Genomic DNA, 285,376 nt, shown 5'->3' with positions numbered 1-285,376 from the left:
TCGTCAAGGCTGCGTTCAGCTGCATTAGCTGAACGTGCCACAATGGTTGATGTAGCTGGGTGGAGGAGCTCATCACCCTGGATGCATTTTTGCTTTGCTGATGGGGTCAGTGTGCTACTGGTAGAAGCAACTTGGACAGCAGCTTGTTTTTGTATTGGATGTTCTAGGAAGTGAACAGGGAGAAGGGCGCATCTACATGAGACACTAACTGTCCAGTAGCCTAATTCTACCGTGCAGTAGACTGCAGGGCAAAAGCCATGCTAATATGCTACTGCACAGTAATATTAGGCTACTGTACAGTTCGTGTCATAAAAAGCCATGTGTCGACGCTACTGCATAGTAGTGCCAGTTACTGCACATTAATTTAATACTTGCTTATATAAGTACTAAACTTAAAGCACAGGAACTATGGCACATTAATGAATGTGCTCCTGCACCCACTATCTCCTTTGCACTTGGAAGTGGGAGAAGCTCATGGTTGCTGCTCGGGGTGGTTTGACCAGTGACTTCTTGTGGGGCAGATGGACAGACAGGCTGGAGGATGTGTGACTGTGACCACACCTCTGCTGCCCTGACATGAGGTGGCATTAGAACGGCTGGGAGAGGTAGGAGCACCACCCCCTGCAGAGAATGTACATAAGAACATAAGAACTGCCATTTATTGGGTCGGACCTTGGTCCATCAGGCCCAAAACCTGGTCTCATTCAGTAGCAGAGTGTGGGTGCCGAGGGACAGGGTGAACAGGGAAGGTCTAGAGTTTCTATTCCCTGTTCCTCTCCTGCTGTAACTTCCAGCATTCAAAGGTTTAGGAACTTCATTTCAGAGGCTACACCTCTGTCTGTCTATATTGTCTTGTCTAGGATCTGACATAAATTCCAGAAAGATGCACAAGCCTGTGGCACAACAGTTTAGCCTCCCTGGACATACCATTGCTGACCTCAGGGTAGCTGTTCTTAGACAATAAAACTTTAAAAACACTCTCAGATGGGAAATTGCCTAACAAGATATCATCCACAGGCTGGATTGCATTAAATATGGTTTAAACCAAAACAACAGGTTCTTATTGCATGACCTGGGTTAACTTTTATAACCCCTATGTCCCTCAGTGGGTTAACTGCTTTGCTTTTCTTTCTTCTGCTCACCTTACCTCCCCCAGCAGTGCCCCCTCCTTTTTCCTTTCCCTTCCCTACCCTTTGTATCCTAATCACTGCTTTCTGTTTAGAAGCTCTGCTTCCTCCAGTCCCTTCATAGCATCTGATGATGAAGGTAGAAGCTGCTAAATGAAAGCTTATGCATCTATTATTTAGTTAGTCTATAAGGTATAAATCTGTCCTACTGTAGCCCAGGTAACTTGGGTATATACTCCTGTTCTCCAGTTGAAGGGGATTGTTAGCTGGCAGGTGTGCTGTGGGGTGGGAACTGCAGACCACTCGGTTTCCCTCTGTCCCTATAGAACCAGGCCAGGACAGTCAGGGGACTTAACTATATACAAATTTATTTACATTAATTTATCACAAGGGAAAGGAACACGGATATAAACAGTTGTACAATATATATACATATTTATAAGATATCTAAACCAGTAACATAGAAGTAGGGTCGGAAGGGACCTTGTAGATCTTCGACATAAACAATACCCTCTGGGTAAATGACATAAAACCTTATACCAGTGCTCCAGATACAGGTAACCTACAGGTAAGTATCTGATCTGAAACAGATAAACCCCAAAGATAAACTCAGTCTTGAGGAGAAACCCCAATGCCCTTGGGCTTTTCCCAAGCCCTACAAAGAAGCTGGTAACTTTAGGGGGCCCTCTCAGTGGGACCTGTCCTTTCAGGAGCCCTTAACTAACTAGGGGGGGACTCCCCTCCCCTGTGGGAATCCTTTTTTCCCTGCAACTCACGGCTCGCAGGCCTGGAGGTTGGCCCTTGTTCTCTGCGCCAAGCTGCTCTCTCACCTGCAGTGGGGGGTCACTGTCCCCTGGAACAGGGCTCTGCTATGCAGGGCTTCTGGGGCCTCTGGCTTGGCTCTGTCAGCTGGCTCGGTAGCCCGATCACCATCTGGCTGTCTGGACTTAAACTTTTGCTGTAGGTTGAAGTCCTGGGCTGCCTCGAGCAGCACCAGGCTTGGTCCGCTCCTGGGCCCTTCATGCAGCACCTCCTGCACCAAGCTCTCAGCCTCGTTTCGGGGGTTAAGGACCTGAGTCGCTCAAGCGTTCCAAAGGTCCTGCTCCGTGCACTGTCCTGTGCACCGTGTCTCTGGCTGCATCCCAGAGGTTGCACACCTGAGCTACCTCATGCAGCTCCCAGGCTCTGGACCCCGTGTGCCGTGCTGCACATGGAGAGCCTAGCTGCTGGAGCTGTTCACCGTTCCCCGCTGATGGAAGTCTTCAGGGGCGCTTCTGCGCTACAGTTTCACCCTGCTGAGCAGCTCTGCTTAGCTCTTCCAAGCTCTGTTCTTCTCTCTTTGTCCCGGATATGTCCCCTCATGCTGGGCATGCAGCTCGATTTATATGCTCCAGGGCTCCGCCCCTGAAGTCTTCCAAACCTGAGTGTTGCAGTCTTCAATCAGGTCCAGAAAAGTATGTGTGTGTGTGTGTGTGGGGGGGGGGGGGGGGGGGACGACTCCTCTCCCCCTCCCCTCAGGAACAGGGCGACTGAACTCCTCTTCCTGCCTCCTGATCGGGGGATGAGCTCCACCAATCAAAACAGCAAGATTTGAATCCTGGGACTCAACCTGAGCTCCAAAAGGCAAGCTTGCTACACTACCTTCTGCCTAACTTCCTCTTAACAAAGATTCACTACTTCTCTCTGCATCTCCATCTTCCATATTCACTACCTACTGATGGACCTTTCCTTCAGAATAGGATCATGGTCCAGTCCCCTTCTGAACTGGATTAAGCTACCAACCTCTGCAACTTCTTGTGGCAGTGAGTTCCACAAGATAAATACTTGCTGGGTGGGCAAGAGCTTCCTCTTGCTAGTTTAAAACTCTTGGCTATCTAATAGTCTCATTTGATGTCCCCTAGTTCTTTCTAGTATTGTAAGAGACAGTAAATAATAAATCCCTATATACTTTCTTTCTCTGCACCGTTTAATATTCTATAACCTCTGTCATGTCTCATGTCCCCCCTCAAGTGCTGAGCTGGACCACTCCACTGGGGCCCTGAACTGGATTTCTCCAGTTAGCTGCTGAAGAGCCAGCCCCAGTAAAACTTCCTCTGCCTCCAAGTCAACAGGGCTTCTAAGGAGTGGCTGATGCTTCAAGGTCTCTGAGCCTAAATGCCATGACAGGGAAAGATCAGGCATGCCTTAGCCACTGCCCAGCCTCCTGCTCTGCCCTTATTGAGCTTTTTAGCTGGAAGTGCTGAGCCAGCAAAAGGTCCTGGCTGACTGCCCTGCCAGAGCCTGAAGCCATGACACCTCTCCTACTTCCTCTTCACACTGTGCTGCTATCAGTACTTAACCTTCTTCCTTTTTTCTTCTGCTTTAATGTTTGGTTTGATGCAGAATGTCTGTCTAGGCCTTTCCCTTTTCCAGGGCATGAATGAGTTCTTCTGAGGCATGGATGTGCACGTGTGCATGTGCACTGGCAAGCACAAGCATGTGAGAGAATCTGCATGCCTGGACTTAAAGGCTTGAAGCAGTAAGTTTCCCAGGTTCCAGCAGGGCTGGGGGCTTTAGGAAAAGCCATGACAGTCAAGGTGTGTTCCTGGTTAGATGCTGTGGGTTCATCTTCCTAAAAAAGGTCCATTTTGCCTTTGAGCTGCCTAGGAGTAATCTGTTTTTGATGTAAAATCTTGCTGGAAAAAAAAGATCAAACCCTGTATGTTGCAAGGTAAGTTGGATGTATGGGGTCAGCTGCTGGGCACCAACCAAGCCTGATAAAGACCCTTTTCTTCACCTTGACAATATGGTTGGAATTTAGGATTAAATCTGTACGATCTAGCTTGTACAGATTTCATTGGCATAAGTGACCCTGGAGTGAATGACCCCATAGATGCCCACCTCCCTGACATGATCTCGTAGGTACAGAAGGGTCAAGCCTCTGTAAGCTATTTACCAATGATTTCAGTCCAAACCCCATGTGGAGATGAGTGCCTTTGTTTAGATGTGTCACTTGACTTTTCTGGGATTGACTTAACTAGCTGGTTTCTGTGAGGAGAGGAGACTGTTCTGGTTCCACTGAGATAGGAAAGTGCATCTCCCTGCAGGGCAGCTTTGACAAGATGCTTTCACTGAAGGAGTTATTCTGAGGAGTGCACCTGAGGAGTCACTCCAATTGTATAGTGATGCCGAAGTTGGAAACTGGTCATGAGACCATAACATAGGATGGCTTCCAAGCCCCCTGAATAGCTTCCTCATCTTCTAACAATTAACTGATATCCCAGGCAGGCTCCCTGCTTTTCTTGGGCTAATAACACAAACCGGCTCTAAAAAGATTTCACCGTCAGCAGGGGAGTCTGAATATTGCAACTGACAGGGCTGAATTATTGACTCTCTAATGAAGGAGCAATGTGGGGATTCTGGTTGCTGGGATGGAGGGAGCTGGGAACATCCCTCAGGAAATGTTGCCCAACTGAGGGAAGAGATGGCTCCTGCCCCCGCAGCCACAGGCCTCCTTGCTGGGGATAGCGGCCTCTCCAAGTCTGGTCCCTCATCTGCGAGATGGAGGCCTGACCATCTGCAAGCTCTGAACAGGAAGGATTGTGCTCTCGGAGTCACTCTAGCAGGGGTGAGCAAGAGCTCTCCACCCTCCTCTCTCCAGAGCACTTGGCTTGGAGCTGGTGTGACTTTCCAACCTGATTTGCTGCCTGCTGTCTCAAGCATTAAAAAAAAAATAACACTGAGAAAACATAAATTTCGTTCCATGAAACTTCCCAAAATGAAGTCCAATCTGAGGTAGACACTTTGCTTAGATAATCTTGGTCTAAATGGTTAAAGTTACCAGCAACTGAAAGCAGAGTTGTATAATAAGCTGTTGTGGGCAGCCTGCCGGCTCTGATTAGAAACCAATAGAAACACAGTGCCGAGTGACAGGAGAGCAGAACAAAGACTGAAGGTGACAGCGAACAATGTGAGATCTATTGCAAGGCTTTACTTTGCATTTTGTCATCACTAGGGGGCAACCTGCTGCTATGGTTCCAGGCATAAGCACAGGGCTAATGACTAATGCATTCTAATGAGTCTTGGGTATTAATAATAATTAATAGCCCTAATCTACTCTGACATGAAGACTCAGAGCCCGCTGGCCAGGCTCTGTCTGACAGCACTGTCCCAAGATGCTTCTGTTCAATAAAACTGCTCTTAAATCTCGCGGAGAGCAAAAAGTTGCACACAAAGACGCCTGGCTGCAGGGATTACCTCTAGTGCAGTGATTTTCAACCTTTTTTTAATTTGTAGGCCTGTAAAACATTTTGAATGGAGGTGTGAGTCCCTTTGACTTGTAAGTGTGGGTATTCACATATTTTTGATTGATCATAGTCATCTTTCATGGACCCCTTAGACATAGTTTGCAGACTCCCAGAGGCCCACAGACCACAAGTTGAAAGTCACTGCTTTAGTGAGTCCCTCTTCACAGCTTGCTGTTCAGGAGGATGCACTGGGCAGTCTCCCCTCCCTCCCAATTCTGATCAGGGACCAGAGCTGCAGGGCTATTGAGAGCCCAGCCTAGAGTGCAAGGATGCCAGGCTGCCTGTGGGCCATAGCCTACCAGCCTGTACCAACCAGATGCTTTCTCTGGCTTGCCACTCTGCTGAGCAGGACAATGATCCTCTTGTCACTCACCTCAGCTCTTAAACTCTGCCTCACACAATGGTCCCCTAGTACTGCCTCTACCCCTGGCAGAGCTCTTTTCTGCTGCCTGGGAAAGGTCAAATCACAGCCCTCCTGCCTTTGGAAATCACCCATTATTCCTGGGGTTAAGGGAGGTGGGGGACTCCCTCTCCATTAGTTTACATTGCTGATGTATCACAGTTGATGCTGCCCTCTGGGATGCGGGGCCCAGCATTGGCTTAAATTTGGGCTTACACCTACCACCCTTATTGCTGCCTCCCCACACATGCACACATCCTTCCCTGAGTAGCTGGGGACTGGAATAGTCTGTCTCTCTGGTATATGCAGAACAGCCATGACTTGTTGGGAAGACTGTGAATTGCATTAGTAGATAACCTAATGTGTCCTCCACTGGTACCTGGGGCTGCGGCCTGGACTGTGGGTGAGCTGTGTTGCTGTGGTAGCTACTGGCCTTCGGGCAACAGGATTATCTCAGACCAGTGGTGCGCACCGCTGCTCCCACCCACCCACATGAATGGCTGTGAGCACTCTGCCAGCCTGAGGCTGTGGCCCTGCATCCTGCATGTTAGATCCCCCTCCAACTCCCTCCCTACAGAGCAGAAACTTGAGTCCTCTTTCCCAGCTTTAGGGCACTGAAATGGCAACAGGGATGCTTCTTCCCATTTACACACTTCCCCTGGCACTTGTGGAGACAGACAATGAGGACAGTGTGAGGGAGCAAGGTTTATGGGTTAATTGTGAGGCTTCCCTGTCTCCTGGCTGTTGGCCCACACCTTCTGTCTGCTCCCTGGATGATCTGGCAGGCTCAGCATTGCCTCCTCTCTCCTGCCTCTGGACCAGACCTCTCCCTGCTGGAAGATCTCTTGCTGGCCACCACAACAGCCTGTCCCCACTGCCTCCTCTGTTACCCAGGGCAAGTCCAAGAAGATGCCTGAGGTTAACACTAGAAGGTGCCAAATGGTAAAGAGCACAAGCCCCAGGTGCTAGTTTCAAGGGGGCACATGACTGGAGCCACTGCTGGCCTGGCCATCGTCACTGCCTTTGCCTTCTCAAAATGCCTTTGTTGTTAGCTGGGTGCAGGTTATTTCCCCAGGGCACCCAGTAGGGACATTTCCCAGATCAGGCAGGAAAACTCAGCCCTACCAGGAGATGCTGTAATCCTGACCCATGTGGTGAGGGCCCTGGGCAGCGTGCCTGATCTGATGTGCTCTGCGCTGAGGCTGGCTACTGCTTGTGGCACTGCAGAGCTTGGGGGCACCACTGTATGCAGGGTGGTGCCTGGGGACCCGTGCAAGCCCAGAGCCAGCCTGGCTTTCCTCTGCCCTAGGGTGCATTATGGGCCTCACCATCTGCGATGTGTTATTGCCAGGGGTCCTTAGGCTTGGCAGGAGGAAGGAGGGCAGACACAGGGACTGGAGGAGGCTGCTCCCCTGCCATGGGCATTCCCAGGATCCTCTGACTACACTTGTTAACCTAGATGTGCCCCATGGCCAGAGATCCGGTGCCTCACCAAGGCTCTGTGCCTCTCTCCTTCCTTCGTCACCCACATCACACCTCTTGTTATGTTCTCCCACCCCTGCATGGGTGGCCACACCAGCCATACCCTAGTGACCCCCCTCAAGTCCTGGCTCCAGGGGCAGGGGGCATGACCCCAGCCATGCAACCTGTAGCCTGTGTCCCCTTCTAAGTTACCACTTTCTGGAAGACTGATCTGTTCACTGTCATCCTCCAGCCCCAGCCATGTCCTCAGAGTGGATGCCCTGAGCAGAGACCCAGAGCTTGGCGGTGAGGCAGCATGGTGGGAGCCAGGGGGAAACAGCATCCACTAAAGCCTCCCTGACACCTCACAGCCAGCCAAGGCCACACGCTAGGAGGTCACAGGCTCAGTGCAGTGGAGCTGGCTGTCGGAGCTGAGCAGAGACTCAAGCAGGTCCTGGCAGAACCCAAGAACCACACTTGTCCCAGCAGAGGGTGTGGGTTCGAGTGTGAGGAGGAGTAACTCTGGGGGTGTCAAGATGAACAGCACCACCTCACTGAGAGGCTTTGTTGGGTGCTGAGGTACCGCTGAGATGGCAGGACTTGCTCTCTGCCAAGGACTCGCTGCACTCTGGGCATGGACCCTTTGGAGAACAGGGGAGCAGCCCCCAGGGGTACTAAAGGGCACTTGTCTTTTTAACAGCACCCAAATCTGGCCTATGAGCGGCTCCAAGACAGTGCTGAATGGGCCATTCTGGTGACTATTTGATTTTAGCACCAAGAGTTCCTTGATGCTGCATGGTTACAAGCACCGCTGAGGAGTGTGTCGTGTCCTGGCCTGTGCTCCCATGAACATGGGCAATGGTAGTACTGCTCCTACGTAATTTTAGGGGAGAGGTATAGAAACAGCCACCAATCTGATAATCCCCTAACATGAATGGCCATGTTTCTCCTAGTGGGCCCAGATCAGTACTCCAGAAACACCTCCCCAGACCCATCCCCCTGACACCTGCCCCCTCACTGTATCAGTAAAATAAATATAAGGGGATGCTGATTGAGAACTGAGGTCTGTTGCCTAGTATTTTTTGATCCTGCCTGGCCTTGCTTGCTGTGGTAAAGCTTATGTGGTAGCTGGTGGCTATGACAGACTCCCCATCTGCCAGCCACATTTTCCTTTAGCCATAGTGATTTTGGATGTAGAAGGAGCTGCATGCTCAGACATGCAGGCAGGGTTTAGGGGTGGAGCTGGATATAGTATATGCCAGGCTGAGGATATAATGAAGGCAGGGGCTGTTTCTGCTGGGTGGTGAGAGCAGGAGGATCTGCTGAGCCTGATCTTTTTCTCATGTCTCTACACCAGATGTGACCATTTTGCTACACATGCTTGAACTCATTTATTGTAGTTTGCAAGATCTTTCATTGTACATGTGCCGTCAAGAAGTGGGCATTGCAGCAGGTGTTGCATAGTCCTAGGTTTTGTGCTGCAGTCACAGGTAGCTGAATCAATGGTATCACCCCATGTCTTCATTAGTTCCTTGGAGCATCCGATTTCAATATGTAGGTGGTTGACACATTGCCAATTTTGGCATGGTTCATCAGCTCCTCGTGGTAAGGCCTTGCTGGAATTTCCATTTTTTGCTGTCAGATATTTTCTTCAGCCTCTTGTTCCACATCTGTAGTCGACGTGTCTCCTTAGGTGTGGCATCAAGTTTGGGTGATGATTAGAAAGCTCCTGCATGACTTCAGATGTTAGTGTGCTGCAGGATGGTCACACAGCGGGTGTCTCACGTCTTCAGTTTGTCTCAATCATTCTATCCTGCTCTTCCGATGTCAGGCAAAGTGATGCCACCCAGCAGGTACGTGCTGCTTAGTCTGATGAGTGCTTCTCAGCACAAGCTGTATTGATGTCTTATCTTTCATTAGATCTCCACCCCAGCATGTACCAGCTGGCAGCTCCAGCACCCCCATCTATGCTAAAGTGATTAATGCCAAAGTGTACAGAACATGGGAACTTCCTGTAAGAGTTGTACAACCACAGAGTGTGCCTCACTTTCCTCTGCATGGTTATGCACTGGGGTTAAATGGTTTAACTTTAGCCCTAAGCTGGGCAAGGTGTGGGTATTGTCTGACTTGGTGTGAAATGGGGTATGGGGAACTCAAGAGGAGGAACACCTTGTCAAAGACAATGGGCATCTCCTGGAACTGGATGTAGATGCTTAACAGCTGGGGGCAAACCATTAATCCCTTTGGCAGGGGCAAACACGTCATTTGGAATGGGGGAGAAGGGCAGGAAGAGAATAGGTCTAGTCAATGCAGCAAAGAGTTGCTAGCAGGACTCCCATTCATATCTGGTGGGTTGCTTAAAGGGGTGAAGTCTCTTTGGGAGATAAGCCAGCTAAAGCTCACTAGTGGGGCTGCAGAAATGACAAACCTCATGTCTTTGCGCTGAGGCTGGGATCCCCTTTGCTCTTGTGCCAGGCCTGTGTGCCTTTAGAGCCACCTCCTTCGGGGTGCTGCCTGGCACAATGGGTCAGTGCCAGCAGCATTTGCAGCAGACCCACGTGAGCAGTGCTGCATCATGCCTGCTCCTGCTAGGGACTGGCTCAGCCACTGAATATCACTGAGCAATGGTCTGAGATGTCACTCAGCAGCAGTAACGCATAGCACCCCCAGGGCAGGGGGTAACATCCGTTTAACACATGGCATCAGCATGGCCCTTGGGCGACATGGAATGAGCCAAGCAAATGGGCCTCTTGGACAGCTGCTGTAAATCGATAATATACACTTGAATGTGTAGGAATTCACTTCAGCCCCAGCCTGCAGCTCCCAGCTATCCCAGCTTTGACATTGCCACTTAGCCAACTCTCCCCCTACCCCCACCCCTCACAGCTGTGCTGGGGCCTGACTCCTGACTTGCAGCCCCTGCTTCATCAGTCCTGGGCCACACATAGCTCGACTGGTGCCCCTCAATCACTGCAGCCATCAGCCCCCTGAAACCTCAGCCCTGCTCCCATCCCCCAACTCTGCCAGTGCCCCTCCATCCTGGCCTGAATGCTCCAACACTGGGCACCAGAACAGAAATTGTGAGCAAGGTGGTAATTATGTGGTGCAAACATTGAAAGAAATAGGGCTAACACCATGGGCGGCACATGTGGGTTTGTTACAATTGGGTCAGCGGGCACTGGGTGCACCCACAAGTTTGTGGCTGTAGGGTCACTGCTGTGACTGACATGCCTGAGATCGACTGGCCCAGCTGTGCTGTGGGGGATCTGGGACTGACGGACATAGGTGTCCTGTGGCAGCGGGGTTGGTAACTGATGGGCCAGATGAACTGAGGGCTCTGCAGCTGGCTGGCCCAGATGTAACAGGGGAGGGGGCTCTGTGCTGGAAGAGACTTCTGTGACTGAAGCAGCGGGATTGTATGAGTGGCTCCATGACCAACAGGCCCGAGCGTGCTGGGGTGGGGGGGGCCTTTGCAGTGGTCTGTCCAATTGTGTCATGGGGGTTTGGGTCACCTCTTAACCTTCTCTTGGCCAAGCTGAAGAGCCAGAGCCCTGGTAGCCTCTTGCTGACAGCTGTTTTCCCAGTCTGGAGGCACCCCCATGGCACCCTCTTGAGTTTGGCAGTGAGCTCTTGGACACCACAGCCGGGCAAAGGGAGGCAGGAAACCTTTGACAGAATATTTGTGTGAACTGTGAGTTCCTCAGCACCCAAGCTCCTGAGCTGGCAAAACTTCCCCAGGTTCTGGGCGAAATTTCTGGTCAGACAGCTGCTAGTCCAAGGCACTCGCCTGGGGTGTGTGTTATGGAGGAACTTAGGTGAGTGCCCCAGCCCCCCCCGTGACTGGGCGTTCTGGGGGCTGGTGCCCCTAGTGCAAATAATTCAATATTCATGGCAGCAGGATATTGAATTGGGTCTTCCGCAGCCCCTCTGAGGGCTCCAGCCACAGCCATGCAGTCATTCCTATTCTCCCTATTTCTGTTCCCATTCTGTTGAATGAGTTCTGCAAGGCAGAGCCAACCCAAGAGGAGAGACCCACCCCACGGTCCCTCGAGTGAGGGGGTCAGGACCCGCGCAGGAACCCCCAAATTCAAGTCCCAGGTCAGGACGGGCAGAGCAAGGCTTTGAAGCGGAGGTCGTCCACATGCCAGGCTGCTGCCCCAAGCGCTGCACTACATCACCCTTGCTGGGCAGTGCTGTGGAAAGTCTTAGTTTTGAGGCAGGATGAAAAGCCTTGTCACTTCTGAGGGCCAGCCCTCCTCTCCCCATCCTGCATGCAGAACGAACATCCCCTCCTCTGACCAATTCCCTTGTCAGGGCAGCCAACAGCTGCCTGCACATGCCTTGGGCACTGCCATGCGCTGGGACCTCACACCCCCCTCTTCACCTTCAGCGATTTCCCAAATCCTCTTCAGAAGTGCTGCTTTTCCTGTCTCCTGTGGGTTTGGCCTGCTCTCAGGGGCTTGGCCTTATGTTTGGCTGTGTCAACACTTCTGACTGGACTTGGCTCTGTTACTGCCCCCCGCCTCCGGGTGTCCACACAAGACTGGCAGATTTAACCAGCAATGGCTTTCACGTTTCATTGCTCACAGGTATTGACTAGCATTGGGTTGAGACCAGATTCCCCCGGGGGGACTACCCAAAACACCCATTCATTGGTGGGTCTCTACAGACAACTGCACTTTGAGATGTACTTGGCCATACTGTAATTGTGCTACTGCAAGAGGCATTAGTTGAGGAGAGTACTTGGGCTTTAACCCGAGAATTACATGGCGCTGAGTCAAACACTTGGTTCCTCCTGGCAGAAATCACAGGCATGGAGGGGTGCGTGAGGCAAGGTGCAGGCCTTGCTAGGCCCAGGTGAGGAGGCGAGGCCCAGTCCCTGTGTGGAGACTCACAGGGAGGTGGTGGAAGCACCTTGCGACGACTGCACTCTCACTCGGACCCTGCCTCTGCCCCGCAGCTGGATGGATGCATGTGTTCACAAGCAATCATCTGCTTTGCCGCCTGGGCTCACGATGAGCGAGGAGCACGTCTTGCTGCTTTGACAGCAGACCTGTCAGACTGCGGCCCATCAGCCTGACAGCTTTATCACTGCAATTCAGCCTTCCTGCATGGGCGACTCCAGCTTGTGGGACTGGGAGAGTGTGTGGGAGAGGAGAGAGCATCCGGGGAGCAGCGTGGGGTGAGTGCTTTCCAAGGTGACCAGCCCAAGCAGGCTTGTTGAAGCAGTGCTCCAGTGGGGCGGGCAGCGTGCATGCTGGGGAGCGCTGGGATGCACCAGCCAGGAGCTGCCCTGTGCACGGACACGGGCCCCTGGCAGAAGCCACAGCCTCCCTCCTTTCCCTAGGTGGCAGGGCCATGGGGCAGGTCTAGGCACAGCTCTGGGGTAGCAAGGCTCCTGGGACAGCAGCGATACTGCAGGAGTGGTGGGGCAGATCAGACACCCACAGCCACAAGTTGACCCCATAGCACAAGCCCCATCCCAGCACCTTTACCCCAGGGCTGGAGACTGCAGGGACTGAGTGAGGCTGTGAGAGGGGTGGCAGGCAGTGCAGGGAGGGGGCCACAGGCTCATGCTATTACAGGATGTGCAGCCACCACAGAGCAACCAGCTTGTGGAGGCAGCACACGGGACTTTGGGGGGAGAGGGATGTGCCTTCCCCTTGCTGAGGGGGCTCCTTGTTAGTAGCAGCTGGGGGCTGGGAAGTAGCCCCTGGCCAAGCCAAGCCCAGCTTGCACCTCAGGACCCTTCCTGTGAAGCCCCATGAGCAAAGGCCTGGTGGGAAGGCAGAGGGTGTGTGGCAGGGCTGGGCCCAGTGCCAGCTGCGTGTCACATTGGGTGGGCAGCGTAGAGGCTTTGCACTGTTTTATTGGGTGCTGGCACATCGCACACAGCACAGACATTCAGTATGTACATTTGGCAATGGAGGACAGCGAGTGACCAGTGCACACGAGGACACGACGCTGTAGCGCCCCCTCCCCCTTCCCCTCCCAGCCATCGTCCCTTGGTGAGAGACCCATGGCCAGGCCCTGCTCTGCTCCCAGTGTCCATCCTAGTGCTGGGGGCTGCTGGCAAGCGAGAGCCCTCTTCCCTGGCCCCCTGCCACCCCAGTAGGGCTCTCTCACTCCTCCTGTGAAGAAAACTGTCAGGAGTTCATGGGGCATTGGGGGCAGTGAGGGGCAGGGGGTGTCAGTGGGGGTCCGGGTACACATGACGGCTACATACACAACAGCTCCTTCACACTGTGGGTGGGCAGGGCTAGCACTGCCAGCGGCATCAGCACCTCACAAACGTCTCTGACCTGCCTTACCAATAAATTATCGCCCTATTCTCCTCCTGGCCCTGGATGTCCCTGGGACTCCTCCAAACTCCTACTGTAGGCAGCCCTCCCAGCAGCCCAACCAGCTTCACAGCAAGGCAGGCAGCAAGTGCAGAGGCTCGCAGGCCAGGCTCTTCGCATCCTCCTGGGTACATCTAGGAGATGAGATGTGCCCCTCAGGCACCCTGCTAATGCATGTGGAGTCCAGCAATGGGACAGAGCCCACTCACATGCTCAGAGAGAGGAGTCCAGTCATGCCAGTGCCTGGCCCAGCTAGTCAACGAGCCTGTTTTTGCGCCTGTGGTCCGAAGCCCTTCCCCAGCCAGGATATCAGCTCTCCTGGGTGCGCTGGGAAGAGCTGCTGGCAGGCCAGGCTGCCTGGGTGTCTCCCTGCAGTTGAAGAACTATAGGGTGCGGATGGCCACTGGGTAGAGCAGTGACATGTGCTCAGCGCCCTTGATGGGCAGCTTGCGGCTGGCGTAGTGGTGGATGATCTCAGGGACACTGTCGAATGGGGGGCTGTGCTGGCCCAGGATGTACTTGTTCTCCTGGGTTCTGGACAGTTTCATGTGCATGAAACCCTGGCTGCTCCTGTTGGGAGAGACAAAGCCAGGGTTAGTGTGCCAATACTACCCTGTGCCCTCCCCCCATAACTGCAGTCAGCATCTCCCCTGCCTTGCAGCCAAAGCAGCGCATCTTCCTTGAACATGCTATGAGGAGTATGTGTGTGCAGGGCAGGCCATGCCAGGCTACTTTGCTCCTTGGCTCAATGCCCAGATGTGCCATTTGTGCAAACCCTGGCACATCAGGGCACTGAATATCCTGAGGTCTCACACCTAACATGGATGAACAGCAGGAGGCCAGAACCATGGTTGAGCTGAACCCCCAGAAGAGCCATGCTCCCTGCAACAAGCAACCCCAGAGGGCTGCAGGACTAGAGGAAGGAATGGGCCAAGGAGTTCCCCACCATGGGCTATGAGGCACTCCCACAGGGCTCTACCCCAAGTGCACCAAGAGATGGCTGTATCCAAGCGAGGGATGGGGCCCACCTCAGCCTCTGCCTCAATACCACCTGCTGTGAGGAGGGCAGGGCCTACCCTATGGGCAGGAGGGAGATGCCTCCATCTGTCCGAAAGAAAGTGCCTCCTGGACCTGACCGTTCTTGTGCTACCAAGTCTCAGGGCAGTTGCCATCTGCATCCATGGGCTGGGCTGTTTGCATGTGGCAGCTGTAAAGTACCATCCAGATCTGGGCAGGGGGTCACCCAGACCACAGCCAGCACCCCATGCATAGAGGACTCACCACCCACGCACCTGATCATACTCCATGCAAATTGCATACATGCACGCATATGACACCTGAATGCCACACATGCTGTCTTGCCCACTGAGAATAAATGGGCAGGGTTGTACAGGCACAGCCCCAAGCCTGGTGTTCTCCATACCACAAGGTACAGAGCCCCCTTCGCCTTCCTTCCTCTAGTCCTGCAGCCCTCTGGGGTTGCTTGAATCTGGCCACCCCAGAACTCAGCCTAGTTTCCACTCCAGGAGCAGCGCTCTGGCTCTGCTGACTCCAGCAGGTGCTCAAGGACAGGCAGGGTCTGAGACCTGGGGCTGGCAGTAACAACAGCTTACCCTATTCCTGGATCCCTTTCCTGGGATCCCCTTGCAAGTCCCAGGAAGGGGACAGGGACTGTAGGCCTTGCCTGAGCACTGCTGAGAGACCAGAAAGGAGTGGGCAAGGGGAGCGCCCACCCTCAAGCACCTTTCAGGGGCTCTTGGCCCGCTGGAAAGGCCAGAGCTGGCATAGGCAGGGATGCCTAGGAAGGATGGGGCTGTAGCTATACAGGCATACTGCATTAGGAATGAGCAATTAAACTGGTCCTCTCATCTAGCACCTTCAAAGAATTGCATCATTCAATGAGAGCCTGGGCAGCTGCAGGGGAAGAGGCCTCAGAGGTCACTTAACACTGTGAGGCGAAGGAAGGGCTGGCACTGTTCCTCAGGCACCTCAGAGCTCTGCTGTGACAGGACCTCACGTGCACAGGAGACCCCAGGATATGAACCCAGATCCCCCCAGAAACTGAAGACCAAGCCATGCCTCCCAGACTCTGCGTGCACAGCTCCAGCTGCTCTTTGCCATAGTTTCATAGTTTCTAGGGTCGGAAGGGACCTGAGTAGATCATCTAGTCCGACCCCCTGCCATGGCAGGAAATAATACTGGGGTCAAATGACCCTAGCAAGGTGTTCATCCAACCTCCTCTTAAACACCCCCAGGGTAGGGGCCTGTGAAGTAGTGCCTCCTGATATCTAGCCTGATACCTGCCCTCTGCCAGCTTGTGACCGTTATTCCGGGTCACTCCTGGCGGTGCTCGGGGGAACAGTGACTCCCCCAATGCCTGCTGATCCCCCCTAATTTATAACAGGCCACTAGATCCCCCCTCATCCTTCTCTTTTGGTGGCTGAACAGGTTCAGGTCCCGTAGCCTCTCCTCGTAGGGCCTGCCCTGCTGTCCCCTGATCATACGAGTGGCCTCCTCTAGACTGTCTCCATGTTGTCCACATCCCTCCTGAAGCGTGGCGCCCAGAACTGGACACAGTACTCCAGCTGCGGCCTGACCAGTGCCGCATAGAGGGGGAGGATCACCTCCTTGGACCTGCTTGAGATGCATCTGTGGATGCATGACAAGGTGCAGTTGGCCTTCCTGACTGCCTCCCCACACTGCCGGCCCATGTTCATCTTGGAGTCAGTGATGACTCCAAGATCCTTTTCCGCCTCTGTGCTGACAAGAGGGGAGTTTCCCAACCTGTAGGTATGTTCCTCCCTAGGTGCGTCACCTTGCACTTGTCTGTGTTGAATCCCATCCTATTCATATCCGCCCACCCTTGTAGCCTAAGTCTGATTGAACCCTGATGCTTCCTTCTAGTGTGCCCACGTCCCCCCACATCTTAGTGTCATCAGCAAATTTGAACAGGGTGCTTTTTACCCCTTCATCCAAATCACTGACTGTGTGGGTGTCGACACCACAGCCCCCCAGTTTCTTAATGAGAACAGGGTGAGAGACAGTGTCAAAAGCCTTCCGGAAGTCCAGGAGGACGATGTCCACTGCTACCCCTGCATCTAATGATCTGGTGATCTGATCATAGAAGGCCACCAGGTTGGTCTGACAGGATCTGCCACTGATGAACCCGTGTTGGTTGCCCCTAAGCATACAGTCCCCCACTGGCCCCTCATGGATGTGTGCCAGCATAATTTTCTCAAACAGCTTGCCTAGGATCGAGGTAAGCCTAACTGGCCTATAGCTTCCTGGGTCCTCCTTCCTCCCCTTTTTGAAGATGGGAACCACGTTGGCCCTCTTCCAGTCCTCCGGCACCACACCAGAACACCACGAGTGCTCATAAAGCCGTGCCAGGGGTCCTGCAATGACCTCGGCCAATTCCTTTAGGACTCTAGGATGGAGGTCGTCCCGGCCGGCTGACTTGAACACGTCCAGCCCCTCCAGAAGCTCCCTAACTAGTTCCACGCTAACCTGTGGCCCAGGTGTGCCTCCCCCGGGGCCCGAGGGGGGCCCAGCAGGGAGGTGACTGTTCCGGTCCCTGCTCAGGAAAATGGAGGCAAAGAAATCGTTAAACATGTTAGCTTTGTCGTCTGGTGTGACAACCAAATTTCCCAACGCGTCCTGCAAGGGCCCCACGTTACCCGGGAACTTCTTTTTGCCCCCTATGTATTTAAAAAAGGACTTCTTATTGTCCTTAATCTGAGAAGCTAGTCCTAATTCCATCTTTGCCTTGGCCTTCCTAACTGCCCCCCTACAACCCCAAGCAACTGCAGAATAGTCCTCCCTGGTGATGACCCCTTCTTTCCATTGAGTATACATGGCCAACATGGGGTAGCATGACCACTTGAACCTAGCCTCTGCCCAGGCAGTCAACCAGGGCACAACCAGAGACAGGGAACCAGCTGTATGGGACAGGTACCAGTGACCTGGGACAGTGCTCTGTACAGTGCCTGTACCCCGCCAGGATGGCATGGGGCATGGGTTTGAGAAGTAAGCATGCTAGGACCTGATGTTTCACTGCACTGTACTCCCTGATCGAGCTTAGGACAGCTACAGCTGTTCTAGCAAAGCAACTTCATCCCTCGAGTTTCTGGCATGTTACAAAGCAACACTCAGCAAGAAAAGTGCGAGAATTACACGCAAAGCTCTCAAGTTCAGGGCCTAGAGTGAAGACAGTGGTAAATAAGATGTCTTCCCACTACTGTTGCCCATTCCCATGTAGTCAGTATGTCAATGATGTGGTGCCAGGCAGCCTACAGGCCACACGCCATATTGCAACTGAAACCAAAGCCTTGGTAACTCTTCCCAGTGACACACCCACTGCTTTCAGGACAGACCACACAATCTTAAAACCCAGCTATCGGTGAACTGTGCAACACCAGGCAGCATGGGGCTACAGGTGCTGGAGGAGAGGCGCAGGAGCTGAGGCTACAGCAGAGGGAAATAACACAAGCATCCCTGAGGTACATGGCTGGACAGTATGGCATCAGTGCCATGTGGCCACTGCACGCTACAGGCAAAGGTGCTGAGGCGTGCATCACACAAGCTTGTCAGGGGTTGCATATGCCCTACTGCACCAGCCCTGGACACCTGTTCACATGCTTCCTTCCTAGAGAACAGCCACTCCAAAGCCCTCAGGCAGATGCTGCTCTGACTCAGCCCTACTGTACTCTGAAAGGGAAGGGACAGACACAGCAGGTTCAAAAGGGCTGGTTAACCCATGACTGCCTGGTCAGTTGCCTGGCAGCTGTCTGGAGGGCAGGGGAGGGGACTCCTACCACTCCTGCCCACAGCCTAAGTGACAGACCTTGCAGGGCACCTGTCAGTGGAAGGCAGGGTATCTATCAGAGCAGTGGAGGTGCCAGGGGAGGATGTCCATCACAGGGGTGGTGCGAGGCATTGGGTAATCCTGGAGCAGTGTGAAGGCATGCATTTAGGGATGACTTGAGAGGTAGGCGGTCCTCTCTCTCTCTGGGCTTTCCAGGGAGCTCTTATAATCTCTGTGGCTCATTTCCGGACTGCCAGAGCAAGGGGCTATGCACCTCGTGACTCACTCGGCCAGACTTGCAGGCAGGCCAAGGAGGTCTCTCTCTCTCTCTCTCTCCCTCTGTGGGCCTCAATGTGACCCAAAAAGCAGCTCCCCCCACCACCACCCTGCTCCTTCTATGAACTCTGTGAAAATCCCATTAGCCGCACTAAGGCCCATTTCCTCAAGCCACAAGGGCTCAGCGCCATCCGAGGCTGCGCAGGAAGATAATGCCACAGGCACTGATTCCAAGTGACGGGCTAATGGCCCTGTTGCTATTAATTTGTGTCTCCAAGGAGAGCCACAGCCTGTCTGTAGCGTCTGGAATGTACATTACTGCAAAATATTGATGTCTTAAAAGCAGACGAGGCCTCATCAGCTATGCTGAGCCACTTCCAGAGCTGCGTAGACTCCAGGCTCATCCCCCTTTCCCCCTCCCAACCTCCCCCCAATGCCCCCCCACCAACCCTGAAAGCAGCAGCTGGAACTCAGGCAGAGGCTATGCCCATAATGGATTGATCGCCTGCATTAGCAGAATGGCTTGCCATCCAGCATAGAGCCGGCTGTCCGCCGACTGGGGGAGGTAGCTGCAACAGTGGTAGCAACTCAGCTCATGCAAGCAGCTCCCCACAGAGCTCCCAGGGTGCCACTGGGGGGGCTGCAGATAGGCATGGGGTGTGATCCAGTCCACTCCACCCACCTGCTAGGATCACAGGTGCTGCAGGGAGCGCCAATGCCCAGCCTCTAATCTGTCCCTTATGCACAGAACCCCACAGGCAGCTGGTTTGCAATCCGTGAGAAAGTAAGAACAGCCATTTACTGGGTCAGCCCATAGGTCCATCTTGCCGTCTCCTGTGTCACACAGGGGCAGAGAGCGGATGCTGAAAGGGAGAGTGAAAAGGATATGACCAGTGTTTTTTCCACCGTTCCTCTCTCACTTGCCACCTCCAGCATTTAAGAGCTTGGAAGGTCTGATTCAGAGGTTGTGCCCGTAACTCCTGTGGCTCAACAGCTACTGATGCACCTTTCCTCCAAGAATATGTCCAATCCCTTTTCTGAATCTGGCTAAGCTGTCTGCTTCCACAGCGCCTGGTGGCAAGGAGCTCCACACTTTAATTGCACACTGTGTGAAAAAGAAATTCCTTTTGTTAGTTTTAAACTTACTGCCTACTAGATTAATTTTGTGACCGCTAGTTCTTGTCTTGTGAGACAGTAAATAATACATCCCTAGTTACTTTCTCTTTGCCATTTAGTATTTTGTAAACTCTTATGTTTCCCCTCAAGTGACTTTTCTAAACTGAATAGGCCTAGCCTCTTTAGTTTCTCCTCATATGGAAGCTCCTCCATGCCACTAATCGTCCTTGTTGCCCTTCTCTGTACCTTCTCTATGCTTTGTGAGGTTTGGGAACCAGAACTGGGCACAGCATTCAAGGTATGGATGCGCCAGGGACTTATAAAGGGGCATAAAGCCCATGGTCTCCATGTCACAGCAGCTGCCAGAGGCAGGTTCCCTACCCAGTCTGGGGGCTGTCCTAACTTCTGCCAGCTCTGGCCATCACAGAACCCAAGCCTTGGAGGCAGGAGCCCCTGTGGGACTAAGCTGCCTTGCTCCATGTGCTCTGTTCCCATGCACTCCAGCCCACGCTCCATGGCAGAGTGGTGCTGACCCCCTGATCCCAAGGCAATTCCTGCTTCAGGCCTCCAATATCACAGAGGCCCAGCTAGCCCTGCTGGTGCCAGGCACCACTTGAAGCCTGTTGCTTGTGTTGGGCGATGCTTGATGACAGCTGCCTGCATTCTCGTAATATCCAGCCTCAGCAGCCTCTGCGGCCCTGCCCCTGCATTACAGGGTCAGTACAGAGTGGTGAGCCTGTGCCTCTTGGTGTCCACTTGTCCCAAGAAGGGCTGTTCCTGGGCGGGCTCAAGCAGCCAGCTGCTCTCACTTCCCTCATGCCCTTCCCTTTAGGCTGGCATTGCTCCTTGGTGGCTATGCCATGCTTTTACGGTGCTGACTCCTGCTAGCCTGGGCTCCATTTTCCAACCTCAGCATGCTCAGAGACCGCTGCATTTACAACTCAATAGCAGCACATAGAGGAACCCTGGCTCCAGGACCAGCCACTCTCCCTGTCCCCTGTGGCAGGGGGAACAGTTGGGGGATTTAGCCCCTGCAGACTGGTGATGGAAACGTGGGTAGTAGAGTACAAAGCACATCCCCTGTGAAACACCATGAACATCACAGCAGCATTGCCTACCAGGTCTGACCCCACTCGCTAAGACCAGGACTGGGGCTGCTCCCTGTGGTCCAAGGGTGGGCAAACCTCCACCTCCTGCAACTGGCTAGGTGGAGGAAATAGAGCAGGGTGTTAAAATTTAACTGCTGGGTGGGGGAACTTCGTAGATGGTTCACAGTGGAATGGCTTGTGAAAACATGTGTGTATAGGGGCTTACTCATGTGAACTCCTGTCTCCATGTGTGAGTACCTATCTGTACATACATGCACACATGCCCATTTGTCCATCTCTGGTGCATGATCCTGTACATGCAGGCACATATGGATGTCCCTAAGTGTTGCATGTCAGTGTCAACACCCTGTTGCTTTTGCACCCCCAGCTACCTGCTTTCTCTCTGGTTGACAGGAAAAAGCTGCTGAAGCCACGGCCAGTACTTTGAACCCTGCATAAATCTCCCAACCTGCAGGACGAATCAGCAGGAAGGGGCTGACCATGACACATTGCGATACAGGATACGAAGAAGGTCTTTCAGGGTGGGAGCTGGGAGCAGCAGGGTGATGGGACCAGTTCATTAGTGGAGCCTCCCTAGGTGGGTGGTGTTAGCACCAGGACAGCAGACAGCAAGCACAGCCAGTAAATGCAGCCCTCTGCATTTCTGCTGTCTTAGTTGACAGAGCTGGGGGCTGCTGGGCCTTGCCAAGCCTCAGTCCACTAGGGAGCTCTACCCTGAGGCAGATGACCATCACAGCCCAGTGAATCCAACCACAAGCCAGGGGCAAACCATGGAATGACAGCTGGCACTAGCCCTGGCTGCAAGCCTTAGCCCTCAGAGCAGACTAGCCTGTGGCAGAGCAAGAACCTGGGCTGTCCAGCAAATCACAGGCACAAGTGTGCATGCATGTCTCCTCCATGCAGCAGCACCATGCACAGGCTCCATGCTCTATGAGACAAGGTCCCTGTAAGGCACTATGACCTTCACATCAGCAGTGACTCCCAGAACCCAACTCGCTTGGCAAACCATATGTATACTGCCATCCTAATCTCTGCCTGCTCTGGCCATCATGGAGCCCAAGCCTTGGATGCTGCAGTTCCTGCAGGGCTAGGCTGCCCTGCCTATATGCCCCATTCCTATGCGCTCCAGCCCACGCTCCATAACTGTATGCCAGCCCCATGAGCAGGCTCCATACCCCAAGGCAGGTGGGTGCAGCAAGAACCCAGAGCACCCAGCAAACTCCATGTATGCCACACCTGCTCACCCAGCAAACTCCATGCATGCCATGATGGGTAAACTTTGTGCTGTGTACCAGCCCCAGCATAAAGGGCACAGGGGGACCCCAGGCTACGTGCATGATCACGGAGGGTGAATATAAAGGGAAATCGTTCACAGCAAATAGGGACAGGAAATGGCCTTGTTTTGGCCTGCAACACCTGATAAAGGCCCAGAGGGCTTGAGACACATGGCCCTTGCATTGGGAGGACTGGGACAAAGAACTTGCCTGTTGCTCTGGTTGCTGCAAAGGTATGAACCAGCCTTAGTCAAGCCCCTGGCAGTAAACCTGGCTAAGAAGCTAGGGACACTGATGTGCCAGTGTTATGAAAGACACTGGCACAGGGGCTTGTCAGGAGAGACACTGATGCTACCACCCTGGCCCAGGCCCCAGGAATGCATGGGCTGGGACTGCCAGAGAGAGAGACGAGCAGAGGGAGGGTATGTGTGGGAGGGAGGGAGGTCCAGGCTGGGCAGGAACAGCCCTGGATCCAGCTATATGTGCAGGTATATGTTAAGTAGAGGCCTGTACACTGTGCCCAAGGTAACAGCTGTCCTGCTCTGCCTTCAACTAGTAGCATTCAACTACTTATACAATCCAGCAAGGATAAAAGACAGAAAGACCACACTAGGCCAAACAGAAAGGTCAACTGATAGCCCCCAAGGACTTTGTTACAATCACATGTGGTAAACAAAAGTGTGGGAATCAATGGGCTAAACCTGGTGTGCTGGAAATTAGGTCTAATTGGTGAACTGAATAATGAGTGTGTGGAACAGCTCGTCCATCACCCCTTTCCAGGGACAATATGATTCTCATGCTAGCAGGACTGGACAACACAAACCTTCCCCCCCCTCCTGGCTGCCACCCCCACACACCTCACTCCTAGACCCCTAGGAACCGCGGTGCCACCTACTCCTCCTGAGAGAGGATCAGATTAGTGCCAACCAACCAGCCAGGGACCCAGAGGGCACTGCCACACTTTGGTAAAATCCTGAACAACTGCCAGGATTCAAGACACAGGCTTCTGCTGCCACCCCTTCCTCAAGGGTCCCTTTTCTTCCTTCACCTCTTTTCTCTCTCTTTTTTCCCCTTCCATTAAAAAAAAAGACCCAGGAGTAGCGGCCGATACCATTTTCTCCCCCATATTGCTGAGTACCTATGACTGAAAAGGAAGCTAAAAGCAGAGCTATGAGAAGCCTGAAGTGGACACATGTTTTCCAGGTCTCAGAGAGGCTGACAAGATCATGGGCACAGCCTGTGTTTCTCCAGCAATGACACTGCAAGGAAGTGTCACCACAGGACAGAAACAGCCCTTCCTCTCCCTGCCATTCTCCTCCCCACTTTTGCATGCATGTGTCAGGCTTTGCCTTCAAGGAAGCAGACTCAGGCTCCAACAACAACCACAACAACAGCCCTAGCCCATTCCCATCTGAATACTTCTCTTCCAAAAAAGGACTGTTATTACCAGTTTTAAAATACCATGGAAAGGCTGTTAGACAGGGTTTCCCTTATAAAGACACTGCACAGCTGAAGGGCATGGGCATGAGGGATACTGTTAAAACAAAAACATTACATAATAATCTATATTTTCCATCATTTAACTGGTTTCAGGGAAAAAGGACTGGAAGGGGTTTCCTGGGTCAAGCCCAGCCCAGCCCAACCCACTCTGCAACTACGCTGTAACCCCTATCACAAACCTATCACACTCCATCGACAGGTGGCAAAGAAAGAGGCTAAAGGATTGTTAATAGCAAGTTGCTGCCTTGGGACTGAGCTAGCCCAGGTTTCTGTACCCCACACCCTGAGCCTGCTGTCCAGTAACAGGGTCACGTAAATGTCATTCATTCTCCAGGCTCAAATGTTACATCAAAATTAATGCAAGGGACATACATCTCCTTCAGCCTCCTCATCTGGGTCTGGGTCCTGCCAACACCTGATGCACAGCTCCATCTCAGACAACAGAAACACCATCAACTTACTGCCAGTCTATCTGGCCAACCATCACCCTTCTATCAACAACAGCATGCTCTGGGCCTATCCCACTGTATGCTAGTGCTCTACTGCCACTGACCTTTGCCCCACTGGACCTACCTACACTGTAGCAATAGCAGGATCTTGGTAGGAGAACAGAGCTGAGTATGGTCTGCCCACCTGCACCCACTGATGAACTCCAAACTTGTATTTTCATGCAAGTCTACTGCCTTATTCCTGGTAGTCACTCCGAGGCTGGCTGAAGACTGAGAGATGAGAGCAGGTGCAGAGAGACAAAGCCCAGAGTGGCCTCGCTGACATTTCCTGTTTTGGAATGTGCCAGTGGACAAAGATGGACAGGGCCATGGGGTGTGCTTGGCCTCCTCACCAATAGTCACCATGGCAGTGGTGCCGATAAGGCCCGTATTAGTTGCTTAGGCCACGGAGAGAGTGCAATGAAATCCACTGAGATGGCAATTTGTGGAGAGCCATACCAACCCTGAGTGAAATATAGCTTGGGGAAAGTCTTTAGCAAGCAGATGAAGCTCAATAGTAAGACTTTGCTGCCAGGCAAAATCTAAGTGGGTAAACTGGAGCAGCAAACAAAGGCAATTTGGACAGAGACTGGAGGCTGCTGCAGAGGGTAGGACACAAATCAATGGCTTGAAGTTGCAAAGTAGGTTTAGATGGGATATCAGGAGAAATTTCTTCATTGTTAGAACAGTGATGCATTGCAATAGACTTGCCTTGGGAAGTTGTGGACTCTCCATCACTGGAGGTGTTCAAGAAGAGGTTGGACAGCCACTGGTCGGGGATGATGTAGGCATATGCCTATAGCTATGCCTATGTTCTACTGTGGACATTTCCCATGCTTCTGGGCTTTGCTGATTCCCCCTTTCCCACTATACGTGTCAGGGTGTTTTTAAACCTTCCTCAGAGGCACTGGCTGTTGGCTGCAGCCAAGGCTGGGGATTGTGACTGGGGTGTACCAATGCCCCTTCTAGGACTTCAACCCAGAGGTTCCTGGCTAGAGGGTCTTGCCTCTCCATTCAGGGTCAGACTGGTTGTCATATTGGAATTTTATCCCATGATCAGACTGGCACATACTGTGGGGGGTTTTTTGCCTTTCACAGCAACAGGGGGTGTGGCCCTTTGCCAGGGATCTCTTGAGTGTATGTTAACAACCTTTTATAGAAGCAGGACATTGGCTGCTGTAGTTCCCTGGCTTTACTTGCGGCAGTTTAGGGTGTTATGTCTTGTGCTGTGTTAGGGTTGACAGTAGTCTTATCAGGAGTTTACATTAGGGTTTGTATGGGATGGTTTGGATAGGGATGATCCCGCTTCAGGCAGGGGGCTGGACTTGATGACCTTTGGAGGTTCCCTCCAGCCCTATTTCTCTATGAGTTCTATGATTCTATAAGGAAATATCATGTTTCTTTCCACTTGGGTCTGGTTCTAAACCAGATGCTGGATACAGAACACAAGAGAATGACTGCTGAGACCTGTCTGGGATTTGCTAAGCTTTCCCTTCCGCTGAAGGACAGAAGAGATTTCTGGTGCTTGAAGGGCAGGCCACCAGCCTGGTGGCTCTTCTGGGTGTGAATGCACGGCCCAGAAGTACCATTTTAACGCAGCTCAGGATCTGAGAACACAAAGACTTCTTGAAGAACCAGATTCAGAGACCATTTCCATAGATGCCGTAAGAGGAACAGTCAGCAGTATGGAAGCTGGAAGTAGAAAATGAAGTGGACTAGTGATCTGAGAAAATGTGCTAGGGTGATGTTCGAGCCAGCTAGGTGTACTGAGTGGCCGTCAGACACTCAGCAAGCCAACTATGGAGGAACATGCCTTTGGAGGAAGAGGTAAGAGAGCTCCAGCAGACATACCTGATGGGGGTCCTTGAAGTATGAAGGATGCAGTTATCAAGGGAGGGTTCTTCAGCCGTCCTAAGAATGAAACATTCGTCTATGATGACTCCATGTTAAGATGGGCAGAGAATTCAGCAAGGGACACAACAGGATGACGTGCTGTCTCCCTGGAGCAAAAATACAAGATGTTACTGCAAGACTGGGTGGGATTATGGCGTTGTCCAGGGCATCTCCCCTGGAGAGGATGCAGCATGGAACCAACCATACAGCACCACATGGAGCCATGGCAGCTCACAGAAGCCTTCAGAAATCTCATCAGGGAGGTGAAGAAGAAAAACACCAGTGATCTTTTCAGTCCCATGAGTGAGAGAGGGCAGCAGACACCAGAGATGAGCCACTGGCTGTGTCACTTGAGGGTTGGGGTCACATTCCAGCAGAAAGTGAGTCGTCCAAACAGGATGGTCTGCACTGCACAGGGAGGCAGAGAGGGGTGTAATTTTCTTGGAGGGAAAATGGCAGAAGCAGGCAGGCCAATGCGATACACACAAACTTGGTGTGTCAGGAACAAATCAGACTGTGAAGAGAAGAGATGATTCAGTTGCTTCTATACCCACGCCAGGAGTCTAGGTAATAAGCAAAAGGAACTGGAAACTCTTACTGAAGAGAAGGAATTTGGTGCAACTAGCATTACTAGATCTGGCAGGAAAGGATGTTAACTGCACTGTTGTCAAGGGCTGAGGGCTGCCCGCTGTTAAGAAGGACAGAGTGGGTGGAAGAGACCAGAAATGGCACTATATTAAAGGCACCACTCCCTGTGACAGTGTTATCACTAAGTCAGGACACCAGGGTCATGAATGCAGATGTACTAATGTGAAAACTAGCAACATCCAGGCTACACCCAAAGAACAGAATGAGATACCCCCTCCAACACGGTGTTACTGGATGCATTTTTCAACCTGGGAGCCAATACTAAAGGGGACATGCTGGCAGTAAATTTCATTTGAATTTCTAAAAATCAGAGGTGAATATTTCCTTACATAAGAAAGTCCATATGCCAGCCAAAAGCAAACTGATGGCATGAGCAGAAGCTAGTGGTTGTCTAGGAACCATGGCCTGGTTACACACATTTTGGGCCAAGAGAGAAGGGTCCTAGCCGGGACTCCAGAAGTGCTAATTTCCCAAAGCCAAGGAAAATTACAATCAGACTTGACTGTGAGGAAAAACTTAGATGAAAAATGTTAAGGAAAAAGGCATGTTCTTTAGAAGAGCTTGTTAGCTGGCCAAAAAGCCACAATTCACAATCAAAAAAAAGAGGGGGGGACAGCATTGGCTAGAAACCCATTCTACTAGTTCAAATGCAAAGTAAAGGCAGCAATTAGAAAGAAAAAAGGAACATACAGCTAATGGGAAAAGGTGGAAATACAGAACTATTAATATAAATTAGACCTCACAAAACTAAAAAGAAATTGTTAGGGAAATAAAGACATCAGGTGATATCCCTGATGATAGGGCTAAAGACAATACCATGGTGTTTTTAAGGAATGCTATAAACAGAAGAAATGCTAGTGATGGTAGAGCCCTATTATAAGATGGAGAGGACAACATGGTTACTAACAGTGAAAGAACAGCAAAAAAGTTGAATAAACATTTCTGGTCTGGGCTTAGAAAAGCAGCAGGATGATGTGCTCATACCACAAAGTACTACTCAGGCTGTTACTAACCAAGAAGACTGTTAAACATTAGCTACTAGGATAAATATTTTTAAAATCTACAGGCCTGAATAATTTGCTTTACTAAAAGAGCTGGCTTAAAAGATAGCTTTTAACAATTTCCATTTCTAATACACCTCCAAATGTTGTGGCAATTCTAGGGGACTGGAAAAGTACTGATGTTGTCCCGTATTCAGAAAGGGTAAGAGGAAGGGCCCAGGCAACTATAGACCCTACTTAGCCTGGCATCAGGCCTGGTAAAATAATGGAAAAGTTGATATGGGTTCCAGTGGTTAGAGACTGAAAGGGGGAGAATGTAATTTGAGCCAGTTAACCTGGTTCTGGCAAAAAGAGGTCTTCTCATGCTAACCCTGGCTGGGGAGAAGGGGTCTTGTCATGCTAAACCTAGTTCTGGTATCTGAATGGATGACAAGTTTGGTTGATAAAAGGTAACAGCATAACATGTGGGCCTGAATCCAGCCCCGCCCTCCCCCTTTTGGTAGCCAAGTGTTTTACAAAGGGATTGTTACTCCCACCTACACCTCTTGACTTGACTCCTGAGCATGCACAGAATGGATCTTCTAGGCCAGTTATGCCACTGTATGCACTGGGGGCAGAAACAGAGGCCAAAACCCTGGGCACTTTCTTTCCAGGGCATTGCCCATTTCGCTGAGCTGCAATGCCTTCTCCAGCTTGCTCTCCTTCTGACCCTATGTATCATCCTCTCTTGGCTATCCAGGGTACCACATTCAACAAGAGGGGTGAAGGGCACTCTTGATCCTGCCCAGCCCCCATGGCCTGGTGGTTAAGGCACTTTACTGGGCAGTGGGTCCAAGCACCCTCAGAGTAATGTAGGGCCTAGACAGAAGCTCTCCCAACTCCTTGGGCAAGTGCCATAACAACTGAGTTACTGAGATAAATGGTGGGCAGGAGGCACTGCTTCCCCATCCTGGGACTTACAGAGAATTATGGGCTCTCCCAGGCCAGACAGGAGTCACAGACCATATGTGGCTGTAGACCAGGGGGGCTAACTCACAACACACATGCCACAAGTAACACAGCAGCTGTGTAGCATGCAAACCCCTGATGCTCTGTAAAGGGAGGTGCCAGAAAGGAGACAGTGCTAGGTGGAGCAGAGTGGACAGGACACTGCAAGAGGTGCAAGGCATCACTGCCAAGAGCCAGGTGAACTCTACCCTGGCCCTGAATTCTGAGTTTTGGACCCTCACTTGCCAGCCATATAGGACTGCAGCAGCTGTGGGGCCAAGGAAAGGTTAACCTAGCTCTTCTCCATGACACCTTCTTTCACAGCAGTCTCTTGCCACTGCTCAACTCTGTGCTGCTTTGGCCAAAGGCTTGAACCCCCACCTCCATTCTGGAGCCCCACGGCACACACTACTGAGTACCCCACCAGGAGGAGGGGATCAGAGCAGCACTCCAGGGTGCGAGTGGGCCTTAACTTGTGGCATGTCTGCCAAAAAGGTTGGCTACTATTGCCACAGAAGATCCCGTTCTGAACATGGTCAGAAGGATAAGCTGAGTTGCAAGAAGACATGGCACATAAGTCTCCTCACAGATTAATTCACCACCTGTGGGGGAAGCTGGACTTGGCCTCTAGACTTCTGCCAGGCATTGGACTAAGCATTGTAAGGCAATCCAATTACAGAATGAACCCTGCATAGCCACAACAACAGAGGTCTCATTCAACTGGCTGACAGACCTCAAAAAGTAGCCAAAGAGCAATCAAACAGGGGTATTTGTAATGAGGTTCTACAAAAATCAATGCTCTTTTTAGTATTTCCATCAACTATCTGGAAACAAATGTAAAATCAGTAGGTAACACATGGCTCTGGAGAGTCATAAATACCCAGCAGGACAGGACAGTTCTACATGGCAATCAGGAGCACAGTGACTGGGGCCTGCTCTCACCCAATGCTTTTTAATACCACCCAAATTCTGCACCTTGAAACAACTACCACAGGCCACACCTGTTCAGTGGGATTACTTCCTGGGACACAGAAACAGTTGAGAAGGAGTTAGGGTCTTAGAGGACAGCCAGAGCATCCTGCCCACACGATAATGTGCTGTGGCCTTAAGGGCAAACACCACCCGTAGAGGTATTCACGTGGCAGTGATGAACGGCGGCAGGGAGTAATTTTACCTCCAGATACAGCGCTGGGGAGCCTGATGCAGGGCCTCTGAGTCCAGTCCTGTGGTCTGCATTTTAGAAGAGGATGTGGAAAAATTGGAGGAGGTACAGAGAACAGCCACAGAAATGATTCAAGGGCTGAGGAGACTCCTGACAGCAAGACACTGATGGAGCCCAACCTGCCCAGCTCATCACTAAGGGCAGGAAGAAGACTCGACTGTCGGGTATGAAGGCCTCCCTGGGGAGGAAATGGCAGGTTCCAGAGGGCTCTTTAGCCTGGTTGAGAAGGGAAGATAGAAACCAACAGCCAAGAGCTGAAGCCACACAGACTAAGAAGTTAGGCATACAGTGAGAATGAGAGACTCCATCTCTCTGTGTCTTCAAATCCTGACTAGAAGCCTCTACAAGCTGCTGTTGCCAAACATAATCCCAAGGTATTGGGTTCAGGCAGGGTCAACGCAGTGAAAAAAGAACAACCTAAGACAAGAGAGGAGGTCAGACAGGACAGTGTGATGATCCCTGCTGGCTTTAAAGTTCGTGCTTCTCTCTGCTTCTTGCCATCGCCTAAAGCATTCAACTTCCCTCCTCCTCCTCCTGGCCAGGCCAGGGGCCTCTCCCCCTTCAGGGGGCCCAGAGGCAGATGCCTGTGCTGCCACACTCCCTTTGAACCACATCTCGTCCACTCAACTTCACCACTACATGGCTGGGAAGGATGGCAGGTGCTACAATGCCCAGGTACATGCAGCATGCGCACATGTACATATCAGCCCCTAGGAGCACAGCTTTCAATCATGCGAGTGTGTGTATGTGCCAGACCTTGTCCCCACACTTAGGCACATCACTGGGTGCATGGGCTGAATGTACAAATATCCAGTGTCACCATGCGTACAGGCAGGCTTGACTGTGGTGCTGTTTGTGTCATGGTATTTCTCTGAAGGTTAGATTGCTGGGTTGTTATTGCATCACTGTGTGTGTGTGTGTGCATGCACATGCACATTTGTCAATGAGTGTCTGACTGGGTGTCCATGGTGTTGCTCTGCGCGTGCACGTGTGTGTGTGTTCCTGGGCATCTGACTGTGCTGCATCAAATCATGCCAGGATATGTCCAAGGTGTAAGCTGTGCAACTGTGGGCAGTGCTAGGGGCTGGCTGACCCTGAGGTGCTGCCAGCAGTATCTGCAGGAGGCACAGCCACTTGCTGACATGATTGCTCAAGCTCAGTTCCAGGTATCAGCTAGAACTGCCCTAGAACTGGGCTGGGGCAGGGCTAGGGGATGGTGGCCAGCACAAGCAGGGCAGCACAGCCTCCCTCCCCACCCTGTTTGGAGCCTTGGGTCCCAAGCCTACTGCCAGCCAGCACAGGAGTCTGGGAAACAGCAAGCAGGCTCACTGTCACCCAAGTCCAGCTGGGCAAAAGGCAGTCAGACCTCTCACTGACCCCCAGCCTCTGTGCCCGGCACTGTCAATGGGTCGAAAGTCAGGGGAAGGCTGAACTGGGTTTCCTCTCTGCATGGCTGCCCAGTTCAGCTGACACTACCCTGTTCAGTGCCTGGCAGGCACACTCACTTCAGGGAGAGGGAGAAGTCATCTTTGCTGGTCTCACTGTTGCGCACCAGGTAGCTGGCCTCCTTGCACAACCTCAGCAGGGTCTCGGCGTCCGTCCGGCTGATCGCCCCATGGTACCAGCTGTGGTGCGAGAGAGTCACCAGCTCAGGGGCACAGCAAGGACACACAGCACTGTCTTGTGAATGCTGCTTAAAGAAGAAGCTGGGGAGGATGAGGAGGGGGCTGCCCCATACCAGTGGACCAAAGGGAGACAGCTACAGGCAATGGGGGCAATTTGCTGCAGGCTACCATGGTTTGCTGCCTGGACCTTGTGGTAGCAAGGTCAGTGAGGCAACTCCTGGTGGTCCCTCAAGTATACCAGCACCTGGCCCTATCTGCGCCAGGTGCCAGATCTTCTAACAGCTCACAGGTTAGGACATCTGGTGGGGCAGGGCTCTGGGAAAGGCTGTGGAGGGCTGTGGGGAGGAAGCCAAGGCTCCAGAAAAGGTGGCACAAAGCAGGAGAGGGAAGAACAGCTGGGAGCCCTGCTTTCTGGTCTCAGGGGGGAACAAGTGAAGGACATGTCAGGGGCTGGGGCACTAGTGGGGAAGGGAGGAACAATGGGAGTCCTGGGGAACATGAAGCAGAAAGGGCTAGGATGGGGACAAAGGATGAACAGGGCAACATGGGGGAGCAGCACAGACAGGCAGCAGCACATGGGGCAGGAACAAGCCCTATTAAGTGTTTCCTATACTTGCTCCTGGTCCATCAGGTGGCAGAGCACAGGGAACAGTGCGAGTGATACCTGGGCTGCTTCAGACAGCGCTGTGTGGGACCTTGTGTGCCTAGGGAGCTGAGGGCTGCCAGGGCAGGGTGGGATACTCACCACTGGCTCTCAAGCGGCAGGGCTGGGTCAATTCTCTCCCCAATGACCAGGCCAGGTTCAGCATTTGGCACCTTGGCAGCCTTGAGGTGGCTGCTCCCATGCCGGTGGGAGGCCCTGGCCTTCTCCTCCCTGCAGGGTGATGTGCGGCTGCGGCCTGGCCCTTCACACTGTCCTGAAAGACAGACACAGTGTCAGAAGGTGGCAGAGTGCCCGATGCCCCAATGGTGGATGGTGCCCAATATCCCAATGGTGCACCACTGCCTGCATCCCTGCAAGGGGGCAGGGAGGACCAGTGAGCTGAGCCTGCCACCTCGTGAGACCCTGAGCCACACTCACTGTCTACTGAATGAATGAATGAGCCTCCCAGTGCCTGCAAGCCCAGGCATCTGTGGGGAAGGAGTGAGGCGACTGCCTTGGGGTATCTGGGTACTCTCCTCCAGGATTTTGCCCTGGGGTCCCCCCAACTAGCTACCACAGGCTAAGTTACCATGGTTTCATCTATGAACACATAGGAGCCACACACCTTTGGTCCAGGTGGCTTCAGCTCCCAGAAACAGCTGCTGATGCCCTACAGGCAGATGCCCTGTGCCAGGCTTGTAAAGGCTCAGGGTGCCACACAGCAGCTGGTGCTGGCTCCTGAGGACCATATGGAGGTCATAATCCTAGAGCCACTCCAACCAAGAGACCAGAGAGCCATTTTCTCCAGCAGAGGCAGAGATCAAAGGTGATCTGGCCTGGCAGGGGAGAGGGTCCATGAGCCTGAAACTCACTTTGTCCCCAACCCTGGCCAACCAGCCCCTTCTCCTCAGATGTGAGAGGAGGGACAAAGGTGGTCACATGAAGACAAAAAGCTTCAGGGGGCGGGATGGGGGTGCACTGCAGGAGAAAGGAATCTTTGGGATGGTGCATAGCTGCCTGTTTTGGACCAGGCCTATTCCCTGCATGGCAGTCACATGCAGCAGGGTATCACCAACATGCAACATCTTCCTGGCAGGGAAGGGGTCACTCAGTCCCACAGCATACAGGGTCACAGGCAGTCCCTGGGGAAATCCACCCTCTGAACCCAGCCCTCAGTGCCCACTGGTGAGGCCCACACAGCATCAGGCTTTCTACAAAACCAGCCTCCTGGAGCGTTCAGGACAATTTTCTCCTGCAGAAAGCACCGTCAGGGCCCTGGATACCAGCCAGGCTGGGCTCTGACACTCTAGCCCAGGTGCCCAAGAGAAAGGCATGTGGCTGTCCCTGTAGATCTGGGGTTATGCTCATCTTACCCTAGGACCAGTGGTGATCTTTCAACCCAGCTGGTTCATCCCAGATCCTCTACCCCTTCCCCAGCCTTGGCATGAGCCACCTGTATAGGGCTGTGCTTACAGCTGAGGAGCTGGGAAACAGCCATATCCTCATACGAAGGCAACTGGAGCCTCTGGGTGGGACTGGCAGTGAGGCAGCTCCTACTTGGCCCCAGGGCAAGGGCTCATCCTAACCAGAGGCCACAAGAGGCAACCAAGTGCAGGGTACTGGGCTCAAGCCTCACAGCCTCAGCTGGTTTGGCTTGCAGTCCATGAGCATCCCCATGCAGACAAGCCTTTGCTGAGCTCTATGCAGCCAAGCCAGAGTGCAGGAGGACCCAGCGCTGACTGTGGGCTGGCGCTGCTCCACACCACAAACCAGGCATGGCGTCTGCACGGCACCGCAGGGATCAGCAGCCGCCACAGTGCTGGGAGAGTGGCTGCCACAGGCACTGTATCTCTGCCCCATCCTGGAACGGGCACTGGCTTTCTGCTTGGGACACACTCTCCCGAGAGCTCCCCCCACCCCCAGATCTCGCCACCCCCACACTCAGCCCCAGCACATACCCCACTGTTCCCTCCATCCCACCACATGCAGCCCTCAGTAGAGCTCCTTTGAGGTTTCACTCATTCCCACAGCTCATTCCCCAATGAACAGCTCCCTCCTGCCAGTACTCACCTATCAGCTCCCCCATGGATACTCTCCCCTTTCACAGTCCCTTGTTGCTGCAGCCCCTCATGTCACCCCCCACCCCCCATATCACACCTCCACTGCCTCATCCACATTTCACACCCTTCGCATCATGTTCCTAGTCACTTCCAGGCTGAAACTCTACTTCACATCCCCCACAGGTCCTTCTGGGCTGTAGAGTAGAGGTTCCCAACCAACAGGCTGTGGCCCAGTACCGAGCCATGAAGGGTTGGCTACTGGGTCGTGGAAACTCGGACTCCTGTCTGTCTGCCTGCGCGAGTGGCTTCTGCTGCCAGCAGTCACGTGTGGGGTTAAAGCTGGGTGGCGGGGCAGCCCTGGGAGGGAGACAGCTGGCTACTTGTGCCCTGTTCCACTCCCACCAATCCACAGTATAGAAAAGGTTGGGAACCAATGCTGTAGAGTAAATGTCGCAGCACCCTCCCTTCTACCTGCACATACCTCCACCTCTCCCTCTGGTCATTGTCCCACTCCTGCCTGCTGTACCCAAGTCCACATGATGCCAACTGGTTATTAACCTGTGATGAGAAAGTGATATGCCCCCAGCTCCATCTTTGTGTTTCCCTTGGCCATGACATCCATGCCTTGATGTGGCTGGCTGCCATCCACGGTCCCTCCAGGAGTCAGAAAAAGTCACAGGCCCAGCCACAAAGGCCGAACTAGGAATTTTGGTGCTCTGGGCAGACAGCTTGGAGAGTGAGATGGGGGAAGAGGGTAGGGAGTGCTGACCTTTGGAGCGTCTAACCCTCCCCACACACAGGCAGCTGCTGCCTTGGCATGTGCTCCCTGGGGGCTGCTCTTCTGGTACTCAATGCCCCACTCACCCACCCTTAGTTGTGCTACTGCTCAGCCAAGTGTGACATCTCCTCAAGCTATCATAGCTCAAGTTTTCAGTCAGTGGCACAGAAGGCAGCAACATGCTTGGCATTACATCTGGTTGCCTTTAATTCCCCAGATGCTCATGTGCAGCTGAGTTAGCTGAGGGCAGCCTTTAACATAAGCCTGGAGCAGGGCTTGAACTCACAACTCTGGAACTCTAAGTGAAAGGTCTTTACTGCCCTCTCTCTCCATCTCCATCTCCACCTCCATCTCCATTCTCCTGCCTGCAACTGGATCATGCTTTTCTCTGGCATTGACAAATGCCTTCTATTCATCTGCCCACTGCACTGCCCTGGGCCTCTTCTCTGCTACAACACAGTCAAGCTCATCTTCTCTCTCTAGGTCCTCCACAGCCTTATCCTCTCCCCTGCACTTCCAAGACACTGGCTCCCCCTTTGATTGGCCCCTATTGCCCATGCTTTTCTTTATGGCGCTCCTGTGCTGCTGCTCACTCTCAAGGGAAGCACCCCCAAAACACTTGCAAAGCCACTTCCTTGCTGTCCTTTGATTTCCTCCTTAAAACTCTCCCTTACTGTGAGGTTTATAAATAGCCTGACAGCTGGTGCACTGAGACCACTGCCTTTCGCACCAGCAATACCTTCTCATCCCTTCCTACAGCTCCCTCATCTACCTGTCTGCACCCAAAGCAATACATCACGGATGAGAGAGGGGGAAATCAATAGAAATTAGAAGTTATGAAGTGCAATAATTGGTCAGGAGAGCTGAAGACATGAGGGAGGGAGAAAAAAAATCCATGTTTGCCAGGGCTAAGGACAATACCAAAGAGTCTTTAGGGTATCTTAAATTCTAACAATGGCAAATGTCCAATGCTACATGGAGGTAATGAAGTTGGCAATAAAGACACAGAAAAAATGGCAGTAAACGTTCTTGGGTTGTAATAGGAAAGAAGCAGGACAATGTGCTCATACCACATAAGGATGGCAAACTACTTTCCAGTCTGATAGTATCCAAGGAGGATGTTAAAAAATTCTACAGGGATAAACATTTTTTTGAAATCCCCAAGGCTGGTAACTTGCCACCCAAGATTTCATAGACATTTGGGCTGGAAGGGACCCCGGAGGATCGAGTCCAGCCCCCTGCCTCAGGGGCAGGAAGTCAGCAGGAATCATAGGATCCCAGCAAGATAAGCATCCAAATGCATCTTGAAGTCATTCAAAGTGGGTGCTTGAATCACTTCTGGTGACAGTTTGTTCCAGACCTCGGGGGCTCGGACAGTGAAGAAGTTCTTCCTTATGTCCAACCTGAAATGGCTGCGGTGGAGTCTGTGACTGTTCAATCTTGGCATTCCTTGGGGCACTCTGGTGAGTCCTAAAAGAGCTGGCAAAGGAGAACTTTCATTTGTCAATACTAACTTTTAATAAGTCTTGAATACTGTTGACCAATAAAATCTAAGGGTGACAGACTGCTCAGCAGAGCAGTAAATAACAAGGACAGACAGTTTGGTGCACTGACTGGGAGGGTATAGTGACCGGGGCCCAATCTAACTCAATACTTTTTAATACTACCAAAACTCTACACCTTGGAATGAGCACCACAGGCCACACCAGCTAAATGGGGCTGCTTCCTGGGACACAGTACACTGAGGATTTAGGGTCACAAAGGTCAGCAGTGCATCCTGCTCTACTGGCAGGAAAGATGAACACTACCTATGGAAGTATTCACAGAGCAGTGATGAACAGGGGCAGGGAAGTAATTTTAACTCCAGATACAGTGCTAGGGAGCCCAATGCAGTGCCTCTAAGTCCAGCCCTGGGCTCTGCATTTTAGAGGAGGATTTGGAAAAATTGGAGGAGGTACAGAGAAGAGCCACAGAAATGATTCAAGGGCTGAGGAGATGGCTCACAGCAAGAGACCAACAAAGGCCAGCCTGTCAAGTTTGTCACTAAGAAAGTAGGGAGGTGACTTGATTGCAGGGTATGAAAATTTCTCAGGGGAGGAAATGGCAGGTGCCAAAGGGCTCTTTAACTTGGCCAGGAAAGGGGAGCCAGGAATCAATGGCTGGGAGCTGAAGCTTGACAGATCCAAAAGAGAAGAGCCTCAGTTGTTATCAAGAGGGTGATTAACCGTTGAAACAAGTTCCCAAGGGCTGGGCTGAATGCTCATCTCCTGAAGCCTGCACACGCAGACTGATGCATTCCTGGAAGACACCTTAGCCAAACCCAGCACTACTTCGTGGGCTCAACCCCAGGTAAGTGGGTGGAATATAATGGCCCGTGTTATGCTATGATTGGACTCGATGCTCTAATGCGCTCTGCTGGTCTTGTACTCTGTGAGCTGGAGAAGATGCCGACACCTGCTGTACACTCAAGACTGCAAGTCTTTGGGGCAGGAAGCCCCTCCCCTCTTCTATCTATACAGCACCAAGCACGACCAGGTCCTAGGTACTGTGGCAATGCAGACAGACAAGTAATTCTGGCATCCAGTTCTGGGCTCCACAATTTAGGAAGGATGTGGAGAAGCTTGAAAGAGTCAGAGGAGAGCCATGCACATGATCAGAGGGCAAGAGAACAGGCCTTATGAGGAGAGGCTGTGAGCTATGAGATTCTTCAGCCTGCAGAAGTGCAGGCTCAGGGGTGACTTGGTGGCAGCCTCTAAGTACATAAGGGGTGTGCATCAGGATCTAGGGGAACACCTGTTTGCCAGGGCACCCCAGAGGATGACAAGGTCCGACAGTCACAAACTCCTGCAAGACCATTTTAGGCTGGACACAAGGAAAAACTTCTTTACTGTCCGAACACCCAAGGCCTGGAACAGACTACCCCCCAGAGGTGGTGCAAGCACCTGCTCTGGGCACTATCAAGAAAATCTGGATGTTTATCTTGCTGGGATCCTTTGACCTTAGGTTGGGCAGGGGGCTGGACCCAATGATCTTATGAGGACCCTTTCAGCCCTAATGTCTATGAAATCCATGCTGTCAACCCCAGGCTGGTACATTTCAAGAGGTCGGTGGGGCCAAGAGCCAATTTGTACCAGAACAGGGCACCCCTGCTAGAAGACATGGCTTATCAGGCTTCATGTAATGTCCTGGAGAACACAGCGCCTCCTGCCCCACAGCCAAGGCACCATGCACATGGGACCTCTGTGATCAAGGCCCACACATCCCAGCCTTGCCTTTCAAGCCTAACCTTAGCCATGATTACAGACTGGGACCCTTGTTCCCACTACCCATCAGCTTCCCCTCTGCCTCCTCTACCCCCGAGTGCTTGGAGAGGCTCGCAGAGTCTGGCCGGCCCCGGGGACAGCTTCCTGCCTGTGCTGCGAACAACCCTGCAGGCGTGTGAGAGAGGCAGGGAGCGAGCAGAGAGGTGCCCCAGGGACCTGGCTCCTATTCACTGTTATTTCCTCTCAGGATGATTTCAGCATTAATAATATTGTTTTGCGCTCCTCTGGAGAGTTCATTATCGTTTCCCTGCAGCACGGGCCCCTGCACAAATTACTTATCGATCACAACAGCCCTGATGAGACTCTCCTTTGTGCTGCCCTGACATGCCAGTCTTCACAGTCCTTCACAGCACTGGGGAGCACAGCAGTGCCCAGGCCAATGAAGCCCATCCCCTCCACAGCCCCCTTGCCCAACACAGCTTAGATGGCAGTATCAGAAGACCCCCAACCCTTCCCCTACTGCTGGCCCCAGAAGTTCACCCACAGGAATTATTCTCTCAGGGGGTACTGGAGATGTGCTGCCTATCCGCACTGCCCAGCCAGACAGGGCCGAGCGAGGATAACTTGGCACCAGCACAGCCCCATGGTCACATTTGTGCTGCCCTAACCCACATCTCCTGCAAAGTTCTTTGGGGACCTCCCACGCAGCGCCCAGCAAAGCTCCCAGAGCAGAGGATTCTGGGAGATGATGACAGGCCAACAGAGCCGGCTGAGTTTGAGTGGTATGAGGGTCATCCTGCTGGACTCTTGGGCATTGCCAGCCCACCAGCTCATGATACAGCATGGACTGGTGCTGCTGAGAATAGGCCTGGGCTGGGCACTCAGCACAAATGGGGGCACTGGGGTGCACCAGATGTCAGAGCAGTGTAGCAGTGGTCGTCTGAACAATGGCAAAGCTATTTCTGGGTCCTAGAGTCCTAGAGCCTCTGGCCCTTTCCTGTCTTAACAGGTGTGCCTGGCACAGCAGTAGGCACTCAAGCTGGGAACTGCTCAGATTCCCATGTGTACCAGGCTGCCACTTCTCAGGCATGTCCAGCCTCTCCTGGCAAGCCCCTGCAGAGCATATGTGCACACCACCCACCCACTGGGGCTGCCTCTCCCCAGGCCACCAGTGCCTCAGCCAGCGTCACCTCCCCATGCCCAGGCCAAAGATCATGTCCCCTGGCACTCCTTGCCCTGCTGTCAAAGTTGGGGAGCCAGGCAGGGGCATGCATAACCCAGCTGAGAAGGTAGTGTCCTCACTTGTGCTGGCACCTGAGTGAGTGACCCTCCAGTGCCAGGTACTGAGCCTTCTGCACACCAAGTCTTTTCCTGCACCCTACCCAATACTGCATCCTCCCCTTCTATTGTCTCTTGCCACCTGTGCCCAGGAGCTGGTAGGCATTACCACCCCACCTCACCATGCATTAAGACCATGTCCCAGTTCCATGCTGGGAAATGGAAAAGCAGCTGCTAAGACCCATTTGTGGGCCTGTCACTGCAGCCCTAAAAGCTCCTATGGTGAAGCAGGGCCTCTGCCCAGTAGCATAACACTCACCGTTGGTGTCCTCATGGCTCTGCTGGGATGGGCCATGCTGTGCAGGAGTTAGGGGGCCGGCCTCACCTTCAGGGGGACTGGCACCGCCATCCAGCTGTCCCACAGGGGGTGGCCATGGCAGGTCTTTGATCACTTTGATCTCAACTGGATGGAGGCAGCAGAGAGAGAGAGATGGATGGGTTCAGAGAGGCCACAGCACTGCTGGTCCTGCAGAGATGGGCAGCAAAGCCACGTAGGAAGAGAGAGGGCTGAGCCCCCAAGTGCCCAGCTACACACAGTATGGTGACCCGGGCATGCACATGTTGCCTCCACCTCCCCACATGCAGGCTAGCAGTCCTAGGGCTGAGCTGGGCAGGGTTGCACACCCATGCACATGCTGGAACCCACTAGCTGAGCAGTCCTGGACCTAATGCCAGGCACAATGGGATCCTGTGGGGAGTAAGAGGGACCAGGCCGGGCTGGTCCCTCATGGTATGTTCCTGGCTCACCTGGCTCTCGCCTCTGGCTACCCCACCCAAGAGCCAGCTCAGCTGTAAGCACCAGTTGTGAGAGGGTGGTCTGTGCCTTGCTATTTCCCAGTCGAGGACCAAGGTATCCTGTCCCCTGCCTGTCCGGGGCTCTCCAGTCAAACCCCTTGGCCCTTCCCAGGGCTCTAATGAGCCTCAACAACCCTGCTCCCAGTTGGCTGGTGTTTGTTTATGCTGCTTTCAGGCTCCTCTGCCTGGGGCCCTGGCCTCTGTCCAGCTCAGTGCTACCTTCCCACTGGGACACTGCCCCACTCATCCCAGGGCACAGCTCTCCACTCTCACTCTGCTGGGGCTCAGCACACACATCACACACACAGCCCAGCACGGCCAAGCATCTGAACCCTACAATACTGTTGGGAGGGTGGGATGGGGACCGGAGTCCTGAGGCCATCCCCCTCCTCCCCCCTGGCTTGGCCAAGTTCCAGCCATTAAGCTGCACTGCAGATAAGTGTGTGGCAATTAGCAAACTCTGCAGGGGGAATGGGCGCTAATGTATGACATGGATTTCCCCATTAATGTACGCCAGAGCCATCGATCCCACTGCAAGGAGATAAATGGGTTGGGGGCTCCCACCACCCAGCTGAGGGCAGCAGCGTCCTCCCCACAGGCCCCACTGGGCTGGGGGTTCCCACAGGGGAACTGCAGGGCTTTTGTCCCGGTGCTGTAACCCAGTGCAGCGAAGCAGAAAACACACCAACCAGAGCAGGCCCAGGGGCCCTTTGTCGCCTGCTTAGTTCAGGGCTTGCAGCTCGCTCCCAGGGTCTTTGGTCAGAGCAGGTAGGAGTCTGTCGCCTCACCACCCCAACCACAGATCTAAGGGCTGAAGGCCAACTTCTATAGCAGCTGGCAGGTTTCCTTGCTAGGACTGGAGTCCTAAGTTGCCGTACAAGTGCCACAAACAGCCGATGTCCTAGCATCACTCCTGTTACACACCACCTCGCCTGTTCTAGCACTCCCCTGTACCCTCAGGGTACCCGCACTGCCCCCATAACATAGCCATTGTAGTACCCCTAACCCAAGCCAGCCAAAGTGCTGTGTGCCACCGGCACCAGCCGGGCCCCCATGGTGCCAAGGAATGTGTCTAGGCAGCCAATAGTGATGTGTGCCTGGGTGCCTACGAGGAGCAGCTCCAAGGTTGGTGCGCGGGAGGCTGGCCGTCCCCACTCACAGCAGTCCTGCACAGGAGGGATTACTGGAGAAGCCCAGGGGAGAGCATTTTAGGAGCACAAAACATTGCAGGCTGATGCCATCTGAGGCTGTTGGGCCTCACCCAGCCAAGGCAGTTGTGCCCTCCCTGCATCAGGGACCTGCCCCAACATGCTCACCTGCAAAGGCCTTGGAGATGCGCTCCTTCTTCCACTCCCAGGGCTGGTCATACTCTTCGGGTGGGCGCTCGTCGTCCTGGGGCAGACGGGACTCCCTGGGCCGTGGGCAGGCTGAACGCTCACTGTCCACCTCTGGCCCATTGAGCACTGGCTCGTAGGGTGTGTCATACAAATGCAGCGGCCGGGCGGGGGCCTCCTTGGAGCCCTTCTGGCGGATCTCTGCCAAAGAGGGGGGAAAGAATAATGCCATGAGCCTCTTCCTGAGCCCCTCTCCCCAAAATAGTGGGCCCAGGACCCTGCTGCAGCAGGGTAGGAAGCCCAGGCAGCGTCCGGGATGGCCCTTGCTCAGGGGGATCAGAGACATTTCCTAAACAAGATGGAGCCCTGGAGCCTTCTACCACAACAGCACATTATCAGCTCTGGACTTGGGGGTAGGCCCAAACTTGCTAGGACTCACCAAGGTCTCCCAGCCGTTGTCCCTCCTGATTCCAGGGGCTGGGGATCCCCACATCTGGCCCCCAACAGGTCATGGCATCCTCACACCCAGCATCGCTGGAGGCTTCTCTGTTTCAGATCGGGAGGAACCATGGCTTCCCTCAGACCCTGCCACAGATGACAAGGCTCTCAGGGCATGTCCCAGAGAAGCCCCAGAGTCTTAGGAATGAGTTGCCTGTCCTCACAGGAGCGCCCAGCCCTGCTAGCAAGTGCCAGTGAGTCACGGCCAGGCCCAGCTGGGCGCTCAGCCAGACTGAAGCACAGCACAAGCGCGGCTTTGTTCTCAGCACTGCTCCCGGCTGCCAGCCCTTCCTGATCACCAGCTTGCTGCTGGCAGGGAGTAGTGGCTGCCCCCCTGCACACGCCTCATGATAGCAGCGTTAGTGAGCCAGCACCAATTGGTGACATGGGCCTCTGAGGCTGTGGGAGCTATAAATCCTGCCCAGCCTGCCCCCCAGCCTCCCTGACCACAGAGAGCAGAGCTGGCTGGGCCTGGCCAGAGGAAGCACTAGAATGGGCAGGAGGCTTCCAGACCCCAGGAGCCATCCCGCCCCTCCAACATGCCCACAGAGCAGCAGGGGTGACTGGGATGCCATGCACGTGGGGAACAGAGCTGCTGGGGGCTGGCTAGAGGGCCAGACAGCACTCAGCTGCACAGCAGAAGCCGGCGAGGGCAAGCGTGGTACGTAGGCATGGGCAGGGAGTGACCTGGCTGAACCGTGTCAGCTAGAGCACTCCCCAGTGGCTGCTCCTGATCACTGCTGCTGCCGTGGTCGGTAGGGTGGCACCCTCTGCTGAGCATTTCCCCAAGAGAAGAGCCTAGACACATTGTAGGCACATCTGACTTAGTGCCAGGCTGAGCCCTCTAAGTGACCACCCAAAGGCACAGCCAGGTGCTCCAGTACCAAACTGGCTACCTGGCTCAACTCCTCTGCCCAGCCCCCACACCTCCACCGAGGCGGGCTGAATGGCCCTGCAGGAATTCAACACCACCATTCAACATGAATGCCAGGATCCCCAGAGGAGTGGTAGGCAGGTAAGGGAGCAGTGTGGCTGTGATGGGAATGCAGGCGCCACTGGGGCAGGGCACAGCTGTGAATAGTAACAGCATCTCCCCCTGGAAGTACAGGTAGCATTCAGCAGGTGCACCCCCACATGCATCAATGACACAGCTGCATGCGCACACACACACCCTGCACATCTGTAATGACTTGTCTATATAGACAACCACATACTCCACTCCTCCGAGGCCCCATGTGACAGCAGATTCCACAGGGGCCACCTGGTTCATCCTCTCAGACATGGCATAAGGCTGAGTTGCATCCAGCCAGTCTTATGGGTGACTGTGGGGCCTGAGACCTGGGCAGTGGTGCTGCCAGAGGAGAACAGATGCCAGAAAGTATTCCCCACACTGCCCTGAGGGGAAAACTCCTCCAGGGAGCTCAAAGAGGGCACAAGACAAAGTTGGAGGCAAGCAAAGCCCAGCTTCTGCACCATACTGGGAGCTGCACATCCAAACAGTGGTGCTGACTCCTGTCCGTGCTGCACGAGACAGAGAGCCTCCTGCTTCCCCATCCCATGCTCTCTGGGGCCCGCAGCTCTGTCAGGGCCTAGCCAGCTCACTGCTCATGGAGACAGCTGATGTCCTTTGGCCTTGCCTCTAAGGTCCCCAGGAAAAAGCTTGAGCCTAGAGCTTAGGTAGGCTGGACCCACTGGTTGTGCCTGTCAGGGCTCCTGCACCTGGTTTGGTTCTGGGTATGCAGCCGCAGAAGAGATATGAAACACAGGGGATGGCAACAGGGTCTTGTGCTGCACGTGTGTCTTGTGAGGAGCCGGGCAAGGTGACTGCTTGAGGGGCCACAGCTGAGCCGGGGTTATACTGGGTTGCCTGGCTCCAGGCTGGGCGGAGGTGGGGACGTGAACAGCCCTGCTCAGCACCCAGCTGCAGACCTGCTTAGAGTCCCTGACCACCCTTGCTCCCGAGGGGTCCTCAACTGGCAGGTTCCACTGCCAGGCTGCAGCTCCCTGTCCCCTCAGCACCAAGCCTACAGGTTGGAGGCCACTGCTTCAGTCACCACCTCCTCCCTCCTCAAGCTTCCCCCACCCTCTGTAGCAGGCTGACTCCAAAGCCCCCTACACCAAAGCATGTCATCTGATTGCCAGGGGCAGCCCCATGCTCCCTCTCTACTCGGGAGCCCCCCAATATATGGCTCCGTCCCTTTCAGTCAGCAGTGTAGCAGATATGCCCACTGGGCCCCCGTCACCCCCAGAGCAGGATCATCTCCTCAGCTCTTAGGGACATGCTTCAGAGGACACCTCCACAGCTAGGGAGACTGCTAAGTGGGATTGACCTATGGACCTTGCCCTTGCCCTGTCTGGTTTTAGCTTCTACCACACGACACCCTCCCCGAACACAAAAACCCAAAGGGTGCTTGCATTGGAAACACAATATCTATTCCAAAATGGCATGCTCCTTCTGTGCTACCCCTCTTCTTGCTGGACTCCCTGTACCGCACACCCTGCACCATCACCTCCCCTCCTCGCAATGGCCCACCCTGCCAGTCTGGGAGCAGGGGGAATGGCAGAAATTGGTGCTGTTTGTCAAGTGTGACTGGAGCAAAAGTTAAAGGAAATAAATCTCCAAACAGAAAAAAGAGGCTGAATGGAGACATTTCAGCTGCATTACCACAGCAGCCACCTCTGAAATGCTTGTCATGGTGGTGGGGCACCTGCACCCTGCAGGGAGGGCAGTACCCACACCGCATACCTCAGAGGAGCAAAAACAACCTCCAACAAGGTAAGGGGGTGAGCAGAGACAAGGGACTGGCCTGAGAAGCTGCAGGCAGAGGATGAGGCAGAGAACAGGGCAAACACCTCAGCGCACACCATACAGCATGGTCCCTGCCAGGCTACACTTGGGCAGCTGGTCTGGCACTGAACCCCACTGCCCCTCTCTTTGCAGCACTTAGCTCCCAAGCTAGCTGGAATAAGGCTGGTACATGTTTGCCTACAAACTCCTCCTTCAGCCACAGCTGCAGCCCAGAAGGCTAGGACCTGCAGCAAACAGGTCTATGGTGGGAGTCCATGCTGCTCTGAGCAGAGCAAGGCCTGCTTGGCATCAGCTGGCTGGGAAGGCAGGACAGCACTATTCCCACTTCATTTTTCTGCAGCATCCTCATAAGACCCACCATACAAACCAGAAGGGAAGCAACACAGGAGCTGAGCTTTCTGTGTGACCCTCAGCCTTGGGTGGATGCCACACAGCTCAACAGCTGAATGTGCTGGCCTTTCTCGCATCCTGACCTGTGTGGCTCCCACTCAGGAGGTGAACTGGGTCCCAACACATTTCTGGGCCCCTCTTGGGGTGGGGACAAAACGCCTTGAAGAACCACAGTCCCTGCGGTGTGACGAGCCAGCTGCTGTGGCTGAAAAGTCTTCTTACTCACTGAAAACCCAGCCCTGGTGGTTTTGGAAACAGGAAAGCTTGACTCAAAAACTTCTCTGGAGTCAAATAGATGCCAGAGACCTTGCCAAGCACAGACTCCCGCCTCCAGATTCAGTACCGACAAACTCTCTGAAGCTCCCCAGCCTCAGCAAGGAAACAGCTGTCCTCCCGCAAAAGCTGCTCAAACCTTCCCAAGCCATTTGCTTCCAGGAAAACCACATGGCTGCAGAGTAGAAACGAGGACCCTGGCTGACCCAAAGTCATGTGCGTGCAGCACGCCACTAAAAGCGCAGCCTGTTTGGAGACATGTTCATGTTAGCCTCCCCTCTGTGCCCTGCTTGTGAAATACAAACAGCAAGGCAGCCTCTCAGACCGTCATGTTCCCAGCGGCTTGAGGCTCATCTACTGGCTGTTCATAACAGGCTGGAAGGCCCTCCATCTTCCCCTCCCTTCAAACCAGCTGGGCCCCTACCTTTGTTCTCACAGACACTGGGCAAGATGCAATAAGCTCCAGTAACTAAAAGGCCGATCTCTTACAACCCACAAGCCCCGTAGGTTCCCCTGCCATCCCCTGGCTACTCTGGGCGAATTGAAATGTTCCTTTCTCCTTTCTCCAGGCAGAGGAGCAAAGAGACAGATTGTACACAGTGACCCTGGAACCCCAACACTGCTCACAGCTCTGGTTATGGTTCAAATGCCGGTACCAACAGTACATGGGGCAAGTTCTGAAAGACCCGGCTTACCTGAGACCAGTACACGGGAGTGCCAGTGACCCTGCCATGGCAGACACCCTGGCCTGGCATGACCAGAGAGCCACAGCCCTTTCTATGGAAGAGTGCCAAGACCTGGGGGACTGTAATGAGCAGAAACATGGCATGTGGGTCCCTTCAGGGGCCTCTCACACACTTTGGGGAGACCAAATACATAAAGCTACATGGTACTTCCTGTGCACTGTCACCCAAAGCAGCAGCACACACTACAGAGCAGCGCACCACTCTGCTGACAGGCCTGAGAGCACCAAATCCAATAGCTACTGACCGGGAGCAAGCGGGGTTGGGGCCAGCTTCCAGATAGCAATGGTTGTGCTCTTCTCCATGCTATTGGAGAAGCTATTGGCAGACCCTGCTATTCATCCCCTGGGTACCACCCAAGAGACTGCATGTTCCTATTAAATTAATGCTGCATTGTGTGGACCCAGTGGTCCAAAAATGATGTCATTTGACCCAGTTTGACAAGCAACACAAGCCTGCAAGTCACACTTATGGTTGCCAAGTGGTGACCTAGAGCCTGGCAGCTCCCCCACACTAGCCTACCATGTGCCACTGAAGGGAATGCCAAGTTCTGGCAAAATCCCAGCAGCTCTGCAGCCAGAAGCCCTCCTTCCCCCTGCCACCTATCCCTGGCCTTTGTGAGAAGCCTATGTGAAACAGGGTGGGCTAGATTCTCCACCCACAGGGAAGCTGGGAGCCGGAAGAGCCAAGCAACACAGTGACCTCAGCTCAAGACTCTGCCCTTACCAGCCATCATCTTCTGGGCCTCATAGGGCTCCATGTAGCCATCATTCTCTGCCACCTTCTCCTGTGCTGCCTGGCCACCAGCCACTTGTGTAGCATCAAAGGGGTCTGCATAGTCTTCTAGCACAATCACCTGCAAAGAGGGAGAAGCCAGGAATGGTTAGAGCACCCCAGAGTCCCCCTGGTCTGCATAGGACAAGGCTCTGTGAAGGGAGGCTTCAGTGAGCTGCCTATGGATGGGGCTGAGCCAACTCCAAGTACTTGACATCGACAAACACCATCATGGGCTTAGCTGAGGAGGCTACTAAAATGCCTGAGAGCTACTTCCTGGCAGCAAGGCAGCCCCATGAGTCACCACACTGTAGGAAAACATGAAGCCCTGGCAGAGGGGGCTGCAGCACACATCTGGGGGTGAAATATACCCCCAGTGAAGCCAAGGGCAAAGGCCCAAGCAGATTTAATCAGTGTGGAGGTATCCCCCAAAGCCCTGTCGCACCAGGACCCAGTCCTGTCATGGCTGTAGAGCTGGGTGGGCACAAGCAATAAGAGGACAGCTCTGAAAGCTGCCTTAGGGGCAAAGCAGGGACAGCCCCAAGGGAGCTGATGGACTGTTTTGTTTCCCCTGCCAGTGAAGTTTGGGGAACACCTGGCATGGCTGCCAGGGAGTGAGGACCCACAGATAGGGAATGCCCCCAGAACACCAGTTCATTTGTGGGCACAAGCCTGTTACCATGGAAATGGGCAAAACAGCCACCAGGGGCTGGTGTGAGTGATGCTAGACCAGGAAGGAGGCAGGCTGGCTTCATAGCCCCTGCGCCAGGGTCACCTTGCAGCCTGGGCTGCATTCCCAGGCACCCAGCAAGGGGCCGGTGTTAGTAGGAAGGGTCCAGTCACCATGCCTAGAAATTGGGCTATGGGCCAAGTGGATGGAGCAGCAGAAGGCGCTGCAGACTCTCATTAGTTTCAGCTCGTTGCTGACAGAAGTGTCAGCCCCCAGCAGCTGCACACCAGGCACAGAGTGAAACACCCTCAGCCCTGCACGATGCTGGCACCCTCACCCACTTGTGAAGGGCTGGCTGTATCCATACAGGTGCCATCCCCTACCATGCCAGGGCTGGGGCTCCCAGGGGCTGGCATGGCAGGCTCCCACGGATTAGCTAGATTGCTCAGGCTGCATCTTCCTGCCCCACTCTATATTTTGCCAACTATCTGCAGAGAATGAACTCTCTTCCCAGGAATTAAATAGTATCATCAGCTGTCTCCCTGCTCCCTAGGCTGTGCAAGGGGCCTGGGAGGAGGAGCAAAGGGCTCCCACTGACACCTCCCCACCCAGCAACTGCTTTGCTGGAAGGCTCTGCTGGCCACCCAGAAATCTCATCCGCCCACACAAACATAAGCACCATCTGTGCATGGGCACCTCCCAGCCCTACCCCCTGCTCCAGGCTTGCCTCCTGTGCAAAACGAACTGCTGGCCTGCCTCCCTGCCTGGTCCTTATGGGTGTCTAGCTGTCAGCAAGACTCCTCCTACCCAGACTCCTCCTGCTACTTCCCTTTTCCCTCAGCATGGCCAGCAATGCCCCCCTGCCCAGATACAGGGTGCCCCCCTTTTACAGCCCTCTTCCTCAGGCCTCACAGGCAGGCTGTGCCTAAGCCTCACCAACGATTGCTGCATCACAGCTTGAAGACCCACTGCTCCTGTCCCTCTGCACGGCTGGGCTCTGGCCAGGCTCCCATCCTTGCAGACAACTCCTGCAACATCCTTCTCTCTGGCACCTTACCCTGCTCACCTCCCACCAAGGCGCAGGGGCTGTGGAGCCAGCCTGCCTCCCGTGGATATTCTTTCTTTAGCCTGTTGCTTTGCTCCCCCTCTTCCTTTGGCATCACATCCAAGCTGCATGTCTTTGTTCTGAGGGTCTCTCATGGTCTGGTCCTGCCCTGTGCTCCCAAGACAGTCTCCTGCCTCCAGTTGGTACCTGTGCCAGCCTCTGCTACCCCTCAGTGTGGTTTCAAACAAGCCCCCCTGCTTTCTCATGTGCTTTTACAAGGGGGAGCTCCCCCCTCAGACTCCCACAATGCTGCTTTAGTAGGATCCCCCCAAAACGCCTTACTTGGCAAAACAATAGTTTGATGCTGGGGGCAGCGAGCCTATTTACTGTCCATTCTGCTGACTGATACTGTTTCATGGTTTCCTTCCACATAGCCGTCCTTACCTCCAGTTTTATACCTAGGTCGTAAGCTCTCTGGGGCAGGGGTGGTCTGTCTTGGGTTTTTACAGCATGCAGCCGGGGTCAAGCTGGGCTGCCTCATGACTGCAAGCTGCCACTGAGGACAGCAGCGCCAGCCACTTGGAGCACACAGGCCCTTTGTGACAGGCCCAGGGGTCCATGGCTCTGGGGGGGCTACAAGCAAGACAGCTCCCCTTTCCAGCCAGCTCAGGCACTGAACACAGACACTGAGGTAGCCAAGCATTTTTGGGGTGAAGCTTGTTGCAGCTCTTTTCAAAAACTGCCATGCTCCTGAACAGACAGCACAGGCATGGCCCTGCTTGGATGTATAGCCCAGCCAGGGTCTGGGGTATCTCCTGCCTGAACAAGGGTTGGAGATGGGCAGCTAAGTCCATGGCACAAACCCCTGTCTCCCTCCAGGCCTTGCTGGGGTCACAGCTCCCCCTGAGCAGAGACCTGGCTGCCAAGCCCTGCACAGGAAGATATGGGTGCCTGAGTTCAATGAGGTCACAGCGCCTCCCCCCTGCCCCCAACGAATCTCCCAGCAAAGAGGCTTCTCTTGGGACACACAGACCCCACTCTGCAGCCCACCATGCTAGGCTGTTTCGTGGCTAAAGGGCACAGCTAGTGAGGGGCAAGGAGCTAAGCCGGGAGCCCTGAGCAGGCCAGGCTCATTGCTTCTCTCTTCCAGAGGCCCCTTGGCAGCTGCCAGGGGCCTTAGGCAGCAGCCAGGGCCCTTTTAGCCGTCAACACCAGAGGGATGGCATAGCCCAAGGCTGACCCACAATCAGGAGGAGCAGAGTTGGCATCAGATGGCCCCAAGTCTAGTCCAGATAGACTGAGCAGAGACCAAGACAGGGTGCTGCACCTGCCTAAAGGTTTACCTGCATAGGACCAGGCAGAACAACTCCACACACACCACGTCTGTCCTGGCTGCAGCAAGGTCACAGCCGATGGGTCTGGGCCAACTCCAGCTTCTCGACAAATGTCTGCCCTGGGACCCAGGGCTGCCATCTGGATAGACTGTGCTGGGCAATCCAGCCAGCAGAGACTTGCAGAGCCGTCTCCCCCTAGTCAAAGGCTTTGCTGGCCCAACGTTACGGTATCTGCCTCACATGGCTGGGTGTGCTGAGAACCAGACATGGTCCTGTCCTCCATGGGGCCTGGCTTCTCACATAGGCCTGGTGCCTTGCACAGATCTTGACTTCAACCAGAAAGCTGTGTTCTATGCAACAAGGGTCAGAGCCATTTGCCTCATGGCTAGGGACCTCTGAGGATCCTAAGAAAAAACCTAGTAACAGATGGACATCAAAGACATCAGCTGCAGCTAAACAAAACTGGAAAAGGAAACTACTGGTAAAGGCACCACAGGTGCCACAGGATGGTGTGGAGAGGCCTTTCCTTGTTTAGCCATTCTTCTCCTCCTGAGCAGGCCTGGTCCAAGCCTGCCCTTTCTTCTTTACACCCTCATGTCACTCCGCTTCCCTCTCTCTCCAGCTGCCCCAGCCCTCTACTTCCTGCTTTTCCAGCTGTCCCCATCCACACATCAGGGCATCCAGAGCCTCCATCCACCAGCCTCTGTTGTCTTCCAGAGCATTCAGCATCATGTCAGCACCTCTGAGGTGCCACCTGGCCTGGCAGTGCCCAGGTGCAGCAAGCCATGCTCGTTTATAAACACCCCCCATTTGCTCCCCGCGCGTACCATCCTCCCCACACCAGTCCCCAGCTACTTCCACTGCAGGGCCTACCTCTTTCCCACGCTGTTATGAACATCAGGGAAAAAGGATCCCACCACAACCCCTTCTACCTCCTGTACAGCTTTCCCCAGTATGTCCTTCTCACTGACTACATCCCTCCTCTTAGAAAGATCCCAGGACAGCAACTCCCTTCAATGCACAGATGTTTGCCAGACCTAACAGTCACTGGTAACATCCTCCCTTTCACCACAGTGTTACCATTGTGTTGCCCCATGCAACCACTCCACACCTGCAGTGTGCAAGATACCTCCTACTGTATACTGCAACCGGCCTAGTCTTGCAGTATGTGCTACATATCAGGCTGTAGGCTCCCTGCCCAGCACTCCAGTGCTCGCTGCATCTCCAGCTGTGCACACACAGTACAGCTTGGCCTTGCAGTCCACACTGTACCTCCAGCTGCGCCTGCCCTGCACAGCCACCCCAGTGCACACTGCACATCATTTTTGTTCCTGCGTTTTTGTTCCTTCCTCTCTCTCTCCCCTAGGGCACTGGGTGCATTTAGGCTATGTCTGCCAGAACCCCCGGAATGCAGCAGGCCTGGGCCATTCACAAACAAATCCGCGTGCTTGGTGTCAGCCACTTAAACCCAACCCTTTTCTTCCTTCCTGTGTTACGAGTGGCATGACAATAGCCCCAGAGCCTCGAAACAGTAGGAAAGTGAACAGGAACTGGAAGCCATAAACACCTCCCACGCTGGCTTTCCTGAGCACAAGCCTTGCTTACGGGCTCACAAAGGAGCCGGTTCCTCAGGCCCCTGCTCCCTCAGGGCCTGGACAGCCCCTGAAAGCTTAGGCAGCTTGAAAGCGTCTAACCTGAACGCAGGAGGCATGATGCCAGCAAAACCACCCACTCCAAGGGCGAGATGGGAACGTGTTGCCTCTCAGGGATGGGTATGTGCATCAATCTACACCCATGTGTACACACATGCCTGTGCAACGTGTGCCTAAGGATGCCCGTGTGTGCCAGCTACTTGTACCAGTGCATGCCCATATGCATATTTCTGGGTGCCTGTTTAATGTCAGCAACATGAGAGAACATAACAAAGAGGCAACCAGCAATTCACTACAACATTGTTAGAAAACTGAAATTTTTCCAAGGTTTTCCCTGTAAAATGGTTCTGAAGCACTGTACAGAAGGCACTCGCAGCTAGCCCCCCTCCCTGTACGTATACACACGCGTGCGCGTGCGCGCGCGCCAATACAGAAGGGACCCTGTCTGAGGAAAGGATCTCATCTACTTGCTGCAGTGCCCCAAACCCTGAGGGGAAGGCAAGGCAGAGGACTCTCAGGTACAGGGCAGCCCAAGACAGAACTGTAAAGCGACTTCCTACACCTCCACTGCATCTCCCCAGGAACAGGCAGCCTCTGGCTTGCATCAGGAGACAGGAAATCTGCTGGGATTGTTCTCTGGCTGCTCAGAAACATCCTAGAAAGAGGCACTTGCCCTCCAGTGCCTTCTCAGACACCTTCTTGCTTTTGTTTACAGACCCTTCCTAAGCACTGGACTCCTAGCAAGGAATCCAACCCCAAAAGCAATGCAAAGCAGAGCCCAGAGTGCTGCAACGTGCAGCTCAAAGCAATGGGGAGGAAGCCTGCTGGCCAGTGGGCCCCTAAGAAAACTGGGAGAAGCCCTTTAAGCTAGAAGCAATGCCTGCCCTCTGCAAGTCCCATCTCCAGCCCTTCCCTCTATAAGGGCTTGAGGCACAGAGAGGGGAAGCCAGAGATGGAGCCCGTTTCTTTACACACACCTCAGAAAGTGCAGTGCTCAGCTGCAAATTACCCAGACAGAAGACAGAATGAGTCGTTGGTGACCTCAGCTGGACAGCCTGAGGAAGGATGCAACACCCAAGGCAGGGTGGTGCCAACCTCCCTCAAGGACACCTGATCTCTTGCCTTGGAGATTAGCTGAACCAATCTGTCCCTGGAGGAGAAGACATGGGGCTAGTGTCCCATGCCTGCTCCCTGTGGCACCATTCTGCCTCTGCCCTGGTGCCTGACCAGCCCCTGGGCCGGAGCCTGCCTGGCAGCCTCTATGTTCCTAGGAACTGGCAATGGCAAGGGATCTGTTTGCTGTGTAAACACACAATCCTGTTCACGTATGCCCCCCCAGTTCAGTCAGGCCCAGGCCCTGACATGCTAACAGGCAGGCCTGTGTATGGATGTACACACCTGTCTGGGCTCAGCCCCACATGCAGTGCAGTCAGCCATAAAGCAAGCCAGAGAAATGCTCCAGTTGTTACCATGCAGCCCTCATCCTGCACGGGCTCAGTACAGGGAGGCAAAGCAGAGAACCACACACTTCCCAAGGCAGCCCCTACAATCGGTCCACAGGGTCTTTGGGTGTTGGAGGGGCAGAGGTGGGGTCCCAGGGCCTGGTAGCTGTGAAAGGACCTGGGCTGCTTTGCCTTTCTCTGGGGAGGGGGGAAGCCTTGATGGCAGCAATGAAGTCATGGCCCCACAAGACAGCTTCCTCTCAGGAAGAAGTGCTCTCCCTCCTCCCTCCTGGAAGTTCAAAGCCTTCCCTTTCTCATGCTAGCAATAAATCACCGGTAGGCCCCCGGCTGGGATAAGTGGAGAAGGTTGGTGTGGGGCTTCTGTGGGAATGGGGAAGGCTGTAACATCTGTTTGGGCAGAGCCCAGACCCAGGCCCACCCCTGCCTGCCCTGCCCTGCCCTCTTTTCCCTTAGGGTAATGCTAGGCAGTTACTATTTCCAGGCCAGGCAGGCATCCCACTGATCCCAGACAGCCAGGGTCAGGGTCTCCCCCCAACCCCTCGCACACACAACTGGTAAGGTGGTGGCAGGACACAGCCTAGCCCCTCCGAGCCTTAGCAGCAGCGCCAGCCAGGCTGAAAGTGCAAGGCATTGGCACCCCCTTACCACCCTCACAGTGTCACACACCCAATGGTGAAACAGCCCCCTGACTGCAAGGCCTGCCAGGTGGGCTGATAGTCATGGGGAGGTGCTGTGCTCCAAGGCAGGTGGGGCCCATGGTGGAAACTCTTCCAATGCTATTTCTGAAGAGCCACAATGCCTCTATAGCTTGGTCTTAGGCTTTCAAACTTAGCAGCAGAGGCTCCCAACACCAGGGAGTTGCCTGCTGCTGGTCCTGTGCAAATGGAGCCAAATGTGCTTGGCTTAGGGAACTGGTTATGAACTTTCACCATGTCCCATTGAAGGCTCACTTGCAAACTGCCTGTTCAGGGCTTGCTGCCACAGGCCCTGCCTGTTCTCTGAGCCCAGAGCATACACAGTGCCCCCCTGGCCCTGTCAGCGAGCACCCACCCCCCCTCTCCCCATCTAAGTGAAGATGCCTCCTCATGACCAGGAGACATGGAGTTCATGCCTCAATGCTTCTACTGAGCCCTGAGCCTCCAAGTCCTGCACACCCCTTTCCCTTGCTCAACAATTATACCAGGCAGGAAGATCTGGTCTGTACAGGACAAGCCCAGCTCTAGGCTCACTGCTTCTCAGCAAGCATCGGTCAGCACAAAACAGCCGCCTCTCCACAAAAGCCAGATCCTCCCCACAGCTCCAAAACCATGTTCTGAAGTGCTGCTAGGCAAGTCCCTGAAAACAGACTTCCCTAATGGGTCAGTGCATAGGCACACCTCATCCCCAGGGTGTCCAGGCCTGACTTTGATTTCCTGAAGTGCCAAGAGTGCCCAACCACTCATGAACTTGCTAGGAAGGGAGAGGTGCCCAGTGCCATGGGTGGCAGGATCTGGATGGCCAAGCAGAGAGCCTGTGGTCTGGACCCGACTCAGCCACTGGCTTGTGACAGGACCTCAGACAAGGGACTCTGCCTTGCCATCTCCATTCCTTCATCTGTAACACAGACAAGCTCCTTTCCCTCTCCACCCTCTGTACCATGCCATCACTCAGGGGCTGCCAGGCCCTGGCCAAACAAGCCGCTAAGAGCTCTGGGGAATTGGGCCCCAAATGGCCCGTGCTGGACACCTGATCACAGAGGCCTTGACTTAAAATACTAACTTTAGCAAGCGTCAACTTTCTTCCCTTCCCCCCATACCTTAGCTGCCTATCTTAGTTGCCATCCCTTCCAGCAAGGCTGAAAAGATAAACCTGTTACTACCAGAGGAGATCACACAGTGCCAAGACCATAAGCGTCATGAAAAAGGCTGGGAGGTAGTTAACAATGCTACATTCAGTGCCAGGTTTGCAGTTAGATACAGAGGAGGCCACGCGTGACACGCTGAAGCTACAAAAGAAATCTGGAGCAGCTGCCTGCTTCCCTGGGCATGGAGCGAGCCCAGCTCCTGCAGGACATATCGCCAGGAACCGGCAATTACAGATTGTATCCTAATGGAGAGGCATGCAGGGCCAAATTAAGGTTGCCCTGGCAACTGTAGATCTCGTGTTCCCTAATTTGAAGGCTGGACTTTGAGAGATGTGTGGCGTCCTTTCTTCCAGCATTGTTTGCATGGAGCTGTTGGCCCAGACAAAGAGTAGGAGCAGGGCTATGGAGCATGGCTGTCACGGCAGCGACCTCCAGCGCGTGGGCTGCGCCCCAGACAGGGCAGCTCCTCAGAGGCCTCCTGTGTGAGGAGCAGCAAGGCAGGCTGCTGCAAGCAAACAGGCACTGGCATGGCACTGGCAGTGCCCCCAACTAGTAGTGAGGCATAACACCTGGGTGGCCAACAGTTGGGCAAGCCACAGGTGTGGGGAGTCATCGTATCAGCATGCCCTAGATACCCAGGCAACACCTGACTGCTCCAGCTGTCAGGGACAGGATCCCCATCCCGCCCTTGCCTGCCCACCCTGCAGCAGAGATAGAGTATATGTCTGTGTGTGTTCCCCCAATCCCTTCAAATTTCCCCACTCCTCCCCTAAAAACCCTACCCCCTCTCCCCAACCTCTTCGCACTCACCCCTAATCCCTCCTCCCCCTCCCCACACGCACACACTCTAGCCCCAGCAAATGCACCTCCAGTTTAGGGCTTGTCTATCCTTGAAAGGTAATTCGGATTAAATGCCTATTCCGCAACAGCTCCGTGTGCCCTTGGGCTGCTCCTTTCAATAGTGCCCACGTGACTGGGCCCCTGCATCACTCCGGCTTTCAGAAATGTCACCTTTTGTCTGCATCGTGGTATGTCAGCATGTGGGGAGAAAAGGGGGAGAACATACACTTGGGCCTTCAACACAGCAGTTAGGCTTGTCCTGCTATATTATTTATGTTCACTTTGTGCAAGAACAAAATGAAACAGAAGTCAGGGGAGGGAGTGAGAAAGACATGGCTGAAAATCAAATACATATCACCTAGAATCACGTGTGCCTTGACACAAGCGTACATGCTCCTACTCCCATGCAGGCCCTGACCCCCTACTACTCACAGCCAGTGCCTGCATCATAGGCAAATGTAACAATGCACACACACACCACCCCTCCAGGCTAGTACACATGTGATGATAACTATTTTAATTTCTCCCCTGGGCACTGAACCAGGGCCCTTTAGAGCTAACAGCAGCAGCTGCTGCTGTGCTGTAACAGCACCCCTCCTCTGGGGCTTGGCACACAGGTGAGCTGTGCCACCCACTGACCAGGAAGCTACACACTCACACCCAATGCAACACCCACGTGCCCTTCAACAGAAAGAACCTTGTTAGTGCACTGAAAAGCCGATGCCTGTGTGAGTCTGGGGCCCAGACAGACAGGTGAGAAGAGTGCAGGGGTCTCCGAGATCAGAGTTAAGACCATCTATGGGACCCTCACCGCAGGCTCCCTTTCTGCCACCAAGCTTTTGTTCGAATGAGCTGCTGTTTGTTTAAGCTGCATGCTCAGTCCTACCTCATGCTGCCTGACGGACATTTGGGGAGATTCTTTCATTTAAAAATGTACTAAATGCCTCATCCTGCATGTGAACCATCCTCCATGTTTCGCTGGTAGATGGCAAGAGCGTGCTTCTGTTTCATATTCTAATCACTCCGGAGAGCTCCAAGTTCAAACTCTCCTCTCCGGGCTCCCCAGTGCAAAAAAACCCTTTCTCCACAGGCCCTCTGATTTACATGCAGCTCTTTGCAGAATTACCGCTGCCTAAAATGCGAGGCTAATGTGTGTAATCAGATGCTTCACAATGGGTCTGGGAAGCACCTGGAACACCCAGCCTGGAGTGCAACGTAGTATTTCTTTCCTTTTTTTTTTTTTTTCTAATGAAAGCTTGGTAGGAACAAGATCAGACTTATGTTTGTAATGCAAGGTACAGCGTACTCCCTTTGCATGAATGCAAGATAAGGGCATAATTCTCTTAACCATATAACGTGGTGCCAGTCCCAATTTTTATGCCCACTGCTTACATTATAACAAACAAAAGCTCTCTGCACACTGGTTAAGTGTGTCAAGTGCTTAGTACCTTTCAGCCCCACTGTCTATTTGTAACATAATTTTACTCTGGTGAGCTGCATAGATGAAGTGAGCTACAGCTCATGAAAGCCTGTGCTATACATCTACTTTGGTTGGTCCCTAAGGTGCAAACCTACCCTGCCTTCTACTTGACTTCAAACTAACATGGCTAACTATGTCTAACTACATAGAGACAGTGACAGAAGCATCTGTCAGAAGCCTTCATATTGATGGGAGCAAGTGAGTCTGAGGGATGGCCATCTCCCCTGTTTTCAAGGCTTGTAATAGCAGCCCCAAAACTATGTATTAAAAGCCTTGAAAATGAGAGATGCTAGTTACTAGACACCCTGGGAGCAGGACAGACTCCATACGTGTGTCATCACCAGAGAGTTTGTGCCATTGCACATGAAGTGTGTGACCACACAGTGCAAGAGTGATACACTCAGGGGCAGAATTAACTGGGACCACATCTCTGCACCTGTTGGTTGCTAGGGCACAGCACAGCTCAGCTCTGAAGAACAATGGATGCCAAGTGCTGTATACAGACCAGAGGCAGCATGCCAGGGTGGCACTGTTGAACGGGCGCAGGAGTCCATGGTCAGCCAAGAATGCCGTTCTGTATCATAAGCCCAGCAGCTGCACATATGGGGCTGGGATTTTGATACTGGCTAGATGAGCTGCATGACCCTGCTGGCTCAAATGAAGCTCCCCACAACAGGTGATTCATGGTGGTTCCCTGAAGCGGGGGGCAGGTGGAACAGGAGCTCTTGCCAGCATGTCTACATGGCTGGGCCTGGGCAGGCTGTAAGGCTTAGACAGGATGAGTCACTAGGGGAAGCTCAGGGCAGGAAAGGCCCACACCCAAGAGCTTCCTGGCTAGCTGATTTCCACACAGCACAGCTCTGACTCTAGGCACCCTCAGCCAAGTCCCTTGTCCTGTGGGATCCCGGGCAGCCTTGCCCCTCTCCCCAACCACGTGGCTGTTCACTGGTGGCCAGCACGGCCTATATGTGCAAGGAGCCTGGGAAGTACCAAGGAGACAGGCTGAGCATCCAGGCTGCCACAGGTGTCTGTGTGCCCTCCTAACAGCTCCAAAAGAGGTCCCAGGCCCTGTGCTAGAGCTGCTGCTTGGAGGCACAATGGGAGCAGGACTGTGCCTAGGCCTAGGTCTTGGGGCTGTCACCCCTTCACATGGTGGCAGCAGGAGCAGGGCCCTAGGTCACATGGGACTCCAGCACCTGGTAGGCCATTATCCAACCCCACTCCATATGAGCACATACATACGCAAGATATGTCAACCCATGCCTACATGAGGGGTGCCTGTCCTGCCCACTCGGTGACCCAGGGCAGCCAGACTGCACTGTGCTTTCTGGGTTATACACAGCTGCCAGGCAGTTTGCCCCACGACAGGAAGCTGTGCCTTGCCCTGTGCACCTAGCTATACAGGGGGAGTGTCTCCCCTCCCCAGTGAGTCTGCTTAGCTCAGGAACTGTGCAAGGGACGGACCCAATATCTCAAGTAGGTGTCCATGGCTTCTGATGGGGACCAGGGCGATGCACTGCCCAATCACTGCTTCCCAGCCTAGGGAAATTGGGAAGAGACCCGCAGTCCCAAGCATCTTCCTCCCTGCAACATTCACCAGCTTCCTTTCATCTCACTGTTCTTCAGGAGCCTCCAGATCCCCACAGACCTCTCCTATCACCATGTGTGAAGGGCACAGTTGTCCATTACCCCCTCAGCCTCCCCCTCAATGCTACTCTGTTGAGCTCAGCCAGGGATACATGCACTGTTAGGAAATCCCTCATGCCCCAGGCATACCTGCTCCTGCCTGGCACTGGGGAGGTGGCCAATGGCATTACACAGGGTGTCCCATGCTCTCATAGCACAGCTGGGGTACGTAGAGAGCTCTCAGCACACGTTCAGCACCTACATGCACACCAAGACAAAGACACTGAGCAAGCCCCACAGCCCCTCACCAACCGAGTGCCACATGCTGCCTCTGGTACTGCTCTGACTTCACAGAGGCCTGGGCACTCAAGAGGCTTGGGCTTGATTTCCTGCTCTGCCACAACTCCTGGGATGACTTGGGGCAAGTCATTTAGTGCCTCTGAGCCTTCTGAAAGCAGAAAGCCCCATGTCTGCTCTGACACAGCTCCCCTACCTGATCCCACTGAAACCCTCTCTGTTCATATAGAGTATGAGGCGCAAACACTATGGAAACACAAGGTCCATGTGCTTGCAGCATCTTCCCTCAGCAAGGAACATAGAGGAGCAGTGAAAAAAGCCCAGCAACATCAGCCTTATGATGCAGCTCTCCTCAACTCCCAGTCCCTGCCATGTTTTGTGGGGTTTGGCAAAGACCTGACTAGGCCTGAGCCAGAGTAGGCCAAGGTCAGAGGAGCAGACCTTGGCATTAGAGGCACAAGCAGCTGCAAGCCGGAAACCTCCAACTCCCCCTCAGCTAAAGGGCTGTGCTCAGTGCCTCCGGCACCACAGAAGAGTTCAGTGGGGCAAGCAGCTCCCTTGCCTCAGCACAGAGCAGGCAGGGCAGGAGAGACCTGTAACCCACACAGGCCATGCTACACAAAGCCAGGAGCAGCTTGAGGCCTGCATCCCACACAAGCTGTGCCCCTGTATGGTCCAGCAAAGCCAGGTCACAGGACTGGCTAGGCAGCCTAGACAGGCCCACACCAAACACTCAGGTGCAAATCGTGGCCTGGGGTACCCCAGAAAGGCCCCAAAGCCAAGTCAGACAGCACCCTGGACAAGATAGGGGGGAGGGGGAGGCTAGCATTCAGGGCCCAGACTCAACTGAGCACAGCTGCCTCTTCTGAAGGGCAGAGGTTGAGGGATTGAGGAAGCAAACTGCCAAGGCAGGGAGACTCTAGGAGTGTCACCCTGATGCCCTAAATATAAACCCTAGCCAGTGTCTGATCAGGGCAGGCTTGAAGCTGGTCACACAGCCAGGACTATGTTCAGATACCACATCCCAGGCTGGAAAAGCTGCCCATACCATCGAGCAACGGACGGGAGTGCCCGGCCCTCTGCCTGCCCTCTACTTAGCAATTCTTCTCTGGCTGGGCTGAGACCTGTTCCCCTCACTGTCTCAGCACAGACCTGCACAAGGCCACCACTCCCTGATTCAGCTGGGGTGAACTACCAGAGGCAGGGGGAACAGGCTGGGCCAGCTTGCCAGCAGGACCCACACAAGAGGACAACCCAGAGACAAGGCAGGCAGGCCCCACTGCCAAGCTAAAGCCCTTTCTCCTTCCAGCTGCCTGGTTTCCAATCTGACTTGGTAAACATGCCTGGACTCCAGAGAGCCCTAAGCTGGAGAGCTGTGACCTCGGGCTCAAACTGCCCTTGCAAGGGGCTACGCAATAGACCTGTGCTGTCCAGTCAAGGTTCTGGTGCCCCTGGGAAGCTGAACTGGTGCACAGGGGGCACCTCATACAACACTCAGCACAGGGGTCCTCAAAGGGCCATCAAGAGGGAGCTGTCACAGCTGGTAATGCCAAGCTCCAGAGAGTGGGGATTGGGTAGGTCCTTGTGCTGGTCCTTGCACTGGCACTGAGGCAGCTCCCACTTCTCCTTGGCTCTGGGTAAGGGAACTAATAGACAGGGCACTGCTGTGAGGAGCACGATGGCTGATGGGAGGAGCTGGGCTCTCTGACCGCCCTGCCAAACCCCCCTCCCGCCCATGGGGCAGTATTAAGGCTGGCTGAGATGCATCAGCTGAACAGCACAACTTCTGGACATCATACTGCCAACAGGCTGCCCTCACTGTGACCCTGGAACTTGGCACAGAGCTGGCCAGTGAGTCATGGACAGGCACAAAAAATCAGGCCTTGCTCAGAAGACCACACCCAGCCGATCGCAGCTGCTCTGCCCTCCAGGCCTTCTGACTCCCAGTGTCCTGCACCGGCAGGGACCCAAATCTGTGACTCTGCAGTTGTATTAGCAGCAAGTGGGGTGGTGGATGGGAAGGGAGTGACTTGACTTCCTGTCACATGTGGGACAAAAGCTGTGCTTGCTCTTTCACACACGGCTGTGACAGCTCCCAGCTGGACACCAAACTGCCAGGCATATGGCTCATTTACCTTTTTACCAGGTATGTCTTGGAGCTGGTGCCTGTAGTCAGTCACTAGATCTCACTGGTGACAGCCCAGGCTCTGGCTTTCCCAAAGAACTGCCTTCCTCTGCCCCAACCTAGTTGCTGTCCATGCACAAGGAAGCACTGCAAGGCAGATGCAACTCTGAAACCAGATCTTTCAGGATGCCTTAACCCAATGACCCCAGTGTACACCCCACACTGCCCCAGGCCTGAAGCTGACATGCATGTTTGTCCAGACAATCTGACTCTGCATGTCCCCTTTAAAGACACTTTATTGCCTGCCACTTTACCTGTGCTTGGCTACCGCTCCTGTGAATGAACCTTGTAGGTAAAGACAGATTGTTTCTACTCCTTTACTTAAGGTTTCATAGTTTCATGGTCGGTAGGGTCAGAAGGGACCTGAGCAGATCATCGAGTCTGACCCCCTGCCCTGGCAGGAAAGAGTACTGGGGTCAAACAACCCGAGCAAGGTGTTCATCTAGCCTCCTCTTAAAGACCCCCAGGGTAGGAGCCAGCACCACTTCTCCTGGAAGTTCGTTCCAGATCCTAGCCGCCCTGACCGTGAAGTAGCACCTCCTGATATCTAGTCTAAATCTACCCTCTGCCAGCTTGTGACCGTTATTCCTGGTCACTCCTGGCGGTGCACGGGGGAACAGGGACTCTCCCAATGTCTGCTGATCCCCCCGACTAGTTTGTAAATGGCCTCTAGATCCCCCCTCAGCCTTCTCTTGTGGAGGCTGAACAGGTTCAGGTCCCGTAGCCTCTCCTCGTAGGGCCTGCCCTGCTGCCCCTGATCATGCAAGTGGCCTCCTCTGGACCCTCTCCGTGCTGTCCACATCCCTCCTGAAGCGCGGTGCCCAGAACTGGACGCAGTACTCCAGCTGCGGCCTGACCAGTGTGCACAGAGGGCGAGGATCACCTCCTTGGCGCTTCTTGAGATGCATCTGTGGATGCATGACAAGGTACAGTTGGCCTTCCTGCGTCCCCGTACTGCCGGCCCATGTTCAGTTTGGCATCAACAGTGATGCAAGATCCTTGTCTGCCTCTGCACTGACGAGAAGGGAGTTCCCCAGCCTGTAGGTATGGTGCTGGTTCTTCCTCCCCAGGTGTATCACCTTGCACTTATCAGTGTTGAAACCCATCCTGTTTGCATCCGCCCAGCCCTGTAACCTGTCTAGGTCCAATTGCAGCCTATTCCTCCCTTCTAGCGTGCCCACATCCCCCCACATCTTAGTGTCATCAGCAAATTTGAACAGGGTGCTTTTTACCCCCTCGTCCAAGTCACTGATGAAGATGTTGAACAGTGCGGGCCCAAGGACCGAGCCCTGGGGGACCCCTCTGCCCACATCCCTGCAGGTCGAAAATGCCCCATCCACCACCACGCTCTGAGTGCGGCCCTCCAGCCAGTTAGTGACCCATTTGATTGTGTAGGTGTCGACACCACAGTCCCCCAGCTTTTTAATGAGAACAGGGTGAGAGACAGTGACTGCAGAAAAGGTGACTGCAGACAAACAGCTCACCCCACAGTAGTGCCAGGGACTCCCATGTCTCCTTAGCTCCATGCCCAGGAGCAGGAGGGCACTATGTTTTGCAGCAAAAGTAGACTCTCACATGCAAGGCTGACAGTCTAGAACAGGTCCAAAGTGTCAGGGCTTAATTTAAACACAAAACTGAACAATACCATAAGTGCAGCACAGCTGGGGATATGACAACCAGGGAAGCAGCTGGACTGAACATTTCTGTTAAAATGGGCAGCAGTGAAACAACTAACACTAGGAATAGCCTGTCCCCTTCAGAATACAAGCTTAATCTGTCAATACATGGGGTAGCTACTTCCTCACATTGGTGTGTCAAGCTCTCTGCAGACTCAGGCAGCTGTGGCAGAATCTACATCACCCAGGCCATGCTAGCAAGATGATCTGCACAACCAGCTGGCTAAAAGCATCATACTAATGGAAAAGAAAGCTCACATTCTGGAGCAGCAACTCTGCAGCCACGCAAGTAGGAGGTATTATATTGCCCTACAGGATTGGGAGGTTTTTCAGCCCATCTTGACCCTTCAGTCACACACACACACATACACATTACCACCCTTATTGGAGCACCCTCATTGGAGAGTCCCAAAAGCTCAGGAGATTCTATGTTATGAAAGAACAGCCTTTAGACAAGACATGCAAACTCATAGGAAAGGCTCCATGAGCAGAGCCCCCCCCCCCAGCCGCGATTCTGATGGATAATTGGACTCTGTTGTTAAGCACTTGCACCTTATTCTCAGCTCACGATTGTTTTCCTTCACCTTCCAGTGGCTGGATCTCATTCTGCCTTTGTCTGCCACATAGGAGAGCCCTTTGCTATCAGGAATCTCCTCCCCATGTAGGTACTTAGAGGCTGTGATTAAATCATCTCTTAACCTTCCCTTTGATAAGATAAATGCACCTCCTCCTCTCTCCTGCTCTCTCCTGCTTGTGGTTTCCCAGGCTGCCAGCCCATCAGCTCAGCAGCTCTTTGCTGAACCTGTCCTGACTTTTTACCATCCCTTTTTGAAGTCTTGAACTGGGCACTGGACCATTCATGCTTCCACTCCTCTCACCCCACACTTATCTGCTCAGTGAGCTGCTAATCTCCTGTGACCCCTGGGCCCTTTTCAGTCACTGCTTTCAAGGGTGCAGCCCTCCCCACCGCCACCAGTCCTGCTTGATGGTCTTTGTTCCTAGGAACATGACCTGGTATTAGGCTGCATGCTATAATGCCTGTGATTAAACCGCACACAGCTTCCCACGGTGCTCCACACCACTGACAGTGAACATCCTCTTTGGGACTGCCACCCCCCCAGTCTGTTCTGCTGTCACTTTAGCAGCAACAATGTTATATTTCATTTCTTTCCAGACCTTTCACAAAGATAGAGTAGCACTGGACAAGAAACAGATCCCTGCAGGGCCCCCAAAACTCCCCCCAGCCAAATGATGTTCCTTCACTAGCAAGCAACAGCAGAGATCTAACAGCCAGCCAGTTTTCAACCCATTTAAAACTCTCCCTATTGCGTCTGCAGATAGATTGTTTATCCAGATGTCAAGCAACGCGAAATCCAAGTACATTATTGTACCAACAATTCCCTCCATCAACCAGACCTGCAAGGAAGGGGGATATCAGGTTCATCTGCCTTGGACTAAACCTGTTGATTAGATTGGCACTAATTGTATATACAGCCTTTATTCCCGGAGTCCTGTATCAGCAGCTCCAGACTGGGCTTGAGATTGACAGGAGGCTGGCTTAGCTCTGGGTGCCCTTCAGCTCTGGTAGATGCAGCAGGGCTCTGGCTTCTCCACGCTGAAAATGGGAGTCCCCCAGCTGCCCTCCAGGAACCTTGCTCCTCACAGGGATGCACTGGTTTCCTATTCCCAGCCCAGCTCTGCTCCCCTACTGGGATCTCAGCCTTAAGCAGGGGGTCAGCACTGCCCATGCCATCGTCCTGCAGGAGGAGTGTGCAGGTGGGGGCAGAACGAAGATCCTGGTAGCGTCATGCCTCCCTTCAAGCCCTGAGGAGCCAGCTCCAGTGCAGGAAAGACGAGCACACTGCGAACGAGGTTTCAGGGCTCCTGCAGCCCACCAGCCCTGGCACTAACATGACGCTGCCCAGCTTCCCTGGTAGGGCTCACAGGGGCAACACCACAGAGGATGGCTCATATGTTTATTTCACACGGATTGGAAGGAAACCTTCTGCTCTATGCATTCAGGCCCTAGCTGTGCTCAAGTCAGAGGGGACTCTGGGCCGTATTGAGTCTACCAGAGCTGTAAACAAGCAGCTGAGGCCGGCTGCCTCCAATCCCGCACTGCACTGAGCACACAGCTGGAAATAAATTACAACCCAAGCAGGGAGAAAGAAAGGGGGAGCAGGCGATGCGAGCTCTGGGCTCTGCCTGCCGGCGCCAGAGAGAGAGAGAGGGGGCCGGCGGGGCCCCCAGCACTCACGATCCAGCGAGCACAGCGCCCTTCTGGGGAATATACCTGTCTGCTGCCAGGAGGCGGAGGAGACAGCCCGAGCTGCCTCTGCATCATCCACCGAGCGGCTGCTGACACTTGACTGGCATGTTATTGCTGTCAGGACAATGGATGGGAAGCGTGACACGTCGGAGAGCCCGGGCAGGCGGCGAGCTAGCTCGGCTCCCGCGGAACAATGGGAAGCGGGTCCCGCGGAAGCGGCCGCCCGGGCACGAGCCGCGCGCGGGGTCGCCGCCACCCCGGCCAGGGCGCGGGGCCGCGGGCTCCGGGCTGCAGCTCCGGGCGCGAGCGGAGGCAGGGTCCCATCGGGCCACGCGGGGCTGAGCACAGCAGCATGCCGGTGCCACCAGCCCGCGGGCCCGCCTCTCCCCCGCGGCCGCTGCCCCTCACCTCTCCCGCCCTCCCAGCACAGGGCGGCGAGGGCGGAGGGCCGGGGCGGCAGCAACACGTGCCCGCGCCGGCGGTGCTCGGCGCTGCAGCTCTCACCTTGTCGGGGTGGTCGGGCGGCGGGGGGGAGGCGGGCGGCGAGGCGGGGCCGGCGGGCGCCTTCTCGGCCGCCTCCACCTTGATGAGCCGGTGCTTGGGCGAGCCGTAGCGCGCGTCCGGGCCGGCGGCGGGGGCGGCGGGGCCGCTGTAGGGGTCCTCGAAGTCGCGCTCCTTCTGCAGCTTGTAGGCGGCCAGGATGTCGGGGGGCGCGGCGGCGGCGGCGGGCGGGGCGGGGGGCGCGGCGCCGCCCGGCGGCGGGGGCAGGGGCTGCGGCGGCCCCGCGCGGTAGTCGGGCGCGGGCGGCGCGGGCGGCGCGGGCTTGGCGCTGCGGAAGCCCAGGTGCTCGCGGAGCCAGCGGGCCATGCTGCCCACGCACTGCGGCGCGCCCCCGGCCCCGGCCCCGGCCGGGCCCCGCTCCGAGCACCCCCCGCCCTCCGCCGCCGCCGCCGCCGCCGCCGCTCCGCTCAGCAGCATCGGGACGGGCGGACTGAGCCGCGGCGGCGGCGGAGCCCGCAGCCCGGCGCCGGCCGGGGGGCGGGAGGCAGAGGGGGAGGCGGCCAAGGGGAGGCGGCCAGTGCCACCTGCCGGAGCCGGAGCCGCGGCGCCTGCTGCACCCGCGCCCGAGCCCTGCCCGGGCCGATCCCGCCCGGCCCGGCGCGGGGCCGCCCCGAGCCGGCACCCGGGGCCTCGCGACGGCCCATCGCGCAGCGCGGCCGGGAGCGCCCGAGCCCGGCTGCCCCGGCGCTGGAAATGTCCCGTGCCCCCCGGCCTGGGCACCCGGGGCCCGAGGGCACGCGGTCTGGCCTGGCCTTTTCCCCACAGGGGTCACTTCACCCCCAAGCCCAGGGGTGTTTGGCAGCGGCCTGGGCAGGAGCTGCTGGGCTGGTGACTCAGAGAGACAGGACAGAAGAAGACCCTCCTGCTCTTTCGCACAAAGCCCAGCTCGCCAAGCCCACGGGTACGTGCGCCAGACAAGACAGAGACTTCTTGAATCACACGGGAATCTTTCTGGGTGAAAATGGAGCCTGAGCGCTGCGGCGGTGCCCGCCGGAGTCTGCCCAGAGCCCAGGACAGGTTCTCGGAGGGGAGCAGCTGCCTCCTTGCCAGGCTGGGTGTTGGCCCTGAAACCTAACGATGGCAACAGCACCGCATCAGCCCGACCGAGCTGGGCACTGGCTGCTGGTGCAGGCTGTGTTGTTCTCAACTGCTCTCCTCGGCTCAAATATCCACAGCTCATTCAGAAGATAGATGCAGCATCAAAACGAATGACCCGAATATCAGGAGAGAGCAGGGCGGCTGCACTAGTGCTGCCAGGCACCTGCAGATGGAAGTCCACAGCTATTTGTAGTTGTGGGTTTGCCGGGACCTATAGAAGGTCCCATCTGCTGCATCTGAGACCACAGCAACCCCGGGGGGCTCAGCTGCAGAAACCTCTCACTCCCAGCATCGTGGAGCCATGGAGCATTTACGCTGTGCACTCGCACAATGGATAACTGCTTGGAAATGGGTTCTGTGGCTGTGTGCCAAGGCACACCGCCTTGCAGTGGGGCTCTGCAGAGGCAACCATCTGAAGGAAAATCCCCCTGGGCATGCATCTCTGGAGAGCTGCCTTCAACTGCTTCTCAGCTGACAGCTAAAAATCTGTGTGATGGCATCATCCCGCTGTGCACAGGACAAGAATACCATCAGCCTCTGCCTGGCATGTGGTGCCCTCCCAACAGAGACCCAGAGAGAGGGGCATCAGCAGAAGCAGGCGCCGCGGAGGGGCTGAGCGAGGGGCACTGGCAGAGCAGAAGCCCGCGGGGAGCAGGGAGCCGTGGGTTGGGAGGGAGGAGACAGCAGCACAGGACTGGTCAGAGTGGGGGAAGGAACTTTTTAAAGTCTGGTCTAGGACTGAGGAGCACTGGCAGAGGAGCAGGAGGCTGCAGGGCAGCATAGAGGGGCATTGGCAGAGCTGGGTGAGGGGATCCCAGGGCAGGGGGTGACAAGTACAGTCCCCAGTCTGGGTGCATACGGCAGCTGTTACAGACCCTCAGTGTGACGTCTGTGAGGGGGGATCAGAAGCCAGCCTGCCTTTGGGTTGTCCTCCCCAGAAACCCCAGCAAAGGGCAAGGCTGAAGGGGGCTGTTCGTGGGTCACTTGCACGGGTCCAGGAGGACGCTCAGCCCTGCTCCCCGCGCTGCCAGGAGGAGCCCCGCCGGCCTGGCGCTGTCACACTGCCACCTGGTGGCCAGCTCCCTTCAGCTGGATGAGACTGGTGGGAGCTAGGCCAGCGTGGCTGGGGGCGACGGCCTCTCACAGAGTCCTTGACACAACAAGCCACTTGCCCAGGGCTGGCCCCCGGTCCATGTGTCCCTCCAACCCCACAGGCCTTAGCCCAGGCAGTGGCCAACAGGGTGACACCACATTCCTCTTTGCGGACATGTTAGCTCTGGGGCCCGGCGGTGGGTGGGATCTCATCCTTCAGAGCTTTGCCTGGAAAAGCATCTCTTTCTAGTGTGCCCCAGCTGCCCCATGGCACTGCTCTGGGCTCCCCCCGGGCTCTCTGCGTTTCTTGATTTCCCCAGTCTTCAGATGAGACATGGGGGTCTCGGTTCTGCCTGTCTCCGAGGGCAGGCCTGGGGAGGGCAAGCCCTGATTGCCGCTGGTTTGGGTTTGTCCTTCTCAGGGGCTGGCCTGGCAGTGAGCACTGTCCAGTGCTGCTCGCTTCACTGCTGGTTGAAGGGGAGGGCGCATGCAGGTGGGGTGCAGGCCTGAGGTGTGTTTCTCACTGGGTTCAGCCTCTCGATGCCCTGTGTTTGGGCACGTGGCTAAGGCAACCTCATGAAAACAAGGAGTTGTCATTACCTTGGCCCTGCCCTGCCCGCCCCCCATTTCTTCTCCACTCCCCTTTCCTTACCTCTGTCTGTGCCCCCCTCCATCTCCCTCATTCCCTATGCCTTGCCCTCTGTGCCCATCTGGCTGTGAGCAGATAGAGGTGTGGGGATGTGTGGGCACAGGATCCTACAGGATTATCCCTCCCCCCCGCTCCCCTTTGCTGGGCAGTGCCTCCAGCAGGTGGGTGAAGTGGGGGACCAGGCAGAGGTGGGTGGGCCCAGCATGTCCGTCGTGGCACAGGGCAGTGCAGTGGAATCTCTAGCCCCCATGGGTGGGCAGGTCCCAGGAGGAAGGCCCCAGTGGACAGTAGGCCAGTGAGTGCTGGGACCCAGGGGAGGCTCTGTGCATGGACCAGCCCTCTGCCTGGAAATGAGACTGCCTTTTGCTGTCAGGACAGCCCAGACTCTCCCTGGAGACTGAGCCATTAGTGTCCCCTGCTGTAGACCAGGCCACATGCAAGCAACCTCTCCCCAGTACCCCCTTGGGTATGTCTGTACTTACAGCTGTACCCTAACCAGCATTGCCTCCAAACTGCATGCCGCACAGCTTAGAGGGAACGCTAACCCTAATCCTGTCCTAGAGACAGAAGCAGAGCTGGACAGGCATGTTAATAAGGTGCTGCATCAGCAGGGCTTATTCACTTATTAGCCCACAGCTAACTTGGCTGTCTTGCTCCTGGTCTCAGACTTCACGTCCCAGGCCCTGGCTTACACTGCTGGTGCCCAAGGTGAGGAACACGTGTTCCCAGTGCCACCTGGATTGTACTGGGCTGTGCTGCTGCCTCCTCCCCCAGTCAGCACTCTTGGTCCTTCCTTGTCCATCACTAGCACAGTGCCTCAGCCTCTCACATGAGATGTAAGGGGAGAGGGGATTATCCTTATGCTCCTGCTGCCAACAGATCAAAGCTGATGGCAGCAAAGGGCTCATTTTTCATGCCAATCATGCAGTTCCTGAAGCTTTGGGCAAACTGGCCCTGCAAGAGCAGTGCTCGCTGCTGCAACATCTCAGTCACCAACACTCACTGGAACACCCTGTGTCTCTGCAGGGCTGTGGCGGTGAGAGGTATACGCAGGGATGGAGCAGGCCTGGAGATCCAATCTCCCATGGGGATGGGGAAAACTAATCTGCAGCTCAGGACCTGCACCAACAGGAGAAGGGAGATTCCCCACTGCTGGGGGAGGCAGAGCCTGGGCTGAGGTGTGTGTATTGATTCCTACAGTGACGCTTATTGCCAGACCCTCAACCTCTTCTTGACCTGGGTACTCCAAGCTGTGGAGATCTCATAAATCATCCAGCTACCCACTGCCTCATCACCCAGCCCATACACAGCCACACAAACCACCCAGCACCCATACACCCTCTGCCCTCCCCCCGCTCCCCACCACCACACAAGCTATTTGGCCACAAATGGCCCACCATCCACCCATGCAGACACATGCACATCTAGCTTCACAAATCATCCAGCCACCAACCGCCTCATCAACCATGCTTTCCTTCCCTCCCTCCCTCGCTCTCCTCTCTCACACACCCCCTCTCACACAAACCAACCAATACTTACTTTGCCACCCACCCCTACTCACACATGCGATCAGACCTACACATACCATCCAGCTTAAGTGTCTCACCACCCACTCTCCCACAAACCCACCCCCTGCCTGCCCACGGAGTCACACACAGCCTCTTTCACAAGCTGCATCCTTCAGAGGGCAGCAAGCTGGGTTTTATAGTTCTTGCTGGTCACACACATGCTTACCAGCATCTTAGCTAGGAATACGTGGCATGGGCCACTCTGGATCACCAGGCAGTAGTGGTGGGCATAGCTGGCATTCATAGAGGCATAGTCACCCAGGCTGTATAGCACCTTGCACAGGGCTGAGAAGCAGGGGTGAAACTAGAGCTGGCAGCTGGAGGCAGGGTGGATTGATTTAAATCAGCAAGCCAAAAGCCCAATTTAAATAACTGTTTGGTTTTTTAATCAACTTTCCCATTGTGTGTGTGTATATATATATTTGTTTTTTTTAAGAAAGATGGATTTTCACTGGTTGACATAATTAAAATGTTGATTTACAACTAAATATAGTTTTTACAGTAGATTTGGTATATAAGTCGCCTAGATACACACTCTCTCTCTCTTTCTCTCTCTCTCTCTCTTCCACTCTCTGTCTCTCTGTCTCTCTCTCCAGATATAAAATATATATAGCTTACTAAAATGTAGGATTTCTAACAATCCAAATCTGTTGAGCCTTAACATATTTGGATTGTTAGAAATCCTACATTTTAGTATGCTATAAAATGGTGAAATATATATTTCTTATTCACTAGATGATTAACTTTTTGCTCATATTTTATGAAGCTGCCTTAAGATGACAATTTAAATTTAATTAAACACACAAAACCAGCATTTCACTTTGGATACAGAAACTTTTTTTTCAAAACATTATGCACCTTTACAACTAACTAATTTATTAAGCACTCAGTAGTGTTAGAAGTATGAACTATGGTTAGTAAATTAAAGCAATTATTTCAGGTCACCCTGGAGAAAATTTTCTAAAATGCCTATGTGAAAGTCATATGAGCTCAAGTTCCTACTTGCCTTATTCTCTTTAAAATGAGACAGACTTTTTTTTACAAAGGCTGTTTTGAAAATTTTTATCCCCACTTTCAAATTTTTAGAACTCATAAATCTCATCCTCCTCCCCCTTTTTATTCATAGAGTGGAAGAGAAAAACAAACTTTCCATCTTTTTCAACTCAAATTAACACTTTTTCCTTCAATGTGTTTTGCACACTGTTCAATTTCCTTCTTATACACTGTATTCAGAAATCTTTCAGCAATATCTGCTGGGTTAAGTGTAACCTGGTCTTAATGACTGACCCACGTCAATTAACTGTTTGTTCTGAACAAGATGAAAGGGAGAATTTGCTTTATATATGAATCAAGCAATCTTCTCATCTACCTGGTCTTGCTGGACTTTATTATGAACTCATCCATAGTTCTACCTCAGTAATGAAGAAAGTCTCTCTTTGGTTATAGCTAATTCACTGTCTGAGATATTTTTGGTTACAGAACTGCTGGTGGTACCAGTAGATGATTCTGCAGTTGCAGACATTGCAGATGATGGACATTAATTATTTCTTTTGTTTAAGCTGGACCCTCAAACAAAATAGTTAAAGTGTGTATTAGTGCATTACATTAAAAAATAAGATTGCAAATTAAAGATCATCCTTGCAGCAGATGTTTTTAACCAGTGTTTAAGTGATATAATTTTTCCAAACCCAGTTCTGTAGGGAAAATATTCAATAATTCATGGAGGTTATCTTCTATTTAAACCCTTTTCTTTATCAATATATAACAACTTAAAATTTAAATCCTTATTTTAAAATTCATAAATTTCTATTAAAACTTTACTCTGCACAGGATATTTTTACCTAAGGCTTGTATATTTGCTTATACTGAGCAATAATACATTTCAGAAATGCTGGGGTAATATTAAAAATGTATAATTGGCAAGTTCTCCCACAAACTGGTACATTCATTAGATTTGGACCACAAATATTTTGAAATACATAAGTAACCCTCCCAAAATAGCTAACATTATTGTTATACATTTATTATTTACTAGCACTGCAATATATGATAAGCAATCCATAAAAACAAATAGTAAGTTTACTAATTGATCCCCATGGCTCAAACACACCCACATGGCCATCTGCAAGTTTACTGCCTTCTGAGAACCATTTTTCTTAATGCTGATTCATTTGTGTTAATGACATGCTGAGGCCTTTCATCTTTGTTGCACCGTTTACATTTGGGGCATGGTCCTCTTTCCCAGTAACACAGTGACCCCAAACCAAGCCTTTATTTGCAACCTGCAGATTATTTTTTATCTACCCTGTCTGGAGACCACACCCTGAGCTGGGAAGGTGTGGAAGAGATGGAGCTCTATCTGCTATCTGGCTCCTCTCTCCTTGTTCCCATGAGAGTTTCCTTCTAGCTGCGGACATGGGGGAGTGACATAGGACCAGTAGAATCAAACCACTTGTGTGCCAGGGCCCATCACCAAGGAGCCCCTTCCCACACTACAGGCTGGGGCTGTCCTGTCCAGGGAAAGGAAGATTCAAACCACTAGCTTAGGCTCAGCCTGAAACATCCCAAGGGTGACGTGGGGACCTGCCACCACATATGTCTCAGAACACAGACCTGGTATTTTGTCCCTGCCCAGATAAGTCCAGGCTTATCTATTCTGGGTCACGGCTCAGGGGTCACAGAGCTGAGCACACCCCACCCATCCAAGACTGCTGATGTGCTCCAGAACTGGAAGTCCTCCAGTGAAACTATTCCAGACTCATTCCCACCATCTGCCTTAGGACCATGAAGGCATCAATAGTGGGTGTCACCAAACTTAGGACTCCGGAGCGTTTCAGCAGAATTGTGAATGAGACATGTTCAGACCTGTGCTCCCCAGGCCAGGACTTGCCACTGGCACAGTATACGCACCCCCTGAAAGTCCTGGGTATATTTCAATTTGCTTTTGCCTGTATACTAGGTCAGGACAAGCCTGTTTTGGTTCTGGAGACTTATTATGTCAGATACCTGCTTCCAGAATAGAGATTAATGACTTTTTCTATCTCTTTGCATGAAGGCAGTAGCTACAACCACCATTTTCAGTAAGATTCAACTTATCCATGAAATGGCTGCCGACCAAATGTGCCAATGACACGAAGATTGGCAGAACAGTAGAGAAATAAGCAGAATGGCCACTCAGAGCAAGTGGAAGTACTTGCTAAACTGCATCTATGCATTTGAATACAACCAGTATAAAGTGATATATTTAGAAAGAAAGAATATAGGGCACAGCTGCAGAATAGAACACGTGTATCCTGGAAAGCAGCATCTCTGAAAAGGGTTTTGGGGTCAAAATAGACAAGAAGCTAAGTTGTACTCCAAGTGAGGGGTTGTGGTGATTTTACTTCTGCACACAGCATTGCTGAGACTGATACCGGAACACTGTGTACGGTTCCAGCAACTGCATTTTAAAAAGGCTGCTGAAAAATTGTAGATGCAGAAGAGCCACAAAAAATTACCCAGAGGCTGGAGAAAATTCCTTTGAGTGAGGAACTGAAAGAGCTCAATCTATTTAGTTTATCTAAAAGATGATTGAGAGGTGACTTCATTTCAGTGTAATATGATCTTCACAGGCAGAACATACCGGGATTGTTCAGTCTAGCAGAGAAAGATGTAACCAGAACCAATGGCTGGAAGCTGAAGCCAGATTTCAGCTGGAAAAGAGGAATATATTTTAACAGTGGGAGAGGTTAACTATTAGAAGAGGCTCCTGAGGAAAGGGAGATTCTCTGTTTCCTGATGTCTTCAGATCCAGACCAGATGTGGTTCTTGGAAGATGCTTTAATCTAACAGCTGAGCTCAGTGCAGGGTGAAAACAAATGGTCTGTGTGGGTAGAAGGCAGATGTAAGGAGCTAAATGTCCCTTCGGTCTTGGACATTACAGGAGGTTGAATGACAGAGCCTTGCACTGTTCTGTGGCTTATGCCTCTCAGCCTTGCCCTGTCTCAGCTGACATCACTGAATAATTTCTGTAGATGCCACTGAATCATTCACATTGTCCTGCCCTCCTCCTCTGCCAGTGATAGGGGTAGTACATGTGGTGGAGGGGGCAGCTCATCCCTTCTGTATAGGCCATGAGCAAATAATCAGTCTCAGGTCCTGATCCCAGCTGTCTGGTGGACATGGAGCAGGAGCCCATGACAGTCTGCTGGAGGCTCCAGGAGCTCTCTCCCTCTGAGAGGGTCTTGTTTCCAAGGAGGTAGGATCTCAAGACCCATGTTGTCCCTGGCTGGGAAGCTCAGAGCTCTAGAGTAACATCCCAGCCTGCTGGAAGGGGGTGACCTCTGAGGAAAAGGGACAGTGGCATGAGAGTAAGGAGGCCTGCAATCTGAGCATGACACCCCCAGCTGCTCTCACAGTGCATCTGCCGGACAGAGTACCCAGCCTGCCGAGCAAGCCAAGGCCAGTGTTCCCTGTGCCTTTGCCTGGGGCTGGCAGACCTGCCTTGCTCCTATAGGCACTCACTCTTGGTTGACCAGCCTTAGCATGGCCATGCCAGCTCTTGTGCCTGGTACTTACTGCTGCTGTGCACCCACCAACTGGGCTGGGCCAAGACATGCACTGCTTCCTGCAATGTACGGGCCACAGTCAGGGCCTCGGGGTTGTCTTGTGATGGGGCAGAGACCGCATGGCTCTTCCTGCCCCAACCCCCTATGGCCAGGACTGCAGCAAAGCAGCTCATCAACTTCACAGCCGCTGTTCAAAGGTTGCGAGTTGGACCAGGAGCCCCAGAGTGAGACTATTAAGGGCGTGCTTACCTGTGGTGGGTGGGAAGCTAGGGCTCCCTCAGCTATGACAGGTAGGACATTAGGGCATTTGTCCTTAAAACTAAAACACAAGCATTTCATCAGAATCTTTACACCTGGGCTAGCAATGGAGGTGTTCCAGCTGTCCCATGCAGGTTGGCCCCAGCAGATCTAGTGTGAGTTGTGAGTACTCATGCTAGCAAAGATCTCCTTTATTCTGTTTTTTGCCCCTAGATTTTTCATAACATCATCTTCTGAGGGGTGTGGGTTACAGAAACCAATCAGGTCTGCCCCAGACTCCCACAGGGGGCTGGTTTATTAACACAAACCATTCTTGGGTTTTCCCTGTTTACATGTTGTCCATTCTTGACCTGTTTTCCTAGACATGCTGGAGCCAAGGCATTGCCATACTGATCTTCTTGCTATTGTCTACTGCCTTCTGTTCCACATTAACATATGTATAGTGGCTCTCTTCCTTTGTCTAATCCTTAGCACCTTCCATCTTCACATTAGCACTTTAATTGTCTCTCTCTCTCTGTCTTTTTTTCTCTAAGCTTAAACCATGGACTCCTGGAGATTGGTTCTATGCTTGTGCCAAAGAATATAATCAAACATACCACCACCTATTATATGTTAAATTTAATAGATCTGGGGACGAGAGGGCACGGGCCAGGTATGGGGAAGTGGGGACACCAGATGAGCTTGTGTCAGGACACTGACTAGGTGTGGGGAGGAGAAGGTGCTGACTTAGCCTGGGAGCTCTTTGTTTCATAGTTTCACAGTTGGTAGGGTCGGGAAGGGACCTGAGTAGATCATCAAGTCTGACCCCCTGCCCTGGGCAGGAAAGAGTACTGGGGTCAAATGACCCTGGCAAGGTGTTCATCCAGCCTCCTCTTAAATACCCCCAGGGCAGGGATGAGCACCACTTCCCTTGGAAGTTGGTTCCAGATCCTAGCCACCCTGACAGTGAAGTAGCACTTCCTGATATCTAGCCTGAATCTACTCTCCGTCAACTTATGGCCGTTATTCCTTGCTACACCCAATAGTGCTCAGGGGAACAGGGACTCTCCCATTGCCTGCTGGTCTCTCTTGGCCAGTTTATAGGTGGCCACTAGATCTCCCCTCAGCTTTCTCTTGTGGAGGCTGAACAGGTCCAGGTCCCGTAGCCTCTCCTCCTAGGGCCTGCCCTGCTGTCCCCTGATCATGCGAGTGGCCTCCTCTGGACCCTCTCGATGCTGGCCACATCCCTCCTGAAGTGCGGCACCCAGAACTGGATGCAGTACTCCAGCTGTGGCCTGATCAGTGCCGCATACAAGGGGAGGATCACCTCCTTGGCCCTGCTTGAGATGCGTCTGTGGATGCATGGCAAGGTGCGTTTGGCCTTCCTGACCACATCCTCACATTGGCGGCTCATGTTCATCTTGGAGTCTACAATGACTCCAAGATCCTTTCCTGCCTCTGTGCTGACGAGACGGGAGCTCCCCAGCCTGTAGGCATGTTGCTGGTTCTTCCTCCTCAGGTGCACTTGTCAGTGTTGAATCCCATCCTGTTCTCATCCGCCCAGCCCTGTAACCTGTCCAGATCCAATTCCAGCCTGTCCCTCCCTTCTAGTGTGCCCACTTCTCCCCACATCTTAGTGTTGTCTGTGAATTTGATCAAGGTGCTTTTCACCCCCTCGTCCAAGTCGCTGATGAAGATGTTGAACAGTGCGGGCCTGAGGACCAAGCCCTGGGGGACCTTTGTGGCAGGGACTGTCTTACTCTTTCTTTAGAAAGCACCTGGCTCAAAAGAAGCCTCCACCTCTGTAAGGGTTTGTGCTGAACTTGATAGTAGTGGTGCCCAGTGTCTGGCCAGCGATGATCGTGCGGGACATGAACTGCATCCTTGAGGTGGATGATAGAATAAGCAGAGGCCAAATAAAAGGACTGAACAGATCCTCCGGGCTGCTGCAGCATGTCATTTGCAAACACAGCCTGGTGGACTCAGGCAAAGAGACCACAGTCCCAAGGGAAAGCTCACCCATGTAGACCCCCTGGGGCAATCCAAACCATGCATAGATTTCACGCTCCTCCCAAAAGGGTGGAAGGTAGCAAAGGCCTAATCCATGCTGGTCTGCTTCTTGGGTCGCTGCCTCCTAACAGTAAAAGCAGAAATGAGAGAGCAGTCCAAGAGAGGCAAGGGCGTGTAGAAACTGAATGTGACCCTTCTGGAAGACGAGAAGATTCAGCGGGAGTTCAAGCAGTGCTACACAAAATGGAAAACCCTCCAACCCATACTGGAACCACACAGAGTGGTGGGACAGCGTGAAGAGAAAACGAGGGATTTCTTCCAGAAGGCTGGAAGGAGGCAAGCCTGGTTCCACGGAAAGCAACAGGAATGCCTAAACTGCAAATTACAGAGTCTGCACAAGGCTTGGGGTTGGGATGTGAGGGAGGCTATGAGACAGGTGAAGAACCAGATGGGGGCCTGGTACAGGGATCAGGCCAGGAAGATCTTCTTAGCTTGGGCCCACTTGGTATAAGGGAGGGAAGGGTGGTCTGCTTATTTTAGCAAGATAAAGGAAACCAAGAAAGAAGGAAGAAAGAAGTGATGACCAGACTAGTAGATGGAGACGAGGTGGAGCACCAGTCAAATGAGACAGCAGCAGCGTTGGATCGGGAGCTGTACACAGCATGACCGAAGGACCCCGGGGCAATGCAGGACTGCCTGCAGAGGCTCACGCAGGTCGTCAGGGAGGATGAGGGACAGAGGCTGGTGGAAGAGTGGATGCTGGAGGAGATCAACATGATGCTCCGCAGCTTCCAGAACAATATGACTCCTGGGGCAGACGGCTTGCCCAAGGAGTTCTGTGTTGCTTTGAGGGGCCAAGTGGGCCTGGACCTGCTGGAGGTCTGTAGGGAGCACCTGCACGAGGACCACCGGGGAAGGGGATGGAACATGAACGACACAGGCCCCCGGCAGCTGGGGGGGCATGGTGGCAGTGGGAATGTGCCGGCAGGAGTGCGGCAGCGGTAAGCGGTGATTCTATCTAGATAACTGAGCCTCCAATACCCCGCCAAGTGTATTGGATAGATTGATAGATAGATATTTTTGGAGGGTGAAACAAAAAGGTCTGTGCAGTGCCTGGCTGGATAAGCCCTGATTTCAGTTAGGGTCTGTACAGTGCCTGACAGGACAGGCCCTGATCTCAGTCTGGGCCTTGTGGTTCTGCTGTAATACATTTAATTTCAGTAACATGGTAAGAAGCCTGGGTTATCCAACAGGTTGGCAATGGTGTCCCGGAGGGCTCCTGGTACTGGCAGTAGGTCCCAATGGAGCACTGTGCTGTCAAACGGAAGAATGGCTCCATTTACTACGCACCTGTTGCATATTCATAAGGACGCACTAATGAAATTCCTCTGTTCACAGGAGTTCATTTTGCTTTTGATGCTTTGGATGTACAAAGTGACAGGTTTCTGTAATCACACTGTCAAAGCCAGGATCCATCTGCATCTCTTGCTGCAGCTGTTGTTGTTCTAATGACTGAACTGTTTAAAATCCTTTGTAATTCTTCTACAACAGAGACCAGGCCCGTTCCTCACTGGAGATGCTGGAGATCTGTGGCTGTGTCACCTTCTTGTGTTGCCCTGCAGCCATGCCTGGTGCATGCCCAGCGTGGATTGAGTGGTGGGGCAGCCTGGGTACAAGGCTGGGTACAGCATTCCTAACAGCGGTATTGGCAAGGGCTATGGGAGCCTGGCAGATGGGTTACGGGGAGGGGGACCTGGAAACCTGGTTGATGCTGGTTTAGTGAGAGACTGGATGTTGAATCTGTTTCCTCACACAGTCATGGGGAAGGACATGGGAGGGGGTCCAGAGGGACTGGCAGGTCCAGCCTTGCCCTTAATGAATCTGTGAGGTGTCTGTTTTCCCTGCAACCTAGTGCATAACTGGCTGCAGCCCCTGCCCCACTGCAAGGAGTGAACCTCACTCAGCACCCCCACCCTTCTGCCACTACTGGAGCCCACAGCTTGGTATTAGGAACAACAGATCCTTGTCCATGGGGGAATAGCGCTGGGGCTGGGCAACAGCATCCTTACAACAGAGTGCCCTGCCCAACGAAGGGCCAGCCAGAGCTATTCCACTCTGTGACTCAGCTGAGGAGTCAGGTGACTCCTCTGAAGGGCTGATAGAGTTTGTCTGTGTTCACTCAGAGGCCCAAGGGTGACACTTCAGATATCATCAGCAATTTTTACTGCTTAGGTAAGCATGTGGGGAAAGAGAGTAGGGTTAGTGGCAAGTCTGCCGAATTGACATGAAGGGTGGCTGGTCTTGGCATGACAATGAGACAAGAAATAACTATCCATTAGTTATTTGTCCCACCATCAAGAAGCAGCCAAGCCTGCACAGCCTACAGCATAAATGAGTGTACGTGTTGCCAATGAATCCCGGGAGCAGGAGCCTGCCCTGCTGTGAGTCTGCAGGTGCTAGTCAGTCCAAGGTCCCTCCAAGCTGGCTTCCCACTGGAGGAGGAATCAGTGAAGGAGTGTAACTCATTTGTTTGCACTAGATGCACCAGTTCTGGAACAGAGATGGTGACAACCCATCCAAGAGAAACCCCCTCCAAGAGAAACCTTAACTGGTCTGTAAGAAAAAAACACTGACCCTTGGCTTCAGGAATGTGAACCAGGGCTCCCAAGCACATGGTCATTAGGCTGAGTAGAGTAGCTTTGGAAACCAGGTCCCAGAAACCCCACCAACTCAAGGCTGGCAAACTACTGCACATCAGACACATAAAAAGCTCTGTCTGTCTAACTTACCTGAGTAGAGGTTAAGACGTATCTCAAACATAGTCCATGGTCAGCTACGCAGGGGTAGAAATCCTGCAAGCAGAGAACTCTGTTAACCTAGCACACTAAGTTACAGTTACATCTGGAAGCTGGACGTAGACAAATTTGGCTGGGAAATTAGATGCACCTCATCAACTGAGCATCGGTCCACAGTGGTAACATCACCTCTGTCAATCTGTCTTTCCATTAGGCTTGGGTATCTCTTTCTAAACAACCTTCCATCAGGCAGAAGTTCTGGGCTTGATCCTGTACTCATGGGAGGGAGGATGGGGATCAAATTCATTGGCTGATGGGACACAGGGGAGTGGATCACATTGGATGGTCACATTGGGCCTGAAAATCTACAAGCATCTGAGAAAAAGGTCTTGATCCTGCGTGTGAAGGGTGCTATATAAAAAATAAAGTGTCGCTTCACAACCCATAGATGTTTAGTTGTCAGACTAACAAATCAGCAGATTCTAGATGCCCCTATCCCTACTATAAAAACACAAGCACAGCAATCCCTTAAAACTGGCAGCGGAGAGAGCTAGGCAGATAAAAAGGAGGCAATAATTTATCGTTGGTTGGAATTAGCCCATTTCTCTGCACATGCAGTGGCCACAAGCTGATCAGAGCACCCTTAAGGTGATTTATGCATTTGCTGATTCTTTTAACAGTGGGTTGATTGCAGTGAGTTCTCAGAGTATTGGAAATTCCTCTGCTGAGCTGTATCGATTACCTGCGGTTGGTCAGGTAAGTCAGGCGATAGGTTCCCTATTCACTGACTGGGTGAGCAAGCTAATTTCAAATTCCATTTCAAAGGGTACCTGCACCCAAAGCTTGGAAATGTGCTTTCTTACACAACACAAATACGAAGCCACCATGCATGTAAAAAAGTCTGAGCAAATTGCATGGATTCTTTTTGCAGCTCTATTCTTCCCTGTCAACAGAGATCATCTCTCATTTGAGAAAATCATTGAAACTGTGCTAATTGGCCAAACGCTGACCTGAGAACTTGCTGTGAGTTACTGTATCTACCTACCTTAAGCTGGCTACATGTCTCCTCATCCTAGCCCCACCAAACAATCTTTCTCATCCTCTTTGATTCTCAGCACTGCCATTTCAGTCAGCGCGTTCATGACCCTGAGCTTCAAAACTGCTCTCAAGTCTGATCCATCATCTCATTAGCACCTGATGAGGTGTGCGGAGTGGTGGAGAACTTCATTTCCACAAGCTTCCCGGTGCAGTGCTGGAAATGAGCCAGCCTGCGCCTCCATAAAGCAAGGGTGATAGATATGACCGGCAATCTGAGCAGGGCTGACACAAACAGAAAAGGAAAGGCCTGTTTCACCCTCACTCCAAGGACATCCAGAAAGACATTTTGCTAATTAGTTTTAGAAAAATTTCCAAAACGTGCCAAGCAATAGGGTCTGCCTACTTCTATGAAGCATCTGCTTGTATGAATCAGGGTCCAAAAGAGTTTCCACCAGTGTTCAAATGGTGTATGAGACTGAGACAACAGGCCCCAAGATGTATAATATTTCTATGGTTGGTTTCCTGGTGTTTTCTCGGAAAAACTGGACCCTGATATAAACGATGCCAATGGATGGATGTCACTACATCTTGCAGCCTGATTGGGTTTCATGCTTTATAACCTGGTCCCCAAGCTGAGGGCCACTCTGATCAGGTTTGGGATCAGTCTCCTCTTCTGTCATTTTATTGTAACTGCAGCCTTAGCATATTGCCACCAAGTTGCCAAGATATCTTAGTGCTGGGCTACTCTTGCCCTGTGGGCCATGGTGGGTTCCTGCTGGGCATGTCCTTGAAGGAGGCACACAACAGGTGGCAGGCCACATGCCAGCACACGTTTTGGAGGGCAGCTCAGCCCCCCAGAACCCAATGGGTCAGTTCAGCATCACACACACCACCACAAGCAACACGCACAGTTCTGGCCCTGATGGGACCAGAAGCCGGAGTTCCTTCTCCAAATGAACAGAGGAAGCCGGGATGAATAGAGAAGAACTCATCTAAACTCAATATAGTGCAGTAAAGTGGAATTGATTTGCGGGGCCTGGGCTTATTGATCCCAGCCCAGTGACTAATGAGCTGGGAGTGCTTGCAGCTCAATCAGTTAGATATGCTGAGGAAGGGCCTGCCGCTGGATCCCTGTGCAAGTGAGCTCTCTAGTGGGGCCATAGAGTCTGCTCTGGTGTATACTCTGCAGGGCAGATGGGCTGGCATACCAGGTGCTTATAAACCCTGACCCCTAGCATCAGTCAGTGAGTGGGGCTGAAATGCCAACATTTGGATGTCCACGTGTTTGGCTGAGCCTGGCCCAGCCTGGTCCCAGTGCAGCTGTGTTCAAGGCATCTAGATTCTGCTCCCCAGGCTACGCTGGTGTTTGAGGGGCAGTAACCACCCCCAGCCCCCACTCCTTGTGCTGTGCTAACCAGGAGCACATGTGGCTTCAGTGGGCTCCTAGATAGACAAGCGGAGTGAGCATGGCTGGACTACAGGGTTACCAAAGGGGGGTCACCCCAAAGAGAGCAGCCCTGCCCATGAACCCTTGCCATAATCCCCTGCATCAGCCAGCCACGCCACCTCCGTGAACAGAATCCCTGTGGGGTCGAAGCTCCACGGCTGGAGTGTGAATCAGCATCTCCTTGCCCAAGTAATAGATTTGGGGCTCCTGAGGCAACTCTCGGAGACCATAAGAGCTAAAGAGGCGGTGGTCATGGGGGACCTAAACTACCCGGACATCTGCTGGGAGACACAGACAGCAAAGTCCCACCGCTCACGCAGGTTTCTAACCTGTGTACAGGACCTCCACCTGACACAGGAGGTACATGGTCCCACTAGGGGGAATGCCTTACTGGATCTGGTATTGGCAACGGGGGATGACATAGTAGGGGACCTACAGATCGGTAGCCATCTGGGGGACAGTGATCACCTAAAAGTACAATTCAACATAAGGCGTCGAGTGGGTAAGGTAACCAGTAGGGTGAACGTGCTGGACTTTAGGAAAGCTGATTTCAGCGAACTCAGGCGATTAGTGAAGGATGCACTGCAGAGTAGTAGTTTTGAAATGATGGGAGCCCAAGAAGGGTGGCTGTGCCTTAAGGAAGCTATCCTTCGAGCACAAAGCGAGACGATCCCCGTGCGAGGTAAAAGAGGGAAAGGGGCCAGGAGGCTTCCCTGGCTGACCAGAGAAATCCAGGGCAGACTAAGGGCCAAAAGGGGAGCACATAAAAAGTGGAAACAGGGAGAGATCACCAAAGAGGAATATACCTCTTCTGCTCGTGCTTGTAGGGAGGCAGTTAGACAGGCCAAAGCTACCATGGAGCTGAGGATGGCAACCCAAGTAAAAGACAATAAGAAATTGTTTTTTAGATATATAGGGAGTAAAAGGAAGGCCCAGGGAGGAATAGGACTCCTGCTAAATGGGCAGAAACAATTGGTGACGGACAGAGGGGACAAGGCTGAACTCCTCAACGAGTTCTTCGCCTCAGTGTTCCTAAGTGAGAGGCATGACAAGTCTCTCACTGGGAGTGTAGGGAGGCAGCAGCAAGGCACCAGACTTCCATGCGTGGACCCTGAGGTGGTGCAGGGTCACTTGGAGGAACTGGATGCCTTTAAGTCGGCAGGCCCGGATGAGCTCCATCCGAGGGTACTGAAGGCACTGGCCGACATCATTGCAGAGCCACTGGCGGGAATATTTGAATGCTCGTGGCGCACGGGTCAAGTCCCGGAGGACTGGAAAAGGGCCAATGTGGTTCCCATTTTCAAGAAGGGGAGGAAGGAGGACCCGGGTAACTATAGGCCAGTCAGTCTCACCTCCATCCTTGGCAAAATCTTTGAGAAAATCATCAAGGCTCACATTTGTGAGAGCCCGGCAGGACAAATTATGCTGAGGGGAAACCAGCACGGGTTCGTGGCAGGTAGATCGTGCCTGACCAATCTAGTCTCTTTTTATGACCAGGTCACAAAACGCCTCGACGCAGGAGGAGGGGTGGATGTCGTATACTTGGACTTCAGGAAGGCCTTTGATACGGTATCCCACCCCATACTGGTGAACAAGTTAAGGGGCTGTGACTTGGATGACTGCACAGTCCGGTGGGTGGAGAATTGGCTGGAGGGTCGCACCCAGAGAGTTGTGGTGGATGGGTCGGTTTCGACCTGGAAGAGTGTGGGCAGTGGGGTCCCGCAGGGCTCGGTGCTTGGACCGATACTCTTTAATGTCTTCATCAGCGACTTGAACGAGGGGGTGAAATGTACTCTGTCCAAGTTTGCAGATGACACTAAGCTATGGGGCGAAGTGGACACGCCGGAGGGCAGGGAACAGCTGCAAGCAGACCTGGACAGGTTAGACAAGTGGGCAGAAAACAACAGAATGCAGTTCAACAAGGAGAAATGCAAAGTGCTGCATCTAGGGAGGAAAAATGTCCAGCACACCTACAGCCTAGGAAATGACCTGCTGGGTGGCACGGAAGTGGAAAGGGATCTTGGAGTCCTAGTGGACTCCAAGATGAACATGAGTCGGCAGTGTGACGAAACCATCAGAAAAGCCAATGGCACTTTATCGTGCATCAGCAGATGCATGACAAATAGGTCCAAGGAGGTGATACTTCCCCTCTATCGGGCGCTGGTCAGACCGCAGCTGGAGTACTGCGTGCAATTCTGGGCGCCGCACTTCAAGAAGGATGCGGATAACCTGGAGAGGGTCCAGAGAAGGGCCACTCGTATGGTTAAGGGCCTGCAGGCCAGGCCCTACGAGGAGAGATTAGAGAAACTGGACCTTTTCAGCCTCCGCAAGAGAAGGTTGAGAGGCGACCTGGTGGCTGCCTATAAGTTCGTCAGGGGGGCACAGAAGGGAATTGGTGAGTATTTATTCACCAAGGCGCCCCCGGGGGTTACAAGAAATAATGGCCACAAGCTGGAGGAGAGCAGATTTAGATTGGATATTAGGAGGAACTTCTTCACAGTTCGAGTGGCCAGGGTCTGGAACGGGCTCCCAAGGGAGGTGGTGCTCTCCCCTACCCTGGGGGTATTCAAGAGAAAGTTGGATGTGTATCTAGCTGGGGTAATGTAGGCCCAGCACTCTTTCCTGCTTATGCAGGGGGTCGGACTCGATGATCTATTGAGGTCCCTTCCAACCCTAGCATCTATGAATCTATGAACCCGGCCCATTTTCTGTGTGTCAGGGAGGACTTCCCATAAAACCTGATGCCAAAGAAGCCCACAACCTTTTTACTGTTCCCATCCAGCTCCCCAAGACAGGGGTTCTCAAACGTTGTGGTACCGCGACCCTGAGTGCTGGATGGCGGCGGCCGGGGATGGGGAGCTCACATGTTGCAGCTGCTGCCGCCATCCATCACTTTGTGCTGCTGCACACCGCTTCCCCGCACCACCGTGCGTACCCCCCCGGGAAGTTTGCAGCTCCCTTTTAAGTTGCTCAGGGGGTTGCGACCCACAGTTTGAGAACCCCTGCCCTAAGGACCCTCCCATGGCCCCTGCACCATGGGCTCTATAGCATGTACCCACAGTGACCTTATTTTTTTCCCTCCCCAGGGACTCCCCACAGACTCTGGCTGGCATTTGAGGGGGTATCCTAGCTGCTCACTGGCCTGACCCTTTCTTTGAGACTCTAGTGCTGGGGAAGCATTGTCATTGCCAAAGCATATGGGACAGTCTTCCCCTTGCCAGGCCCAATACATCAGTATATAGTCACCCTGGTAGTCTGCAAAAACCTGGGAACACTCCCCCAGGGCAGACACTGGGCCCTGTAAGCCCTGGCACAGGGGCAGGTGGGAAGTGTGAGGGGGGTATTCTCTCAGAGTACCAACCCCCCGGGGCACTGGCAAAGGGACAGGCTGCGAATGGGGCTGCCCCAGCTTGGTCCAAGAAGACATAGTAGCAGCAGGGCTCTGAGATCTGGCATGGAGGGCCTATGGCCCTACCGCCTCCTCAAGTCTGGTTGTGAGCAATCAGGTCTCTGCCCTCTTGCTCTCAGGGCTTTTGCTGCCCTGTACTCCTGGCCCCAGCTTCTCTCCTGAGCCCAGCAGAAAGCCCCAGCAGACACACCTGAGAAGGGCTGCCTCTCAGGGCAAGCTGGTAGGGATGGATCTAAACCCAGCCGGCATGCGAGGAGCCTGGCAAGAGAAGTGCCAGTGGGCTGGCTGCTTTCTGGGGGCAGGGCCTGTGCTGGGGCACACAGACAACCCTGCCACTGAGCAATGGCACAGTGCTTCAGGGACTAGCCCTTGGAGGTGGTGGCTGCATCCTAAAGCCCCTCCTGCAGAGCATCGGCTGCCTTCCAGGATCCTGCCTGGTACCCTGGAAGCAGAGCTCCGATCTCGGCCCAGCAGCGCCCCCGGCTGCCTCACGGGTTCCTCTAGTCGCTCTTTCCTCAGAAAACCTGCCAGCGGGCAGAGGCTGAGAACAGGCCAGCTCCTCTGCAGCCAGAACCAGGACTCCTGAAGGTCCCACACGCCCTCGAGTTCCCAGAACCGGACTGGTTTCCCACCCCCCCAGCCAGGAAATCACCCCTCCCAACACGCTGGTGCTATTTCTGTGGATCACACTATAACTCTGTCCCATTGCCATCTCTGTAGCTGCTGTTAGCGAGAGCCCTGTGCCGCCAGGGCTGTACTGAGATGCAGTGCCGCCAGCATGCAGGCGGCTTCTGAAGGCTGACAGCCGCTGTTATTTCAGCTCCAAATGAACTGTACGTCCCTGGAGAAGGCTGAGCCCCAGACTGATGGAAGATGCGGGGGGAGAGAAAAAGGATTTTCAGGCTTCAGAGAGAGAGCGAGAGCAGAAGGCACGGAGGCTGCATTGGTGTAGTCAGCTGCATGCCGCCACAAAAGCACATGGGGCACAAGACATGGGGATGGGTCCTTGCCCTCCATGAAGGTGGCATTTCCTTGGGGCCTGGTGTTAGCCACGCAAAGGGAGGCTGTGAAACTGGAGCAGAATCAGAATGGAGTCTTTGACGGCCTAGCAAAGCACAGTCTGCTCCACTTCACAAAGAGAAGGTGAAGAGGTGAGTTGATTGAGGTCTATAAATACCCATACAGGGAGGAGGCATCTGGCAGCAGGGGACTCTGTAATCTAGCAGACAAAGGCCGAACAAGATCTGACGGCTGGGAGCTGAAATGAGACCAGTTCAGATGGAAACCAGGCGCACAATTTTATCAGGGAGAGAGATTAACTACTTGGGCATGGACAGGGGGCAAGGGCTGGAGAGGGGTTCTCTGTTACATGGAGCCTTGGCATCACAGCTGTATAATCTCTGTCCAGAGGCTGCTGACCTGTTTGTGAGTTGGGGCGTCTCTGGTCTGTCCAGACTAGAGGATTACAGGGGCCTTTCTGACCCTGTTAATATTTAGAATTTCTCTGTCTTCAGTTTCTTGAGCTTGGAGCCAGGCAGGGAGATCTTGAGATGCATGAGAAAGCAGAAGCCCAGCTTATTCCAACCCACTGGTGTGTAACATCTAGGACCAGCAGGCCGGAAAATGTCGGTTTAAAAACTGCATGGTAGAAGCAGAGAGAAATACCTGAGGCTTCCCCAGCTTACAGATACAAACCTACATGAAACACCAGGACTGCAGACTCAAGTACTGAAGTGCAGGGGAATGCCCCTTCAGCCTTAATTCAGCCATTTGAGTGTGTGCATTGTGATGCAGTCTCTAATTACATGGTTGCATACTGCTTTTCCCAAGGGACCCTGCCTCATTCACTGCAGGATGCCTGCTGAATGAACAGCTGTTCAATACTCTGCCTTCTCCGGGTGGTTCAATGTGTGGCACCCCCCCACCCCTTATTTCCTGCATGCCATGAGAACAGACTTATTAATTTTCCTCATGGGTTATTTTCCTATGGCACAGCTCACTGTACTATCTGAGCACTTCACAGACAGTAATTAATCTTCACAGCACCCCGGGGAGGTGAGGAGATGTTGTTATTCCCATTTTACAGAGGGGGAAACATAAAGTCAAAAGGACATGCTAATTCTGGGGGCCCCATTTGAGATGCTTGGGAGATGATTTTTCAGGCTGCTTAGCATCACAAAGCATACCCTACAAGCCCAGCTTCCATTGACTCCTATTGCAGGTTACAGTGCTCATATCAGGACCCCAGAATTAAGCAGCACACAGGAACTCTGGGCCAGGTCATGTCTCCAGGTCATACATGAACTGCCTTTACCATGAGACCGTCATTTCTTTTCCTACCACACCATGTCCAGCAAACGAGGCAGGGAACTCCCAGGCCAGGTGTGTTAAGTACTTGGCCCATGGAGCTACATCATCCAGTGTGTGGAGCTCCTGGAGGGTCTGGTAATTCAGGGGTAGGGTGAACAGGGACAGGGCCTGTCACCAAATCCCAGTAAAAGAGTCCCACTGCAGATGCATGTTGGTAGCAAGGGGGAAAGTGACAACTGTGTTAACTTCCATGGCTATTTGAGACAACTCACCCCACTACTGCTCACCCCACTGCTAGAGGTAGGTCCAGATCCAGTCTATGAGAAACCCCCATGTTCAAGACCCAGCCTGGGTTGGCAAAGAGGTGACACTGGGTGAGTTTGACACCCCTGCCATAGATGATAGTCTTTCTCACAGTCCAGTGTGAGCCTTGATGAGGCAAGGGTTCTGCGGGAAAAATTGTATGTGCCCATGTAATTAACACCTGCATCAAATGCACTTCCACAAGAGAGCTAAATGTCATCTCCTGACTTTTGGGCAATCTACTTTATAGCTTTAATAAAGTTATTTTAGACAGAGAAAGAGAGAGAGAGAGAGTGTATGATGCTGACACCCAAACGGGTCTTTCAGCAGGACTGGAAACTAGTTTAGATCCATTGTGCAGACTTCTGCCACTTGAGCTCATGCAGTAACTGATAGCAGGAGCAAGTTGTCATCCTCCGTGTGGATCAACACTCTCCTGACACATTGCCAGTGGGTGACAGGGCTCCTTGCTGACAATGGACGAATGGTGGGAGTCAGCAGTCTTTGAATCAATGCCAGGCTCTGGAGAGAAGCATGCTCTGGAGGGCACAGACTTCCACCATATCTTCTCCATCCTGTCCCTTCCCACCTCTGCCTCCATGTCCTAATCCAGTCTTCATTGCCTATCCAGTCCCAGTGTCTGATCTTTGGGCTTCTCATCCCAGTCTCATCACCTGCCTCCCTAGGCTCTTTCTCAGGGATGCCATCTGAATCTCTCCCCCCTGACACCTGGTCCCAGTGTCCTTGCCTAGATAGGACCAGTCTTTCCCTCACATCTGATTTACCTCTTCCCTTGCCCTGGTCTCCAGTGGGTTCATCCCCAACCTCTTCCTCCCACTGACTCCTAGTCCTAATCTCTCCCTGGATTTATCCTGTACCAGTCCTCTTCCCTGCATCCTTGTCTAAGGCTCTTTGTCCATCTTTGTCCAATTGTTCCCCTGCACCCTGAGTCCCCTTCCCTCTTACCATCCTCTGTTCCCTATCCTACCTCTTCCCTTTCTCCAACTTCTTAGCCAGCCAATCTCAATCTTTTGTCCTCCCTTCTAAATCTATGTCTGATATGGATAGCAGGGTTAGAATGATGTTGTATCCATGATGGTCCAGGAATTATGTGAGGCAAAAAAAGAGATAAAACTAAGAGCTGGCATTTTCCAAGGAGTGTCTGAAGTCTAACCAGGGCTGCCTTGAGTCTGAAAAGGATGTGAACAACTGGTTTATACATGAACGACGCGTGCTCCTGGCAGCTGGGGGGGCATGGAGGTGGGAGCACAGCAGTGGTGAGCAGGGAGCTCCCGCAAACACCACTGGCGCTACCATTAATAAGATCATCAACATCTTTTTAACATTGCAAAGCAACATATTTTCCCCTACCCTCATTCTCCAAAAAGGTTGAACTGTTTTGGCTGAAATTTTCACCAAAAAATAAAAAAATCAACCTGGGACAGACACCTGGCATTAACCCCAAAGGTTAATTCACATGTTGAGAAATGCTATAAGACAGGGCTTACAGTTCAATATGGTTGTGCTCTGTCAATCCCAGTGCTCATATGGGTCCCCACATCACAAAGGCACACCCATACACATGTGCGCACACATGTACATAAAATTATACTGTCATATGCTCATATACCCATATATGCATGCATATATGCATGTCTACACTCACACTCCCTGCAGGGCCAGGTGGCTTGCATGCTTTGAGGAAGGGACAGTGCATCTTGGTTGGAGGCTGAGAGAGGCATATGGATGGGGCAAGGGTCTGGATGAGTCTGGTTGGCAGCTGGAAATGAAGTCACAGGAGGAAGTATTATGTAAAGGAGATCTCATAACTTGTGGGGGGCAGCGTTTTTGGCAGGGGTACCACAGATTAGCATCCCCCCCAGTACCACTTTGATCCTTTTTCTTTGCCCAGTCTGCTGCTCTGCTTTCTGTTCCCTTCCCTGTGCTCTCTGCCTGGTTCAATGCTTTGCTTTGTGCTCCTTTCTCCCCACCCTACCTGCTACTGTGCTGCCCTGTCTCATCTCCAATCTGCCACATGCTGAAGCTGCCCTTGACACTCTTGACACTTGTGGCACCTGACTGGGGCAGGCTCCCTCTGTGATCAGTGGATGCAGTACCCAGCCCAGCAGCACCCCCAGCTGGCCTCAGGGCACTACTGACACACAAAAAATGAATGGTCATAGCAGCAGAGCAGGCTTCAGGCCCATCTTATACAGGGGTGGGGCCCTGGGACCCACGTGATGGCAGCAGTGCTGGTCTGTGTCATTGCAGCATTTTTCATTGCCAGTAAATTATGAACACAAAGGGAGCAGGGAAAACACGGCCCTGCCAGCCTCCATTCAAGGGACATGGGGAGTGTGCGACCCCACAACTCCCCGTGTACAGGAAACAGGGAGAGTGCAGCCCCATGGCCCCTGTGCAAAGGGAGAGTGGGATCCACAGGCTCCTTGGATCCTATGCTTATCTGACAGCATCTGCCGCTGGATTGCAGTCAGACGGAGCTCTGTGCACTGATGGATATTTGCCACCGCTGTTGTGAGCCCTGGGGACTGTCAGTGAACGAACATGGCTCAGCACTTCTAAGTGAATAAGCACAAGAATTAACATCTAAGACCCACTCCAGGCACCCAGAGGTATTAGTGCTGCCACATTTAAACAAGCTGTACTCCTACTTGCTCAGAGATGAGCCATGACAGTGCAGCCTGGCACAGGGAGGCAGAGCCTGTTTTTGACACACCTGGCATGGTGTGTCCTGGCCCAGAGATCACTTTTGATGATGTGGATGCTTCAAGGATCTGATACCAAGGCTCTGGAAGGCCTGCAGCGTGGCTATCACCCTGTGGTTCGAGAGAAGACAGTGTCTGGACTGTGGAAGCAGGACACTGATTGAAGTCCAGTTAATTGTCAAATGTAGCATCAACTCTGAGGCTGCAGTCGTGTGTGGAACATGCTAGATTAGCTACACAGATCACAAAGCAGCGGTGTCCACACATGCTAACACTGGATCAGCCAGCTGGGTACCAGAACTGCCCCAGCCAGCAATGTGTTGAGCCTTAACTCAGGGCCCTGGATGGATCTGAGATGCCAGCACAGGGATGGCAGCTGGGGGACATGATGTGCTACCATGCAAGGGTGATGCTCATCAGCATGATCCTGACCAAAGAGGAGCAAAATGGTGCTCAGAAAACCCCACCTAGAGAATGCAGCCTGGGTGACTTACCAGCTCTTGTCCCGTGAAGTCACCTTCATGCACAACAAAAAGCAAGGCTGGTGATAAATGTCTGCTCACAAATTCATTTGAGATGGCAGGACAAAAGCATTTGACAGGGCCAGTCAAAGCTTTCAAAGGAAGCCTGTGTGGTCTCTTGCCTGGAACTGAGCTTTTTCTTCAACAGCAGGATGGCAATCCTATTTTCTAGCTGTCTTTCTCTAGGAGTTGTTCTTTGAGGCAGGTCATTCCTGCAGCCTCATCCCTCCCTCTCTGCAGCTTGGTACACCAGCTTTAGCACCAGCTTGGAGGGGGCAGTATGGGGAGGAAGGTGCTAGTCACTGCTTCTGACAACAACTAGGTATAAACATGAGCAAGCTGCTCAATTCCTGTGACCCTCTGCTTGCTACTCTGTATGGTGGGGAGGTGTTTTCATGAGCTGTCATGATAACAGGCCAGTTAATCCTGCCCCAGCCCTTTGAACCAGCAATGAGGGCAATGAGACATGCAGAGGCTGTACATCCTAATGTGTGTGTAACTCCTGGAACACACTCCCAAGAGAGATGGTGGAGTCTCCAATCCAGCTTGGATGCCTCTCTGGATGATGCTTTGGCAGACACAAAGCCAAGTTCTTGAGCTCAGTATGGGGTTCTGGAGGGGGGGGGGGAGTTTTATGACTTGTGCTTTGCAGGAGTTGGATGACCTCATGCTCCCTTCTAGGCTTAAATTTAGGATTTTAGCCTGGGGTGAGCTGCAAGCATTTACTTACACAGTTTACTCTGCAGAGCCAACTGGCATCTCCTCTGCTGTACACTCTCTCACAAATGCCACAAGAGATTGGCTACCCCCAACACAAATGGGAAAGGATAATCAGCAGTATGTCAGGCCCTCAGGCCTACAGCCTGCCCCCTGCAAAACTGCAGAAGCATGCCAGCCTCCACAAACCTTGATGCTTTTGCTTCTAGCTCCTTGGCCAAAGTCAGCTTGGGTTCAGGTTGCCATTAGCCCTGAGATACTTCTCAGGCCTGAGGCAGCAAAGGGATGTGAGGCAGAAGCAGCTCACCCACCCAGTCACCAGGAAGGGCATTACAGAAGTGGAGGGGCACTATGGAGAGATGGAAATCCCTCTCACCCTGGGCTGGGGAGCCATGTTTGGATCTGGACAGTCCTGAGCTCCAACCCACTCCTGCTTTTTGCTAGGCTGCCATAGGCCAACCCATTTGTTTTTGCTCAGCCTTACAGGATATCGGTCATGCCTGTCTCTCTAATAGAGACCTCTGGGGTCTGTCGGCTCCCCCCTGGGGACAGAGATCGATGGCTGCCCAAGCAAGGGAGCATGCCGCTGGGAGGCTGGGAGTGGGGCCAGAGCAGCAAGGGAGCCACAGGGTGATTAATTGAGCTTGTCTTCAAGCCAGCCCGAAGATTTATGGTGCTGCCGCAGCGTGGCAGTGTTTTGGGGCCTCTGCATTCCCTCTACTTGGCCAGCATCTTACTCCCCTGCTGAGGGCACTTTTAAAAACCACGTCAAATGCAAACTACAGTGCTTAAAAGTCTCAGGGAGAAACAGGCAAGTGATGAAGCCAAGGGAGAGGGAACACAGGGGCCTGCGCAGTGGCTCTGTGGTAGAGGCAATGGGACAAGGTCAAGCTGGGAATGCTCATTTCCTGGATCCTAGCAGAGCCCCTGGGACAGAACACATCACTTTCTGGGCTGATGACCGAACAAGGAACAATGGTCTCAAGTTGCAGCAAGGGAAGTTGAGGTCGGGTATTAGGAAAAACTTTCTCAGTAGGAGGGCGGTGAAGCACTGGAACAGCTTAGGTTGGTGGAATCTCCATCTCTGGAGGTTTTTAAGGCCCAGCTTGTCAAATCCCTGGCTGGGATGGTCTAGTTAGAGATGGTCCTGCCTTGAGTTGGGGGTTGGACAAGACCTCCTGAAGTCCCTTCCAACCCTAACTTTCTTTGCTTCTATGACTCCCCTTTGGAAATCTGTTTTAGCACTTGGGCTACCAGCCCTCCTGGCCTGAGATGAAGTGAGGCAGTGTGCAACCCAAGACAGCCACCAAGCACGGGGCCTCCCCCCAGCCATACTCATGTGGAACCCAGACACTGGCTGCTCTGGGCAATTACAGGTAATGCCCATGTCAGCCAGGCCCAGATGCCATGAAGACAGGCCCAGCTGGATTGATGGGAGTGCTGGCATTGTGTCATGTGCCTGCAGCATGGTAACCCTGGGTTACTAAGGGCTTGGGATTTCTCTAGGGTGGGAGAGGGTACTAATTTCCTCTGTCAGTGCGTGGTTGTCTTCAAATAGCCTAGGCTTTTGACCTCCAAAATACCTTCATTGCAAGGCACCTCAGCACCTCACATGCATGGTAGAAGTGCCACTTCCAGGGTCCTCCCACTTGTGCAGTTTGGACAGGGATGGGAGCACAGCCCAGTGGCAGACCCAGGTCCTGGCTGACGTGAGCAACTCAGCATGGCAGTGAGATGGGAGAGCAAGAGCTAGATCTAGATGGGGGGAGGAGGTACCAGAGACCTCAGTGGGGAGGGGGGCACGGCGACTCCTTGCTGTTTGTGTGTATAAAAGCCCTTGGACAAATGTGTCCTGCCCCTCTCTGGTTCCTTACTACAAAATGTCAATAGGAACTACTTTCCCCGCCGGGTGCTTGCTCCATCTGACTGGAGAGCTGCAGCCCATCTGATATTGAGCTGTGCTGTGGCCTCATCCCTGGGCTCTGTTAATGCTGCGGCTCCAGCCAGGTGTGTCAGGTCCCCTGGCTTCCCCTACCTCATCTGCAAGCCGCAGCACATCCCACCAGCCGGGTGGCAGGCGCTTATCTCCATGTCTGCCTTTCTCCTGTTCTTTCATTTCCACTGTTTGCCTATTTTCCCCTTATCACCACAATGTTTATCTCGTCTGCCCGTTCCAATAACAGAAATTGTTGTTATGCTGCCAGCTTCCCGTTCCAGAGACACCTTTGGAGCAGCTCACGTGCTTGCACCGCTGCCCTGGGTGCCTGCTGGGCCATTGTGGGGCTGGCGCAAAGCCCATGGCTGCTCAGGACTGTGTAAGGCCTGAGTAACTAAAGGAGCTGAGACCCCTTCTCTCTGGCTACGTGGCAGAGCTGCTCCGGGGCGGGCAGGACACCTCCTCTCGGGCTGCCCCAGTCCTTTGTGCTGTCGGCTGGGTGCTGTGTCACAGGTGGCAGATTACTGCCGTGGGATGGCAGCGCGTAGGACTCCACAACAGAGCTGTTCCTGGGATTACAGTGGGAATGAGGTCTCACACATTAACCCTTTCCTGGGACGTCCCAGCTAGTAAGGAACCCCAGGAACAGCAGGAAGGTGGAGGGATCTTCCCTGTGCCTTCCCGAGAGGCACAGCCTGCTATTGCTGGCCCCCTGCATAGCAGCGTGGGAGAAAAAAAGGGGGAGGGGGTTGCCACAGGGTGACATGCCAGCTAACAGCATGTTTTCCTATGGGGTCATCGGCCCACTCCCCCATAGAGTCCCCAGGTAACAGTGGGCAAGGTCTTTCCTCACTGCACTGGGAACAGGAAACAGGTCCCAGGCCTCAGCAGCCTGGCCTGGCAGGCAGGTACTGTTTCAAGGCCCCAGCTGCAGCCCCAGTCTCCTCAGGTGTCCTGCTCAGGTGCTGGCCAGGGTCTCGCTGAGATCTCACTCCCAGATGTGGCCTCGAGTAGGCAGCAGGGGGTCCCCCAGCACAGCCAGGGAAATAAATGCCCTCAGAGCACCTGCTCATTGCAGAGCCCCGAGAAAGGAGGGGAAGGGAGTTCTGGTGTCACGGGGCTGATGCTCAGGGAAGTGGAGATGCCTGAGGGCAGGAAAGAAAGATATGGGGGTGCCAAGGCCTAGAGTACCAGGACCTGTAAGGGGACAAGGGAAAGGCTGAGGGGTTTGATAACTAGGGGATGGGGGGAGCTGGGACGGCCTTACTTGGTCCCTACTGTGTGGCACAGTGAAAAAGCCCAGCCCAGAACCTGGCAACTGAGGGAGGTGGGGTGAGGGAAGCTGGAGTCAAGCTCAAGGCAGGCCAGCCAGCATCTCCCAGCTGCACGTGCTACCTACTACTACAGTGACACTGGTGGTGGCCCAAGTCCCTTGTGTGCAGCAGTAGTGGGCAGACCCCCTATCCTGCAGGCCCAGTGCTCGGGCCTTTCACCATCAGCTGAGCAGCTGCAAGTATCCAGCACTGTGCGATAGCACTTCCACTCGCTAAGCAGAAGACAGCCGTAGGTCCTAAGGGGATGCAGCCACAGGGGAGCAGTGCTTGGCCTGGTTGCTATGAAATCACAGTTAATTAACGACTGCCAGCGGCAGCTATGAAACCAAGGCTTGTGTTTCCTCCCTAAGGAACAGCTAAGAAGGCAGCTGAGGGGTTACTGGTGTCACAAAATAGATAGTCTTGCTCTGATCTACCCTGGGTCCCAGCTCTGCCTGGGCTACCACCCTTAGCTGCACTGGCACGGGGAGGAACGCAGAAAGGAGGGATGGGGAAGTTCTTGTTCCTGCCCTGTGGATGTGCTTTGGCCCTGACAGCGTCACCAAGCATTGTTTGGTCCAGACAAGAGTGGTTTTCTTCAGGTCTCATGCCTTTACAGAACAGTACTGCCACGCTCAGTGTCCAGGGCATTAGCACCTTGTATTACACATCAGATGGCATGCAGGGAACAGGAAGCTTCAGGCTTCCTCCACATGCCTGGCCAGCATGTTTCTTGTGCTGATGTCACTAGCTGGATGCAGCCAGCCTCCCAAGGCAGTAGGCCTCATGGCTCAGATCAGCACAGACAGCAATGCTTGTGTAAATAGGGAGCTTAATGGGTTTTAATTAAGATAATTTACCCATCAGCAACTGAACTCAGACCAAGGCTTCTACATCCCCTTGATCAGGCACCAGAAGTGACCTCATGCCTCAGGCCAGATCCCAGTCAGAGCCCTCTCAGCGAAAGGCTCCAGATCCTGTCCCCTCCACAGTAACATCCTCCTACCTCGATGGGATACCTATGTAACCTGACAGCGCCACTGAGGTAGCTGAAGTAATCAACAGGTTGCTCCTTTTGTCAGGCCTGGTAATCCTAGAAATGATTCCTCTATAAGTCCCCACTCCTCAAGGACATCACAAAACTCTCCAGTCTGGTTTGGTGCCTATATTTCCAGTGATTCAAAGGGTGGGGGGGATAGGCCAATTAGCCTGCCCCTAAAGTCCAAGCTAATTATCCCACCCATAGCATTGCCTGGACATTGCTACACTGCTTCTGGTATGAGAAGCAGCCTGCACAAAACTGTGCAGCATACTTGAGGGCATCACCACCTGGCTCAGGAAGTTTACCAGGGATTTAGTCACCTCTGTCAGCAGATAATCCCTCAAATTAAATAGGCCCTAACTAGGAACACAGAGCATTGGCTTGCTCCACTCTATCTTCATTGCTGTCCATATGAGCTGAGTCAGGCCAGCACTGAGTACCTGTTAAAAGTCCTGCCTTAATTAAATGAATCTGCTGATTGGATGTTTATTTGGTTGCATTGCTCACATAGGAAGCTAGTTACCAGCTGCCTCCTGGTAATGAAGGAGCCTCCCCTTTCCTCCCCAATAAGCCATCTTGCTGATCCTCGAAGGATGGGAGGAGGGAGAGAAGATGATGGGTTCCTGGCTGGATGATTTCCAGTAACAGTGAAATCAGCAGCAAGATGAGAAGTAATAAGGTAATCAGTCAAAGTGATGGGCCCATCTCCGAAGCCGAGAGCCACATGACGCTGGATGCATTAGCTTGATGACACCCACTAGTGATGTGCGGCTGAAACATCAAACCAGCCAAGGAGCTACATGTCTTCACTGCGTGGGTTTAGTGGCTGAACATAACAAGGTTAAATGTTCTGCTTGATAGCATTCCTCTGTCTGCCTGGTGCAGAGATGGCAGGATCTGCAAAGGAACAAAGGCAGCAGAGGGGCAGTGGGGGTGAAAACCAGGTCCTGGGTGACATCTGGTGGGAAGACTCCTGTGGCTGGACAGCTGGGGATGATAGAGCGTGCAAGAATGGGGAGGGAATGTCTCTGTCTTTCTTGGGGTTGTTCCATGCCCGGTGCTGAAGCTCTGACCCTCCCTGGACCCTTTGGGGACAGAAGTGTGTAAGGATTCACCACAATAACCAGAGGGGAAGAGAAAGTGGTAAGAAACACACTGACTTCACTTTCAGAGAGGTTAGAAGCCAAAGAATGCATCCAAATTGTGTGTGCATCTGCCCCACTAGGGCAAGCATGGCCATAACCTGGCCCCCACCCCCTCCTGCCTCTGCTCATGACTGAATGGAAAACACGAGGGAGAGGAATCTAAAAAATACCGTTTTCATCCACATTTCCTCCAGATTTAATTTTTCTTTTTTTAGATCTTCCACAAAAAGCTCATCCTGGAAATGTTTTGATTTTCAAAAATGAAAGTCAGTTAAAATGCTGGGTATCTGTTTTGGGGGGTTGAGGAGGGGTTTAAAAAAAAGCAAACCCGGGGATTCTCAAAAATGACAGGTTTCAGCAAAAACATTCATGGTCTACCCTCTTCTCCCCGCAAAAGAGACTCTCTAAATGACTTTATATCATCTGCATCAATTTTCTTCCATGCAGCTCGCCTTCCTTTCCAGATCACTAAGAACTATATTCAACCTCACGTGGCCCAGCCTGGAGCCTTCTGTTTCCCCTGCAGATCTACACTACCATGTCATGTTAACCATTACAGTACACTCTTTGTTTTGCTGCTTAGGTAAGTTGGATCCAAGGCAAAATCTGCCCTATGACCTCTGAGGATCCCTGACAGAGATGTTTCCCAGGCTCTATGAATGTAATACAAGCAAATGCTGTCACGTAGGTCTCTGTCATATTGAATGTAATAGTTTGAATGCTTGTAATAAATACCCATTAGCCAGTTTAGAAAAAAAGGCAAGGTTTATCTTCTTATATAGGCCATTGCTTGTTTCAGCGAACGTGCTGAATGTCTTGGGTTTTGAATTTTATCTCTAGAGGCCTTTAAAACAAAGTTAACCTAAAAGCGACCCTTGGGCAAACTTTCTGAGAGATCAAAAGCCCCTAGGTTTTGGAAAGGGGTTGGCAGGAAGTCACAGCAGTGATGTGGAAAATTTCCCAAAGACGACCCAGGAAAGGAATCTGTTGGGTAAAAGATCCGAGCCCAAATTTGGGAGTAGTGACAGGTTTGGGTAGGAGGGGCCCAAGATGGCAGCTCACCCAATAAAAACTGTAACCTACAGTCCCAATTTGGAGGTAATCTCACTTGCAGAGCACTGAAGGAAGAATCGCAAGTCTAGGCCAGATCAGACTGATCACCTGAACCATCCTCTCCGTGAACAAGAGCTCCTGTTCACACTGAAGCCGCGGAGCGCCCGACTGGGACCAAAGGAAGGGGACTTGTTCCTATCACAGCTGAGACCAACCCTAAAACCATAACTAGAGATTGAAAGTATATCTGGGGATTTGGTTTCTCAGAATTCTAGGATTGTAAGTATACCGTGAGAAATAATAGTATTAATTCCAATTTAACTTTTACTTGTCATTGTAGTTGTTTTTGTAATACTAATTCTTATAGCACTGTTTGGGAAGGATTTCTTAAAGCTAAGCAGTGTTATATGCGTAGCAAGGAATTTTAAAATAAAATTGTGTCGTATATGAATTAAGTGTGCATTCATTGTGAAATCATGCAATCAACCAAATACTCCCCCAGCTGGGCGCATCAAATGAATCAGTAAATTGTGTGGGATCTTTCTGTATTCCATAACCCACTGGAGACGGTCTTTTTCATCCACTGTCATAAGGTGTATCAGGACGCTTTAAGAGGGAACAGGAAGCCCTACTGAAGAAGCCCAGCTTTAGGTAATGAGGGAATATTCCACTAGGAGCTTGAAACCCCAAAAGAGAGAGCAAAGGGAAGTAAACTGGGTGAAGGAGCAATTTGCAGGAAGGAGGCAAATGGGAACCCAAATAAGTTTGCTATCGCTGATCAGGAAGGGGCCATGCTACTGTACTAAGCCAAAGCAAAAGGGGCCCCTTGTACTGCCAAGAGAAGGCCTAAAGGCTTCTGTTTGCTGGCTTATTTGGCTGGTACAATGGGCTGTTTTCTGTATTTAAAGGAGTGGCTGAGGGAGCAAAGGCAGTGCGTAAGGTGGCAGGCTCACTACTCGCTTTCATGGTGATGTGCTTGGAGATTAAGTGAAGTGTACTGATGGGCACTATTCTGCCAGCCAAAAGCAGTCTGTATAATGAAATGTTTTCTTTCCCCATCCCCCCCACTACAAAAAAATGCCAACCTCATTTACACTTGTCATGATGCTTTCTTAATGCTTGAATCAATTTATATTCAGAACAGTTATTGGAGCAGTCACTGAACGATGTATATATGGTTTTTTCATAACTGTGATTTTAAAAAATACCCTCATGAATAGTTTAAAAATAAACACTGGGCTCACATTAAATTCTGCAAAAGGAAACAGCTTTGCAATGCTCAGCTGGTGCTCATTTTTTTTTTTTCTCGCTTCCTTCAGCTGGTCAAGGTACATCAGGGTATGGTCAGTGAGGGCATCTGTTATAGTTGTCCAAAGTCTTCCAGTGTAGGAGTGGACTTCAGGGGGAATCTCTCATTTTACCAGCAGCTCATCACTTTGTTTGAGCCTGAGACTGGTGTCTTTTTTTTCTAGTTCCTTGTCTCTGCCAAAGCCTGTTTTTATTTCATAGATTTCATAGACATAAGGGCTGGAAGGGACCTCGGGAGATCATCGAGTCCAGCCCCCTGCCCAAAGGGCAGGAAGTCAGCTGGGGTCATAGGATCCCAGCAAGATAAGCATCCAATTGACTCCTGAAGGTGTTCAATGTAGATCCAGGTTACATATCTTCCACAGCACCCAAACCAGCTAGAGTCCCCATAGTGGGGATCACAGAAACGTGGTGGGACTCATCGCATGACTGGGCGGTGAGTGTCAAGGGCTATAGGCTATACAGGAGGGACAGGATAGGAAGGAAAGGTGGAGGAGTAGCACTCTACATCAAGGAGGAATATACTTCCTCGTCAATTAGCAAGGGGGTAGAGGGGGGGCACTCTGAGGTGCTCTGGGTTAGAGTAAAAGGCAGTCCAGGGGATAGAGACTTAACGGTGGGAGTCTACTATAGACCTCCCAACCAGGGAGAAGAGCTCGACCAGGAATTCTTAGGTCAGCTCACAGAGGCAGTGAGGGCTAAGGATGTGGTCATAATGGGGGACCTGAACTTCCCAGACATCTGCTGGGAAGAGCAGTCAGCCAAGTCTGACCGCTCACGTCGGTTCTTAGCCAGAGTGCAGGACCTCCATCTAACCCAGGAGGTGCACAGCCCCACCAGGGGAGACGCCTTGTTGGACCTGGTGCTGGCCACGGGTGACGACCTGGTGAGGGGGCTGCGGGTGATGGGCCACCTGGGAGACAGTGATCATCGCTTGCTGGAATTCACCATCCAGCGTAAGGTGGCAAAGGGCTGCAGCAAGGCAACAGCCCTAGACTTTAGGAGGGCTGACTTCAACAAGCTAAGGAGGATCGTTGGGGAAGCGCTGAGGACCCAGAGGGGAAGGGAGCCAGATGTCTAAGGTGAGTGGTTGCTCCTTAAGGAGACGATCCTCCATGCCCAAAGGGAGGTAATCCCAACAAGGGTCAAAGGGAGCAGGAGGGCACATAAACCCCCATGGCTCACTAGGAGCATCCGGGAATGTCTCCTTGCTAAAAGGGAGGCATACACCCAATGGAGGGATGGGGTCATCACCAAGAAGGACTATGTTACAGTCACCCGAGGATGTAGGGGGGCAGTCAGGAAGGCCAAGGCAGAGATGGAGATAGGACTAGCTTCCCGGATTAAGGACAATAAGAAGTCCTTCTTCAAATACATAGGGGGTAAAAAGAGGGTCCCGGGTAATGTGGGGCCCCTGCAGGACACGATGGGCAACTTAGTCGTCATGCCAGATGACAAAGCTAACATATTTAACGATTTCTTTGCCTCTGTCTTCCTAAGTAGGGACCAGTTCAGCCACCTCCCTGCTGGGCCCCCCTCGGGTCCCGGGAGAGACACGCCTGGGCCAGGGGTTAGCGAGGAGTTAGTTAGGGTACTTCTGGAGAGGCTGGACGTGTTCAAGTCCGCTGGTCCGGACGATCTTCACCCTAGGGCTCTACAGGAACTGGCCGAGGTCATTGCGGGACCCCTGGCGCGGCTCTATGAGCACTCGTGGTGCTCTGGTGAGGTGCCGGAGGACTGGAAGAGGGCCAATGTGGTCCCTATCTTCAAAAAGGGAAAAAAAGAGGACCCGGGAAATTACAGGCCAGTTAGTCTTACCTCAATCCCGGGTAAGCTCTTTGAAAAAATTATCCTGGCACACATCCAGGAGGGCCTTGCAGGGGAATGCATGCTCAGGGGCAACCAACATGGGTTCATCAGTGGCAGGTCTTGTCAGACCAACCTGGTGGCCTTTTACGATCAGGTCACCAAATCATTAGACGCAGGGGTTGCTGTGGATGTAGTCTTTCTGGACTTCCGGAAGGCTTTCGACACTGTCTCTCACCCTGTCCTCATCAAAAAGCTGGGAGACTGTGGTGTCGATGCCCACACAGTCAAATGGGTTGCTAACTGGTTGGAGGGCCGCACCCAGAGGGTGGTAGTGGATGGGTTCTTCTCGACCTGGAAGGACGTGGGCAGTGGGGTTCCGCAGGGCTCGGTCCTCGGCCCCGCACTGTTCAACATCTTCATCAGTGACTTGGATGAGGGGGTAGAAAGCACCCTGTTCAAGTTTGCTGATGACACTAAGATGTGGGGGGATGTGGGTGCACTAGAAGGGTGCAATAGGCTGCAAGCTGACCTTGACAGGTTGCAATGGTGGGCGGATGAGAATAGGATGGGGTTTAACACTGATAAGTGCAAGGTGTTGCACATGGGGAGGAAGAACCGGCACCACACTTACAGGTTGGGGAACTCCCCTCTTGCCAGCACGGAGACGGAAAAGGATCTTGGAGTCGTCATTGACTCCACGATGAACATGGGCCGGCAGTGTGGGGAGGCAGTCAAGAAGGCCAACCGTACCCTGTCATATGCATCCACAGATGCATCTCGAGCAGGTCCAGGGAGGTGATCCTCCCCGTCTATGCGGCACTGGTCAGGCCGCAGCTGGAGTACTGCGTCCAGTTCTGGGCGCCACACTTCAAGAGGGACGTGGACGATATGGAAAGAGTCCAGAGGAGGGCCACTCATATGATCAGGGGTCAGCAGGGCAGGCCTTATGAGGAGAGGCTACGGGACCTGAACCTGTTTAGCCTCCACAAGAGAAGGTTAAGGGGGGACCTTGTGGCCTGCTACAAACTGGTCAGGGGGGATCAGCAGGTATTGGGGGAGTCCCTGTTCCCCCGTGTGCTGCCAGGAGTGACCAGGAATAACGGTCACAAGCTGGCGGAGGGTAGGTTTAGATTAGATATTAGGAGGCGCTACTTCACAGTCAGGGTGGCTAGGGCCTGGAACCAGCTTCCAGGGGAAGTGGTGCAGGCTCCTAGCCCGGGGATTTTTAAAAGGAAGTTAGATGAGCACCTTGCCGGGGTCATCTGACCCCGGTGCTCTTTCCTGCCAAGGCAGGGGGTCGGACTAGATGATCTACCTAGGTCCCTTCCGACTCTAGCTACTATGAAACTATGAAACTACCATCCATATCCTGCTCACTTGCCCCTAAAAATCCAAGGGGACCTCAGATTCTCTTGTAGGTTCCCTGATGTGCAGGACAGTCTGCATGGCTTCAGCTCTGTACTGCTCCTGATTTCCTTGCCTTAGCTGGTGCTACTGTGTCTAGCACTTCCATTTTCCTCATGCATCTTTGGCCAAGGAGCCCTTTGCCCTTTCTCCTTCTGCTCCCTGGCTTATTCAGGCATTTGTGCAGGGATGGGGCAAGGTGCACCTCTCCTGGATTCATGCCATTGCCTGTGCCAACAATGTACTTGAACCTAGAGAATCACAACCAGGGGATCAGGAACAGACAAGGTCAGAAAACAAGTGTCCCAACCAGGTCAGATCAGCAGCAGGCGGGTCAGGAGTTCATGGTCTATGGGGGACCACGATGTAGGCAGAAACTAGGACCAGGGAACAGAACACTAGGATCTAACAAACAGGACCTAGGGCACTAAACAGGCAAATACCAGGAACAAGACACTACAAGCCCAAGGCTAGACAAAGTCACAGCTCTCTGTTAGGCAGCCTGGTGGGTCCTGATAGGGCTGGTCCTGGTAAGCAGGCAGCTGCACCCCTGCAGGCTACTAGGGCCAGCTGTAGGCAGTTAGACCACTGGCAGCCCTGCCCCTTTGGGAAGCAGGGACAGCTGGGGGCATTTAGCCTGCCCGTTTCTCTGGCTCCTGATGCCAGCATTGAGTTGTGCAGACTTACCCACCCTGCAGAAGGACAAGTATTTTAATGCCTTTGTTTTTTACCTTAGCCCTTTCATCAGAGCTCCTGGAATATTTTCACTCTCTTCCTCCACAGTCACTAGTGCCGAGTTGTCCAACTTCTTGTGCCACTTCCTGTGTGTCCCTTGGATCTCAAATAAGGAGTCCCTTTCTTGTGATGAGTACTAGGGCAATCTGTTGGAAATAACAATCACTCAAGGAGCTTAATGTCCTGGGCTGCTCTGTTTCCTTAGTCCTCAGATTTAGATTAGGGGAGGGGTGAGGTTAGGATTAGTTTAGAGCCTACTTTTAGAGTTCAGTTGTGAATGGTGTGTTTCAACCTAATGAAGATTAAACTATGATGAAAAAAATGGGCCAGTGTTCCCAGTTTGATTACGTCAGCCTTACAGATTTAATCCAAACTGTTTTGTCTTTAATTTCTGCAAATTAACCTTTAGTTCAAACCATTTCACCTGCCCTTGGAGCTGTTGGCTTCACTATGCAAATGAGCTGTTCCCATATAAGTACTGGGAAGGAAGAAAGGAAGGAAACCCCTCAGAGACCTTGGAGTTTGTACACTGAGTCCTTTTCTATGGAAATGCCAACATTTGAGAATGTATTAGCATTGTAAAAAAAGCCATGCTTGTAATGGCCTAACTTAGTCACTAGAGGGATGTCCTAAAATGAGTAATAAACATAACACCAGACGGGGGTGGGATGGTGGGGCATTGTGATATCCTTTATTGGACCAAGGGGATAGTTGGGAGAGATGTTGGAGAAGCTTTTGAGAAAAAAGTTCCTTTCTTCAGATCTTTGTACCTGAAAGCTTGTCCATCATCTTTCCCAAGTATCCTGTTGATCTAATAAAAAATATCACAAGAAAATCCTTGTCCCATACATTGCCTGGACCATCATGACTACAATAATAGTCCAACCATGCTCATAAAAAATAACAAATTTCTGTCCACCCCAAAAGGTTCACCTTGGCCCCCAGAGGCTGCCTCCTACCTATACATTTATATGGAGTAGTGAATAGGGTGAGCTAAAGGGAAGGTTAAACCAGAGCTGGCAGTCCTATAGGATATGGCAGCAATTCTCAAGCAGGGTGCTGCAGCTCCCTAGGGTGCCTTGAAATCCATTCAAAGGCACTGTGGGGTGCATGCAATGTTTGCACTGTAAGGTGTGCAAACATGATTCACAAGATAAATCCAGAGATAGGTCCCCGTAGGTGCATGGGACCTCATAGCCACAGGGTGAAGCTTGTGGCTCTGTCACAGTTGATATGCCAGGGAGACACTTGCAGGTTACCTGGATGTCCAGCTGTGCCTGACTCTGCATGTGACAAGCCCCTGGCATTCCTTGCTGCCTGGGGACCTGCACTGGACCCCTCACCCCTGCCTGCTGGTTGGGCTGCCATACATGGTATGCCCTCACTGTGGATGCTGTGGGGTCCCAGATCCCAGGATTCACTGGCCCCGAGATAGCTAAAACATCAGAGGCACACAAGTGACATGAGGGGCACCCATTTGTCAGGCCACAGTCCAAGGGCAGGGGACCTAAAGAGAGGCAGGCAGGGATGTTGGGGACTGGCTGAGGCCTGTTGGTTGCTTGGTATACAGGCCACCTGTTCAATGGGCAACTGGCTCTGAGTCCAGAGGCTAGGAAGGAGTCTGGCAGGGCATGGGGCTGGGACCTGTTGTAGGGTCAATGGGAAGGGGCTTGTACTGTCTGCAGGGCCATGACACAGAAGGTGCTGTGCTTTCCTTGTGGGGTTGGGCCAAGTCAGAGGAGAAAGCCATGGGAGTTGGGTGGCTCCTGGTACCTGGCTTGCCAGTCATCGTGACAGAAGGGAGCCTGCAGGACTGCACTTCATGGAGCTGAATGCTGCAGCAGTAAGTCATGGCCAAGTGCTCAGATGGCCAGGCCGTACCAGCCAGGGGCTACCAGATACCCCAGCGTGGGATGATCTCCTGCCATGTCTGTCTTCAGCTCCTCAGGAGCTTCCCAGCTGCACAGTGCCACTGATGCACCAGGGCCAAGGTCTCTGTCCAGATCTGTGTGGCCCTCCTGTACCACACAGCTATGTGCTTTCCTCTGAGAGGGAGCATTTCCATTGGCATCCACGGAACAACCCAGGACCTGCTGTCTCAGCATGTGCCCAGCACTTGCAGGGCATGGCCTGGGATCCAGACTGTTTTAGTTGATGTCACTGTGGTGCTGGTCGCCAACGCTGGATGCCGTCGTGCGATGATGAGGACGACCAGCCGGGACCTGCCCAGTTGGGGTGCAACATTGGACCGTTTCTGGGCCCCCACGTGGGACCCGGAGGACACTGACAACACGGCCGCTGACTGCGGGCGACTCACAGATCCCAGCGGCTTCAGCGGGCATCAAATAGTCCCCAGCTCCCTGCCATTTGTTGCAGGAGCTTCATTGTGCAGTAATTGCTTCTTTCTGGACCTGGTCCCAAAGGGAGCCTTGTCCTGAGGGAGGGATGAAAACCAGGCAGTGGAGGTAGTTGGCACTACTAGGCACTGCTAGAGCCATGTGAAAAATGGACGTCCCATTTGGACACGTGGACAAAACCCTTCCACATTTCCCCTGAAAAAGAAGTGCGAGAGAAAAGTGAGCAAGGGCTTCTGGGAGGCTTGTACAAATTGAAGGGTCATGTATTGGGGAAGAATGGGGTATGAGGCAGCAATGGGCTGAGGTTGGGGTACAGGGGAGCTGGGACATGAGGCAGGGAGGAGTGGGGGGCTCAGGGATTTACAGCCCTTGTTTCTTTCCCAGCGGTGCCTGCCACCCCATCTCCCCAGATGCTGTGTGTGATGCAGCAGTGCCGTGTGCTGTCGGGATCCTGGCTGATTGCCCTCTGGCAGGCCTGGGTCACAGGGCTCAAGTGGAGGCAGGTGCTCATCCAGATGGCAACCCAGGACCCCACAGTACTGCTGCCCAACCCGGGGGGCACCCAGCCCCCTGGCATCCTCATGTTGGAAAGTAGGACCTTGCAGGTCTGCCTCTGGATGCACCCAGATGGGCCTGCCCCTGGGCAGGGTGACAGCTCATGTCCCTCCTGGTAGGATCCTTAACTTCAGTGCCCCCCTTCCCTGCTCCCAGCAGGGGTTGGAATTAGTCTGTTTAAATCAGCAGACAAGGTTCTTTGTGATATCTTTTATTAGACCAACCGAGGGCTGGATCTGGGAGGCTGGTGGAAAACAGTTGTCCCCCCCGAAGGCTGGAGGGATTCACATGGGTCCCTTCCTCAAGACTGAAATGCCAGTGCCCGGTGCCCGCGGCGAGGAGCTGTGCACCATGTGCCTTCTAAAGGGACAAAAAGGCCTGCAGCGAACTAAAAAGCTCAGCTCCCTGCCGTGCCACCGCTTGCAAGGCGATGCCGTGACTCGGATTCGAACCGAGGTTGCTGCGGCCACAACGCAGAGTACTAACCACTATACGATCACGGCGAGCTACTGGAGCCACACGTCTCCAGCCTGCCGCCCGCCCTCTTCACTGCGGCAGTGTTGACATCACTAAGAAGGACAACCCGGAGTGCTGGCTCCGCCCCTCCCTGGTCGGTTCGTCTCTTGCGCATGCGCCCCAAATAAAATGCTGGTCTCGGGTGCGCGCGATGTTAGGGGCTCAGAGCTGTGTGAGTTCCACGCATGCGCCCTTGCTGGACTGCGGGGGTGTTTTCCCGGCGCGCGGGGCGTGGAGCCGGCGCGCCTGTAAGGCAGCCCCCGAGCCCGCGAGCGGCGTAATGAGGGGGCGTCTGGTGAAAGGCTGGGTTAGGTGATTTGCTTACTACCGCGGACGAGCTCTGACGTGGAGCCAGGCCAGACCCCATATCTGGACCCCAGCCCCGAGACACCGCTTGCCTGGCAGCCCTTTGTCTCCTGCCATAACAGGCCATCACGGGACTGCCAAAAAGGGCACGCTCCCTCGGGGTGCCGCCCTCTCACGGACTCTGCAGCCCTAATCGTGTCTGCTGAGGCCCTCCCAGTACAGGAGGGGGATGGTCTCCTTGTGTGGGGCTGCATCCGCCTGGGCAGTGGGTGTCGTTGCCAGGCCAAGGGGCGATCTGTTCCCTCACCATTTCTGGGTGTCAGGAGACACCTGCCAGCCCCAAACCTCGTGAGGGCCTGCGAGTGCTACCGTTGCTGGAGAACGTTTAATTCCTTTGTCCGATGTCTGCGGTCCAGATTAGGCTTTTGAAAACCGAACCTTGTGAGAGACCCAGCTGTGAAAACTCATGCAAAAGACTGTGGAGTTTCCATATGAATCGGCCCCTGCCCTGATTTTCAGGCTGATTTTCAGGCTTCGCGTGGAACTTTGGACGCGTGAAATTCAATTTTAGAACAGACATTTAGCCAGATCTCTGGTCTGAAGAGGCCACGTCCTCTCTCATTCACGTACTGCAGGTAGTGCGCGTGGCTGTATCTACACCAAGGCCACGTAGAAAGTTTCACTGCCAGCACTTCTGCTGTCCTGAAGACGCTGACATGGCTAAGGCACACGCACATCTGGCCGTTTTTGCCAGTGCTACACACTTGCTGTGTGAAGTTGTGTCAGCAGAAGCCATGATGCAACATAGGTAGGTGCCCAGGTCTTATACCTGTGGGTACTGCTGTGGAGCTGGACAGTGCCTGCCCTGGCCTGGTGCCAGCTGCTGTGTGTCAGCTGAGGTCATGTGTCAATTGGGGGGTAACTTTAGGGGATGGAAAGGCTGGGTTTTCTCAGCTGGCAACAAAAGACAAACTTTGTAGTGTGCATCAGGCCTTGGTCACAGTTTTCAAGGGAGGGCTGGTACCTTAGGCTTCATTGTTGGAGATTTTGGAGACTGTGAAGACTGAGGGAAAATATGGTGTGATACTTCATTGGAGCTGCAAAGCAGTGAGAGAACATGCTACTAGTTTATGCTTCTACACATGGAATGGGAAGAGGACACCAAGGTGATACAGGAAAACCCTAACATTAGCATTTCACATTTCTTTTCAGTATAGATGTCCCTCGCTCTCTGTCATGGGGCTGCCTCTCCTGTAGTGGCCTCCCCAGCGTATGAGCTCTCTCCCAGATTCAGTGTTTTGCAGCCCTCTTGTAGGGTGCCATGTCTTCCCTGCTTCATCTCCCCAGGAAACTACTCTCTTCACCAGGCCTCTTCTCCCTGGATCTGCCACTACAGGCAGTCCTTAGACTTGCGACACAATTGGTTCCTGAAAACTGCATCTTAAGTCGAAACGTTATAACCCGGAACCAATTTTCTCATAAGAAACAATGTTATAAATGGGGTATTGGTTCCTGAACCAAGGCCTGATACCCTATTTTCACTAAAAATACCCCAGAATTTTGAACTCGACCAATTATAGATGAGTAATATAGCTACATTAATGGATTTATATTGTAAATAGCAATCATATTGATTTGGAAGGACTTCTCTGAGCTGACTTTGCTGGACTTTTTGAAAGGCTCCTAGCTGGACTTTTTGAAGGCTTCTTGGCTGGAGTCTTCTCAGGAGTCTTGGCTGTAGGTTTTTCTGGAGTCTTTTCTGCTTTCTTGAAGAAAGTGTCCAAGGAAGTTTGGACAGATGTTCTCCAGGGAGATGAGCAACACAGCGAACTTGGCGTGGCGTGGCATGGCTTTGCATCAGATCAAGCATTGTAAAGTTGAAACTGATGTCATAAAGTTGGAACAGGGTGTCAATTTATAAACGTTGTAAGTGCGAAACCTCGTAACTCAAAACGTTGTAAGTCGAGGACTGCCTGTACCTCCTTTCCTGTGCTTTCCCCTCACTATGATGACAGAGGCAACCTACAGCCCTGTTCCACCACATATCCTGGGTGACGAGAGAGGGGACATCTCTGCCAGCCATTCTAAAAGGCACCTGATCCCAGGTCCTTAAAGAAGCAGTAGTCTGAGTTTCCTCCTCAACCCCTCCCTCAAGTACTGCTCTTTTCCAGAACCACTTCTTCTTCCCCAGCGTTTACCACTGCTCTCCCCTTGAAGTGTATCTGGTCCCAGAGCAGCCAGAACCTAAAAGGACCACAGCATGGGGCAGAATCTGTCTGGCCCCATGGTCTGCGATGAGGCACTCATTATAGGGCAGCCTCTTTTCTGCTAAACAAAGAAGCTGAAAGTCTCACAACTGATCTTAACTTTGAATTTGTTTTCAATTTTGGAGTGAATAAATGTGGGAAGACTGGTTTTGCTGGTAGGGGGTTCTTCTAGGTAGCTGTTTTTATAGGATTATTATGTAGAAATTTGCATCAATTGGTGAAGACCTTTCACCCAGATTAAGGTCATGCCAGCTCCTCAAAAGTAGTATTATAGATTTTGAATACAGGGGAGAAGTTGTAATGTCTCTGTGGCACGCAGGCCATCAAATCACTTTTAAAAATAGCTGATTTTCCAACTACTCAGTTGGTCTAATAAAAGATATCACAAAGAACCTTGTCTGCTGATTTAAACAGACTTATTTCAACCTGCTGCTTGCTAAGGGTGTCTTAGCACCCTTAGCACACTGGAAAACCCTAGCATCTATTTCTCCAAAAATCTTGGAGAGAGGTGCTCCAAGGCGAAGCAGCTGAAATCCATAGACCAAAAGACTCAAAGGCAATACAGGGAAGTCTTGCCTTCAGGGTCAATGAGGGGTCCAGGGCTCCTCAGTCTCCAAGATTCACCACTTTGGGTAAAGGGAGCCACTACAACAGCCAACAAACCGAGCAGAAGTCCTGTGATCACAGGTTGGCTCCTTGACTGCGGTCCTACCTTCTGCTTAATGATAGTCCAAAAGGCTGAAGCAGCTGAAACATTTACAGCCCCTGCCACCTTTCTCCTTTTTCTGTGTTATCAGTTTGGAGAGATTTCAGCCTTGTTAGATGCTAGGAAACAACATTTCCTCATAAATGATTAGGGTGTGTTCTGTGTCAATGGATGAAAAGTCCTGAAAGCTTTAAGATTCTCATATGTAACTCTCACGAATTAAAGAAAAAGGTGTCTGCTTATCCCATTATTGTGTTAAACTCAGCACTGTAAGATGGGGAGGGGAAGGAAAGGTTTAGGTACTACATAAAAAGAAAGTCTGAAGTAGAAGTCTTTTTAACTGGCCCAGTGGTCAAGATTTAGACATTTGATCATTTGGATTCGATGTGAAGCAGTTTTTAAGCTCTCAGCTGTAGTTCTGGTTGACTTTTGCAAAAATCTTTAATTGATATTTATAATGGAGCAGACATCCCTTTTTTTATGACTTTTCCTTAGACTGTGTGTGGATGGGTTATTGTTATATTGTTATTGTTAATTCACTGATTTAAACAATATGATGATTTAATTTCAACCCAGCTTGGAGACTAACATATCGATCCAACTTTGAATGGCTGTTGATCTGAGTGTTGTTCTTGGTTTGGCTCACTATTATTAATATTATGTCATTAATTAAGAGTTTTGCTTATTGGTGTATTACATTCAGCAAACCATACTTGTCTTGAATTTGTTTGACAGTTATAATAAAGAGTTACAGAAGATACTAGTCTCATTTCTGTCAGTAAAGCCTGGGTCCAGAAGCTTTGAGGGGTGGGTGACCAACAGGCAGTTAACCCAAAAGGCAGCATCACCCTAACTAGGCTTTGGCTGTCTGAAAACTCATCAGGTCCTTCAGAGCCAGGCCACTGCCGGTGGGGGAGGAAGCTTAAAATATTTCAGGGACTGTTGACAAGGCTGTCCTGCCCCCTCCTAGTACATCCAGGGCTCAGGGTGGGGGGGTCCAGACAAAACAGCAGTCATTTGGCCTCAACTTTCCAAGGGAATCACCTGAGGTCTGGACTAGGTCTGTAAAATGTGAATGGGAAACAATTCACAGTGTTAGGGGTGCTTGGGGGTGGCATCAGGTGGCATCTTTGAGGCAGTAAGTCAATAAAGGACCAAAGTGCCTAGGGCAGCCTTGCAGAGTGGCCCAAGCCCATATCACCCATTAGCTGAGGGCACCTTGGCTCAGATGGCACCCACCCGTCCCACTTGCAAGGTTTCCATGTACCCAGCTCAGTGGGCAGTGCCCCCCTCAGCCCCACAGGGCCAGGCCAGCGTGGGCGCTCAGCACCAGATGGCCCCTGTGCCCAGCACCAGTCCCATGCCCCCTGCCAGAGAGCTCCCGGGCCCCAGGCCAGGGCAGCACGTGCAAGGAGCAGTTGCCAGGACAGGCAAGGGAGGCCGTACCCCCTTCCCTGGGGCAGAAGCTGGCTGTGCCCAGTGCCCCACGTGCATCCGGCCAGTAAAAAGCAGGTCAGGTTGCGCCGCGCCTCTACTCGCATTAAAAGGCGAAACCCCGTGCCGTGCCACCGCTTGCAAGGCGATGCCGTGACTCGGATTCGAACCGAGGTTGCTGCGGCCACAACGCAGAGTACTAACCACTATACGATCACGGCGAGCTACTGGGGTTACGTGCAGACGTTGCGCCACCCACCCCTTTCACTGCACCACCGATGACGTCATCGAGCCGTACCAATCCCTCCGCTTTTCTGTATTACCTAGGGGCAGCTTGCTGCGCACGCGCTGTTGTGGCGCTCTGTATCTTGACTGCGCATGTACCAGGGTTGGGTAAGCCCCTGCCTGCTACCTCAACTCCAGGGAGCGGCGCTTGAACATGCGCAGGCTGCTCCGTGGCTTTGATGGTGTGTGATGCGCGTGCCGTGTCAATCAGCTGCAAATCCCGCCCCCTGCCGAAAAGAGAGGGCAGGAGCCAGGGGAGGGCGCCCCCTGCTGGGAGCCTGCGGGCAGCGCCCAGGGCAGGTGCCTTGCAGACTCCTGCTCGCAGCCCTGTGCCGGGGGCGGGCAGCCTCCCTGCCTGGGATGAGCTGGGTGCAGGTCCCCCCACGGGCAGCCCTTGCACCCAGCTGGGGAGGCCTGTCTGGGGCAGGTGAAGTAGGCAGTCTCAGGATAGGGCATGGCCTTGCAGGTAGTGCTGCATCCCCCAGGAGTGCCCAGCTGGGACTGCCTGCTCCCTTGCAGATGGGGCTCAGCCTCCCCAGACTGGCCCCACCCCAGACACCACATATCCCCGAATGGCAGTAGTCGACCATCTACCCAGCAGAATGGCCCTTTGCGCGGAGGCTTGCCCACCCCTCCATTTCCGGGATTGCTGCCTTCAGTCTGTTTTCCCCACCAGTGGTTTAGGCTGCACTGCCCTCAGCCTGCGTGTCTGCTGTGGAGAAGGTGCCCTGCTGCCCCATATAACAAGCGGCATACCCAGGTGGTACAAGCATTGTGACCCTGTGCTGGACTGCTGGGCTCTGGGTTATAGCACCAAGTGGGGACTAATGGGTAAAGACAGCAGTAAATAAATTATGGCGTGCCTGGGGCATCCACGTGGCCTGGGCTTGCTGGGCACAATCAGCTGAGCAAAAGGCCCATTCCCATGAGTGCTAAGGCAATGTCAGACACAAATAGCCATCTCACCCATACGGTAAGAGATGAAGTTTTGGTTGGGTCAGAACAGCATATGTGTGTGGAGACTAAAGAATTTATTTTGTGACAGCATTGAAGCACAGAGACCTGTCTACATGCATTGTCTCAATCTTGGGTAAACAGATTGAACCCTTTTTTCTGCCTGCAAGCTTTCCACCCCAGGGCTCAGGTTTCCATAAGGACTTTGGGTGCAAAATGTCTTTTCAGAAGCACAAAGGTAAGAAATGTAAATGTCACCAAAATGTTCCAGTTCCCTACACAGAGGTCACCTACTGCATTTTGACTCCAGGGCTTTCATTTTGGTGCAGCATGAATGGTTGGTGAGCAACTACAGAAAGTTTGGTCATTTATGTTCTTTTCAGATGAAGTTCCAGGTTTTTCATCAGTCTAGTGGGCCATTGGGCAACTGTAGTTAACATACTCCATTGTCGGTAAAAAAGACTTTCTACCAAACTCAAAATCTCCAAAATAGCTCCTTTCCCCAGAGTTTTTTCCTTACCAGGCTCTTGCAGAGTTCAGGCTGTTTTCTTCAGAGATAGTGGTTAATGATCAAACCAGCAAATTTAATTTCCTTGTTTGAGAAACTTTCCGTAATTGCCCTTCCTCCCTAGTCTGTTTAAAAAAGGCAGAAATTCATCCCCTGCTCCTTTCTCTTGCTCTAGAATTCTCAGCCTGAATGACCAGTCCAGTTGGATTGACTGGGAACGGCCCCCACCGCCAATACAGGGCTCTTGGCTATGCAGCTATAGCAAGACACCTTGACTGCTTTGCCGCTGTGGCCAGCTTTCCTTTAAAATCACCATTAGGAAGAGATAATCTCTAAAAATCTGATCCACTGCCCCCAAGTGCTCTGAGTTAATCAATATCCTGCTGGGCTTTTGGTTGTAGCTGTGTTGGTCCAAGGACACAGGCAGGCAAAGTTCTTTGGGTAGATGTGATATCCTTTATTAGACCAACTAAACAGTTGGAATAAAAGTTCTTAGTAAGCTTTCAGGTGCAGTCACCCTTCGTCAGGCATAGGAAGTCTTGGACCAGTAGGCTGCCTATGCCTGACAAAGGGTGACTGCACCCGGAAGCTTGAAAAGAACTTTTTTCCTTCTGCTCAGTTGGTCTAATAAAAGATATTACATCTACCTGAAGAACCTTGCCTGTCAATACCCTGTTAACATTTTCAAACAATTGAAACAAAAAAAGGATCATTAAACAAGCTGTATGCTTTCAAAGGCAGGAGGCAGGCCATCTGCCTTCAAGTGATATTCAGTTGAAATGTGTACCCAAAAAAGGGGTGTAGGCTTCACCTGAACTTGAGGACAGCCACAGACTTGTGAGAGTAAACTATAACCCTCCCCCACTTGAGAAGTGTTTAGGCACTAAATCAGGACAGTGTACCAAATGGATTGTGGCCTACACCAGATTGGTAATTCAGTGCATTTCCCCTCCACAGGCTGACTGGAGGAGTGGATGAGTACTGGTTTCAAGAAGGGAAGTTTATTCCCGTTGGAACACCTGCGCAGAAGTTATTTCCCCAGACTTCTGGGTCTGGGCTCAGGCCAACATTAACCCATTTGTGTAAAACCCCTAAAGTAAACTCAGCCCTTGTTATTGCTGTCCAGTGTCTGGCAGAAGGGTTACTGTTTTTAAGGTCCTCCACGTGGTCTGACAGCTGCTTGTCAAGCTTCTCCAGTATCTTTGCTGATCATTGTACCACGGCCTTGGTCAGGTGAAGCAAAGTTTGTTGGGCTGCTGGTCCAGAGACAAGGAGGCTTCAGTATATGAGAGAGCCCAGCATGGAAACAGGCAGGGCTCCATGATTAGCCCATGTTGAGCTCCCTGGCCACGCTTCCGGACAGAATGTGAACTGCACTGCCTCCTTCCTTCCTTTGGCTAGAGTCTGGGGCTGCCATCCAGGGCACATGCTGCTGGTTAAACCTGTCTGTGTTCCCATGTGCATGTGTCTGTCTCTGCATGGCTTACTGTCATAAGGCCCTGCAGCAACTGAGCCAAGTGCCCAACATCAGTCTAGCCACCAGCACCAGAGATACCCCCTGAAGGAATCAGAACTGCTTTTGTGAAGCAAACCTAGCACCCAAGTGCTGCTGGCCCCATGGGGAGGATAGGTTTGCAGGATTACACCCCGCCCCAAGGAAGAGTCAGGAGCACAGAGGTCTTCAGGGAAGTGCATGGGGGCTGGTGGGTAGTTTGTCACTGCAGTGTTTTCTGGAGGGAATGTTCCCGACAGCTGGAGATGGGGCTCCCACAACTGCAGACTTTTTCAGCCCAGTGGACCTTTTTATGAGAGATGTCCAGTTTTGCTGGGAACGTTGAGGGGAGTGTTTGAAGAAAAAAACCTTAAAGCCTCCAGTTGTCTACATTTGTGGGTTTGGGGTTTGATTTTGTTTTCAAGAGAAACACAAAAATATCTCAAAGAAAAGTATTGAGGCCAATGAAAAGATAAATATAGTTTCATCAACATCTTTTATGGGGAAAGAATGCATGTTCCCAACCCACTCTCATCCTCTCACCCTCCGCTTCTCTGTGTGGGGATAGGGCTATTGGACTAGTTCACCACTCCCCTGTGTACTTGACCTGCCTGTCTCCCCCACCCCAGCTTCCTGGCCAATGGTAGAAGATAAGTGAATAGGCCTCCTTCTGCTCTCTGGCTGGAGGCAGGCTGAAAAGTAAGGGCCTTACAACCTTATGCTGCCAACTTGGCTTCAGAAATATATGGGCATGAGAGCCAGCAGGTCTATCTGCAGTGACCCTGGCTGTCCCTGGCATAGCTGCTCCCTGGCACACCCTGCCTGCCTGCTTTTTGTGTTTATCATGCTCAGATATCTTTCTGCACTTTCCTCTGCACCCACAAGGATGAGACCCTCAGGGGGGTTGTTGGGTTTTTTTTAGTGCAAGCTGAGATTCTCACTTAATCATGTTACTCTGGGCCCTGAGCGCTTAAGAAAATTAATATATTGAGACTTACCATAAAAATGCAGGATTTGGCAACCCTGAGTGGAATGAATCTTCAATCCTGCCCACAGAAGTGTAGCAGGGCAGGTCCAGGGCAGCACCAGGTCCTGCCACACTGATTGCAGTGGTGTGGCCAGTGACCATTGTGGTGGCAACTGTTTCTCTGCCCTGCATAAAGGCAGTGCCTGGGGCTGCAGCCCTGGTCTTCCCCTCTCAGTTATGCTACTGAGGATGGACTTCACCGCAGGTCAGAGAGGCAGCCCCAGGACAGCACTGCTTACATGCCACCACCAAAGATCTCAGACTTGGGCTTGAGGGGGACTTATGGGGTCATGGCCTCGGGCTGTTCCACTGCCCCAAAATCAGCATCATATACCCTGGCTGAGGTCGTCTAAACTAGTGAAGCTGTTCCCAAAAGGGAAGGAGAATCACATCTTAGTGATTCTTGACTGTTAAGCTGTGTGCCACCAGTGAGGGTGAGAGGTGCCACAACCATTGGTGGCTGCACCAGGCAGCGCCATGCTGGGAGATTACTTTCTGAATGGGAAAGAACAAGGCTGCTTTCCTGCCCCATTTCAAGTAGGCCGTTTAGCTGCAGTGAGAAGCAGAGCTTGTGAGCCTAGGCCCAGCATCACATAGACAGTAGTGCCAACCCCACCACGTCAAAAATCACAAGACAAACTTAAAAATCAAGAGATTTGAAATATAAATGAGATGCTATTTTTGAAGTGTGTGTGTCGGGCAAGGGGGTGTTATTTGTGAAGGTGTGGGAGATGTGGGTCAGGAGTGAAGGGCAGCAGCAGGGCTGGGAGGGCTGTGGCTTGGGAGTGAGGGGTAGACACACACATACACACACATCCGCCCAGGGTGCATGACTTGCCCCAGCCCTGGGGCCCCATTCACCCCAGCCACAGCCCCACTCCCTCCCTTGTTATGGGGGTCTTGATCTGCCCCATCTACCCCTTCCCTCTTTCCCTGCCCCTTCTCCTCTATATACTTACCAGTTTGGCGCTCTCTACAAAAAAAATCCCAAGATTTTCTCTGTCTATCAGGAGATTGTAAGTCAGTTAATTTGACTTGGAAATCAGGAGTATCCTGAATTTTTCATGAGAGTTGGCATTACTGTATGGAGGTGGCCATGCTTGCTTCCATCCTGAGCTGATGTAGCTCAGGGATTTCTGCAGCCTGCCTGGTGAGAGAACCACAAAGGAGACCAGCTGTGAGGTAGTGTGAGAGACTGGAACAAGATGAGTTTGATACTAATGGAGAGAGGTAGGGGTGGGTGGGGTGGGGCTCTACAGGGGGTACAGGAAGGTAGGCTAGGGGGCTTGGTAGAGGCTGGGAGGGCTGAAGGAGGTGGGGGATGTGGGTTGGGGGCTGTACAGGAGGGTAAGAAGGAGATGTGCTGTACAGCTCTGAGGGGAAACTGCTGGGGGCTGTGCAGGGTGTCAGGATAAGATGGGATCTGGCAGAGGACTCAGTAGAAGATGCCTGGGCCTAGCATTTGGTGGAACTGGGATCAGGCCCCAGCCTGTTATTGACCTGTGGGGTGATACCATCCCAGCCTGTGCCTCAGTTTCCCACGCTGCAAAATGGGGGGAAATAATACTGCCCTCCAGTGGCAACGTGTAGGGGGTGCACCCCTTGATGGCCGTACACCTCCAGTTGGTGGGACTGGTAGCAGGGGGGGCATGTGCCCCCCTACTAAGGCGGCACCAGTCACCCATGTGCCCTCTTTGATCAAGTGCTTTAATAGTAAGAATGAAAGCACTGTGCAGGAGCTGGGTAATGTACTCGGCATCACAACACCTAACTTTTAGGGCCCAGCAGTAGAATTCAGACCCCCTGAGTCACCTGGGCTCTCTCTTCTGTGCACGAGGACATCTAAGTGCCTAAGCATGGTGGTAGCCATGCTCAGCATGCAGCTGTGCAGAATTAGTCCTTAGAGAATGCGGAGGACAGGGGCCAGGCTACAATCCCACTCCTCTCCTGGGCTTAGATACCAGTGTCAGGGCTGCAGGGATGTGACTGAACAGGATTCACAGCCCAGAGCCTTAGGGACATTGTCCCTTTGAAAAGCAGAGCAGGCCTCAATCCTTCAGTTTACATTAAGCAACCATTGGTATACAGAGCAAAACCCACCTCTCCCTTCTTGCTGAGCTACATCTCTCTCTCTCTTCCCACTCCACATCTTTTTTGTTTCTTCCAGACTAGAATATCTTCTTCCAGAGAGACTATGCCACCTCCACTCTATACATGCATACAAGGCAGAATAGCCTGCACGTGGAGGTTTGGGGCCTCTCCTGGGCAGTGGAGGCAGGTTTGAAACCCCTCAAGATAAGGAGGAAATTGAACCTTGGTTTCTCATTCCCTGAGAGTGTTCTAACCACCAAATTAAAAATAGGGCACTGCCTCCTCCCCTGGCCACTTTTGGGATGAAGTGGCCATGGCCACTGAGATTTGTGAAGCTGGTTCTCTGGACAGGTGTTAGGACTGCTCATGACACACCCCAGAGGATCAAGCTGCAGAACGGACAGAGCTGAAGGATATGTGCCCATGATCCCAATTGACCTTAGGCCAAGTTTTTCAACCCGGTGAAAACAGGCAGATCTGAACGTGTCCATAAGCAGACCTCTAGGCTCCTGAGGATCTTTACAAGCAAAACTGAGGCACGTGTGGACTGTAGTTGAAGATCTGGAAGAATGCACTCTTGGACTGAGGGGCCTATATTCTGTCCAAATTTAGTGTTAGGCTCTTTGATTCCAAAAATAACCTTTGAAAGGAAGGAGAGAAGGTTTGTGCATATTTTTTATCCTTTTTATTTTATCCTTTTTCCATCCTTGGGATTGGAAATGTTTCCCTTTAATTTAAAAATATCATGCTGGGGAGTGATATCTTTATGAGTCAGAGATGTGAGTGGGAAGCTTTCATAGCACTTAAGTAAAAGTGACAGAGGTATGACACACTAACAGTGAGCACTTTTCTTCACATTGTTGAGCAGGTATTTTAGTTAAACACCTGTGACAATATGATTGAGCAAGCTAAAACATCCAGACATTCATATTAAGATACCTTCCTCCATCAATCCAGTGTTACTTGCACGGAGCTTTTGGTGCCATGACCCTGACACTTCCCCAGACAATCCAGAGAATCCTTCTCTCCACACATCACAGCCTTAAAACTTTGCTAACGCAGAGTTAACATTGACCGGCTGTGACTTGTGCTCTGGATACAAAATGCTCCTAGAATTAAACCTCTCCAAACTGGGATATAATGAATTAAAGTAAAACTAATTTAACGCTTGGAGAACAGAAAATGCAAAGATAATATAAGTTAACTGAAGTATACATTAGTTTCAGTAAAACCCGTAATGTGGTAGGCACAGTTTATTGATGTGAGCACACATGAATTTATAAATGCACAAAAAGAACATGCATACGTACACAAAAGCACCAGGAGAACCAAGACAGCCAGAACACGACCATACACGCATGGATGAGGGCGTGTGGAAAGCACTTCTGCCCATTTTGAAGATAGTCATTGACACTGACGCCCACTGGACTTGCTGGGTAATTTGGTCATTCTAATTAGCCACAGCTGCTAGTTTCCATTTGGATCTGGATTCAAGCATCTCTCCGGCCTGTTCTTTCCCTGCATGAGAAATGTTAAATTTATTGCATTAGAAATGTTAGCTTATTGCTCTTGGTGACTGCAAGGTTAATAGCCAAGCTGGGAAAACAAAGTGCACTGAGAAAACAGCTTTCAGGCTTCATTTTTTCATCACAGAGAAGGAAAACCACAGCACATCCCTCTATATCCCATTCCCCCTCCCTCTCCATTGCTGACTGGTCTTGGCCTCCATCTTTTCCCATTCCCTCTGCCCTGTCAGCTCTGGGTCAAACCCCACCCCAAGGATCTTTACTCCCTTGTGGGAGATGGAGACCACCATGGGCAACAGGTCCCTGAGCTTACCCAGGACTAGGCATGTGCTTTTGCTCATGCTAAGCTTGGCCCCTGCTGCTGCTCCGTATACCAGGGTGTGTTGTGCTCTTTCCACTGACACTTTGACCCTGCATATGATGTTCAGGTCATCCATGTATGCAAGGACTTTCATCTCTTCCCTATTCCTCATGGGGATTTTCACTCCACTGATCCGGGGGTCCCGTCTGAGTCATTGTGCTAGTGGTTACACTACACAAATAAACAGGACTGGGGAGAGCAGGCAGCTCTGCCTGACACCCGATTCTACTGCAGTCGGGACTCTCAGAGACCCGTTCCCCAAGACCCCACTGCTCATGTTGGTGCACAGTGCTGCCTTTAGTCAGGTGACAAAGGCTGCGGAGACTCCCTTGTTTTTCAGTGTCTCCGGTAGGAAGTGATGAGACACCTGGTCGTAGGCCTTCTCCAAGTCAAATTTCAGCATGGCGACGTTCTGTCCTCTCTCCTGCTGATACTGTAGGGCATCGTGCAGCTGCATCAGGGCATCGTGGATCTGTCGCATGCCTGGTCTTCGTGGACCACTGCACCTATAACAGACTTAAAACACTCACCCAAGCCTTTAGCTATTACATTGTAATCAAAGTTCAGGAGTGTAATCGGGAACCAGTTGCTCAAGTCCCGCCTCTCCCCCTTCTTGTACAGAAGGGTTATGAGGCCTTCCTCCATCCCCGCTCCGAGGTGGCCCTCCTGCAAGCACTCCCTATAGACCTCTGGCAGGTCCAGGCCCACCTGGTCCCAGAAAGCAACATGAACTCTTTGGGCAAGGCATCCGCCCCAGGAGTCTTATTGTTCTGGAAGCTGTGGAGCATCATGTTGATCTCCAGCACCCTCTCCATGAGCAAGAGATGCACATAACTACTTAGGTTCTCATACCCACCGCTTCCCTTCAGAGGCTGGTGAACTGCACTGCAGCCAAGGTGTGACGAGCCAGTGACTGCCTCAAGCCTCCACTGTTAACTCCAAAAGCGTGGTGACAAGGTAAAGCAGTAATTCCAGGAACCAGCAGCAGTTGTAGGCTGTTGTCCCCCACAGACCACTAGTGCGAATGCATGACACAGACACCAGGGGAGTTCTGGATGACATAGAAACATCAGTGTTTTTATAATCTCATGGTGGCTTCTTCACAGTGATGTCAGGACCAGAAATATGCATCGTATCGCTAGGCTAAGTTACACTGTCGCGCTTTGGGTGCAGCTACTTCCAGTTCTGAGCGCTGCCCCCTACTGCCTTCCCTTCCTCCCCACAGTACCTCCCAGCGTGACCCTTGTGGCAAAGTTGGCCCCACTCCCTGTCACCCTCGCCAGGACTTCTCTCTCCTCTCACCAACGTGCCAAGCAGGGGTTCCCTTCCCTTCCCAGAGCACCTCAGTGTGACTCTCCTCCTTCCCCCTTCCCAGTCCTGAAGGAACGTGGGAAAGTCTCCATAGAGCAGGACACCTCACACTGCATAGACAGCTGCGGACTGGGGTTAATCCCAGGGGCTGAGTTTCTAAGCGGTGGCTCTGACTCCACGTAAGGAGAGATCTTCCTGCCCCTCAAGGCTGTAGAAATGCCAGCAGGACAAAATGCCTCTGTGGATCTGGCAGGGAAGGTGGTTTTTGTTCCCCAGGCTCTCCAGATCCCTCCTCCAACGCTTGGGCCTGCTTCATGCAGCCTGTTAGATAAAGCTCAGAGGGTCCAAAAGAACCTGCGTGCGAGGTCTCCTTAGCCGCCACTTCAGCTGGGACCACTCTCAGCAGAGCCAACCCCTCCACCCCCTTGGTCTGTGCTAGTCCACAATTTTTTTTCTGGTGGACTCACACGTGTGGCATGTTTGATTATTCCCTCCCCAACAATAACCCCCTGGTTCAGTTCTTAGCTGGTATAAATCGCTGCAACTGCAGAAGCATGAATTGGTAATGAGTTATTAATGGCAGGGATGATTAACCACTAAAACCAACTCCCAGGGGAAGTGATAGGGTCTCCATTTTATGAGGTCTTCACATTCAGATGAATGTCCTATTTCAAGGTCTTTCTGGCTAAGCACCAGTTATTTGGGCTCAATCTGGGAATTATTTAGTGGCCTGAGTCTTACCGGAGATGTCACTAGATGATCTAAGGGTCTCTTCTGGCCTCATAAGCACTCTACCCTGGAATAAGCTCCTGTCAGAAGTAACCTCGGAGTCCTGAACAATCTCTAATAAATACTGAACTGATTCGCAGGAAATGGGGGTAGTGATGAGTCAATAGCATGGATTATTTTACACAAGTCCTTCTGTAGTTAATGTGATGAAGTCATTTCTCCAGGGGATCGCAGGTTTCCTTTATCTACTCTCTTTTCTAAAAAAACATGCAATCATTTCAAATAACAGTTATAAAAAAATAGTTCTGCAGTACGGACATTTGATGCCTGGGTTACGAATTGCCAAGGAAATAAATACCAGCCTAATCAATACCATATCTCTGCACTCCAAGGTCTCACGTCTCCTGAATCTCTTTATGGGCACCCTGGAGCTGCAGGGTGGAACATGTGTTGGAGCGGCACTTGGAGGCTGATGTTCCCCTGACAAAAGTCTCCAGGATTAAAGGTCAGATTTATTGCTTCTGATAGCTGGGTAATGCTGAAGTGGCTGCACACACATATATCCTGGTTGGGCCCATGTTCAAAATCAATGCTGTGAATCTTTGATTTAGTTTAGTGCACACTAGGAACTGGCTAGAATATCCCTTCATCTGCCATTACAAAGGCTTCATTACAGCAATGGCCGGACTCACCCAAAGCACAACAGGCTTTTATGACAGCAGTGCTGTCCAACATGGAGAGGATGCTTTATCAGTGAAGTACCTTAAATCAGGGCATGTACATCAGTGCAGACTCTTCTGATATACTTATCTCTGGGATGATTATCAATGCTGAAGGGAAACTTTGATCAATGGGCCTGCCTGTGGCTGTTAGCTCTCATGTCCCTCCATATGCCTGGCTTCACCTTTTTGTGTGCACTTCCCCAGTTCTGTCATATCCATGCTCTTGTACTATACTCATCACCTTGGCACCAGAGTGCCCCAGACCAGGACAGCAATTCCAACACGAAACTCCCTGCTTATGGCCTATCCACCCTAGTAGCTTTGGTGCCCCCACTCTGTGCTGATCATCCTGGAGGGTGTGGCCCCACCCTGACTTCTGCTCTCTGTTCAGTCTTGTACCTGCTCCTGTGCCTCTCAGCTCTCCCTGGAAGCCCTGCCACCACCCTAAAATAAAATCTCAGGAGCCTCCTCTTCCACTGCCCACCCTTCTCTCCTTTCCATCATGACAGGTACCTTCCCATTCTCCAAGCTGCTGGCCCTAGTGACATGCCTGGCTCCTGGACCCTTGCCATTCAGTAAGGTGCTAAATCCTGCTGTGTCTTCTTTCACAAACATCTCTGAGCAATGTTGGACATCCTTCTGTTCCCATAGCTCTCACCCCAACCCTTATCCCGGTCTGGAACCTCTTGCATTTGGACTGCTATAAATTCCTACTCTCTGGTTTCATCAGCAACCCCTTTGGTCCCTCCAGTCTCTCTGAAATGCCCCTGCTAAACTCATTCTCCATCCCATACTCTTCCCTCTCCTTTAGTGATTCCCCCCAGCACCCTGTTAGTATCAGGCTTCCTAGCCTCAATTTCCCAGCCTGTACAGCTTTGTCTGAGCCTGCATTTCATCTGTGCTGTCCTGTTGCCCTTCTGTGCTAGCTTTTTTCCCCTTCCCCCTCTATTCACCATACCCAAGATGCCTCCCAGATTCCTTTAACTTATAAACACCTCATGACTGCTCCACCCAAGCACTGGCACACTACACTGGTGAATCCATGAGGCAGGGCAACTTTACATAGTGTGGCAGCACTGCCTGGCCTGGGCTGAGCTGGCCTTGGTTACAGGGGCAGGGCTATGAGCTTTACCTCTGTGATTACTGTTAAGTGGAGAAATTAGGACATGATCCTGATTGTCAGGATCAGGAGCACACGGGTGTCTGGGTAGGCTACAAAGTGCCTAGTTCAGTTCTTTGGACTGTGCTGTTAATTGATAACCTGTTCCTTTCCCAGCCTCTGGCAGAAGGAAATGGGAAGGCAACAGCTGTGACTCTGACCCTCTGTGGGCACAAGGGAGCTGAGGGTCTGGTCTTCAGCCCTGGAGCAGAAGCCTGCTGTGAGTAAAGCACCAAAGGGGTTGATGGGAGCTGAAACAGTGACTGCCAATGTGAGATCAGGCCTACCAATGTGATTGCTCAGGGCAGGGTTTGTAATGAGCTCAAGATCTGCTCACTGGAGGAAAGAGGAGGAAAATGGGAGACAAAGGGAAAGAAACAGTCTCCCCTAAAGGCAGTGGGGGAGACTGAGGCCTTGCTGGAGTGTCAGTAGGGAAGATCAGTGCCAGGGGGTGTGCAGAAGAGCATGTGTAGGCTGCACTGCATTGTGTTCAAATGTTGGGGGACTCTTGTGGGTTTGGCTGGCACCATCCTTTAAGCTTGGACGTCATTGTAGATTCATTTGGGATTTGAGGGGTGATAAGTGGCCTTGCAAGCCACACATGCAGAATTAGTTTTGAGGTCTCCCTCTGCATGAATTATTCTGCTTGGGAGGCTGTTAGCTCAGATTTAGCAGTTCTTCCACAGCACGGTCAGTGGCAGGGATTGCCTGGGTATCCTGGGGAGGTCTGGGGGTGAATGTGACAGGCTGCACTCAGGAGTGCGGGCGCCATCCCTGGCTCTGCTCCTGACCAGCTGCATGCCCTGGCCAAGTTCAGTAGGGTGAATGGTTCAGCTCTAATGGGGTGGTAGGGGAGCACTGCAAAGGGCTGAGACCTGAGCACCAGTGCATGGGGCTGCCCCCTGCCCTGCCCACCTGTCAGTCATATCAGCTGGGTCTCCATAAAAAGAGACAGTTTCTGCCCTGGGTTAAGGGAACTGGAGCTTTGGCTGCCTGCCTCACTGCCTGGCTCCTGTCAGGGAAGAGAAGCCAATCACGGCCTCCTCCATACCCTTACAAAAGGAGCTTTGAGGGGTCAAGGAAGGAGAAGTAGCAGCTGACTATAAATGGGAATGCCTTGGGTGTTCCTCTGCCTCCACCTCTGTTGTGAGCAGCTGGTCTGCCCAGCCTCTGGCCCTTTCCCTCCTTGCAACACCAGCCCAGGGAAGAAGGGAGTCAGCCAGCATCCTTGGGGCTGGGGCTGGATCCCATCCTGAGCCCAGGATGGGAGAAAAAAAGACCCTGCTGCAGCTGCCCCCTCCCTGAGCACAGGAGAGGGGAAAAGAGCTCTGGGAGCTGCAGGAGGGGCACAGAGGAGAGGGACCTGGGGGCAGGGCAGGGGTTGCAGGGCACGGGCAGAAGTGGGGCTGGGGGACAGAGGAGTGATGAGCTGGACCAGTTGATTCTCAGCTAGGTTGCGGCAGTGCTTGGGGTGTTGTGAGGTCCTTTTAAGGGTGCCATGCAGTCTTAGCACTGTGAGATGAGCATCTGCATATATTTTACAAGATAAACCCTGAGATTTCAAACAGGAAGTAATGGTGTTAACAGTTAAAATCATTCTGCCCTGCTGTGACCTTTCTGGGTCCTTTACAACAGAAGAATCTGCTGTTATTTTTTTGTAGTCAAACAAAGAGTGAAATCCAAGTGCTGGCATTTTCCAGGGGAGGCCTCAAGTCCAACAAGGGGGACCTACAGTTTAACAGGGTTGAGAGCTACTGAGCTGGACTCATGAGGTGTAGGGAATGAGGAGGGGGAAGCTGGGGGCTGCTCAGCAGAGGCAGCTCCTAGTGCAGGTTTCATTGTGTGATTGGTTGCAGGAGTGAGGAGCCCCCAGGTGTCAGAAACCTCCTCCTCATGCAAGACCATGGGCCCACATCTTGATGGACGTTTATTGCCATTGAAATAAATGAAATCAATGGGACTGAAACCCCTGAATACCTCTGATGAGAACCCTATGGGCTCTGATCAAGTCACCCCTTGACTGTTTCAATTTCAGTTTCTTAAGTCACCTGCTGACCAGTGCAGTTCCCAGACTATGCATCATGTAGTCTTTTCTGAACCCTTACCAGTCTCTATTTTGAAGGGCACGTGCTGCCACTGCTCACGCTATTCCAACAGCGACCCCCCAAGTCAGAGGCAGTAATGCCTCCCTTGATATTCCCATGCTTATATCATCACAGGCTACATTCATCACTTTAGCTACAGACAGCACCGTGGGAATGGAAGCATTACTGTGTAGGAAACTTTTTTCATGTCCTGCAAAAAATTTTGAGATCACAGTGTTTTCCCATCCTGAATCAAGAGAGAAGTAGTGCCTTTCAAGGCTTACTATGAAAAAAGCAGAGCACATAGCTCCAGAGAGCTGATAGCTCAGTGATGATCAGGATGTGGTACTGTTTTCTCAGAGGTGGAATTTGCTGCCTCTTCTTTACCTGACCCAGGCTCAGAAGTGGAACCCCAGCCCTGGTAAGTGCCTTAGGCACCAGGCTCTTCTGGGGTAAGTCTTTCCTGCTAGAACCGCTTTGCTTTATGCTGATTAGAGCGGGGACTTGAACATTTGCCTCTCATGGTCAACCCAGTGCCTTAAATATTGAGTTGTATAAAGACAGACAGAGAGAGGTAGTTAGCCAGGTCTTCAGCCTGTATAAAAACAGCCACTCTCACACTCTGCAATGCCATGAACGTTCATTGATTAATGCAAAGAGGAACTGCTCCAACACAAGACACTGAAAGGAGCACAGAGCTTGTCTGCAGCCCCATCAGTTACCTTTCTCACTGGGTGTGGGGGAGATCACAATTTTCTCTCTGGTTTTCACCAGAAATTCTGTCCTGGACCCAGGAAGTGTTTCCCACTAACACTTGCACACAGGTGCCCATACAAACTTGTTTCATAGGCATTTTCTAGCAGAAAAACTGGATTTCTGAAAATCCCTGACCTGCTTGGAAGGGGAACTCATGTCCAGCTGGTCGCTGGCCCTGGCCCATTCCTGAAACAGTTACCAGTCTGAGTAGACCTAGTCATAAGGTTTCATGTGCTTCTAAGCTGGGGTCTGGGTAGGCTGCTGTCATTGGCTATGTGGCACAGTCTGGGCCTCAGACCTGAGATGCTAGGCCTGTGTGGGCTAAACAGCTGTCTCAGACCCTGACCCTGGTGTCTCCACTGATGAACCTTCCCATTCACTTACACGACATGCTCCTTTCCATTCCTCCTCTACTCTTGCCATCCCAGGAAGCTGAGGGCCTGACCCTGCCAGAGTTGAGTTGCCAGGCTCCTTATCCTGAGTAGGCAGGCAGCTAGTAGTGCCTGCCACACCCTGGCAGCCCTGGAGGCCAAGGACCAAATCCTGACTGTGTATACCTTTTCAAGTTCCTAGATCCACCATTATTTATACATGCTCCTTCCCCTGCCTGTTAGTGCTTCTCGTCTTAACCAGATTCATGCCTACTTATCCTCTTTCTAGACATTGGGCTAGCCACTGGGACAACAGTCTGTCCCCTGATCCTTAGAGCCAACACTTCTTTTAACTCAGTCTCTCTCCTTTTGCCATGTGCCCAGGCTGAGAAGCTGCAGACCCACCAGCCATGCAATGTAGAAAACCTGTTGGGCCACAGAGTAGAATCAGCAATTGAAGTTGTCACCTCCAGAATGCTCTGTGATGGCTTGTAGGTGCCAAAGGGGTCACACATACTCTTCTGGTTTTGGGCAGGGCAGTGGTCTGCCTCTGGTGAGTAGCCCTGTGCTCAGCTCAAGATTAAAAATGGAAGCTACTCAATGAAGTGACATTCATGCATTGATGTGGACCCATGCCTTCTTGTTACATCCTTACTTCTTTCTCACTATTGTAGCATTTCTCATCCAACCAATGTGATCTACCTGCTATGCTCCTAGCTCTCTGACGTGGTATTTATCCGTATTAAAATGAATGTTGTTCAAAGAGGCCCACCTTCCTGAGAAATCCAGACTGCTACACTTTATCCATAATGTGTCCTGATCAATATTTTTCACTCTACCAATTTTTCTGTTATCTGCCATTTTTATCATCAGTAACTTTATATTTCCTTCTAGATTCTTGATAAAAGGCAAATTAAGGCTCCCAGCCCACCTTTTGTAGTAACACCATGAAGGACATAAAATACACACTCTAATGTGCTTTTAAGACATTGGTTTAATCCAATTTGGGGCCCTAAACACCATTCTGTATTAATCCTAATGGCATTGTTATGGTATGGCTTGACTGTAGCTCAGTGATAAGGTTGTTCAGGAGCCTTAACTGGGTTTTCCCACATTCTAGCATGCTTGGATTTCTTTCACATTTAAGCTTAGCTTTGAACTTTTTGGCTTTAAAGCACTTATTTGGGGATAAACCCTGTACTACTTTGTGCTCTTAACTCTATCTCCAGCTGAATGCTATTTTCATCAGGGGATACAGCTTAGGAAATGAGGGTCAGGGCATTTCATCTCATAGAGAAGGGCTCACTGTGCCTAAAAATTACTGTAAGGCTGTTTGTCTCTCAGTGGTCTGTAAGGAAAATCAGGGACAGGTAGAAATACAGGGTTTTAGAAATACAGGGTTTAGTTGGAAACAAGGAGGTAATTCAAGACTCTTTCACTTGTTGGGGTTAGAAGTAAGCAAAGGCTCCTTTTCTGTAAGTGGGGAAGAACAAGGGAGATAATGAGCCCTGTGCCTCTGAGGCACTGTCATGGCATGGGGCCTAGGAGCGGCCGTGATCTCACAAGCGCCCCCTACCGTGTCAATTAGGCAATCCAGCACGCTCTATCCTCGCCCGCCATGTCTTTGCTGTTCTATGGTTCAATTAGGGAGGCTGCCTTTTATCTCCTAATACACGGTATATGCTGAACTATCCCCTGTTCCGTATGGGGTGACTCGGTACACCCCAGCCTTAAGGGCTATGTGTGCCTCCTACCTCCCCTTTAGCATGCCCCAAGCCTCACTGCTCTTCCGGATGTTGTCAGGTCCTTCTCTTCTCTGCGCCCCGCCCAGCGCCCTCGGGCTTGCCACGCAACCAGCACCCCTCTCCGGCACCCTCGGGCTTGCCACGCAACCAGCGCCCCTTACTACTAGTTAGCCCCAATCGGGCTCATGAATGGTATTCTTCCCCACTGGGCAAGTGGCCTAAACCTCACCTAGCCCCTCTGGGTTCTTGTCAATAACAATTATCCAATTAGGCTCAGGCAACCTAAGCCTCACCTGGCCCCTCTGGTCCTTCGGGGTCCTGTCAATAATAATTGTCCAGTTAGGCTCAGGCGGCCAGAGCCTTACCTGGCCCCTTTGGTTCCTCGGAGTTCCTATTACTGTGGAAACCCTCCGGAATGCTTTCTAGGTCGCACCCCTCTTGGGGTGACTGTCAATCATACACACCCCTCTTGGGGTTGTTTCTTACTACACATGTCCCACCTGGGGCCTCTCTTCAACACACGCCTGCTCCCACAGCTTCTCGGCACTTTCTCCGGGCTCTAAATAGCCACTGGCTCACCCTCGCCGGGCTAGTGGCCTTTACAGCACCCACCCTAGGCTTTCACTTGTGTGGCTCCCACACCTGGAGCCCAACACGAGTCCCTACAGGCTTCACTCTGGTGCTAAGACCCTTGGGCAGGGTCCTCTGCCCTACTAGGGCCTCTCACTATCGCCCATACAGGGCTACCCGCTGTGCCGCCTCAGCACTGAACAGCTGTGCTGTCCCAGGCACCACTCGTTTGCCCGCACAGGGCACCAAGAACCCCCACGCAACTGGGGAGTTCCCGTGAGGCCTCCTCACACCCCTACAGCCTCACCCAGTCCTCCGGTATTAAACTCAAAGCAATAACATAAGCCAATCGGCTACAACTCAACAACAAGAAGCCTCCTGGCTTATAACATACAGTCCACACTCCCTTGGCTCTCTAGCCCTGACCTCCCAGCCTGGGTTCTCTCTACCCTTACCACGCCGTAGCTGCTTGGGTGGTCAGGCTGCAACCATCAGCTCTGCTTTGCTCAACTCTCCCACAAAGCGCCTACTCCTGCAGCTGCCAGAAGGGAACTGCTCTCTAGGTTCCGGCCTGGGCTGTTTATAAAGGCCCGGCCCTGCCCCCCCACCCCCTTCTGGTCACATGACCAGCTTGGTTGTCCCGGCAACCATTGCCTAGGTTCCCCTGGTGATGGGCAACTACCCTTCTTCCTATCTAGGAACAGGACACCTAAGTGCTCCTGTGACAGGCACATTCATTAATTTTAATGGCATAAGAACACATTTGGAGCGCTTCTCTTAGGCCTTGAAGAGTAAAGGGATTCGTTGCTCCTCTTCCCTCAGGTGGGGCACATCTGGAGATGGAAGATGGCAGAATATCACTGGGCAAACTCAAGGAGGGCTCGGAGAACCTAGCTTTTGACTTGATGGTAAATCCCCACCTCCCTTTCTCTCCTGTGCTGACACCATAGAGCGGTGCGGGAGCGTTGACTAACCAGGTGTTTTGCAGGAAGAGGGGGAACTCCCTGAGGGAAACGATGGTCCACCTGAAGAGAGTGAGAAAGAAGAGAAAGCCCAATGCCCCTCCTGTTGGAGGTAGAGTTACATTGTTGGGGGGAGCATCACTTTCCTTCCTGGACAGCTCTCCCTGATGAAACTATTGGCCTTCCTGTAAGACTACCTGAGATTAATGTGTGGGCACTGTTGGCCCAGCTGGATCCTGTCAGCCCCACCAGCCAGAAGTGTCTATGTCCCCCCTGCCCCACCATGGCAAGGCTAAGCTAATGATCAAGGATACCAATAGCTGTATTAACAGCAGTCTGTGCAACAGATATACTGAGATCTCTTGGTCACAGCAAAACAACTCTTAGCAGCCCGACTACCCCAGGCCCTTTTTGGACACCCAACAGTAATGCCAGGCTCTGCCATCCATTTTTCCCCCCAGAATGTGACCCACAGCCCTCAGATCCCTTTGACACTGAATAACAGGGAGGATATGGGAGGCATGCTGTGGTACCCAAGGAGGACCAACCTCCCCTCTGCTCCATGGAGAGGCAGACACTTGGGGCACCTTCACTGACTGGCTGTTTCTGACAGCCTGAGAGGCAAAGCTGCTGAGAGTCATTTCTGCTATAGCAGAGCCTTAAGTCCCAATGCCTGCTCAGCCTGCAGCAGCCTCCTACACATTCTCTGCTATCTAATCTCCAGATAATAGTCCTGCCCCCCATAGCAAGGCTCAGTTCATAAGGGATGCCAAGGGCTGCATTAACAGAGGTATGGGGAACAGATGTGCTAAGATCTTTTGAGCTTGCAGTGTATGAACCTGCATTTGGACTACATGGCAGGTTTGCATGGGGCAGGAAGTGTCTCTCTGTGATTGGATTGTTTCTCCAAAGCCTCAGGAGAGCTGAAGCTTCTTGTGAGACTGCCCAGGCTTAGTGTGTGGGAGCTGCTGGCTGCTGGATCCCATCAACCCTACCAGGCAAAAGTGTCCCACAGTGAGGGGGGAGACAGGCTTAGCTGTGCCTTTGACATGCACTGGTGTCTCTGTCTAACTCTCCCCAGGAAGGTGACACAGCCCATGGGGAAGGCAAGGTACTTTTGCAAGACTCATTCCAGCTTGCTCCAGAAGATCTTCCTGGGTCTCCTGTGTACAGGTGAAACATCCTGGGAACCAGGGACATCAGGGTGGAGAGTGCCCATGGCCCAAGGGGACTTCTCTATCAGGCCTTTGGCTACTCTTGATTCCAGTGTGCCAAGCAGGTGGGACACCAACCTTTCTTCTGGAGACCATGTTTTAGCATAGCCTTGCCCAGCTGCAGTTGGCCTAACTTATTCTCATCCCACTGCTCTCTTCACCAGGGGGTCACATGTCACCAGGACCAGGACAGCATTAGCCTGTGCCTGTCTCCCTGCCTAGTGAACACACAGTCCTCCTCATCTTTACTCCTTTCAGCCCATAACGGGCAATGTGCTGGTGGCTGCACAAGCCCACAGATCTGCCCATCATGCGGGTGTGGTGTTGTTCCTCCATGCAGTCACTGTGTGCGGTGGGGCTCAGTGAGGGGGGTCCAGGGAAGGTGGAGGGGAGGGCTTGTGTGAGCTGAGTCTGTCTGCTGGCTTCCAACACTGCTTATTGTCCCTGCCTCTCCTTTCCAGCTTACCTGTGCTACTTCATTGCGGCCTGTTACCTGAACTTCCAGCGTGCCCTTGCCTTGGTGGTCATCACCTGCATTGTTGTCTTCTTTGTGGGCTATGACTTCATTCAGAAGCACTATGGGGCAAAGCTGGTGAGGCTCTTCAGCCCTTGTCAACGGTGCTTCCGGAAGTCCTGGCCATGGCTGAAATGGTGAGCTGGAGAACAGATTGCACTGCATGCCCCATGACGTGAGCAGATGCCTGTTTTCCTTGGCCACTTGAAAAGTTCTGTCTTGGTCTGATCACCCCCCTGATGAGCATATGGAAGCTGGGTGGGTGCCCACGAGGAGGTACTGCTTGCATGCACAGACTGGGCTTGCTTGCCCTGCTCATCAAGGTATAGGGGGAAGGAGTCTGTTCCTCACTCACCCCATTCATGCCCTGGGCAAAGCTAGCCTCAAGGATTTTCAGGAGACTGCTGCAGCTGCCTGCAAAAGGATGGTGATAGCATAAGGTGGTCGTTAAGGCGCTGGCACTGTCAGTGCTGACCAGAAAAGGCTGCTCAGCTTGGTTGCCTTTTGGAGTGATCCCCACCTCTTGAGTAGCTTGGGTTTGGGTTTGGGTTTGCCATGGCCAGGTCACACCAGATAACCTAGTGGCTTTCCTTGATGAGCTAACTGATATTTTAGACACTGTGGCAGCTGTTCCAGCAGTGATGTCGCCTCACCAACATGTCATCGCGTATTTCTGCAGTGACATCTCCTGTGTGACAGGCCGTCTGGTGCTTCTTTTTCAGGGTGTTCTGCTTGGCTGTTCTGGGTGGGCTGGTCGCATGGTTGGCTCTGGATACTGCCAAAAATCCGGAGCAGCTGATCTCATTTGCTGGCATCTGTGTCTTTGTGCTGGTCCTTTTTGCCTGCTCCAAGCACCATGGCGCAGTAAGTTAAGGTGTTTCCCTGGGCCCAGTGCTGAAGACACTGTGCTCCACTGGGAGAGAGCTGGTTCTGAAACACCCTCCCAGGGTGGGAAGCAGCAGGGCTTGTGGACAGAGGTGACCTGTGGAAGCAAGACTGCTGTTAATACAGTCCTGTGGAAGCAACCGCCCACCCAATGTGCTTGCATTTGTCCCCTGACATTCACAGCAGAAAGAAAATAGAATCCCTTGGGCCTCAGACACAATGGGGGAGGCCGTGCCACCTGCAGCCTCATGGGCAGAGAAATGGCAAGGTCCAGGGCTGCAGAGCCAGCCTGGGACTCCTGACTCTCATAACACACCTCTGTTACCTTGACCTGAGGGCAGTCAATGCCACAAATGCCTTCTTTTGTCACAGGGACTGAAATGCTCCCCAGGGCCCTGTCCATTCAGATAGGTGCAGAGGGAGTTTTACAAAAGAACCTAGTGATTTAGACAAGGAGTTTTGTGAGGCATATCTTTTATTGGATGAGCTGTATAGTTGGGAAGGTGTCTGAGTAATTTAGACACCCGCCTCCATTAACTTTCAGCCTCACCTGCTTAATCACTTTTGTACAACCCCTGTGGTCCCTGCCCTCCTGATGGGCCATGAAGGGTCACCCACATAAGCTTCTGCTTTGGATGACTGTGATGCAACACCCCTAAGTCCCTGGTTGGACACTGCCTGGCTGAGGCTGGTGCTGCTAAAAGCAGAGTGTGGCCTGCCCAGATATGAAGGCCCATGTGCTCTTCTCTCTGGGGGAGCTGTTCCCTGACATGAGGACACCCCAGCACCCATTCCCTGGTTCCTGCCACCTCCCTCTCTGCCCCATCCTCTGCTCTGTGATTCTCCCCCTTGCTTTCCACACCCTCTGCCTGCTTTTCCAGAGCTACACTGAGCCCTTTGGTCAGTCAGAAGCCTGTTGACAGTCCCATGCAGAGAAGTGATCTAGATGTTGCAAGATGTTCCCTCAGCCAAGAGCCTTCCCCAGGCACTGAGCTGTTTGTCTCAGCGTTATTAAAGCACCACCATGGCAGCCACATGTCTGCCAGTTTGGCCCATGCTGTGATATCTAGGCTCATGGGCAAGGCTGAGTACTGGTGTGGGAAGGCTGCAGAACTCATTAATTCACAGGGCCCCATATTGTCCTTGGTCCAGGTGTCCTGGAGAGCCGTCTTCTGGGGTCTTGGGATGGAGTTTGTTCTGGGAATCTTCATCATCAGGACAGACCCTGGATTTGAGGCCTTCCAGTGGCTGGGCAGTCAGATTCAGGTAACAGCAAGCATCACAGGGCACAGCCAGTGCCCAGGAGGTGGGATAGTCATCATCAGGCTAGCTCCCTTGTGGGTCTCTGAGGCCAAAGCTGAGAGACACAACAGAGAGACACAGATGGGACCCAGGAGGCTCTGGTGCCAGGGTTGGAGCCTCTTGCGACAAGTCTGGGCCTTGGCTTCCCAGGTCACATGTCTTGGGCAGCAGTGGGGCATGGAAATGGTACATGGAGTTGGGGGTAGAGAAAGGAATGGGCTGTGGAAATCGGATTTGGAAATTGGGGGACAGAGGAGCTGGTGTGTGGGATGGTGGGGAGCTGAGGGAGAGGGAGGGTGCGGGGTCTGGGAGAGGCGTGGGGCGGGGGTAGGTTCTAACTCTCCCTGATTTCTCAAATTAGGAGGGAAGTGGTACGAGGCAGGTGAAAGGAAGGCCCAGGGGCAGGAGCTACCCTGCTGTCACTGGGTCCCTGATGAGGGGATATGGGCCCTGGTCCTTTACATCCATAGCAAGAAGCCAGGCAGGAGGAGGGATGGGCTGGAGTGGGGGGACACTGAGCAGCCCTAGGGATCAGACTAGAGGAGCTCTTTGTTTGGTGTCAGAACGATGTGGCACCTACTTTGATTCACTGCCCGTGCCCGAGGCCCTGCAGGTTCTGGCCCCTTCCTCTGTGTCACTGGTTCCCAGGAACTCTTTAGCAAATGGGAGGCTACCTGCCTTTCCTGTCACCTCTCTGCCAGGACGCAGCATCCCTGAGCCAGTACTTTGCCATGGACCCGCTACCCCACTATCAGGGTGCATTGCCTGAATAGAGATCCTGGGTGGTTCCCTATCTTGGTCACCATTCAGGCCAAAGACACCGTACCCCCCACCCAGCCCTTCTCAGTTTCTCCTCTTCCTCCTCCTCAGTTCCCCCTCTGGAGGCATTTTGGGTAGGGCTGTCTCTGGAGTAGGTCCCTGGGCTGTGGCTTCCCTGCGTTGTACAGTCCCAGCTTATAATAGCCAGGTGGATTTGGAGGTTTCCACATGGTGTGGTCCCTTGGTAGGACTGGAGCACAGTGCAGAGGAGGTGTCTGCAGGGATCCTCCATCACAGTGCAGGTTGGAACAGGCCTGAGGAAAGCTCTCTGGGGTCCTGCTCTCTCTGATCTCTGACCTCTTCCCTTGCAGTATTTCCTGAGTTACACCACAGCTGGCTCTGGCTTTGTCTTTGGGAACAAGCTGATCCAAGAGGCGTTTGCCTTTCAGGTGAGTCTTAGGCCAGGGGGACCAACCCTGAGGCAAGGACAGGGGGACTGTGGGGCTTTGAGCAGCCCAGACACTTGCTCATTAACCTGGTGTTCTGCCACTCCAGGCTGGCTGTAAGGGCTGGCACCCTGACCCCCTGGCACTGCAGAGCTCATGGGCCAGGCTAGAAGCCATTGTGGGCACTGATGCCCTGCCCTTATGCTCAGCTGCAGGGGCTGGGGTGAGCTCTAACACCTCAGACTGACCTGAGGCCTGCCAAGCATCCCACCAGCAGGCACTGCTGGGCTCTTACACTCAGCCTGTGGCTTGCCGTTCTGCCTACAGGCTTTACCTATCATCGTCTTCTTCAGCTGCGTGATGTCCATTCTCTACTACCTTGGCCTCATGCAGTGGATCATCCTGAAGGTAACACCCAGCTTTTCTGGATCCTCCCAAGTGGGGCTGGGGGCTGGCAGTGTGATCTACTCGTCCCATGTAGTACCTTGGCTTGGCAGGGGTAAGCACGGCCCCAATGGAATGGGGAACCTGGTACTAACTGGGGCAGTACAGATCTCTACAGCCACACCTCTGCCCCCCAGCACTCCTGGATCTCAGCCACAGGCCTTGAGCTGGACCCTGGAGCAAGGCAGGAGTCCAGGTGCATTGGGAGGCCAAGCTGTTTGAAATGCTGTGGTTTGGCACTGAGACACAGGCTTCTCCTACTTCTCTCCAGATCTCCTGGCTGCTGCAGGTCACCATGGGCACCACAGCCACGGAGACCTTGAGTGTCGCAGGGAACATCTTTGTGGGACAGGTAAGTGAGGCAAGGCCTGCACAGCTGTCCGCAGGGAGGAACATGCTTTGGTCTTGTCCAAAGAGCTGTGCCCTGGGGCAGGAGGCTGCTGCTGCTCTGGGTGTCTCCCAAGCCTTTTCACAGCCATTGTCTGTGGACAGTGTGCAGACAGAGGTCTATGAGAGCTTGTTCACAACCCTTTGTGGAGGCATGGCCCTCAGGGAGGCATAGCCCCAGGCCTCTGCCCCAGTGGGCAGGCCTCAGAGAACCTGGTCCTTGATATATACCCATCAAAGGGCTCCCAAGGCTCCACTCAGCCCTCCTCCTCCCCCATCCCCCAGTTCCCTTGAGCCTGGGAAGCAGTGGGGTGATGTGAGGCCCCAGAGCACCACTGTGGGATGACCCCCAACCAAGGACGGGCCTCTGGCAGCGTGCACAGCCCTCACTGCCTTCTCCTGTCATGCAGACAGAAGCTCCCCTGCTGATCCGTCCCTACCTAGAGGACATGACGCACTCAGAAATCCATGCTGTGATGACTGGGGGCTTCTCCACTATTGCCGGCAGTGTGATGGGAGCCTACATGTCCTTCGGGGTAAGTGCAGCAGGCCCCATTATGGGGCCACCCCTGGGTGGGTGCTCCCTGCTGCATGTGCTAATGATCCCCTCATCTAGAGCCTTAGCATACTGGGCACAGGTTTGGGGATTGTCCCTGCAAGACCACAGAGGCCCAGGGGAGAGAAAACAGCTCTGCCCAAAGACAGACAGAGCCCCCCTGGACTGATTAGACCTGAGGCACAGAATGCACCAGGGCAGCTCCTGTGCAGACTGGCAGGCCATGCCTGTGAGCCCTCCCACTGCTAGAGATGCAGAGTATAAATGTGACCCTGCCACTGTTTACTCTTCAGTAGTTAAAAGAGCACATGAGATCCTGAGCTGAAACCTCAGTGGGCTCTTAGTCCAATGACAAGAAGAAGGAAAGTCCCTCTAAGTCTAAAAGTCAACTGGGCTCCTGTGGTTAAAGCACAACAGTTTCTCTGCCAAAGGCATGCGAAGGAATGATGTAACCAGCACCACATCCAGCTGCCTTTGACTCCCCAAGGGGCCACTCACAGCTCTGGGCAGCCTTTAGCTCCAACAGATCATAAACTCACAGCTCCAGAGCCATACAGAGGCACCCTCACCACTCAGCCACCATGAGCCCAGGAGCAACCAGCCCCACTAAACATCTTCAGCACCTTGCTTTCAAACATATTCATATCTGATATGAAGTGAAGCCTTCATCTGAACAATGCTCCTCAGCCCCTTTCCTCTAAGCTGAGGAGAGCTTTTGTAAGGACTGGCTTTTCCGTGGTGTTAAATCTGATATTTACTGACTTTTGTGGGGGGGAAAAACCCATCAGCTGAGATGGACTGGAGCTGCGGTTATCACTATCATCATTAAAGATGGATCCTGCTTCCCTGAATAAGGCAGATGCACACATGACAGGAGACAGAGGAACAGCAAAGGGTGGGCTTTGTCTGTTCCTGACTTCTTTGCAGCCTCACTGCTAAGTGCAGGCAGACCCCTAGTTCTTGCCAGCAGCCACTCTGAGATTTGGGAAGCGTGCCAGCAATGAGCTGTGTGAGATGTTGTTTTCAGGAAGCTTTGGGAAAGTGTTGAGAAAACTTTACAGCAGCCCTTGACATTGGACACTCATGGAAGGGTTCAAGAGGGAAACAGAAACATAGGATCAGCCCACATAAGAGTTGCTAGTGCAGCCCAAGGGCCGTGTCAGGGTCAGGAATAAAGGAAGGAGAGAACCTGAGCTCAGTGCACCATGACTGTCTGGCTGGGAGGCATAATGATGAGGGGATGAAGTGTTGCACCATCACTGCCTCTTCTAGGTCCTTCTAAAGAGATTCGAGGGAATCAGGTCTCCTGTACCTCAGACCAGAGGCCTGGAAGCAGTGGCTGCTGATGTTCGTGGCCTGAGTGCAGCTGTGTGCAGCCTGGGGGCGGGAGATACCCATCAGGGTCACACATTGCAGCTTCTAGGAACAGGCTCAGAGCTGTGAGAGGCATTCACCCCATGGATACGTCCTCTCCTAGACACCCTAGGCACTACACATGCCTATTAATGTGCAGAAATCAGCTCTGGAGCTAACTGCTGCTGGGTGCATGTTTGCATGTGTGCCCAGACCACAGTACATTGAACCAGGTTGGAACAGGCCTGACGCAGCTGAATATGTTGTGGAGGGGCTGGCTGGGGTATGAGGATGCTTCAGTGCAGGGCTAGTTGGCAGGCAGCCCCTGCACTGAAGCACTTCTGTGTCCCAACCAGCCAGCTCAGCCTCTACATGTGTACTGCTGTGCATAAAAATCTCCATAGCAGGGCCGGGCTTGTATTTATAAGCCCTACCCTACTGCACAGTTTATGAGTTTCCTGCACCCTAATAGGGGCCCCTGTAGAGATGCTGAGATGTTTTTTGAGGACCAGACTTGCCCTTCACTCACTGCTTCCCCACTGCCAGCCCCAGGTCAGCCCCTCTGCTATTGGCTCCGTGGGGAGACACCAGGCCCCTGCCACATGATTGCCCCTGTGCTGCTGTGTTGTAGATAGATGCATCATCACTGATCGCAGCCTCTGTCATGGCTGCACCCTGTGCTCTCGCCATGTCCAAGCTGGTTTATCCTGAGGTGGAGAAGTCTAAATTCAAGAGCAAAGACGGCGTGATAATTAGCAACGGGTGAGCAGCAGGCAGGGCTGGGCTCTATCAGCCCAGGGTGGGATGTCCAGGGGCTGCCAAGCACGGGGACAAGGGGATGGAGACAGGGCAGGGATATCCCACCGAGCTGGGAAGGGCAGCAGGGGCCCCCAAGCAAGATCTGAGAAGGCTGGGGCAAGGAACTGATGTGATGGGGTAGCATGCTGTGTCCGGGGCCATGAACAAAGGATGGGAAGGCCACTATATTGGCAGGCCAGGCCAGGCCAGGCCCAGGGAACTGTGCCTAGGGACTGGCCAAACAGGGAGCATTGAGCCCATGTGGGACCTCTTTCAGTGGCTGACTCTTTTTGTCTCTCCAGGGGAGAGCAGAATATCCTGGAAGCTGCCAGCAATGGTGCTTCCACTTCCGTGGGGCTGGTGGCCAACATTGCGGCCAACCTGATCGCCTTCCTGGCCGTGCTGGAGTTTGTCAATGCTGCGCTTTCCTGGCTTGGGGAGATGGTAGACATCAAGGGGCTCTCCTTCCAGGTAGAGCACTACCAGCCCCTCACAAAATACCTTCTCCTTCCCTGCCTCCCTCCCTCCAGCCTTTCTCCTCCCCTCCCACCTTAAGTCCTCCATAGGCTCCCTCTTGCTGTTGGGATGCCTGCCCACAAGCTGCCCACTGTTTCTGCCTACTCACCTTGCACAGGACTGGAGGAGGTGGCTGCCTGGGGCTGTGTGGGAAGGTGTGCATGTGAGCACACTCCCACAGTGATGCTGATATGTGTGGGCGGTCTCTGCTCTCAGCTGATCTGCTCCTATGTCCTCATGCCTGTGGCCTTTCTGATGGGGGCCGACTGGGCAGACTCACCGGTGGTGGCTGAGCTCCTGGGGATCAAAATCTTCCTGAATGAGTTTGTGGCCTATGAGCGGCTGTCCATGTACAAGAAGAATCGCTTGGCGGGGCTGGAGGAGTGGAAGGGCGGCCAGAAGCAGTGGATTTCGGTGAGAGGCTGGTGTCAGCACACAGGGCTGGTAAAGGGGCTAGCTGGCAGCAGCAGGCACGGGGCAGGGAGCTGGGAGGGGTGAGCGGAGCTGGGGCTCTGTCTGGGCAGAGGAAAGGAACTGGCTGGGAGCAGCAGGGCTGGGGACTCGCAGTACTGCTCAGGCCTCCAGGCATTGCAGACCTCCCTGCCTGAGACCCTGCTGCAGTCAGGGATTGGGGGAGGGGAGTGGCTGTGGAGCAGGGAGGAGGGGAGCACCTTACCACAGTCCATGTACTGTCTGCTCAGCTTCTCTTGCCAGGAGCATCTGTCACAGATATCTCCAGGCTCTCAGGGGTGGGGCTGCAGGAAGGGGCCATCTCAGGGCTGGGTCTGGCCTCTCTGCTGCTGCTCAGCGCCCTACCTCCATAGCCTGGGCTCTTGGCTCACAAGAGGCCAAAGGGTCAGCATGGGGGTGAGGGTGTCACCATGACTGGGGTGGCTGTCTCCGGGACTGGTCCTCATTGCACCCTTCACTTGCTCTCGTGTCCGTTAGGTGCGAGCTGAGATCATTACGACCTTTGCCCTCTGTGGATTTGCCAACCTCAGCTCCATTGGGATCATGCTGGGAGGCCTGAGTGAGTAAGGGGCTGCAGCAGGTGCTGGGGCAGGGCAGTGGAGGAGCCCGGGTATCACAAACACCCCACCCTCCAAGGGGCTATACTGGGGGCAATGTGAGAGAAGGCATCATGCTGGATCTGGCTGAGACAGGGCCAGGTGCTGCTACTAGAGCCCCAGCAGCGCTGTCCAGCTGACTTTTGCAGGTTTTTCCTGCACTGGAACAGTGTCCCCTGGTGTGAGATACTGCTCTGCAGTGATGGGCGACAGTACTTCCCTGTCAGCTGGCTGAAGGGACACTGCAGTGCTGGGCAGAGGTGGGAAGCTGTAGGCAGCTCCCCCTTGGCCAGACAGCAGGAGCCAGGGCTCTGGTCTTTCCCTCGGTGGGTGGCTTCTCCAGGCCTCACCACTGCGGGCTCTTGCCATGCTCTGTTCCGTGCAGCATCCATGGTTCCTCAGAGGAAGAGTGACTTCGCCAGCATCGTGCTGCGAGCTCTGTTCACCGGGGCCTGCGTCTCCATGCTTAATGCCTGTGTGGCAGGTATGGTCCCAACCTCACGCTCGCTGGCCCTGGGGCCTGCTGGGGAGGGCCTTGCCAGAGATGGGTGTGGGAAGGTAAAGGGAAAGACCTGGGGCAGATGGAAACTCCACTGGGAATGAAAATGGGAAGGAGGCAGGGAGGAGAGGAGAGAAGCTGTCCTGCCCCTCTCCCCAACCCCTCTGTGGGGCTGTGCTCCCTGACTACCCACTGGCCAAGCAGAGCTGGGCATGCCCTGCCCACCCACAGGCAGGTTTGTGCTCCCATGGGTCCCCTGCCTCACCAGCAGCAGGGAGTGACCAGGGCCAAACAGAGGGGCTTTGCTGGCAGGGACAGGGGCAGGGGTGTGTGCCAGGGCTAGTGTCAAAGAATCTCCATGGCTGTGTTTCATTTCCCCCCAGGCATCCTGTACGTGCCCAGAGGGGAAGTGGAGAACTGTGTCACCTTCCTGAGCACCGTGGGCTTCAATAGCACCAGCTACAACATCTACATGTGCTGCCGGCAGCTCTTCGCAAAGTGAGTTTGTGCCTGGTCCTCAACTATGTCCATAGGGCTGGATGGGCCCTGCTGAGCTGGGGAGGCTGCACGTTAGCTTCAGAGAGCGGCTGTGCTGGCCGCAGCCGTCACCTCAGAATGAACAGGGTGGAGCCATGGCCCAGCCTGGGCAGCAGGGTAGCTGATGGCTGGCTGTAGTCCTGCCTGCTGCTGCTGGGGGCATGGCCTCATGCATGCCCGCGGGAAAAGCATCACCTTCCCAGACCATCTCCTCCACATAGTTTCTGCTTTGCCTGTTTCAAACTGGACCCCCTGTTGTGGGGGGTGTGGGGGTGGGGTGCGTCTCACTGCAGTCTCCACAGTGGTTCCTACCAACATTTTTAATGAGATTGCTTTGAAATTTACTTTTAACCTGCTTCCTGCACGGATGACTCTTAACTATCTTTGCAACAGCAGGGCACTGACTTCTGTTATCCCCCTGCTTTTCCTGTGGCACCACAGGATGCTATGCCTTGTAGCCGGGCAACAGGATTGACTGAGTAGCTTAAGTAATAGGTTATTTGAGTAGCTTAAGTAATAGATTTGTAGGGAATGGCTTGGAGAGCGAAAGGTGCATCAGTAGCTATTGAGCACGGGAGTGAGGGGCACAGCCTCTGAATCAGACCTTCCTAGGCCTTAATTTAAAAAAAAAAAAAATATATATATATATATATATCTCGTTATATATACAGTTATATATATATATACATTATCTAGCATAAACTTTCCATCACACACCTTAAACCACATTAAGAAACCATGCACCCGTTACAATAAATGCACCCGCTCCCTTGCGCCCCTGTGTACCCACCCACTGCCCTTCCCTAACTCAATTGCAAATGCTAAAGGCTGCAAGTAAGAGAGGAACACTGGAAAAACCCCTGGTCACACCCTGATCACTCTCCCTTTCAGCATCCGCTCTCTGCCCCATGGCACAGGAGAGTGGAAAGATGGACCTACAGTCCTCAAGGGACCATAGTCCTGTATGCAGCAGCAGCTGATACCCTTTCAGGGCTCCCTGGCTCTTGAGGACCTCCTCCCAGTAAACGTCTCTTATGAGTCTCACCCTGCTGGTAGGAGGGAGGATTGAGCCTCAAGGAATTGTGGGAGGGGAGACAACAGTGCTGGGCTGTGGAGAGGGCAGGAAGGGGTATTTTTGGCAGGTTGGGGTGGGGAAAGGAGGCTTCAGGCAGGGGGGTGAACATAAGCACCAACTTTTTTTTTTGCTGCTGGTTGCTTGCAGGTGTAAAAAAAAAAACCCAAAACAAAACCATCACTTTACTTTTAACTTGGCATATTCCTGTGCTCAGCCCCACTCATGCACAGAAGAGGCAGCACGTTACTTCTACCTGGCTCTGGAACTTCTGTAAAGATTCGGCACTTAATGGGGATTTTTTAACACTTTTATCCAGTAGTGGATTAAATCAGCCTTAGCTAAAAGCACCAAAAAGCCCTGCTGATGCACCTGATCTTTACAGATGCTGCAGAGCTGGGTTGAAGTAACATCCTGCTTCTTTCAGTAGAGCATTTTTTTTAACATCTGCAAGCAGCTCTGTGGGTACTGAGCACCTGCTAATTTTTTTTGGTGGGTGCTTGAGCCCTGGAGCACTCATGGAGTCAGCACCTATGGGTGTGAGGCAAAACTGTGGTTGTCGATCTAGATGGGAGGGCAGAGATTGGACTAGGAGGCAGGGTTGCACCTTCCAACATACAGGGCCCCATGAGTTTGCCTAAAATCATGACTATATAAAAAGAAGACATGTGGGTGCTTTTTATTTGCCTCCTTAGTTTGGAGCTCAGGGAACTGCCTCCTTCAGGTTTTTTTCCCCTCACAATCCAAAGGCCTGAACACTGGTATGTCAACACTGCCCGTCCCAGCCAGAACGTGCCCGCCCCCAGCACACTCCAGTCACCTGCTCCCACCAATGTGCTGGTGAAGCTGTTCTTAGGTTGTCCTTGGTGACTTCTCTTGTTCTGCTAGAGTTTGAAGGCTTAAGAGCAGGGGCTGAAGGATATACCAGGGAGTAGCTTCATGGCCACGTTTCCAGGTTGGGAGAGGCTGTGCTAACCATGACAGGAGGCTGCCAGGGGTAGGAGGGAGAGGTTGCCACATCCATTATTTTCTCTGCCAGCAACAGCTGAGAGTCTCTGATAGTCACAGGACTCCAGGCACCATTTATAAGGAAAACACCTGATGTCAGGAGATCCATGAAGAACTCACCTGTGTGGGCAGTCCTGGGTGAGAGGAGGGTGGCAGTAATGTCCCTGGGTTGGTGCAGTGTTAAATAGAGTGAAACTGTCTTAGCGGGACCAGGAGGGGATTTCAGCCTTGGGTTGTGGGGAGCTGGGGACTAGGCAGAAGAGAGGAGGCCAGTGAAGAGAGGGATGACATCTTGAGAGAGGAAGGAGGGGAGGGGGCAGTCTCAGGCCCGCATTGTCCCAGGGATATATGCAGCCAACAAGTGTCTGCTGACATGTGGCTCACCCCAACCATGGTCCTCTCTTCCAGCTCCATGCTCAGCAACAACGGGACCCTCTCCTTCACTGGTGCCTGGGCAGGACTCGAGGCCAGCATGGCATCGGTGACACAGTGCTGTGGGCACTACAACCACACGACCTGTCTGGGGCAACCCTAGGTCAGCCGTTGTGAAGTGGTGACAGGACTGGATAACTACATGGGCACATGCCCAAACTGTAAAGGCAAGGGCTTGTGCAAGAATCAATCAGGACCTGACACTCAGGGCCCGACACCTTCCCAGTCCATTCTGCCAGGCACAAAAGAGTGGTGCAGGGGCAGGGCCGTGGGCTTCTCCTCCTCAGCTCCCATTAGCTGCACTGCACTTCCCCTCGCAGCCCCCCAGAGACTGTACACAACCAGCCTGGATTGTGGAAACTGCCCCTGGGCTGGCTCCAGGATCAGTGAGCCACAGGGGGTTCTTGAGCACTCCCCCTACTTTGTGATGGGCCCAGCCCACAGCCCAGGCCTTTCCTGACTGCTCCTTCTGACATTTGCTATCCCATACACGGCAGCAGCTGATGTCCTGCCCTTGAGGACTGGCTCCCATGCCCTTGAGAACTGGCTTCTCTTCCACCCTGATTCATGCACGTGGCCTTGACTTAGGCATATGAGGGGCCCTCCTTTATAATGTCAAGTCAATAACAGCTCCTGATCAAACCACGGAAACTGCAGTGTCCCTGCCTCTGGCCATCCTCTCTAGGCTGGACAGTGCTGGTGGATATGGAGTCCCCCCTGTACCGGACCCCTGCCCTAGGCCTAAAGGCTGAAATTTTTGGAGCTCAGCACCCTCAGTAGGAACCTGGGTGTCAAAGGTGCTCGATGGCCAGCAGCTCCTGTTGCATCAGGGGTCAGGGCCCTGTTTGGCAGCCAAAAGAGGCTGCAGGTTCTGCACCCTTATCTCTTCCCTTTCATAAGTCCCCTTTGCCTTCCTCATCCCCTTCACTGACACCCCAGCCCTTATGTAGCAGCTTTGTACCAGGACAGAGCTCCGCAGCTTGGCTAGTCTATGGCTGTGATCCCTATGGCTGTAACCAGGGCATCTGAGGCCCGCAGCACCCTAGGTGAATACAGTCACAGGTCAGGAGTTGGCCAAAGCCCAAAGAGTGGATTTAAATGGTCACTTTCATCATGGTCAAAGTTGATGGGAGCATCAAGTGTGTGTGCTAGGTCCCATGTTGTTTTATTACCAATTGGGGAAGGGTGAGGGAGCTGGGAGTCAGCAAAATTAGCAAATGGCATTGTTATGGTGAGAATTCCCAACCTGCCAGCCGCACCGACATAATGGAGAGCAGACCAGTCCTTCTCACTTTATTGCACACGAGCACACCCATTTGCCAATACACAGATGAGTATGTACAGGGGTATTTTACAACTATCTGAACAAGAGCAGGAAATGTACACTCCTGAGCAGACAAGCGCAGCCACAGCCACGGAATGCAAAGCGCCGCAGTAAGAAACTGCCCCACCTGGTCTCTGCTGGACCTCGCCACGTGGCAGCTGGGGCACATGGATCATGCTTCCTCGCCATCGGAAAGAGACACCTCCGCTGCGGACACAGTGATCCCTGTCCCTGCCTCAGCCCTCTCCACAAGCTGAAGGAACATCCCCACCACTCCTGTGACAACAGTGACTCCCTGCCATAGTTCTTCCCACAGCTGCCAGCTCTTCTCTGCTGTAACTGGGCAGCTCTGAGAGAGAAAGGTGTGTTTTCGACACAGTGGCCATTAGGCAGATGCCTCATGAAAGCCAGCAGCCTGCAGCGCCCCTAGCCACCAGTCAGCAGGTGTAAGGCACGGTTGGGGGGAGGCCCTGACATGCTACAACTGCAGACCTGAGGCAAAAGCACATGCCTTCTTACCCAGCAAAGCTGGAGCCTATAAGTGCTCCCTGCCATGGGGTTTGCTTTCTTTTGGGGCAGGGAAAGGGGGTGGGAGAGCTTGCTTACTTTTTCAGGTTCTGGCCAGCTCTGCTCCAATCCTGAAGGCAAATTGGCTCAGTTGAGATTTGCTACAGGGCTCCAAGCACATTTGTGGTGGCAGCTCACAGCATCCCCACAACAGAGGTGGGGCCCTGAGTCTGTAGCTGCCTTCTTCTTCATTACCAGCCAGTTAATGAAAGGAAATGATAAACAGAAACCAGAGGGTGTAACTAAGCTCCAGCAGGGAGGGTGCATCTGCATTACCATTTCACCATCAGCCACCTGCCTCTGATCCCTCCAGAGGGGCAGCAGCCGCACCACACCTGGTGACCACCCCACACTAGCAAGCAAATGGCCTCGTGCAGACGAGCCCTGGCGGGTTTCTTTATTTTTAAGGGCAATTTTCTGTGTCCCAGGTCAAATTAGCCAAATCTGGTCCAAATCTTGTTGAAACATCCAGGAACCATATGTGGCCCTACTACCAGCAAGGGGCTTCAGATGCTCCAGCCTGGGCTTCAGATGCTTCCAAGTCCTTTGGCAGGCATCCTATGTGCAGGTCCACGCCCAGAGGCTTGGGGTTCAGAAGCCCTCGAGTTTTGCTTGCCCTCAGCCATATGGCCTCAGGAGCAAGCTAGGGAGATGTCTCCCATTTCCACAAAGTCAGCATGTAGCTATGATCCTCCCACTGGAAGCTGGCTAGTGGGAAGCTAACTATGAGGCTCTAGTAGGGGGTCTTGTTCACAAGCAGACAAGAGTGCAACCCTCCACTACATAGTGCCATTTTAATTGTATTACATAGGTCAGGGGATTTCCCCTGCTACCATCATGGTCATGGTATTTCCCCTGCCAGGGTGCTTAGCTTTTGCAGGTCCTCTTTTCACTGGTTCCCTGCATCAGGGAGATGCCCTCAACCCAGTCAGGGCCTGCACAATTGATGGTGCAAGCAAGCAAAGCAGATCACCTGCCCCAGTGTCTGTCACAAAGACCCAAAGAAGAAGCCCATGGTTCATATTTTCATGTTGTTTCCCCCCAGGGCAGAGGGTGGGAGGTAGGCAAGGCAGGGCCAGCCTGTGTGTCTCAGGGCAAGGGTGCAGGAAAAAGGACTCATGCCCTCCCTGGCTCCTAGTGAGGTAAGCAGTGAAGCTGCTGCCTTCTCAGATAGCTAACTGATGAGGCACGATGCCTGGCTCTTCACAGCAGCCCTGGCACACAAGGCAGTGACTTTCTCCCCCTTCCTCCTGAGCCTGGCTACTGACCTGGCCTCTGCATGAGGTAGAGCAGCCCTGAGGCCTCACTAGTTTCCACCAACAGGTAACAGCTCCCAGTTGCCTCTCTGCTGCCCTAAAATACCCCTGGGGGGCTGGCTCTGGAGGGGGCAAGTACAACCTGGGGCTTGCCAGCAGCAGGGCACTTTGTCACAAGGGGAAGTTGCAGCTGGCAAGCACTGATCCTAGCAAGCAGGGTCTGGGCTGCTCATCCCCTTTGCTGGCAGCATTCAGAGTGAGTGGCCCTGTGGGGGACCGGGCAGCCTGGGGTCACTGTGTTCAGGAGGGGACCTCGGTTTGACAGCAAGGGGAAGCTGAGGATTTCAGCAGGAAGGCCATCTCTACTTGGAGGAGGAAGAGACTTGACACTTTTTTCCTGGGAGGCTTGAACTCCCTGTTGCCTGCTGCGGCAAGCAGCTGCCTCTCTGTCTTGGTACGGCTGGTACCTAGTTACCATGGTGACAGGCGCATGAGCTGACGCACACAAACTCCCTAGGCACCAGCACCAGCACCAGCAAAGCACGTTGGTGGACTGGGAGCTTTCCACAGCTGCATTTCGTGGGGCACCACGACGGCTGCCACTCCAAATGCTCTTGTTTGGCTCCATGTGAGTATTCAGGGCTTCCCTGCAGGGCACAGGGGGTTAGACATGCAGGGGTGGTGCAACCTGTCTGTGCTGGCATGGGTCACAATGTAGTAGGGGCTTGTACACAGGGCAGGAACCATCCAAGCTGGGGTGCGAGGCTACCATGAACCCAAGTAGAGAAAAGCTGGAGCCAAGGGAAACAACCTGAGATACCACTGACTAGGAGCCCACGTCTGTGCTGGGTCACTGCTCAGGAGGGAGGGATGCAGGCAGGGAGAGGCCGCACCCATTGCCAGTCTGTCTGCCTGCCCTCCTGGGCAGCTGGATCCACCCAGCACCAAACAGCCCTGACGGGAGGGGAAGGGGGAGCAGCAGGGGCATTTGCAGCAGTCCGGAGAGCACCAGATTCAGTGTCGGAGCCGAGGCAGGGAATGCAAAGCCGGCACGGCCCAGACAGGGGCTTTGGAAGATGAACCCGCGGGGTCAGTAGCAGGCAGTGGGCTGTCCCCACACCCCTGCCTCGCAGGCTCGGCTGCCCCAGCTTGGCTTTCCCTTTACAGAGGTATAAATCAGCAGCGTGTGAGATAACAAGACCCCTCCCCCTGCCCCCTCCGCAGGCCCAGTCATGCAGCAAGCCAGCTCTGGCCCACAAGGCTACTTCCCAGGTTGCTCTAGAGTGTCCTTGGCCCGGTTGCTGCTTCATTAGCACACCACACACAGGATGCAAACGGCGGGGGGCTGGTGGGAGGAGATGCGCTGGCCGCTGCTGTAGGGGTCCCTTTTCCCAAGTGTGCGCAGCAGCAGGCTGCCTCCCCTGGCCCGTGGGCTCTGCGATCCCGCCGGGCAGGCTCTGCCTACTGCAGCCGGCTGGACCTGCTGCTCTCCCCAGTTCTGGACTTCACGGGTAGCTGGGCCTCCCCTGACTCAGTGGATTTCCGGGAGCTTTTAGGGCTGACTGTACCCTTGCGGGTGCCCTGGGGGCTCGCCAGGCCCTTCTTCTGCAGCTGGGGGCTGGACTGGGTTGAGGAAGCCTTCCTGCCCATCGATGGGCTCTTGGAGCCCTTGGATTTTACTGGCTGCTGCACAGTCTCCAGGGTCTTCAGGCCCAGGATCTCACAGTAGTGGTTACACTGGTGGGTAGCAGCAAACTGCTCCAGCAGGGTGGGGAAGCAGCTCTCTTTCAGCCCCTGGTACCTGCCAGCAAACAGCAATGCTCAGTACCCAGGCATGTGCAAAAGGGCTCCCAGGCTCTGAAGGCAGCTGCCCAGGGCTCCTTCTCCCTTGATTGGGATGCTTGGGGTCTCTGTGATCCCCTCTGCTTACGAGGGCTCCCATTTCCTAGGGAACCGCTGCACTCTCATTAGCATGGGCCATGGCGTTTCATCATGGGCCATGGTGCTCTGCCATCAGCTGCCTCATGCATGCCCCACTTCTCATTGCATCCCTTCACTTCCCCTCCCACCCACCACCATACACAGAGATGCTGGACTGACTCCCAACGGCAGCGACAGGATGCAGAGTTCTGCTGGAGACTGAATAGAGCGAGTGGTGCCCAGCTGGCTGAGGGGCAAGGACAGGGGGCCCATGCTCATGCCTACTGGGGTGGTTACACCCCTGACTGCACTATCATTTCTCCCTCAACCAAGTATAGAGGCTGTCAGGCAGTCCTGTTGCCTGGGGCAGGCAGCCAGGACCTGGCTGAGGCTGCTCAGTCCCTGTGAGGAGGCAGGAGTTCGGCTCAGCTCCCTGGAGTCACTCACCCTTTCAGCTTTGTGGCTATCCTCACGTTGGTGATCTTCCACCCTACACCTGCAATGAAAGGGAACACCAGTCTGCCTTAGAGCAAGCCACTTCAGGGAGCCTACGTCCAGGGGTGAGTCTCCCAGGAGGTGGCAGAGGCCTCCTCCCCCCGGGGCGGATACCATGCTGGGCCCTGGGGCATGACACAGAGAAGCAAGAACCTCCTCTCTGCTTGGGGGGCAGCCCCTGCCATTACCTTCCATGTCTGTCACCAGGATGTTGCCATTCGTCCATTGGTAGAGCCAGTGCTGGAAGGAGCAGCATTTCTGTGCAATCTCTGATGTGCTCCTCACGGCCAGGCTGCCGTCCCGCTCCCTGACACAGTACCGCTCAAAAGACCCCTCCAGGTCCTCCTCCATGGTGGCATAGGGAATATTGTTGGCAGGTCGATAAATCAGGTACAGCGGGATTATCCTGGGCAGGGGGTAGTGGCCAGGGTCAGCATGGGATGGTGAGGCAGGGCTCACCCAAGGGTCCTCCAGCCCAGTAGCCTCCCTGAGCTCCACAGCACTTGGACATGCTAGCAGTAAGCAGGTATCCCATCCCCTGGGGTGGAGGACTTTTCTCCCAGCCTGGCTAGACCATGGTGCTCATTTAGCCTCATAGTGACACTTGGGGTAGGAGGGGGCTAGGCCACCTATGGCTGATGTCCCTCAATCTTCCTACAGAGATGCCCATGACAGAAAGGGGCCCTGCCTCCCTGGCCTGCAGTAGGGGTCCATGGAGGAAAGGCAGAGTCCTGACTTACTCAGGCACTGCCCCAAAGTCCAAGATGGCCCGTGCCTCAGCAGCGAAGATCTTGCAGTATTCCCGGCTGGAGTTCTGGATTTTGCATTCCTGGGATTGAAGCACAGAAGTTACTGCCCCTGCCCTTCCCCTTCCCTGAGGCCTGCCAGCCCCGTGGGGCACTGCTCAGATAGCCTCTCCTACCTACCGGAGACTGGCATGGGAAGTGACCTGGCAGCTGCTGTGTCCTGTTCACTGCTCTCCTCCCAGAGGACACGGGGCAGCATAGAACACCCCAACCTGCAGGGCTGAACCCAGACCCACCAGAGGTCCAGCCACCCAGCCTGCCCAGGGTAAGTGTGAGCACTGGACAAGTGGGGAGCTGGGAAGAGCAAGGGTAGGCCTTGCAGTAGTACCCAGTCAGTGAGCAAACAGACAGGGCACGCATAAAAATATGTTGTGGCAGCTAAGTAGGTGCTGTCAGTGAACAGGTGAGCAGAGGCCAGGGGAACTGATCAGGCTTGATGGGCAAGAGCTAGGAGCAGGGAGGAGCTGAGGAAAGGGCAGCCTGCTGGACTGAGGCCAGGTGGGAGAAGCCTGTTGAGCTGGAGCTGGAACGGGGCAGGTGCAGCGTCAGGAGTGGGGAAATACCAGGTCAGGCAGAGAAGATGAAACTATCCCACATATCCCCTAGCTCCCACCAAGCAAGGGGTTTCAGGCCATCACCAGGTTGCAGGCAGAGGGGCCAGGGCACGGCAGGGTGAGGTGAAGCACCCACCTGAATGGTGATGTCATAGTTCTTCTCAACGAGCGTATTCTCATTCTTGGTCCCGAAGATGATGAGGTTGTGCACTTTGATGAGGCAGGTCCTGCCGGACTCGAAGATGGGCTCCAGGCCATAGATGGCCCGGACGCGGCACGCCTTGCGCTGGAAGCCGTCACCCACCTCCATGTCCTCACACATGATGCGCCCAAAGAACTTGTCCCCCCAGTAGCCTGATTCGGCCAGGCCCTTGGCGAACACCATGGGGGTCATTTCGATCTCTTCACCAACTGGTAGAGGGAAGAGAATGTGAGCCGGCACCGCCAGGCTGGGCAGGGAAAGGCCAGGAGCTGGGCAGTAGGGCTGTGTGGGGCTTTGGACAGCGCTTCGGATCCAGAGAAGCTTTGGACACTTTGGGGTGCGAACCAGCACATCCGGGTCAAATCGCTGCCTCGTTCGGCATCCCAAAGCGCTTCAGAGCCGGCTCGGAGATCCAGCCATAGGGTATAATGGGGAAACAATAAAATATCTATAACTTGTTGTTTTTTGTCTGATTTGGATGAAGTTTACAGGAGTGGTAGACTCTGCAGAGCAGATGAAACCTGCCAGGTTTCAAGAAGATCGGTACAGGGGTTTGGGGGAACAGCACCCCAAATTCTTGAAAGCAAAACTTCTGTCACATCTGTGTTACACCACGGGGGTGAAAACTGCAAAGGCCTTGCTGAGGCCACAAAGCCTGCCGAGTTTCAAGAAGATCGGTGCAGGGGTTTGGGAGGAACTGCACCTCAAGTGGTGGACAAGCAAAACTGGTGCCCTGGGTGCCTGTGGGACCGACGGTGTTTGTCTTGGGGCGGGGAGGGGGGCACTGCTGCAGGCCTGGCTGCTGAGCTGCTGTGTTCCCAGTTACCAACAATCAGTCGTGATTAACTCAGGGACCAGGGACTCAGGGACCAGCTCAATACACAGGACCTAGCTAATGTAGCCACTTAATTGCCATCAATTAACACCTACAAAACCAGGCTAAGGAGAGGAAAGCATCAATGCTGACAATCAACTGCCCCAAGACAGTCGGTCTTGGCACCAGTTTTGCTTGTCAGCAGCTCGGGGAGCAGGGCTCCGGGACCCCACTGCACCGATCTCCTCCACAATTGGCAGGTGTTGTGGCCACCATCCCTGCAGCTGTCACCCCGCTGTGCCTTAGCACACGCAGTGTCACCCATGGCATGAGTTTTGCTTGTCCACAGCTTGAGGGGCAGTTCCCCACAAACCCCTGCACCGATCTCCTTGAAACTTGGCAGACTTTGTGGCTTCAGTAAGAGCTACCACCCCTGAAGTTTTCACCCCTCTGTGGTGTAACCGTGACAGGAGTTTGGCTTTCAAGAATTTGGGGTCCAGTTACCCCCAACCCCCTGCACCAATCTTCTTGAGACTTGGCAAGTTTCATGCTCTCAGCAGAGGCTACCGTCTCTGCATGTTTCATTGAAAATGGACAAGAAACAACAACATTATAGTTATTTCATTGATTCCCCATTCTACCCCATGGCCAGATCTCCGAGGCGGCTCCGAAGCTTCGGCCAGATCGAGGCAGAAACCCGGTCCCGAGCTCGGATCGGATTGTAGCCATCCGAAGTGGCTGGATCCAAAGCCGGATCGAATCACTGCCGACTTGCACAGGCCTACTAGGCAGGGCTGGGTGTCTCCTCCCCTGGTGTCCCAAGTTAAGAGGGAAGGCAGAGCTAGTTTGACCCCAAAGGAGTGGGGGCAGCAGGTGGGCAGCAGGCTCAGCTTCCAGGTGGCAGGGGAGATGGGCTCTACCTTGGAGCAGAGCCAGCTCTGGGGGTGCTGCAGCCCTCCCACCTGCTTCCACACTGCAGGGCCTCAGAAGGCAGCAGGGTCTGGGCCTGTGATCAGCCAGTTCCTGTCCTGCCAGTGTTAACCAGCATTGCTTTCACATGGGGTGGTGGCTTGCTAGGGAGGAGCAACTGAGTCCTACCCTGCCTAGCTGCCCAGTACTCCTTCCCCATCCCCAGGGTGCCCTCCCTATGTTCAGTGCGGTGCCACCCCTCATAGCAAGGGAGTGCTGGCTTTTGGCAGGGCCTTGGCCATGCGGCCGGGGCAGCACTCACGGCTCCTGAAGCAGCTCACGTTACCTTCAATTTCTTCTCTTGAGATAAGTCCCGACAGCACTGAGAGGGATACAAAGCCCAGGGGTGAGTGAGAATGAAGGTATTGGGGGTGGGGACCACTACCCAGTGCTCAACCTGAGACCACTACGCACAGGGCTCTGTGCGCTTCCCTTTGCTTGCCTGGGGATGCACCCAGAGGCCCACTGGTGACAGGTACGCCCCAGAGCTGCCTGACATGCCTGAGCCAGCCCCAACACAGAAATTTTGAGCTCTAATAAGCTGCTGGAGCTCCATCACGACCTGGCTCTTTGGGCTGCAGCACCGGGCCCTCTGTGTGAGGGTTTTATGGGGCTGTCTGAACCCAACCAGTGCCCTTTGGCCTACAGTCCCCAAGCCAGGGTGAGCAGTGGAGGGGCCAGCCTGCCCCTCCCACAGAACAGGACAAAGAACAGGCCTTGGGGGTAAGGCCGGCCTGAGACAGACTCGTGGCCCCGGTGCCAGAGCCCAGGCCTTGGCTCAGGTCTGGGAGCATGCAGGTCTCAGGGCACAGAGAGCGGATCAACTCCTCTCGACCCATCCCTTCTTGTACAGTGCTGTGGAGCAAGGCCTTGCCCAGACTGTCCAAGTATCACAGCAATGGGGTCCCAGGCCACCTCCAGGATCAGGGGTGCCCTTCACTGGCCACCCCAGGAGGTAGCTGCCCGCAGCCAGCTCCTGACGACGTTACTCCGCGCTCTAGCATCTTTTCTGTACATGACCGTTTACTCTTCTCCCTCCAGCTCCCTGCACCCAGCACTAACCCCACTCCCTAAATGCCCAACCTGGTCCTGGGACCTAACACTTGCCCGCCCAGTCCAGCTCTCCTGCCCCCAGTGCCTCACCTGCCCCCCTCTCAGCTCTCCTGCCTCCCAGTCACCACCTGGTAAACCTGCCCCCCTCACACTTGCTCAGGCTTTCTGGGGTAGGGGATCATTCTGTTTATTGCAGGGGGTGCTGGTGCCACAACCCTCCCACACAACTACCTGCCCTCTGCCCACACAACACGCCCTGGCAAGCACCATGCCCACCTCACATGGTGCCCTCTTGTGACCCTGAGTGTCTGTGTGTACAGGAGGGGGCTTGCAGGCAAGGAGGGCCCATGCAGCTGGGATCACTCGGTCCAGAGAGGGGCTTGCACTGGACACAGGCCAGGCAGGCAGCTCACCTTCTGCACTGAGCAGGAAGTCAGTGGAGTCAGTGCCATACTCGTTCTGGATGACGCACTGGTAGACACCACAGTCCTTTCGGGACGCCTGCACAATGGCTAAGGCTACTTGCCCCTCATCGCCAGCGCTGCAAGAGAGCAGAGCTACCTTGTATCAAGCAGCCCTGCCATGATGAGTACCACAATACCAGTCAGGGACACAGCCCCCAGTAGACCAAGGCTGCACACACCCGCCCCTGCCTCAAAGAGCTTGCAATGGAGTCATGAGCGGTGGCATCTCTGGAATATATTGGGTCCTCCAGAACTTTCTTCCTCCCCAGCTCTTCCCAGCCCAGAGGGCTGAGTTTCCTAACATCTGACTGGGCACTGGGGGATTTTGCCTTCCTCCAAAGTGCAGGGTGTGATCCTCTTCTGTGGATCTCCTGAGCGTATTTTAATGAACTATTACTTGTCCTTGCAGTGGCAGGACATTCATCCCCCTGCTTTAGTGGTGGCAAGTACAGATGGTTTTGAGGCACTGTGCCTGGTAGTTATGCGGGAGGATTGCTCATGCAGTTTTACAGATAAGATAGACATAAACTTATCTAGGCTGGTTTAGCAGGGGGCTAGACTAGAGGACTTTCTGGGAGCCCCTTAAGCCTGACTTTTCTGTGATGTTGTGACTTTGTTAACAGGAGGCACCATCACCCTCTAAACCTTGAGGAAGGCTGTTATGTTATCAGAGCCTGATAAATGCTGAGTGCTGGGCTGGACTGAATCCATCAGCCAAGGGCTCCATACAATGAGTGAAACACAGAGACGGTGGCAGGTTACCTCCTCCTGGCTTCAGCGATAGGCACCTCATCCTTGTACCAAATCAGCTTGGATTCACTCAAAATATTGAAGAACTGACACCACAGCTTCAGGTTTCCTGATGCATCAGAGAATTGCTCTGGCCTGATCTTCCGTATCACCTGGGGGGCTATGGAGAAGGGCAAAAAGAAAAGACTGGTGGTAAGACAAGCTTTGCATGCTGTAGCTCCACTTCACGTGCTCCTTGCAGGTGGTGTTTGGGCCCTTGCTACTGGATGGTTCTCAATTGATGCCTGGGAAAGGTGGGCACCTGCTGTCCAAGGGCTGGACCAATTCCTACACATGTGACAGGAAAGGAGAATCCCCCTCTGGGATATGCAGAGCATTTGGTTTAATGCTGCACAGCAATGAAAGGAATGGACAGATGCACCATGTCCACCTGATGGGTCACTCATAACACAGAGGAGCAGCATGGAAGTTTGCTCGGGAGATCCTATTTTCTGTGAAAGATGCCACAGAAAGTTGCCAGGTGTTGAAACCCCTGCTCGCTGCTCCTGACATGACGACTGGTACTGGCAGTGGCACACTGTTTCCCATGGCTCACATTGGCACTGCCCTCACAGAAGAGGGATTAGACAGTGACACCCACATTTCCTCCCCATGGCAGATTTTATCATTAGGTTCTTCCCAGACATTTTGTGAGACAAGGTGGGGGTGCCAATTCAAGCATCAAATTTAATTCACCAGGGACTGAGGGGCATACATCCTCTCTGATCCAGTCTCCCTTAGCTGACATAAGCAAAAAGGCAAAGTGAAGATGCACCACAGTTTTCCACAATATCAGAGAATCAGGTATTTCTCATTCTGTACTGCACCTTGTGTCAGTGTGCAGCACAGCAAATACCAGGACAAGCATCCTAGAAGCCTGGGTTTCACTGAGGCACCCAGGAGGAGGGGATGTGCCACTTCTGGTAACAGCAAACACAGTCACTATGCCTCTAGCTCCATGAGCTCTCAGTGAGCTGCAGTGTGGCCAATGGCAGTTTCTCAAAGGGTTTCCTTCTCTGCTGGACACTTGGTCTCAACCCCTACTTAGATCCTGGTCACACTTCTTCCCTGAAGTAGCACTAGACAGCCTAAGTAAAGGTGCTGGTGCCTCTAGCATTGTCTCCTGCTCTCTCTGGTCAAGGTACAGGACATGAATGGCTAGACCCCAGGTCCCCTCCCTTCCAGAGCAGCATCCATCTTACTGAGTGGCACACGCACCCTCTACTTGCTCTTCTTTGGGCCCCACATACCTTTCTCTGTTGGCTGCCCAGTGGGCTAGCTTCAGTAGAAGGGCTAGAAACAGAGGACACAGGTTCAGACCCACTGTGGGAGAAAGGGGACCTAGAATCGAGGTTGCTTCCTGGCCAAGTGCCCTCAGCACTAGACTAAAAGATGGGTGGGATCTGTTTGTACAGGTTTGATGAATGGAGAGGAGCTCATAGTCCCTACTTCGCATGTGGCAACTTGTAACTTCCTGCCCCATGTGTGCCTGCAGAACTCATCACTGCTGTGTGCTCGTGGTCCCAGCAGCTGCATACTGCTGTCCTTTATGCTCACACAGAAGAAACTGCTGCAGATTCCTCAAACACTAAGGCTTAGCTCATATGCGGGTATCCACAGTCATTTCACAGCCACATAATGAGAAGTACTTGAAAGGAGGTGCCTACCCATGCTGCCGTCACCTCTTGTGCACAGAGGCAAGAGGTGAGGGAGCTTTTCTTCTTACCTTTAAAGGGATCATTTGTTTTCCTAGTCTCCTCTGCCTGTACTTCTGGCTTACTGTCAGCAGGGGGTTCATGGTTATCATTTCTCTCCTCCACATGCTCCTCATACAGCTTGGGAACCTCCAATGTGGCCATCTTTCTGGTGAGGGTTGGGGAGCGCCGTTCGACAGGAGGAGACGGGGTTGGAACAGGGGCTTGCAGCAGGGCCGTGTTCTTTCTGGATTGCCGTGGGGACACAGTGGGGCTCTCTCTCTTCAGGTACACTGGGCCCTCGGGGGCTGCCCCCTCTGCTTCCTCTGCCTGTTTGGCTTTGGATAGGTATATTTTGCGCCGTGCCCCAGATGCAAGCTCCTCTGGCGTGGCACATGGCAGCACTGCCACAGAGTCAGCAGGGTTCTCCCTCCCACTGCTCTCCAGATTCAGGGTGGGAGACTCATTCTCTGCCTGACCAGCACTCTCTGCGGGCACGCTACCCACCACAATGGAGGGCACTGTCAACAGGCTCAGCCCTTCAGTCTCAGAAGCCACCCGGCCACGCCGTCTCAGTGGTGCAACAGGCTTGACTACCAGAGTCTCCTGGCTAGTGATTAACTCCTGGTTAATCATCCCTGTGATCTTTCGGGAGGTCCTGGGGGTGAGAGGCAAGCTTTCTGCTGTCTGGAACAGTTGGTTGGTTTGTACCTTTTCAAAGATCTTCCTGGATGTTCTGGGGCTGAGCCCTGCAATGCCCACCTCTGGCAGGGCCTCCTCCTCAGTGGCAGGCGGGACCTCCCCTGCCTCACTCTCCTCTGGCTCAGCTCCAGCCTTTGCACTGTCCTTGCCTTTATCTGACATCTTCAAAAGCAGAAGGAGATAATTCTTTAAGGAGGACACCAGATTCTTGTGCTGTACTTTCTGCTCCATAGATATTTCCTCCTGGTGCCCCTGAAAGCCAGGTACAGCCTGAGGAGCCAGTGGCTTTCTTAATACTGGATGGACCTCAACTCCTATACCTGAAGAGGACATCTCACCTCTCACAGCTACAACAGCCTGCTTCTTGCTTGGTGTCACAGCTCTCTGCTCGCCTGCCTCGTGTTGTCGGGGTGCTACTAATACAGACACTGGTTTGTCTTTGCCCTCCTCAGCAGCACTGATGGGAAAGTTATCTTGCTGAGGAATGGTTGCCAAGTGCAGTGCAGATTCATCTGTTTTCTTATTCTCCATCTCTTTCTTCATATCCCGCAGCAGGTGGACCACAGACGGGGTCCCATTGCTTGGGGGCTCTTTGACTGGAGAAGGGAAAGCTAAGCCAGGTGCTTCCTCAGGCACAGATATTTCTGCTGGGGAAGCAGGTGGCTGCTCTTCCTCACAGACCTGGGGGGAAACAGAAGCTGCCACTTCAGTCTCCAAGGATGTCTCTTCTGCCACTGTTGGTGCTTTCTGGTCAGTCTCATGGGAGCTGGGCTCCTCCTGTCTGCCCTCAGTCTCTGCACGGAGAATGCTGTCCCCTAACCACTCTCCAGGTGTCTCTGCTTCTGCAGGTAATGGCTGGTCTATCCTCCCACCTTCCACTTCAGTCTCATGGACACCTTGCTCAAGGATGATTTTGTCTTCAGGAGGCCTTGCTTCCTTTAACAGTGGCTCGACTGAACCCATGTCCTTAGAATCACAACTTGGAAAAGGTCTCTGTTGGGTCTCTTTGCCTGTGAAAGTCAGGGGAGGTCCCGTCTCCTCCTCTTTCCAAGGTAGATGTTCTTCCCAGACAGGCTGTGGGAGGCCTGGAGAGCCAGCTGGAGCCTTCTGGGAATCCTCAGGTGCTTGCTGAATGCCTTCCTGGCTCAGTGTCAGCATCCCTGGTTCTTGCAGGTCTGGCCTGGGGCCTTCCTGCTCTTCAGGTTGCTCTGTGTCCATGCTAGTGACCTCTTTTAAGCAGCTCTCTTGCTGATTAGTATCTTCTGCTGGTTCTGATGATGGATGCTTCAGGTAGTTGCTGGCAGGTGATAACACTGGCTCTGCCATCTCTGGGGCCTAGAAGCAAAAGGGAAATGAGGATTATTTTACTACCTGGATCCCCCTGGTATTTCAGGTTAACACTTAGGGCCCATCTGCCCTTCATTTACCCTGAAGTGTCTGGGGAATCAGACTGAATCATAGTCTGATCCTGCCTCTGTGGACAAAACCTAACTATCAAGGACTAATTTTGATCAGTGTTGAGCTCTGTGGGCTTGCTTTGGCTGCCACTAGATTTGTGAAGGCTTGGCACCTGTCAAAATCAGGCTCCTCCTCTCTGGCTGTGCTCCTGCCATGTGAAGTCTACAACACCACTCCATAACATGCACATAACTTGTCCAGAAAAAACACACACTGAGCCCAAATGGCTGAGGAAGTCTATTGCCAAGGCAGAATGATATTTCACTGTTGACTGTCAATATTGAGACCATGATAAAAGAGGTGCCCGCTCTGACCTCCCTTCGAACACTGAATAACAGTTCAAGTGAGAAAAGACCTGGGACGGCCGGTATGGATCCAACCCGAGGCCCTGCTTCCATAGCAGCCAACACCAGATGGCTCCGCAGAATGTCTCGGCTGCCGGCTCTCTGCTGCCCTAGCGAGGGACTCCTTCTAGCCCCGAGTCGGAGGGGACTGACTTAAACTCTTTCAGCCAGGAGGTTTATCCCCACTTCTAAAATGTTTTTAAACATTAACTATTCTATATTCTAGTGAGATATTCCAGATACTGCTACAAGCATCTGGTGCCTCTGAAAACCTCGCGGAGCTCTTGGCCTGGCTGGCAGTGGATTCCACAGTCCAAGATTATGGTGCAGGGAAAAGGAGTTTATTTTATCAGTTGCAAACTGTACACTCTACAAGGACCTGTGCTTGGTTTGGGAGTCAGGGGGAAGTGATTCCCCCCATGTCCCTTCTCTAGACCACTCTTTGTTCTATTAGACCAGTGATTCTCAGCTGTTATAGATGCAGGGCACCCCTTGGAAAATGCCAGTTCTTTGCTTTCACTCATTTTTGAATATGGAGAAATACTAGGAGCAATTCTTTGATTGCAAAGAACTCAGAAACACCCGCCATGGGTCAGGATGCTTTTGACACTATGGATTCCTTTTGAAAATCTTTGGGTTTATCTTGTGAATCGTGCAGATGTTTGTACATATAACAATGCTAATACTGAATGGCACCCTGCAGCACCTTTAAAAGGATCTCATAGCACCCTAGTTTAGAATTACTTTCCTTTTCTGTGTCCTTGTGACAAGGTATTTACTACTTAGCAGAATTTTGCAGATTCATTTAAATCTGACAGGGTTGCACCATGAGTGCTTCTGCTATGGTGTCAGATTTACAACCTCTGAGCTGTCAACCACGTGCCTCGGTGCCTGCATCATCTGAATTATATCTTTATCATGCCCCGCTCTTTTTATCTCATTTTCCTGATGACCACTGAATCTCTTCCCTGTCTTCTGAAGCATTTTCCAGGCCCCTAACCATTTCTGTCTCTTGTCTCTAACTCCCTCCACCTCCGCAATCTCCCACGGGAGATGGGTACCACAAAACTGCATGCAGGAGCCACACTAACGTGCCCACTGATTCATGTATGGGCACTGCACTATGCTCTGGGTTATCCACCACGTCATTTATTATGCAGCTTGAAACTTTGGCTGTTCCCTGGGTGGTGACTGCACACTGAGTAGCATTGTTGCAGCTGTCTACAGGGATGCCCCCATCCCTCTCCTGAGTTGAGTCACCTGGCTCAGAGCCCTGGAAGATATATAAGCCCTTCTGATTATTCTGTCCCTACACACCCTGGCATGTTCCCCTCCTCCCTACAGGGCCATTGCCCTCCTCAGCCCTTCCAGTGATATGGGAAGAAGGTCTGGGTTGCAGCTGTCCTGATGCTGATATGCCACCTGCCCATGTGACCATTAGCTATTGCCTTCCTCCTGCAGTGAGGTCTGCATGGAGTCAGCAGCCATTGGTCTTGACTGCAAACAGGTTGCTGGTTGGGACTCCAGCTCCCTCTGACCTGGGGACAGAGACCCTCCTCTCTCTGGGCTAAGCCTGCTCACAGCTCCACATCTCCTTATATAGGCAAGTTACAGGCGCAGTCCATTCAAGGCACTGTAGGGTTGGTACCATGCACCCTGGAGTGGTGAAAACCTCTTAAAAGAGCCTGATAAGCTGCTTATGTGACCTCTGATTGCAGGAAGTGAAGGGGGACCAACACTGCTGAGTGGCTGAAAAGCAAAGGGAAGAGAGATTTGCTGGCAGCACATCTTTGCCATGCAGCACCCAGGAACATGCAACATACAGACCCTTGAGCTTCCTTCAAGATAGCAACCACTGGAAGCAGAGACTCCTCAAGAAGCTGGGACTAATGTTCCACTCCAGTCTTAATGTTAACACCTACACACTGTGTCAATGTGGAGAAAACACCACAGCCCACAGCTTGCTCTGTGTTTCCTCCTTTTCTAGTATGTGAGAAGTTAATTTCAGGTGCTAGAAAACCAGAACAGGCTGAGCTGGGGTCCTCCATCCACCAAACGTTACAAAAGTGTGTACCAAATATCACAAAACAAAACACCAGCATTACAGAACCAGGACAGCAGGGTGAAGATCATACTTTCTACATCACTTTAACTCTGCCCCAGTGGGAGTGGCACAAGATGCTTAGCATGGCAGAGGACCTTACCTTTCTCTGCAGCACCTGGCCCCTGTGTACCTTTGTGCAAAAGAGCTGCACACTAGGAATCTGATTCACACCATTAAATGGGTAGTCAGTGTAGCTAGTTCATCTTCATTAGCCTTGGAATATATGCTAATATTTCCCTTGGATCACAATGGACAGCCTGACCCATTTGTAAGAGGTGAATGGTAAAGGACAGGCCCTCCCAATATTGCCTTCTCTGAAGCTGGCACAGGAATATTACTGAATAAATAGGGAGGGCAGGGGGAAGGCAGCAAGAAAGGCCACAGCACATGGCAGGGAACTTTGGAAGAGCTCAGCTTCTTGTACAGGAGAGAATGAGGGATGGGAAAAGTGTGATTAACCCTTTGACTTTGCACCCTGTCCCCAGTCACCTCCTGTCTGGTGAAGAGCAGGACTCAGTGCCAGAGGTACATAGGCAACCAAAGGTAGAGTGCAGGCTGGGTGGCTGAAATGAATGACCCAATGTCACAGTTTCCTCTGCTCTGAAAGCAGGATCAGCTGAACCAGCTTGAAAGCTGGTTAGACTCTCCTCAGTGGAGGTGCTAACAATAAAACCTGGTGCAAAAAACCTTCTTCAGCCAGAGGCTGTTAGCCCTACAGCACTCACACATGGGGCAATTCTCTAGGAGACTGGAAGAGAAGAAATGTTATGTCAAGAATGGTGATTTATGTAACAGGGAAACTATTGGCAGAGTGAAGAATTAGTTAGATCAAGGCCAACTTTTCCTCCTACTCTTGGATCAGAAAGGATTATGTCTTGGCTACTGCAGGGAATTTCTACAAACACTTCTCACAAAAGCTAAATCCCACTTGAGAGCATCCCTCAGACTTCGTGATGAAGCCAGAATTGGAACCAAGGAAACATTGACCTCAGTCGTTCCCAGGTTCTTTGGACCAATCACCACCATCAACTCTCAATAGTGCTTGCAGATCCATATGCACGCTTCTCATTAAACTTAAATGGAAGCACCATAAAGGCAGTGGTGGGGGGTGCCACCTGACAGGGCTTCTTTGAGTGCAGGACTCAATGAACTTCATGAATGAGATATAGGGAAATTCTTACAGATGACAGCACAAGAGTGGAGGCTGGAAACCACTGTACTCTACCTATTTGGGAGCAAGGAGCATGGAGAAGGAGATGGAGATGCTCAAGAGTATTGTTGTGGGTTTCTGTGGCACAGCAAGGGTTTGTGCAGTTGTTCGATGATAAGGTAGATGTTATGGCCATTAGGTGAGGCTGAACTGTCACACTACAGAAGGGACCCTGAGTACTGTGCTGTGCTGTGCTGATGAGTCAAGGAACCAGGTGCCCAGTTCTTTGTGCAGGTTTTGTCCAAATAATTTGACTGACTCCTTAGCAAGACACAGGCATTTTCCAGCCTGCGTCCTGGCCCTAGCTGTGGCTGCGTGTCTGTACTGAAGCCTAGAAGAGGAAAGCAGATGCCAGGCTCAGGAAATGCCTGCACCTGTTCCATGGGAACACCTGACAGCTCCAACACCAGTGTCTTGCATGTGTAGAGGTGCTACATTTCCTGCCAAGCATGTGACTAGAGTCAGGGCTGTGCCACAGAGGGAACTTAATGGGGTTTGTGCAAGGGTAGTCTCAGGGCTGGGGTGCTTATCTTTGCTGAGGTAGTAACAGCATCACACAAAGATTATGTATCACTTGGCAGAACCAGCCCCTTGCAACACTGTCCAGTGAAGAAGCTGGAACCCCAGGTTAGGTTTTTTTTCCAAATTTTCTGGAACAGGAGACTGAGGTCACACGCATAGAGGCACCTGGCTACTCTCTTTGCCCTAGAGCCTCAAATTTATTTCTCTACAGACCTACTTTTTCACTGAAAAAAAGAAATCCCTGAATGTCAGTCCTGTAATTCAGATTCTCAATCCCACCAGAACCCTGAAATCTGTCTTAGAAGACCCCAGGCCAGAACTTGAGTGAACAGGCAAACATGCAACCTCTGGCCTAACACTACACTTCATGGAAAAGGCTCCAGATAAAATGACAAAAATAGACACAGGCTGAAGGGAAATGGTGACAGTCAGGAGCAGATGCAATTGCTCTGACCCAGCAGCCAGCAGGAAGATTTCTGTGTCCACCCTGTTCCAGCAGGGTAGACGGAGCCAAAAACCAACCCAGTCTACTGTATACATGTTTCACTGTAAACAAAATTCCCAGTGATGTCTAATGAAGTTCACACAGTGTACCTGCCAGGTCCACTTTTCATTTACATAAAGGCTCATTAAATAGACCACCTAGGGGCTTGGGCTCATCGCTAAACTAAACAGATGGCATCATCGTCCTTGCTTGTCATACGCATACAACACTCATTCCCAACTATAAATAGGTGCTCAGGCCTTCAGTGCTTGCTGCTTGTCTGATTTGGAAACATTTTGCATGAGGTCAGACTACCACAAAAAAAAATAGACCTTACAGTACCTCAGCAGGCACTCCAGGGACCAGCTGTTCCTCCAAGGAGATCTGATGCAAGCTACCCCTGGTCTCCTGGTCACACAGGGGCAAATCTCGACCTGGAGCCATCTGATTCACAGGTAGGGTAATTGGCTGTAGGGGTTGCTCTGTGGAAGGTTGAACAGAGTCCAGAGGGTCTGTCGCTCGGATGTTTTCACCAGCTGGCTCCATGGTCCAGCTAGGGGGCTCAGATATTTTCCCAGTGGAATACCTGGATGGTTTACTATGTATTGTAACTACCTCTGTATCCATGGCTTCCTTCCCCTCTGGTTTCTGCTCTGCAGGGTGGCTGTTTTGCTCCTTAGTTGGCACAGGCCTTGCCGATAACTCCTTGGTTGCAGGTGATGAAGTCTTCCTTTGACTGTCAACGTCCATGGCTGGAGGCTGCAGATCAGCCTCATTCTCAACTTCCGGGGATCCTGGCTCCCTCTCTTCCATTATGGGTTTCACTCTGCTCTCAAGAAACATCTCTTTCAAAGAAAAATATACATCACCTTGGGGAGGTGGGGGGCAAGGCTGATGCTTGCCAGGTTTGGCCTCCTGGCTCACAGGCTTCCCTGGTTCCTTGGCTTTCGGCACATCTTCAACCCTGAGATCACTTGCTGTGACTGCCTGAGGTCTCCTGGGCAAGGTGGTGAAAGGGGCAAATCTTGGGTTCTGGGATGGTTTTCCCTTGCCTCTCACACTCTCTTCTCGCCTTGAAGCTTCCTGTTTAGATGGCAGCAGATTGGGAGGCTCATTGTCTTTCTTTTTCTTTTTTGCAGAGGACTCTTTAGCGATGGGCTTGGTAGTCATTTCCTCCACTGTTTCATAGATGTATGTGAGAAAGCCATTCCCATTCTCTTCTGCACTTTCCAGAGAGGAGTCCCCATTGGTGGTCACCTCTGCTTTCAGAGGCTTTGTGATCAGGTTGTTTGAAAACCCAGCCACTGCCTTTAGAGATGGTTCCTTCAACTCAGTAGCTTCTTCATGTAATCTTGATTTAGGATCCACAACGTGCACCTTTGCCATGTCGTCCTTCTCCCAGAGCGAGGCACCTGACCTGGGGTTCATATCCCCTGTCAGCCGCCGCTTTCGGGGGAATCTTTCTGGGCTGACTCTACTTAACCTCTCTACTTCCATATTCTCTTTCCCTCGTTTTTTCCCTTGCTCAATCTCACGCAGTTTTGCTTCTGCTTTTCTCTTGAGCTTAGCAAACCACTTCTGATGGATTTTAAACTCTGTCATGGTTCCCACTTCCAGAACACCAGAACAGGACACGATGCCTTTGTTATTCCTAGCTGAGGCCTGATAAATGGCCGCATCTTCCTCTCTGCACCTGAGGACCAAACACAACATGATGAGTCTCATCTGTCTGCCTCAAGGCACTGTCTGAACACACAACTGTGCCCACCTGTACATGCACACACACATGCCAATGAAATTCTTTGGAAAAGAGTCCTTTCTGTAGTTGTTGACAAGCATCCACTGAGGCATAAAGGATGCTAGGAATTAGGAAGAAAGGGATGAAAAGAAATCAGGAAATGCTATTTTGCCACTGTATAACTCCATGGTACACCCACACTTTGAATACTGCATGCAGTTTTGGTCTTCCCAACCTGAAAGAGAATACAGTAAAACTAGAAAAGGGACAGTGAAAGGGCAGCAAAGGTAATCTGGGGCATGAAGAGGTTTCCATCCGAGAAGAAACTAAATAGATTGGGACTTTTCAGCTTAGAGAAAAAAAATGGCTGGCGGGGGGGTTACAATAAAGCTTTATAAAATACTGGATAGGGTGGAAAAAATAAATAGGAATAACTATGTACAATCTCTCACAATACTAGAACTAGGGAATACAGAAGGAAATTATTAGGAAACAGGTTTCATACAAACAAAAGGAAGCTTTTCCATGTAGTGTGTAATTAACTTGTGGAACTCATTTCCACAAGTTGCTGTAGAGGCTGGCAATGTAACCAGGTTCGAAAGAAGACTGGATAAATTCAAGCAGGTTAGATGTATCAGTGGGTATTAAAAATGATGGTTATGGGTACAAGCTCTGAATTAGGACTTCCTAGGTTCTGAATGCTGGAAGCTGTAAAGGAAGAAGGGTAGGGGCTTATATTTATGTAGGGCTTATCAGTCTGGATAAGCCCGTATGTACTCTCCCCATTAGCACCCACTCTGCACCACTGTAAGACATGGACTGCTGGGCTAGATGAAGCTGCGGTCTGACCCAGTGTGCAGCTCATAGGGTCTTGTGTTATGTTCTATACACAACCTATAAAGAAACAGAAAGGTTTCTTTTCTCTTTCCCCCCCAGCATCCCTACTCCTATTATTTGCAAGTCTATCCCCTATCCTATGGAAAAATACTAATCAGACTACTGGCTTCCTACAGAGAATTCTTCAAGTATCCAAGACTAGCTAGCAGCTTGCCACCAACTATAAAACAGATGCATGTATTTGAAGCTGAACAGAGAGATTCAGTTGAATCTTTCACAGCAGCAGTCTTGGAGCTTGGATCTTGCAAGTACTAAAGGGCTCAAATGAGGCAGAGTCAAACTGAAGCCCAAGTCTTTGTGAAATGCCAGGAATTTACTAACCCAGTTCTGGTCTCTCCTAACATTGATTAAAAGAACGAAGCCTTTTCCATTGAAATCCATGTCTAGAAAAGGGAAGTGTCTGGGTGAAGTGAGAACTATGCAGGAACTTCGCATATCCCATGGCTCTACATTTTGTGGAGGGTGCTGCCTCAGAGGAGTCTCTGGGCAGTCTGTATGGCTGCCTAATGTCACTGCTTCATCAGCTGTAGGGATGCGGCCTTGCACTCCCCCTTCTTGCCCTACAGACAAAGACAGAGCACCCAGCAAGTTAGACCAAAGGCACTCAGATGCCTATAGGCATCTTTTCCCCACACTTCACAGCAGTGGCAACAAAAGTATGGCTGATCCTGAACAGGCAGCCAGATAAGAGCTTCCTTAACACAGCCATTCAAGGCAGCCACAATTTCCACATGCAGGAGGCCTGAGCTGTAATACTGGCACTGGAAGAACTGCTAGCACCCAAGAATTCATAATCAGACCAAGTGAATCCCCACACTGGCTCCTTGTCTCAGGCTCTACAAAGCTCCATCAACCTGTATTTCTTTCAATTAGGCTTCTGCCCTAACAGATCCAGTCTGATAAGATCACATGAACCCCTCTGCAGCCCACTTCACATGGGGCTGGAGGCACATCTTGACCCTAGCAGCACTTCTCTCTGCCCCCCGAGCTCCAAGGTGCCTCTCAGACAGTGATCCACAAGGCCTCCTGCTTCTGCAATAATCCAGAGCATCTGAAAGCGTACCAAATCTCTACCTGCAAGCTTGATGTGAGCTAGGAGATTTAGGAAGGTTGCAGGCTGCCACTCAGACTGCCAAGTTTTGTCTGTCAGCAGCTTGAGGGGCAGTTCTCCCCAAAGCCCTGCACTGACCTTCTTGAAACGTGGCAGGCTTTGTGGCCTCAGCAAGAGCTACCAGTCCTGCAGTTTTCACCCCCCTGTGGTGTAACACACAGACGTGACAGGACTTTGCTTTCAACAGTTTGCGGTGCTGTTTCCCCCAGACTCCTGCACCAAACTTCTTGAAACTTGGCAGGCTTCATACTATCTGCAGAGTCTACCACGTGGAAAATTTCATCCAAATCGGACAAAAAACAACAAAGTTATAGATATTTTATTGTTTCCCCATTATACCCTATGGCCAGATTTCCGAGGCGGCTCTGAAGCGCTTTGGGAAGCCGAACGAGGCAGCGCTTCAATCCGGACGTGGTGCTTTGGACCTTGAAGCGTCCGAAGCTTCTCAGGATCCAGAGCTCTGTCTGAAGCCTCGCACAGCCCTAGTGACTGGGAGCTGGGGGCCCAAGCACTTATCCTGACATAACCCTGCCCACAAGCCCAGCAGAGTCCATGTGATGATATTTTGACCATTTGCTCAAGTTGCTGTGACAACTGTCTTCACCTGGGGTCAGATAATCAGAGTCCAGTTTGTGGGATGCATTATGAGCAGTACTCTGGCTCATGGGAAAGCGCCCTGCTGTGTGTCCTAGCTGCCTCTACCTCCCTTCCTCCAGCCTTCTTGTGGCTCCCCTGTGATCTTTATCTCTCTACCAGCAAAGCCCATTAAAAGCCACAATAGGACATTTCTACCCTTCTCATTTGGTCTCATCCAAATGTTGTCTTCATTGCTATTTGTGCCCAGAGGCAGATCTAAGGGGGTGCGGTGCCAGTTGCACCCTACTGCTGAATTCAGTGCACCAGGGGAGAAAGGGAGAGTAAACAGTGGCAGCGCTTACTCCAAGCTCTGGAGCCATGCTCAGAGCCACATTCCTCTTGCCACAATCCTGGATCCGCTGCCCATGTTGGTACTAGTCACTTCTCCTGCCTTTTCTTCTCACAGCTTCCATCACTCTCTAAGTTCTCCTCTTTACATGCTGACCAGAGCTATTCTGCATAGAAAACATGAGCCCCTCTGAGCCTTCTCATGCCTTCTGCTTCCTGTGTGGCACCAGAGAATGGTTAGTGTAGTGGGGGCCCCTGATCATGCCCTTCAGCAGGGAGGATGGGAGTCATATGAACAGATGACACTGATGTGATCCACAGTGGGGAGGGATTAGGGACAAGGTGATGGAAAATTAGCAGAGGCTGCTAATGGCTGATAGCAGCCAACATCGCATGGCAATGACCATTTTAGGTATTCAAAGCTCATGACTGCACAAGGGAGGAGGGGGAGAAGGAAGGCAGGATTGAGACATGTGTGCCTTAAAGCTGGCACTCATACAGATGGTCGCAGATAGATTGGACCATGCTAAATAGTGAGTATTCTCCCTCCATTTGGACAAGGAGTCTGGATGTGATTAAACTGTCATGATCATGGGCACTCTGGATTTCTTACTTGTATAACTGCAGAGTATGGCGGTTTCCATGACGGAGAATCTCATATTTTGGTAAACCACAGTACCGGTCCATCTCCTCCTCATCCTTATACCAAGTCACTTCTGGTTGTGGGAAACCTGGATAGAAAATGACATGTCAGCACAGGGAGCATAACACAAACAGGAAAGGAAGTTTGTGTCTAGAAGCCAAAAGAATCAATAGTACAATTAAATCTCAGGGAACACTGTTTGTTAATCTCCTCAAGTTTATCCTTGTCTGTAAATAAGGGGCATATGCTTTCATCTTTTATTACTACCAGGTATACAGCTATTTGTGAGCAAAAATCTGAGCCCTTCAATCCTCACGCGAGGGGAATGGATCATCCTCTGTCACACTGGACGCAAACAGGAGGTGAGAACATTGGCACTTTTATATGAAGCAGGCGGATTTGATGGGCTTAGACCTAAGGTTAAAAAACAGACGCTCAATTCTCCATGGAGCTACCAGATCTTCACTAAGTGTCACATTCTGTAAGCTGAACCCAAAGTTTCCACTAAGCAGAAACAACCTGGATTGCATCACCACCGGCTCATGTCCTACAAATGCCTTTTGACAACAGATGTTGCCTGCCGTTTGAGGATAATGACATCATGACATGTATGACTGCTTGGTTTCAGAGCCAAGCAAAGAGATAAATTCTGACTGTGGTCAGCTGCAGCAGAGAGATCACTGGTCACCCAGGCAGGCCCAGCAGAACTGCCTTAATGCGCAGTTCTCTCTACCAACCGGAACGACTTGGTGGATGCTCTGGGAGTTCCTGCGCTTAGGGAAGGTGATTTGGGGTTCTCTGTCTGCTGGAGAAACATGACTTGTTGGCTTCTATTAGGGAGACATGGGACAAGCAAAGTTCACGGAGGGTGCCCTGTGCTCAGCGCATACTCTTTTGCATTCTCCCCTTCTCTTTCTGAATGCCATGTACACCCCACCCCCCTCATAAACATGCAAGGCTTCCTTGAACAGCTCCTCAAACTGCAGCATTTAGATCTAAGGGACATGTTCCCTTCTCTCATAAAATCAGATCTAGCTCTAGTTGCAATTATCCTCCTGCTCAAGGGAAAATCACTTGAGCCAGTGGCTCCTTGATTAACTCTGTTACAGTGATTATTACAGATTCCAGGGAGGACCCCCCAGGACCTTCCTGTCTGAACTCTGGCATTGCACCAGGCAGCAGACCTCACCTAAGGAGACCTCCATGCACCCCAGCAGCTCATGGCTGAACAAGTACATGGATTACAGACTCATTCTGTGGCAAGGGGCTGCATACCCCTTTTGGCTAGTGCCTGGGGGATGGAAACAAAGATTTATCAGCAAAAGGCTCATTCTGTGGTCTTTTCCGTCTCTAATTGTTGTTCTGCAGGAATGTCCGACCCTGACTGGAACAGCAATCGAAAACTAAAAAAAATAATTCATTTGAGGGAGCTTTCCCAATTTAATTGAGCTTTCCCAGCTCTTTCCGCCCCCACAAGTTATATTTTGGGCCCCATCCATCTCTGTATTGCAAGGTGTTCTCTTCCTCCACCTTTTGGGGGGCTCTCCAACTCCACTCTGCCACTCCATCCTACTTTCCTGGTGGAGGACTCTTCTCTGGTCTCAAGTCTCTGGGCACATAAAAAACCAGAAAGGGGTTTGGTGTGGGGAAGGAGTCATTTCCCAGAACCTGGGTCTGAGGGGCTGGTTGTAGAGTGAGGGAGATGGACTAATGCCTTTGGTCATCTGCCCTCAAACTATGCTAGGCCTTGGAAAGGGGCGGTGAATTCCTGCTCAGTCTAGTGGGAGTGTGACTGAAAGCACAAGTCCTACAGGCACAACTGAGGAGTGTAGAGTGACACCAAAAACAAGGAGAAGTCCTACTCCTCCCCAGCCACTGGGGACCGACAAGGGCAAGGCCAATGTGAGCTTCACCTACTAAAGGAGGCCCATTTCCCTTATGATCCTGTGGGCTTGTCTATCCACTCCCACTGATACACCCCAAACTGGAAAGCATGCTTGAGAGGCTGCTCAGAAGTGTCCCTTTGCTCTCCATACCCTGTATCTATGAATTCAAGAGCAGCTGACCCTTGGGAGTTGCCCCACCAGCATATTTTGGAGTGTGGAGTACGCCCATGAGAGCAGATGAGTGCGATGTGCTCAGAGCTACCCTGGGCGCAGCTGGCACCATGGTGCAGATGTTCCCTGTTTGTTCCCAGGTTGGGGTGGGGAGGTGGAAGGCACACAGAACAAGCATTTTTGAAGCTCTTTGCTTCTCCTGAACTTGAAGTCCTGAACAAGCAGGGATGAAGAATTTTCTTCTGCCAACAGTGACACTTTTCCCTGTGGCTGAGACAGCCTGTTTTGCCAGTGTCACAGTGCCGCAGGGTGGAAATCATGGTCAGGATTACTTGTTGTGGATGGGCTGAAGCACAGAGCAGTCCAGTGGGGGCTCTTCAGAGCTCTGCATTCAAGAACTGCAAACACACAGACTACAGACATTTGCCTTTAATATTAACAACACACAGGACTTATACAGTCCTCTCCCGTTGCAGGTTCCAAAATTTTTCAGCAAGAGGCATGTCATTAGGTTTGCTCTAAAGAGGCTGACTGAAGCCCAGCGTTATGTTAGCCAGGTGTGAAAGCCAGCTTCTCCCAATGCCAAATCTTGTGCTGCAGCCACTGCGTGACCTGCCTCTTACCTATACCAATGTCCATTATTTTACAAGTGCAGTGTTTACTGAAGCAACCATATCAGACTGAAAGAGCCTCATCTCAGAAGCAAGTTTGGTCTCGCTCACATACACGGATGGAAGCTATGCAGGGACCCAGCACACAGTAGACTCAAGCTAAGGAGTTGTGACCAAATGCTTAGCACATACTAGAGCAGAGACCAAAGACAGGACTTAATTCAGCTCTGGCATTGCCACTGAGCTGATGGATAGGACAAGAAGGAAGGGCACTATTGTTACTTTGGTTTCCACAGTGCTTTGCAAACACAGATCAGACTTGTTCCCTGCTCTAGAGTTCAGTCTGATCAAAACAGCAGAGAGAAAGATAGTGGGAGGGCTGAAATAAGTGAGGAAGAGAAAGGAGAAGGGATTATTTGGAAGGGGAAGAGAGGGTTGCCTGATGGGAGAAGATGGAGAAACTGTTATGGGGCTAGGAGGCAGGGCGGAGGGAGGCACGAGTGCAAGAAGTGAGGCCATAGACAAGGGCACTGAGGGAGAGCTGAAGTAGAAGAGTGAGGCGAATGGACAGAACAGCTGTTCAAGGAGACATGACCAAGACAGGCCTGAGGGACCCTAGGGAGAGCAGCCAGATACTGCAGACTGAGGAGAGAAGAGTCAAAATGCTCAGCAGCCTGATGGGATAGGGGAGGTGACAGCAGCCTGACAGGATAGGGGAGGTGACAGCAGCAGTGGACAGGGAAGAGGGGCCAGGCCATTCTGTTCCCTTGCTGCATCTCAGCTGGCTCCACAGGAGTTGCTGGTCTCCGCCTGTCTCCAGGGGGCTGTAAGAGTCCCAAGTGGTTCAGGTCAGGGAGACTACTCCCACTGTTCCTCAGAGGCACTTTTCTGTCCCAACAGACTGTGAGATAACCCACCCTGATACTTCCCGGGCCTTTGCAGTGACACCACACAGAAACCTGACACAGTACACCTCTAGTGAGCATCCCTCCCCTCCCGCCATCCCTGCCCTGCTCACTCACTGACAACAACACCTCCTGCAACAATCTCTGCCCCCTCCTGTCTCCCCCTTCTCTCCTCCTTCCCCAGCTCCCATTAAATCCAGGCCCTTATTTCTCTGCATCACATCCAGAACCTGTCCTTCTGATTCTGCCCTGGACCAGCATTTCTTCCTCATCCCAGCCACCACAACACCCCTTGCCCTTCCAATGCACCTACACACTGCCGGCCAGCCCCATCCCCTGTCCTTCTGGATAGGGTTCCCCCTGCTCAGGTCTATGACATGGCTCCTCCTTTCCTTCTGGGAAAAGTTTAGTGGTGACCCTACCCAACAGCTAACACCAGGCCTCTTCTGCTCCCTGCTCTGCTCCCCTCCACTTGGCCCTTGCTTCTCTCCTGACCTCTCATTTCATGCCTCTCAACCTGTCTCAAAGCCACCAGACACTGCACTGCTGACAGCTTCCTGGCCAGCCTTTGCTAAGTGCCCTGCCTTTCTGCATGCAATTTATGATTGCTCTGTGAAGCCCAACCAGGAGGTCAAGCTATCTGGAAGCCTGGTATCTCAGCTTCACACCCCCGTGTTCAGAATCTTCTCCCCCTACACTTCTGCTATGAAGGAGCCATCTCTTCCCAGCCAGTGCACAATCAGCCTCCCACCCTCTGCCCTCACACGCTTGGGACTGCTCTGGCTGCTCCTGCTTTCCCCACCACCCAAAGCCCACTGGGGCCTCAGGACTGGGATCATTTCCCTGCAGAGCCATTAGCAACATTTTCCAAACAAAACCGCTAGACTTTGATACCCTCATCTTTGCTTGCTCTGCTCCCTTTGCACCTCTCCCTCATCCCTGGGGTTCAGCATGGCCCCACTTCAACACAATGGATGACATCTCCAGGTGTGCTCCTCTTCCTGATTGCTATGGGCCCCCCCTGCAAACTGGGAGCCCCAGTGACTTCAGTGTGCCTGCTTGGCCGAGGAAGGCTGTGCCAGCACAGATCCTTGGGCTGGACTCCACCCCAGCCACCATGCTTGCCCTTCCCTACCCCACTTCCCCAGTTCAGCCATGGCTGTTCTGGTGATGGTGCCTCAGCCACTGGGAGAGTCAGGCGTGATGGGACAGTCCTATACGGACCAGGGACTGAGGCTGAAAATCTGTTCCCAAGGGCTCTGGGTGCAAAAATCCTGCAGACAGCAAGAAAGGGAACTGGGAGGCCAGCCCTACCCTACCATAAACATAGACTGGGGTCAGAGTATGAATACAGCAGCTTTTCTGCCTGGTTCGTGTCTAAATGAGACACTAACTGTGCAGTAGCCTAATAACACTGCACAGTAGCATGCTGGGCAAAACTGTGCTAATATGCTACTGCACAGTAGTATTAGGCTACTGAACAGTTAACATCCAAAAATCCTATGCACTGGCACTGTTGCATAGTAGCATTACTGCACATTGAGTTAGCATCTGGTTATCCAAGTACTAAACTTAATACACAGTAACTACGGTGCATTAATGAATGTGTAGATGCACCCAGAGATACCAAGGTCCCCTCCCACCATGCTACAGGCTTGAGAAGAGCCAAGGGAGTGATGGCACAGGAGGCTGTAACTGGAGACACTCTGAGAGGGAGGGATCACTGAATATTCACTGTCCAAGAACAAACTGGCTTCCTTTCCACCCCTCCCTTTCTCCCCAAGCACCAGGGCAGGGGGAGCTGCAGCTCTGGTTACAGCCTCGTGACAGGCCCTTCCCCAGTCAAGGGAGCTGGCAGCAGGGTGCCTCGCTGCAGGCAGGAGGAAGAGTCCAATGGCTCTCTAGTGCTGGGGGCTCACCTCCTGCACCTCCCTATCTGCTGACTATAACAGCATTCGCTTAATGGCTGGGGTCAAGCAGCTAACCCAGCCAGGTTACTGTTTGAGAGGGTCCTCAAGACACAGCCTCAGGCTCAGCCATCGACCACAGCATTGAAGATCTGGTGGCAATACAAGCCCAATGTGAATAAAGTAGCCATTCATAATTCCTACAGCTGTCATTTTGTACTCATCCCTCCCATCATCTCCTCATACAGCCAATGCAGACTGTTTGCTGACAGCTGCTTTCACATCAGCCAGCAATAAACCCACAAGTAACAAGCAGTAGGGAGCCTTCCAACCCATGGGAGATACGGGGACAAATTGTCTGCAGTTTTGTGTCATCTCCTCATGCAGACTGAAGACTGCTGACAGTCTCTTCTGTAGTCACTGCTATGGGCCATATTCTGCAGCATTTATCCTTGCAACATGGGCAATTATAGGCAAATGCAAGCCTGAACTGGGTACAGGTACCTCACTTTGGCTCTAATGCCCAACATCACACCATAATGAGTACAAAGAACATGCCGCAGAGAGAGAGCCCACAGGGCACCTGCCAGAGCTGCACAACTGAGAGAAGTGACTGCCACAGGAGGTGCCAGTCTTGAACAGAAGGAGGCCTGTCCTCCACAAACAAAGGCAAGATTAGACTGGACACAGGGCACTGTGGTGCCCTGTGTGCTGTCCATTCATTATGCAAGATGCTAGCAATGTGCTCTTACAGCATAGTATAATCAGAATTTTTTTTAAACCCTGGGGTTTTCTTTGAGAAATGGCTGTTTTTTTATACCAAGAAAAATCTCCTTATATTTTGTGAAAAAGCTGAACCCAATTTTGAAAGAATATTCCCATTTTCAGGGGGGACCTTAGTAGCAACTGTTGCCTCAGGAGTCAGTCAAATGCTTAGCCATTTTTTTTTGTCAAATCCCAAGCCTCCATGTTTTAGAAAAAAACCCACATTTTTTATACTGGTCTTCACATAAAACATGGGTATATTTGTTTCAACTCCTGTAAAATGGATGTGGCTTTGAGATGTTCTGGCTGTGCAATTGGCCCACTGCTCTACAGCCTCTGAGGGGGCTGCTAGTGGGGCATGGGACTCTTAGTATACCCAGTGTCAAGCCATGCCCCAGATGTCTGTACCTACTCTGCCCATTGGTGCCTGGGTCTTTGAAAAGAAATCCTGCAGAAGACCCAGCCCAAGGCACATTTTCTCCCACTGCCCTCAGCACCAAGTAAATCTCATTCCTTATGCCACCCTCAAGCAATGAGTACTCTTATCTTTTCTTCTGACACTCCTTCCTCCCCATACCATTGAACACCCAGACCCCCCATCAGCCAACTCTTTTTCTCTGCCCATAGCAGATTGTTTTCTATCCAACTTGTAAATCATACCCAACCCATCCCTCCCTAAGAAGCTCATCAGGAGCAGTATAGAAGCAATGAGTCATTTAGCCTAGTAACAATTTCCCATGTGCAAGTGCCTGGACAGTCGTCATGTCACTATGATCCCTGTCTCATCCCTTTCCATGCCAGGAGCGAGTCAGTGTGTCATGGTATCAGTGTGGTATTCCTGCCCCTGGCCATCCCCTCTCAGTGCCATCTGCAGAGGCAGCTACCATGTAATAAGACCCCACACTCCTCTCCTTGTCATATCACAGGTAAGATTTAAATTTGAAGAACTATGGGGGAAAAAAAAACCTGTTTCCCTATTACTCACTGAAAAACCTACATGCACACAAGAGCTCAACATCCTTCATGGTCCTTTCTATGGACCTGATGCTTTCATGCTTTCCCACCATATATACCCATTCTCAAGTTCTCCCACCCCAGCCCAAGAGCCACAGAGTTACTTGCTTCTGCATAGCCAAGATGGTGCCAATGGCAAGCTAAAAGGTCACTATGCAGTGACAGTAGTCCTGAGAGCTACTTCTTTCCCTTGGAGATTTCTCTGCTGCTGCGGTGCCACCCTTTGTTTTCTCTCACTGCCTCCATGGCTGAAGACCAGTGCCAGTACACCCTACTTTTCCCTTCCCCATCTGCCACAGGGAGACTGGCCAGGTACCGTGGGGGAAGTACTTGGTCTCTTTTTGACAACAGCTTCATCCTGCAGCATGGGTTGGAAAGGAAAATAATAAACATGAAAGCAGTCACTGAAAGAAAAAAAGTATATCTAAAAATGAGATGACTGGTCTTTGTTCCACGCAACCCATGCTGTTCCCACACAGGGTTTATAGGGTAAAGCCAGCCTTGAAGCAGATGGAGTATCAGTATCATGCCTCAGTATCGAGCTGCTGAGGCTTAGTAGAAAATTTAAACTGCATGGGAATGGGTGAAGGGAGCATTTATTTATCACAAGATAAATGCCAAGGGCAAGGAGGAGAGCAGAGATGCAGAACAGGAGTTAGAAGAAGGGAAATGATCTGTTGATGAAACCTGCAGGTGAAAAACTGGAAGACTAAAATCAGTTGTCAACAAGAAATAGTTCAGTTCAGCAGCAGAGTTTGTGAAAGATCAGGGAGTCAGTCCAGAAAATGCAAGCAAATTTATGTGAGGAAACAATTGGAAAGAAGAAAGTCTCGGATTGGGGCATTGGCTTACCTATTTCTCATAGTGAAGTTGTAACTGAAATACCGAACTCAGATGAATGTAAACTGGAGGAAATTCAAAAACTGGCAACCATAAAAAAACAGTTATCACCATCAAGCACCACGTGTTGTTAAGCAGCTCGAGAGAAGCTCCAAGGTAACAAAGAAACTAGGAAGCAAGGTTTACTTGGAAATATCTTTTGTTGGGCTGACTGTATAATTGGGAGAGATATTAAAACAAGCTTCTGGGCATGAAGTGCCCTTCCCCAAGTCTGGGAAAGACTCATATACAACCTAAGCTAAATGCCAGCTAAAACAATGGCTTCTGTTTAACCCCATTATGTAAATGAAAATGATCACTTAAGGAAGTGGAAGAAGGTATGAAATTTGAGGAGCAAAGAGATTGTTATAAGAAGCAGCTACAAAACAAGTAAAGGGCAGTTGAAACAGATAATCTAAAATAATAAGACCATCCCCATCCACTAAGACAACATGTTACGTTGATGGGAACCAGCGCAGACTTACTAAGCAATGTAATCATTTTACGGCTAAGGCGGGTCAAAAACAGAGCTGGCCTTTATGCTGACAATTCAGGAGGGAGAGTTCCCAATGTCCACCTTGGTAAGAAACAGATCTATTAGGATAGAAAAGGAATTTGGTCTGAGCCAGGTGTGTGCACAGAATGATATACATTATCAGCTCACAACTGCCACTGACAGCATGTATCTAAAGGGGAACTGGTTTCTTTAAACCTTGGGAAAGGCTTGAGGGGAAGGATCTCACCACAGAAGCAGGGTTGTAATATGCCCTGACCTTGCAAAGATTTACAGATGTGCTTCACCTCACAGATTGAACAGCTCCCTTTGCCACCAGTACTTCTACTCAACAGGGTGCAAAATTAAATATATCCATAAAACCTCTGCAGGGCTGTGACTATAGGTTTTGTAAAATACACATTGATAGAAGTTAAGAACCAGGCACTTTAGAAAAAGGATGCTTATAATAGAAAAGTGAGAAATAACTTACAGGAAGATGGGAATTTTTAGCATAGGAAAACTAAATCTGACCTTACAGATGGAAATACTACATCCAGCACATGACTGTGATCTACCCCAGTTCTCCTTCTCCCTTCTTGCTGTTTAAATAACCCAGAGATCAGCAGCCTTTTGGATGTGGGGGATGGAATAAAACAGCTTGGTCTGAGGCAGGGCAGCACTTCTAAACCAGCCATAACCACCACTTCCTCTTGTAGCCAAATAGCTGCCAGCACATTGTGTCTGTCCACCACCCAACATCGCAGAATTCCCCTAGCGCTGAACTGCCCCACTTCTGAAATGCTGCTGCCAATATTTAGACTTTGCAGGCAGGATGATTTCACTTTGTGGGCTAGATCCAGTCCATGAGCCTTAGGTTGCCAGTCCCAGTCTAACCTCATCTGTGCTCAAGGTCAATTTGAAGAACTTTTAGAACCGTTTTTCTATGTCCATAGTGCCTAGCACTAGGGACCCTGGCTTTTAGTTGGGAATTAAAGCCATTATTTCAGTACAAATAAAAAAATATATAGCTTAGAAATGGTAACAATAAAAGTGATGAAAATTCAAGGGATATTATTCCTGAAAGGAAATCTAAATGTATTTACTTTTCGTGGAAGATTTGGGCAAGGCTTATCAAAATGTAAATCCAAATCACATGGCATGAATTTTACTGAAGTGACCCATGTCTGCATTTGGATGGTTGTAAGAATAAAGCATCAGGGAGCTGGAAATCAGGGCCTTTACCAGCACCCAGAAACCAAAGCTCTGAGAAGAGCATGACAGCAAAGACATAGAAACTTCTACAGCATGGGGTAGACAAGAAGTGCTAGTACTTTTTCAGCTCACCTCATTTATTACAGTAGGCTCTGGGCCTAATAGGCAAGGCAGGATGTACTGCTAGATCCAGATATTTTTAGTACTATTTATTTTTGACAGAACCTTCTGACCCACCAGGCCATAGAGAACAAATTAGTTTGGGACTTCTAGAAGTCCCTTCCAGCATGAAGAAGTGTCTGGCATGGAGGATGTGGCAGGGCACTATGTGTGCCTACCACTTTAAGGCCCTGGAGCTGGCAGCCTCCAGGTGCCTAATGAGGGCAGCCATTTTAGGCTCAGGGCTGCCTATATAAACAAGGCAGTTCCTCTGCTGGAGAGGAGGCAATAACATGGTCTGGTCTAAGGGTTGTTGAGTTTTATCTGGAGGTAAGGGAGGGGATGGTAGGAGCCTCCTGGTCCTGGGTATGACTGGAAACTATGCTCTGCTGGGAGTGGGTGGCCTGGTGGGGCTCCCAGTGGTGTGGGAGCCCCCAGGAAATGCCAGGCCAGTTACCACCCTGGTGAAAGGTGGGTTGGGGTACCTTAACCCCTAGCCCCCACCTTAGGGTGGGTTGTGGTACACTGGAGGTAGTTGTGGGGGTTTGAGACCCTGAGGAGGAGAGTTGGGGCCAGGCATGGCTATGGCCACCTGAGCTTACCTGTGGAGGGAAGCCCCAAGACCCTGAGTAAAAGGGTTGTTATGAGCAGTGTGGAGCCCCCGGTGGGGGGAGGGCAGCAAGAGGGTGAGAGAGCTGAGTCCTGACCCCAGTAAGTCCTCCAGTGCTGGGAGGCAGAGTTTGAGTCCAATGTAACATTGGAGCCCTGGTTGAGAGGGGGCAAGTGCTGTGGAAGCACAGCAAGAGGGGGCAGTGATCAGAAGCCCCAGAGAAAGGGTGATGTGGAGCCCTGTGAGGGGGCTCAGCCAGAGAGAGCGAGAGCTAAGCCCTGACCCCAATAAGTCCTCCACTGTTGGGAGGCAGTGTGGATCAAAGATGACACTGGCTGTAGCACCATGACCTGCTGCCCAGGGGAGGAGTGAGAGTCCCCTGTGAGACCCTGAGGCCTCAGTCATGGTATGAGGTACCCTGGTTCCCCACCTCTGTAACAGAGAACCCAGAGAGAGGGACCCTGGGATAAGAGTATGAGTCATACACTGGGGCCTGCTAGAGCTTCCCCTGCCTTGCCCAGGTGGGGGCTAGGACCAGGAGGGTCAGAAGGGCAAGGAGGCCCACCAAGAAGGATGCCCAAGAGCCAGGGGCCTGGGGTCCTGACTGCCCTGGAGGTGGACCAGGGCTAGTGTGAGCTGAGGGTCCCAGTGAGGGGAGCACACCTGAAGGGGAACCAATGGCAGGGCGATATATAGCCTGGTATGATGGGGGCAGAGTCTGCCTGAAGGGAGGAACCCAGGTGGGGTCCTACAATAAGATTCTGGGCCCCATCGTGGAGGACTGGTGTGTATAAGAATATCATGATGTCATCAGCAAGGCTTGGGCTGCGGTGTGGGGGAGGAATGGAGCCACAGATAGTGCCCCCTAGCAGTGGGGCAGAAAATGGGCAGCCTCCTGCTTAATTACATCTATTAATTAATCAGTTAAGACCAAGGCATGGCAGGTGAGAAGGTGGGAGGTTAGCCCAAGAACAGGTGGGTGGGCCTCTCAGAGCTTGGGCCTCGGTAGCCCCCCTGTTACAGGGGATATCACCATTTGACAATGCCATTATCAGGGGCTCAGGTTCATAGGCAGTATGAGATCTGCTGGTTTCTTTACAAACCCAGACATCTGTACGGGGACAAGTACTGTGGGTTTCAATACCAGGGTGCGTGCTAGTGCTGGCATATAGCTCTTCTTGGTGCTGGCCTTTAGGTACCAGTATTGGCCTAGCTTCAGCAAGCACTAGAAGAGGCAGTGTCCATCATGTCTGTCATCAGGGGTGGTTGAAAGAGGATGGAACTAGACTGTTCTCAGTGGTAGCAAATAAGAGAACAATAAGCAATGGGCTCAATTTGCAGCAAGGGAAGTTTAGGTTAGATATTAGGAAAAACTCTCTCACTAGGAGAGTAGTAACATGCTAGGACAGGTTACCCAGATGGGTTGTAGAGTCTCCATCCTTGAAGGTTTTCAAGACCAGGCTTGACAAGGCCCTGGCTGGGATGATGTAGTTGGGGATGGTCCTGTTTTGAGCAGGGGGTTGGACTAGATGTGACCTCCTGAGGTCTCTTTCAAACCTCCTTTTTCTATTGTTCTATGAATCTATGTTGGCTCGTGTTATCAGGTTCTTAAGCTCAAGATCAGGGCTGCCTGGGGGATTTCTTTTTTTCCCCTACAAAATCAACACTTTTTTTTCTCAGGAATAAACCAATTTTGACAAATTTTATTGTTGGGGGGTGGGGGGGGGAAAGAGTTCTTGAGTCCATGTGAAATGTCTGGTCAAAAACAGAGAATGCCCCACCCAGTTTTGCCAACAGCCCTGTGGTAAGGGTAAAGAGATAGGATGTGGCATGTCCTGGTTCCAAGCCCCTTATCTCAAATTCCCTTCAGTCTCAGGAAAGAATATCAGAATGGGGCCATGAACATTGGCTGCTGATAGCCCCAATCCACTGACTTTGGATGATGCTGGGTAGATACTTTTTTCTGTTTGGTTTCTGCAAAAATGTTTCTAAATACTTACGTTCTTTCCGAAAGGGGAAAAAGTTCTGAAATCTTGACATTTCTCATGGAAATAGCATGCCCTTTATTCAATGCAACATTCAAAGGGGTTAGATCTTTGGTTCTTGCTTCCTTTCAGGCTTCTCTGTCTTCAGAGAAGAGGCTTGGTGACTCATGTCATGCATTGCAGCATGCCAATCCACATCATCTCAAGAAGTCAGTACTGGGCTTGGGATGCCAAGGTCCTGCACAGAGCTCCCTTCCTGGAGACAAATGAGGGCTCACAAAAGGGGTGCAGGCTCCCACTGAGATACCAATTAAGAAAGGTTACTAATTAAGGAAGTAGGGTTTCATTCCCATACCTTTGAGTGCACAGAAGACATGGAACAGTGGAGAATGACACCTTTTTCTTGGAATCAGAAGGACATATTTCTCAAAACTGAGGCAGTGGGGCTTGCTGGGGAAGGAAAAAGTACCCATCCAGGATACAGGCCTTTCTTAAACACAAAGGCAGTGGTTAAGAGAATACATCCATCAAATGGAGGCAGGGCCTAAAGCCAGAATGGGTGGATTTAGAAGGAAAAGACCTCATCCCTAGAGCGAACCAAATTGATTACATTTAAACTAAAATTTAAAATAAACACTAAAATAAAAAATCAAGGAGCTGAAGAAGGGTGAGGAAATCTTGTCTTAACTATTCAAAATGATAAGCCCAAGTTCTGGTCAAACATCAGCAGGCTCTGGCTTGTTCCCTTGTGCACTAATAGGGATTGAGGTGGGGCTGTGACTGCTCTGCCCTCAAGGCATGGAAGGGGCTCAAAGACGGTAGGGCACAGGTGCGGTTTGAATAGATACCACTAGTCAAATTCTGTTCATGCCTATGAGACATTATACATACCATGAAAGTGTAAACTCCTGGCACTTGAGCCAGTGGGTAACAGTCCTGCTAAAAGTCCATCAGAAGTACAATGATAACTGGCTAATTGTTTAGTCCTGAGGAGCAAGGAATCTAGAATCTCCTTTCAATCTTGGGTTAGCAATCAATTACAGTAGCATCAAAGCATAAGCAATAACGGGGCTTGAATCGCACTTGGCCCCACATACACACAGGATTTGGAAAGGCAGGACAAGGGGATGAATGTTGGGCATCTCAGTGCCAGATTTCCTTTTCTACATTTGTCATGATTTCCATTTAAATATACCAAAGGAGAAGGATGTGCATTAGCATAACAGCAGCTGCATGCCGTCATGTGAAGGTCAAAACAGGCTCTGTCAGAATTCGGCTTTGAAACAGCATATGCCCAACAGAACAAACCTCTGTGTGGCTCTGCAAAGGGATTCTTACCTGAGGAACAGCGCAGCTGCAGTGCTAATAAGTTAAACTGGAGAATAAATGGGGAGACAGCAACATTGAGAAACCCTGGATTCAGAATTCAGGAAGCAGGCACCCCAAAAACTCAGGAGATTTTCTATTAAAGACAATATTAAGTTATTTTCATTTGCCTTTCAGTTTTTCAGCTTTGGGGACAGACTTAGCTCTTGTTTCCAAGCTTCTTTCAGCTATGATGAATGCCAGAGTCTATCCATTACTAAAGCTGAATAACACTTGACTCCAGCAGCTGGATGGCTAGTAACATTGGCCTTATTCTTATTTGCTCCAGAGTTACACTACTAACCACAAGAAGTAATGGATCAGGCTGGGATGGGTTATTTCACTGCAGAAGCCATTACCTGTCACTATGCACGTGAATTTAGCATCCGCGTTTTCAGACACAGAACGAGATTTGATAGTGGTTTCAAACAGCGGCTGGGTCTCCTCGGTCAGCTGAGAAATGATAGCGCAGAAGGTGCTCCTAAAAGATGCAAGAAGTATTTCTTAGAGCTCAGATTAATTTGCTAGAAACAAATTAAAGGGTTTTCCCTCCCTCAATCCAATAACGCCGTGTCTGGTGTCGGATGTCTCTCCTTGTTACTCTCTAGGGCCCAACGTTCTCATGTTCAGTTCCCTCCCTCTCAGGCATTCTTGCATTGTGCTGATATTCTGCTGACAGTCATTGCTACATAACTGAATCTGGGAATAGGGAAACTGACAGTTAATACACTTGGTTAAATATTACATGGACAATGTCAAATTAATAATCATCTGTCAGACATCCCCTTTGTAATAGCTTATGACACTCCAGATTAGCAGAGAAATAATTAAATTCACTATACCTACTATTGTTTATGACTTGTTCATTTGATACATTTTTTTAACTTGGGACAGTAAAACAAAAGAAGTCAATAAAGCCAGCTTCACTTTTACACTCTCGGTGTTGTAATGAGTTCAAAGGAATAGGTTTCACAGGCTGTAGGGAAAGTATCATGTTCAGTAGAATTCTACTTGAATGGTGTAAACTTTTCCATTGGTTTTAGGATTTCCAGATGATGAATTTGGGGCCAAGTTGGCAACAACAGTGTCCCCTTTTACAAGAAAATAGCCCTTACTTAATAGGAGTTACAGCCTCCAGGGCATCATACTTCAGCAATAGTTTTGTATTCACATACAACCATCGTTTTACAGGATGTTATAAGTCTGGCTTATGCATCTTCAAACAAAGCAATTATATATGAAGCTGACATGACTTCTTTACCACAGTTCTTGCCACCATGCCAAGGCATTGTGGACCACACACCACGTGAGCTCATGCACTGTATTCTGTAGACATAAGTTCAGGCTGAAGCATCTGCCTGAACTGTCCAAGAAGCCAGTATAGTCTATGACATTTTTAATATGCATATTGTAAAGCAATTTCAAGTGCTATTCACATATAGCACAAAATCAACACAGTGTATATTTATGCCATGCTGCCAGCCATCAGCAGTCAAAAGTGTTTTGAATCATCATGAGCCCCGAAAGCTCATGCAATTTGCTTCATTATTACATCCCCGATTTGGTTTAAATTTGGGTCTTTATTTAGTTTCTGCCTTGGAAAACTTTGGGGATCACATTTTCTGTATTTCTCTGTAGCTAGACAAGGTAGAAATGCAGTTTTTGTTTGAAATGTAAGATTCTCATAGAAATCACAGGACTCCAGGAAGTGGGGCTTTATGAGAAACACCAAATACCTCTAAGACAGTTGATAGCTGGCAACACTGTTGATACAAACTGTCATCAATGAGGAAAGGTATCATTGCTCAGAACAAAACCAAGAGTGTCCAGCTCCCATAAGCATGCAGGGAGGCTGAAAACAATCACAGAAACCATTCCTGACACAATTCTGTGATTGGGGCTAGCCAGTCTCAGCAAGGACCACAGATGTGCTAGTTGACTCCAGAGCAGTACTTCTAAGTCATAACAGGAAGCTGATGCTACTGCTGTTCATGCTTTACCTATTGAGCATTGCTATTGGGGCAGGGGAAATTCAGTCCCCATCATTATCTCTGTTTGATTCGCTTCCATTCTAAAAGATTAAATATAGGCTATGTCTACACTGAAGTCAGAGGGAGGGTTCAGCACACAGATGCATATGCACTAGCTTCAAACCAGCTCAGGCAAGTATGCTGCAGTCACACTCTCAACTGCAGTATAGATGCAGTCTCAGAACAGAGATTCATGTCAGGGCTCTAAGCTTGTGACAGGCACCTGGATAGTGCCATGGGCACCAGGGACCTGATCCACCTACAAACTTAGCCAGAACTTGCAACTCTGTTATTCACCTTTCCATTCTCTTGCCTCGTGATACAGGCAGTTTGCATGAGATCTAAGAAAATGGATTCCCTGAGCATGGAGAAAAAATCTGGGGTTGAGATATGGGCCTGAATCAAGCCCCAGAATCAACCTCCAAGCTCTTCCATTTTCTGAAGGGGCTGAATGGGTAAGGAGAAGAGAAGGGGGTGAAGGTAGGAATCCAAGTCTCACAAACTCCCTCTCTGTAAAAGGTCAAAGTAATCCCAAGCTCTAAATACTTACCAACTTGGAGGAGAACACCAGACTCCAGGTCTGTCCCCAAACACCACAGCTTGAGCTCATGCTTCTGTGCACCGTGTTAATGATAACTGGTATGAGGCAGGCTGTTCTCAGGCATCTGGCCCTGGTGAACAGCTCACCGTATCCACATAATAGGTAGGGAAAAGACTACTGAAGTCATTAGGGACCTCAAAGCAAAGGAAACCTTCTACACCCCCCACCCCTCTGCCCCCTTCCACATGACAACGAAGGCAACTTACCATGAGGACCGACATTGGGGCAGAGGGCTGACTGTCTGGTCACTGGGCATTCACCTGGGTTGGGTTCCACCCCAGTCCCAGTAAAGCCCTTTTAGATACGTGGAGATGAAGGTGGAACTTCCCAAGCATCAAACATGTCAGATACCATCGAGTGCCAGTTATGCAGCATCTTTCACAAACCAGTGATTCGCACACTGAAATTTAGGGCTAAGTTCAGGTCTGGTGTAACTCCACCAACATTCATGGATGGCACCAGGGATGAATTTAGCCCTCATGGTACAAATTGTTGAGTCAGACGTGACATGTTGAAGGCTACTGAATGCTGAAGGAAAAGCAGAGCCCCCAAGTTCTGGGTCCAATTCAGACACACAAGATCGGTCAGACAAGGTTTGTCCACATCTTGCTGGGGCCCTTGCAAAGTGGCCATGAGAACCAATGTAATTTTCTACAGAGGAACAAGAACTGCAGTAGTTAGTGGCTTCATTGTAGCAACTTTTTTGTTAGCCATTTCAATTTCAGGTCACTTCCTTGAGTAACTCTTGGAATCTCAGAAAATGCTGCATTTAATCTCTTCCTTATCACTTGGCCACAGCGAAAGTCCAATTGAAGCTCTTCTCCAAGTCAATATATCAGTTTCCTGAGCACTGCTCAGATTTGACATGTGGAGACTGCAGTCCCTATTACCCTTTGGACCTTGCTAAGTCTGCACATTTGTGACAGAAGTAGATAGGGACCAGTGGAGTTCATAATCTGAAGACAGTTAAGAAGAATGAACAAGAGGGTGGCAATTCAGTAGCCTTTTTTAAACATTAAGGAGTGACTTCCAGACTAGGAAAACCTTCAGACCAAGCCAATTTGGAAAACATCTCTTCACCCCCACTCTTGGTGTAGTTTTCCATTCCTTGCCATTTTGATAGCAATTCTGAAGCCTTGGGGTTGCCTGAGAGGGAACTTCTCCTAAGCAGCCCACCCTCTCCTATTTGCCTCTGCAGGGAGGCAGTATTGATTGCAATACAGATTATAACTGAATGCCATGAGTATGGCTACCCTACACTTACCAAATGAAGGGGAATCTGAAGGGGAATCTGGATTGCTGAGGAAGCTGGGGAGGAAAGGAATATAATGGGGGAGGGAGAAAGGAGAACTCTGCTTTGAACAGAGGGGAACTACAAAAGAGATGTGCCCCAAGTTATTGCTTGAAGTTTGTCTTCTATTTTTTAAAGCATGTCCCTGTATGGAAGTCTCTCTTTAACAAGAAGAAACAGCTGGACAATCCTTTTCTCCTTTCTTTCACTGATAAAAAGGAATATTTTTGCACCTCACAACACTATGTGTGACAAACCTCAGTCTGGCTGTTTGCAGCGCAAGCAAGCATTAGAGCTTTAAGCATGCAGAATCACAACATTATGTCAATATAGTTCTTCCTTCAATTAGTACCAAAGCATTAAAGATTAATCATGTCCAAGCTACAGGTCTAGGAAAGGTTCTAGTCAGAGAAGTTTAATGCAACGCAGATTTACCTTCCAGTGCTGAAGGGAGATAATCTGTTGATTGATAAGCTAAGCAGAAACAGCAAACAAAACCATTAGACAGAAAAGCTTGGAGAGGAGCTGAAATAAACAAACCATTACAGAGATGTATTAATGATGAGTCGTTTTGCACAGGTCAGAGTTCCTAGTAAGAGGGCGCAGCTACCTTAGACAGCCTGCCGGGGTAAGCAAGCTGCATTATAAATTGTAACCAAGGGCTGTGAAATAAAACAGTCGTTAACAGCAGAGAGGAAATCTAAGAACATTTTATATCCACCTCGCAAGGTAGGTTTCCAAGAAGCAGCACCTGAGCTGTCCATGCATGATCTGCAGCTTTGTGCACAAAGCAGGCAACTGCACTCCAGACGGCGTTCGCATTAGAATGGCACTTTAGGACACAGGCCCTACTGCTTGCCTCAAGGAGCAAGCCTTCTGCCTGGCTGCCTACTGACAAGCACATGAGTGAGTTAGCTCAAGACCCGGTGTATTTTGCAGGCTGAAGGAATCCCAGGAGGCTAAAAAGCTTCCTTCTTGTACATAACACTCTGCTCCTCAGCTCTGTTTTCTGCTAAGCCACTGAGAGCAGGCTGTCAGCAGGATTTATGAGAGTTTCCATTGTTTGCAGTTCCTCTGCAGTAACATATTACAGACTTAAATGTATTGCTGAACACCATAAATTATAGTGCCTGCACAAGATGTGCAGATGAGTTAGCTAACAATGGCAGGACCTCCTCTTCAAAAGCATTGCCTCTACAGAAGCACACACCTTGCTCTGTGGTCACAGAACCATTTTGGAGCAATAACTGGCCATTGTGGGAGGGGGTACATGCTTTTCCATCAGGTTGAAGGCAAAAGTACCCCACCATCACCAACCATCCTTAAGGACCTCTACCACCAGAGATGCCAAAGAGAAGAGAGTGAGGGATGGTCAGTGTGGGCCAAGGAGATGGTGCACTTGGAGAACAAAAAGGACTGTTCCTAAGTGACTACCTTTTTCTCTCTGACAGCTGCCACTGAGTCCCACAACAGTTGACAGACTCCTGCCAACAGGCAGGCAAGAGGTGAACAGCAATGAACCTTGCCCTCCACATCACAGCCTAAAAGATGTTGGACAGAGAAACACTGTAAGTTCAAACTGCTCCTTTAGCCAAGTTATCCCAAGCTGCTCAGGCACAGGACACTGCAGGCTCACAACATAACTGGGTACAGTCTCTTCACTCCTTCAATAAGCTCAGCCAACCTAGCCTAGCATTCAGATTTTACTCCAGAGGCCACAAATAGTTTCCCGTGTAGTCTAAGGAAATTAACCCTAATCAGTTGCTAATCACTCTTACCATCCAGAGTATGCCACTGTCCCTTCCCAGGAGGCTTGGAGAAAGAGATAAGCAAGCTGTAACAGAGACGATTTGACAAAAACCTCATGCCATTTTGTCTGACCAGAAGTGAGGCATAAATAGGTCCTGAGTATGTGGAATACAGTATACAGCAGGATAGCTATAAGTGCCTGCAATTCAGACCTTGTTGGCTAAGGTAATGGCCTCTAGAAGTCAGACCTTTAGGCAAACAGGCACTCCCAGACTCACAAGGTCCCTCCATGGGTACAGTCAAGGCCAAATTACAGTTCAATAGATAAGTGGGTTCCCAAGCAGGGAGACAAGCTTGAGTTTGCCTTTCAGCAGGGGACAAATGAAGACTGTAGCCCCTTTCCCAGGGACACAGGAAGCAGAGTAATACATCTTAGGTACCATCACAGTGTAAGCTTGAGCAAGCCGACTATTAAAGACAGATTCACCAGCTTGAGCATAATCTAAGGTGGTAAAAAACAACAAAATAATTCAATGCAACAACTTAAAAGCAAAGGAGAGTACAACACTCAGACACAGGCCAAAATCCAATTTCTCCATGGGAAGCCAAGAGGGAAGGACTTATGGGGCCAGAAGGAATGCAAGCCAGAGCGTGCCTGGCTCTGTGGCTCAGCTCTGCTGAGACGTGCCCAACCTGGACATGCCTCCTGCTCAGACGTGCCCAACCCAGACACGTGGTGGGAAAACTGCTCAAGTGGAATTCTCTGTGGCTTTTCTCAAGAGAAACAGATATCAAACATAGTCATGGGGGCAACCTGAGAGTGGCTTTACTGCTGAATTTCTAGATTTGGTGTATGCACGTGGGAGCTGAAAAATGAGCCAGGCTGGAGTGCCTGTTCCCAGGAAGGCAGCGGGAGCAGAGAACACACACTCTTGGAGGCTGTTGTCAAGTTACAAATGATTGCATAAAAAGGAGAATTATGACAGTGAGGCAAAAGGTATAAATTCCAAGGTCTGTGTTGTGTTTGAATTTAATAAATGGGTAAAAAGCACCATTATCATCATTTGTCAGATCTACACTGAACCTGATGGCTTCTTGCTGAGCAAGACACTCTTTCAGAAAGATCTTCGATCTTTATTTAAAGATTTCCAGTAACAAAGTATTCACCATGGCCCTAAGTAAATTGATGCAAATGGTTAATTACTCTCACTTAAAAATGCATCTCTAGGATGAATTCTTCTAGCTTCATCTTCCAGGCACAGGGTTACGTTCTACCTGTCTGCTAAAGTACAGGTCTGTCCAGCTGAAACATGCAATAGCCAGCCAGCAGCCTTCCCATTCACTTAGAGAACAGGTTCTGATAGGGGAGAGTACTGTATGCTGCAAAAAGAAGATGGAAAACCTTACGCTTTCCACTGAGTTTCTGAAATAAAGTCAAGGAGACCTTGGTTGACCCAGTTTGGGCCTTCCAGTCCCTTGTTGCACAGAAACAGGCAGCATGCAACATCTAGTCCTAAAAAAGTAACATAAGAGAGCCTCTGAAAACTGCACCTGCCCAATGTGCCAACATTTCCATTTGTGGAGGTGCTGCCCCTCATCTGCATGGGCAAAATAAGAACCAAAAGACCTCTTCAAATTAAGAGTCTTCTGATGTTGCAAACAACCCCATGGACAGAAATTGGGGATTTTCTTGTTTTTTTAAATATGGCTCAATAAATTCCCTTGTCCCTGGGAGGGTTGTGTCTGCACAAGCCATATACTTCAGGGAGAGTTAACACGGCAACTTGAAAAGATGGTCACTGACCAGAAACACTGGAGCTGCGTTCTCCCCTCCGAAATAACCAGCAATGGAAAAATGTTTCGTATTGGTCCTCTGGAGCACTTGACAGTGCTGTATATGCAGTCAAGTGCCATGGTTTTGCTTGTGGCATTTGCACTGCACATCTTGGGCCTTGGCACGACAGTTCCCCCTAGTCAGAGACTCTCACACTGCTCTCCCAGAGCAGGGTCTGGGCAGACTCCCCGTATGCACTACAGTCATCTGAGGGGAGCAGTCTCACCCAGCAGGGTCAGGACTTTCTATGAACCATCAGTACTTTTGTCCTTCTAGAGCAGTGGTTTTCAGCCTTTTAAGACCCAAGGAACCACTTGTTAGACCCCAGGCGCCCCTTGGAAAATGCCAATTCTTAGCTTTCATTTGTTCTGCGACTACAGAAAAATACTAAAGTGATTCTTCTATTGCAAAGAACTCAGAAAGACCATAACAGGTCAGAATGGTTTTGATATTTTAGATTCTGATATGAAATCTCTAGGTTAATCTTGTGAATCGTGTATAGGTGTTTACACACCTCACATTGCTAATATTGGGTAGCTGTGACACCCTGGTTGAGCATCACTGCTTGAGAATAAGCAACCAATGCACTTTACAGAGGGCTCCAGCTTTAGGTTACACAGAAACAGAGGCAATTGCAAAATAAATTGGCCTTTCCCATTGCAAAATAAAGTGACCCATCCAATAAAGATCTGCTAGCAATGCTCCTTTGCATTAGTAAAAGCATTGCCAACAGATTGAGGCAAATGATTATTCCCCTCTATTCAGCACTGGTGAGGCCACATCTGGAACACTGTGTCCAGTTTTGGGCCCTCCACTACAGAAAGGATTTGGACAAATTGGAGGGAGTCCGGCAGAGGGCAATGAAAATAGTTAGACTCTCTCACTAGGAGGGTGGTGAAGCACTGGAACAGGTTACAAAGAGATGTGGTGGAATCTCCATCCTTGGAGGTTTTTAAGGTCTGACTCAAAAAAAGCCCTGGCTGAAATGATCTAGTTGGGGGTGGTCCTGCTTTGAGCAAGGGAGTGGACTAGATGACCTCCTGAGGGTCCTTCCAACCCTCATTTTCTATGATTCTATGATAAGGAACAGTTAACACTGCTGCCCTAGACCTTCCCTAGTTGTACTTTGTGGTGTTAGTGACTTCACTTGTGACCAGGTTACTTACTGGGAGCTATGGAGGGGAGAGATACCCTCATGGTACTGAAGGGGCAGTGTTCTCTGGAAAGGACCTAATTCTGGAAGGTGCCTCCCTTCTTCGTTCCATTCAAACCACAATGTTAGAGGGGAAACCCAGTGAAACTCATAGTTTTAGAGCAGTGGTTCTCAACTGTGGAGAGGCCAGGTGGAACTGCCCCATGCACCTCTGTTTCAGGGAGGAGTGTTGGGGCTGGGCTGGGAAAGGCTATAGCCAATGTTGGAGCTGGGCAAGGCTGCATCTGAAAGCTTTAGGCTTATCTGGCTGTGCTCTGAGATACATATATATGGAAGGGAGCCCTGACTCTAAAATGTTAAGAACCACTGCTCTTGAGACTATTTATTTCAGCAATTCACAACCCCCCGGCACATCTCTGTGGCTCAGCTGCTTTTGTCTGCAGTCTCCTCTGTACAGCAAGAGCATTTGTTCGCATAGTCCAAGGCTTGGTGTTCATCTGCCTCACCACCATTCTCAAGCTCTACTCACTAAACCATGCTCCTCTCCCCTATCCCTGCTATGGTAACACATGAGAAAGAGTAAGCGTCCATGCTCTGCATGAGAGGAAAGCAAGCCCACCCGAGCTCCAAAGAGCATCCCCTCTCCGCTTCCAAACTACCTGAACACCTTCTTCCTCATCTCTGCTAATAAAAAGGAGTTCAGATCCCACCTTTCAGCTGCTCTGACTCTACCTCACCAGCACAGGTTTTTCAGGCTCACTGGCTGCATCTACATGAGAAGCTACTGAGCAGTAGCTCATTCCTACTTTGCAATTGCACTAGCGGGCACTAACCATGGCATGACACTACTGCACAGTAGCATCAGAAAAAAGTGTGTGGGGACGTTACTGTGGAGTAACACTGGTTACTGCACAGTCATTGAGTACTTGGTTATGCAAATACTAAATGACAGCACAGTAACAACACCATGCTGGTGACATGGCAGTCTGCTGCTCCTGTAGACACAGTTACTCGAGACCAGTTTTCTTGCAGAAGCTGTTGCAGACAGCAGCAGTACCAATGCAGACTGTCCTCAAGGAGTGCACTCATGCCCTGAGCCACCCCCAGATGGAGCTCTGTGGCTGCAAAACATATGTTTCTAAGAACTATGAAGAATTGGAGACAGACCAGGATCTGAAACGGCTTAGAAGGCCAGTTCAAAGGGAAAGTGTTCCTTTGACTTCTTAAACCAGAGGGATTTCCTTGGGAGAGCTGTGAAGGCACTAGAAGAGGCTATTCAGTTGCAAAGTAAATCACCAAAAAATTAAGACATCCCAGAAACCAGATTGCCTGCACAACCTCAATTCCACTGTTGGGATGTCAGCATTATGAGACAGCCTTTAATAACACAGTCACATTGTCTTCCACAGCTATGCCTCCTTCAGGCCACAGCCTGGATCACACCCACAGAAGGTATCAATACAATATTTATTTCTATCCTCAGCATTTGGTGTGTGCAGCCCTTGCTATATTTATTGCACTCTGTGCAACCCCTGCACTGAATATAGAGTAGTGACTACTTGGAGTTTTCAGGGGTTCTTTTCACACCATAATATTTAACCAGCTCAAGTATTAATGAAGTTATTTTCTCTGAACCCTTCACAAGGGGAACAGAGGGTGCCCCACAGAGGTGGATCTTAGGTACAAGGAGGTTTAGGCCAATATTTGAAAACCTTCGCTAAGGGTTTATTTGTATCCAGTGGCTGTACAGGTTTAATCAAGTTTAATCAATTTTATCATGTCCACATAAGGGGACTGTGCCAAGTTTATATTAAATTGGAACAAAACCTAAACTGGGTACCCCAGTAACTGAGTGCCTAACTTGGAAAACTGGCGGCCTAATTATTTTTCGCAGTACTTAGTATTTGATAGAATTGTATACATTATGGGCCCTTTACAGACATATAATCAATCAGTGAAGGAAGGGAGAATCTCCAAATAACTGATGTGAAAAAATGACACAAGAAGGCAAAGTCTCTTGCCTGAGGCTAAACAGCAGGCCACTGGCAGAGGAAGGACTCGAGTCCCGGGAGTCTCCCAACTCTACACTGGGGCAGATCTTCACTTGATGCAAGTCATTTTAGCTCTACTGACTTCAATACCTTAGAGTAGCCAAAGGAATTCCTAGATCCAGTTTTCTAGAGCCCACTGCCTAACTGCAAAGGTGAGAGCATCTGTTACCCACATTCATTTCACTTGCATCCCTGGGTGCTGGGGACTCCTGAACTGGACCTCTATAAAATTACTCCCATGTAATTAGAAGTCAGCTTTGAAATGCTAATTTAAATGCATTAACCAGCCTCACTTGGAGCTCTGTAGCACAAAGGGACTCCATTCTTCTGGGGTGCATTTGGCTGCCTTCATCATCAGACCATCCTTTCTCTCCCAAAATCTCTTGTCTTGTTCAGAAGACACTTTCCAACTTCTGCAACAAATGAGGCAGACAAGAGCTCCCTTTGTAACCTGACTCATGTTCAAAGCACCTGATGTCCTGTGGACTGCAGAGTGCTTTCCTACATTTTAGGAAAGGATTCACTTCTGGGCAGCTATAACACTTGCCAAATTTCACAGCTCTTTTGCAAACAGAGGAGAGAGACCTCTTGACGTCATCTACTTTTTATACAGGAAAGCACTGTCAGCCTGAATGTATGTGTTGGTGCAGTTCCCCAGCTATTTTTCTGAGCACAATCTTTGCATGAAAATGCAACTAATTGTACCTAAATTTCTAAGTCCTCTAGGGCAGATCTTTCAACACTACATCCTCTCATTCCCCCCTAGACATGTTTTCATTCATCTCCCACTTTTTTTTTCAGTATAGTATCAGCAATCTCTATCCTGGTCATGGCTACGTACTGAAACAGACTGAGACATGAGACACATCAGATACTGCTCCATATGTTCAGGTGAACACAATAATGCTGCTTCATGCTAGATCTATGCTGCAGTGCAGACAGAGAGTCATTCAAATTGAGCCAGGGACAGTTTAGTTAAGCAGCCCTGGCTGCACAGATCATTGTAGGTAACAGAAAAATATGCCAGTATGAGCAAGATTTAGAACTTAAAAGCATGTTGTCAATGGGAAAGTCCTAGGTCTACAGCTCAGAAGATCAAGTCGCTGAGAGAGAGGGCAGCTGTGATTCCATTTTCTACGATGGTAGAAGTGGGGAACTCCCTGATGAGCACTTGTAAACTCTCGTGTGTCTCATAGTCTGTTACTGGCACTTTGACATGTGATACTGCTAGGCATTTTTTTACATCCAAACTGGTTTAAGATTTCATTTGAACTTTTCTGCCTCCAAGGTGAACACTATTGGAAAGAGATGCACGGGAGGCACACTGAATCATTTCTCAGTTCTCTGCTGCACAAGAACTACTTTGGGTTTGGTTTGGTTTTTGAATGTAGACCCTCCCTCAATAAGCAATAAAGCCACAGAAACCATGATACTTAGATTGGTCTTAAGATTTGCTTTGCTATCATAAAAAAACTTCCCATTTGTACCAAATGCTTCATGTATTTACAGCTCAAGCAGGCTTACTGCTTCATGAGTAGTAGCAATAATTATCATCATTTTGCTGTACCTTACCTGCAGCTAAGAGTTGTACAAGAGGTATTTCAGCAGCATCACCCTTTCACAAGCAGGAAAATGGAATCTAAGAGGATTCAAGCAGCTTGTGCAAGGTCAAAAAGTCAGTTGTTAGAGCCAAAAGAATAACTGAAACATTTTGCTGCAGCTTTTCATTTCAATATAAAGAGTGGGCAGTGCCTGGTTTGCATCTGACAACTCAAGGCTGTCATAAAAGTTGGAAGCCTTCAAATGGGAAGATAAAACTGGTGTTATCTCAACTACCCTAGCATTGTTCTGAGGAGAGTCTTTACCAATGCATCAGGCTCAGTTATCAATGGTCCAAGTTAACCTGAAAGAGAGCTAGACAAAGTTGTCTCAGAGAAGTCCCAACTGTTGACTGAAGAAACAGCAGATCTCAATGTTTATACTGGCATTAAGGCAGGATGGCATGTCTGCGGCTGCACTGAGAGCAGGTTTTCTAGGCCCAGAATCAGTTACTGAAAAGGGATCAGCATCATGCCACCTAAGAGACAGAGGCCAATGTATTCATCACATCTGTGACTGGTACATGGAAGGTGAGAAAGCATTAATACTTTTCTTCCAGTTCAAGAAAATCTTAGTAATGGGGCCTTCTGCCAATGTGTGGAAGACTCTTGACAGAAAGGTGCACCTGTACAGGAGATGCACATTTGAAAGGGAACTGCTACATGCTATCAGAGGGGAAAAGACTGAGTGTATTCCCTGCCTGAAGGACTGATGTAGATCTTGTGGGCATTTCCAGTTCCAATTCACTGCCTGAAGGACTGATGTAGATCTTGTGGGCATTTCCAGTTCCAACAGTTCCACAGGAGAATCAACATTTACACCTGTTCCAATGTTCAAACATTGCAGACAAAGAAGATGCACAGTGAATTCCACTTGCTGGGCATGTCTACACGAACATTACTGTGCAGTAAGTGGGTTTTAACCTGGCATCTACACATGCAGGCATTACAGGTGCAGTAACACTGTGTGTAGACTGACTTGGGAACAAAGCTGGTCTCAAGTCAGTCCATACACACACTGTTACTGTACAGTGAGGTATCTACATGTGTGTTACTGTGCAACAGTAGCAGATAGAATCATGCAGGTAGCAAATTTATGCCCAAGTTGGCATAAGCCACCATGGTCACTGTGCAGTACGGGCATGCTTGTGTAGATGCATGCCCGTACTGCACAGTAATTTTTGGTTACTTCACAGTAACCTAAATTACTGTGCAGTAACTGTGCACATGTAGATGTGCCCACTGATTCTGAACTAGCACAGGGGTTCTCAGCTTTGCTCTTCATCATTCTGGGTTGCTCTACTTCATTGGGTACTGGAAGACTCTTCCAGGAAAGTGCCTGAAAAGGCAGCTTAGTATTATCATATGTCTCTCAACAGTACTGAGGTACCTCAATTATGGATCAGGGCTTCATTGTGCCAGATCCTGTACAACTATAGAATAAAAAGATAGTCATTGCTCCAAGCAGTTTACAATCTAGTGAATTATGCCAGTGGCCCCTGATCTTCCCTGTGCTAACAGCAACAATATTGAGGTAATGTATTGAGGGCAGCATTGTGTTTTGCTCCCCCAGTCAACCTGAGGTGGAGGTCCTGTAGGCAAGCCACGGGAATGCTTCTGCAGTGACCAGGAGGCCCCCTATCCCTAAGAGACATGAGTGTGGAAATGGGCACGTCTACGTGTGCCTCTACGGTGCCTTTGTTGCTGCGCCATCATTTAGCATTTCCTTTTCGAAGTACTAAATGATGGCTCAGTAACAGTCCGTACTGCACTGTGCACACTGCGCATGGTTATTTTTAGCTGCTACACCGCCGTAGCAACGTGCTATAATGGGAGGGTGTTGCTATGGTGACGCAGATGAAGCATCATGGTTCTTGCCCATGGACACAATGTTGCTGTAGTGGGTTGCTACGGCAATGTCACATCACGTGTAGGTGCGCCCAGTGTGAACAGCAGCTACAGCTTAGTAAACTTTAGCAACCAGGTTTCTGCTGATTTTTTACCCAGCATCAATAAACCAGACCAGAGATCCATATAGCTCTGTATGCCACCCTCACTGCCATTCCCCGCACACCCTCTACCCAGGCCCTAATGGCCGTTGTCTCCAAGACATCTACACAGCCTCCCTCCACCGACTTGCAGAGAATCCTCTGGAGCATTTTTGCCCGTGGATCTATGACAATTTCCTCTACTGCATCCATTCTTTGGCAGCCTATGTGATATTTTCTCTCATAAACTTTCTCTAATGCAAGAAGCCCTAATCATTCCAGTCTCTTCTCATACAGAAGCCTCCAATTATTACCTCATCCATCTCTACTCCCTGTCTAATTCTCTTGTCTCCTTTGAGATAGAGGGATTGACGAAAACTCATCGCAGCATCTCCAGCGGATGAGCTAACACAGAACCGTATATACAGTGGCATTTCCTTTTCATTATCATTTCCTATCCCTTTCATAACAGTTGATTTACTTCTTTTTTTTAACCACCATCATGGTCCTTCCCAGTGAACCTCTGTCCAGGCCATTGCCTGAGTGACTGCAATAGGTTTGGAGCCCAGGAACGTAAATGTAATTCACTTATGCACTGCCAAGAGTTCCACAACGATTCCTTCCATCTGCTATTTTGCTGTTCCCCTGCCCAGTTTTCTTAGGCCCTTCGGAAAAAACTCCTTGATCCCTTCTTGATTTCACAAACCTAAATAACTATGCTATCCATAACCATTGCCACTCCGTTTTCAAGATCATTATGATACATTCTTTAAATATATGACCACATGCTGCTTTTTCCAAAGGACCCCGATTCACAGCTGTGCAGCAAATGAGATCATTGTTTGTAGGACCTCTGCCTTATTGTTGAAGAAATCAACTGGAGCTGAGCTTTGAGCGTATCACGTACTGTGAAAAAATGAATGCACCATAGGCATCTCAAGTCAGGTACCCAAAATCAGTAGACAATTTTGGTCATTATTTCTCTATCTCTGTTTCCCATCTGTAGACAGGAGATAACATTTCGCTTCACAGGATGCAGTGAAGATGAAAATGTATTAATATTTATGAGTTATGCAAAATGATGGTACTCATCACCATGAAAATGAGGAAATGAATAATCCTTTATTCAGAGTAGAGCTTAGAGTATGTACAATAGATAGGGCCCGAGGTCATGCACTGAATGAGGAAAAGAAAAGGAAATTTTCTTTATTTAAAGAAGTATTGCCCACTCAGTGAGCATCCTCTATCCTGCGTATTGAATGTGATAGAAGTCTGTTAGAAATTATACTAAATTATCCTGAAATTAAAGACTATATCATAAGGCCCATGCATAAGGAGGCTGAATTAGGGTTGTACCAGGAGCCTTAATTCTGGTGTATCCCCAACTTTTTAGTGATGAACTGTGTACCCTTCATGTTCTTGTAATTGTTTTGTAATTTGTATATTCAGAAGGTTGACAGTAAGCTATCCCCAGGTCTGTGGGGGTAGCAGTAACTATATACACAATACAACTTCATTATAACAAACTCTGTTGGTAACAAACCTTCACTTTTAACAATACAAACAACAGGAATCAATTTATTCATTACTGTGATACAGAAAACTGACTAACCTATTATAGCAAATGCCCTCTTTTAATTAACTTTCCTCTCAGGCCTGTTGCGGGGTTCATTATAATGAGGATGTACTGCATAAATAGATATAGATACCTATTCTCACATATGTCTTCACAGCCAAAAAAGGTGTGTTTTACAGTATGATAAGTGACATGCATTAGATCTGTCACTGCAAAATCAAGGAACAGCTGTTTTCATCACAAGGCAGTCAGACAAGCTTACCAGTGTATCTGCCCCATAGAGCTGAGTTCACCTAAGCTCACTGGAGTAAAAATTAGAGCCTTGGACTACTAGGATCTCGCAGCAAGGCAGCCAATAGTTATTTCACTATAAAAAACCAAAACAACCAAAAAAAATCTATCCCAAGCATGCAGTTGTTCCAATAAACAACATCACCTACAAAAATCCTTGCCTCTTGGACATTTCCTGGACCATCACGGCTGCATCATTCCAACACTATTCACCACTCACAATAGAAAATCCACAGCTTAATAAAAAAAGAAGAATTTCTCTCATCTCCGGTTTCACAGCCCTGCAGATTGTTTTTAGTCCTTGCTGTGCCTGCTTTTTCCTCAGATCTGAGAAAGAATGCACAGCTTTAAAAGCTTGTCTAAGTGTGTCCCAATCATGCAGTTGTTCCAATCAGATATTACCTACAAAAATCCTTGCCTCTCACATATTTCCTGGCTCATCATGGCTGCAATATCACTCCAGCATTAGGAGGGTATTTCTGAAAGTCCAAATAAGTTGTATCAAATAGTAACAGGTTGTTGTGTGGTTTTAAGAATGGGTTAAACAAACATTTGTCTGGGAGGTCTGGAAAGGGATGATCCTGTCTTGAGCAGGGGATCATACTAAATTACCTCCTGAGGTCCTGCCCTACTTTCCTATGATTTTACGGTCTATGAGCACTTCTTTACCCACTATTGTTTTAATGCTGAATGAAGTTCTATATTACTTCAGTCATGATTTTACTTTATATATGCTCTGTTGGTTTCCTTCTACAAAAAAAGCTAGACAATGCTACCATTGCATTTTTAATTATTATATGTGTTTATTTTGTGCTGAAATAAACATCACATGTCTGTAATTCAAAGACCGCTTCCATACATTTTCCTCCCACATTATAGACACATACTACTTTCCCATTCTCTGGTATCAGCTATTTTTAGTGAGACTGTAAATTTTTGGTAGCAGCTCAGCTGCTTCATTCTTAAATTCTTTCAGAACAACTGGATGTACCATCTGGTCCCAATAGGCTGTTATTCCGAGATTTATTAATTTGTTCCACTCTCTCTTTTTGACACCTTATTCTCTATCACTATCTCTCCTTCACAACCTGCTGAGAACATCTGAGGTAGGTACACCTGCAGAATCCAAGACAGATGCAGTGATAAACATCCTGCTCACTGTTCCCATCTCAACTGCACTTTTCACTCCCTTACAATCAGACATTTGAGTTCACAGCTTCCTGCTTCAGAAACAGAGTGTACTATTCGTTTCATACAGTAAAATGTGATTAATTGGTCAGTAAGATAACTCATTGCTATAGTCTTATTTGTCAGTGCACTGAATCACTGCCAGAGTTTTATTGATTTGTACACAAAATGCTTTGGTTAATTCATCATTTCTTAAAGGATAATTAGTCATTTCTAAATGTAGACACATAATAAATAACAGTAGAATTTTCTCCTGATAATCACTTGTCCCCCACAGCACCTCTTAAGCCACCTGATGCTTACAAAACATTGGATACTTTTGAGCTTTTACTAGCTCAACAAGACACAGACAATCAACCATTCCATAATGAGGAATTATCTTCTCCTTTGGTGACAAAAGCACATAAGGGTCCAACACAAAACTCGTAAACCATCTACTTTACTGTCATAACTACATATTTTTAGATAACAAATGCTCCAAATTTCTGTAACAAGAAATTCTACATTAAGCAGTTATCTATGTCATCATCATACAATTCTCAAATAAGCCAGAGTGCATATAATCTGCCCTTGACATTTCTGTAGTTTTTTCATTATACACATAAAATATCTCTCTTTATGTTGCTTCTGTATGCATGCAAAATACACCTCATGAAGAATTCCTGAAAATTAGTCATTCATGGATTATTAATCACCATTACCAAGCCCTCTGGATAGATGAATTACCCAGATTTTACCAACTGCCCTTCAAACTGGCTTCACCTTTTAAAGTTCAAACTGTTTGTTTGCGCCTGTGACACAAAGTAAACAATTCTTTTCTCTCCTATGTTTGCTAACTCTACTGAGGACTGCAAAGGCTTCAGGTTGCTACGATGTCACTGAATGCATAATTTCTCCTGTGCGATATTTATTACTGGTGTTGATGCAAGAAAAACAGAGAACCCAGTTCCAATCCCAGAGGCCAGGCTGAGTCAGCAAGGCCATCATATTTTTTCACCCTTAAGTAGGGCAAATTTCACACTGAGTCACTGAGAGAGAAATGATCAGAAGTTCATGATGTTTATCAAAGTCATTCTTCTGACAAGAACCACACTTTAGGAAGTGATGATTTCTTACTATCTATTTGCCATCTATCACCCAGTATCAAAACACCCATTTTAGGTGGGTCAAGCAACGACTGCAAACCCATTATATGATACTGCAAACTCATCTACATGAGACGCTAGAAGCGCAGCAGAGTACTTTTACTGCACATTAGCACAGCAGGCAAAAACTGTGCAGAATTAGTCTACTGAGCATTAGCATCATAAAAAAATGTGCTGGCACTACTGTGCAGTACTGCCGACTACAGCACATTAAGTTAATGTCTGTTATTACAGGTACTAAATGTAATGAGATGTAATTATGGTGCATTAATGCATGTGTAGATGTGCCCGCTCACATTCTAAAACTGTTTTATGCTGCTGAAGAAAATACAGCACAGAGGCAGCTTTGGTCACACTGAATGATGATCTCCTCCATTGCGCACCATGATTGAACATATCCACAGCACTGGAAACTGCTGGTGATCGTGGATTACTAAGTAGCCTTAAAGATTTTGTAGGATATATGGACCACGGAGCTCTCCACAAGGTGGGCCTTAGCAGCATGAGAAACCACTGCTGCTTCATAAAAGCCTTAGAGGAAACCTGCACTTCCTAGGGCTTCCAGAGAGCTGGCGACAGAGCTTTGTTCCAGATACAAATGCAAGACTTCCACCTTGGCAGCCTCCTGCCAGCAATCAATTCTCAGCACCATACACCCGTTACACCCCTCCCTACTTTGAGATGTGGGGAAGGGAGCAGCCTCCAGCCACTTTTTCTCTTCTCAGGACAGGCATGGATACTGTGAGATCATGTAGGATTTAGGCTGTGGACAGACCTAATTTTCAGCTGCTTTAAAAGGAGAGGAGGGAGCAGATGCCAGGGAGTGAGCATCAGCTGCTTGCTTGGTTGTAACCGTTACCTCTCCATGCTCTTGTGGAGCTAGAAGTGAGCTAAATTGCAGGAATTTTCACCCAGAACAAAACAGGGTTTGAGTACAAGGTTTTTGTTCTAATTTATACAGCTCTGCAGGGGCAAGGCCGACATCAGAGTCACATATGCTGGAATCACTCGATGTCCTTCTAACTACTACATCTGCCCACACCCTTCGTTTCTGGACCCAGGTGGCATGGGGGCCCGGGGCACTGAACCAAACGCCCGTCCGGTCATCCGGGAAGCCTGAGGCTGAACTAGAAATTAGAAACCTCTCCCGCAGCCCTGTGCCTGAGGCCAGGCCGGCCGTCCTTGCCCTCGGGGGAGCCGCGCCAGCTGGTGTCCTCCGTCCTCCCCGCCTCGACAGCCCGGGTCGCAACCGCCATTGGGCTCAAGGGGCCCAGGCGAGGCTCGGGGCAGTGCGGGCACTGAGCGCCGACGCGGTGGCGAAGCAAGAGCCGCTCGCGTGCGCCCGGCGACAGTGCGGCCGGGCGGGGCAGGGCGCCTCGGCCTTGCCCCGCGCCTGGGGGGCGCCCACGCCCACGGCCACGGCCACCCCGCGCGCCCGGTCCCTCCGCGGGCGTCTGCACGGCCGGGCGCAGCCTGGCGCGAGCCCCGCGCCCGCACCTCGGCGCTGCGCGGGCTGCCCGCCCGGAGCCCCCGGCCCCGGCTGACCTGTTCTCGGGCCGGATGCTGAGCAGGTAGCTGCGGCTGTCAGGCCGCGGCACCCACACCGGCCCCTCGTCCTCGTCCTCGTCGTGAGGCGGCTCGGGGCCGTCGGCGCCGCGCGGGCTGCACAGCGAGTAGCGCCCATTGCCCGAGTAGGAGCGGCCCAGCGGCCTCCGCTGCGAGCCCATCGCCGCCGCTGCCGCGGGCAGCTCGGGGGGCCCGACCCCGACCCCGGCCTCGGCCCCGGCCCCGCCGCTGTCAATCACCCGCCCGCTCTATATAGGCGCGCCGGGGCCGCCCCGGGCTCGTCCCGCCGCACATGGGGCTGTCACTCAGCGCCGCCCGCCGCCAGAAATAGCCGCCGGCCCTGCCCGCCGCCTCCCCCCGACGGACCAGACCCCCGGCCCCTCAGACCCGGCCCAGCCGCGGGCCGCCGGGGGACGGGCACGTCAGCACCCAGAGGCCCGGGCTGCCCTCCCCACCCCCAGCCTTTGCCGGCCAGACCAGGGGCAGAAGCTGGCCCCTCCGGAGCTGCAGTGGCTTGAGCTGAAGTGGTGGCACCTGGGCCCTGGCACAGCCCCGTCCCCCACGGCTTGGCACAGAGAGACTTCTCACACGGGCACCAGTGGCTGAGACCCCCTGCCTCTGCCCGGCACACACAAGCACCGTCCATCATCGCTGTGGCACCAGGAGCCTGCCCCCAGCCTGGGAACCCCCAAGCACAGGCCATGGGACTCGCACCCTGCCTTTTCATCCACCAAAATCCACATGCACACCTTGTCCGGGAAGTGCACTGCACCCAAATGACTGAGACTCACACTTTTGGACACCCCATGCACACCCCTGCCTGGGCAGCGGGACATGGACACACACGCACACTTCACCCACTCAGGCACTGGACCCCTTCCCCACAACATTCCCCTTCACTTGGGCAGCAGGTCCCCTTACTGCCACATGTAAGCCACAGGATTTCCCTATATATAAACACACCCCAGTCCTGCCTGGGCACGGTACCCCCTCACATCCCACTCCACACCCAGGGGCCTGTGACATCTCTCCCCACTTCATTCCCTCCCGCCTGACACTTAGCACTATAGTTACACACCTGCTGTTCTCACCTACGTGTGCACTCCTCTCCACCCTTCTTTCCTCTTCCCATTTGGGCACGTGTATCATCCCTTACACTCCCTTACCAGGAGTTGGGATCTTCCTCCAGGAGTCATTCTTGCATTTCTCCACCCATTTTTTTCAAGTATCAGATGGATCGTTATATATGAAACCCACTCCCCATTTACTGGGGTGGATGTCTCACCTTGAGCCTGTGCTTGCTGCATCAATTAAAAAGCTCATTTTCTTTGTCAGTGAAGGGGTGGATGTTGTCTGGTGTGTGCCAGCCCACAAGAACAGGCTGTAGCCACCTGAGGGTATGTCCACCTTATAAAATTACTGAGTCCCACCTTACTTGCCTTATGTCAGCCTGTCACACGGGAGAGCAGCCACACCAGGCTAGCCGTTGGGTGCTGTGGGAGGTACTGAAGTGTCTTTTGTACACACAGGTACTGGACTCATGTGGCACTCAGACATTTGAGGGCACACTCAGGCTTCACAATGCTAAGCTGTGACACCCTATAACAATTTTCACAGTATATTGTGAGAGTATTTGTCTGTCCCTTCTGAGAATCCTTGGTAGAAAGGGCAATGAATCCAGCAACTTATTTAAGTAAACAAATTCCAAGTTGGTGTGTTCCAGGTTTCTGTTCAGATTTCTGTCTGCTCCACCTGGTGTCAAAGCATGGATCCAGGTGCAAGAATGAGCTGTACCAAATATTGGCAGTGGTGCAATTTTCTCCATCAGCAAGACGAGGAAGAACCACCTCATGATATATGCCATGCTTTTTTAAAGCAAACTGCAAGTACAGGTGGAGAAATACCAACAGCTAATGCCATTTCTAATGGCAGAAGAAAACCATCCAGGCTGAAGAGTAATTCTGGAGTAGGGCCACAGGCAATGGGAGGTGATACATCTTCATGCCAATGTGGGACAACCAGCAATTGAACCAGGTCTTCTATATGAGGACAGCCAGGACTGTGAGAGGACCCAGAAGTGCTTAAGCATCAGAAGCATCAGCAGCCCTCTGGAAGGTGACTACCCTGGCTGGTTACAGATTTTTGGCTAATCAATCATCAGTTCCTTTGTGGGGGCTGTTGCCCACCATTTGTTGTTATAGTGCATGTGGGCAGTGTCCCCCAAATAGCTGCAGAGTTTCAGCAGATGGTTTCCCGAATTGTGGTGGAGCCATTGTTAGCACACACATTTTGTCCTTGCAGCTTGCATACACATTTTGTGCACCCATTCCCCTTAGCTGCACATGACCAAAGAATGATGTTGCTTTCTTGCTATAGAGGCCTTGGTAAGCTACAGGAGCTGGTTCATGGAAACCTGCAATGAATGCTCTGCCAAAGTACATAATGCAAGAATCTGGAGAGGCAGCTCTTGGAAGAGGACTGAGCAGGTACATGGTTCCAAGCAAATAACTTGGCTATCAATGAGATCTCTGTTCCCAAGGTAATTTTGGCAGACTCAACTTACCCTCCTGTCCCCTGGCTCAGAGAGGCCTACCCTGACTTGCTAGCACCTGGCAGAAGACTGTACATTAAGCAGGTGCACAATGGTGGTGGAATGTGGTTTTGGTGAACTAACAAGAATATGGACATGTGCTTCTGTAAACAGGCTAGATCCAAGAAAACACAGAAAATAAAGGAAACTGTGTTCTCAAAGCCTTGTTTTGAAGGTGGAGATGATGCAATACATTCATCGTATAATTACTGTTTCTACATAGATGTAATGTTAATGTAACACATGGGTGAGGGAGGCAGCTTATGATTCCTGTATTTGTTTGCCTGTACGCCATTTGTATGAATTTTAAATCAGAGATATAAGTAATTCTTTGCATTCTGCATGAATATTCCATATGTTATTCTTTGGAAAACACATGGAATGTTGTCTAGATTAATTTATTAAACATTTTCAACACAGGCGGCCCAGCTGCCAAACCCTCCCCCCCCTTCAAATGGAAATGCTAAAAGGCACAAGAGGTGTAAATCAAAAACAGTGCTATTTGAAAGCAAAGCAGTTGAAACCTGCTTGAACTCCAGCTCAAAAGGGAAAATGAAAAGTGCAAGAGAGAAGAAATGAATGTGCAGTGTCACATGGCATGGAACTGTGCATCATCACTGCCTATGTTTTCTCTGCTCTGTGTTGCGAAACTAGTAGGTCAGTACTGATCGTAGTATACCCTTCCGTTAGTGGTTAGGCAATGCATTGGCTTCACCCCAGCTCTGGGTTCTCCATTGTCTACATCAGTGATGTTTTGGCTCTGTGAGCTGGAGGAATGGTGTGGGGTAGATCTGCAAGCTGGATCCATTCTGTGGATCAATACTGCACACACAGATTGGGGCCTGATCTGGTATGCATCGGACTGGGCCTGGATCTAGGTTACCATATTGTGGCCATGGCCCTGGCCCCACACTAGATCAGGTCTGCTGCTCTAGCCCTAGCCTCAGCACTGTTTGCCTTGGATTGAGCCTACTGTCCTAGTGCTGCATGCAGTGGATTGGGCCCCTCCACCCCAGCCCTGCACACACTGTATTGGGCCCCAACCCTGGATGTGTGCGCACTGGATTGGCCCCAACCCTGGCTGTGTGCGCACTGGATCGGGCCCCAACCCTGGCTGTGTGCACACTGTATTGGGCCTGCTGCCCCAGCCCCAGCTTCAGCCCAGCTCCCTGTGTGCTAGCAGGATCCTGTGCAGGGGGCCATGTCATCTGTCCTGCGGGGCTTGGATATTTGGCAGTGAGGGAGCAGTGGCACCTTTATTTGCCACTGCTCCCCACCCCGCCAAATTTCCAGACACTTCACTTGGGGAGCCCTGTGGGCTGGATCACATGGTTTCACACGCTAGATCTCATCTGCAGTTTGTGGGTTGAGTAGCTCTGTTCTTCATCATGTGGTAGCATGGTAGTGACATGACTAGGTTTAGGTTTGTAGCATGTGCATCCTTGGATGTGGGGGCATACATCCTTAGAAGTTTTCCAAAAGTGTTACTTTGTTGCTCCTTGTCTCCTCTCATTTTCTGCTCTTTCTCCTTCTTCTGTCTTCTCCTTCAGCATCTTCTCTTCTGTGGCCTGCTTTTTAAGCTACAGTTTGTAAAGCCTGTCTGAACTTCCATCAAAATCTCTTTGCAAGTCTTGCAGCAGGTTCTCTCAATGCTCTTTCCATTTGAAAGATAAAGCAGCCTTTGGCTCACCATAAATGACCACCTCAAAGAGTGTCTGTTCTCTACTGGGTTTAAAGGCCCTGGAGAACAATGCAGCATTACCTGCTGTGTTCCACAATGGAAAGTGACTTCACTACCTTTATGTGACATATTTGGAACATTTCTCAGTTTTAGTGTGGGGGAGGTTCACATTCAGGCAAAAGGTCTGGAAGCAAAAGGTCTGGATGTCTTTCCTGCTCATGCAGGGGGCTGGACCCGATGATCCTTCAGGGTCCATTCCAGCCCTATGATTCTATAAGCATCCTCTGTTATAAAGAGCATGAGGTCAGCCTGTTCTCAGTGGTGACAAATGACAGAACAAGAAGCAATGGTCTCAAGCTGCAGCAGGGGAAGTTTAGGTTAGATATTAGGAAAACTTTCACACTACGAGGGTAGTAGTAAAGCACTGAATGGGCTACCCAGAGAGGTTGTAGAATCTCCATCCTTAGAGGTTTTTAAGACCTGAGTAGACAAATCCTTGGCTAAAATGACCTAGTTGGGGATGATTCTGCTTTGAGCAGGGGGGTGGACTAGATGAATGGATGTTCCAGACTGCTGATAGAAAACTGTCCACTTAGGCAATCTTTGTTCATCAGAAGAGGTATTCTAATGACTGATATTCATGACTGGAGGAGGGATGGAGTTGGCATGGAAAATTCATCTGGCCCAGGAATCAATTTGGATTGTTTTTTCAAGTCAGAAATCCTCCTGTATGTTTCTACAGGAATAAACCAAATGTTGATCCTTTATTAACCTAATAATGTTTTAATGCAATAGCACAGAACCACCATGGATTTAACTTGCAACCATAGTCAACTCATTAGCACCATGAGACTTGGGTAATGTCTTCTGCATTATGCTTATATCAGTAGAATTTCAAATATTGCTCACTTTGGAGTATATGCTCTGTTACTAATGTCAGTAAGAGCTGCATTACACAGATAAATATACACACACGTTGTAACTATGCTTGTGATTGATTCCTGCATTTGCTAGCATGTGATAATTCTTTCTTTTCACCCATGTATGGCTGGTTTTATGACTAAATCACTGCTTGGCTGTTTGAAAAGGTTTCTTCTAACCTATGTGCAATCCTTCTTTGGAGTTTATGTTCAGGAAGTGACTGGAGTTAAGTGGATGATGCTCACATTGAAATTGTTTTTACAGCAAACTTTTGCTTATTTTGTAGTATTCGCCCCATAGTATTAATAGAGATTGGTCATCAGTAGGCACTCTCTGACTTCATGCTGCACTGTCTTGTCTACAAAAAATAGCAATATCAGCTTACTAGACTGCAATATTGGTTATGTTACTCCACTGTGCCCATTTCAGGACATTGTATCACCGGTATTATCTCTCAAAACAGATCTGGGACTTCAGGGCTTATTGGCCAAAAGCAGAAGCATCAAATGCCAGCTTCTGTATTCTCATGGTTCACTCTGATAAACAGAATTCTGTATCTGAGTACAACTGATGATCCTGAAAGCCACATGTGAATGTCAGGTAAGATCATTGAGCAGGCCTGTGTGCAGTGACAGACAACTTCCAGATAGTTATCAGGGAATGGTACACAAGGACCAGGGAATGGGGGTTTGGAGCAGGACACAGAAGGACTGATGACTTTTGTCACACCCTTAATTGCTGTCACAGGATATGTCTTAAATACACAGTTAACCCAAGTTACTGGCACAAAGATCTCAGCACCCAGCATCTGCTTTTCTCCAAACTAAACATAACTACTTCTCTCAGCCTTTCCTCACATGGCTTGCATTCGAATCCTTTTATAAATGTTTTTGTATGTGGTATCTAGAACCAGAAACAATATTTCAGCACAGGCCTCATTAGTGGATATACTGGTACTACTGACTCATTTCTCTTGCGTATAGTTCTTCTGTTAATGCAGCCCCAAATTTGCTTTTTCTTGGAATAGGATCACACTGCTGACTCATGTTTACTTTGTCATCTGTTACAACCCCACAATCTTTTTCCAATACTACTCTCTAGACCAGGGGTGGGCAAAAAGCAGCCCAGGGGCTGGATTTGGCCTGCCAGGCCATTGTATCCAGCCCACGGGGTCCCTAATAATTTTAGAAAATTAGTATTTATCTGCCCCTGGCTGCCTGTTATGCAGCCCTTGATGGCTTGCCAAAACTCAGTAAGCTGCCCTCCACCCAAAATAATTGCCTGCCCCTGCTCGAGACAGTTCCCCCAATTCTTTATTTGTGCTTTAGTTCATTTTATGGTCTGTAGCCCAGCTCTCTAATTTATCAAGCTCCTTTATAATTCTAATCCTCTCCTTCAAAGCATTTGTGGTCCCTCCCAACTTTGTGTTATCTGCAAATCTGATTGGTAAGTTCTCTATTCCTCCATCCAAGTCTTTAATAAAAATATTAAACAAAATTGAACCCAGAAGAGACCCTGGTAGAAACCCACTTGAGACCTCCTGCCATTCTGACATTGCTCCATTTATAGCTAGTTTTTGCATGCAGATATTAAATCAATTATGTATTGATCTAGTGCAGGGGTAGGCAACTCCTGGCACGTGTGCCAGAGTGTGGCACGTGAAGGCATTTTGCTTGGTGCACACACCTCGGGGCAGATGGTAGGGAAGGGGCCAAGTCTGTGCTCCCACAACAAGGATCAGGCCCTTCACACCATCCATCCCTGGCACACCAACATCTTACAGATCGAGCTTATGGGTGTTTTTGGCACTCTGCCCACTGCCAACCCCTGCCCTAGTGGTATTGTTACCCAGACTGTATTTCCCCCAGTCACTAAGGACTATGTTAAAGGACTATGTTAAAAGTCCGACTAAATCCTAAATACCACATTTACTTGCATACCACATGTACCTTTCCACCAAAAAACAGTCCTCCAAAATTGGGGTACATATCTTAAGCTGGGAAGTTGACTTTCTTTGCTGGAACAGAAGCATGGAGGAGCAGGTGTATGGGGAGGCTGTGCTACAAAAGGTCTGCTTCTTCTCTTTCAGGCATGCTAACCCTTTCTTTTCTACTAGTGACTTGGTAGTAGTTTTTGGCTGAGCAGCAAAAATCTGCTGCCAATTTAGCATCAGCCATGAAACACTGGAATCCACCGCTACTGCTTTTTGGCTGAGAGAAGCATTAGCCTTTTTGCAGAACAGTATCTCCAAGAAAAAGCCGGCCGTAGGCCATGACTCCGGAAAAATCATTTTTCTATAGTCTGCCTTCCACACAGAAGGTGCATGCCATATTTGCAGGGGGGGTGGGATGCGAGAAAATACAAATATATCATGTCCAATACATTCCCCTCAACAACCCAACTGGTTACTCTGTCAAAGAGGGAAATCAAGTTGGTTTGACGTGGTTCATTCTCAAATCCATGTTAACTGCTAGCCATTGATGCTTTCTTCCTCCAGATGTTTCGAAACTCACTGTTTTATAATCTGCTCTAGTAATTCCCCTTTTAGGACTGACCTTCATGGATAATTATGATCTATGACCATGACATGAATGATACACCCATTTCCTGTTTGTAATCTAAAATTCTGCCTGCTTGCAACAAAGCTAACTGTTTAGCATTCCTGTTGCAGCATTTCTTTTCCATTTCCTGGTGAATAGCTCTCTTGCAATTACTTTAGGGTTAATCATCTCTGGTTCAAGAAGCTTATTAAATGTTGGCCCCAAGTTTTGTCCTTGTATGCAGAACTCTCTGAATCCATGGTCCTACTGAACACTGGCATGGGTTTCAATATTCTTTCAAATCCACAAAGATGGTCAACCATTACAATAGGTCCTGATTTTTCTCCCTAGCCATTTTATTATATAATAATAACAGTTTGACACAGAGTGCTTGAACTGCTATACTGAAGAGACTTACTTAATTCAGCTACTAATGAATAGTGCACCATCATCTGTTATTAAAGCAGCTGAAATTCCAGTGTGCAAACAGCTATTAGCATTGAGTTATTAAATTGCTTTGCAATATGTTATTCAACAGAACAGTTTAAAAACATGTGAGTATGAGTTCACAAATAAGAGGTGGTGGATTTTCTCATTTAATCCAGATGGATTTGTACCAGCTTTGGCCCAAATGCAATCTGGATTATCATGCACTTTGACTGATTCTTCTGCATTCTGTTTCCTCTGCATTCTTAACTTCTCACTTGGATAGATGATGTCCTCAGGTTGGTTGCACTGGAGCCGTACTTGGCACCAACTGAATATCTGACATCTTGTCTTTGATGGCTGCCTGTGTGACTGGTCAGAGGAGGCCATTTTAGGTTCTGTTCTTATGCTTCACAATACCTCCATGGCAGTATGCCTTCTGTTTAGCATTCCTGTCCCCATGGGCTATGGTACTGTTTAACAACATCCTTAATGAAATACTATCACTTCAGCAATTTCATCTTCTTGGTCCTGGTGACACTTACTCAGGTTTGGTGGCACCTGAGTTTTTTCTGTTGAGCATCCATCTAGAATTTCTTTTCCATATCCTATTCTGCATCTCTTTTAGGAAGCCTCATACAAGGGAGGGATGGGATAGAGGTAGCCATGGACAGATGTAGAATTTTAAAAACGGGGCTGCAGATGGTGAGGTGCATCATCCCATATAAAACAACACATCATTGTCTTCAATTAAAAATTAACTAGAAACTTTACTACTATATTAGGGGCCTAGGGCTGTATTATTCAGTTTAAGATTGAAGCAAGAACAAATATAACTTAATTGGAATGAGTTAAAAACAATCTGAAGGGCTGTGAAATAGGAGCTTCATTACCAGGAGCAGAGAACAGACAGCAGAATTGCAGAACAATGGATAGCTTGACTGATGTGAAACATCAAGTTCATTAAAAAGAAGAGAGGGTCATTAACACCCATGGAAAGAAGAGTTTAGAAAGGATCAGGCAGATTACAATGAGCCATGAATTCAATTAACTCCCTCAGCACTATAAATGATGCTGCCACTGCCAGGCAGTTGCTTTTAAACTTTGGGTGAAGCAGGAATCAAAAGCGGGGTGCAAGTGCACCTGTGTATCCCCCTGGATCCACCCCTGGAAGCAGCTATATGCCAAAGAAGACCCCGGGTCCAGCTTGTAGCACCTAATGCTCCAGTCAGTCTCTGCACCAGCAGCAGCATAGACACTTCTGCCTCTGCCAGCCTAATGTTCCTGTGACAAGGAGATTTCTCATGGAGCTGCTACAGCCCCTCTATGCTGCTGGGGTAACATAAAGAGTTGTAGGTGGCCAAAATGCAGTCCATGCTCTCAAGCTGTTGCAAAGCTGCATCATTTTATGTTCTTTGTTCACACTTGTCAGATCCTTTTTCACTGTCAAAGGGAAGCTTGGAAGCGTGTTCATTAAGAAACACCTTACTAGGTCTGCTTTTCACTTTTAACAAGTAGTTCTGCAATGTTGTGGTCATTTTATAAGTCTAGGCAGTGCATTGCACAGCAGTTTTTGTCATAGAATTCCCAGCGGTTTATGGTCTGTTTCTGTAACAGTCCATTTTTACTCATATATTGATGAAGTCACTCACAAGCTACAACAATTGCCAGAATTTGTTTTTCAGTTTGAGTGTGGTTCTCTTTTGGTTTTACTCAGGGCCTTAGAAACACTTGCCATGGGACAATAATCCTGTAGCATGGCAGTTACAGTTGATTGTGTGGGTTGAATAATGTTACTTTGACCACACCAGTTAGCCAATGTTTGAGTTCTTGCAGGTTGTTTCTCTAAGGAGGAGAAATTTGCGGTGAAGTCAGTGAGTTTTTTGACCTAGTTCTGTAGGAGAATGAAAGACAGCAGGTAGGTTTTGGGGGTTTTGGGTGTGGTTCCAAACCTCTTTCCATGCAGCTCTGTATCCAGAATCTCTCTCTCGCTCTCTCTCCCCCTCCGCTTTTTCTCTGCTTCACATTACAAATTCTTCTCTGTCTGTCAGTACCACCATGTTGCTTTCTTCCCTGCATTTACCTTTGCTGCTTCCACTGCTTCTCTTTTACGTAGCTCCATCAAAAAGTCCGTAGCCTTTCTTTGTTTGCATGCAGGCTGTCACGGAGGCACTGGGGTGCTCCGTGCCTGAGAAGGAGAGCAGGTGAGCTGTCAGTCACCAGGGCAGCTCAAGTGCTGTTTGACAGAGCTGCCAACCAACAGGGCAGTGCAGCTGCGGGTTGCTAGGGCAACCAGCCGGTCAAGTGACCGGAAGGGGGCAGGGCTGGCCCCTTTATAACAGCTCAGGCCTGGGCCCACTAGTAGTTCCCTTCTGGATGCTGCAGGAGCAGGAGCTGAGCAGCCTGAGTTGGTGGTTGCAGCCTTGCTGTGCTGACTGGCTGCGATGATGCCAGGGAGGAGAACACCCTGAAGGGAGGTATGATTGCAAGCCCTAGAGGGGCTTGGTGTTTGCCTTGAGCAAGGAGGCTCTGTGTTTACGTTGTAGCCAGGTGGCTTGAGTTTCAGTTACAGTTTACACTGGAGGACCAGGTGAGGCTGTAGGGGAGTGAGGAGGCCTCAGGGGGGCTCCCCAGCAGCTTGGGGGTTCCCGGTGCCCAGTAGGGGCATGGTGCCAGTGGGGCACTATTGTTTGCGCCGCAGAGGCACGGTGTTTGTGCCGGCAAGGCGCAGTGTTGCGCTGGAGAGGTGGTGTGCGGGGTTTCAGACCCCAGCCCATAAGGGTGGTGTTTTTGCCCAGTGGGGCAAAGGACCCAGAGAAGGGTCAAGGGGCTACCAGAGCCCCACGTGCGAGGAGCGTGGTATAGGTCCAGAAGGAGGGTGATGGCTCAGGAGGAAGGTGTGGAGGAAGGAGAAGGAGGTGTGGCACAGTTACGAGCCAGGCCCAGGGGCGCCGGTAACAGGGCGGCGGCAACGAGCCAGGCCCAGGGGCGCCAGGCGGGTGACGAGCCCAGGGTGCCAGAGGGAGAGCACCAGAGGGGCAGGGGACCGTACAACGTCCCACAGAACAGCTGTGAGGCTTGGGGTGTGCTAAAGGGAAGGTTTGGAGGCACGCATAGCCCCTTAAGGCGGGGGCGCATAGAGGTACCCCATTTTGGAGTAGGGGCAGGACCATACACACCGTTCACCAGGGGGATAAAGGCAGCCTCCCATCAAAACTCATTTTAGATCAAAGTTGTGGCAGGCGAGAATCCGAGGGTGCTGAGTCCACCTTATGTGATGGTAGGGGGCGCTAGGGAGTACACGGCTGCTCTGAGGCCCCACTCCCTCACACAGGTGTTCAGGGAAATCCCGCTATCCACCTCGCTCCCATTCCCTGACCGAACCTTCATGTGGCTGGGTTTGGGGCAGGGGCTCATTTTGTTTCAGCTATTTATTCCTTATCGGAGCTTAATTTCTTTTTATCCTGAATAAGTGTGGTGGTTACGCCCACGAACGTCAAGGAATCTCAGGAGCTAACAATAACATGTTATTTCAGTGCCCGTACCAGGTTGATCATTTACCTTGTATCTTAATGCTTTCCTTGACACATGTTTTCTAAAGGGCACACTCAAAGCTACATCAATGTAATGTATAATATCTATGTCTTAATCCTTTAAGACACCTGCCTTAAACCTTTCAGAATGTTTTTGTATCCATTCTATAAACATGCTGCACACACATTTGATTGCCTGCATAAATGATTTCTTCTATCCAAACATGTGGCATTTTGATGTTCTACTGTTTCAAACTCTGCTTCAGTGATTCCCAAAGGATGTGCTGCGACACCAGGGGCAGGCAATTATTTTGAGCAGAGGGCTGTTTACTGAGTTTCAGCAAGGCATCAAGGGCCACATGACAGGCAGCCCAGGGCAGATTAATATTAATTTTCTAAATTTTTTAGGGGCCCTGTGGGCCAGATAGAATGGCCTGGTGGGCTGCATCTGGCCCCCAGGATGCATTTTGCCCACCCCTGTGCAACACACTAGTGTGCCACAAAAAATTAGATGTTATCAGTATCAGAGCTGGCCCAGGAGATGGGTCATCTGATTTGCAGGGCCTCCTCATGGGTCTGGAAATGTGGTAGTGGAGAAGTGGTAGTATTTAACATTGCCATGGTTCCCCCACTGCCAAATTTCCCAGCCCCATGCACAAGGATTGGACCCTGGCTGGGCTGAGCCCATGTGGTGGGATCAGAGCAATGGATCAGATCTGGCTTGTGGACCAACTCAGCATTGCTCATCTGGCCTGTGGATCCAAAAGGTTAGGTACTACTACTGAAGTTGTACATATGTCGGGTATAAGAGTAAAGTGTGCTGCCAATTTGAATCCAGAAAAAAGTGTGCCCAAAGTATGGACATTTTGGGAAACTGCTCTACTTAGTGGTATTTGTGCCTATTGTGTTGCAAAGGCAGAGTTTGCTATGTTAATGTCATATGGTCTCAAATCATTTTGTCTGCAACTACTGTGCTTTTGTTGTGCTTTGTTTCAGCTCGCTTAGCCCTTTGCTTTGTAAATTTACTAAGAACCTCAACCCAGAGCTCTGCTTCTGTCTCACCGGTAATATCCTGAGAATCTTTTTGCTACAGCTGTATGTTCAGAACTTAAATTTGCTCATACACACATGCACACACAGACACATGTACACAGGCATGTGCATGCACACATTTGCTTGTTCCTGCCACCACCACAAACAAACTTGTCTCCTGCCTTACACCAGCTCATACGGATGTGATTCCTCATTTCTCATCACACAAATATATTCTTTCCTTTTCTTTCACACTTTCTCACTCACATTTCTCCCAGCAACATGTACATGCATACATGTTATTTCCTATCCTAAACTGTACGCACAACTGTTCCTTCTTTCCAGTACACAAAAGCACTCTCTCCCTCTGGTTATCCATACATCCAACACCCTGCTGTCTAGGCCTGTGCGAGTTGCCAGTGATGCGATCCAGCTTCGGATCTGGCTGCTTCAGATGGCTACAATCCGATCCAAGTTCGGGTCCGGGTTTCCGCCTCGGTCCGGCCAAAGCTTCGGAGCTGCCTCGGAGATCTGGCCATGGGGTAGATGGAGAATCAATGAAATGGCTATAACGTTGTTGTTTTTTGTCTGGTTTGGATGAAACATGCAGAAATGGTAGCCTCTGCTGAGTGCATGAAACCTGCCAAGTTTCAAGAAGATCGGTGGAGCAGTTTAGGGGTAACTGGACCCCAAATTCTTGAAAGTCAAACTCATGTCAGGGCTATGTGTTGCACCACAGGGGGGTGAAAATGGCAGGGCTGGTAGCTCTTGCTGAGGCCACAAAGACTGCCAAGTTTCAAGGAGTTTGGTGCAGGGGGCTGGGGGGAACTGCACCTCGAGCTGCGGACAAGCAAAACTCATGCCATGGGTGACACTGCGTGTGCTAAGGCGCAGCGGGGTGACAGCTGCAGGGATGGTGGCCCCTGCTGTGGCCACAACACCTGCCAGCTGTGGAGGAGATGGGTTCAGGGGGGTCCTGGGGCCCTGCACCCCGAGCTGCTGACAGGCAAAACTGGTGTCCTGGGTGCTTGTGGGACTGTGTCCGTCTTGGGGCAGTTGATTGTCGGCATTGATGCTTTCCTCTCCTTAGCCTGGTTTTGTAGGTGCTAATTGATGCTCATTAAGTCTTTATGTAGCAGCTAGGTCCTGTGTATTGAGCTGGTCTCTGAGTCCCTGGTCCCTGAGTGAATCACAACTGATTGTTGGTAACTGGGAACACAGCAGCTCAGCAGCCAGGCCTGCAGCAGTGCCCCCCTCCCCGCCCCAAGACAGACACCATCGGTCCCACAAGCACCCAGGACACCAGTTTTGTCTGTCAGCAGCTTGAGGGACAGTTTTCCCCAAACCCCTGCACCGATCTTCTTGAAACGTGGCAGGCTTTGTGGCCTCAGCAAGAGCTACCACCCCTGCAGTTTTCACGTCCCCCGCCCCCCCCCGCCGTGTTGTAACACAGAGATTTGACAGTTTTGCTTTTACAAATTTGGGGTGCCGTTTTCCCCCCCCCCAAACCCCTGCACCGAACTTCTTGACACTTGTCAAGCTTCATCCTCTTTGCAGAGTCTACCACCTCTGAAAATTTCATCCAAATCGGACAAGAAACAACAAAGCTATAGCTATTTTGTTTCCCCAGTGTACATTATGGCCAGCCCCACGTGCTGGTCCCCCTGCGGCGGCCGCACTTGCCCCAGCCTGAAGCGCTGCCCCAAGCCTCGCATGGCCCTAGTGCTGTCACTCCCATGCTGAGCTGAGGCCCTGGTGTTCCAGTGTAGATGACACTTAGCTAAGTCAGACAACAAGCAAATCCAATGATGTGTCTGGATTTCTTCCTGTTGTTTCAAATGTCTTATACCAGGTGTGTCAAACATGTGGCCCCCTGGGCCAGCTGAGCGGTGTGGGCTTGGTCATGGGCCGGATGAATGGTGCATGGCCATCCCACTCCTTCCAGTCTGTGGTGCAGTGGGAAGATGCCCAGCATCCTGGGTGCACTTGCCTACCACTGTGGGAACAAGCTGCAGCACCACTCTTCTTCCTGCAGAACTGCTGGAGCTCCAGCACGGCAGCTCTCACCTGGGCTCTTGGCTGCTGCCAGGGGAAGGTCCCTGCCATCAAGGCTTTCAGCCAGATGACACAGGTCAGTGGGCCAGGCCCAGCCTGCGGGGCACATTTGACACAACTGTCTTACATGAAACCTTGTAAAAGAATCCAGCTAGAACGCGACCAGGCATGGCCTCCACCCAGCAGAAGACGTGATGCATCAACCTTAGATCTTCTTGTTTATAAATATTGTGGTCATGTTAACAGGCTTCAGAGTGTAGTGACTACCTAAGCCAGCTTTATGAGAACTTTGTCTCATCAGAGCAGCACGAAGCATTAAGAGCATGCTGCTAGATCAGAGCTTTAATTTGCAGTTGGCTCACAAGTTTAATTACCTGAAGTGGAGGATCATTTAAATTTTTTATGTGAAACACATAGGCAAATTTACCAAGTAAATTTTACTGGGATATGTGACTGTCCTTGCTGTGAAGAAAGGGAGGTTATTCCACAAGTTCAGGAAATCCCAACAATGAAAGCCCAGAGGTGGGCTGGGATGATGGAGGTTCTGAAATAAGTGAGAGTGGAGGTTTGTAGGATGGGGATGAGGGGAGATGAGCATGATTCAGTGGAGAACATAAAAGGGGCAAGGTGGATACCGTGAGGAAGTAACACTGGCTCTGTTGAGGTGCAGGGTCAGGGGTCTCGGTGAGCAATGATGAGTAGGCCTGAGCTACAGATGGAACCTGAAGTGTAAGAGAAAATGTTCAGAGACAGCCAAAGATGTTCCCAGGTAGGGGCCTGGGGTGGGCAGCTCAGCCCCTTTGCACCAAGCAATACGGTATTTAGAAGCCTCCTGCATCGACTGCACTAGGTACTGAAGCTTTACTGCTGCAGCAGAGGCACAGGGAAGCCAGTCCAGTGGTGAGACACTGAGAGGCTGGCCATAGGCACCCTCATTCACACAATGCCTGTCTCACTGGCAAGGCCCCTTTCCCTGTCCTCAGTACCATCCCCTGCCTTCCCACCTGCTATTATTTCTCCCACAGTTCTGTTCACTACCCCTCAGTGTCCCCACCCCAGCCAGCAGCACCGTAGAGAGCCTTGGTGAGGAGCCATCAGAGCTCACTGCACATGCATGATGCAGCCTAAGTATGGGGGGAGGCACAGCCCCCTCACCCCATTCCTGGTCCACTACTGGATGTGAAAGTGGTGCAGCCATGTTCCCCTATCCTCCCACTGGTGTCCCATGGCCTAGAGAGGGGGGCAGTTTACCCAGCAGGAGTGTCACTCCAGCCCCTCTGGTCATCTCTCTTGTACAAGGAAAAGCAGGAGCCAGACTCCATCCACAAAACCCTTCAGAGCTGGGAGTGCTGGAACTAGCAGGCCATCACCACACTGACTCATCAAACGAATTACAATATGTAAACCAGATGGAGACCTGATCTATTGACCTGGCCTTGTCTATAGGCTACGGTCCCAACTGTGAGAGGTTATGGCAAGGGCCAGATGAAGATATAGGCACTGTGTGTCATAACTAAGGCTTTGCCTCTGAGAAGCTAGACTGCATGAGAGAGCTATGAAGCACTCCAGGGTGTCTCAGGTCTCAGATTTCTCCAAACCTAGTTGCAGCCACTACCTGCATTATCTCCAGAGTGTGGTGGTTGCAGCTTCTCTTGCATAAGTTTCATGTCCCCTCAGTTGCTTGGCAGAGTTGGTGAGGAATTTTTCACAAAGCATTCAGAGAATGCAGGTCTGACGAAACTGAAAGGTTACACAGAAGCATCTTGGTTTTGATAAACTTTTGATCTGCACAGAAAAGTGTCTTCCAGTCTGTCTAATGGGTTGCTCAGCTGGCCTGTCTCATGGTCGGGATCCTGGCATGTGCAGGTATCCTTGGAAGTCCTGGGAGCTCCAGCTGTAGCCAGGACTCAGCTTCCAGCACCTGGATCCCTTATGTGCAGGATGAAATCTGGACACTTCGAACACCCAGTTCAAGCCAGTTCTCTTTTGGGGTTGAGACCCTAAGTTCTACACCTGGGTCAAGCTGGCACCTGCAGGGCTTCTCAGCCTTTCTGACACTTATGGCTGGAGATCTGTACTGTAGGCTTCCCATTCCACAGGCCCCAGGAGTTGCAGAAGGAATCTATGGCAGTCAAGGGGGCCCAGGAAATTTCGAGGCAGCCAGCTCCGCTTAGTGTTGGAAAAATCAAGCCAAAATGCTTTGGTTCTTGTGAAATGGAAAAGGAATGGGGATAGAATGGAGTTTCCCTTCTGCTGGGAATTTTGAAAATTGTAACACTTGTTCTAGACCAGATGGAAGGTTTTTCTGAAATGTCAGCATTTTCTGTAGAGCCGAAATTCCATGTTTTGACCTTAAGGCAGCATCTCCTGCTGCAGGTTCTGCGTCCTGCTCTTTGCCCTCTTGGAATCCGTGCACACTGGTTGAGGCAAAGTAAAAAGGCAACAAGCGACATTATTCCCTTGCATAACTTGCTCATCAGCTCAGAAATGCGGCGCTTTCATCAGAAGGCAGGGAAGAGGTTGTGGCTGGGCAGGGATCGTGGAAGGCTTCTGTGAGCATGTCTGTGCGGTAGCCGTGAGCAGTACGGTGGCTAGCAGTACTGTGGCTAATGGCTGCTACTGTTATAGCTCATTATCCCTTTAAGAAATATTGAGCTAAAAGAAGAAATCTGAGTGCTGATTCATAGGCAGTCTTTGAATGGGGCTGGGAAATCCCCTGCTGGGGCAGCTTGTGACAGAGAAAATTGTTCAAGTCACCTGTGAAGAGATGTCCACTCACACGGGGCTAGCACGGCGTGTCGCTTCCTGAGCTAGCTCCAAAGAGTCTCACTCAGAGGGTGGAGACTGGCTGGGAGTCTGAATTTTCCCCCAGTTTCACTTTCTGCGCTTAGGCTTGTTTTGGGATTGGCTAGTGACTCAGCCTGGTGTGTTGTTGTGAGACTCCTCACCAAGTCACTGCAGAAATGAGGAAGTGCTGGATCCCCGATGCTCAGTACAGTCAGAACCTTCCCGAGGAGCAGGTTGCGAAGGGGCTGCTAACCGCCTGGTAAGTCCCCTAGTGCTTTTCCCCAGCAGAACCGGTCTCTTTTTTCCTCTCTGTAGCTCTTTTCATATTCCTTTGCGCAGTGAAGAACTTAGAAAGAGGCACATGAGCGGCCTCTGTGATTTCCCCTGGCAGCCTCCCTGCCTGGGCACGCTGCCCTGCCGGCTGGATGCCGGGGTTTGGCTTTGACATAACTTGTGGGAGTCAGAATCCTCTGCTTGTCTGGCAGGGACTGACGGGGACAGGGGCTTTTCTCTAGCAGACCTGAGAGGCCGTCTCTAAGCGCTGGCTGGTGAATGCTGGTGCCTTTGAAAAGTTATAAGGGATCTGAAAGCACTGAAATGGGAGAAACGATACTTTCAGATCACAAATGGGACCCAAGCTGCAGATGCTCTCAGCTCCTCCCAGCCCTGAGGCCTAAGCTGGGGACAGGAGAAAGTCAGAGGTCTGTTTTTTCAGTATTGCTGCAATCATTCTATTAAAATCACCATGTGGTAGGAGGGCATAAAACAAAGCAAAGCTTGCACTGCTTCCTTACATCTTCTGGCATTGTCTTGAGCAACATGTGGGAAGCATTAAGGTTGTGCTACTGCCTGTCAGAAAAAACACAGTCCATACTTGCTGTTAAGGTGAAGGATTTTATAAACAAAACTCTAGTCATTATGTTTTTTGATTTTTAAACAAGATGAATATAGCAGTGTCATGGCTGTAGCTAATAAGCAATGTTAGCAGCACACTCAGTTTAAAGGCCATTTGTACCCCTTTAACACATTCCTGACTCTCTCTTCCTCCCCTTTGGCCTCGTGTTGCCCTGTGTGTGAATCTGGTTCCTTTGAGTTCAGTTGTCCTGTTCCCTCATTTACTGTACTAGCACTTGCTTATAGCATAACTAAATGCTTATAGCATCAGGGTCACTGTTAGTTGTACATGTGTATCATTTTTCTAGGTCAGAGATACTCTGACCTTGGATCCCTTGGCTTCTGCTTAAACCTCCCCCCCCCCGCCGGCTCTTCACAGAAAAGGTTATCAAAGCTTTCTCATCTTTTGACAGCCTGTCTTAGGTAGTCTTTCCTGCAGCTGTGACTAATGCAACCCTTGTGCTACAGTATTATAATGTACTGTTGGGTTTTAAAAATTTGAACTGGAGCGTGTTTGCTGCAGTTCACTGAGGGGTGTGTAGGGGATATGTTGCTACTCTTTTCCTTAATGCTGACTGCTCAGGGGGCTTCTGAGCCAACCAGGACTGAGTGCCTCTGACAGGCACTAACTGTGAGTCCATCACCAGTGCATCTGAGAGGCTTAATATGATGGAGCTATTAGCAAAGCTGATCATGCTACTGTCTTAATACAGTCCATGTTTTAAAAGCTAGAAGCTTAACTGCACAAAGGGCCTGCTTTACAGCCACAGCAGTGAGTGCAGGCAGGGACTGGGGCTATAATAAAATACCTGGTTTGAAAAATTAATAGATATACTTCATGAATTGTAGCCTGTTGGAGTGTTTTATGTTTCATTCTACTAATATGCTAGGCCAGATGGATCTATGGAGCTATTCAAAATAGTAAGACAGCAACAGGAATTGTAATCATAATTAATCATAATCTGACACCAAGCAGGAGGAGTGGTAGATATGTTGGAGGGCAGGGCTGGAATTCAGAGAGACCTTGTCAAATTGGAGGACTGGAACAAAAGAAATGCCATGAGGTTCAATAAGGACAAAGTCCAAAGTCCGGCACTTAGGATGAAACAATCCTATGCACTGGTACAGACTGGGGACTGACTGGCTAAGCAACAGTTTTGCAGAGAAGGACCTGGGGGTTACAATGGATAATAAGCTGAATATGAGCCAGCAGCGTGCTCTGGTTGCGAAGAAGGCTAACAGTATACTGGGCTGCATTAGTAGGAGTGTGGCCAGCAGATTGAGGGATTATTCCCCTCTATATGACACTGGTGAGGCCACATCTGGAGTACTGTGTCCAGTTTGGGGCACCTTACTACAGAAAGTATGCGGACAAACTAGAGAGAGTCCAGTGGAAGGCAGCAAAAATGGTCGGGGGGCTGGGTCGTATGACTTATGAGGAGAGGCTGAGAGGACTAGGCTTATTTAGTCTGAAGAGGAGAAGACTGAGAGGAGATTTAATAGCAACTTTCAACAACCTGAAGCTCACCTTTACATGAGATGTTTACTGTGCAGTTGACTAGTTAACTATGCAGTAACTGTCTCAGTATCTACATGTGCACCCCTATTACTAATAAACTCTGCAGCTTGTATATACTAGTACTACGCTGCTGCAGAATTTTTTCACATGCAACAGCGCATATCCTGGCTGGCTGGAACACACGGTGTTTTCGTGTGGGGCTAACCGAGCCGGGGGTCACTCTGCCAGTCCAGAACTGCTCCAGCCAGGCTCCATGTGCTGTGAAGCAGCTGATTGAGGTGCTTCAGTGTGGCGGCTGCCTGCTGGCTAGCCCCTGCACTGAAGCAACCTATGCCCCAGCCAGCTGGGGCAGTGTTCACATGTGCGCTGCTGTCCACAAAAAAAACTCTGCGGCAGGGTAGTACTTGTAAAATCAGTACTACCCTGTACTACCCTGCTGCAGAGTTTATTAGCTGCATGGGCATTTGTGCCTCAGTCAGCCCCTCCATAGCACATGGAGCCTAGTCAGAGGAGCCCTGGGCTGGCAGGCTGACCCCCAGGTCCCCTGCCAGCCTAGGTTGCTCTGACTGGGCTCCACATGCTGTGCACAAATAATGCCATATGCTCTTGAGTCTTTTGCTCCCAGGAACATGTTCAAACAGCATACCTGGGAGCAAAAAACTCTGGCGCAATTAGCTCAAGAGTTTATTGATACACAGTAATTGCACGTGTAGACAGACCCAAAGAGTGGTTACAAAGAAGAGCAGCTAAACTGTTCTCAGTAGTGACAGATGATGGAACAAGGAGCAATCGTCTCAAGTTGCAGCAAGGGAGGCTGAGATCAGATATTAGGAAAAACTCTCTCACTAGGAAGGTGGTAAAGCACTAGAACAGAGAGGTGCTGGAATCTTTATCCTTGGAAGTTTTTAAGACTCGGGTAGACAAAAGCTTAGCTGGAATGATGTAGTTGAGGATGGTACTGCTCTCAGCAAGGGGGTGGATTAGATGACTTCCTGAGGTCCCTTCCACCCCCAGTTTTCCATGATTCTATGACTGAGCCATGCTGTTCGCTGGAGTGCTTCCGCTGAAACCATGAGAGTTCCCCAGGGCTGAATGTAATCTGTAAGGCCTGTCTTTAGGTTGTTTCACAACAGACTGCATGTCCACATCGTGCCCAGCCCACAGGAGGTGAAGCCAGCTAATCTGTCCAACTAAGAGTTCCCCCGATGTTATCATCCAAGTTTCCTATGCCCACCTCCTTGACATAAGGAGCACTGTGGTGTGGCTGAAGTACCAGTTTAGTATAGTTGCTCTAAGCTGCTGTAGATCCAGGCTTGTAGCACACTGGATGGAGCAGTTGCAGGGACAGAGGCTAGTTGAGAGGAAAATTGTGGGTGAAGGGGATAGGGGAGACAAGTAAAGCTACAGGCACCAGAGGAAGGCAGGCTGAACAGCAGGACCCTAGCTGCCCAGTTCTTGTCCCTGTCTCCTAGCTTATTTAGCTCCAGGAACTCCTCTGTAACAAAGCTCTGTTCACGCTCCTGCTTCTCCTCCCCACCCCCCTTAGTAAAGATCAGGACACCTCCCCACCCTTTTCCCTGAACAATTCTGACTCCCCTTCCACCTCCTTGCCTAACCCACTTCTGATGAGCCTTAATTCTTCCTTACTACCATACCTCTCTACCAGAGCTCTGGGCTCCCGTGATCTGAGCCACACCTTCGTTTTCCCCCTCTCAGCTCTGCTTGACTTCCACCCCACATTCTCCTCATCTAGGAGAGCTAAGGCTGTAAGTTCTGTGCTACTCACTTGTCTCTGTTCCACCTTCTTCTGTCTGTAGGGAGCATGTGCCTGCTTCTCTGTAGCCAAAGTAAAGGGTAAAGCAGTAAGCAGGTGGTTTCTTGCTCCTACTTCATGTTGGGCTACAAGTGAGGATGGATCAGGCAACACCCAGCTGCCTCTGTTTGATTTGCTGCCACAGGTGCCAAGGGTTTCCTGTCTTACAAGAACTCTCTGCTTTCTTCCAGAGGCAGGTGCTGTTTCTTAGACGGCAGAGCTACCAGGGGTGAAGTGCATGGCTGCGGAGGCTGGGCTTTTGCCTGTGCCCTGGGAAGGACAAGTTGCCCATTAAGCGATGCTGAAAGGTGAAGTTTGAAAACAGTTTCTGTCTTTGCTGCAGTTTATAGTGGCTGCCACATCTCTCTCCTGCTCCCCAGAGCTTACTGGCTTGTTTGAAGTGCTCGTCCTTATGCTGCCAGCTTGAAGTGGGATAGTGAGTCTCTTGAGACTTGGGGACAAAACTTTCTTTGCCTAATAGGCAGTCAAGTCTACTTAGATGCCTAAGTGCCATCCAATTCCACCTAGCATTAGTCCCTGGAAAATAGTTCATGCAGAAGGCAGGTGGGTTTCTTCCTGCTGATTAATTTTTTGTGACAGTCTCAAGGCTAAGATGATGGCATATTATAAAAAGAAGAATGCTGGTGGTTTTTAGAGTCTTAAGCAGGGTCTATTAGGATTGCACTTAGGTGTGTACTAGGTGGAAGATTATCCAATCCTTGGTGTTTTAAAGGCCCAGCTGCTGTAGGCACATGGTGGTGGGAGACAATTTGCTTCCATTTAAAATAAAAAACAAATTTCTACCTGCACCTTGTTTGCAGAGGAAATGTAGAAAACCTGAGCCCTGAACTCCCCTGCACCAAAGGCACCAGAAGACAAATGGAACAAACTCTGCATTCCTTGTGGTTTAATTCTTCTGATGATGTTTAAGCCAATTTTAGGCTTTTGGGGATCTGACTCATGACTTTTAATGTCAGTGATGAACAATAATGTTGTTTGTCTTCCTAAACTCAACTTGGGCTGAAGTGTGGAGACACAACGGGTGTTTTCATACCAGCTGCCTGCCACATGCTCTATGTTGCTAAGCTACTAGGGCCTACTGAATTGTGGAGGGCCTGGCAGGGTCTCTGGCAATCCTGGGAGCACTGATGAGAGACCTACCCTGTCTGTTTGGTTCTCCTCTGCACATGCCAGTGCTCAGACACTAGGCAGGTTAGCTACCTTGGTGCATCCCGTGAGTGTGCACCAAGAAGCACCTCCAGGATGCACAGCTTGAGTGCGCCTCTGAGCGTGTGCTCACAGTGGCCTCTAAACCAGCTATACTGCTTCATTTCAGGACCCTGGTGCATGCTGAGGAGGCCTAAATACATAGGGTGCAGTTCTCAGGCGTGGCTTGGAGGGGGCATATACAAGGTCTCAGTGAGGTTTGCTTTGTCAGCCAGATCAAAAAGGTCTGTGGTCCAGAGGTGTTTAAACCCTCTGTGTTTGAAAACCGTGTGCCATATCCTAGGCATTGGGTGCCTGTCGGCTTTCAAGAAGATCTGTTTCTTCAGCACCCCTGTCATATGCCTGGCCAGTTCAATGAGGTGTCACAGAAAAAGGCAGGCGGCCCCTGAATGCTCCTCCTTGCCAGGGCCCATGCTCAGGGACTGCAGTCGGTACCCTGCCCCTTAGGTGTTGAGTGAAGGCTCCTGGTACCATCCTTTCTTCCATCACACCCAGGTGGGGACAGGCCTCAATCTGGCACCAAACAAATACCCAAGAAAACAGTGCCCTGCCTTGTGCCAGGGTTTCCTTTGCTCCACAGCAAAGAGAAGACCCTGCATGGGTGAGGGCCCTGTGTGCCAGGCCCCTCTTCTGCTGTTTTGTCTGGCCCTCGGGTTTCCTAACAGGGCTGCTTCTGTTTCCACGTAGCTATTGTGATCACCGAGCAGCCAGTCTCGGCCTCCGTCCCTGCCGGTTACTCTCTCACTCTGCGATGTAGAGCGGAGGCCTGTACTTCCCTGCGGTATCAGTGGTTCTCCCAGCACCAGGTAAGGCCAGGGAAAGCCAGTCCCATCTCTGACTGCAGGAGAGAGCTCCCTCTCCCTAAACCATGTTTATGGCAGGTCTGGAAATGACCAAGGAAGAGAATGCCCTTTAGTCTTGGGACTGCAAAGCCTCCATGCCCGAGTGGCCGCGTGTATAACTGGTTGTGTGGACAAGAGCAGGGAGGGGTTGGAGCATGGGGCCCACTGCAAGGAGGAAAGGAATACTGCAGCTGCAAGCAATTTGAAATCAGCTAAGGCACAGTAGCGAAGGGGCAAAGAACAAGGAAAGACCCGAGGTTGAGGAGCTGAAAGGAGAGGACAGGTTTCTAGTACGTGGGGATACAGGAGCAGAGAAATATGGAGTAGATTCAGAGAAACTGAGAGACAAAAGGGACTCAAAGAAGCTATGCTTTCTGTACTGAGGCAGGAACCCCCCTGCACTGGGGAAGGGTCACTGATACCTAGGCCACCAGAGAAGTTTGTCTAACCAATTCTTAAAAAGCTTTAGTGATCATGAGGCAGCCTGCTCCAGTGCTTCATTACTCTTATAGTTAGAAAGTATTCCCTGATATCCCAGCCAAATCACTTTTGTTGCAAGCTGATTTTATTCTTGTCTTCTTTCTGTTTCCACAAAAAACAAAAACCAGTCATGATTTCCTTTATTAAAACCTTTTCTCTGAACAAGTACAACTCTAAGGTGCTACCCTGCCCTACCTTCTGCCTCACTTCACACTAACTCCTCGTTTCTTTTATGTAATGGAAGAATGTTATCATATTGAAATTCACCTCTTAACAATGGAAAATCCACAACATGAGAACAAAAGAAGCCAGATTACATAGTGACTGACAGCTAGTGCCTGTTGCCTAACCTTGCTCAAGAAATGTAACATCCTCCTTTTCCTTGGATCTCTTGAGAATAATTAGCAACTATTTCCTCTCCATAGAGTGGCAGGACAGTGAGGGTGCCTTCCTTCCCAGGCTTTACCTGTGGCAAGTTAGTGTGTGTTTGATGTGTTGGGTGTTGTGCCTGATAGTTGTTTGAAAGAATTGTTTGCAAAGTTTTTAAAACTAGGTTAGAGAAACATTTGTCTAGAATGATTTAAACCAGGATGATCCTACCCTGAGCTGGCAGTTCGACTATATGACCTTCTGAGGTGCCTTCCAGCCCTACTCATCTATGGTTCTGTGATTCCCAGGAGATTTGCCATTTGCAAGTCTCTGGCTAACACACACAACTCTGTTATTAAGCTTAGGCTGTACTTGTTTCTTTCCCAGACCTGAAAAAAAGTATGTTATGCCTGAAAGCTGGTCTAACATCTCTGATATAAAAGAGAGATCACCAAAAAAGCCTTTCTTCTTGCGTATTTCCTGGACCATCATGGCTACAACATCACTTCAAGCCTACTATAGTCTTGTCCCCCTTCTCTTGTCTTTTCTGCATTAAACTAATTCAGTTTTTTTTCTATTGTTCTGGAAAGACCATATTATTTACCCTTCTTATTCCTGTTGCTGTCCTTTCAACTCTGCAAGTTGTCTGTGTTGCTTAAAATATGATGTCCAGAGCTGGATGTAGTATTTAGGTGAGGCCTCCCAGTACCAAGTAGAGAGGAGTAATTATGTCTCATGTCTTACCTGTGACACAGTTGTTTCTAGCTGCCAGAATGAGATTTGCCTTTTTGCAACAGCTTCTCATTCAGTTTTTGATCTACACTTATCCCCAGATGTTTTCCTTCAGTACTGCTGCCTAGCCAATTTATTTGTTTTATTTGTACGTTTAATTTCTCCTGCCTAACAGTAATACTCTCCTTTTTCTTTTTAACTGAATTTGTCTTTAATTTGGGTTCATTTTTCCAACTTGTAATGATTGTTTTGAGTTCTGAGGCTGTTCTCCATCATGCTAGTGATGTGATGACTCCCATTTGGGTGTCATCCCCAGATCGTATAAATGTACTCTCTGTTCTGTCATCCAAGTCATTAACTCAAATACCGAACAGGACCACCCAGCACAGATCTTTGAGATTTCCCACTTCAGATGCCTGCCCAGCGGAATAGTGGACCATTGATATTTCCCCTTTGAGAGGAATTTTTCACCTCTTGTGCTTCCACTTGCTGTTTGGGTTTTTTTTTGTTTTTTGTTTTTTTTCACTTATACCCCAGTTTGCATATGACAAAATGACTTGGGATGGTGCCAAGACCTGTAGGAAAGTGAAGGTTTATTGCATATTCTTCTTTCTACTTTATTTACCAGGCTAATTGTTCTGTCAACAAATGAATTTGTATTGGTTTGGCATGATTTACCTCTGACAATCCATATTAGCTATATTTATCACTTTTTATTATGTTTTAGGTACTTATTAATAGATAAACAGTTTTGTTTAGCAAGGAAACTTGCAGCAGATTTTGGAGAAAGGAGGGGGGTTTTCAGTAGGTGGAGAATTCACCATCCCCACCCCTTCCTACCCTATGTGTGTTAGATTTTCTCCAGAGGTGTTCAGCTTCCTGAGAGACTAGAACATAGGCAAAGGGAAAGCAAGTACCTGTAGGTGGGGGAAAAACAAGACTTGGATATAGGCGAGAAGGACTTGAACCTGTAGACCACAGAGTTAGCAGAGGGGAAAGAGGCTAGCGTTTGAAAGAAGAGGCCAAAAATCCCAGTGAGGCTTGTGGGCTACATGTCATGGCAGGTGTGAGTGATGGAAAAGGGGGAGGTATTGCTTAGGGAGGTACAATGGAGATCAGAGAAAGGCAGCCAGGTCCTGGGAGAATACAGCCAGGGGAAGCAGACTTGGACAGGAGAAGGGAAGGAAGGAGCCTGCTTAGTGACTGAGGCCAAGCAAGGAAGAAAGTGAAAAGAAAGAAAGCAGCAGATCTGGAAGGGCCATCACATAGAAACTGAAATCACCTCATTGAGGAGAAGGGGGGTAGGAAAGAGGGGGAGACTGATGGGAAGGCATGAAAGACGAGAGATATCAGATCTCTCCCACCAGATGTTTATGGGGAACTGACTGCACAGAGCAGGAGCCCTTGATTGTGAGCAGGGATTCTGCCCTTGCATAGGAAACTAGCTGTTATTCTGCTCCCAAACCCTGCCCCTCCACTGCCTGGTGCTATATGTCAGCATTATCCCTGAGGCTAGCTCCTTGGTCAGGGCTCTCCTTCTCTCCCACTGAGTAGGGAGATAAGCTGACCCCACGTGCTCACAGGAATTGGCAGTGACACAAAATGCCTGGTATTTGGTTACCAGGCTCCAAGTATTTATTGTAGCAGAGCTCAGTGCAGTGTCGGGGTTAGTAGTTCTCAACATTTTAAGGCTTGAGGCACCCTTTGGAAAATGCTAACTCTTCTTTTTCCCATATTTTTGTCTATGGAAATAACAGTTTTTCTGTGCAAAGAACTCAAAGACGACAACTAGTTAGAATATATTTAATTCTATAGATTTTTATTTGAAACCTGTGGGTTTAGCTTGTGAATCATGTTTGCACACCTAACAGTGCTATCATTGTGTGGCAATTTGGGGCACCCTTGCAGGGCAGCCCAGGGTGCTGTAGCACCCTGGTTGAGAGTCTCTGATATGGGTGTTGAAGTACTAGAGGACAGTGACGCTTCCCTTGTGGGCATAGGCATAGTTTTCCTCTGCCCAAGTGTTATCATAATATGCTAGCATGTAAAGTGAAAACACTTAGAAACTGAGAGGAATGGCCATTTGCTTGGTAGATTCTCCCCTCCATGTATATACATGCGCACACACACTTTTGCATGTCTACATCCACATGCACATATGAACATGCATATGTACACAAGTTTGCATATACAGGCACACATGTGCATGATCACCTTTACTTTCCTAGCAGTATCACATCAGCAGGGTTTTCATGCAGTCCCTTCTTAGCAAGGGAAAGGGCCCCTGTTAAATCAGGGCTTTTGGCTATACTTTCTTGTTAGGATGAATCTTGCTTCTAGGACAAGTTTAGCAAACACAACAGGAGCAAAAGGAAGGGGAGTGCTCTGCTCTGCCTTCTTGTTTCATTCAGTGGATTGCTACTTGCAGCACATTTGCACAGCCTGGAAAAGGCAGTTCCCTTTCCCCACAAAGTGATACCTGGCAGCAGTTGTGCCAGGTCATGGGTGGCCAGGTCTGGAGCTCAACCAGGGTCAGAAGAGGCAACCAAAATCTGAGTGGAGTGTGTAGAGTTTGTGTAGGGGAGCCAAGAAGCCAGAAGATCCATCTGGGGAACTAAGTCAGAGATCCAGAGGGTTGGGCAGCACGCAGGGTGAGGAGGCGCGCCAGGTCAGGTTTCTGGGAGATCACACCAGAATTGGGTTGGGGAGCTAAAGAGTCACCATTCTCAGGGTCCACAGGCAAACCGGGTCAGGTAGCCAGAGAATCCAGCAGAGATGAGCCAAGGGTGAGGCAGTCCAAGTACAAAGTTGAGTCTTGTTGCCCAAATACTTCGTTCGCTGCGTCACTTGGGTAAAGGGTAAACTGACCCTGGCTGGCCATTTTTGTTGCAGGGAGTGGGTGGGTGGCTAGGCCCAGATAATGAGTTCTGACCACCTATGTCCACTCCAAAGCTTGGCTGAGGAAGTAAAATGCTGGAATGAGTGGCTGAACAAGGTGGGCCAAGGCCCCAAGTTCAAGACCACAGAAGCAGTTTGGCCTGACTCCTTGGCTCATTCTGATCAGTTCTTTCCCCACCAGTGGGCTGCTGTGGTCTGCCTTGTTGGATGTGCTGTGGGACAATGGAGCTGAGTTTGGGCTGGGCCAGTCAAGGAACCAGAAGGATGGGAAAGAAAACAGCCAAGAGAATGGGGTCTGGGAGGATGCTGCCATGACTGTGTTGGGCTCTGAGGCTGAAGAATTGCTGAGAGCTGTGAAAAGGGCTTACTTGCCCAATACCCTTCTCTGTCTCATCTATCAGCATAGCTGACAGAGACTTCTCTACTTTAATATACCACCCTGAGAGCCTGCTGGTGTCCTCTGATTACAGACACACCAGTGAAGAGAGAGGATTTGTTGCTATTTCCCACTGCCTGCATTTTCTTTCCTTATTTAGAATACTTGCTGCCAAATTACTGGTGCCACCGAGCCAGATTTGCTCATCACTCCCAGGGAAACCCGGCTGTACATCTGCAGGATCAACAACTTGCAAAGAAACTTCATCTTCTCTAACTGGGTGAAAGTGGAGGTCCATCAACATATTGCCAGAGGTACAAGCACTTCTTCCCCCACTGCTTTCCAGTGCATTTAACCTGAATCCTTCTGCTGAGTTTTTACTTCCTCTTAGGACACAGAGACCTTCCTGTGGATCTTCCCTGGCAATATGTGGGGCCAGCCCATAAAACTGAAGTACCAAGGGAAAGCTGGCTTCAGTTAAGTGACCATGCAGACATCTTTAAGTCAAACAGCTATGTCTGTGCTCCTGAGTAAACTAAATCCTGTCATCTTTCCACAAGTGTTTGACTCCCCCTGTTTACAACACTTTCTACAGAATTCCCAGCCACATTGAGCTCCATTTGAACTCGGCAATGGGACGGGGGAATAGCAAGTCTTAGAAACTGGGACTTGCTATTAAGATAACTTTAAGCCTATAGGGCTTTAAAATGTTCACTTGGTGCTGGAGTGCCATGGAAAGGTGTGTTCAGAAAAGTGGGTGGCTGTAGACCAGTGGTGGGCAAAATAGCAGATTCAGCCAGCAGCTGGACTTCATTTCCCAGCAGCCCCTGCCCACATTGCTATGTCTAGTTTCCATGGAGACTGCAGGAGCTAGGGTGCTGTTCAAGTGGGGGACCATTGTTTCCATGGAGACTGGCCTCAGCAGCTCTGGCAGGGTGCACAGCTGGGCAGGGAGTTGCTCTGGGGCCAGGGTTGGGATTTTGCAGTGGTGACAGGGTGGCCTGGAGCCAGGGCAGAGCTGTGATCCACTGCCCACCCTGTCCTGGCTCTGGACCACATTGTCACCACCTCAAGATCCCAGCTCCAGAGCAGTTCCCTGCCCTGCCAGCACTGCTGGGGCTGCTCTCCATGGAAACCCTGGTCCCTCACTGTCAGGGTACTGCTGCTGCTGGGATCTCCAAGAAAACTGGTTTCAGCAATGTGGGCAGGGGCTACTGGGAAATGGAGTCCGCTGCAGGCCAGACTTTGGCTGACTTGGATTGGGTTCTGGAGAGTGAAAATATGATGCAGTTCCAGAAACTGCTTGATAGAGAGAGGCTTGCTTTGGGATGGTGAGAGGCTCTGGGAGTCAGGCCATGCCTTGAAGGTGAAAGCAAAGTACACTGGATGGATGGGAACTCTGCTGTGGTTTGGTGCTCTGCAACCCTGCTGGCATGGAGCCTTGCTGTGAGGAGCCACTTCTTACCATATGATGATGAATGAGAAGGACACTATTGCCATTCATTTGTAATGTTGCTTTCTAGACCTGCTCCCGGAACTGTGGCGAGGAGAACCAGTCATAGTCATCAACCCAACTGTGTTGGAGGTGAAAGTGGGCAAGGAACTACAGCTCCAGTGTGCAGCCCTGGGTATCCCAGCTCCACACTACCAGTGGTATCACAATGGGAAACCCATGGAGGATCAGAAGAAGAAGAAACTCTTGGTAACGTTGTCTTAAATGGCTTATAAACTTTGGCAACATGGGATGGGCATAGGAAAAGAGTGTATATAGCTGGGTCATGAACACGAGAGAACCCCCAAGCCCCAATCGGTCACAGTGTAGCATGTGTGGTGTCTGGAAGTTCATCTGCTGATAGGACTAGACAGGAAAGGCCTTTGTGTGATGGATGTAACAATATGTTATCAGCATCTTTGTTGCTAGAGGCCAAGATGCTCTCTGTCTTTCTGCAGCCATGTGGAACATGGTTCTGTACCACGTGTGGTGGCCTGAAAAGGTTCATCTCCCCGGGCTTTGGTTTTTGTGATCAGCCAATGGAGCACTTGCCCCTTCCAGTCTGTCCACCCCTAGAGAAACCACTTTGCACCCAGGTACATTCCCCTTCAAAGCAAGGTATAAACTCTTTGTGGTATTTGAGTCTCCAGGGCTGCCTAACAGAACCCAAGTATCTCCCTTGTCCCTTGGATGGCTGGGATTTTTTTTCAGAGGCAATAATGAAGGACAACAGAAGATCCATGTGGCTTCTTTCAAAGTACTGGTGTGTTTTTTCCTGAGAAATCCATGTGGTTATGTCAGTCTGTAACAAAGCCAATTTAATTCTGGGAGGGCTAGCTTCATGAGGCATGTAACTGGTCAGTGAGTGATCAGGGGTGCCACATAGAGAGAGGTGCTCAGGGTCTGGTGTGTCAGTAGTTGGAGACATTAGATGACTGTAGGGCTGTATTGGTCCTCTCATCTGGAAAATAAGTCATGGCTCATCGTATTTGCTGCTTTAGCAACTAGCTAATTTACCCATGACAGGCTTTTGAAGCCACTGTTTTTAGCGGCCTTTGTCATTATAGAGGTGTTGCAAAAGCACGTCTTTTTGGCCAGCTAAGCCAGGCAGAGACAGGAGGCAGGAAGGGGAAGATAGGAAAGCAGTGAAAGAAGATGGGAAAGGAAGATGACGTTGCTTGGGGATGGGTGAACCTCAGGTTCAGATCTCAGCTGTTTTTTTCAGGATCTACCCAGACTTGCTTTCTTCTTTTTGGCCTGGTCTCACCAGGGCACCTTTATGGGTCAGAACAAAGTGCAGCGGGGTGGTGGCCCCACTGGTGGCATCCATGGTGGCTTGCTCCCCCTCTTCAAAGCTGTTTAGTCCAATCAACAGGTTTCCAAGTGACTCCCCAAGAAACAACCTCCAGAAAAGAGCATAAATGTCATTGTGTAATTTTTCAACTGAAAGCATGTATGCTGTGATTTCATTCTGGCCACTTCCTCTATCCTGATAGCAACTAATTAGGATGTCATCACAGTTTTGTAGCTGCAGCTGAAGCCTTAAAAACCCCAAATTATTTTAAGCATAACCCATTTGTACTGGTCTTTTTGTCTCTGCCTTCTACTTATTTTACCAAGAAGGTCAAGCCAGACTCTTGCTTTGTCTCCCTGGCTTAGGAAATGGGCCTAAAGAACAGCCTCATCTCTTCCAGTCCCCCACCAGATCTTACAGCTGCCTGATTTCTGGGGCCAGATGCTCTGCCTGTGCTCTTTGGGATACATCTGGGGAAACTGGCAGATTGCAGGGTTTGGGATCTGGACCTCTTGGGGGATGTGTGGAGAAGGTTGGCTGAAGGTGCAGGAGGGCTAAATGGAAGACACTCAAGGGCAGCTTACTTAGTTATCTTCCTACTTGGGCCTGCCCCTCTTTTTTTTTTTTTTTTTTGATTGGCCCTCACTTGTTGGAGAAGCAAGACCCTAGGTCAGTGGGGGCCAACCTTTTTGGCAGATGTGCCACAAAGGGAAGCTGTTGGGCTAATAAGTAGCACTCCGATCCCCGGCCTCTGCTCAAGCTGCTAGTCTGCTATCTGCTTCCTGCCCTGGGTTCTCTGGCCAAGTTGCTGCTCACCTTTCTGTTTTCTGCCCTGTGCTCCCTTCCTGCTCTGCTTGCTGCTCTGTGTTCTATCTGTCATTTTACTGCCTGTCCGCTCCCCAGCATGCTGCATACCACACACACCGACTGTCCATGTGGTCACCTCTGCCCTAGGGGATGGCGCTTACCTGTAGAAGTTTTATGTTAAGGCCCCAGACAGGAAAATATTGCTGGCTCCTGGACATCCCTCAGGCTATGAGCAAGCAGTTGGTTCACAGTTTGGATACAAGGCTGGGGACTAGAAGAGGCAGACAGGCTCTGAGCCCTAGGGCAATGTTTTGCAACTTTTTTTGGCTCAAAGAACTCCTCTGTAACTTGTGTGAATTGAGAGGTACCTAGTTTCAAAAATGAATGATATATTACAGAAGTCCAGTGTGTAGGGAGGGGAGGGGATCAACCAGATGGGGACAAGCCTGAACCTGTGCTTATCTGCTTATCTCCTCACAACTCATGGCACCTTTGAAAGGATCTGGCATCTTTCAAAGTATCTGGCAGCTCTGCAGTTGAGAATCACTGCTCCAGAGGAAGACTCTAGTCCTTGTCCTCTGAGGTGAGTTAAGTAGGTGGCCCAGCATCTCCCTGTGTTGGGTGAGAAGAGCCAGGACCGGGGAGGAGGTGGAACTGAAGAGTGAGTGAGAGCTGCTAAGTCTGCTCAGTGCTCTAATTGCTCAAGGGCAAATCACCTGGAGTCTTTAAATGTGGACTGGGCATTTCCAAAAATGCTGTCCTCGCTCTGCCACAGGATGCTGGGCAGGAAGTGGGGATTGTTGGGTGATGTGTGGGATCAATCTAAAGGGTTTTCACAGTCCCCTCTAACACTGAAATCTATGGGCATTTTTGCATGTATTCCCAATGCGGTGCCAGGCACTTTTTTAATTAGAGTGACTCACTAATTAAAAGTACCTGCATGTCATGGGTATTGGTGATGCAGTGTGTCCCTGTGCTGTGAAAACGTCAGCAGGGTGCTTTGAACTAATGCACATCAAACGTGTTTTATTTTAAAGTATGGAGACGCGCTGCGCCACTGATGCACACCCGCAAGGCTGCCAGAGCACGTCAATTTATGTGCTCCAGCAGACTCAATTAATCGAGTCTGCTCCGACACACTGGATTTCCAACATCTCTGAGCAGGCTCCCTGCATGTGTGCAAGTGCCCTATGATTCTGCATAAATCTGGTCACCATGTCAGGGCTGTAAATTGTACCTCTACACACCAGGTTCTCAGCTGGCTGCAGGGTGGTGTTTTAGAAATCCCACTCGGGGCTTGGTTCTTCAGTAGAAATGTAACCATTTCCTAATTTCTTTCAGTGTCCCTTATACACTGTATTATCTGTATCACTCTTTGCTACTGAACATGCAGAAACAACTTTAGGCCTCATCTTCTCCAGGGGGAAAAAGGGGCCCTTTTAACAGGTTCAGGTTAACCCGTGCTAAAAAGCTTGTGTGGATCCCAGTGGAAATCAGGCCTTATTATCAATACTTTTTGGAAAGAAACGATAACCAGAGTTGATATGGTTTTGAGTACAGCACAGATACCTTTGGTAAGTACATACATTCTTGGGTATATATCTGAGGTGTTCTACTTGAAACCTTCCCAGATTGCACTCTTACAGTGGGCCTTATTTGTGACATCCAGGATTATATTACTGTGCTGGAAAAGCAGGACATCTCCAAAGGTCAAAACATGGTACCAATGTACAAGTCACCCTTGCCCTGATGATGCAGCTGGCATCTATGAAGAGGGTCAGGTTTTGTAGGCATAACTGCTTCCACAAGTTTGAACAATTTCTTTAGAATACTTCGGTGACTAGCCTATTTCTCTTTGCACACTTCTCTCTGTCTTTTTATCCTTTCCTCTTCCTTCCCTCCTTCCTTCCCCCCACCTTCTTTCTTTCTTTTTTCTCTCTCTTCCCCTTCTTTGATTATGATAAACATGTAAGTAGTTTAGGTTGATATGTGTAGTTGACACATGTATTTCAGACTTTTGTGTTGCATTTAAAAATCAGTTAAAAAAACTCTAGTGTGGACAGGACAGTTGTAGCATGGATATGTCTCGATAGGTCCACGTGAGTGCAAGGCTTCTGGCTGTGTGCCCTGCTAGGGTTCACTCCAGTCAGCTAAGACCCATTACAATTTCAGCTGCCTTTTTGCACAGTAGGAGTGGAATTCCTTTTCTTCTGAGGTAGACACGGTGTTGGCAGGATAAATGGCATGCTGTGGCCTTGACCCTTGTTTTCATGGCAGTTTCTGTGCTGCATGGTTTGGTGCAAACCAGAGAACACATGTTCTTGAATTACCCCAAACCGGCCCTTTTGCCTGTAGCCTTTCACAGAGTGCTTGTGTTGATATCTGCCTCCAGATGTCCCTATTTGGGGAACCCTCATTTCATATTTGTGTATCCCCATGCACATTAACCACATTGTGTTTAGCTTCAGGGATAAAATTTGACTTCAATTCTGAAAGGTTTGGAGTCTGAATTCTAGTAAAGTTTATTTTCATTTGGACTTCCTTTTTCTCTTCTGATGCCAATGCAGATCATTTGTTACTCAAAAATCCTGTGAATTAACCAAGGGTTCTGCCAGGCTTGGAGGTGATAACACTAAGCCCAGCCCTCCTACGGAAGCATTAGGAATGGTCACATTAAGCTAGTGAATCCAGAGCTTACTGCTCCTGTACCTGGAAACTTGTGGCTAAGGTGGTAGCCTGGGACAGGAGATCTGCATTCAGTGCCTTGCTCTGGCCCTGAGAGCAATATGAAAGGCAGAACCTTTTGGGCTTCAGCAGTTTGGGGGCCTCAGAAGCTGGAACTTGGGGCCACAAAACCAGATCTCAATAATCTGATGTTAATTTCATTCCATCTAGATCAACTCTGCGAAGGTCAGTGACTCTGGCACATACCTTTGCTGCGCAGCCAATAGCCACGGAGAACACTGGACCGATGCAGTGGATGTTCACATAGGTGAGCAGAGCTGCATAACATCCTGCTTCATTACAAAGTGGTGTTTAGGTTGAAATGTAATGGGAGGAGAGATGGATTGGGTGCTCTGACCTGGAGGGGCTGCACACTGCAGGGATGGGGCCAACAAACACAGCGCCATAGGCATTATCCCTAGGTCAGCCTTGTGGGGTAAGCAGTGGACCGAGTGCCCTGGGTTTGGTGATCCAAGATGCTAGACTTGGGCATTGATTCCTCCCCTGGTCAGGAACAAGCCTCAGCAGTCAATGCCAGTGCAAGAGACCTCTAATTCTGGATCCCTTGACTTTTTTGGGAGCTCAGTGTAAGACTCTTTATAGCTGTATGAGACTCTTCAAGAACATCCAGAAAACAGGCACTAGATTTTGAACAGCCACTCTGAAAAATAGGAGGTGAAGTGTATCTTGGGCAGGTGGACAACATACCAATCCCCAGGGACAATGCAAGGAGAAAGCATAGACTGCATTCATAAGGGCATTTTAAGGGGCAATTGTTGAACTGAAAAACCTACCTTGGTAGCTCCAGCAAGAACAAATGCAGAGAGACATTGCATGGATTTGGAGAGAAGTAGGAAGTGTGCTGGCAGTCCTATCCTGGATGTCAGGGAAACAATCTGCAGAGCAGTTTCTCACACCCAGGAAATACTAGATCTGAATTAGCAACCCCAGTGGAACTGCGCCAGCTCCTGCCAGCTGAGGATGTAGATATCTACTGGCCCCTGCTGACAAGCCACCCAGAACTGTGATAATAGCATTCCTGGAATTCCAAGATAAGAGAAGTTTCAAATTTAGCCAGGAAGTGGGTCTATAATTATAAGGGAAAAAATGACAGTCTTCCCACATGTCTGGGCAGCTACTCAAAGAGATGCCGTTTAGCCCTGTAAAAAGACTGAAAAGGGGAGCCTGTATTTTAGAGGAGCCTGCAAAGTGCAGAGTTCTATACAGGAGTTGAGTGAAATTCCTTTGTAATCTAGGAGCAAAGATATATTTTTTTTTTTTTTTGGATTTACTAGAATCAAGTTGGGCCTTGATATTTCAGCAGATCTGTACTTCCCAAAGAGCCCAGAACAAGAAAACAGTGGAATGCTGAGAGCTTAACCATCTGTCTTCTGCCTGTTTCAGATTTAAAAAAAGAGTTGTTTATAAGGAAACTTTAGCTGCATCATAGGAAACCTGTTGCATTAGGATGTGCCTCACAATTCTCACTAGCAGTTGTGGTCAACTGAGATGCAAACTTAATATTTCTTGTTCAGAATATTTCTGAAGGATAAAGACTGGGCTCTCCCTGCAAAAAAGTAAGCTGTTATTTACAAAATCTTATGCCTCTGTGAATTCAGTTCAAGTCAGTGGGCCCTGACAATTTAAACCCCAGAGAACTCAAGGAGCTGGCCTGCATCATAGCTCAGCCCCTGGCACAGATCTTCGAGAGCTCCTGGTGCTCTGGCGAAGTGCCCGAAGATTGGAGGAAAGCCAATGTGGTGCCTACCTTCAAGAAAGGGAGGAAAGTGGATCTGGCAAACTACATGCCCATCAGCCTGACCTCCCTCTCAGGGAAGGTCTCAGAAAAGAGGCCATTCTCAACGGACTGGCCGATGGCAACACCCTGAGGGATAACCAGCATGGGTTTGTTGCGGGTAGGTCTTGCTTGACCAATCTCACTTCCTTCTATGACCAGGTGACCTATCACCTGGACGAGGGAGAAGAGATTGATGTCATATATCTTGACTTTAAAAAAGCCTTCGATCTGGTATCCCACAATCACCGTTTGGCAAAACTGGCCAGCTGCAGCCTTGAGTCCACCATGATCCATTGGCTGGGGAATTGGCTCTGTGGTCAGACCCAGGGGGTGGTGGTTGATGGAAGTCAATCGTCTTGGTGCCCTGTCACCAGTGGGGTCCCTCAAGGCTCTGTCCTTGGACCTACTTTGTTCAACCTCTTCATTAATGATGTGGCCATTGGGGTCAGAAGCGGACTAGTTAAGTTTGCCGATGATACCAAACTTTGGGGTAAAGCATCCACACCTGAGGATGGGGGTAATCCAGGCTGACCTCGACAGGCTCAGGAAATGAGCAGATGAGAACCTGATGGTGTTTAACACCAAAAAATGCAAGGTTCTCCACCTTGGGAGGAAAAACCTGCAGCATGTCTAAAGGCTTGGCGGTACTACACTGACTAGCACTATGGACTAGCACTATGACTTTGGGGTCAGGATTTACCACAAGATGAACATAAGCCTGCAGTGTGATGCTGCAGCTAGTAAAGCAAGCAAAATGCTGGCTTGTATCCGTAGATGCTTCTCAAGCAAATCCCAGGATGTCCTTCTCCCCTTGTATTTGGCCTTGGTGAGGCCGCAGCTGGAGTACTGCACCCAGTTTTGGGCTCTACAATTCAAAAAGGATGTGGAGAAGCTTGAGAGAGCCCAGAGGAGAGCCATGCGTATGATCAGAGCTCAGGGAAAACAGCCCTTATGATGAAGCTGAGAGCTATGGGACTCTTCAGCCTGGAAAAGCACAGGCTCAGGGGCGATCAGATGGCCACCTATAAGTTTATCAAGGGTGTTCACCAGGACCTGCGGGAATGTTTGTTCACCAGAGCACCCCAAGGGATGACAAGGTTACACAGTTATAAACTCCTGCAGGACTGTTTCAGGCTGGACATAAGGAAGAGCTTCTTTACTGTCCAAGCCCCCAAGGTCTGGAACAGCCTGCCGCTGGAGGTGGTTCAAGCACTTACTTCAAATGCTTTCCAGAGAAACCTGAATGTTTTTCTTGCTAGGATCCTATGACCCCAGCTGACTTCCTGGGGCAGGGGGCTGGACTCGATGATCTTATGAGGTCCCTTCCAGCCCTAATGTCTATGAAATTAGGTGGTCTAGAAGGTGCCAGTCTTCCCTGCCATCTATCTTAGGAAATTACCATACTTAAATAGCATATGCCAGGAGAGTCCCCAGGTGCCTTGTTAAACTGGATTTCCAGTCCCTATGAGGTAGAGCTAAAGGCTGTTTATAGGTATGTTCTGAGGGGGGATGGGGAAGGCTTAAGTAGAGTGGATCTGAGAACTGCTTGAATTAAAGTGCCTGAAACGTCATGTATATCAGCGTCCCCATGCTGAAAAATGGTGGTAGGGACACTTTAACTAAAGCTTGTTGAAAAATAGACACGGGGAAGGTGGGCACTTTAAATAAAGCTGGTTCAGTCTGGGGACGCTGATACATGTGACGCTGGGGTCTGCTGGAATGCAGTAATTACCATGCTCCAGCAGACTTGATCAATTGAGTTTGCTCCGACGCATTGTTATTGTGCATTGGGGCAGCCACGCTGCACATATATAGGTGCCCAAAGAACCTAGCCCTGTACCACCTCCTTCACCCAGTAGCTGGTGAAGTAGTCAAAAGACAAAGGGTGTGATTGAAATAAATACTTGAAAACATTGGGCATCTTTACACACACATACTCCAGGGGTAAGAGTGGGTGGGGACACTCTAATTAAAGCATTTGCAACATCTCGTGTATCAGCACTCCATTGCTTCAAAATGGTGCTGGGGTGCTTTAACTAAAGTTCATTGGACAAGCTTTAGCTAAAGTGCCCCCACCATCATTTTGAAATGCAGAGATGTCGATACATGAGACTCAGAGGGTGCTGGAGTATGCTAATTAGCATGCACTGGCAGACTCGATTAATCAAATCTGCTCTGATGTACTGTAATTATAGCGTGTTGGAGCAGCATCCCTGCACATCTACAGACACCTGTTGAGGCTATGTAGGCGTCCCTAAAGCATCTAACAGCAAATACCACAAGATATAGGCTGACAGAGAAAGGACTTGTCAAATAGACTAGTTCAGATGGAATTCCACTGAGTATTAGAATATGTCTACACCATTACATTCACGGATGAGTCAGGCCCTCTGAAATCAAAAGAATGACTTTAAAAATCATGGCGTTTTATTACATCATTTTAAAGGCAATACTTTTGAAGTGTTGCTATTTACTTTATCTTGTTCACACTCTTAAGAGTTCCCTTTTTAGTCTTTCCCACTTATCCTTGCAGGCTAGGAATTTATTTTTTGTTTGAATGAAAATCAAGTTTCCCAACTAATTCCACAACTCTAGGAACTTGGGCTTTCTGAAAAAAATCCAAATATTACAGGAAAATCATGAGCATGGGTGATGCTGTGCTAGAGACCTTTCTGGGGCACTCAAATCAGAGGAGTGAGCTGTGCCATCCTTTGTGTTCATACACTATTTTTAAAGGTATGCAGTGTTAGCTGATGAAATACATCACCGAAGAAACAAGCTGCTGTTTTTCAGCTGCAGGGACACAGCTCCCTCTGGGCTTTGCACCTGAAGCAGGGGTTGGTAATTTTCTCTTCTCCCCATAAGTGTGGAGTTACGTTGGTATTGGTGGATAAAGATCAGGCTACCATCTTGGTGGGGCGTAGAGGGCAAACAGCACACTCAGACCCACAAAATGCATAGCCTATGTAGAACTATATATTATTTCTGACTTGCCTTTACCTGCCTGTGTGGTGGAGTAATTGAGTGCTATAGAGAGTCATGTGCTTTAAAATGTGCATGGTAACCACAGCACTGTGCTGAACTGTGGGCATGGAGCCAACCACTGGGCATACAAGAAGAAAGCTCAGCACTTCCATCCTGAGCTTGAACTTCTTATCTACTCAGTTGTTCAGTGTTAGAGCTGAGCCCAGTGGTGTTGGATCCAGTCTTGTCTTGGTGCCAGAACTGTTGGTGCCAGACAAGTGATTGAGGTAAGGCTGTGGGATCCAAGGTGAAGGCTTGGGGTTGATTTTTCCTTGTCTCATTGCAGGTACGCGTTGGCCAGATACATTCTTTGGTGAGTGCTGTTCCTGTCCCCCTGAAAACAAATTGGTGTTGGAAGTGCAGTGAATTTGTGAGGTGTTTTGTTGGATGCGCTTCTATAGGCAGCAGCCCCTTTCCTTTGCTCCAGTAGCCCCTTGGCACATGGCTTATATTCAGCTTTGTACACAGCATGCTAGGAGTCCCTTGATCATAACCAGTCTGGACCCTAACCCGTACTCCCATCATACTGAAATAGCTAGAGTCTATTATGTGGCCCAAATTCCCTCCCTCTGCCTTTTCTGGACCCTTTCTTCAGCCCATTGAGAAGCATACATGCAAAAGTGGGAAGCACAGAAAAAAGTGGCACTTAGCCTGAAAGCTGATGACAGCCATCCATCCCCTGCTGCCCTATGCTGAGGGGTCCCTTGGTATCTGGCATTTGTAAACATGCCCATTGAAGAGAACCAGCACTTCCACAAAACGAAAATCAGATTTTCTCTAACACTTCCACCAGGACTGAAGGCAGCTATGAAATGACTGCTACAGGGACAGCACAGGTGACATTACAGTGCTAGTACTTGCCAATGGCAGGATATCACATGCCATTGTCTACAGCATTGCAGTGTTTCCACATAGAACTGGGGGAAATGTTTCAGACCAAGATTATATTTGCAGAAGAAAATGCAGGTTTGGGGTCTCCTGAAACTGTGTGAATTCAGGTTGAAATCAGCAAATAGTTTCCTCTGAAAAACAATTTGGGGTAGAGGGAAGAAAAATCCAAGCATTTCATTTTAACATTTGCCAAATGAAATCCTTTGACTCTGTTTCGGAATGATACTTATTTTCATCCTCTTAGTTAATTTAGAACAAGTAGAAGACATGGAAAAACATGAAGTAAAATATCTTGGGGTTTGTTTGTTTTTTTTTTGGTTTTGGCACAGGCTCAACAGAGATGCAGGGGCAGATGGCTGAGGTGGCTCCAGAGGTGTTGAAATTGATCCTTTTTCCATACTCATGCCAAAGGATGTCCCCACTTGACTGTCTGTAAATAAATACTTGGTCATCCGGCTGGGGAGTCGAGAGCAGCCATCAGTGATGCTGGCTGCATCCCTTCTTTGCATGCTGCATTGCTCCTTTGCGTACCGAGTTGGCATGCCTTAACTATGTTATCCCCACTGGAGCCTTTGGCATCAACAGACTTCCTAAAAATAAGTTACTTGCACAACTATGTTTCCAAATATATGGTATAATATATTGATCATATTGATCACACACCCTACTATAATGATGCCTAAATCTTACACGAGTAAAATTGCAACTTGTATCACATGTATAAGGTACCTATAAGTGTGTGCATATTTACATTTTTTGGATTACACACGCATAATCTGAATATGATATACTCATATTATATTTATATATGTATGTATATACACACACACACACCCCCTGGATATGTATGGCACATATAGAAATCCAGGAACCCATGTATGAATATATGTATGTGCATATACACACCTCGGATTTGTATATATACTATATTCAGATTATATGTGTGTGTATACACACACATTCAGATTCAATGCACCATACCCTAATGGTATATAAAGGAGAAGGCAGGCACTCTAGGCCTGAGGTACCATATGCACCAGTAGTTTTGCTGTTTATATGCAGTATCATCTTGAGTAATCAAAATGATCTCAGGAGTTCTGGTGTTTACTTGACTGAGGTCCTGACGCTTCTTGTGTCGACTGATGGCTTTCGTTGTCATTTGATATTTCTGCAGCAACTGACAAGGTGGCACTTTTGGTGGGCAACAACCATTACCAGAATCATCCTAACCTGATGGCTCCCATCACAGACGTGTTTGAACTGAGCCTTCTTCTAAAGAAACTGGGCTTCCGGGTGGTTTCCCTTCTGGACCTGAACAAGGTGGAGATGATGATAGCAGTCAATCAGTTCCTGCAACTCCTAGGAGAAGGGGTCTATGGTAAGTTGCAACCTGAGAACCTCCACAAAGGGAGCTTTCCTTTCTGTAGTGGCAAAAAGAGTCGCCCAGCCCTTTAGACAGCATGACAGTTAGCAATGGTTGGGATTAGCGGAGAGTCAGGGATATCTATGAAAAGGTTTCTTAACACTTTTACTTTAAATAAATAAACAAATAAATTCCAGCTGTCTTTTGAAAGAGCTCAGACCCCTTTCTGCTCAGGATTTTTGAATATTGTGGGAAAGTAGTCCTGGGGCTCAATAGGGGTCTTTTACTAGCCCTATGAAAACTCAGTCAGATTTGCCTGAGTTATGAGCGGATAAAAATTGTTATTTCTTGTCTATTTTGCTCAGCTCATTATAGTCTTAAAAATCCTTAAATTTCATCTGGCACTGTGCAAGTACTTTTTCAATGTCAGAAGCACAGCAAAAGGTAGGGCAGAGTGGCATCTTGCATACTAACTGGTTCAGAGAAGCATGAGCTTTCAAAGGCAACAACCTATTTTTGTCAGATGCTGTGAATGGATCAGTTAGTGTCTAAGGTGCCATCCTGCCCTGCCTTCTGCCTGACTTCCTGACTAATGCAGGTAACTACCTCTGAACATCAAAAGCAGTGGACAGTAACCATATATTGCTTAAAAGGAGGGGATTTACTCTTGGGAACGCATCAACTTAACTGATGTAACTGGTTTGTCTTGTCTGTCTCATCCTATTCCTCTGTTAAAAGGAGAGTGGGTTGTTAACACCCATAGAGAAGAGAGCGATTTACCAGGAATCAGATTTATAATAAAATCAATTGACTCACTCAGCACTGCCTAAGTGTAAATGCCACTGCTACTCCCAGGCAGTTGGTTTTAAAATTTGGGTGGAGTGGGAATCAAAAGTGGGGTGCAACACCCCCACCACTGAATCTACCCCTATATATTCATATACTGAAAGGGGTTGGTACTTTCAGGAAGAGAACTACAGTTCACAGTTCAAGCAGTTACTGGTTACCGAGAATAACTGTACTCTATCCCTGGCTCTGCCACAAAGTTTCTGTATCAGTCTTGGAACTCCATTTAAACCACAGTTTGTCGCAGCTGGCCACCAATTGTCTGTTCCTCTTTTTCTGGAACCCCATCTTGATACGCAAGCAGCCTGGTTTGTAGAAATGATGCGCTTGCAACTGTAGCTGAAGTCATTTGGAGCTGTACTGGGAATGTACAAATTGCTATAAAAATGCTAAGGGTTCTGAAAAATCCTGGGAGTCTTTAGTTGGGCATGCTCATTTAGTAGATGCTTTTTGGCCTTGTGCTGTCTTTTCCTCAATTTTGCATCTGTGAAATGGGGCTGATAATGGTGGAACCTGGGAAGACAAATCCTTTCACTTGTGAGAGTCCCTGCCACTGTGGTGATCAGCATCACTGGAACACCCACAAGGCACATTACTCATTCCACATTCAATACAAGGTTTGGATGTGGCGCATTGAATAATGCGGGACTGTACATTAAATGTTGAGGCTAAAATGAGATGTTGAGCAGTTGCTCATTCTGTCACTTATCCGTCCTCACATTGACTGAGCATGGGATGATGTAGAATAGAGAGTATGCAAGTGTGATGACAGGATAGCTATACCTTTCTCCCCTTTCTGGTCTCTGAGTGGACTCCCACAGTCTTCAGGACTCATGGCTTTACCTCTCCTGGTGTGGACTCACATTAATATCCTACTTTTGACTGAATCCTGGGCTACAGCACCTTGGGAATTGGCCACATTTACTGAGCTGGTCCCACATACTCACCTGTGACCTTTCCTTCAGAAGTCCATTAGCACTGGTGTACATTGACCAGATAGCCTTCTTAAATCAAAGGATTGTCTCTTTTGAATAGTAGAAAGAGAGATTTGGGTGAAAAGTGTTTTTTAAGAAATCACACCATCTACATACATGTCTGTCTTATCTAAAGCCATGCCATCCTTGCAGCGTACTCTAGCCAGGCCTGACTTCTTCTGTTAGCTTGGTAATGTAGACGTTGCTGGGTTTTTTTGGAAAACTCCCTTTTCTTTTGAGAGAGACCTTTTTATACACTGTCAGAGTTCTTTTCTGTTCCTGGGTTTTGTCCCTTCTGAACAAAAGTATTTGAGGAGGATTTTAAATTCCCAAAACTAACAGTTTGGCCTCAGATCCTTATCACAAGCATCATGTGTTTCTTCTGGCAGGAGTAGATTATCTTGTGTGCTGCTTGTTTTGCCTTGCAGCCCAATAAACTAAGCAGCATTCCACGTGGCTGGAATGATCTAGCTGGGGGTGGTCCTGCTTTGAGCAGCAGGTTGGACTAGATGCCCTCCTGAGGTCCCTTCCAACCCTTACTTTCTGTGATTCTTTGATTCTATACCAGTATATTCATGTAATGTACATTTCACTAACCAGGTCATTATGCAATATTCCTCACTTATTACAAAAAGACTCTAGTTCTGTCACAGCAATTGTGTAATTAAAGATTTCATCATAAGGATCCTGGAATGCTCAGAGTTATCTGAAACTGGTCAGTCTCTAGGTTGAACTGCTTGCCTCTATGGTCCCACACCGTCAAAAAGAGCCCGCATTTACCATCAGAAAAAAAATCCGTGCTAGAGTCCACTTCCTTGAAAAGTCAACAGTGCTCCAGTTCAGGCACCACTGGAACTAGTGGGAACTCCCTGGCTGCCAGTACTTCCATGACCACCCTCTTACCTGGGAGATTCCTTGAGTGGAATCCTGATGTCTGGGGAGGAAACAAGTGAACTGCGTAACTTGTATGTTTCATTAATTAAACTGAATCATTAAGCAAAAGCATAAAATATGAACAAAGGTTAATACCAAACAATCAAGTTATTCCAGTTATCAGATTGATTAAACAAGGCCAAATTAACTGGTGAATCCTTCTTAGTTTTGTGGAATAATTTGGGAAGGCTGCAGTCTTTTCGGCTCCTGACCCCAAATGTAAAAGGAATGATCAGCCTCAATGTGAGACAATAGCCTGAAGTTCCAGTTGATCACTCCCAAATCAAAGCTGATGTTGGGATTACTGCTGTGATGCTACTTCAGATATCTACCTTCCTGTGTTTAGGCAGGCTGATAGCCAGACTCCCTTCCCCAACATAACCTTATCTGAAATATTCCTACATCATTCAGGATGACAGACCTCATTACATTTAATATTCAGTTGATACATTTAGGTGAAAAAACTGATTCCTCAGGATTAATTTTATACTCCTATGACATGAAATATTGGTGTGTGGAGCCTTTTTGACAGCAGGGTTGTTTAACCTTGAGTTATTTTAGGTATTTGAGGAATTGTTCTATAAGTGCTGTTCTCAGATAGAATTCATAAAAATCTAACCACAAGTACACCTGCACTCATGTTTGTGCCCACATGCACACACATGGACACAAATGTACATTTATGGGCATATGCTCACTACCAGCCATCTGCTGGAGTTAGCAAGTGCAAGAACGCTGAGGTAGAAGTATTCTGCTAACAAACACTGGAGAACAAAACATGACCCAAAAAGTTAGGTCGATAGTTATGCAGGATGGTTGGCATGACTTCTGTGCTTTCCTTCAGCTTTTAGAAGTTGGCGCACACTTAAAAATAATAGCTCGTGGTTTTATGATGCCAGTTGACCTGTGGACCAGCGAGAGGTAGCTTGCTTGCTCCCTCAATCCAAGGCAGTGATCTCCAAACCTTTTTGATCACGCACCCCTATCAGTAAAAAATTTTTGAGCACGCACCCCCAATATATATATATATATATATATATATATATATATATATATATATATATATATATTTATTTATTTATTTATAAATTATATAGATGTACTACTGTGCTAATATATTATGTACATTATAGAACATACACAAACAATAGAAATTAAATCGTCATTGTTTTTTACCTCGTAATGTGGCTGATGAAGAGCTTGTACTAGGAGTAGGAGAAGTGTCAGCTCTGCCATTTTCTTGTTGTTCACTTGTGCTCGCATTATTGGTATGATCTTCAATCTGTGGTTTCTTTGCAGGAATCTTTTTAAGCCACTTGTCCACTTTGAGGGTTAGTTTAGTTAAAACTAGATAATATAATCTGTAAATCCACTTAACCAGGCACACGTAAACTGCAATACATCACAATACGCTGAAAGCGAACGAATGCTTCTTCCCTCGGGATACCTCGCGTACCGTACGTGACACGTGACTGTCCAACATATGGACTGAGTGAGGGTGCCAGTGTCAATCTGTATATTAAATATTAGTAAAGCTTAATTTCTTTCTTATTTTTTTAGATAAAAAAAATAAATAAAAATACAAGTTCTAGGGGGTGCGTGCACCCCACTTTGGAGACCACTGATCTAAGGCACTGCATTTTGCTGGAGCACTACCTGTTTACTGCCAGCGGGGCCCAGAAGGGCTGAGGAAGCACAGACCTCTTTGTCATGCCTGGCAGAACTGCATAGTCAGAAGATGACAACATGGAAGAGGCTTCTTCCTTTGGTTTGGTGTACCAAGCTGATGATCAGGCTGCTTGGTCACCTTTGACATTATTCTCTGGGTGTCTTGGGTGGTTAGAGTTGAATACTTCCCTTCTTAGGTTTCCCCACATAGGACCCAAGTGGGCTGGCTTGTGCCAAAGAGCCTCCTCAGTCACTGTCTCAATCATCCGAAAAAGACCTGAGTCATGCATCATTTTAAAAATTCAAAGAGAACAAAATGTGTTTAAGTGAAATCATAGGAAAATAACAGTCATACATTCCCTCAGCCGTGGCCAGGGACAGACATTTCCTGTCTTACTGGCAGATGCTTGTCACTTCCCTTTTTATATTTTGGTACTCATAAGTTCAGCTTTTTTTGAGAAACATGATGTTGGAAGATAGCTAGACTTGCAACTCAGACAAAGTAAAAATATCTTTTTGTTCCTAAAATCACAGCTTTGAGGCTCATTTTTTTTTTTTTTTAGATGCGGCCCTATCTACACAAAGGGACTGAACTGAAGTTGTCCAGGCTCTATAAGTGTGTGTCCTTTGAGTGTTCCACTTGGCAATTTCAGTGGCTTTTGCTTAATGTAACTTATATTTATCTCTTGCACAGTGAGGGGAAAAATAAAACATGTTAAAAGAATAGTAAGTTTGCAAAGCCAACCACATGGATGTAAAGCAGTGCAAGAACTGAAATGGCCTGTGCCCTTTCTTTTGGTCCTCTGGTGCATGCACTGTGATGTAGTCGACAGGATCGTATGCTATTTTAGATAGAGGACTTGTTTCGTTCAGTGCATGAGATGAGCAGGCCACGGAATGAGTAGTTTTGCAGCAATTAATTTTATCCATCTCATCCAGGGTATGGCTCCATGTGATATTTACTCCCCCTTCCAAGCCTTGCACTGGATCCAGAATGATTAGTTTCCCTGAAGGCTACTTTATGGTATGCTCATCGTCATAACATTCCTATGATGTGAGGGGTTACGATGATCTACATTTTATGCACAGAGAACTAAGTCACACAAATTAAGGCCAAAAGTGCTGACTGAACTTGGCTGCCTTAATCTGAGATGCCTAGGGCCTGATTCTTCAGAGTACTTAGCATTTTTATAGCTCTTCATCTGCTCAAAGCATAGCTCCCACTGAGTTCATCTGCAACTTGTGAATACTCAGCACTTCTGCAAATCGGACCCCAGGTGTTTCAAAGCAGACCCCAGAAAATGAGGAATGCAAAGTTAATGGGCACCTGTGAAAACTGTGGTTTAAGAGATTTCCTGGTATCATGCAAGAAAATAATCCAATTCCCTGAGGTGGCATTCAGCTCTGTTTACTGCAAAGCCACCTCTCTTGGCAGTACCCTGTCTCTCACTCCACACCTTTCAACATCAGCAACAAATGAGGTGGGAGTCCAAGAGGCAGCAGTGGCAAATGAGGCAGGAAGCCTGTGGAAAAAATAGATATCCCAGTGTGTTTGCAGATGGTATCATAATGCACAAGGGAGCCAAATTACAGTTGTACAGGCTGTTATAATTCTGGCATTTCCTAACTTCAAGTGCTTGGCTTAACATTTTAGTGTAGTTTTAATTATAGTTCTTGCATCCATAATTGTTTGTATTCTTTAATGTGAGTCTAATAATGTAATGCAAACTGAAAAGCTGAAAACATTCTGGGTGTTTGGTTTTGCAGTCTTAATCTTCTTAAAATATTGGGTTTTTAAAATATAATTTACGTTTTTTAAAACCTAAAAAACTGAAAACAAGATTTTCATCCATCCTGATCTCCTGTGTGGGTTGTCAGTAGGCTTGGGATCTGCAATCTGGTTGGCATGTAGGAGCTGAGAGTGATGGACTGTGCCTGATTATAAGCAGAATCTTAGAGTTTAGTTTCTAAACTCTCAATGTGCCTCTTCTGAGCTGCTGAGAGTTGAGCTTTCTCAAATGCTTATAATCATACAAATTTGAATAGTTTTTTTACTAGACAAACAAAAGACACCTCTCCTGTTCAAAAGCTGCTTCCTGTCAGATTTCAAGTTTTTCCTCCAGAACATGGGAGCAACTGGGCTTCTCTGCAACATGGTTGTAAGAGTGTTTTTAATGTGGGCAAACATATTTTTCCTTGGGTTCATTCTCACAAGTGGCTGTGAGTGGCTCATATTTCACATTTTATCTAATTTTTTTTTAAAAAGTTCAGCCTGACAAGTTTCAGTCTGCACAAGTAAAGGCTAGCTAATTATAAGTGAAAACAGGGCCCTAGAATTTGAAGAGTTGGATAACCTTGACCACAGGCAATCCTGCTAGCCCGGGCTATGATTGCCTAAAGAGAACCATGGTACATGAACATCAAGTTGTGGTGTTAGGATGGGATCCAGATGAACTTCTGAGGTGGATCCAACTTTAGGTGTTAGAATGCCTAAGAACTGAGCATCTGGCATCTGCAAAGACGCAGGTTTGGGCATCTCGGCTCCCTGGGCAGTCAATGGGAAGAATGTGGCATTTAGGAAAAGCAGTATACCATAATCCAAACACTGAGTGAAGGACCATCTAGAGCTGCCCAGAAGGACTGGCTGAGGACCGAAGTGTGTCTGAAATCCCACTCTTCCTCTGGAGCTGAGGTACCTCCGCTCACTTGGGATCCAGAGCCCAAATCCTCTTCTGAGGGTAGCCACATAACTGAACATGGATTTTAAAGCAATTATTATCCATGCAGGGCTGGAAGACAGGATAGGGACGTGCCAGGAAACAGCTCCCTTATATTCAGGAGCAGCTATTCAAGTCCTAGCCTAACACTCCAGAAGTTCTGCTAAACTGAGGAATAAAAGTGTTTGGGTGTGACTGCTTCCAGGTGTAATTGGCCATGATGAGAGGCAGTAAAAAGGACAGATACAGCTTCCTGTTATGACAGGTTTGTCTCAGGTTGTGATCTGTATGGTAAGGTCCCTCTGCCTACAGGAGGAACAGAGCCCTTCCTCTGTGAAGAGGGAGATATGTAATGGTGCTTCTCACCTGCATGACTGGGGGAAGGTAGGCTTGCCATCAGAGTGTTCTGGCCAAATGGTGACACTCTTTCCAGTAACTCTCCCCGGTTTGTGGTTTACAGCCATATTCTACTATGCCGGGCATGGATACGAACATTCGGGGAGAAACTACATGGTTCCTATTGATGCTCCACAGCCCTATGCCCCTGAGAACTGTATAAGCGTGCAGAGAATACTACATAAGATGCAGCAGAGACAGACAGCTCTCAATCTCATCTTGCTGGACACCTGTCGAAAATGGTAGGAACACCTCTCTTCACTTCCACTTGCACCATTCCCCAGGGTCAGGAGGGTTGGAATTGTAGTAGTCAAAATCCAGGGGGAATCGGGGGAAGAACGTCTGCCCCTGGCTGCAGTTCAGCAAGGTTCTTAGGCATGTGCTGAACAGTAGGCATTCAAGTCTACTTGTGTGATTAATGACCAGACTGTGCCCCAGCTGACTCTATGGAACCTGCTGCTGTGTGCTTAAGTTCCTTACTGAGCCATGGCCCAAATCAGGTCTTTTGGGTCCAACTCCCCTGTTCTGAAAACTTCAAGCAGGAGAGCAAGTTGCAGACACTACATCAAGCACCTAGTTAGAGTAGTCCAGGGGGGAAGCTGCTTCAGGGGGCTAAAGGTGTTCTGGTTGATACCAGTGCCCAGGGCTGAGATCCTAAAGAAATAGAGACTATGCAGGCAAGTACTGATTTCCTTACAAACCCTAGAATCTGGTTGCATTGCTAAGCCCCCATCTTTCCTGACAGTGCTAACTCTGCTGTTTGGATTGGTGCATTTCAGGATTTACGCCCTGGGTTAAGTGAAATCCAGCTTTCAAGATGTACTAGATTTCTTTTTCATATTTTTCCAGGCATGACATAACAAGCCTAGTTGACTGATTCCTTCATTGCTTTCCAGCAGCCCTGTGCAGGCCAGCACACAGCAGCCAGAATATGCTGGCTGGTGAAATGGATAGCCTTCCATCCATTTTAAGCTAGCTCTCAACCTGGAAGCAGTCACAACCTGGTACACAGATTAGTCACATTCCTGTGCTGTTGTGCATATTGGTATATACACACTCCTATGATAATGTTTGGCTTATTCTGCACATTCAGATTCCCATGGCATTGTGTGTGCTGCTCCAGACGCACAACATTCGTGTGGAGATGTGTGCTACTCTATACATTTTGATTCCTGTGGTGCGATGCACACTGTACTGCTCACTCAGATTCCTGTGCTATGCACACACTTTGATTCCTGTGGTAGTGTGTATGCTGCTCCGAACACTTAGATTCCTATTGTGTACACTTAGATTCCTGTAGTGTTGCACAAATAAACTCCATGGCACAGATTACAGCTTCCAGCAAAAAGGCAAAGCCTGCTGGGTGTGGGGGTTGTTTTTCCATGCATGGATAATCATGCCTGTGTAACCTGTTGAATATGTCATCATCTTACTGGCAAAGGGCTCCACCCATTCATCCTCTGGTCATTTCCCAGTTGTGGCTTGGCTTGGGTATGAGGAAGGTACTTCATGGCATTCTAGCATTGGATTTTCTGTAGTGGCTGTCACCTCACCATGCTATCTAAGCACTTTTTGTGGAGAAATTAGACCTGCACATTGAATATGATGCAGCATTTTGTGCCCTCCTCTTTCCCTGGTTTCAGGCAGCATTGCTTGGATTCTGTGGCTGAGACTGGAGTTCCTGGGAAGACCTTGCTGTTTTACTGAGGCTGCCTATCACTTACTTTGTATAGACCCCTGGTTTTAGTCGCCTATCACACTTGGTTTCTTTGGTTGGTTGTTTTTTCTTTCTGTGCTGGCTTCTGTCTCAGACTGATATTTTTATTTTACGTTTCAGTGAAAACAGGTCAGCTATTTCTGAGAATGAAGCAGGAGAAAATAAGTGGTTTGAAACCACATCAACACACTTTTACAGCCATTTCTTTGAAGAGTTCTGCACGTCATGCTTTGGAGCGGGGACAGGATGGTTGTCAAGGAGGGTGGGGAACTGGGGCAAGGAGCGGCCTTTTGCGCTCTCCATGTGAATCTGTCTAGATCTGGCCGGGTTGTAAGCTCCAAAATATTACCACTTCTACAACTGCAAATAGAGCAGGGATATCAATCTCAAATGAGCTAGCAAGCCATATCCCTTGCCAGTAGCCAGGGAGGGGGGCATAGCCAGAGGGTGAGTCATTCATCCTACAAACCTTCTCTTGGGTCTGGGGTGTGTGGTCAGCCCCTAAGAGGTCAATGCTGCCACTGTTTGCCCTCCTTTTCCCATTGCCAGCTGCTGTCAATTTTAGTCACTCACAGCAACTGAAAATGAGAAATTTTGCAATGGGCAAGATGGGTGGTTGTGGCAATGTTAACCTCCTGGGTGCTGGCCCATGCCAACACCATGGCTCCAGCAGCTGTGGCAACAAGCCCTGTATGCTGAATGTTTGACACCCCTGCAACTGAGTTTCCCTGAAGCTTGTTGTTAAAACGTTTCAATCGTTCCATCTGCAGTGGGTTTCCTGAAGCAGACTGGGCCAGAATTGACCCAGGTGGCAAAATGCTTCACGCCCATAAAATACCATGGAGCCCAGGGCAAAGTGCATTGGAGTGGGAGCTGGGAGATTTTGACTCTCACATCTTTGACTGACAGTGTTACTACTTCTGCATATTGTAAGCCATTTATTACTCAGGAAAGCCTTGTACTCCTTCCTCTGGTCCCTGGAAAGGAGGCAAATATCAGCTCTTCAATTCATTTCACAGAAGGGGAAACAGAGTGATTGTACAAGGCCTCTTCTGGAAGAACTGGGAAAAGAATTCGGGATGAAATCAAGTGGTATAACTTCCACTGGTTTCAGTGGGGCTTCCCCCACAACCTGCTTTCCTTAAGTGACACCCTGACCCAACCCCAACAGCTAGCACAGCACTCTAATGAAACGATTGTACTACTTTCAACAACGAAGGGATAATTGCAGGTTAGCAGAATCCACTTAATGTTTTATCTGTCTACACCTTTGCTACAGTAAGTGAAAGTTGAACCAAAACAGCTAGCTAACTCCTGAATGAAGCAGGTTTGAGGGCGATTTCACATGTTTAACTTAATGTTTCCTAAGTGCAGTTAAAATGCAAGCAGATGTCTGTTCAAGCAGTTTAGCATGTGTTGGGTGCTGTCCTGGCCTTGCAGTTGTTCCCTTTTAGGCAAGGGTTGTCTCCTAACCCAGAGGTTCCCAAATTTTCTTATTGTGTACCTTCTTCCAGATCTACCAGCTGCCCGTCTACCCCTACCAGCGTATGTTTTATATTTTAACCCCTTAAATGCCAAGTATCATAATAATGAAAATTAAATCCATCAGTGCACAGTTTTTCCTGTGTACCCCGCAGGGATGTCTTGTGTACCTAGAGAGGTATGTGTACCACAGTTTGCGAACCCCTGTCCTAACTATACTAACTCTAATACATCACGCCGCATGCCAATGATGTGTTACTGTTGCAAGTGAGTGTGTGATAAGACCCTGAGTTAGACAGGATAATTTAAATAAGATATAGATGGGGAGAGCACAAGCTTTCATAAACCCAAGTTCATTTAATCAGATGAGTTGCAATAGTTTAGCTTCAGGGACTGTGAGATAAGAGTAGACACAAAACGGTTACACCTGACACATGTTCAAAAGTGGTAAATCTCCTTTCTTCTACAAAGCAACATAATGTTAATCTGCCCAAGCCCTGACATGAAGCTGTGTTCAAAATAGAGTATAAGGTAAACTTACTAACTGGATAACACTGGCTTGCAGTCACCTCAGTTTTTTTTATAAGACAACCCCCTACTTAGACTTACAGTTTAGCACCAGTAATTCCCACCAGATCCAGAGGACAGAGCTTAGGCCAGGGCCAGGAATTCACCCCAGGTGGCAAATCCATTGCCCTAATATTGCACAGCAATATATTGATGGGGCATCTTAAGTTACTGTTTTGATTGACAATGTCCTGGTGCTGCATAAATTATTGTCAGTTTGTACCAACGGATCATATAGAGGTCTGTTACAGGTGCCTTTCCCTTTTATCATGCTGATTTCATAGACATTAGGGCTGGAAGGGACCTCAGAAGATCATCGAGTCCAGCCTCCCGCCCAAAGGGCAGGAAGTCAGCTGGGGTCATAGGATCCTAGCAAGATAAGCATCCAGTTTGCTCTTGAAGGTGTTCAATGTAGGTGCTTGAAACACCTCTGATGGCAGGCTGTTCCAGACTTTGGGGGCGCAGACAGGAAAGAAATTCTTCCTTATGTCTAGGCTGAAACAGTCTGGTAGTAGTTTATGACCGTTCGACCTCATCATCCCTTGGGGCGCTCTGGTGAACAAACATTCCCCTGGGTACTGGTGGTCACGTCTGATACACTTGTAGGTTGGCATCAGATCACTCCTGAGCCTGCGCTTTTCCAGGCTAAAGAGCCCCATGGCTCTCAGCCTGTCGTCGTAATATCTGCTTTCCTGACCTCTGATCATGCGCGTGGCTCTCCTCTGGACTCTCTCAAGCTTCTCCACATCCTTTCTGAATTGTGGAGCCCAAAACTGGACACAGTACTCCAGCTGCAGCCTCACCAAGGCTGAGAGCAAGGGGAGAATGACGTCCCAGGATTTGCTTGAGAAGCATCTATGGATGCAAGCCAGCATTTTGGTTGCTTTACTAGCTGCAGGATCGCATTGTAGGCTCATGTTCATCTTGTGGTCAATGATGACCCCCAAGTCTCTTTCTTCTGTTGTGCTAGCCAGCATAGCACTGCTGAGATGCTGCAGGGTTTTCCTCCCAAGGTGGAGAACCTTGCATTTTTCGGTGTTAAACACCATCATGTTCTCATCTGCCCATTTGCTGAGCCTGTCCAGGTCACCCTGGATCACCCGCCTGTCTTCTGGTGTGGATGATTTGCTCTGATAAAAATGTGAGCTGCAGATAACTGCTTTGCTTTGGTCACATTGTTCCAGGAAGGGGCCAGGAGGCTTAGACATGATTGTATTACCTTTATGCTGCTGCTGAATGGAGTCTTTTCTTTTGCCTCTTTTTAATTAATGCTGTTTTTTTCTTGAAAGTGTTTCTAAAGTAACATTTTAGTAAATGTGTAGATTTTAGGAGCTCTTTGAAAATCATCTCTTAAAATAGAACCTTTGCTCTTAAGACATTAGCTGTCAGGAGGGCCCCAGAAGAATACAGACACAGAGCAACAGATGTGCTCAGCACAGGGTGTGAGAAAACTGGCAAGGACAGAACATAAATTCATGGTGCACAGAATCATAGGGTTGCAATGGACCGCTAGGTCATCTAGACCAATGGTTCTCAAGCTTTCTTGGCTTGGGGCACCCATCACTGGACTCAAGGCACCCCTCCGTAACTTGTGTGAATTGAGTGGCTCCAACTCTCAAACTCATTTACATATTACAGTACAGAGGTGCTGGGCAGTGGGGACAGGAGATCCGGTAGGGAGAGACAAGCCTGAGCCTTTTTTTTCAGCTTATTTCTTCATACCCTACTTACTTACTCACACCCTATGGCAGCCCAGGGTGCCACAGCACCCTGGTTGAGAAGCAATGATCTAGACCAACCCCCTGCACAGGTGTGTTGTTCCTGCACCATCCTAGAGGTGCCTTTATAGCTGTCACTGTTGGAATAGCCTCTAATACTGTGTCCTTTAGGAACTGACAGCTCTTCTGAACTCCTTTTCCCTTTGTTATTTATCTATGTTTGGGGCCTAATCTATTTTTTCTCTAAGGTGGTGAACTCTGCCCTTCTGAAATCTGGTGTCCTTGTGCAGCTATTTTTGTGCCGTCCTTTTCTTGGGGTCATGAATTCTGTCTGTACAAGTGCAGATGAGAGGGGAATTGGGCCTAGAGTCTGCTTATCCATCTTCTCCTCCCTACATCTGGGATATGGCTCTGAAAAGATCTATCAGAGGGATACAAGGTCCTGCCAAGTATTAGCAGAAATCCAGCACCTGGCAGATCTGTCCCTCAAAGTAAGAGAAACTGGTGATGTGCTAGTGTCTGGGTGCTAGCTCTGCCTCTGTTTTCTGTTGTCAAGGAGGTCCCTGTGTTCTGTCCTTCTGCGGAAACATGTTCCAGCTGAACCTTGTCCTCCATCTGTGCAAACAAACCAAATCTAATTCCCTCAAACTCCCCCTCTTCCCAACCCCCTCACTTTGCTAACTGGCTTTTCATAGCTGTGCGTACCTGTCTGTCACCACCTGGAAGTAGCTTTGTACCCAAGCATCTAAGGGCAGCCTTGGATTAGAATTGTGCTGTAAAGTGCACCATGTGCGGGGGCAGCGAGGACTTCATCCTATTCTGGGACATGACGTCTTGTTTTCCCTGGTGTCTGGAATCCTTCAGCTGCCTGTGTGTTTACTCTGGAGCAGCTGAGGGCAGATAAATTACTCCATTCATTTATTTTAATTAGAAGTAGACAGTACGGCCACTTCTGAGCCTGTTTAGGGGATATACAAGACAGACCAACATTGCTGTCCTATGCCTCACTCCCTTTACCCCCGTTCAGCCTGCACTACCAGCCCCTGGTCACCAGCAGTAAGCAGCCTGTCAGCTCTTGGCTCCGTGTGAAACAAGAAACTTGTGCCTTCTCCTTAGCCTGCTAGCCCAGAGGTGTTGGTTCTCCTCTCAGTGAATCTCCTGGGCAGCCCTGGCTGCTACATCCAGGCCCGTGCGCTCTCTCTGATGCTCTTCAGTGGAAGCCAGGCCTGATCCTTGGCTGCAGCAAGGCCACAGCCCAGAGCTGTTTTTCTGGAGCAGCAGGATTCTTCTGACTTAAGGGAAATTCTTGCTTGTGAAAGCAACTCAATCAGGTGTCTGAACTGGGGAAGGGAAGGAACCCATGCTCCAGTGACCCTCGGCTACATAATCACTCTATGGTGGCCACAATGAACCTGCCCATGAGCTGCGATGAGCAATGGCATAAGGATGGGTCATAATGGAGTACAAGCCTCAGGCACTGTGTAAGGGGGAAGGCACCTCCCCTTCCCATTCCCCTCAGGTCCAGCTCTGGGAGAAGGGAGGGACAGCAGTGGCAGGGGTGCTGGTGCATATCAGTGAAGGGCATTCTGGGAAGTGCAGTTTCTGCCATAGAGAGGAGCTGTCACCTCATCTTTATGCTGCCAGAAAACATAGGTTTTGGTTGCTGGCAATGTGTCTGTGGCAAAAAAATTAGGTGACATCTTCCCTTAGTAGCAGCAAACCTCGACTCTATCTGCTGTTGCCTTCCCCACTGCCAGGGCCTCCGGGTCCAGAGGCTGGAGGCTGGACTCCTGCTCACAGTTCTCACCATCGCCTCCTTTCATCCTCAGGTACAACCCACAGTGTGCACTGTCGCAGGTCCAGCCACTGGAGCCCTGGGGGAACACGGTTTATGGCTATGCCACGTGAGTATTTGTGCAACTTGGTCAGGAATGGGGACCTTGGGCATTTCATGGTGCAATGACTGGGCCTCTGATTGCAAGCTTGGTACACGGGGCAGCAGAGGACAATCTGCCAACAAGGTGGGGAGAACCTGGATACCTGTCACCACATCCTAGCAGATACTGGGCACATCTGTATGTGCACTTTAATGCACAGTATCCTATTCTACTGCACATTGAAGTAACACATAAAAAAAACCTGTACTAATACACTAATGTGTAGTAGAATAGGCTACTGTACATTGTGTCACCTAAAAAGCATGTGTTTGAACTACTGTGTATTAGGGCAGCCTAATGCACATTAATTTAGTACCTCATATTGGAGATACTAAATTTAATGCACATTAGGAAAAGCACATTCGGGCACGTGTAGATGTGCCCACTGGAGAGCTGGAGATCACTAGGGCTTACTCCGTTTTCTTCTGGTTTTCAGCTTTTCCCTCTGGGTTTGTTTATCTGATGCTTCCTCTCCCTCTACAGCTCTGAATGGGCAACAGCTGTGGCTGATCCAGAGGTTATTAAGGCTGTAACACCCTTTCTTTGCCTAATGGGTATGTGTGCAAGAGTCTTTCCTTAACAGCTGGGAAAGACGCAGCGTTATCACAGGGTCCTCAAGTTAGATGACAGCTGGCAGCACTTCCTACTGTTGCTTCAGGGCCACAGTGTGATAATTTCCCAAGCAATGCATTATGACATCCCGTGAGTCATTACCTCATAGTGTATTTGTCTTCCCAAGTCTAGGAGATTGCTGTTTGACCAGTGAAATCCTTGCAGTGTCATTTTTCATTCAAGCAAGTGCCTGCTTTACAGTGGCTGGTACTGTCACTCCATTGGTGTACACTGCAATCAGCAATGGAAACTGTGGAGGCAAGATCCCTGGTGCACTGGGATCCCTTGTGTATTTGTCAAGGATCTGCTTGACAAGATCCTGTGCAAACTGTTCTGTTTGTTTTCCCTGATTCATGAAGGAGCGACCTTTTATGCTCTTTATGGCCTGGGCAAGCTCTGTCCCTTTGTTGGGACATAGGCTTGGTACAAATAGCAGTTCTTCCACCAGAAAATAATCAGCAAAGACCCAGTGCATACAATGGAGCACACAGATTCAGACAAGTGCTCACTCAGAGCGCAGGGTCAATGCCGTCAAACTCATTCGCTCACATTCCAGGAAGCAAGAACCAGAACCTGCTTCTCTTCCTTTTGCCCCTTACAAGTTCCCTTGCAGATTTGCCCTGTTTGCTCTCCCCTGTTTACTTGCTCCTGCTGTTCGTTGCAGTCACTCCTATGGCTTACATGGCAGTCAGCAATAGGAACTGCAGGTGGATGCAGCTGCAGTTACAAGGCCCAGTAGTTCTCAGCCAGTGTGGATGTCTAGTTTTCTTTGTCCACAGGATCAGTCTATTTTACCCTGGCCATACCTTGGCTAATGAACTCAGAATGGTGACAGCAAGCCCTGGTTTTATCCTGTATGTCTAGGGGCTCCTGAGTGTTCTTGCTCAAGTGGCAGCAGAAAAGTGAGGAATCTCTCATTGCCTTTGTAGGAGTGAAGATGCAGAAGCATATGAAGTGCAAGATGGAGAGTTCAGCTCAGGCATCTTCATGAAGTACCTGAAGACGCATATTCTTCAGGAGAAGAAGGTTACGCATATGCTGGAGGATGTGTTGGAAGGTAAATATAGAATCATAAAATCATATAAAAATAGGGCTGGAAGAGACCTCTGGAGATCATCTGGTCCAACCCCCTGCATGAGACAGAATCATCCCTACCAGACCATCCTGTACAAATCCACTGTCTAACCTATTAGCAAAACTATGCAGTTGACCCTGAAACATCCATAAGCCATAACACCCTAGCCTGCCGCAGGTGAAATAGGGGGGCAGTGGTATCATATAGGAGAGCATTAGGTAAAGCTGGAAGGCACTTATATCAGATAGTAGGATAATGCATGGTCGCTGATCAAGAACTCACAAGAGGAACAGCTGGAACAAGCAGATAAAGTAAAGATTAGGGAATGCCCAAGCCCCGACTGTACATGGGAGAGTTAAGAGGAGTGTAAGAGAAGGCTCAGCTCCCAAAAATACGCATCCTTTATTGCAGTTTGAAAATGTATTGGGGGATAGAAAATGCTCAGATTTCAAAGAGGGCCAGAGAGAAGCCGGCTCAACATTTCCCTTTCTACACCACATGCACTGACTACACTAACATGACCAGACACTTCCATGATCATGATGTGACGGAGACAAAGCCAAGGGTAGCTGATGCAAAAGGAAAAATCATACCTCTACAATCTACTAGAACAGTGGTTTTCAACCTTTTTTTCATTTGCAGACCCCTAAAAAATGTTGAACGAAGGTACAGACCCCTTTGGGAATTTTGAGTGGAGGTGTGGACCTCTTTGAATTGTAAGTGAGGGTATTCACATGTTTTTGAGTAATAATAATCTTTTGTGGACCCCTGAGACCGTTTCTGGACCACCAGGGGCCTACAGCTCACAGGTTGAAAACTACTGTACTAGAATTCTCTAATCCTGTCAACAGAAAAGCAGGGGCAAAAGGAGAACCAGGTGACAGTGCTTATTTATACTTTTAGAAACCCTTTGGCAAAAGCCCCTCCTGAGCAGCTACTCAGGAAGCTAGTCTGTCATGTGTCAATGTGGTGGCTCAGAAACTGGTGGAGACAGAAATAAGCTAATGAATGCATGGTCAAATTTTACCAAGAAAAACAATTAACACTGGCTTTCAATGCTAGGCCAGGTGGTGTTTAATATGCTTGTTGATGATCTGGAAAGTAAGGAGGCAGCACAGACAAATGTTACCATGGTAGCTGGAGTCCAGTGTTGACATGCACAGTAGGAGTGACCTGAGCTGTTCCTACACACCTCTGGGCTCTAAATGAACCACAGCTACTTCGGAAAGAAACTTTGCTGTCACTGGGAGAAGTTTGCTGTCACTGGGAGGACCTTTGCTTGGCATGCCACTGTGGTCAAAAATGCAAACTACAGGTTAGGGCAGGAAGGAATGGGAAGGTGAATGGCATGGAGAACATTTGGGTGCCACCAGGCATGTCAGGCATTGGCCTTTGCCTGGATGCTGTGTGCTGTGTTTGCTCAGACCTGCCAGTGACACTGCAGAACCTGGGCTGGGCCATGAGGATTGTGGTTTGAGGACTGTGGCGGTGGAGGGGCTAATGAGTTAGTAGGGATGTTATGAGATCACTGATGTGAGGGGGGAGAATTCGAAAGCACATGGAAGGAGCAGGCGCACACAAGCCCTTGGATGTTTACTGCCTTCACACTTTTGGCAGTTTCCCCTTTAACTGTGACTCAAGCAGTTGTTTCCCTCCAGACATCGGCCGAGATCCCTTGGTTACAGGGAAGCAGGTGATGGAGATCAAGCATACTCTGAAGGAAGCTCGGGCCTTGACAGACCCCATCTACCCCACTGGACTGACTGCAGAGCTTTGGGGACACAGCTGTGGTAAGAGATTAAGAGATCCGTGTGTCCCTTATCCATATGGAGCCTGTCCTTCCCCATGGGGATGAAGATGAATTGCACTTGATATTTGAGCTACAGGCACCAATAGTGTGGGATGCCGTGTTTGCATTTCACTGACAGGGTTTCCACCAGGGCCTTTGCTTCTACAGAGCAGCTCCCTCAGTCATGCTGCCCAAACACACAGGGGTATATAAGGGGTTTGCTTCTCTGCTACCTCCTTTGGGGAAGGGTACCAATCGTGGAGGGGTAAACTGAGTTGGAGCCATTTGGAGAAGAAGTGGAGGTTAGGAGGGCTTGGGTGGGTGAATCCAAAGGTTGCTAATGAGTGTAGGGCCTAGGGGTGCTGAGTTGGAGGGGTGACCTCTACTCATTCTATCAGGCAGGAGACACCTAGGCCACGTAGAGGATCAGGGAGCTGGCCAGGGTTGACTGTACTGCTAGCTAAATACTGAGGAGAGCCAGCAAATTACAGAGGAAATAATAGGGGGCTGTGATCTGCATGGAGCAGCAAGGGGGGCAGCAGCAGCATGGTCTTTTTCATAGTCACAGCATCAGGCACAGGTTGACATTCACCACAGCAGGCTGGGTCAGCCCAGGGCAGTAGACCTGGAGTATCCTAGGAGCCACTGTCCAGCTATGGAGAGGGGGAGGCCATTTAAAATAACTGCACACTTCCTTCTGTGCTGAAAAGACATAGCACAGAGCAGGCAGAGGGAACAAGCAGCTGGCATAGAAGAGGCACCAAACTAGTGGTAGGGAAGGATGCAGTTTGGCATGGGCAGCTGGGCCCAAGTCTCCCTGTTCAGTACAGAGGCCATCAGTAGTGAGAATAGCTGGGTAGCAGAGATATGACCCCAATACAGGCAGCAGCACAGAAGAGGAGAGCTGTGGGTTCTCAGGGCACAGTTTGGAAATGGGCAGCAATGCAGTAGGAGTTGAAGGCTGACAGAAAATAATTGGCTTCTGGAGCTCTAATAGACCTCAGGCCATACAGCTTCACTGCTGAACAGCATCAGAGAAGCAAGGATGATGCACAGAGGGTCAGGACTGGGAGGTGGGACTCCCTGAGCAGGCAGGTTGAAGAGCTCAGGGGCTTTCCTTTGGGCACTGGGCAGCCAGTGTTAGAAAGAGACTGTATGCAGAACCTCTGGGTATGGTTCAGTCATGCTGATGTTCCCACCTAGGTGCTCCCTGGAGCTCCTATTGTGCATCCTCTGCTGCTGGCAGGTGCGTAGCTGTAGGACTTTACAGGGTGGCTGTGCAGGGTCCTTCTACCCTCTTCAGTGACTCATGCTTTCCTTTTGCTTCCAGAGCTGCTGCGGGAGACAGTGACCTTCCCATGTGGCATCCAGGTGGAGCTCCGCTTCCGGGAGGTTTTCTCCAATGTCATGCATGTGTCTGCGAAGCTGCAGGCATCCCCGCCACACATTGCTGATGTCCGGCTTCTGCTATGCAGGCCTGTGGTGAGCTCCTCTACCCACCCTCAGGGAGGATGTGGGGCCGGTTCTCTGAACTCCCCTTTGTCTCTTCTCTCCAGGCAAGCTGGGGAGTGGCAGGTTGGAAAGGGCACTGGCTATATAGGAGCAGTGGAGATGTGTGGGGGCAGAACTGAGATGATAGTGTATATCCAGGGGATATAAGGAAGAGGCTGAGGGGCATTGTGCATAGGGCCCATGGGAGATACTTTCCCTCCCCAGAGTAGGAGACTCAGCTTGCCCCTCCGTGCCCCGGGCTGTTTATAGAGAAAGAGGGGCACTGTCAGAAGCACTGTCCACTGCCCGGTGGGGGGAGCCAGGTGAAGTGGCAGGTCCTGCCACAGGAATCCTGCTCAGGCAGAGTTCATGTGGGCCTGCAGGCTTGGGACTGAAGACGTCCCTGCCTGGGCAGTAAAGCTGAAGTGTGGGGACGGAGCACCAACCCTGTGCCAGTGTTGCTGGGGAATGCCAGGCATTCTCCGAGCTGGCTCTGTACACCTGCCCCAAGGCAAGGAATCTAGAAAAGGGCCATGGATGGAGCCCAGCTACGGTCTCACAGCTGTCGGCTTGCAGCGGAGAGCCTGAGTGCACTGTGGGAGCCACTGACCATCTGCATATGCACCAGGCCCAATGGTTGGGGAATGAAGCATGGGGCATTTTCACACTTGCTGAGGGGGAGGGTGCTCCTCCCTCTGCCAGTGCTGAGCAGGACAGTGACCAGGCACTGGGTGGGCATCTCCTTGAGTCTGACTTGAATTCCATCTGGACAAAAGAACAGGAGCATCCGCATGGAGCACAGGCCAGGGTGGCATCCACATCACCGTGACCCGGCCTCCCTCTGGCTGTGGCAGCAACAGGCCTCTTTGGCTCCCTCACTGTCCTGGCAGAGTGCTGTGACTCTCCATGGGAGAGAGCATGAGTCTCCTGGCCCCGTTCGCTGGCTTAGGATCTGTCCAAAAGAAGCAAACAGATCTGGCCTCTGCCCGGAGTGGGGTCCTGGCACCTCCATGGGGTAGCTCCTCATTGGAGAGCGGGTACACACTGCCCTCTGGTGGTGATCATTGAGTTGGCAGTAGGTTTGAGTCAGCTGAGTCTGTCCAGTCCCAAAAAGTTGAGGCAGGAATAAAGGGGCTGCTAGTGCTAAATGAAAGACCAGACTGCTACAGGCTTTTGGCCTGGACAGGCAGCAGGTAAGAGACCTGTGTCCTCTTCACAGCTGTCAGTGCATGTGGATCCTCCCTTGGAAGGGAGGAAAACAGGGATGGGAGAGGAGCTGGGACAAACCCAGAGCGCAAAACAGGGAGAAAGGCATGAAATTATCCTCCATTCTTGACAAGAGGAACAAGTGCCTCCTCAGTGTCCTGTATGCCAAGATCAGGTTAAAAGTTCCCATTTCACAAAGACCCCAGCTGAGGGAGAGAAGTGGCATGAGAAACTGGAGTCCATTCCTCTCCAGCCTGAGTGCTGTCCCCTAAATTGTGGTGCCCAAGCAATGAGCCAGCAAGCGGCAGCTGTGTGAGTAGCCAGACTTTGGACCAGTGCAGCCTGTCTCTTAGGGAAGTTGCTCCCAGGCCTCTTCCATCGTGTGTTGCATATGGCTTTGTGCACTGCCAGACATCTGCATGCTGCACTTCCACTCGCTTTCCTAACCCAAACTCTTAGCACCAGGCCTTTTGGCTTCCTGTCTCTGCCCCTTTTAGTGGCAATCCAACAGCTTATTCAGCTACAACAGCTGCTTCCCCACAGGCTTCATCTTGGCTTGCTAAGTTGAAGGAGTTAACACCCCATTACCTCACATTCAGTAGGATTTTACCTTGAGTTGCTTAACTCATGTAAAGCATATACCCTTTTTTGTGGTAAAGACCCTGGCCTCAGAGGAAGGTTGTAGGATGTCCAGACCTGTGACCCTGCCTAGCAGGGTCACAACTGAGTAGACCAAGGATCTAGCCCTGACTTGGCTCCTTCAGCAACCTCTTCTGGGAGGGCTGATGCTTGGGAAGTGTGTGCTGCATTCCTTTAAAGCTGAGGAAGCAGCCTGCAGTTTATTTGCTTGCCCAGCCCCAGGCTCCAGGAGAAAAGAAAGATATGACTCCAGTTTTTTCTGTAGCTGCTTTTTATGTCAATGAGTTCTTCTATTCAAGGTGCTGCAGTAACATGGGAGGGAGGAAGGTAGATGGGCTGCGGTAACATTTCCACTGGGCCACACTTTTCAGACAAAAAGGTATCTTTGCAGAACAATGCAATTTGTGGTTGCCTGAAAAGATTAATAAATTTAGCAAACAGTTTCAGCTGGAAACGGAGTAGTTCAAGCAGTTTGTTTTGATATTTTATGAATGAAATACTTCTTCAATTCTTCATTTCAAAGCAATGTTTGAGACCAAAGTTACTCCATTTAAAGTTTATTTTCTTTAGAGTTAAAAGCAAACCACAGCATGTTTTGTTTCCCAGGTAGATGTTGCATTTTTTTTTCAAGTTTTCTTTTTTAGCAAGGAAACCAACCCCCCCCCCCCAACCCCCCAACTCTCCCCTCTTCCATTCCCCAAAGAAAAATCTTTTTTGTCAAGCCAAATTTTTTTTTCCTGTTTTGGGGTTTGACCCCTGGGATCCATTTTCACTTGTTCCCAACTGCCTGACCTCTCACCCACTCAGTAAAGGTGGCTCACAGTCTGGCTCTTGGGTCAGCTTGTCGAGGACTTGCTAGTCCTTGGCAAGGTGACCCTCACAGGCCCAAAGTGCTTGGAAAGTGTTGGATTTGGCATTTCCTGACTTGTGTTCTTTAAAAAGAAATTGCAACAGGGTCAGAAAAGAGCTACATTTTGATCCGAGGGATGGAAAACCTGCTTCGCAGCAGAGCTCAGTCTACTTATCCATTAGAAGGGATAGAAGGTAGATGAGTTTCACCTTCCTTCTTGTGTCTGGTTGCCATCACCACTCTGCCAACCAAGAGAGATTGAGGAAATTGTATCTCTAAACACTGGTGTTCCCAGGCTTGGGACACAGTCCTGAGGAAGATAAGACAATGGGTCAAATAACAGCTCACATAGCAGGTGGATTTATTTTTAATTTGGCTGCTGAAGAAGGAAATCAATTATTTGCACAACCCTAATCAGGAGGAAATCTAATGTGGAGCATGTTTTCTACTGTGGGGTTTTTGCACTTCCTTCTGCAGCTGCTGCTGCCAGAGACAAGGCTTTGAGCTGACTAGATGTCAGGCTGGATTCAGGTGCCTGTCCCTAGGTGCCTCAGACTTTTTTAAATGCTCCAGCTTTAACTGGTTTTCTTTAGACTTATCTTAATTCTCAGAGCTCAGGATTTCTGCAAAATAAACACTGTCCAAACTTTCTAGCATTGGCTGGTTTTTCAGTAGTCACCTCTCAAAAGGAAATGAAGCACAGTTATTACTGTTAATTGTGCCTGTAGTAAGGCACATTTTTCCAGACAAAAATGAACAGAGTTTTCTCCTATAGGGTGGACAGACAGACAGGCAGCGTGTGGGGGGAAAAGGTAGACCATATTAGCAGAGTGACTGAGGATATGATTGTTCATATCTTGATTGCATAAGGTGAGTGCACTCTGCAACAAGTGGAGGATGTATTGTGTACAGAGAAAAAGACAGTCTGTAGAGGCTGTTATTCAGATTACAAAGGATAGACTCAGAGGTTAGCTAGTGTCAAGCATACTGAAGAAGTTGAGGAGGATGGAGTGGAGGCCTAGCCAGCATACAGATTTAGAAACCTATACAAGAGGAGCTATGTGTGTTTGGGGAAGGAGGATGGAGTGGGCTGGATGGCTATGGTGGTCTCATCTGGCATTAGACTCTGTGAATCTGTTGATCTCTGTTTATCTCCATCCTTCACAGGACATGAATAGAACAAGAAGTTCTGTTTTGCATTCAGCACACTTGCAGCTTTGTGTGAAAGCAACAAATATAATCAAATCTCTCCAGTGAATCAGATTAATTATTTCTAGTCTTTGCTTTTTTTAAAGCGATGACCAGGCATTGTACAGGAAGAGCCGATGACAAGTGTTCTTAGGCGGTACTTTGTTAGTTGCCTGCCTGGTGTTCTTCACTCCTGTGCTCAGTATGGAATTGAATACCAGTTGTAGAACTGGGAAAGAAGATTCATCCAGGTCAGATTGGATGTTGATAGTGGGGATTGCTTTTCTCTGCAGAGCAGGGTATGTTTTCTTCACCAGGAACATGAAGACGCATCTTACCTAAATCACTCCCCTCACATTACCTTTCCCTGGGCATCTATCTCTCCTGTTCTCTGCCTGGGGCACACAACACTTTAATCTCCTGCAAGCTGACATAGTTTGACCCAGTTCAAGCTCCTGAGCTCGTTGCAGGAGTATCCAGATTAAATTAATGGTCTGTGCAACAAAGGAGACTAGAGTAGATGGTCATCATATACACTGTGACTTTACAGAGGATGCAGCAGGAGAGGAGGGACTGGAAATGGTGCTGAAGGCAGGCTGGGGGCTTAGAAGAAGAGTACATATGGGGTGGAGTTCTGCTTTCTTTGGAAAAGGCTTGGCCAGCTGCTCTCTCCCAGTCCAAATTGAGAGATCTTCTGTCTGGAGCCAAATGCAATCCAAGGGAGTGGATTGGAGCTTGTTCTAAATCAGGGGTCATCAACATCTTGCCAGTGCAGCCTGCCCTTTGTTACCCGGCCCCTGCTGTGGGCCACAAATTTGTGTCCCCTAGAGTGGCCAGCTGCCTGCATTTACCCTTGCTGCTGATCCTCATCGTCTTTGCAGCAAAGGCAAGTGCAGAGAGCAGGCTGTAGGGGAAAAGCAAGGAGAGGGAGCAGAGGGGAAGGTTGGCACAGTACAGTTCCATCCTACCGTTCCATACTGGATTGGACCTTCAAGAGCTAGATCAGACCCCTTTGCAGGTCAGATCTGGCCCATGGGCTGTAGGTTGCAGTTGCTGACCCTGTTCTAAGAAACTAAATAGTGGGCTTGGGGTGGGGGTTGACATCCACTGCCCTTGACTCTTTCTTGATAACTCATAGCCTCAGTCCTCTGAGGTTCTTCTGCTTTACTCTGAACTCCCTCCAATCTGACTGCATGTCTCTAGTCAGGAAGAGCCAAGGACTGGGAAACTGACTCATCTTCACATTGTATTTGCTTTGTCCAAGGAGAGAGCTACCTACAAAGCACTTGTATTCCTTTAGTTCTCAAGAAAAAGGGCGTGGGTAAGGAAAAATGATCACGGGAGGAAGAACAGGATTTGTCACCATTTATGCAGCAAACCTCCCAGCAGTGCAACCCCCCACATGCACATATACCACAGTCAGCAACTGACAGTGAATTTAGGGACTTTAGCATCAAAACACCATCCCAGGAAGCCAATGCTCCTCTGGAGCATAAAGTGGTGATTTTGTCCAGGGAGGATGGGTGTGTGAAAAGTGGCATGAAAATTCTCCAGGGCCTGTCTTTGTCTTTAGCATCACTATTTGTGCATCCTTCACAGGTCTGAGGGCTGCTGTAGGTTATCCTTCTCCCAAGTGCCAGTGCATTCAAAGTGCTGAGGGACAGGAGCCAGTGCACCTAAAGAGTTGGCCTAGTCCAGTGGTCTCCAAAGTGGGGTGTGCAAGACAATCCATTGGGGTGTGGGAAGAAAATACTAGAACTTCTATTTATATTTATATAAATATACATATATTGGGGATGCACACTCAAAAATCTTTTACTGATAGGGGTGTGTGAATATAAAGATACATATATTGGGGGTGCGTGCTCAAAAATTTTTTACTGATAGGAGTGTGCGATCAAAAGAAGTTTGGAGACCACTGGCCTGGTCTATCCAGTTTAGAGGAAACAGGCTGTTCGTAGTTGCTGGGACTAGCCACCAGAGGTCACCATAATCGCATAGAGCAGGTCAGCGTCTTGCAGGCTTGCCCAGGCTGAATCCCAGAGTTCAGCCCGCCTGTGGGATACCACTTTGCACTGAGCAGCGGCTGCTTTCCTGCAGGCCGCCGCAGCCATGAGCAGCAACCGAACCTGGCCCAAGCGCACAGACACGCGGTTCTCTGCTGCTTGTGCTCGGGCAGAGTAAGTGAGCTGCAGGGGCCTCTAACCGTTCCAGGGCAAGGGGACACGAACACCCCAAAGCCAGCACGGTCGTGCTGAGACCCTGGCTTGAGTGCCTCCTGCTGGTGTGCTGGGCACCAGACTCAGAGCCCTGACAACAGCAGTCAACACTGCCCCATATTTTCTGGTCAAACCCTCCTTGGCTCCTTTCCTTTTCCAGAAACCCGAGACTGAAGCAAATGAGAGGGTGGCCCAGAGACTCAGCTGCCCGCAGAGGTGTGACCCACCTTGATGCTTCCTCGATCCTGAGGTGGCAAATGGTTCCCCCCAGACCCATGCTCTCCCTGCCCGGCCAACTGCCTGACAGACCTGAGGTGCGCTCAGGGTGCCCTGATGGCTGCTTCCCTGGGACTCTAACTACCTTGATCCACCTTGGGGGGCACCAGAGGCTGTGGTCTCATTCCATGGTGTGAATAGGAGCAGCATGTACCGTAGCCCAGACTCTGAAGCCCAGACCAGGCTGGCTTCAGCTGGACAGGGGAGGAGAGGACACTTCTGAATTTGTGGCCTAGCTTGGCTTGTGCTCAGGATGGCTTTGTTTCTTCTTTCCTTCCTGCTCTAGGAGATGCAAGATCTGGCAGTGCTGTGGGGCAGCCAGTCTAACCAGGTAGAGTCACTGCTCACCTCCCTATCAGAGCACGAGGAACTGGACTGTGTGCTCCGGCTCTGTGGTCTACAGAAAGTTCAGGTAAAAAAAAGAGTTGCCTTGTGTGGCCATCTCACTATGTGCTTTGCCTGCCCCCTGGAATAGCTGGTGCCTCCCAAGCCATCTTACCTTCCCTCCAAAATGCCTTTAGAGATCTTGCATGTTCCTGAGTTTGCGTGTCCTGGGACTGACTGAAAGCAAGCATTCAGAGGAGGTCACAAAGCAGGGAGCCTCTCCCTGGACTAGGGATACTTCTAGGAGTTGTCTGAAGTTTGACTGCAGTTTAGTGACCAAGCCAAGTCTGGTCCCTCCTCTCCCTGCTGACACCTTCCTTTTATGCCCTGAGGCTAGAGAGCATTGGACCAATGGCTGGAAGTTGCAGCAAAGTAAGTTTAGATTGGATATCTGGAAAAACTTCTTCGCTGTTAGAATAGTGAGGCAGTGAAACAGACCGCCCAGAGAAGCTATGGACTCTCTCTCCATCACTGGACGTGTTCAAGTAGAGGTTGGACAGCCACTGGTCATGGATGCTTTGGGCATAGCCAGGCATGTGTTCTACCATGGGTATTTTCCATGCTTTGCTGGTTTCCCCCTGCTGTCCTTTTCTGCTATGTCAGGGTGTTTTTAAGCCTTCCCAGAGGCATTGGGTGCTGGCTACTGCCAAAGATGGGGACTTTGACTGGGGTGTGCCAGTGTCCCTGCTGGGACTAAAGCCAAAGGTTCCTGGCTAGAGGGTCTTCCTCCTCCACTCAAAGTCAGACTGATTGCCATATTTGGGGTAGGAAGGAATTTTACTCAATGGTCAAACTGATATGGACTGTGGGGATTTTTGCCGCCTTCTGTAGTGAGGGCATGGCCCTCTACCTGGGAGTTACAGAAGCAAAGCATTGGCTGCCGTGGTTCTTCTGATTTATGTGTGGTAGGTTAGGGTGTTAGGTCTGTGTTGGGTTAGAGTTCACAGCAGTCCTATAGGAGTTGAGATTATTGTTTGTATGGGATGGTTTGGCTAGGGATGATCCTGCCTCAGGCAGGGGGTTGGAATAGATGACTTCTGGAGGTCCCTTCCAGCCCAACTTCTCTATGAGTCTATAACTCCATGACATTGTCTCCCAGGCCTTTCTGCTTCAAGCAAGTGTCTGGGCTACAGCACAGATCAAACCCATTCCTCACAATGTCTTACCAGGATGTTTCAATACATAAAGGGATGCCTAACTAGAACACAGACAAACCTGCTTATCCAGTCAGGTGGATTGGTTGATTCTGAAGTCAGGCAGTGGTTGTAGTAGTCTGCTTTAGTTTTTCTGTCTCTGTTTCACATTGTGTCCTTTGTTCACCACCTCCTCTCCCCCTTCCCCCACCTCCCCTGCCCCAGACTGATGTGTTACTGCAGCTGGATTTGCACTATACTCAGCTGGGCACCAAGCAGAGGGCTCGCGAGAGTCTGCAGAAAATCCTCAGGAAGTCACTGGTAGCACAACTGTTCAGCCAGAAAAAGTGTGTTATCCCACCCTGCCAGGAGGTATCAAAACCTACTTCCAGCTCATATCCCAAGGATGGATCCATGGTACCTGCAGTCCAGAAGGGGCAAGCATCGCTGGAAGTGGAGTCCAGGCGCAGCTCGCAGTGCAGCAGCCAGTCGAACACATGCAGTGAGCCCGAGGAAAATGACGAGAGTGACCTGAGCAGTCTCTGCTCAGCACTGCTCAGGGCCAGCCCAGGACAGGATTGCTCCTGAGTGGGGTGTGAATTGCTGTCCCTGGAGAGAGGTGGGGATTCTCTCACTACAGGAGGACGGCTTTTCGGGTTACAAGCGATACTGCTGCCATAGCCTAAGCCATACTCCAGAGTCTAACATGCACTATGTCTGGACAGTCAAGACAGCTATTGGAGAGGTAAAAAGAGTTGCCCCCTGTGGCCATCTCGCTGCTGCATCTCCTCCTCCCCTCCCTCCCCAGAATAGCTGGATTCCAGTATCTGTCCCACTAAGCATGGAGGATCAGAGGCCTTGTGAGCAATCTCTGCCACACTCAAAGCTCTATGCAAGGACCCTTGGCAAAGGAGTGACCATCATGCTGAGTAGTTAATGTGACAATCATAGGATTTCCACCAAAAAGTCATCCATTTACAGACAAAGTTGCCACCTGGGGGCTCTGAAAGACAGACTGCAATAAGCAAAGGCCTGGGAACAAGCACTAAAACTGAAGGCATGGAAAGGTACAAGATAAAGGAACGTTGCAGGCAGGGGGTGCAATTTTAATGCAATAAAATAAAACCTTTAATGCTGACCACAGCATTGTGTAAATATTGTAACAGATTAAGAAATAACAGTTTTAAAATGGCATTGGCATGTGATTCTTCTTGTACCTGGTGTTGAGCTGCTGCTGTGCTTTTCTATCTCACAGGTAGAGCATATGTAAAAAATATTTAGAGTGATGTGCGGTTGTGTTTCTAGAGTGTATATTTTACCTCTGTATTTGGGATTGGGATTTTTCTTGAAAATACATTGCTGTGTTATTCAGAGAAGGCATATAGATAGAGTGTATGTTAACATGTTTATTAATGCAGATTAGAGTTAAGGGTTTTATTATATTTAAAGGCACAGTGCTTGAGGTATGAAATGCATCTAGTGTTCTTGTATGGCTTGATGTATTGCTTCCTAGCAATACATCAAGTATTTTTCAGGAAAAGGTATATAAAGTCTGAATTGCCTTTCTAGAATCTAGGTGAGGTGGCTGCAGTCTTAAATGTAAAGAGTCTATTTTCCTAATACAAGAACTCCTTCTGTCCTTCTTTTTTAAAAAGGAGTCCCAGGAGTATAAGCTGTGGGGTTGTTGCCAGTTCATCCCTAAGCCCTGTGAAGTTTCACTCAAGTCCTGTGGCCAGGGTTGAAGTGATCCGTGGGTCCTGTGCTACGTCTTTGCAAAAGGATGAGACATGGACCCTCTACAGGTGTGGACTGTTGTGGATTCATTGAAGTCCATGTGCTGAGATATCACCTCAAGACTGCTTTTCTGCTAGAGCATTTGAAATAGAGCACACTGTACCTTTTGCAGCCTAGGTGCCTGATAGCTGGTGACCAGGGTGGTACCAGTCGCCAAGCTGCACCCATCACCAAATGTGAGGACTTCCCAAAGGAAACAGCAGCCTCCTCCAGCAGGTGACACTAACATTGCACAGGATTGGTGACTTTCAGGAAAGCAGCCCAGAAGAGCCTACTACTGTTGGGTACATGAGTCTACCTACATCCATCTTGGTTCTGAAGGCTGATGAGATGTGTCTGACCATAGCAAGTACCACATGTTCTCACATACAGCATGTCCAGAAATATAATACACAACTTGTTTTTAATAGGCAGAAGGATTTTAAAAAGATCTTTCATTCTTGTAAGTAACTGGGCATGTCTACACCTGCAAGCAGTAAAGCACATTAACGCTGCGTGTGGACTGACTTGGGACATGGGACTAACTTTAGTGCTCCTAGCTTTAGTCCCAAGTTGGTCGAAACATACAATATTACTATGCAATAAGGCATCTACATATGTGTTACTGCACAGTAACTAATTGGGTGTAAATTTGATACCTACATGATGCAGGTATCAAATTTATGCGAAGGTGGTGTAAGTCACCATATTTACTGTGCAGTATGGGCATGCATGTATAGACATATGCCCATAATGTACAGTAATTTGGTTACTACACAGTAAATATGCACATGTAGAAGTGCCCACTGAGTAGTAACAGCTAGGGAGCAGAGTCTCCTTGTTCTGCTCTCTGTGAGTCGCTGCCAATTTTCCTTTCCCTTTTCCCTGTAAGGGCAGAAACTGGTTTTAAGAGTGTAAGGCAAGGATTTCTTAGGGTGCCATCTTTTATTGGACCAACAGTGTGGTTGGGATAGAGTTAGATGAGCTTTCACATATGAAACACACAAGTCTAATGAAGAATGTCTTGCTTTCAAACCTTGTCTAACTCCATCCCAACTATGCAGTTGGTCCAGTAAAAGATGGCACCCTAAGAAATCCTCACCTCTTGTGTAATTTCTGGACCATCATGGCTGCAACATCACTTACATGACCATCACATAATGAACACTGCAGTTTCCAGCACCTTGAGGGGGAGGGAGGGGGCGTTGCATGAAATATGCACAAAAATATGGCATGTCACTGCAGACATGTGAACCTCTCCTGCTGTATGCATGAGGATCCCAGGGAGGTTATAAATTATTGTAAGCTATATGATAGATACGGTAATTGGGGCTCAAGATTGCATTGCTAGCCACTTGGTTTTGCTAGTCAAACATCAAACTAACCAAATTTTTAATACACTTATTAAACTCTTGTAACAAATGTGGACACTTAACAGCTCCAGGAATCTAGAGCTAGAATTTGGAGCTGGACCATTCCCAGTGGTGGCAGATGACAGAACAAGGAGCAATGGGCTCAAGTTGCATCAAGGGAAGTTTAGGTTCGATATTAGGAAAAAAATTCTCACCAGGAGGGCAGTAAATCACTGGAACAGGTTACTCAGAAATGTTGTAGAATCTCCATCCTTAAACATTTTTAAGACCCAGGTAGACAAAGCCTTGGCTGGGATGGTGTAGTTGGGGATGGTTCTGCTTTGAGCAGGGGGTTGGACTAGCTGACCTCCTGAGGTCCCTTCAACCCTCATTTTTTATGATCCTATGAATCATCTGCTTAGATATTTCACTTGACCCCCACCCCTGCTGTCCTGTCTGTTAGCACCAAACTGCTCAAAGGGAGAGCCTCAGTCCACAGAATGCCCTCCTGGTTTTTCTGGAGTCAAGTGAGAGACAAGTTGAGAATGCAGGCGCTCAGTCCAGGATCTGCTTGGCCACTGCAGGCCCTGGTGGATTGACTGGCACTGAGTTCCTTGGGCATTGTTTTTAGCTTGCCTGTTGGGGGACAGCAGTATTGCCAGGGTTGATGTCTCAGTGCAGCTGACCAGAAGCATCATTAGACAGAGGCATAAAAAGAAAAAGAGAATCCTGATACAGTAGGGAGAAAGGAATCAGCGACACGAGGGAGGGAGGAACAGCTGGAGTTCTAGGTTTCCATTACAGGAGCTTGGGATACAGCTGTGGAGACACTGATGTCATCTGGTGGAAAGGTTGATATAGTCTTCTCACCTGGTCCCTCTGGGCCTTTTTTCTTATGGTGAGACTGCTTTGGTCTGTTGTTGTAACAGTTCTGGAGCACTGGAGCTACAGCAGGAGCTAGGAAAACATTGAATCTAACAGCAATGAATTTAGCTCATATCAGTGTTTTCTCTGCTTTCTGTACAACACAATTCACATGGCTTTCCTGTTACCTGCCACACACCTTGGACAGCATAAGACTTCAACAAATATCATGCAGCCCTGGGAGTAGCCTAAACCTTGATGGTACCAGCCCCTTTGCTTCTATGAGGTACAGTGAAGACGAAGAGTTAGGGAGAATAGCTGGCTTGGGGTAAACTACAATGCCTTCCCCAGAGCCAGTTTCAGATCTTCACTGACCAGTTGCTGGAGAGTGCACAAGTGGATGGGACTTATTTTGTTGGTAGTAGACACAGTGCCAGGAGGGAGCCCAGTAGGCACATCCCAAACATCTGCCAGCGACTCTGCCTGGATTGTGTTACATGCGGCCTAAACTAAGACTTCAGATTTTTATTCCGTTACCTGTATTAGCTTTCATAGCCCCTATATCACTTAATGGATTAATTGCTTTGCTTTTCTCTCATCTGCCCACCTTGCCTCTCCAAGCAATGCCCCTTCCTCTTTTCCTCCCCACTTCTTTTTCTTTTACAGTGCCGGCCTTAGGGAAAATGGTGTCTTGGGTGATCTTGTATTTTGGTGCCCCCTTCTTGCCCCTCACCCCAAGTCAGCCACACTGCTGCAGGCAGAGGCAGATAGGCAGGGGTGCAGGATGCAGTCCAGTGGGAAGGCATGGCATGGAGTAAGTGTCACCCCACTTGCATGTGCCTGGTCTGGCTCCTCCTGAGCAGTACCTGGAGGGGGCTGGGCACTGCTTCTCCTGCCTGGGGCTGGGATTGGCTAGGGTGGGAAGAGAGTGCTTCTGTAAGTGTGGGCTGATCACATGTGTGTGTGTGTGCACGTGTGTTTGGTGCTCCCTCCATTCCCCCCCCCCCCAAACCACAGCGCCCTGGGTGGTTGCCCACATTGCCCACCTCTAAGGCCAGCTCTGCCCTTTTATTTTAACCATTGCTGTCTATTTAGCAACTCTGCTTCCTGCACTCCTTTCTTAGCATCTGAAGGACAAAAATCTTATTCTTCCCTGATTTTTAGCTAGTCTGTAAGGTGCAATTCTACCCTGCCTTCTGCCAGACTTCAGACTAATACACCTAACTATAGTACCTCTCTCTGCCATAACCGCCAGGACTCAGCAGAACTTTGTTGTTACTGGAATGCTGGTTTTGTATAGAAAGTGTTGAACCAGCTTGACCAGCTGTCTACAGGGTTTTTTTCTCTCTCCAAATTCTGTGGAACAAATTCTGCAGCTTTTCCTTGGAGTAAATCTGAAGGGGCACCACAGAAGTTAAGAGCTACTCTCATTTTCAGTGGTGTAACAAGGAGCACTTCTTAGCCTGTGCTTCTACACCAAAACAATGATGTTCCCTGGGACCTGGAGAAGTAGAATTAATGCTGGAGGCTTGAGTTCAGCATCCTTAGTTACAGCACGAGTCATTTGCAGTATCAGAGATGGAAGAGCCTATAGGCTCCAGTGGGTGCATCTACGATAAGGCGCTTTTTCTAATGTGCATTAAATTTAGTAACTCCAATACGAGGTACTAAAGAAAAGGACATTGGGCTGCCTTAATGCACAGTAATGAATGATTTTCTAAGTGACACTTAAGGTGCAGTAGCCTATTTTACTGCATGTTAGCATAATTGCATGGTTTTTTACGTGATGCTTTAATACACAGTTAAATAGTAGGGCCGCACGAGGCTTGGGGCAGTGCTTCGGGCCGGGGCAGCTGTGGCTGGCGCGCTCCAGGACCTGGCCATAGGGTACACTGGGGAAACAACAAAATAGTTATAGCTGTGTTGTGTTTTTTGTCCGATTTGGATGAAATTTTCAGGGATGGTAGACTCTGCAGAGCGGATGAAGTTTGACAAGTTTCAAGAAGTTCGGTGCAGGGGTTTGGGGGGAACGGCACCCCAAATTCATGAAAGCAAAACTGTCAAATCTATGTGTTACAACATGCGGGGGGGGGGGCGGGGTTGGTGGTGAAAACTGCAGGACTGGTAGCTCTTGCTGAGGCCAGAAAACCTGCCAAGTTTCAAGAAGATTGGTGCAGGGGTTTGGGGGGAACTGTCCCTCAAGCTGCTGACAGACAAAACTGGTGCCCTGGGTGCTTGCGGGACTGATGGTGTCTGTCTTGGGGTGGGGAGGGGGGCACTGCTGCAGGCCTGGCTGCTGAGCTGCTGTGTTCCCAGTTACCAACAATCAGTTGTGATTCACTCAGGGACCAGCTCAATACACAGGACCTAGCTAATGTAGCCACTTAATTGCCATTAATTAACACCTACAAAACCAGGCTAAGGAGAGGAAAGCATCAATGCCGACAATCAGCTGCCCCAACGAAGACCGACACAGCCAGTCCCACAAGCACCCAGGGCACCAGTTTTGCCTGTCAGCAGCTCGGGGTGCAGGGCCCCAGGACCCCCCTGCACCCATCTCCTCCACAGCTGACAGGTGTTGTGACCACAGCAGGGGCCACCATCCCTGCAGCTGTCACCCTGCTGTGCCTTAGCACACGCAGTGTCACCCATGTCACGAGTTTTGCTTGTCTGCAGCTTGAGGGGCAGTTCCCCCCAAACCCCTGCACTGATCTCCTTGAAACTTGGTAGGCTTTGTGGCCTCAGCAAGAGCTACCGGCCCTGCAGTTTTGCCCCCTCTGTGGTGTAACGCATAGATGTGACAGGAGTTCTGTCCTCAAGAATTTGGGGTGGAGTTCCCCCTGAACCCCTACACCCATCTTCGTGAAACTTGTCAGGCTTTGTGGCCTCACCAGAGCCCAGCACCCCTGCAGTTTTCCGCCCCCTGTGGTGTGACACACAGCTGTGACATGAGTTTGGCTTACAGGAATTTGGGGTACAGTTTTGCCCAAATGCCTGCACCGATCTTCTTGAAACTTGGCAGACTTCATGTGCTCAGCAGAATCTATCCGTGCAAGTTTCATCCAAATTGGACAAAAACCAACAACGTTATAGCTATTTCATTGATTCCCTATTCTACCCTATGGCCGGATCTCCGAGGCGGCTCCGACACTTCGGCCAGACCGAGGCAGAAACCCGGTCCCGAGCTCGAATCGGATCGCGGCCATCCAAAGCAGCTGGATCCGAAGCTGGATCGGATTGCTGGCAACTCGCACAGGCCTATTAAATAGGCTACTGTACATTAAAGCGCACGTGTAGATGCGACCCATGTAACCCAATATACCTAAGCCCTGGGACTCGTGTGGGATCCTTTCCTAACGATGGAGACTGTGATGCTGCCTGTAAGTACAATTGCCAAACACTTCCCATCTAAGACCGCTCTTTGCAGTGGCTTACAGCTCTGCCAGGCTCTAACAGCCTGGCGTGAAATGTTCCATGCTGAGTGCCTGACTTGGATTGATTTATATATATAAAGCTTCAACCAAAGCAGTTCAGCCATTTCCAGGAAAGAGATTAGGGGAAAATGCTTTGTTCTGCCCATGATCAAAACAAATCCATACAACCAGTTCACTGAGAAGCTCCCTGGCCACTAAGCTTTGGACCATGGATTTAAAATCTGATCACAGTATTTACTTTGCAAGTTCTAAGTAAGAAAGTTCTGCAGATCTCAGTCTCTCCTTGCTCCATGGAGGTTTATTACAGCTTGTCAGCCAACCTCTCCACAGACTCTTTCTGCCTGGGGTGTGCTCCGGCCCTTCCTGACTTCTGTGTGTCAACCAGACTTTGTGCTGTTCTCAGACAGCAGCTGGGCCAGGCATTGGACTGAGCATGTTGTATCCTAGGACTATAGGGAAACCAGAACTGAGGGTGGGGTGCCAGTCTCTCTTGTGCTCTGATGAGATAGAGTGTAGCTGATGCAGCAGGTGAGAAGAGGACCACACAGAGGCAGAGGCTGTGTGGTATGCAAGTACAGAGGAGAAGGAGAATGGGAACTGGGCTGGGGGAGAGGTGCATAGAAAGAAAGTAGGAACAGGTTTAGAGTGGTGGATAGAAGCAGACGGGGGAGGAAGCAGGCTGGGGGCCTACGGACAGAAGGATCTTTCACCACTCTTATACCTGACACTGCATTCCCGGCCATCAGCAAACAACTTCACAACCCACCAGCACTGTGGGTGTCTCCTAACAACCTAGTCCAGAACCTGCTGCTGCTGCTGGTTATTATCACTTCAGTAGCCCAAGTGGCAGTGATGTGTCCTGTGGATTGAAAGAAACAAATCATACTGATGTCCCAAGTGTGAGTCAGTGTGTTGCCACTTGATAGATTTTTGCAAGTTCTCTTGTTTTTAAATGAGGAAAGTTTTCCCGCAAAGACAAACCAGCTTTCAGAGAACAGAAAGGTTCCTAAATCCAGCACTCGCAAGTTAGGACATGCAAGAGTTGAGGCTGCACACGTCTGCTCACCAGCCTTTATTTGCATCCTCACATTCTATTTTTTTCCACCTTATCCTATGCCAGAATGAAAGGTTCCCCAGGATGAGTCAGGGCTCGGCAGTGAGACCTGTTGTTTGTGAGAAGCCATGGTGGTTTCCTGTAGAACTCGGAAAGTGTCATGAATAAGGCAGGGGCTTCCAGATAGAGAGAGGACAATCTTGCAGTTAAGGATGCTACATGCGTCCTTGAAGAATGAAAGTCTATCCCTGCCACTTCCACAGCACCTCTGTGTGATGCTGAATGTGAAGGATTAAAAGAAACATTAAATACTGTATTTTCTCACATACAATGCACCTCTGAATATAATAATCCCATTTTTGAAAAGGTAGCATGAAGAAAAAAGATCTTACCTTTGGGTAAGCACCTGACTGACAGCAGCTAGGGAGCCAAGTCTGATCCAGAGTCTGCTGCCAGCCTCACAGTGCCACACTGGGTCTGGGGCCAGCACTGAGTCCAGTCTGGTGTGGAAGGCATAGGGCTGTAGCCCAGTCCAGCATGGCAGGTCTGGGGCCACTTGCCTGATGCAGGGCCTTGTACTGACTCTGGCCACAGACTGATTCCCCTTTACTGACTTAATCTGACCCATGGGGCCTGTCTTCAGAGGGTGGCTCCCCATGGGTCTGGGTATTTGCAGAAGAGAAGTGGTAGTAATATTAATTGCCTTGGTTCCCAGAGAGGCAAGACTGGATGCTACCAGCACACCCCTGCCACTGGATTTCCAGACCTGTGGGGATCCCTATTTCTCACCTATACTGGGGACCCTAATTTCCACCAGCTGGTTTTGAGGAAAGGTGTGAATTATATGTGAGAAAATATGGTAATTGACCCGCCCAGTGAATGCAGCAGCTGTTTGCTTGGAGAAATAGCATGTGACCACATTATGAAAAGACTGTGCCATAATGTATAGACACAAGGGGCAAGCACAACTAGAGTTTCCTATTCCTATATGGGAGTGTTCAACTTGATGACATTAATGATGGTTCTAGAAGAAGGTTTCTAACCAACAGAGCCATATGCTACTCCAAATATATAGAGACAGGAGCAAAGTTTGTGCCATGTCGGAGCATGCAAACTCAATTTTTGCTAATGGCCAGGAGAGAAATTATTGATAGCAATGCCCCTTAATAAGGCCCCCAAATTCTTCTCTTCTTTCAAAGACAATTTCAGAACCTGCTCTGCCATTGTTATTAATCACACAAAATTAGTTCCATGGTGCTTTGTCACAGAAGAGAAAAAAATATTTCATAAAAGGATGAGACTGGGCAAAGAGCTTGAAGTTTCCTCTCATCTTTTGAGATTTAGACAATCTTCTGCGTTATCATTGACCATTTCAAATATAATGGTCATCTTACATCCTCACAAAAGATGAAGAAAGCCTTTGAAGTTATCAACCAAACTCTGCACAGACACAAAAGAACCAATATGACACACACACATGATTATGAGCTAAATTCTCTTTGATAATGTGGCTTTACTAAGTTGGAGCTTCTTTTGTGCATGGCATTGAGAAGGGGTTGATGAAACGGGCATGTTATTAAACTTTACAAATGGAGGAGGCAAGCTAGAGATTTCAGCTATGATTTCCAGAACCTGATATCAAAGAGTTGCCTAATACGTTACATTTCCTACTGAAGATGAGAAAATGAAGCACTTACACAACTCCTGAGAGAGTGACAAAGCTGCTATGTTACTGGCCTCAGGACTCACAACTGGCTCTCTGATCCCATGATATGTCTGGATAATGAGAAAGGCAGTAACCTCTTTCCATAGCTATGATTAGTAACCAGAACTCAGATCCAGCAAAGCACTTGAGCCCCTGCTTAATGTCCAGCTCAGTGGAGGCCTGCTGAAGGTCTCCTGTAAATGGTAGCATTGGGAGTAGGAGGCAGTTAGAGCTTTTGGCACTTGTCTGGGAGGATGTGGGGTTGTGGGACAAACACATTTGTTAGATGTGTTTGATAAACTTACCAACCATGAAGTAGCTGACGTGAGTGACATTTCAGAGTCAACTGAGATGATGTGTGACAGTTCATCATCTTAGAGATGTTGGTTCTGACTGCACAACCAGAAACACAAGGCACTGTCTGTGTTATACTCAGGCTGCTCTTCTAAATATTTCTTAGAAATTAGGTCATATTTCCAATGGGAGCTTCGGTTTGGGAGCACAGTTTTGTGCAGATACCTCAGCAACTCCTGCAGGTGTACGTGACAGGCAAAGAGCCCTAGTGCCATGTCTCAGCATCACTGCGGATGGCCTAGAGGCTGCAAGTGTGGGCAGTTTCACGTAACATAAACCAAAAGAATTCTGTGCACTCACACACGCATGTAGGGATGGGCAAAGATGCAGGGGCATAGACACATTGCATGGACAGACAGGCCACATGGATTGCACCTAGGCACATGCATCTGCCCAGGTACACCAAAAAGGCTGTATGAACATACAGACATGTTTGGACACATGTACACAGATGGTCACACCTTCCTACACTTGCTCATATCCAGACCTACAAGTTCTCTCATACACATAACTCTCCCCAGATCCCCAGAGCTCAGGATCTCTCAGTACTCCCTGCATCTCTGCAACTTGAATGGGGTCAGGTGGGGACATTTATTTTTTCCAAAAAGAGGACCCCAAGCTCCTAGCCTTTTCTGGCTATCTGCAAGCAAACTGATAAAACAGAGCAACACTTCAGGGAGAAGACTCCTCCTGCCTCATCTGGAAGCTGCCAGCTGCTCCCAGAAGCTCATTAACCTCCATTACAGCCCCGGTAAAGGCTACTTGATAAGAGTGAATGAGAATCCTGAGACAAAATACTTCAAAACTGCAAGGACGCACAGTCTGAAAGTGAGGCCTCAACTTCCTGGAGATA

The 285,376-nt window shown here is 50.3% G+C and overlaps 4 protein-coding genes and 2 non-coding genes across 13 annotated transcripts; 2 read left to right on the top strand and 4 right to left on the bottom strand.

Moving 5' to 3' along the window:
* Positions 1 to 10,270: 10,270 nt before the first annotated feature.
* On the bottom strand, positions 10,271 to 66,664 carry SHF (Src homology 2 domain containing F). 7 transcript variants are annotated; one of them, XR_016439333.1, is made up of 8 exons: positions 66,141 to 66,662; positions 47,209 to 47,338; positions 41,752 to 41,970; positions 39,900 to 40,043; positions 32,304 to 32,475; positions 31,439 to 31,558; positions 26,034 to 26,182; positions 14,051 to 14,185 (listed from the first exon to the last, which is right to left on the bottom strand). XR_016439333.1 is itself a non-coding variant. In XM_090029077.1 (8 exons), the coding sequence occupies exons 1-7, from the start codon at positions 66,612 to 66,614 to the stop codon at positions 19,387 to 19,389; spliced, it is 1,431 nt and encodes a 476-aa protein (XP_089885203.1). In that variant the 5' UTR covers positions 66,615 to 66,664; the 3' UTR covers positions 14,057 to 14,185; positions 19,378 to 19,386. The 7 variants fall into 7 exon arrangements, 5 of the variants coding, with proteins under 5 accessions (XP_089885202.1, XP_089885207.1, XP_089885206.1 ...); XM_090029077.1 differs by lacking the exon at positions 26,034 to 26,182 and adding an exon at positions 19,378 to 19,558 and having other exon boundaries at positions 14,057 to 14,185; positions 66,141 to 66,664; XR_016439334.1 differs by lacking the exon at positions 14,051 to 14,185 and adding an exon at positions 19,447 to 19,558.
* Positions 66,665 to 107,752: 41,088 nt separating this feature from the next.
* Positions 107,753 to 107,824, bottom strand: TRNAH-GUG (transfer RNA histidin (anticodon GUG)). Its single transcript has one exon. It is a non-coding gene; the product is annotated as a tRNA-His (tRNA).
* A 4,875-nt stretch (positions 107,825 to 112,699) lies between these two features.
* On the bottom strand, positions 112,700 to 112,771 carry TRNAH-GUG (transfer RNA histidin (anticodon GUG)). Its single transcript has one exon. It is a non-coding gene; the product is annotated as a tRNA-His (tRNA).
* Positions 112,772 to 124,848: 12,077 nt separating this feature from the next.
* Positions 124,849 to 146,127, top strand: LOC149852399 (sodium/nucleoside cotransporter 2-like). The gene is made up of 18 exons (XM_090030173.1): positions 124,849 to 124,935; positions 131,064 to 131,149; positions 131,230 to 131,315; positions 132,285 to 132,376; positions 132,879 to 133,068; positions 133,654 to 133,795; positions 134,969 to 135,082; positions 136,249 to 136,326; positions 136,651 to 136,731; positions 137,039 to 137,119; positions 137,565 to 137,690; positions 139,695 to 139,825; positions 140,164 to 140,332; positions 140,594 to 140,791; positions 141,326 to 141,407; positions 141,830 to 141,928; positions 142,327 to 142,441; positions 144,969 to 146,127. The coding sequence occupies exons 2-18, from the start codon at positions 131,081 to 131,083 to the stop codon at positions 145,093 to 145,095; spliced, it is 1,980 nt and encodes a 659-aa protein (XP_089886299.1). The 5' UTR covers positions 124,849 to 124,935; positions 131,064 to 131,080; the 3' UTR covers positions 145,096 to 146,127.
* Positions 146,128 to 146,269: 142 nt separating this feature from the next.
* On the bottom strand, positions 146,270 to 204,300 carry ALPK3 (alpha kinase 3). 2 transcript variants are annotated; one of them, XM_090030171.1, is made up of 14 exons: positions 204,042 to 204,300; positions 188,359 to 188,397; positions 184,361 to 184,482; positions 170,007 to 170,124; positions 165,066 to 166,416; positions 157,932 to 159,936; positions 156,179 to 156,326; positions 155,366 to 155,493; positions 154,186 to 154,221; positions 152,051 to 152,325; positions 151,295 to 151,383; positions 150,743 to 150,960; positions 150,507 to 150,555; positions 146,270 to 149,940 (listed from the first exon to the last, which is right to left on the bottom strand). In XM_090030171.1, exons 1-14 carry the CDS (start codon positions 204,221 to 204,223, stop codon positions 149,601 to 149,603), a joined length of 5,100 nt encoding a protein of 1,699 aa, XP_089886297.1. In that variant the 5' UTR covers positions 204,224 to 204,300; the 3' UTR covers positions 146,270 to 149,600. The 2 variants fall into 2 exon arrangements, with proteins under 2 accessions (XP_089886297.1, XP_089886298.1); XM_090030172.1 differs by lacking the exon at positions 188,359 to 188,397.
* Positions 204,301 to 221,675: 17,375 nt separating this feature from the next.
* Positions 221,676 to 276,211, top strand: LOC149852397 (mucosa-associated lymphoid tissue lymphoma translocation protein 1-like). The gene is made up of 15 exons (XM_090029540.1): positions 221,676 to 221,886; positions 226,045 to 226,161; positions 227,768 to 227,886; positions 232,938 to 233,091; positions 234,301 to 234,479; positions 239,266 to 239,362; positions 244,203 to 244,229; positions 245,982 to 246,185; positions 253,769 to 253,946; positions 261,018 to 261,092; positions 262,667 to 262,794; positions 264,471 to 264,602; positions 265,932 to 266,083; positions 272,757 to 272,882; positions 274,213 to 276,211. The coding sequence occupies exons 2-15, from the start codon at positions 226,152 to 226,154 to the stop codon at positions 274,573 to 274,575; spliced, it is 1,944 nt and encodes a 647-aa protein (XP_089885666.1). The 5' UTR covers positions 221,676 to 221,886; positions 226,045 to 226,151; the 3' UTR covers positions 274,576 to 276,211.
* The last annotated feature ends 9,165 nt before the right edge of the window (positions 276,212 to 285,376 follow it).

This window comes from Crocodylus siamensis, chromosome 15 (assembly GCF_052110815.1).
Source record: "Crocodylus siamensis isolate JL-2025a chromosome 15, ASM5211081v1, whole genome shotgun sequence".
Classification (NCBI taxonomy): Eukaryota; Metazoa; Chordata; order Crocodylia; family Crocodylidae; genus Crocodylus; species Crocodylus siamensis.
This window is presented reverse-complemented; position numbering and strand designations above follow the sequence as displayed.

Excerpts from the sequence above, each read along its gene's own strand:
- LOC149852397 (XM_090029540.1), top strand. Across the intron at positions 234,480-239,265 it reads AGAAGAAGAAGAAACTCTTG|ATCAACTCTGCGAAGGTCAG; the intron begins GTAACGTTGTCT and ends CATTCCATCTAG. Across the intron at positions 261,093-262,666 it reads ACGGTTTATGGCTATGCCAC|GAGTGAAGATGCAGAAGCAT; the intron begins GTGAGTATTTGT and ends TTGCCTTTGTAG.
- ALPK3 (XM_090030171.1), bottom strand. The coding sequence starts at position 204,223 with ATGGGCTCGCAGCGGAGGCCGCTGGGCCGCTCCTACTCGGGCAATGGG. Across the intron at positions 184,483-188,358 it reads TCTCCCTTCAGCACTGGAAG|GAGCACCTTCTGCGCTATCA; the intron begins GTAAATCTGCGT and ends TGCATCTTTTAG. Across the intron at positions 166,417-170,006 it reads CATACTCTGCAGTTATACAA|GTGCAGAGAGGAAGATGCGG; the intron begins GTAAGAAATCCA and ends TTTGGTCCTCAG.
- SHF (XM_090029076.1), bottom strand. The coding sequence starts at position 66,614 with ATGCTGCTGAGCGGAGCGGCGGCGGCGGCGGCGGCGGCGGAGGGCGGG. Across the intron at positions 31,559-32,303 it reads CTGCCGCTTGAGAGCCAGTG|CTGGTACCATGGGGCGATCA; the intron begins GTGAGTATCCCA and ends CTCGCACCACAG. Across the intron at positions 14,186-31,438 it reads GACTTCTCCCTCTCCCTGAA|GAGCAGCCAGGGTTTCATGC; the intron begins GTGAGTGTGCCT and ends CTCTCCCAACAG.
- LOC149852399 (XM_090030173.1), top strand. The coding sequence starts at position 131,081 with ATGGAAGATGGCAGAATATCACTGGGCAAACTCAAGGAGGGCTCGGAG. Across the intron at positions 132,377-132,878 it reads CCTGGGTCTCCTGTGTACAG|CTTACCTGTGCTACTTCATT; the intron begins GTGAAACATCCT and ends TCTCCTTTCCAG. Across the intron at positions 133,796-134,968 it reads GCTCCAAGCACCATGGCGCA|GTGTCCTGGAGAGCCGTCTT; the intron begins GTAAGTTAAGGT and ends TCCTTGGTCCAG.